Source organism: Cyclopterus lumpus, chromosome 14 (genome assembly GCF_009769545.1).
Source record: "Cyclopterus lumpus isolate fCycLum1 chromosome 14, fCycLum1.pri, whole genome shotgun sequence".
Taxonomy (NCBI): Eukaryota; Metazoa; Chordata; class Actinopteri; order Perciformes; family Cyclopteridae; genus Cyclopterus; species Cyclopterus lumpus.
The window spans coordinates 10,618,203-10,896,097 of NC_046979.1; the positions used below are offsets into that span (position 1 = coordinate 10,618,203).

At 40.1% G+C, this 277,895-nt stretch overlaps 29 protein-coding genes, 1 long non-coding RNA gene, 1 other non-coding gene and 1 pseudogene across 46 annotated transcripts in view; 11 read left to right on the forward strand and 21 right to left on the reverse strand.

Moving 5' to 3' along the window:
• Nucleotides 1–4,122, reverse strand: part of LOC117742524 (complement factor B-like) — a 7,694-nt gene extending 3,572 nt beyond the window's left edge. The window contains exons 1-11 of one of the 2 annotated variants that reach the window (XM_034549974.1): nt 4,099–4,122; nt 3,619–3,689; nt 3,250–3,456; nt 2,986–3,171; nt 2,717–2,893; nt 2,483–2,569; nt 2,194–2,333; nt 845–989; nt 554–682; nt 348–458; nt 100–234 (exon numbers count right to left, since the gene is read on the reverse strand). In XM_034549974.1, the coding sequence (XP_034405865.1) occupies nt 100–234; nt 348–458; nt 554–682; nt 845–989; nt 2,194–2,333; nt 2,483–2,569; nt 2,717–2,893; nt 2,986–3,171; nt 3,250–3,456; nt 3,619–3,676 (1,375 nt within the window). In that variant the 5' untranslated portion in view covers nt 3,677–3,689; nt 4,099–4,122. Of the gene's footprint in view, nt 1–99; nt 235–347; nt 459–553; nt 683–844; nt 990–2,193; nt 2,334–2,482; nt 2,570–2,716; nt 2,894–2,985; nt 3,172–3,249; nt 3,457–3,618; nt 3,690–4,033 lie in introns of both variants that reach the window. The other variant, XM_034549975.1, reaches the window with a different exon arrangement.
• A 1,039-nt stretch (nt 4,123–5,161) lies between these two features.
• chek1 (checkpoint kinase 1) lies at nt 5,162–10,629 on the forward strand. Of its 2 annotated transcripts, XM_034551049.1 has the most exons (14): nt 5,162–5,312; nt 5,551–5,616; nt 6,145–6,259; nt 6,652–6,760; nt 7,277–7,341; nt 7,424–7,493; nt 7,588–7,776; nt 8,206–8,310; nt 8,438–8,521; nt 8,612–8,690; nt 8,776–8,944; nt 9,153–9,284; nt 9,476–9,577; nt 10,218–10,629. In XM_034551049.1, exons 2-14 carry the CDS (start codon nt 5,552–5,554, stop codon nt 10,311–10,313), a joined length of 1,380 nt encoding a protein of 459 aa, XP_034406940.1. In that variant the 5' UTR covers nt 5,162–5,312; nt 5,551; the 3' UTR covers nt 10,314–10,629. The 2 variants fall into 2 exon arrangements, with proteins under 2 accessions (XP_034406940.1, XP_034406942.1); XM_034551051.1 differs by lacking the exon at nt 5,551–5,616 and having other exon boundaries at nt 5,174–5,312.
• Nucleotides 10,630–10,985: 356 nt separating this feature from the next.
• Nucleotides 10,986–18,600, reverse strand: LOC117742826 (V-set and immunoglobulin domain-containing protein 10-like 2). Its single transcript, XM_034550471.1, is given in 11 exon segments — nt 10,986–11,131; nt 12,064–12,164; nt 12,292–12,316; nt 12,404–12,526; nt 13,536–13,739; nt 13,972–14,262; nt 14,865–14,981; nt 15,861–16,139; nt 16,963–17,277; nt 17,375–17,524; nt 18,531–18,600. Coding segments are annotated over 11 exon segments (1,821 nt in total).
• Nucleotides 18,601–22,213: 3,613 nt separating this feature from the next.
• Nucleotides 22,214–35,332, reverse strand: nectin1a (nectin cell adhesion molecule 1a). The gene is made up of 10 exons (XM_034550695.1): nt 35,152–35,332; nt 27,604–27,716; nt 26,657–26,915; nt 26,300–26,417; nt 25,971–26,152; nt 25,326–25,443; nt 24,479–24,630; nt 24,237–24,369; nt 24,080–24,143; nt 22,214–22,788 (listed from the first exon to the last, which is right to left on the reverse strand). Exons 1-10 carry the CDS (start codon nt 35,201–35,203, stop codon nt 22,474–22,476), a joined length of 1,506 nt encoding a protein of 501 aa, XP_034406586.1. The 5' UTR covers nt 35,204–35,332; the 3' UTR covers nt 22,214–22,473.
• A 7,001-nt stretch (nt 35,333–42,333) lies between these two features.
• Nucleotides 42,334–45,729, forward strand: bud13 (BUD13 homolog). The gene is given in 11 exon segments (XM_034551118.1): nt 42,334–42,508; nt 42,667–42,754; nt 43,242–43,326; nt 43,408–43,620; nt 43,872–44,161; nt 44,275–44,361; nt 44,363–44,384; nt 44,546–44,684; nt 44,800–44,978; nt 45,071–45,152; nt 45,369–45,729. Coding segments are annotated over 11 exon segments (1,416 nt in total). The 5' UTR covers nt 42,334–42,371; the 3' UTR covers nt 45,463–45,729.
• Nucleotides 45,730–46,567: 838 nt separating this feature from the next.
• Nucleotides 46,568–48,008, forward strand: snrnp35 (small nuclear ribonucleoprotein 35 (U11/U12)). Its single transcript, XM_034550127.1, has one exon. The coding sequence runs from the start codon at nt 46,731–46,733 to the stop codon at nt 47,412–47,414; it is 684 nt and encodes a 227-aa protein (XP_034406018.1). The 5' UTR covers nt 46,568–46,730; the 3' UTR covers nt 47,415–48,008.
• Nucleotides 48,009–48,463: 455 nt separating this feature from the next.
• On the reverse strand, nt 48,464–50,781 carry si:dkeyp-69c1.9. The gene is made up of 5 exons (XM_034550472.1): nt 50,685–50,781; nt 49,951–50,046; nt 49,005–49,269; nt 48,858–48,919; nt 48,464–48,501 (listed from the first exon to the last, which is right to left on the reverse strand). Exons 1-5 carry the CDS (start codon nt 50,779–50,781, stop codon nt 48,464–48,466), a joined length of 558 nt encoding a protein of 185 aa, XP_034406363.1.
• Nucleotides 50,782–52,241: 1,460 nt separating this feature from the next.
• arhgap42a (Rho GTPase activating protein 42a) lies at nt 52,242–66,635 on the forward strand. 2 transcript variants are annotated; one of them, XM_034550665.1, is made up of 24 exons: nt 52,242–52,788; nt 54,372–54,467; nt 54,553–54,614; nt 57,774–57,845; nt 58,881–58,982; nt 59,077–59,187; nt 59,694–59,798; nt 60,104–60,233; nt 60,354–60,454; nt 60,830–60,939; nt 61,061–61,139; nt 61,248–61,287; nt 61,404–61,466; nt 61,576–61,650; nt 61,782–61,866; nt 61,941–61,999; nt 62,194–62,299; nt 62,851–63,010; nt 63,091–63,241; nt 63,614–64,312; nt 64,395–64,557; nt 64,944–65,015; nt 65,174–65,253; nt 65,993–66,635. In XM_034550665.1, the coding sequence occupies exons 1-24, from the start codon at nt 52,635–52,637 to the stop codon at nt 66,079–66,081; spliced, it is 2,964 nt and encodes a 987-aa protein (XP_034406556.1). In that variant the 5' UTR covers nt 52,242–52,634; the 3' UTR covers nt 66,082–66,635. The 2 variants fall into 2 exon arrangements, with proteins under 2 accessions (XP_034406556.1, XP_034406558.1); XM_034550667.1 differs by lacking the exons at nt 52,242–52,788; nt 54,372–54,467; nt 54,553–54,614; nt 57,774–57,845 and adding an exon at nt 58,438–58,601.
• A 400-nt stretch (nt 66,636–67,035) lies between these two features.
• On the reverse strand, nt 67,036–79,311 carry trpc6a (transient receptor potential cation channel, subfamily C, member 6a). Its single transcript, XM_034550184.1, has 14 exons — nt 79,172–79,311; nt 77,517–77,845; nt 76,618–76,750; nt 75,576–75,876; nt 74,714–74,899; nt 73,468–73,632; nt 73,114–73,357; nt 72,810–73,037; nt 72,051–72,315; nt 68,979–69,174; nt 67,993–68,193; nt 67,722–67,778; nt 67,384–67,459; nt 67,036–67,218 (listed from the first exon to the last, which is right to left on the reverse strand). Exons 1-14 carry the CDS (start codon nt 79,309–79,311, stop codon nt 67,079–67,081), a joined length of 2,661 nt encoding a protein of 886 aa, XP_034406075.1. The 3' UTR covers nt 67,036–67,078.
• Nucleotides 79,312–83,428: 4,117 nt separating this feature from the next.
• On the reverse strand, nt 83,429–87,784 carry angptl5 (angiopoietin-like 5). The gene is made up of 8 exons (XM_034550473.1): nt 87,764–87,784; nt 86,013–86,184; nt 85,803–85,906; nt 85,619–85,712; nt 85,226–85,329; nt 85,029–85,149; nt 83,961–84,146; nt 83,429–83,802 (listed from the first exon to the last, which is right to left on the reverse strand). Exons 1-8 carry the CDS (start codon nt 87,782–87,784, stop codon nt 83,483–83,485), a joined length of 1,122 nt encoding a protein of 373 aa, XP_034406364.1. The 3' UTR covers nt 83,429–83,482.
• A 3,116-nt stretch (nt 87,785–90,900) lies between these two features.
• LOC117743004 (transcriptional coactivator YAP1-like) lies at nt 90,901–99,806 on the forward strand. 4 transcript variants are annotated; one of them, XM_034550718.1, is made up of 9 exons: nt 90,920–91,191; nt 91,493–91,724; nt 93,178–93,377; nt 94,053–94,207; nt 95,610–95,711; nt 95,924–96,024; nt 96,234–96,352; nt 96,655–96,755; nt 97,294–99,806. In XM_034550718.1, the coding sequence occupies exons 2-9, from the start codon at nt 91,521–91,523 to the stop codon at nt 97,473–97,475; spliced, it is 1,164 nt and encodes a 387-aa protein (XP_034406609.1). In that variant the 5' UTR covers nt 90,920–91,191; nt 91,493–91,520; the 3' UTR covers nt 97,476–99,806. The 4 variants fall into 4 exon arrangements, with proteins under 4 accessions (XP_034406612.1, XP_034406609.1, XP_034406611.1 ...); XM_034550719.1 differs by having other exon boundaries at nt 90,927–90,944; XM_034550721.1 differs by lacking the exon at nt 95,610–95,711 and having other exon boundaries at nt 90,901–91,191.
• A 1,721-nt stretch (nt 99,807–101,527) lies between these two features.
• birc2 (baculoviral IAP repeat containing 2) lies at nt 101,528–110,761 on the forward strand. 3 transcript variants are annotated; one of them, XM_034551122.1, is made up of 14 exons: nt 101,528–101,644; nt 102,730–102,808; nt 104,041–105,049; nt 105,181–105,461; nt 105,707–106,009; nt 106,336–106,609; nt 107,096–107,195; nt 107,298–107,376; nt 107,514–107,562; nt 107,706–107,948; nt 108,098–108,196; nt 108,602–108,757; nt 109,433–109,474; nt 109,786–110,761. In XM_034551122.1, exons 3-14 carry the CDS (start codon nt 104,956–104,958, stop codon nt 110,019–110,021), a joined length of 1,956 nt encoding a protein of 651 aa, XP_034407013.1. In that variant the 5' UTR covers nt 101,528–101,644; nt 102,730–102,808; nt 104,041–104,955; the 3' UTR covers nt 110,022–110,761. The 3 variants fall into 3 exon arrangements, with proteins under 3 accessions (XP_034407013.1, XP_034407012.1, XP_034407011.1); XM_034551121.1 differs by having other exon boundaries at nt 109,827–110,761; XM_034551120.1 differs by having other exon boundaries at nt 101,541–101,644; nt 102,727–102,808; nt 109,827–110,761.
• A 2,292-nt stretch (nt 110,762–113,053) lies between these two features.
• Nucleotides 113,054–115,205, reverse strand: rpl23a (ribosomal protein L23a). Its single transcript, XM_034551123.1, has 5 exons — nt 115,135–115,205; nt 114,106–114,286; nt 113,719–113,895; nt 113,364–113,433; nt 113,054–113,122 (listed from the first exon to the last, which is right to left on the reverse strand). Exons 1-5 carry the CDS (start codon nt 115,202–115,204, stop codon nt 113,108–113,110), a joined length of 513 nt encoding a protein of 170 aa, XP_034407014.1. The 5' UTR covers nt 115,205; the 3' UTR covers nt 113,054–113,107.
• On the reverse strand, nt 113,992–114,061 carry LOC117743308. Its single transcript, XR_004611106.1, has one exon. It is a non-coding gene; the product is annotated as a small nucleolar RNA Z17 (small nucleolar RNA).
• Nucleotides 115,206–116,115: 910 nt separating the features above from the next.
• ddx52 (DEAD (Asp-Glu-Ala-Asp) box polypeptide 52) lies at nt 116,116–121,144 on the reverse strand. Of its 2 annotated transcripts, none has more exons than XM_034551034.1 (15): nt 121,008–121,144; nt 120,516–120,750; nt 120,164–120,303; nt 119,863–120,048; nt 119,625–119,768; nt 119,289–119,400; nt 119,119–119,191; nt 118,344–118,547; nt 118,168–118,258; nt 117,912–118,034; nt 117,666–117,816; nt 117,244–117,319; nt 116,817–116,888; nt 116,390–116,686; nt 116,116–116,264 (listed from the first exon to the last, which is right to left on the reverse strand). In XM_034551034.1, exons 1-15 carry the CDS (start codon nt 121,140–121,142, stop codon nt 116,237–116,239), a joined length of 2,067 nt encoding a protein of 688 aa, XP_034406925.1. In that variant the 5' UTR covers nt 121,143–121,144; the 3' UTR covers nt 116,116–116,236. The 2 variants fall into 2 exon arrangements, with proteins under 2 accessions (XP_034406925.1, XP_034406924.1); XM_034551033.1 differs by having other exon boundaries at nt 120,164–120,354.
• A 1,253-nt stretch (nt 121,145–122,397) lies between these two features.
• heatr6 (HEAT repeat containing 6) lies at nt 122,398–130,521 on the reverse strand. Its single transcript, XM_034550810.1, has 20 exons — nt 130,208–130,521; nt 129,815–129,922; nt 129,536–129,676; nt 129,333–129,448; nt 128,713–128,827; nt 128,517–128,615; nt 128,237–128,401; nt 127,892–128,139; nt 127,485–127,659; nt 127,199–127,405; nt 126,822–126,921; nt 126,033–126,427; nt 125,824–125,946; nt 125,543–125,629; nt 125,175–125,309; nt 124,969–125,091; nt 124,745–124,869; nt 124,404–124,500; nt 123,902–124,106; nt 122,398–123,378 (listed from the first exon to the last, which is right to left on the reverse strand). The coding sequence occupies exons 1-20, from the start codon at nt 130,502–130,504 to the stop codon at nt 122,804–122,806; spliced, it is 3,636 nt and encodes a 1,211-aa protein (XP_034406701.1). The 5' UTR covers nt 130,505–130,521; the 3' UTR covers nt 122,398–122,803.
• A 606-nt stretch (nt 130,522–131,127) lies between these two features.
• dynll2b (dynein, light chain, LC8-type 2b) lies at nt 131,128–133,086 on the reverse strand. Its single transcript, XM_034550065.1, has 3 exons — nt 132,885–133,086; nt 132,058–132,202; nt 131,128–131,934 (listed from the first exon to the last, which is right to left on the reverse strand). Exons 2-3 carry the CDS (start codon nt 132,187–132,189, stop codon nt 131,797–131,799), a joined length of 270 nt encoding a protein of 89 aa, XP_034405956.1. The 5' UTR covers nt 132,190–132,202; nt 132,885–133,086; the 3' UTR covers nt 131,128–131,796.
• A 2,133-nt stretch (nt 133,087–135,219) lies between these two features.
• LOC117742867 (serine/arginine-rich splicing factor 1B-like) lies at nt 135,220–139,622 on the reverse strand. Its single transcript, XM_034550517.1, is given in 5 exon segments — nt 135,220–136,800; nt 137,181–137,353; nt 137,445–137,671; nt 139,149–139,201; nt 139,203–139,622. Coding segments are annotated over 5 exon segments (810 nt in total). The 5' UTR covers nt 139,344–139,622; the 3' UTR covers nt 135,220–136,584.
• Nucleotides 139,623–140,096: 474 nt separating this feature from the next.
• pigs (phosphatidylinositol glycan anchor biosynthesis, class S) lies at nt 140,097–144,669 on the reverse strand. Its single transcript, XM_034550515.1, is given in 13 exon segments — nt 140,097–140,701; nt 141,169–141,379; nt 141,459–141,559; nt 141,741–141,886; nt 142,094–142,208; nt 142,297–142,439; nt 142,536–142,776; nt 143,132–143,223; nt 143,331–143,420; nt 143,509–143,620; nt 143,744–143,883; nt 144,577–144,618; nt 144,621–144,669. Coding segments are annotated over 13 exon segments (1,746 nt in total). The 5' UTR covers nt 144,655–144,669; the 3' UTR covers nt 140,097–140,422.
• A 1,208-nt stretch (nt 144,670–145,877) lies between these two features.
• Nucleotides 145,878–156,149, reverse strand: aldocb (aldolase C, fructose-bisphosphate, b). Its single transcript, XM_034550516.1, has 9 exons — nt 156,016–156,149; nt 149,686–149,802; nt 149,280–149,491; nt 148,782–148,836; nt 148,537–148,697; nt 148,298–148,381; nt 148,008–148,182; nt 147,148–147,347; nt 145,878–147,061 (listed from the first exon to the last, which is right to left on the reverse strand). The coding sequence occupies exons 2-9, from the start codon at nt 149,795–149,797 to the stop codon at nt 146,969–146,971; spliced, it is 1,092 nt and encodes a 363-aa protein (XP_034406407.1). The 5' UTR covers nt 149,798–149,802; nt 156,016–156,149; the 3' UTR covers nt 145,878–146,968.
• Nucleotides 156,150–157,156: 1,007 nt separating this feature from the next.
• Nucleotides 157,157–165,433, reverse strand: rskrb (ribosomal protein S6 kinase related b). 4 transcript variants are annotated; one of them, XM_034550877.1, is made up of 13 exons: nt 165,146–165,433; nt 163,560–163,850; nt 163,353–163,436; nt 163,021–163,089; nt 162,289–162,358; nt 161,077–161,184; nt 160,778–160,818; nt 159,845–159,872; nt 159,504–159,593; nt 159,252–159,340; nt 158,953–159,063; nt 158,708–158,821; nt 157,157–158,607 (listed from the first exon to the last, which is right to left on the reverse strand). In XM_034550877.1, the coding sequence occupies exons 1-13, from the start codon at nt 165,173–165,175 to the stop codon at nt 158,371–158,373; spliced, it is 1,362 nt and encodes a 453-aa protein (XP_034406768.1). In that variant the 5' UTR covers nt 165,176–165,433; the 3' UTR covers nt 157,157–158,370. The 4 variants fall into 4 exon arrangements, with proteins under 4 accessions (XP_034406768.1, XP_034406769.1, XP_034406770.1 ...); XM_034550878.1 differs by lacking the exon at nt 165,146–165,433 and adding an exon at nt 164,731–165,105; XM_034550879.1 differs by lacking the exon at nt 162,289–162,358.
• Nucleotides 165,434–165,941: 508 nt separating this feature from the next.
• Nucleotides 165,942–172,621, reverse strand: cct8 (chaperonin containing TCP1, subunit 8 (theta)). 2 transcript variants are annotated; one of them, XM_034550230.1, is made up of 15 exons: nt 172,392–172,621; nt 171,434–171,524; nt 171,244–171,323; nt 170,996–171,145; nt 170,666–170,846; nt 170,070–170,131; nt 169,850–169,987; nt 169,552–169,730; nt 169,292–169,358; nt 169,109–169,196; nt 168,877–168,992; nt 168,566–168,637; nt 168,241–168,405; nt 167,868–167,987; nt 165,942–166,234 (listed from the first exon to the last, which is right to left on the reverse strand). In XM_034550230.1, the coding sequence occupies exons 1-15, from the start codon at nt 172,449–172,451 to the stop codon at nt 166,163–166,165; spliced, it is 1,641 nt and encodes a 546-aa protein (XP_034406121.1). In that variant the 5' UTR covers nt 172,452–172,621; the 3' UTR covers nt 165,942–166,162. The 2 variants fall into 2 exon arrangements, with proteins under 2 accessions (XP_034406121.1, XP_034406120.1); XM_034550229.1 differs by lacking the exon at nt 165,942–166,234 and adding an exon at nt 166,267–167,138 and having other exon boundaries at nt 172,392–172,555.
• Nucleotides 172,622–173,620: 999 nt separating this feature from the next.
• On the reverse strand, nt 173,621–178,061 carry LOC117743202 (protein PIMREG-like). 2 transcript variants are annotated; one of them, XM_034551023.1, is made up of 6 exons: nt 177,924–178,061; nt 176,539–176,862; nt 176,093–176,406; nt 175,903–175,998; nt 175,249–175,287; nt 174,504–174,614 (listed from the first exon to the last, which is right to left on the reverse strand). In XM_034551023.1, exons 2-5 carry the CDS (start codon nt 176,845–176,847, stop codon nt 175,257–175,259), a joined length of 750 nt encoding a protein of 249 aa, XP_034406914.1. In that variant the 5' UTR covers nt 176,848–176,862; nt 177,924–178,061; the 3' UTR covers nt 174,504–174,614; nt 175,249–175,256. The 2 variants fall into 2 exon arrangements, with proteins under 2 accessions (XP_034406913.1, XP_034406914.1); XM_034551022.1 differs by lacking the exon at nt 175,249–175,287 and having other exon boundaries at nt 173,621–174,614.
• A 2,484-nt stretch (nt 178,062–180,545) lies between these two features.
• tmigd1 (transmembrane and immunoglobulin domain containing 1) lies at nt 180,546–182,404 on the reverse strand. The gene is made up of 5 exons (XM_034550474.1): nt 182,341–182,404; nt 181,893–182,183; nt 180,855–181,142; nt 180,655–180,758; nt 180,546–180,557 (listed from the first exon to the last, which is right to left on the reverse strand). The coding sequence occupies exons 1-5, from the start codon at nt 182,402–182,404 to the stop codon at nt 180,546–180,548; spliced, it is 759 nt and encodes a 252-aa protein (XP_034406365.1).
• A 5,451-nt stretch (nt 182,405–187,855) lies between these two features.
• slc47a1 (solute carrier family 47 member 1) lies at nt 187,856–198,317 on the forward strand. The gene is made up of 17 exons (XM_034550475.1): nt 187,856–188,071; nt 189,975–190,076; nt 190,653–190,721; nt 190,842–190,990; nt 191,441–191,483; nt 191,807–191,851; nt 192,677–192,774; nt 193,349–193,446; nt 193,619–193,732; nt 194,338–194,405; nt 195,234–195,342; nt 195,467–195,542; nt 195,630–195,699; nt 195,788–195,920; nt 197,290–197,384; nt 197,725–197,829; nt 197,949–198,317. The coding sequence occupies exons 1-17, from the start codon at nt 187,856–187,858 to the stop codon at nt 198,315–198,317; spliced, it is 1,959 nt and encodes a 652-aa protein (XP_034406366.1).
• A 6,814-nt stretch (nt 198,318–205,131) lies between these two features.
• Nucleotides 205,132–210,613, reverse strand: LOC117742831 (annotated as a pseudogene).
• An 8,870-nt stretch (nt 210,614–219,483) lies between these two features.
• LOC117743062 lies at nt 219,484–230,689 on the forward strand. Its single transcript, XR_004611069.1, has 3 exons — nt 219,484–219,566; nt 226,161–226,298; nt 230,405–230,689. It is a non-coding gene; the product is annotated as an uncharacterized LOC117743062 (long non-coding RNA).
• An 8,090-nt stretch (nt 230,690–238,779) lies between these two features.
• Nucleotides 238,780–244,704, forward strand: si:dkey-175g6.2 (protein Ycf2). Of its 2 annotated transcripts, none has more exons than XM_034550156.1 (2): nt 238,780–239,011; nt 240,979–244,704. In XM_034550156.1, exon 2 carries the CDS (start codon nt 241,008–241,010, stop codon nt 243,030–243,032), a length of 2,025 nt encoding a protein of 674 aa, XP_034406047.1. In that variant the 5' UTR covers nt 238,780–239,011; nt 240,979–241,007; the 3' UTR covers nt 243,033–244,704. The 2 variants fall into 2 exon arrangements, with proteins under 2 accessions (XP_034406047.1, XP_034406046.1); XM_034550155.1 differs by lacking the exon at nt 238,780–239,011 and adding an exon at nt 240,028–240,207.
• Nucleotides 244,705–251,023: 6,319 nt separating this feature from the next.
• LOC117743053 lies at nt 251,024–254,059 on the forward strand. The gene is made up of 5 exons (XM_034550789.1): nt 251,024–251,132; nt 251,308–251,428; nt 251,518–251,680; nt 251,786–251,859; nt 253,597–254,059. The coding sequence occupies exons 1-5, from the start codon at nt 251,092–251,094 to the stop codon at nt 253,891–253,893; spliced, it is 696 nt and encodes a 231-aa protein (XP_034406680.1). The 5' UTR covers nt 251,024–251,091; the 3' UTR covers nt 253,894–254,059.
• A 3,911-nt stretch (nt 254,060–257,970) lies between these two features.
• slc25a1a (solute carrier family 25 member 1a) lies at nt 257,971–263,090 on the forward strand. The gene is made up of 9 exons (XM_034550767.1): nt 257,971–258,374; nt 258,883–258,990; nt 259,177–259,276; nt 259,846–259,984; nt 260,069–260,153; nt 260,236–260,340; nt 260,489–260,604; nt 260,677–260,750; nt 260,834–263,090. The coding sequence occupies exons 1-9, from the start codon at nt 258,125–258,127 to the stop codon at nt 260,946–260,948; spliced, it is 1,092 nt and encodes a 363-aa protein (XP_034406658.1). The 5' UTR covers nt 257,971–258,124; the 3' UTR covers nt 260,949–263,090.
• A 388-nt stretch (nt 263,091–263,478) lies between these two features.
• nle1 (notchless homolog 1 (Drosophila)) lies at nt 263,479–268,957 on the reverse strand. The gene is made up of 13 exons (XM_034550766.1): nt 268,598–268,957; nt 267,978–268,129; nt 267,416–267,636; nt 267,166–267,245; nt 266,983–267,059; nt 266,795–266,892; nt 265,779–265,971; nt 265,512–265,647; nt 265,347–265,393; nt 265,058–265,260; nt 264,773–264,932; nt 264,613–264,683; nt 263,479–264,512 (listed from the first exon to the last, which is right to left on the reverse strand). Exons 2-13 carry the CDS (start codon nt 268,113–268,115, stop codon nt 264,500–264,502), a joined length of 1,437 nt encoding a protein of 478 aa, XP_034406657.1. The 5' UTR covers nt 268,116–268,129; nt 268,598–268,957; the 3' UTR covers nt 263,479–264,499.
• A 1,582-nt stretch (nt 268,958–270,539) lies between these two features.
• inpp5kb (inositol polyphosphate-5-phosphatase Kb) lies at nt 270,540–276,142 on the reverse strand. The gene is made up of 13 exons (XM_034550576.1): nt 275,564–276,142; nt 275,082–275,186; nt 274,814–274,922; nt 274,380–274,496; nt 273,808–273,983; nt 273,592–273,703; nt 273,388–273,497; nt 273,264–273,290; nt 272,235–272,448; nt 271,633–271,770; nt 271,454–271,537; nt 271,256–271,360; nt 270,540–270,905 (listed from the first exon to the last, which is right to left on the reverse strand). The coding sequence occupies exons 1-13, from the start codon at nt 275,782–275,784 to the stop codon at nt 270,840–270,842; spliced, it is 1,584 nt and encodes a 527-aa protein (XP_034406467.1). The 5' UTR covers nt 275,785–276,142; the 3' UTR covers nt 270,540–270,839.
• Between the last annotated feature and the right edge of the window lie 1,753 nt (nt 276,143–277,895).

The window sequence follows — 277,895 nt, forward strand, 5'->3', positions numbered from 1 at the left end:
TTCAGTCTGTGGAGATAGATGCACCTTTAAGTATATACGTATATAGATATATATTTCTCAAATCCACAGCCTCTTACTTCAATTTTAAAAGAACTTTACCAATTATGTCATCAAATGTCTCTTCTAAATGTGTGATGTCCTTCAGTCTGAAGTAATGCGAGCCACCGGTCCCTGCTGTGAGCCGCTGCAGGTCATCATCAAAGATCTCAGCTCCAATGGCAAAAATATAAATGTCTGCAACAGAATGAAATATTGCAGCCAGCTAGGCCTTATTGTAAAACAATAAAATGTTACCGACAATATAGCATATGTGCAGCTGAATGATGAAAATCAAAAATCAAACTCACCCAGATAGTTCTCTCTTGATTGTGTCCCTTGTTGACCAGTGTTGTTCATGTAGACCAAGTTCTTTATTTTTGTCAAAGTAAATTCTGGAGATCCGCCCATATTATAACCACCTGAAATTAAATAAACACGTGTGTTAAAATTATGTACAGCAGATGTATTTGATATATAATCGTCAAATTGGCAGCTTTACTGCTAAAGATATTACCATCTGTAAAAAGGATAAAGACATGTTGATGTTCCTTAAAAACCTTTTCTCCAACTCGTAGCTTTATGATAGACATTCTCTCCAAGAATGTCATAAAGAGGAGGTTCAGATCTGTTCCAGTGTTTTTTTCTTTGAGTCACACGCACACACACACACATACACACACACACACGCACACACACACACACACACACACACACACACACACACACACACACCAACAGTAAAATGTAGGTCAAGCTGTGTATTAAAACAGTATTTTCAACAATATTCTGAATTTATTTCACTTACCGTCCACTTTAAAGTTTTTCAAATCATCTATGATTGCCTTTAGCTCAATTTTTTTATCCAAAAAATCAAGAATGTTGACAATTTCATACACTTCAGCAGAGAAAAAGACTATTTCATAGTTTGGAGACACAGTAAAGGTTGAAATCTGTGGAGAAATAAAGCAAATCAGTTCAACACAAGGTGGATCTTAGTGGATTAGTGGATTTTAGTATTGTGTCACCTAAAAAGAAACACATGCAAACTTGCCAAACTGCTGTGAAATATTTTGTCAATTCACCACCTCCTAATACATCAAACTGCTTATGGTTGTTATTTTGTTGAGTAATTGATACATTTATCAGCAGAAAGACAATCCCGTGGTGGGCATTGAAAGCAAGCCAAGGCACTCCTGCCAAAAAGCATCAGTCAAGATTATGACCGTAATTCATAATGCAATTCACTTCTAATGGGCTGTTGTGCTGGCATCCAAATTGAGTGGGATTATGTGTGTACATGTTGTGTGCAGTGTGCCAAATGTGCTTCTAAAAGTGTGTCAAACAATGTAAAAGGCTTCATATGTTGGCCAAACCAAAATGTGTTACAGTTTATGGCTTTAAATTGTGAAACCTAGTACCAATTAATATATGACAGTAACATACAAAAAGCTATTAAACTGTGAAATAATTCTGTACTCGGTGCATTATAATGAAATGTTATATCATCCTCCTTCTTATCAAAATAATAATTACTATTTCAAAATTAAACTAAAAGTATGTCAATCAAGACAAACAGGGAAAAGTGATGGGCTATTGATTTGATCTGAATGAGCGGCAATTTATTTGGTTCACAGGCAGAAAAATGATTTCAAGATATACTTAAAAGTTCCTCAATATCTTTATTTATATACACACATATATATATATATATATATATATATATATATATATATATATTTCTGACCAATAATTAATACTATGGCTTCCTCTGTCATGCCCAATGCAAACTCTAACATGTCATTGTATTACTTAAAAGATCAAGTGATTGATAAAATGGCTAATTGGCATATTTCTAACATAGTTTAACAGCTCAGCAAATTGATTGCCAGCATCCATCAACAGTCAGTACTTTCACCCCATGTGCATCCTTTAAACTGAGCCCATAATCAGCAATCTTACATCTCCAGTGGCAGCAAGATATTGCTGACTGTTTGCAATTTCAGCATATTGTAAGAGAGGCTGTTCTGTGGTGATTGCCCTATCACTTAAAAAAAACAGTAAAACTGTTTTATGTCAAATGTACTAATGTATCATTTGGAATAAAACTCACTTGTCTCTCATCTTTAATCAAAAGGAATGCTGCATGTTTCTTACCTTTGAAATAAGTTTTGTGATAGCATTTATTGCTTTATCGATGTCTTTCGCTTCGATGCTGTCAGAAATATCCACTGCAATATAGATGTCAAGTGTCCCATTTTTTGAAATCTTGATTGTTCTCCCCTCCTGCGTGTCATCTGAACAATCCACAACAAATACTGTTTTAGTACGATGTATATTAAATGACATATTCATATGTAATTGTTTCTATGTAGAGAAAATTATAATGCAATAGAAGTTAGATAGATATCTACAGAACTCAAGTCTTATGTCATAGAGCACTTACCTGTGGGCTCTAAAGTGGCCAGACTACCTTTGATTGCGCTGCCAAACGCCTGTGAAACCTCCAAAGAAGTGTCATAGGTGTGTCTGTCTGCATGAAGCAAAAGCCATATAAACAGAAATGTGTTATAAACCTCCAATCCCATTCTCGTTCCCATGGTCTAGAAAAACTGTTCATGGTAAAACTTTGATCAAATGACCCAGAATGTGAACAGTTTTGTCAAGGTATCTGTCTTACAGTAGCATGCTGGCTCTTTGCCAGTCCACTGGCCGCTCTCCTGACACACTCTTTCTTTCATCCCGACCAAAATGAGGTTGCTATCGCAGCTGTATTTCACTTTATCGTCAATTCCGAATATGTTCCCGGTTCTTGAGGCGCCAGCTGGGATTCCCGGATCAGCACAATCGGCCCCTGCTGTGGTAACAAAAAAAGGACCAAAGATGAGTCATAAAACGATCACCAGTGAGGATGCATCCCAAACCTGAGAATGGCGGATCAGGACTTACAGTCATGACTACAAATGGGAGTGAAGCCGCTCCATTTCCCATTGGGTAGGCACACACGCATGGATGAGCCTCGCATTGTGTATCCAGAGTAGCACTCATACGTGGTCTCATTGTACACAAAGTACTTCTCCTGAGGGGGGTAGACGTTTCCGTACTCCAGCACAGTGGGGTCAGGGCATTCAACAACTGCAAAACCAAAGGAGTTGAGTCTTCATGTGGAGCAGGCAGTCTGAGGCAAAGAAACATCCGCATCACATCACTCACCCTTGCATCTCTGATGGAGAAAAGTTTTGGGTCTTGGTCTCCAGGAGCCATTAGGCTGGCACAGACGGGTCAGAGAGGGATATGGATAGTAGCCCTCAGGACAATGGTAGATCAACAAGCTGCCTGCCACTAGCTTCTTAGTCAGTGTGTAATTACCTCCTTCAATTTGTATTTTCTCCTCTGTGCAAATACAATCAACTTCCCCTCCTGAAAAATAAAAGAGTGTTTTGAGGCATGGGGTGTACTTACATTAAGATATAATAATACCCTCCATAGCTTTATGGAATACAATAAATACATAAATACATGGCCATTTTCAAGTAAAAATGACATATAAAGTATATATCTTCTGAAGTAAACGTAGCTCACCCATACAGAGGAGACATGAAAGTGCAGTAAGCCAAGTCCAGTGCACTGAAAATTCCATGTTGAACCTCAAACTGGGGAACAATAGTAAAGTGAGAAGATTTGGCAGGACCCGTACATTTATTTCAAAATTGACTGATGTTCAGAAAGAGGGGCTGGTATCACAAAGATCATCCTAGTACTTATTAACTTTATGACAAATAAAAGGAAATCAATAGTATGAGAACCGAAACCATCCACATAACTTCCAGTAAATTTGTAACATTGCATTTGACTTTAGATGCAAACAATGAATTCTCAATCAACTAGACTAATGTAGAAACAACCAAGGGACTTTTATTAATAGCAATAACTGATAATACTTTTTGAATATCAAAATTCATTAAAAAATGTGAGGTTCCTACTCCCAATACTTAACACTTTCTTCTGAAAGCTTCCAAATAAATAAATACAATTTAGTTCATCTTAACGAGTCATTTTTACTTCTCAATTGTGGAAAATCCAGGACTGAAACTGGGCTACTTAAGGTCAGGACCTTAAGTAGCCCAGTTTCAGTGCTGGATTTTCCACAATGTGTACACACACGGTGTCACATGTTGCATAAATAAACAAGAGTTGTGAAAATACAAACATTTGCTTCATCATTTCCCAAAACGTGCGGGCACTGTTAAGAATTGTTATTGACACATTGACTACAATTATTGATTGAATAGTCATAACAGACTGATCTTCCTTAATTTGTTCAGATTTCTTTGCAAGATTTTTGTAAAAGTACTCTGAATTTGTGAAAATAAATATATTTGTGATCTTAAAGATCAACACAGTACACAATGTACAAAGTAATTTATAATTATTTTGGGGTCAGGGGGTTATTTTCGCTTTATGGTCAGACATTGTCAATTAATTAAGAGGCATTCAGATTCAAATACAGGTTGATTTGCTTGTTAAGTTTTGAGTTGTGAAGTCAGCTGTAATTAAATTAATTTTATCTTAATGTAATGAGGAATATTGTATTAAAGGGGAAACATGTTCCACGTTAAACACTCACTGCACTCACTGCTTTCTGTCCGAAGTTCACAGGTTCACCCTTCCAAGGACACAACTCCGTTGACTCTCTACCACCACCGTCTGGACAAACGCCTCACTGGCAAGGCCTCAGTATTTATTCCATCCAATATTTTTGTGGCATCTAATAACATAATCTGTCGGAGTTTTACACTTTTAGGAACTTAGCCTCTTGAAGCAGGGTACCTCAAAATGCTTCTTTTTTTTTTTTAGGATAACACATTATGAGGATTGAGCAGATGGAGGGTTTGGCATTTCATATGTATTAGTATGAATGAGTATTTTATAGATTTTTAATACAAAGTGCACACTTATGAGTAACAATTGTATGATGTAGAAGTTAAACATAAGAAAGACTACTTTTGTATTTGCATGGAAAAGCTGTCCCAATGTTATGCCGTAAAAGCCGATAGTGCAGCAAACGAAGAAGGAGTGGCCGAGTCGCAGAGCGAAGTAAAACACGCGAAGAAGAAAAAGAGGCGGAAGTGACGACGTGGCGGAAGTCATCGCCAGTAAAACAACAACGCGCCAAATTTGTGCTAAATTCTGTTGTTTCAGACGCAAGACACATGAACAAGTTTGTCTGTGCAAATATATTTGGAAAACGCTGCTGCACGAGGATAACTGTGCAGGTAAGAATATATATTTAGCGACGAGTTGACGTCATGTTTCCGGTTAACTTTCTTGTTCTGTTTCGTTCGCATCATGTAAGTTAATGACATTTAACAGTTTGACAGATAACATGGATAAAAGGCATTATCAACCTGATAAATTATAGGTCTAAGTAAATATTACCTGGAATATATATCTGAGTTAGGTATGTGTTTGTTTTTCTATGACATCCTGAAAAAGGACTGTTTCTGTTTTTAGCATGGCTGTGCCTTTTGTGCAAGACTGGGACCTTGTTCAGACGCTGGGAGAAGGAGCCTACGGAGAGTACGAATCCTCTCTTGTCATTACAATTCACACGGCATGAATTACTTTTTCATTTTTAATATCAGTGCGTATCCAGGTGCTTTAACACACCAGAGTTTAATGTCAGCAACGTTCATATGTGGAGCAACGAAAACAATTACAAGAGTATAACACCACATTTCAACAGGACTTTCTTGTAGAGTTTTAATCTTGGGAAACCACAACGCAAGCTTCCATTATGAATACATTAAAAGCAGAATAGAATAAATATGCACATTCAAATGCAAGAGCTCCTCTTCCTCCTGCAAATGTTCTAATAAGTGAAATAAATGTCATGTTTGTCTTTTTTATGCACATTTAAGTCAGAAAACTAGGAACATTATTGCAACACAGTTTTGCTTGTGATCCTGCTTATGTGATGCTCTACATCAAATTTGATTGTAACCTAATGTTTTACTGAAAGAGTATGAGCTGACATCTTAAAAACCCTCACCAGACTTCCCCTCTTTATTGTGCTTATCCATCTGTTTTGTGTAATCATGTTTGCAGAGTGAGGCTGCTGGTGAACAGACAGACTGAGGAGGCTGTAGCAGTGAAGGTGATCGATACATCTCAGGCTAAAGAGTGTGCTGAAAATGTAAAGAAGGAGGTATGCGTCCATAAGGTAGGTCATTCGCCTTTAGTAAAGTTAGTAAGACTAAAGTGTGAAAGGATAAGAGTTATTAATTTGCTTTAACTGACCATTAGAGTAGCTAAAACAGAAGAGAAGACTGATATCTGAGAAAATGGCCTTGTCCATTACATTGAACTACTTGTAAGAATTTAAACTTGAGCTTAATTTGGATCTCAAATGTGACTTTGTTCTAGCTTTTTTAGATTTTACTTGCACAAAACTCTCACAGTGCAATTAATTAAACTGGGTCTTATTGTATGTATTATATATGTATATATTTACATGTTATATGCATATATTGTTCAGCTATAATCTTTTTAACTGTTCATTTTCTTGTGTGTTAGTGTATGTGCATTAAGTGACATTTGCTACTGCTCTGGTAGATGCTCAACCACACCAACATCGTACGTTTTTTTGGCCATCGGAAGGAAGGTACGACGATGTATCTCTTCCTGGAGTACTGCACCGGAGGAGAGCTGTTCGACCGAATCGGTGAGACAGACGACTGCAGGTGGTAAACATAGAGCTGCTTTCTTGGAGGGCATAACCAGTAATGTTTTTTTTTTTTTAACCTTCTGATAGTTCAAATATTCGATTTTAAATTCGCCAATATAGAACTTCATCATTCAATCAACTCTTTAAATGACTGTCATGCCAAGAATCTCAAGGATTGATATCAGACTTTTACATTTACTTTACTGTTTGATTTGCATTTATATTCATCGTAAAAGTATGCCAAAGTTAAAGAAAAGTCTATGCTCACTCAAGGGGACGGAATTTTGATACAGCAACACATTTTGATTTAATCCCAGCCATCAGCTAATTATTCAGCTGATTTGTATTTTTATTCTTATTTTTTGATAAATACAATTTAAAGTACATTGGACAGTTGAGTGGAAGCATATCCTTATATGTGTTGCTTTAAATGAAAATGTATTTACATAGCCCAAATGTAAAAATGACATTATTGGCAGTATTTGGATGGTTGTAACCTATCTTTTATTTTAGAGCCTGATTTGGGGATGGTGGAGAAAGAAGCTCACAGACTTTTCCAGCAGCTAATAGCGGCGGTGGTGAGTGAAACTAATCTGCGTGTTGATGTGAACTTCTGCACCCGTTTCTGCTGTTATTAAATTCTCAGTTGCACCTTTACAGGAATACCTCCACGGTGTTGGAATCACACACAGAGACATAAAGCCAGAGAACATTTTGCTGGATGACAAAGGTGAGGAAATACAATGTGTATTGAGGTGTAGAATTAATAACTTTGTTTTGCATTTGTAATAACCATCATCTGCTGCTGTCTTTTACCTTTTTAGATAACCTCAAGCTGACAGATTTTGGCCTGGCCACCATGTTTCGTTTCAAAGGACGAGAGCGTCTTCTGAGTCGTCTCTGTGGGACTCTTCCATACGTGGCTCCGGAGCTTCTCGGCCAAGCAGAGTACAAAGCTCAGCCTGCAGATATCTGGGCTTGTGGGATTGTCCTCACTGCCATGCTGGCTGGAGGTAAGATCACAAAGTCTGTGTTTACAGGGGGATCCTACCAACTTCTGTGGTCCAGTACAACACAATAGCCTCTCTTTTGTGAAGGTTATAATGTTACATTGATGCTGAGACTTTCTCATGTGTTAATTCAACTAATTTCCAAAGCTGTAGTGTGTGCTTGTGTAGGTTGCATTTTACAGTATGTTACCTACTGTATGTGTGTGTACTTTAGACTGTAACTATGTGAAATGTTGATCAAAGCACATCTCCCTTTTACCTCTTAGGAAAAAATGGGGCTTAAGTTGTAACCCAAAGCTAACTAAGGGACCTCAACATCATACTTTCTGTTAAAACTGTTCTGAGCTCTTTACATATTTGGTAAAAAATGTAACGGATGCTAATTCAACTGTCCTGCAGTAGATCACTGTCTTTGTGTTTCCTCTTTTTCAGAGTTGCCATGGGATCAGCCGACTGAGAGCTGTCAAGAGTATTCAGATTGGCTTCAGAAGAAAACATACCTATCTCCTTGGAAGAAAATACAACCAATGCCTCTTAGTAAGATCCAAATTATACTTAATTAATTCAGTTTAAATACTAAACATTTTTTAAATAGTCTTGGGGTTACAAATCCATTAATATTAATTTAGCTTGATTTTAAGTCACATTTAATTTCTCTCTTCAGGTTTGTTGTCCAAGTTACTGCTGGCCAGTCCAGATGCACGCATCACAATCGCAGACATACAGAAAGATCGCTGGTTTACTCAAGGCAAGTTTAACAATTAACATGATCCAATCAATTTAAGTTTAAATGTAAGTTTAATGTTCACCGGACTGATGTTTGTCTGCATCTCCGCAGGTGTAAAGCAACCGCCTCCGGGCTCCAGAGGAAACAAACTTCTTCGGTCAGACGTGGGACTCGCATCCCGCACCAACAGGTCGGAGCGTTTTGTCTTCCTTATGTCAACTCGTGTGTATTGTTTTTGTGCCTGTAATCTCAAGAACAAGTTCCCCGCTCCGCAGTGATGACAGGATGCAGTTTTCCAGCTCTCAGCCGGATTTTGCAGCAGGTGGCTGGGAAGCCATGCTGATCATCGGCCAAAGCGAGGGCCAAGTCAGCTTCTCTCAGCCAACCAAGCCGGAGCACATGCTGCTGGGTAGTCAGCTACTGGGCACACCGGGAGCCAGTCAGGTAACTTGCATACTCAGTGCTACATAGAATGGTAATTTATTTATGTGATTATATTTCACAAAGTGTGGGAACTTTTAGCAACACAGACTCGGGGTCTGTTTTACAGAAGAGCGGCCACGTTTGTTTTTGTCCACAAATCAAATTGATATTTTATGAAATCCTACTTTAAAATGCTGCATTAATGCTAACTTCTTCCTTTTGTGTGCAGTCGCAGTGGCAGAGATTAGTGCGGAGAATGACTCGTTTCTTCACCACTGTGAATGCTGACGTCTCCTTATCTGCCTTGAAAGACGCATGTGATGGCCTGTCACTCGGCTTCAAACTCACCTGCACCAATCAGGTACAGAGTCGTGCTCAAGTAGACAGGATTGAAAACTTTACAGAAGATGAATGCATGTTTTGATGGGTAGAGAACAGACCACACACACTCACACACACTCTCTCACACACATACACACACGGGCAAGCCCCTTCTAGCTGCAACAGACCATGATGCACGAGAGTCTGATGAGCCTCCCTCTGCCTTTTTAGGTGACGGTGAGCACGCTGGACAAACGCAATAACAAACTCATCTTTAAAGTCCACTTGCTGGAGATGAACCGGAGAGTGCTGCTGGACTTCAGACTGTCTAAGGTGAGTTTTAGCTTTCACTGGTATATGTAGTTGTTCTTACATGAACAATATGATACTATATTTAAGCTGAGACAAAAGTTTGATTCAAACTGAGAATCTAAAGTGTGATATTGAACCACAGAAAAAAAAAAAATTGTTAAAAGTAAAGATGCAGCAAAATCCTTTTTGAGAGAAAGCGACAGGTTTTCTAAGAACAGTGCCGCAATAGACCAGTTTATTGTCTTTAAGTTAATTGCCAGTATATCACAGCTCCCTCATCTGATATGTGTTTATGTAAAATAAAGCTGAATCAAGTGACAAACTAACTATTTTCATAAATGAATCAGTATTAAAAAAAGATAAAAGGCCAATGGACATTATCTTTTTGTCAGCAGAAAGGAAATATACTTTATAAAATGCTTTATTTAGATGTTCCCTTCATTGTGGGTTCATGTAGAGCTGAAGTTTCAGGATGAGTCACCAAAACTGTCCGATCGATGATTCACCTGTTAGTCTGTACGACCTCATGATCACGCCGCTTCGTTCATATGTAAAAGATTTTATATGGAAAACAAAATGTACCAGAACTGAAAGACAGCAATGTACATGTTTCCCCTTTGGGCCAAACCAAGTGAACTAAACTAATCTTAACTGTTTCCAGGGTGACGGTCTGGAGTTCAAGCGTCTCTTTGTGAAAATAAAACAAAGGCTCGGAGATATCATCAGCACTCAGAAGATTTTACCCCCCGTCGTATGAGTAACCTCGACATCGAACTGCACACTGCTTCGGACATCGGGGGGAGAACCCGTAGATATTCAGCTGTTCTACTGATATTTTAAATGTTTCCTGCTGTTCTCTTTGTGTATGTGTGTTTTCTTGCACTTCTATTCTTGTGAGAACTGGTGTTTGATGCCAGGAAGGAGGACATTGTTAACAACTTGGGTTAAATCCTCACCGCCTTAAGGAGTTGGTTGTTTGGTTCATCGGGATAGAAACAAGTGTTTGTGTGTGTGTGTGTGATCTGTTCTGATTGTTTAACATGATACAAATCTTGAATAAATTATTTAAAAAATAACATTGTATGGTAAATGTTTTTTCAATAAATGATACATATAATGAACGCCAACAAAATAAATACAATTTTAAGGTTGGATTTGCAGTGAGCCCAATTTTCATTTTCAGTTTCCTTGTTAAAAACAACACTGTTGCCTGAGCAGTATACATATTTAATGTAGAAATCAATGAATAAAATGTTTTCCTAGTGAAAGCTATATGGGAGGAGAGTGTATAACTTTGAACATTGAAGTTCAGTTGCGATCCAAGTCAGAGGCTACATACTGTAACAAACTGTCTACAAAACTATTAATTCCAGGTTGAATTACAACCAAAGAAGTGTGATATATATATATATATGTGTGTATGATTAGTCTATGGTCCTGTAGCGTTGACTGTGATTGTGACGCTGACGGGCTCATTGTCGTCTCCAGGGGGAGGGGCTTGGCTGGCGGTGTGGGTGGCACTCAGGGGTGAGGTGGTAAGGGGGGATGCTGCCCGGGGTAAAACCAAGGTTGGACCTGCAAAAGAGTAATGTAAAGGTTCAGCATCAGGACTTAAACTTTAAAAAAAGAAATATTAACATTGAATGCCGTCAAAAGTAAAGCTGCTTTCCAAATGGCATACTTTTTCTTTTCGTACTTTCTGCAGCGGCATGCAGTATGCATTCAATTGGGAAATACTACTTTGCCATAACATTGCACCTTGAACTTTGACCCTTTTGCTTATATATATGCTGCCCAGAGGACTTGGGATCAGAATAACCCAAAAGGCATGTTTGCTTTCATACTGCAAAATGCTACCGGACGAAGTAGAACCTCCTGGTATTTCTGGCATACTACATTTGACACATACTGTATGTATTGGGACATACTGAATATTCTTCTGGCATACTAAATAGTATGGTATTATGTGTAATGGAACGCACAGTAAGATCCTATGTGAAAGTACATCCACACAACAGAGGTACAATCCCTCAGGTGCTATTTGTTTTACCTGATTAGACCTCACAAGACTGGGCGTGTTCACACTTTGTTGTCTCTCTCTCAACCTCCCGATGCCCCCAGAACAACTTAGGCTTCTGCCATTCACGCGTGTTTTACCACATACAAAAGTACTCTGCTTTGAATAATAATTTGAGATTGAAATGTTCAATTACTTTGTAAAATGTTGTACATTTATGAAATATGATAACTGTCTCGGGTGCAGAAGGGTGCCTCTTGAGTCCATGTTCAATTGAAAGCAGTACAATAAGTACAAACTAGGCTTTGTAGTCAACATGTCGTGGGCAGGCAGTGTGTTTGTGTATTGAAGAGTAAGTCTTCATGGAGTCAAAAAACATCAAATATTAACTTTTTAGTAAACCTGCAATTTCATTTCTGATGCACTTTAAGTAAACAAAAAAACAACTTTTAATTTGCATGAATATGTGTGTGATGTGGGCTCATCATACCTGGACTGGATGATCCACCGATCTCCTCTATTCCTCCCTCCGACCTGCCTACCACTTCATCCTCTGGAAAGTTGATGTTTTCCCTCGACTGGCTGTGCTGTCTGGACACACCAGGAGAAGAAGAAGAAAAGGTTTTCACGCCATGTCTGTACAAAGAATTGTCTGCCGACAATTTATAATGATAACAAACTGCTGCTATTATATTTATACAGTAAAACAGATACTCACAAACCAAACAGCATGTCATGTAGTCCTGGAAGAAGAAACACAGAACATTAATGCAACATAATGGGACAATAGCTTAATTATTCAAGTCATTAGGACTGTGTACGGGACTCACGAGGTGTGTTGTTGCGGTTGCGTATTATGTACACGAGCAGCAGCGCTGTGAGGAAGGCTGCAATGAGCATCCCGCCTATAGCTGCTCCAATCACAGCCGGGTACACGTTGTAGCGTGGTTCCGCTGCAACACATCACAGTTACACATTGCAAAATAGTGCAGCTCTGAGAAAACACAGACAGTTGTGGCACTTGATAAGTGTCTCGCAGCGTTTTTTCATCATGTTTCAGCTCTCTGTGGTGGTTCTCAACCCATGTCAGCTTAGTTCTTGTGAAATTAACCAAATTCAGTATTGCTTGGAGATGTTATCTTCACTGAAAGTGTTTAGTTGGAAAACAAATTAACTTTTGCAAGAGGAATTAACACAATATTCTTCTTACGAATAAAAAGTTGAATTCATAAAAATGACTGATGACTTTAAAGGTGAGCCTGTTGAACTGAGTGTAGTTGTGGATGATCTGAAGCACTGACAGTACAGGGGTTGAGAACCACTGGACTATCCTCCCCTGGCACCTGACCTACAAGCCTTTCTACACCCTGGCTTGGTTAAAGTAGTAAAATCATGCTATGAATGATACAATTAACATAAAGAAGTTACAAGAAGAAGCACACAGGTCCAGTTAAAGCAAAGGTAAAGAGCAAAGCATGGAAGGAGGTAAACAGGAAGTGTGTGAACGGTGTGAAGCTGTGAGGTGTGTGTAAATGTAGGTGTTGTTGTTTGTGTGTTGAGTTTTTCACCTAAGTGGATACAAAAAAGAAATAAACAAAAATGTTAGACAGCAATCACAACAAGACACCAGCATCACCTGCCATCTTTTTAAAATGTATCATTATTATTTGCTTCTCCTGCCTTTGCCCGTTTTCCAAAATGTTGTATCATTTGTTTGTAAATCACCCCTAACTCAAGCACCTGTCTTTGCTCAGTTTTCTGCCTAAAGTCCCATATCTGATCACACTTTCCTCACTCCATTCACTCACTATACCTGGAGTCTTTGCTGTAGAAGGATGTCCGACGGTGCGGTGGTTGACAGGTGTGATGCGGAACTGGTACGTAACGGTCGGTGTCAGTTTCTCTACTGTGTGACTCCTGACCTCTGGGTCCTGGATAACGTTCGAGTACAGACTGGTGCACCGATCCTCTCCTCCGTGTCCTCCTTTGAATCATTGTTGCTGCCTCTCCTTCCTGGTTGCTCTGACACCCATCTGTGCTGCAAGATGAAAGCGGTCCAACCTCCTCCTTCTTCGTTCTCTACCTGCCACTCCAGCTCCACCTCCATACGTAGTCGGCTGTTGTACATCACGTTGACCAGGGTCGCATTGGGCGGCATGGGGTGCCCTGATAAAGACACAACCAATGAATTAGTCTGTTACGTATAGCCCCTTTACAACAACAACTTGATATTTTCAGAGTTTGGTTTTGTACACAAGGCTTGCTGTTTCCCCCTGGTTACTGTGTTCATGCTCTTCTCGTCTAACTGTCAGCAAGAAAGCAATTACGTTTCCCAAATGTCAAACTAGTCCTTTAAAAGATCTGGCTTTAAGACACAGATGGGAAAACAAAAACGTACTCTTAACCACCAAAGTGACATTGATTTCAGTTCCTCCCACTGCGTTGGAAGTGGAGCACCTGTACTCGCCACTGTCTTGAGTCTCATCCGTGTCTCTCACAGTCAGATTGGCCCATGCAGATGTTTGCAGCAGTGCGTACTTCGAGGTGTCTCGGACGCCCACACCCTGATTATTAAACCAGCTTATTTCACTGACGGGAAGGTAGTTGGCTCTCAGGTTGCAGGTGAGCTTCACATCGCTCCCCTCGTATACAGACACAACTCTGCGCTGCGTTAGCAAAACAGGAGCCTCTACAGGTGACAATGGTATACATGAATTAATTAATCAAATCATATCGGCTATTGTCCTGTAATCTATGTCTGATCATGTGCAACTGACCCAGTGTGAGCCTGCAGGTTTGGTTTGGACCAGAAGTGGATGCTTAGCATGGCAGGTGTAGGGCTTCCCCGTTGCGGGCAGTGCCGTAGCGAAGGATCAGGATGTTGGAGTTTGCTTCCCCGCCTTTGCCCTGGCCAACCCGGGCCCTCTCCACCACACCAAGGATGTTCGGGGCCCCTCCATCCCCAGGAGCAGGACAGCATCAGATACTGTTATTGTTAAGTCACATAGGCAAAACACACCGGCTCTGCAGGGGGAATATCTGGTGAAGGGGAAGAGGGTTTAAGTGAGATGTGGACAATGAGCATAGAAAACTTCCTCTTTTTCCTTCTTTGTCTTACATGTGCGTGTGCTGCACTCTGTTGATTGTTTGAGTGCCAGGTGGGAGGCCCATGCAAGTAAACAAGCTACTGTTGGAAGTCAGGTCTTCAGGTGGCAGCAAGATGGCGGTGTTGGTCAGTGGGATTTGTTTGTGGCCCTGTGTCAGCCTCATACTCGTCCCATTTTGGTCAAGGGTCCAGTCCAGTGGAGGGAGGGGAGGGTAATCCACCAGGCCAGGAGCAGAGCAGTCTCACAGAGGTGTGATTCAGAGCCGGCTCCACAGAACAGGAGGGAGAGCCATCGGGTGGGTCTGCGGGGATAAGATACAGCGTAACGAGGCAGTGATGTGCACAGTGGGATTTACGCAAGGTCATTGGGACCAGAACAAGGGACCATGGGTGAAATGTGAAATAATGCTTTCTGTCTCTCTTGGATGGTGGCGTAGATAAGACACATCAACTGATTATCTAGCAGAAATGCAAAAGAAAACAGGAGAGCAGACATGACAAGCATCGGTCTTCTAGCCAACCAACACTTGCCATGGCTGTGACATCACAAGCGAGGTAACCTGCCAGAGAGTCCCATCAACTTTCCAGACGGCCAGAAACAGGAGAATAGGTCTGCAGCAAACTTCCACTCTCTGCTGTGTGTGTGTGTGTGTGTGTGTGTGTGTGTGTGTGTGTGTGTGCGGCTGTGTGTGTGTGTGCGTGTGTGTGTGTGTGTGTGTGTGTGTGTGTGTGGTAACGAATGTATGTATGCATGTTCATTTGCAAGCTTTGAGGGCTGTTCTGAAGTATAAGTGAATATAAGGAAGTTGAAATGAGAGAGATAATGCAATAAATGGAGTATGGTTGATTAAAACAGAGGGAGCAAAGGTGGTTTCTGCATAACACTAAAAAAAGGAGAGGTTTAGTTAAAAGTGAAATGATCAATTGTGTTTAAGTAGGAGATTTAGGATTAATGAAGATAAAAAGGCAATTCAGACCCTGGATTTGTGTTTTCTTCATCTTGTGCTATAAATGTCAAATCTTAATGATCAATCTCGTCTCTTTTACACTATTATTAACCCATTTGCAGCCACCAAGACAGAATGAACACAGGTTAGGTCTGAGTGGAGAGGTTCACAGAGGAGCAGGAGGACCTATGCAAGGTCCAAGGTCTAAGGTCAGAGGTCAGAAGTCACACTCACAGTAGACAGTCAGACTGATGGTTTTTTTGGAGCGGGTATTCAGATATGTGTTCTGCGCCAAGCAGGCGTATTCGCCAGTGTGCATGCGGAGGATCTTGGTGATTTGTCAACTGCGGCCCGGTGTAGACCTGGGAGTTGTTGTAGAACCAGGACGTACTGAACTGGCCGGGTTGGACTGGGCTTGACACAGTAAAGAAACAGTCTCTCTCTCCAGGGCTGAATATCCCCGCTCTGTTATACTGTATGGAGTCACGTCTATCTGGGGGAGGTCCGGGCCAACTGAGGAGAAAGGACATGAACACATTAAATATATGAAGGACGCAGACATGTGACGTACACGGCTGACAGAAGGACATCCTGCTTCCTTTCTGCAACAATTGAAAGTATTCGCACATCTTCTATACAGTCTGTCACAACTCAGATAGTTCAGAAGGTCAAACTCACAAAATATATATAGATCAAATATAATATTTTCTAGACTAAATGCTGTTTTAAAAGCCTTCACAACACAAATTATAGTTAAAATGTAATAAGGAAACAAGGAGTATAAAATGAAATGTGTTGAATTAGAAGCAATGACATTTAAATATGCTGTGGTCTAAAAATACTAAATTTAGTTAAAGAAAATATCCATGCACTGGTTGCAAAAGTTTTTAGAACAAAATACTGAGTTTATGACCTCCTCCTCAATGGTAGCTATGGCCTTATTTCTGAGCTACAAATCCAGACCACTGGAGTTCAAGTATTAACATAGACAGGTAAACGCAGGTTTAGTAATACAAGCCAAATAAAAAAAAATACGTCTTTCAAATGTCAAGAGAACGAAAATATTGGGTGTTTAAAGCGACAAAAAGCTGACCTATGACTAAAAACATGAAACAGTGTGAGTAATGATTTGTCAACGTTAATCATTCAACGCATGTTTACATGGGTGACATTTTCGGTTGTGTGACACATAGCCTACTGAAGATGCTTGTCCTCACAATTTATTGATTGCTCACGTCAAATGCCAAAGAAAAGAAAGGAAGAGACTTCAAGCATGAAAAGATTGTGACCTTAAACTGTCGTCATGGTTTTTTAAATTCTACCTAAAAATACTCACAGATGGTGTCCAGCCATAGCCGGTTGGAGCTCTCACTGTTGACGGCGTTGCTGGCCACACAGCGGTACCAGCCCGTGTGGTTGCGGTTGATGTTGGTCACGTTGATAATACTGGTGTTGCCTTGTGCGAAGGCTGAAATGTTGCCACTGCGAGTCTCATGCTGCCACACATACTGGATTGGTCCAGTCCCATTGTCCAGATTGCAGCGCATCCACATTGTAGATCCCTCCACTGGAGACACATCACTCATCAGGAGGTAAGGCTTACTGACGGGAACTGCAATTCAAGACAAAGTCACACATGTAGGAATCTTTACTGTCTAAGACACACACCCTTCTAGCTACGCCCCTGCCTGTAAGTGTTTCAGAGAAGTCTTACCTCGGACAGTGAGGTACACGTAGTAGTAGAAGACCTTGGGCTCCTTGTTCTATGTCATAGAAAGCCTGACAGTGAACAGGCCGTGTGCAGCCAGAGGCAGTTTCTCGATGCTCAACAGCTGCTGCACTGTTTGAGATGACTGTGAGCTGTCCGAGCGTCTCGGCCAGCTGCTGGATCCTCTGTCCTTTCCCCAAATTATACACCACACGCCTTTATAGCGTCAGTTCCGGGTTTGGTGAAGCTCCATATGTACATGTCTGTAAGCTGGTGCCGCACTCCAGGATCACCGCTTTACCCACCACCCCCATACACACTGGTGTCCCGGTACACAACCTCCCATTGGGATTGACCTTCTACCTCTGGAAGAGGGAGAGGATACACAGAGAAGCAAACGTGTGTGTGTGCGTGAAGGAACAAGAGATGATGGTGTCGGGTGCCTGCCAGTGTTCAGTTTCAGGATTGTTTACTCTGTAAGTTTCAGACACGCTGTATTAGTTTAATATAATAAGGGATTACAAAACAGATAACCGGATAAAAATAAAATGTATAAACCATCTTTTATCTATTCACTTTATTTTGTACCTCCAAAAGGACTTTCAGTGCAGTGAACGTTGTTCCACACAAAACTCTTCACACGTAGAAAACTAAAAATGTTTGGTTTTATTTACGATTATCTTAGAATTATAGTCTAACTTGTAAATTGACCAAGCTGATGTATCCATAAATATTAGCTAATAGCAGATATATCGGTATCAGTGACAGGAAATTGCAGAACAGAAATGCCATATACATGTTAAATGTCTAAACATTATTGCCACTATATGTTTTATTTCAAAATATTATGAATTTCAACTGTAAATATAATGGTCACAAATCTAAGTGATCCTTATCAAACCATTGATATGTTGTTTATGTTGTATATGCATTTATATTAAATTTGTTGATGTATATATTGTTATAAAATTACAGTGTCAAATATCGATATCAACCTCCAATATCAAGTATGTCGTGCTATACTTCAAATATTAAATTGAACAAAGGAATTTAAACAAAATCTACAGAAAGTCAATAAATGATAAAGAAGCTTTGCCCAGCAGCTCTCTTCATTTGTATCATATTCATCATTTATGTAACGTTAAATGGACAACCAATTTTTACTGCAACTGTATGAATCCAAAGACAATCCTTACCCAGTGTCTTCGAGGTGACCAGGCTGGAGGGTAGAAACAGAAAGGCCAGCCCTAGCAGTCGGGCCACCATGGTATCATGATGATCCTGAGTCCAACAACCTCTTTGCAAAAATTTAACGAGGAAACACAAAGCTTTTCGGATCACAAAAACTGCCTTTTATCAGCTTTCTTCCACTCTCAAATACAGAATATCCTTGGAGAATCCAGTTGCAGGAACTGACTTCATTCGACTGAGAGTAGGAAGGAACGGAGGCTCGCTAAACTGATTTGGGCTCAATTATTCATGTATTCTTCCTTCCTTTCTATCCCTTTATTCTTCTTTCTTTCTCCTGCAGGTTTAGAATAACACTGTGATACTGAGCTCATCTATTATAGACACATGGGTGGACAGGTTAGCTTTCCACACACACTTATGCACACACCTGCACATTAACTAGTACAGGGACACTTCCTCCACAAGTCCTTTCATGTTTAGCTGCACTCAAATTTGTATTTATTCATCATTATTCACCTGTTTAAATTGTGGTGTTGTGTAACAAAAGTGGGAATACTGATGAATGCTTCATGCAGGTATTAACAGTCATGTTTATAGCCGCATTACAGTGAATGCACACAAAACAGGGTTTATATCGTCCAACATTTTCTTTGTTTGTTTCTGTAAGGACATCAAGATAATAAAGGTTACACACACAAAAAAGGAAGAAGATACTTCCTTCTGTCCTGAGTTGTAAAAATGAAAGGCTCCAGATTTTAAGAGGTCACGTGAAAAACAGAGAGCAGAGTAAACGCTACTGATGGGATTAGGATTAAAATAGATTTAGGAATCTGGCATCGCTCAGCGACGGTCTCTTTTTCCTCACAGCGACATACTATGACCACAACCCTCTGCAGACCAACATTTAAAGATGGAACATCACTGTGAACAAGATGCTAGATCTTGCACATATACACAATCATGAACAATTATTCTTATTCTGTGTTTTTTACAGAATCCTAATGAGAGTGGCGTGTTTATAAAAGAGAAAAAAGAGGAGCAGGAACTGTTAAATGGAGCCATGAGTATGTCATGTGAGACGTGTGTCATGAATGAATGAAGGACAGAGATCAATTTTCTTCACTTGGCAGAGACTGAAATGCAGTAAATATATATATCAAGTGAAATGGCCGCAGTTAACAGATATGCACTTATATACTGTTTGGAACTAATGTAAATCGGTTTGGTTTCTTGAACAAAAAAAAGGCTGACTTTGTTTGTGAAAGCGAGACAATAACCAACCAGCTTTCTTGTCCACCATGAGGCGGCCTCATCCCTCTGATAAGGATCCAACACTCCCCAAGGGTTTGAATATGAAGCTCTCTGTGCCATGGAAGGATGATGTTAAAGAAAAAGGGATATGAAAAAAAGTGAAGCTTGGCCATGCTGAGCTGGCAGCTGAAGCTAGAGCTGAACATCAAGGCCGGAAAGTCTGTGAGCGCCCCGCGAGAGCTGGACGCGGTGGATGTGGACTGTTTGCTCGGGGGAGTTGGGGATTCATTGTCAGAGATTTCATCAGCACACAATGGGCAGCCTGGGACTCTAACAGAAACTATAAATGATCCCAGTTTTGTTACACAAAAAAAAAATGCTTTTGGTTGCTTTAAGCTAGTAGGGTGTAACAATGCTAGAGGACAGCTAATTTTATTTTATTTTAGAGCCGCAGTAACTGATTTGTTTGACAACTTGGGGGCAGCGGACAGACGTTATAAACAACACTGATATATTATCTCCTTATAAACTGTACATATGTATGCTAAACCAAGTAGTTACAGAGTAACAATAGCATTTATTTGGAGTCCCGTTTGTTTCCTCCTGATGAAGTTAAAGGTTCTCTTTACAATATTAGCATTATTATCGCAGCAAACAAATATTTGTTAAGATTTAGAGGAGTTGTGTCTATCTGAGCAGAGAAGGGAGTCTGTATATTGCAACTTCAAATATAATATTCATTCTCCTTTGTTTTAGTTTCCACCAACTCCTGAGGGAATTAAATATATGAATCCTAAACTGCTAAATGCTCCACTATGTTAACCAGGTAGTCACTAACTATCTTCTGAGGAGACTGAACCAAACAGTAAATGTATGGGCCTTAAAAGCTAAACAATGCGCTTAAAGACTCTGAAATGCTTCAAAAAGCTGAAGGTAACTGCAGTCAGGTGGTAATGTGATCCATTGTGGATTTCAAAATATTGATTACAGCCTCTTTAAAGTTCTCTGGAGCTCCCACACTGACTTTAACCCTTTGGGAAATAAGATAAGATAAGATAAGATAAGATAATAATATAAATAGTAGCCAAAACATAAAAAATACCTTCTATTATGTGTTTTATCTGTGTAAATTGCATTACTTTAGATCATCTTGAGCAACCAAATGTATATTAAATAGTGAACTGCAACAGTTTCTTACACTTACCCTTATCAGTTTGTTTGCTCATCATATAAGCTGTAACCATTAGAAGTCAATATGATCTATAATGAGAAGTAGGCTAAACAGGATGATCCAGGCTGCATTGCTTCAGGCAGTGATGAAACAATCCATGAAACATCAGTTGAACTGTCTGATGTGACCCAATGAGTAAGTCAGAGCCTAGCAGATTATATTTAATACAATTACATGTTTCTGCTTACTAAAAAATGGTAACGATAATCCTGAATAATTAGTGCCACGTGACTACAGTCATGTTACCGACTCTGTGAGCTCACTGCTAACGTTAGCGTCGTCATTGCAAGCCATGTCACGATGCTAACGTTAGCAGTGAGCTCACAGAGCTAAGCATTATTTAGCAGGTAGGCCTATAATGTTAAACATAAGTGTGTCAGCGTGCTAACATTTGCTAATTGGCAAACAAGATCAATTAAAAAGGTCCATGGCAACCCATCAAACAGGTGAGATATTTCAGTCTGGACCTAAGCGGCCATCCATTGAGCGCTAGCTGCGAGTGTAAAACACACCAGCGTACAAATGCTTCTGATGACTCTAAAAACATTTCTGGGGCAAAAATGTACAGTAGACAGTTTTTAATCATTCCGTGAATATAGAACATAGAGAACATCTTAATGCGGACCCTAAAAAAACAAATACTCTTTTAGAGTAAAAGAAGAGAAGAAGAGTTGTCTTGTTTTGTAGTTTTCAATCACTGTTGATACAAGTTTACTTGATAATTTTTATTTAAATGCTAAAGATTCAAAACTCATCCAACAACCAGTGTCAATGAATACTAAAACCCACAAATACCACAAATAGAAACATCAATTTTCAACAAAATGTCTTTAGTAAAATAAAAATGTTTTTTAGATTTTTCTCCTTACCAGAAAAACATAAACGATACAAAAATACAAGCACAGCAAAAGTATTAACAAGAGGTCAAACCAAAAGGTGAGGACTGCTGTTCCTCAGGAAAAAGGTTGTTCAGTGTATATAATGCAGGATAAAGAGTGTGCACCAGAGAGAAAGTACGAAATTATTATGTTTTTCTTTTCTTACAAAATGATACAATAGAGGATTAACTAAGGGGTCAACCACATCAGACATCAAAAGATAATCCTATCCATTTAGTTTGGAGTATTTTCCACTCAAATGTTATACATCCATGCAATATCATTTTTTCCGATGACAGTCAAATCATATTTAACTTGACCTGCATCTATCCTAAACATCTGAGACATGGTTCACAATGTTCCCTTTTCAACGAATAGATAACACAATAAAAAATGGTGTCATCCAAAGTTCAACAACAAACGCTGAATTGTCCTTTGACCTTCAGAGCCATCCACAATGATGCAGTCAGTATAGACACACCCATACTCCAGGGTTAGCATAATTTTTCCAGCCCCTCTTAGGAAAGAGTTTTTATTTTGTCATTTCATCTGAAATTTGCTTGAGATGTTTGAGTCTGTGTCAAAAGTTCAGACGTACTGCTCTTTGGGAAAAGTGTACGCTGCCACTCCCGGGGGAGGAGAAGACAAACCTGTGACAGAGGGGTATTTAAAGATGGCAGTGGTGTGTGAAGGAGGAGACAAGGTGTGATTTGGCGTGTTGGTACCGCTGCTGCTGGTTGCAGTGGTTGGTTGTGAGGAGTGGTAGGGTTGTTGGGGCAGAAATGAGAGCTGAGGCTTGATGGGAGGGGAGTAGGGATCCGGGTAGTCCTCCTTGTTGCAGGCCAGTCTGTAGCTCACATAGTCTGCTGTGTTTGGAAGCTCTTCATAAAACCGCCCTGAGTGCTGCGGAGAAATGAGAGACGCATATTAAAGATGTATCCAAGTTAGAAACAAACTCTACAACTGGTTGTAACATATATACTGTACATGCATATCACATGTACCTAAATGTACCCTGTGAACAATGTTTTTATGGGTGGGTAAGCCTTTCTCTGTTTAAAGGTCAGCACTGTTCTGATGGTTTGGAACTACAAATCAGATGCATGCAAAGCACTCTTCAAACAAATCCTCTGATCACACAGATAACAAATAAAAAAGAAAGTGATTTTGCGAACCATTTTGCAATTGTAAATACTGTTATGACCGAGCCCTTACATACTTTCATTATTATACATTAAACAACACGTAGTATAGTACAGAGCAATAACTCCCACATAAAGAGCAGTGTAACGATAGCTGGAGCGGGCTGAGTATCTACATGAATCAGGGCTGATCTCCAATAAGAGCGGCATAGAATCTCGCTGCAAATGCGAGGATGAATGCACAAGTTACGTAGTGAAGATTGTTTTTGATTCACTTCTCCCTTGCTCTTCTGTTATGGCAGAACAATTACACGTTTGTGCAGAGTGTTTGATATGACTTCTGCATATTAGATAGATAGATAGATTCAATTAAATAATTAAATAATAAAGAGAGTATATACAGTGTATACAAGTGAGTATAAAGTATATAAAGTAAAAAAATATTAATGAATTAATAAGCATTTTAAACAATTTTTCTTAAAAATATGAATATGTTGGCAGGACACCAGACAGGAGTTGAAATTCAGAACAAGTCGATGTGAAATGATGGTTGAATCGTACTTATCTACTTTAATATTACCAACCATGCTAGAAAAACAACAGTAGCTCTATGGATCTGAAGAGTTTTCTTTTGAGAGTTATTCACAAAGCTGCTAAAACTAACTTTTAGGAAGGAACAAATGGAGGGGTGGGTTAGTCTGGTTGCTATGGATGACATCATGTTTTTGTGAGTGGACTCACTATGTCCACAGTGATTGGTTGACAGGTGACCGATCTAAGTCAGTAAATGTGAAATACAATATTCGTCAATACACAGGACCGCGAGGAACAAACTAAATCCATTTTAGATAAAAACCTTTGTTTTCTGTTTTTTCTAATACAGCATTATGTTTTATTATTATCAGCTAACTGCACTACTGTAAGGCTTAGACCGCCTCAGCCAGCCAGTAATGACATTAATTATGTTCTCTATTATTATACTACATTGCAATTTAGTGTGGGCCTCTTTTCAAAATGTGATAAATGAAGTACAAACACAACCAATAGATTACCTGGATATCATCTGCTGGTCTTTTCCTTATCGGCTGGCACGGCTTTATGGACGGAGAGGCATTTCTGATCAAAGAGAATACAAGTAGACGATGAGGAAGGTAATAGAGGATGCAAAGCCTGTTGGGACAATGGAGATATAACGGACTAGTTACGTACGAGGCGCTGCCTTTTCTACTTCTTATTTTGAGCACCAGGACGGTGACAGTAATGCCCATGAGAACTCCAGCAGCCAGTAATAAGGCAATTACGCTGATGACATCACCAGTTGCGATCTGCGGTAGAGGCTTTTCTACAGAGAAAAAACACGTAGAATTAAAACCAATATATTCCAGGTTTACAGTAGCTTTAGGGCACAGTAAGTGTCAAATCAAATGACCCCAGACTCCAGGTAAACATACCGATAATGCCGATCTCCACAGAGCCCGATCGTGTCCCGATGCTGTTGGTTGCATCACACACATAGGTGCCCTGCATGTCATACGTGACCGGCCCTTTAAGGGTCAGGATGTTGTCGCGGATATCAGCATTGCTTGGTATGGAGCCATTGACCCTGCAGAACATCCAGAAAATAAAACTCAAGTTCAAAATTAAGAAGTTCACAGAAGTTATGAAACATTTGGTCCATGTGAATAATTTTTTTATTATATTTAAACTCTTTGTGGTATGTATCCCTTTTCCCAAAAGATATAATTAACTAAAGAGAACAGACAACAACAAAATGGTCTACAAAATGCAACCTATCCATTTGTTTTTGTTACAGTATGCAGCATACAGTACACAGTATGTACATATATATATTTTGGAAAGAGTGAATAGGCTGTATACTGTAACCTGTCAATGACAGAACAATAAGCCCATTTTATGTGCAGAAAGCCAACCAAGTACAGATGTCGAGGGATTTACTGCAAAAAATCCAATGATAGATACAAAAAAGATATATTCATGATACTACTCTTGGCAGTAAAAGAGATATATCAAATATTAGTGAGAGATTGTCTATACTGTATTTATGTATCTATTTATTTAATTTGATCTGTTTTACATTAGTGTTGTTGTTATTCCTTGTTTTAATGGCTGTACATTGATGTGCGTATGTATATGTGTAGGGATTTGTAAGTTCTGTAAAATGACAATAAACACAGAAAAGAAATAAGAAGGAAAAACTCCAATATAATTAATAAAGAAAAAACTGATTTTTTTATATTTAAGTAAATTTGAGTGAAACACAAACAGAGTTGTACTCACAGTCTCCACTGATACAGAGAGACGGCTGGGTTGGCATCAGCTTGGCAGCTCAGCTGGACATTCTCTCGGTTCAGGTACCAGTTTCCATCAAACCCATCCACCGAAACCTCCGGCTCATCTGGTACCAACAAATACAAATAACAGAAAATGAGCTTGTAGTAGTGTTAATATTTTACCCACAAAGTTATAGGCTTATGAGCCTCATTCACCAACCGTTTTTATGAAAGAATGTCTTCCTAAGATCTACTTATGCAGTTGGAGTGCACAGTTGAGTGCTGACATGTTTGGGCAATATAACTGTTTATTGCATTTCGATAATTTAATGTCAGCTCTTCCTATCATTGAAAAGCATAATTCATCAAGCATAGGATTGTTCAAGGTTGTTCTGGTGTTAACTTCCTTCAGAAGTACCTCCACGTGTGCTCCACCTCCTTTAAGACTTTTGTTTGGGCGTTTCAGTTTCTGTGTGTGCACACAGCCCTGGGGCATTTACTGATTAGTGCAATTCAACTGGCATAGTGTGCTTTCAGTTTACGGGGACAATAGGATTCATCATCATAAGAACACAGGTATAAACAATTCTGCAGTTTGCAAACATCAAATTAAAGAAAAGAAGCCAATTGTTTTGTGTGAAAAAAGACTTACACTGAATGTCGAGGGTGACACTGTCAGTGAAGACCTCGTCGTTGTAGGTGGTGACACAGGTGAGCGTCTCCTTGTGTGTTTCTCTGCTGGGCACTAAAATATATTCACTCTGGACAGTGAACGTCCCGTCTGAGTTCCTGTACTCTCGGGTGGTCACTTCTCCTGGCACCCTCGTCTCCCATCTAGGACACAGAGATACATCGATGTAGGCTGCTTTGGAGAGGGGTTTCAACAACAAGGGTAGCTCATAATGCTGTCAGAAGACTCTTAAAAGGAAGGGTGAATTCAAGAGAGAAAACACTTGTTCTTCCACTAAAGCACACACGCACTTGATGGTACCGGGTGGCTTTCCGTTGGCAGAGATGCAGGTGGCCACCGGGGTTTTTAGATTGGATGAACGAGCCACCAGCGTCGGTGTGGATAGACTAATCTGAGTTGTTGGCCGAACTGAGGGAATGAGAATAAAAAACAAACATTAATCTAGTATTAGAATTGAGATATTTAGACATTTTTGGCGAAAAGAAATAAGAAGAATCTGCCTCCAAGCACCTCTAAAACTCACTAATTAAAACATTATATCTCGTCCGCATAACAACCGTAATGTCACATTTAACATCCTCCATCATTTAGAAGAACAATCCACCTTTATTTTACTTCAGGATCACACCATCACAAATCAATCTTACCGTAGACAGTGAGGTTTACAGTGTTTTCTCGGTTCCCTGCAGGGAACGTGGTGTATTCACAGATGTAGCTGGACTCGTCTGAGAGGCGGAGCAAGGAGAAGGTGATGGTGGTGTCTTCCAGAGTCGGAGTTCGTCGCCTCACTGCTGCATTCTTGAAGGTGACACGGTCCCTGTATGGCGGGGCCACGGACACACCCAGGGAGGGATTGGCGATTGCCACGTTCTGCTTAGTGCCGTTCACCAGCTTCTGCCATGTTACCTTGAATAAGAAGAATGGATGAAATGGAAGAAGTACATAATGAGGGAAGTGTGTCTGATATGAACCACAACATGGCTAATACGCTATAAGTAAAGCAGGCAAGACTGCTGGAATGAACCCTAAAGTTGATTGCAGAATAAAAACGTTCTATCATGTAACGCATCTGATGCTTTTGAATGTGGCCTGTTTTGGGAGACTGGATGTTTTTTCTTTAAGCTTAAAGGCTGTCATGTCCAGGAAACTGTGATGTTAAATTAATCGGTTTCGTGTCTTGTGTCCATTTATTGTGAAAGTCAACTCTCCTCTTGTTTCAGGCAACTTGTTCCTTCCCCTGTGTGTTTCTCCTCTGGTCTGATTGTCTGCCTCGCTCCTGATTGTTTCCACCTGTGCCCTCACCCTGTGTATATATTGTCTGCGTCTCCCAGTTCGTCTTGTCTTTTGTGCCAGAGAACCAGCCATTTTCATGGAATTCATCAGTCACCAGGTCACGATTTTATGTTACTTTGTTCATGTAGATTTTCTGTTTGTTTGTTTCCAGTTAATTAAAACTGAGATTTTTGTTGTTACTTTGCCTTGAGTCGTGGGTTCTAGTCCTTGTTCAGTCATGACAAAGGCAGAACATGTTTATGTGCACTGAAATGGGCTTTACATTATTTAAGTTTAGGGGGTTTAGGGTTTTGCTGAATACCTGAGAGATTTTGACAGGCGGGAGGCTGTTGATGAAGCGACAGCGGAGATCCACCTTTGAGCCAGCATACCCCCACTTCCCATCATCCATTTCAACAGTCTGGCCCTTTATTCCTGAAGGAGAAACACAAGAGGTAAATAAATGCCTTTTAAAAAATGCTTTTGCTTATGCTGGGTATACGCACATCACACACGTTGGCAGCATCAGACATGCATGGTCTAAGCGGTTCGCAGTCAGCACAGCACGTTGAGCTGATAGTGAGCTGAGCTGTCAAAAGTGATAGATTTTAGCAGCATGAGAGGTGAGCTGAGGTCAAAGGTCGTGGATTAGAGTGAGGTATAAATAAGCACGATTTGTTTGGTTACTATTACCACTGACTTACTGATCCCCTTTCACAAATCCACTTCCTTACATGAGTCATTTGTGTTTACTTTTGCTTGTCCGATAAACTGTAAGTAGCATCATGTTTAATCTGATGGCTTCATAAAGAATACATTTACTGTTATTCATGATGAAGAGCAAAGATGGGACATCAGAACAATGGCTGCTCTCATTCTCATACATGCATGGTTTACGCCCGGGCCCCAGAAACCTTTCACCTCACTTTTGTTAAAATTATGAAATCCTTTTACTTTATGGTTAATCCATTTAAAATCCCCTCTTCCTCTTTGCCTGGCTGCAGCCAAATAGTATATTAAGTACTAAAGAGATGGAAATGCATCCAGACATGACAACCACTGCCAATTTAGTTCTCATAGGAAGTGTAACTTTGCCTGAAAGTTCTCTAAGATGTTAATTATTCTCATATGTATTTGAAATGGGTTTTTAAATATAACTTTCATCAAAACGTACTTAAAACCTGGTCAATACAGACTCATAATACCAAGATAAAAGCTTTACAACATTTAGAGGAAGTCCTGCCCCTTTTGATGGACCACCATGGGACCTTATTTCAGAAAAAGTTAATACGGTAATCAACGGCAAGAGATTACTTTTTGTAGAAGTCAAGAAAGTCACATTTTATGTAAAATATTTTTTTCTAAGATTATTAGAAGACATCCAAAACAACGTACTTGCTTCCCTGCTGATAAAGGATTTTTTTTTACTCCCAAGATATATTTTGCATCCACTTTTGATAAAATAATGTCCCTCCAAAGTCGCCATCTCATTAGTCACGCAACAGGAAATGAGAGACAATGGGTGGCAACTATAAGTAATATCTGAGTGACAAAGCAGCAAAATGTTGGCCCCAACAAACAATGACACAATAAATGTCATTATTGAAACATTACTGGGAGTTCAGTCACTTTTAACTGGACTGGAAATGTTACTACATGAACACAAAGCTGAATTACAGTGTGAGTGTAATCCATATACCCAGGGGGGATTTCCATGTTTGAAATATTGTATTTTTAAAGAAGCAGATACAATATGGCACTATGGTTCATCATGTAATCCAATATTTCCATGTTATTAACGGAAAGCTATTGATCGGTCCATCAGTGTTCTCGTCTCTTTCACAAAGGCAATGGATCAAAAACATTCAGGGCTGACAGCATCAAAACTAAAGCTCCTTGCTAACCAGGAAGTAATGCACTAATGCTCTAACCTAAAACTGTCTTTTGGCATCCTAATAATTGTGAGAACTGTGTGGAGTTTTGCAGTGAAATCAAGCAGAAGTGGGGTCAGTGCTCTTTTTCTTCTGACATTTTAAATCTAGAACTCGTGTTTCTCGTAGTTTAGCATAATCTGGACATATTTATCTGTTGATTGCTGTTCTTGTTTTGTTTCCCCTCAGGGTGTTGCAGGAATATTTGAGGAAGACTCAAAGCTACATGCAACATGTCTTTTACTAGCGCAGTATATCATTTTGTGACTGCACATTTAAGAAAATGCCCCAAAACGACAATGTTTACGTTTCAGTGACGGATTTGTTGGCGGCCGGGTTGCATGTGATGTAACCGCCAGGTTTTGAAAAGGAAGAGGAATGTGTGAAATAAAAAAACATAATATCTCTGGTTCTGCTGTATCCGTGTTGCTCCTTTTCTTTTAAACTGTCTATGACAACACCAGCCCTGACAATTTCCCCATCACTATCGTCACTATCCATGAGAACTGTCTGTGCAACCAACAGCCGCTCGACTGACTAAGCTTAATGTGTGTAAATATAAAAAAATGCATAATTGGCCTAGATGTTGTTAATATATGCAGAGTTACTCAAACTCGACTGGTCCCATTTACTCAAAATAATAAATCTGCTGTTAAAAATCTAGGCCGCCCTCTGAATTTTAAGTATCATGGGAATCAATTTCTTCAGTGCAGCTTCTTTTCAGTAAAGCAACATTACAAAGCTTCTCTTCAGCTTAAAGCTTGGGGAAAGACAACCGCCATGCTTTTACCACACCGCAGCTCATAACACCTGATTCACCCACTGGGACGACTCCAACTGGTCCAGTTCTCTGCAGCAAGACTGTTTACAGGAGCAAGACGTATACCACACATGATTATTTCAACAGCCTACCAATTAGTTAGGGTTTCTATTTTAGTGTTAAAATGCAGGTTATTACAATACCAGGGCCCTCGCTACTTACAAACATTCAGAACTGCCATCTTTAAATACATCTTACTACAGTAAAAACGACTTCAAATTAGATTTAACTCATTAAAAGAAGTCTGCAAAAAGGTTGGAGAGAAACAAGTGTCTTTAGATTCTGATCTGTCCACCATGACCTGCTCTTGCAAGGGGTTCTTTGGATCTAATGGCATCATATTCCTGAATGAAAATCCTCAAAACATTAGCCGAATAAGGGTCAACCACAGACTGAGAACAGAAAACCAATAAGCTCTGAAACACAGTGAAGAATCGAAGTCTTTGCAAATTCTCATATCTCTAAACATCGAGCCGTAAATTGACTCATATAATTCAACATCCATAAACTAGGAAAAGGTCAGCAATCGGAAATCAGCCACTTTCTCACAAGACTGTCTTTATAAATTACAATAAGTGAGAAGTGTTTTACTTTGTCTTAAAGTTTAGTTCTGACAAAAGTGAACAGAACTCTATAGATAATACAGTTTATTCTGTGCAGCATGAATGTCACTGTGCACTTTTACAACTGCATTCATAATGCTCTGCTGACACCTGCAACATTGGAAAAAAACAAATGTAGCTGGTTTCAAAAGTTAAACTGAGCTATGAAAGTGATCAAGAAATAAATGTATATTCAACTAATGGAAGGCTTTATGATGCCATTTATTCTAAATGTATTTTTGAGATTTGCGGAGAACTGCCACAGCATGTTAGTGCCATCACCTAAAAGATAAAAACACAAAAACAAAGCCTCAATTAGAAAATGTATTAATTCCCCACTTTAATATATTAGTTTGGACTCGTCTTATGATATAAATCTGTAGTAAAAGCATTTTATATGCAAATTTGAAGAAGCTTAGAAGTACAGACAGACCTCATCATTCATCAAAAATATGACTATCACATGATGCAAACTACAATCTGAACATCTTTTTTTATTTTTATTAATACATTTAATAGTTTTGTATTAGAGCTGGAGTTCACTTTTATAAATCATTGTCGTTGAGAGGGTGGAAGGCCAGCAGTGTGAGTAGATTACAGCATTTGGGATATTAAAGTGCATCGGCATCATACTCTATTTGCTGAGATACATATGGACAGCTCACTATTACAAAAGGTTTTGATTCAGTCGTAAAAAATATAGTTGTGCATGTTTTTAAACCTCCGTGCCTTTTGAGAAAAAAAAATATTTTTTAACATTTTCATTAATATTAATGTCAAGATAATTATTCAAAACATGTTTTTAATTTTTTTACTAAATGCTTCATAGGAGCATATTGTTAACATATGATTCTGACTGCCACAATACTTAAATACTAAATGTGAATCAAGTTAAATTGTATAATTAACTGAGAAGATTTGCTGTGATGTGGATGTGTGAGGCTTAGTTTCATCAGGTTCAGCCTTTTATTAAAAAAAGTAAACTGCAACATTCTCAATTTGCTGATAGGCAATCTTTCAGCAATCTGTCATTACTAAAACTGGAGATTGATGAAATGTATTATGACATCTATTGAAGGTATAGTTTCACATTTTGGTAAAAAGACATATATATGATATATATTTGAAGTTAGCTGAGTTCAGAGAAAGGAATGAGCCTGTCTCTGCATATTAGCGTGAGATTGTCTTGAGATTGGTATGAGAAGGTTTTTGGTGCATTAGTGGTCCATCCTCCAACAAGAGGAAACATAAAAGCATGCTCAGTAAATACGGATGAAACACAAGTCAGTCCTGCTTTATATCAAGGGATAGATTCCTTTCACTTGTCTTAACCGTATACTTAATACACACACACGTTTCCCACTGAGAGTCCCCCCTACTGGGCTCAGTTGCTGAGCTGATTAAGGGGCTTTAGGTGAGAACAGAAAACACACTCAGCGAACCTCTCTGACACGAAGAAGAACTCTTTCATATCTCGTTGGTCCCACATCTCTCCCACCTTCCTCTTTTCCGCTGTGTCCATTGGCATTCTTCTATTGTTCAGACGATGGGAAATGACCTCAGCCCTCATGACAATACACTATAAACAGCAGCACACTGGCAAGAGACGACCATGGGAACGTAGCAAAACAATAGCAATATTGTTTCACACGTGAATGTCAACCATGCAAAAACAGCAAGAGCATCACAACGTGGTGCTGGGCTTTTTGTTCATATCCTGAGTGGATATCCTCCATCTTTCTTCATCATTATCATTATATGACGAGCCATTTATAACCTTTTCTTGTATGTGTGAGAGTTAAAATCAGAGGCAGGTTTTTGCTGTGGGCTTTTTGGTAAATAGTTTACAGATGCACCAATACCAATTTAAGTATGATAATTGTTTTATTGGACCATTATTTAAACAGGAAAGCCTTACTGAGATTAAGAAAATATGTTTGTCAAGAGTGCTGTGGTGACTGATAAAGAGAATTCCAGGAAACTGCAATGTTTCAAGGCTGAACAAACTACATTTAACTTCAGCAATCAGAAGGCCAGCGATACGAAAAAAACTAAACTCATGCCACAGATGAGAAAATGAAAAACCACAGCAACAGAAAGAGGAGAGAACAGATTAACTGTTAAATCTTTAGGATTTCAAATATGTGATTGATCGGGGATTACACACTGTGTTTATGTCTTTGGCGTTGTGACTTGCTACAATGTGGGGAAACTGAAGCGCGGTGAAGACCAACTGACACACGCTCAAAATGCACACAATGCTCAGGCTAAACCGTAACGTTGGAAAACTACGTGCAGCCTGAAAGTGAGCGAGGTTCAGAGGTTTATGATAGGACTGGATACCAGTTCCTGTTATTCGGCTTTTATTCCACAAGCCACATATTTATTGCTCAAAACCATAAGATTGCAGTGAAAAACCAATAACAGAAACAGACTTTTGGATATCCACTTCGATAAATCCTGCGTGCGCCTCTCGATTTTTAAGTTCTTCTCTCATTTTCCACAAAATCGATTATAATCTCTTATTGTTTTTGATTGGGATCTGTCTGCACATGCATGGATACGTGTGCGTGTTTGTGTGGGTGTGTAATCTCTGTGGCACTGCAGGAACGTGGAGTGTGCACTTGGCCGGTGTTCAGCGGGCAGCTCACAGGATTATAATGACTGTTGCTGCTGCATCTGTTTTGGGACATAAGAGGAGAATAAAAACCCAAGACAGAGAAGAAATGGAGAGAAATAAACAAATGTCTGTGGAGGAAGATCAACTGATTAAGAGACAATGAAGTAGGGTGCTTCAAATGGGCTGAATCTGGAAAGGGAGGTGCACAAAGAAGAGGCAAACAAAATGGGAAGAGGACAGAAGGGTGATGTGCTTGTGCTGGATTATTTCTGTGGAGCAGTGTGTGTGTTCCAGCTGCGGACCGTGGATTATACAAAAACTCATGAGGGTGCCTGTCTGTCAGTCTCGGTCAGCCTTTTCTGTGTCTGCAAACTTAAATGTGGAAACATCTCAGTGATTGACTGTGACAGCGCTGCTGAGGCATCCACTGACAGACTCGGAGTGTGCACACCCAGGAGAAGACAGACACACTGCAGCAACAGTCAGCAGGCTGGGACTTGGCACTAGTCATGTTGTTATACCCTTCCTGCTCCCTGTGTCACTCTAATCCACTGCTCTGTCCTTCAACATGACAATCCCACACATGGCATGGCCTCACACTCAGAAATAACACGTATACACACCAGACTATTACTGCTCAACTTTAGCGCAGGGGGGTTTACCACGGACTGAGTGAAAAAAGCAATCACAGCAGATGTCACAGCAGCTAAATACATCCGTATGCTGCCACAATCGCTTTTGTCATTACGTAATATGTATACCATCACCCCCCTTTTATTACACAGCCACAAGTCTGATGCTTGCTGCATGTTTGCCCCGAGCTTAGGGTGATTACACAGCTGCACCTGTTACAATGAGGCAAGAGTTACAGTCATTCAAACACGCACACGCACACACACACATACACACACACAACACTGTAAGATGAGGGGATGCCATCTGCAGGGGCAGCCACATCTTATTGTGAATACACCAGTGCACCTGCTGAATGCGACTTTAGTTTGACAACTGTCTAAGACTCACTGAAAAATGCAAGAGCCTGCTATGACTTCTGCACTGGTTGGAAGTAAAAGCCATATAGTTTTAGAGATTAAGTAATTTGGGTATGAAGACGTTACGAAGTTTGATGCTCCTAAAACTAAAACAGTAGCACTGAATTAAGCAAAAGGGGTTTTAAGACGCTGAACTTAAAAAGAATAAACCTACTATACAGAATATTGAAAATTAACTTAACTTTAAAAATCACTACAAAATCATCAGGCACCTTATATTGGGTTTATTAAGTTGTAGCTAATAGCTTTGGTTATCATTAATACATCATGATTTCATGCTTCACATCAGTTGTAATAATAAGAACTCTTTGGTTATAAGGTTACCAACCCAAAAGTTGTGCCTATAAGAGATCTATTAAACAACAGTGAATGATTTGTTAATAACTAATTAATTCATCAATTACAACGTTTATCAAGAGTGACTAATCAGAAGCCTACAGTTAGCCTACTGTACTTACATTAAAACATATTTAAATCCATACTTATGTATGTAACACGAATATAAAATGGACATAAGACATTATTAACACTCAATTTCCATATAATACAACATAATTTGTCAAAATAAAAGCCTATATCTAACTACAACAATATAACTGCCATGATCATAGTAAAGCAGGTTATAGAAGACTATAAAGCAACCGCCAATTAAAACTACAACAATGACGTGTTTATAACTATTGTGCTATGATTTCTACTATTGATCGACCTCTTCGCTGAGTGTAACGCTGCCTCCTTGTGATTGGTTTACGTTTGATACAGAACAATCAATCATGTCTTTCACCTGGATTCACATGTCACATCACAATTATTTACCAGGTGTTGAGAAAAGCAGAGCAACCTACCTGGAATAACACAAGTGGTTATCAGGAATATCCAAAATCCAGTGCTGTCCATGCCCAGACCACCGTTGCCAGCTTCTCGCTGTGGTTAAATTCCCAGTGTGCACTTGTTTTACGCCTCCTGCCTCCCAGACTGAGCGCGAGGCAGCCGGTTGTGCTTCAGGTCCGCCTGTCCGGGTCCAGTCAGGTCTCCATGTATGCGACGAGCTCCCGCGCCTCTAGTTCACGGACAAATATTGTTCTCAAAGTTAACTCCACACCCAGTGTCACTTTTTCTTTCTCGCACTCTAATGCCGACTTCCCTAATGAAGCAGCAGCCTCTGTCTGGCTGAAGCTCGGCGGGGATAAAGCAGCTTAACGCGTGGGCAGATTATTTCCCAGATAGCCTTCCCCCAGTCCCGACCGACAGCTATCCGTCACCGTGTGAGGGCTGAGCTGAGCAACCCGCCGGCTGTCTAGTGTGCACAGAGGGAAAAGGCGCATTTAGGCTCATTTCAAATGAGCAGACTCAATAGACGCAATTAGGGGCCCGGACAGGGACGGAGATACAGGAATGAGCTCCCAGTGACTGTAGCCCCCCCAACACGGAGCTGTTGAATCCCACCAATGACTCTGAGCTAGAAGATATTATTAAATGGAAGAAAACAAACAATAATTTTAACGATCAAAACTTTCTGATTGTTGCTTTTGATTTTGGTTAATATGTATTTTGTCTCCTTCCCCTTGGGCAGCATCGCATATTCCGTCAGTGGGGAATTTGAAGAAGACATCCACTGTTTGCACTAGTATAACCAGGTGGCCTCATGATTTAGAAATCTACTATGGGATAAGTTAAGTCTGTATTCTACTCAAATGAACTGACATTATCCCCTAACTAAGAAGTCAAAGCTTTAAGTAACATCCGCTTCTATTAAAAAATATGATGCTATTTAGTTTTACAAATGTTATTATATTATATAGGCCTATTTATGTTTATAAAATACTCACAAAGACAAGTGTGAATGGGTCTCCATGCTGATGATTTGCACCCAAAATGTCACGCCGGGGCACTAATGAGAGAACCCAAATGCACGACCCGAGGCAGAGAGTAAAGTTCACAAGGAATCCTTTATTGATAAAGGTAATATTGCAACAGGATAGAGTCTCTGGAGAAGGACCGCCGAAGGTTCTCCCGATGTAACTGGGGAGGGACTGAGGCCGGTCGGCAAGGCTCTGACCCGCTGTGGTGAGAGCAGCTGTCTCACTCAGGGGAGAGTAGAATCGTCAACGTAAACAGTCCAGGGTCATTCACAGGAGGGCAGTCAAACTCGGCAGAGGTACAGGCAGGGATCGGGCTTACTCGGAAACGAAGGGACGTCGGAATCAGAACAGGATATCAGGCAGGAAGAACGCTGGTAAGTTGACTCACAGGTGAAGAAAAACGAACTGGCAACGAGACAAGTGAAGCACAGAGTATATATACACACTGGGAGGGGAGTTAACGAGACACAGGTGAAACACATCAGGGCAGGGAGAGGTAATCACATATGAGGAAGTAAAGACAGCAGACATGACACAGGAGGAAACAATCAGGGACAGGGCAGACAATCACAGGGACAGGAAGTGGAGAGAAACAGAGGACACGAGAGACAAGGACTTCAAAATAAGACAGGAAACACGACACAACACTACAGATCCTGACACAAAAGGCTGTCAAACTTGTCAACACAGCCTCCATCATTTTTGACGAGGAAATAGGCAGAAGGAAAATGCAGAGCTTGCCAAAAACAAATGGAATATAACCCCAATCACAAAGATGCTGATTTGATCAGCAGTAATATCATTCCCCCTAGTACATTTAAGTTAATTTGAGGTGCAATTTTTACTTTTTACAAATAAAAGACATGACAGGTTTGCACATGATTGAGATCACAGGCAACCTCCGCAATTATTACGAATCAGAGGTCCCATAATACTAGTCCTGTGCGAATAGGGCTAAAGAAGACATTTGTAAAGCTCTCCACATCCCAGAGTTTAATGAAATGAGATACACAGTGAAATCTTGTGAAATATGTTTACGGGATCTCAGAATAACACAACATTGTGTAACAGCCCAGACCCAAAGGACAGTATATATCTCTGTATGTATATATATCCATCCATCCATCTTCAATACCGCTTATCCTCATTAGGGTCGCGGGGGCGCTGGAGCCTATCCCAGCTGACATAGGGCGAAGGCAGGGGACACCCTGGACAGGCCGCCAGTCTATCGAGGGCACATGTAGGGACATACAACCATTCACTCTCACATTCACACCTATGGGCAATTTAGAGATCAATTAACCTGCAGCATGTCTTTGGACTGTGGGAGGAAGCCGGAGAGCCCGGAGAGAACCCACGCTGCCACGGGGAGAACATGCAAACTCCACACAGAAGGACCGCTCCGACCGGGAATCGAACCCACGGCCCCTCTTGCTGTGAGGCGACAGTGCTAGCCACTACACCACCGTGCAGCCCCATGTGTGTGTTTATGTATATATATATATATATATATATATATATATATATATATATATATATATATATATATATATATATATATATATATATATATATATATATATATATATATATATATATATATATATATATATATATATATATATATATATATATATATATATATATATATATATATATATATATATATATATATATATATAATATAATATAAAACCTTATTGAACCCACAAACTATATTTTTCTCCATGAGACCTACCTGGCTCTGTAGATAATAAATGGATAGATGGAAAAACCAATAAATACAAATGGTAAAGCTTACACTTGTAGCCTATGGATAAACCAAAAATATGAAATGAGTATACTATAAGAGTTTGACATTCATATGCACTGAAAACTACTAGGAAATGTGATTGCAAAATGCTTAGATCCTATAGCCTGCATGTCCAGGTGGTTATCGGATTTGAAGAGGCAGGCGAGAAATGAAAAAGGAAAATGAGAATTTGCAGAATGCACTGGGGGGAGGAGGGAAGAGTCTGAGGCTTTGTCTGAATGGGCCTGAAGATGAAAAAGATGATATAGAGATGATATAGGACACGTCTGTCTGATAAGCTACAGAGAAATGTGTTCAAGGAGGCATTCATTTCCACACAAACATGTTGTGAATGCAAAATAGTTGCATGTATATGACCATAACTAATATGAAACACGGTTGCTATAGGAAGCCACACAATATTTTTTATATTCATAAGAAACTTGTTTTTCGAGGGATGAATTAACGTTATTAATATTTAATAAAACAAGCCTGCTGTGCTATAACTCCTTATTGTTGTTGTTCTTTAAATTTATCTCAGCCAAAATGAATACTTTTCAAACATTACTAACATAATACTTTCAACAAAAATGGAGTTTACATGTTCTCCCTTTTTGTGTCGGTTTCAGCAGGTCATTCAGGCCACAGACTGATTGTATGAATGTGAGCCTGCAGTATACTCCAGATTAACAAATAACCTGTCCAGATGTTTGCCTTCTGCAGAGAACATTCTGGGGATGGTGCAGTGCTCCGTGACTACGGCTGAACAATTTAGAAAAAATATCTAATTGCTATTATGTTGACAGATTTTACCATTGCAATATGGTTTGTTATTAGAGAGAATGATCATTTAAAAATAATTGTTCACATATCCACTATGATGTATTTTCTTCTGGGATGTCTGTTGCATATGATGTGTAGGTGAGGACAACTCTGCAGCGGGACAATTTAGCCTTTACAAAAATTGTGCCTCCTGCAATATGAACATTGCAGTAGGCCATATTATGGTTTTGACAACATTTTGATTGATTGTGCAGCCTTAATTATAGTGTTGCTAGAATTGTGTTGGTACAATATGATATATGATATGTAATATGAGGATAATTGAGGGATTGAAACATATGTGAAAAATATCCTTACAAAATGATCCACTTTATTCAGACATTTTATTACTTTTTTCCCCCACATATTTTCATCTGTGCTTTTGTAGCATTTAACTCTCACTTTCAAAAAAGTGGACTTTCATTGAATGATTTTGCTCATATTCCTCCGTATACAGCCACCACTGAACTTCTCATGAACTACAACTGGCACCTTGTGATGAATGCTGTCAATCTGCATCCTACTCACTGTGTGAAATTCTTATTATTGGCCTCAGGGGGGAAACACTGAGCCATTTTACCCGAGTCATTTGGTATGACAGAGCTAGAAATTTCTAAGGGGTCAAAAATTCACCCTGTGATGCACGATTATACTGAGCAAACAGGACGTCAATACAATTACATATCTCTTTAAAAAAATAATGTATGGTTAAGGGTTTGTGTAGAGTTGTGTGCTTGCTAAACAGGGTGCCATACAATAACCACTCTAGTCTCAGTGGAAGTCATTTATAATGTATTAGAGTAGCTTTAAAAAGGGGAAATGTGAGGGCATCTACCACATAAGGAGACATAAGGGGAAATCAGGACTGGAGTGGAGCTCCGGAAATGAGACAAAGGTGAGGAGAGGACTAGAGAGGAAAGGGAACAAGGTCAACATGCTGCTGATGAAAATGATGATGCTGACAGAGTTTTGCAGCCCGCCTGCTGCCCTCCGTCAGGCACTGCAGAGGAGCAAGATGAATCAGCGTTCTCTGGTCCACCCTCATCCCTCCCACTCTCTCCCTCCGCCTCTCTGTTTTGCTCCCACTTCGTCTCAGAAGTGTGATGCTCTGCAGTGCTGTACACTGAAGCCACCAGCTGTTTATCCCCCAGTCGGACAAGAGCACGCAGGCCGGAGCTACTACATCATCCAGCCCCGACAGGAGGTAAGACTCCTCACAGATGTTCAGCTGCAGCTCGGGGAATAGATATGAGCACTATAGGGTCATATCAAGGAGACAGGAATATGCTAGAACATTGAGGTACGCATGGCATGATAACAGAAAATACCCACGTGCAGTGACGAGTAAACATTAGTCTATAACTTAACATTCAAAACTCATTATGTAATATTAGACTTTGTATACCGATAAATGCAGAAGTGCGTCAAGGGCATTGAAAAATGTGAGGAATAGTATAAAAAGCAAACAGTAAAACCGGATGATGAAAACAGCTGTGCACTCTTTCACTTTGAATCCTGCCCAGTCATTGGATTGGGCCACAGGTTGCCTCAGATCAAGTTCTGGAGGCAACTAGAGGACATTTAAAGCCATTTATATCAGATCGTCTGAACAGTGTCAGCCCAAAATCAATTTTTGCTGGATCAAAATATTTTGTATTTCTGCATTACCTCAATCAGACTGACCTAATAACCGCCTGGAGAGCTGGTGGATGACTGTATACATTTTGTTTCTTATAAATGCTCTTTTTAATTGTACCTTTCTCTTTTTTTTCAAAGTTGGATGGGTGCTTTTCCATCATGCTCAAGTCTCTGTTTGTGTTTGGAGTGCTGGGAGGTGAGAATTACTTATAATATTTTTTTTCCTCTGGTCTTGAGACTTCCACTTGTGTGAAAAAGGCTTATAATATATTATATCTCTTAACACTCTCATCCCTTCTGTGTTTCCCATATGTGTTTTGCCCCAGTGTTGCTGATGCCAGCCAAGTGCGATCTGATATCTGTGTGTGTTGAAAATGACAATGACCTAAGAGTAGACTGTCTGATCGAGCCCAAGCCCAATAAGATCAACAGCTATGAGTTCTCTTGGTCCTCTGGAACCAAAGAGTTTCTCATAAACACCAATGTGTCCGGTTCATCAGCAGAGGGCAAGTTCAAAGACAAAAGCTACGTGGAGGAGCTGGAGCCTCATGGCTACAGAATGACCCTGAACGGCTTCACAGACAAACTCCCACACAACACCACCTACATGTGCAAAATATCTGGGGTGGGTTCTCAAGTCAATTGGGAGAGAGGTAGGTGGATTATGTGTGTGGATCTGAGGCAGCAAGAATGAGAATAAGTGAGTGGGAGACACGTTGAAAAGAGGATGTTGACAACTGTTTGCTCCCCACTTTTCTTCCTCTGCAGATAAACTTGCCCTGTGTTCAGCTGTATTTCTGAAGAGCTCCTGCTCCTGGATCGTTTGTCTTCTGCTCCTCGTCTATCAAACACACAGCTAAAAAAAGACATGCAATCTTGTGCTGGCTTACCCACATCTAACCACACATCGTTTGACATCAAATATCAATCAGAAACACCCACATTTTCAATAGCTTGCAACTGTGTCTCTCTTTCTTTTGTTTTCCTCCCAAGAGCACTGAAATACATAGCATTCAAATGTGTTCATAACTTTCTTTGACCAGAAAGAATGAAGATGACTCACAATAAATGTTTAGAGAGGTGCTTTTTGCTGCTAAGGCACATACAGCTTTATGTCTATACATACACTGAGTAACTTGTCATGGAAATATTACTTTGTAAGCTGTGGCATTTGTTTTCAATAAAGGGATGCTATTTAAAGTGAAATATTGATTTGTTGGGAATTCAGTGTTCTTAATGGTGGGACATAACTGGGACTAAGATGGAAATATTAAGGCCTGAGAGGGAAGTTAATTGTAGGAATTCCCACTATTGTTATCTGAATCTTTATTCTTCTACTCTTCCTTCCATACCTCTCTCTCTCTACTGACAATTATTTAGAGATTCAAATCTTAAGGTGTTTCTCGTATATAACTATACATCTCTTTATTCTACTAATTATTATTTTGATCACTAACTACTTCTGCATAGTTTCAGTTACAAAAACTGTTCAACTATCATGTATGTGATTCGTTTCTACCTCTTATACTTTATGAAATATTAACAATGATTCTCTATGATTACAGCAGCAGAGGGTAAAGTGCACACAAGAGACAAAGTACTGTAAATTAACAATAAAAAAACTTTAATAAATATACAGTAAATAATCCACAATAACTGTAATAGTATACATACAGACAAAATAATGTGTTACAGTAACTGAAATGAAATATTATATATACAGGCAGAATAACTTATTCATAGAATTGTTTTTTTTCATTCATAATCTCACTTTTCATGACCCTGAAGCTGTCACCACCCAACGCCATATTTATCAAACTATGTTAAAGTCAGGTTAAAGTCATATTATGGGCATTTCATATTATGGGCGTATTATTATTATTATTTCGCAGACATTTGCAATTGGCCTTCTTGACCCTCGGTGCTTACCGTCGTTTCTGACAACATAACGATGGCCGCTTCAACCAGCAGTAAAGGACCAGAACTATCTAAAGCTGAGTACCTAAAACGTTATTTATCCGCTGACGGAGATGGCAAAAAGTCAAAGGCGAAACTTAAAAAGAAACGGCGTAAAATGCCCGAGAAAGGGTGAGTCGACGGGAACGTTTTGATCGAGCTGGTTGTGTGTGTATTGGTTAGCCGTTAAGCTAGCTGAGGTCGGTGCTTTAGCTCCGCGCTGCCTTGTGCTTCTTGTTTTTGAATGAAAAGTGCGTGAACTTAACTCACTTTTACTTCTCTTGTTCAAGACTTATAATAGTAGACGATGACATAGACTGGAGACAGATGGCCATAGAGGAAAATGAGAATGAAGAGGACGAAGAGGAAGCTCCAGTGGTGAGAATTAAAACGTTATCTGACGTTAGCTGGCTAGCCAGTGCCCATGCATTTACATGAAGTAGCTAGTTAGTTAGTTAGTCTTTGTTCCTGTTACACCTTGTGAAATACTCTTATTGTAAAACGTTACATGTGTATTTGTAATCAAAGCAATGTTTTAATGGTTTAAGTAAAGCAAGTTCAATTTAAATATTCCATCTATTTGATAAAAGTCAAGTAACGGTAGCTATATCATGAGATAGGAGTGTGTTTATAAAATGGTGGAAATAATTTCTTCAAATCGCTTGTTATATAAAATTCTGGAAAATCAAGGTATGTCATCAATCACATTGATGCTAAAATCAGACTTGCACATTCATTTGCAACAGTAACTGTAATGCTCCGATACAAGCAGATAACTACCATGCATGGCAACATCTTATCATGGTTTTTAAATACTCAGCAAACCCTCCTGTTAAAATGTCATCACTCGTGTTTGTCTGTTTAGATTGCTGAGGTGATTGACGATCGACCAGACGAAGTGAAGCAACTGGAAGCCTTCAGAACTAGCGATAGATGGAAAGTAATCGGAGGTAATGGCTATTTGTGAATGTAGTAAAGAGATTTTTTTTGTGTCTGAACCAGCTTATTAACTTTGAGTCGGCTCCCAATAGCTGACGAAATTGAAGATCAAGAAGATGTGGAAGGCAGCGACCTTCAAAATCCAGAGCCTGTGGAATCGAGCAGGAGTCGCCATGACTCTCCAGACACATCCCCACCTCGAAGAGGTCGCCATGACTCTCCAGATGCATCCCCCTCTGGGAGAGATCATCATGACTCTCCAGACATGTCGCCTCATAGGCAACGGAAAAGTAAAGAGGAGAACGGTAATAAGAACACAACAGCTAGAGGACCTTCCAACATTGCAACATTACCATATTTGTTTATGGAAATATATTGGAAAGATACATATTAAGTTGTCTAGTTGATCACATTTGATTGATTGATACCTGAATCTTCCTTTTCATTTTGATGAAATTTGACTGTTTTACAAAAGTAATTTTGACTCTTACTTATTCTGTCATCCCCTCACATTCCAACTGTTCCTTCACGAAACAATTCATTATTTCTTCATCAGATTCATCCCCTGCCAGAAGAAAGCCCATTAAAAATCGTTCACCTAATTCTCAACGGTCACCACTGGCAAAGAGGGCTCAGAACAGGCATGATTCAGACCTTGACCAGTCTCCTCCACGGAAAAAGACCCAAAAGGGAGAAGCTTCAGACTCCGACCAATCTCCTCCAAGGAGGCAATCCAAAACAAAACAAGGCTCTGATTCCGACCAGTCGCCACCCAGGAGGCGGCCACGAAATGGAAAGAACTTGGATGAAGATCTGTCACCACCTCGTAGACCTGGCCAGTCACAGGTGAGCAAAGAGAAATTCAAAGCGTGATGTGAAATCTTATTTCCCTGAAATTGCTGTGTTCATGCAATGTCCAATTGACCAGACCCACACTGTTCTTCCTGTTTTCTTCTCAGGGTCCGAGGATGCTTTCTGGTGGGAAGGCAGGTCTGGTTTCTGCAGATGTTTTAAGGAAGGAACAGGAGGAGAACCGTCGCAGAGAGAAAAAAAAACAAGCCATTAGAAGGTTGGCTTTTCTTTTTTCACAGGACTTTCCATCTAATATTCTAGATATGATCCAGGCCTACTGCCAACCTCTCTGGCCATAGTTGTGATTTGTTCTTTTAAGTTGAATGATGCAGTCTTCATTCAGATGACATGTTATACCTATTTTCCTGCTATTGCTAGATGAATCCCGCAATGCCCAGACGGTGTTCCGAGACAAAACTGGTAAAAAGAGAGATTTGGAAACTGAGCGAGAAGAAAAGAAGAGAAAAGATGGTGAAAAAGCAGCAAAGGATGAGAAATATGCCCAGTGGGGTAAAGGGTAAGTGTGCATACAGGGTTCAAACACCAGGGAGTGTGCTTGGGATCACATCAAGATTTGTAATGGTTTGTGTCCTGATTTGTTTCCACGATTTAAAGTCAACGTATGTTTATAGAATGGCACAGGGCCAGATGCATCAGCAGAAACTTGAGGATGCAGTTCATGAAGCCCAGAAGCCTCTGGCACGTCACTGCAATGATGAGGATCTTGACCGCATGTTGAGAGAGCAACAAAGGGAGGGCGATCCAATGGCTGCGATGCTCAGACGGAAAAAGGAACGCAATACGACACAAGGTGATATGTCTTCCTTTTTCCTGAGTTGACTGATGCAAAATGTTTGTTACCACATGTATTATACTGTAAATCATCTTTCATTTGTTTTGCAGACAAACCTCGATATAAAGGCCCTCCACCCCCTCCAAACCGCTTCAATATTCTACCAGGCTATCGCTGGGATGGAGTTGACAGGTACTGTATGAAAATCTGTGAAAGAGGGACTAAACAGTTGTAGTTTATACTATTGTCTTACGACTAATACAGTTGCCTATGTATGTGTACAATAATTATGCGGACAATTTGGCCTCTACATTGAATTGAACATAGTGGGGAGCTTTTATTGGAGATGAAGTTACGGGTGTGATTGCAGAAATAACTATCATTTTGATTTGTGTATGTGTCTCACAGGTCAACTGGTTTTGAAAAGAAACGCTACTCTCGAATGGCAGATAAAAAGGCCGTCCAGGAGGAAGCCTATAAATGGAGCGTGGAGGACATGTAATGGCAATAGGAATGGCTCATCCATAGAATTAGAATATCTAATCAATGCTGGGAAAGCAACTGCAGATTAGACACATCTACTCAACAAAACTGATATTTTGAAATAGACAGAACAATTCTGTTTGATACCGTACAGTGGACTTCAGACTACAACAAAGTGATTAACTATAATTGTACATAGCAGCGAAGTAACATCATCTTGATTATTTTGTAATAACTGAGTCAATGTGTTTCACTGTTTTATTAAATAATGTTTTTGTAAAGAACAGTTCCTGTGTCCCAAATGTTCACATACTGCAATGACATTTTGAAAATATATGAATATAGCTGATATTCAGTCATTTCATATTATTAAGCTGTATTCTATGCAGTACGGAAGTATTTGACCCTGAATACATTAAAACATACTTTTACATAGTGAGGATGGTTTTTTTCAAACTACGTTTTCAATGTCATGTATGAACTTGGTGCATTACTTTTAACCTCACAAAAACTAACCTATGTGTTAGGCCTCTGGTTGTAAATTGCATACCAAAACTAAAAATAGTGGATCTAAGCAACCACAAGCTATTTGAATAATTGTTGTGTTATAATAACAATAATGGTGAGCTTTTGTTCAGATATGTAAATATCAGTCTATATGTTACTGTTTATTATAAAATGAAGTTCGCACAAATGAAAAGGTTTCAGGGTCGTCTGGAAAAAAAGCTTGTTTTAGGAAGAAAAATATTTAGGAATGATGCAGCTGACTGTTTAAATGATTCCTAAATCATAGTACAATATGTGATAAGTCTCTCCAAAGGTTGACTAATAAAGTGTGTGTTTGTGTGCTTTCACAAAGTAGTATAAGTTTGACAGACCAACATATATCATAAATATATGGCACTGAATATTGTGGGACGGTTTAAAATGTATTCACATACTTATCAACATAAATTGTAAATAAATGGGCATCTGACGTTATTTACCCACAATAATAATACATGTGGAAATGTTTCTTGAACCGGCGATTCTCTAACGACTACCCTAATTAAAAGTAACTCCATCCTACTCGAGTAAGCAGGAACCTTTCAAACATGACAGACTCGTTGCACTACGGAATGATTTACCGATGCACACTACAGGGTACTTTATGTGGGGGTAAATTTGAAGGAGTAAACATCCATGGGAGTCTGTATCTGTTGTTATTAACGTAGCGAACTAACCGCCTGGAAACTGCCGCTGAAACTATTGAAGAAGGCGCCCTTCGTGACTTTGTTGGGAAGAACAATGGCGGACTGGAGTCCTATAGCGAAGGTGTACGACCCGCTGAAAGCTGGCAGCATCGATGGCACGGACGTGGAGCCCCACGACCGGGCGGTGTGGAGGGCTATGGGTGCCCGCTATAAACCCAACAAAGGCGTGGTAGGAGACCCACATCTCACCCTGTTTGTGTTTCGACTGAACCCCCTGACAACAGAGGACAAGCTGCACCAAGTGTTCTCCAAGTACGGAGACATCCAGAGGCTCCGGCTGGTCCGGGACATCGTCACGGGCTTCTCCAAAGGATACGCCTTCATTGAGTACAAGGAGGAGCGGTCCGTTGTCCGGGCCCGCCGGGACGCTAACAAGTTGGTGGTCGACCAGCACGAAGTGGTTGTGGACTTTGAACAAGAGAGGGCTCTCAAGGGCTGGGTGCCCCGACGGCTCGGCGGCGGGCAGGGGGGGAAGAAAGAGTCCGGACAACTGCGGTTCGGCGGCAGGGACAGACCGTTCCGTAAACCCATTAACCTCGGGCTGGGTCCGGTGCAGGAACGGGGAGGCGGTGGAGGGAGGGAGTGGGATCGACAAGGGACGAGGGACAGGGAGGACCGAGACCGACACAGAGAGGCCGAGTGGGGCAGCAGAGGGAGGAGAGATGACCGGGACAGAGGCAGAGAGCGGGAGGACCGCAGGCAGCGGGACAGGAGATGACGCCCACGTTCAGGAAGATGGATTAAACTCCAGAGTACTGATCTCACCGGTTCAAGTAACTTTCGATCCACAGATCAGCGTCCTGCCTCATATGGAGTAATTTAGTGCTGTGAAGGACAGTGTGACTGTTTGGCTGGGGGTTTGCACACGAGGTGTGAACTATGGACTATATAAACATTTCAATAACAAATGACTTCCCTGTGATTACATTAGTTCAGAATGACACGTTTCCTGGTTATGCTGGTAGTATTTCTCAGAAATCTGACATAGTGCAGGCTTTTGTAGTGTAGATTGAGCATCAAAATAGTTTCTTCATTTGTATTATAAATATACAAAGTACCTGTAAATGAAATGGAATCTGTTTCACATTTTCTCTCGAGTACGACGATTCAGTTTCTGACACAGTTAATGTGTATTATAGTGTTGCAAAACTAACATTTCCAATGGCGTGTAGTTTAACAACGTAAACTCTGTCGTATATGTTTTTACAAAGGTTTTTTTTCGAGCATCATACTTGGTAAAGAAGCCACGGGTTTGTGAAAAACTGACTTTACACATGAGGAACAATACCAAATAAACCAAAACTGATTTTAACACAATGGTGTCACTTGCCTTGTTCTTAGATCAAAACAACTAACATCTTCCATCGTGGATTGCATGTAAAGGAACCCATTAAATGTAATTTTCTGTGTAATTGGAATGCAAGAAATATAACTTTAACCAATATAAAGGTCTCAATATGATTTTAAAAAGCTAATCAATTTGTTACCATTAAAACATTAAACTTAAATGAGCTATTTCTAGTTTTTAGTAGCCAATGGAGTTGGCTTGTTTTGTTTTTCCAAACATTTTCTAAAGCACACAAGTATCTTTGACTAGTTTTGTTTTTCATCCCTGCTTCTGCCCACTGAAGCGGATCATGTTTTATTTATGAGTCACTGGGTGGATTGTTTTCTCTCAAGCTGACCACAAGTCGGTCTGTGTTCGCATTAGTTCATTAAGTCTTATTCAGTGACTAGACATGTCTACAGTCCAATAGCTCATCAGTCCTACTGCTGGAAGTTCCTCGCCTGAGAGGAAGTTAAACCTGAGAAAAGAGCGTGATGAAAATAACTGAGTCATTCGTAACACCGATGTAACAGAGTAAACCAAAGCAACTGCAGAATCTGATTGCACTTGAGAGCAAATTGAATACAGTATATATTTCCAGACAGACATATAATACTGGATGTAGTTACGCAAAGGAGAACTCAACACCTTTAACTCTCATTTCAATTCCTCTCCAATTATTTCTGAATTAATGAGGTAGATTAAAAGGATGTTTTAGTTTAAAAAAAAAGAAGATAGAACTGTGGAATTGATGCAAAGACACACATTTTACTTTTTACATTTATTTATTCATGTTTGATTGTCCGGATGAGGCCGCCCTCAGCCGTGCAGCACAACTGGGATTCATGATGGGCCAACCAGGGAAATTCTCTCTTTGCACTGTGCTAAAGTCGATCCTGTGAACCAAAACACACAGACGCTGATGAGCTGCTCTCCACATTCAGCTGTACTAGACTGTGATAGTGACTAAATCGCTCTAACCTGAAGGCAGGGTTGATGCCGATGTTGTCTGGCTGCGGGAGGGCAGGTGTCCGCCTCCTGCGGCAGGAGGATGGAGGAGGAAAATCTTTCTGATACTGAGACTGCATCTCTGCCGTATCTTGTTCTTTTGTCTGATCATTGTTGCCTTCTTGTTCGTCCTCCCCTGGTTCACAGTCCTTGCTGCCGTTTCCTCTTCCTGTTTGCCTTGAGGATGTGGGATGAGACTGACGGAATTCCTGCTGTGTGTTCGGGTTGAAATGGTCTCCTGAAGGGTAATCATAATGTTGGTGAGGGTTTAGTTTCACAAACTGTAATGAAATATCCCATGAAACAGTTAATTTTTCTGTCTATAGAGATAACATCTGAAAGAAAATACAGAAAATATTTACCCTCTTTCCTAGGACGAGGATAACTAACTAATTACAAATTCAGGCAAACCGTTTTTACTATATATGGCATCTGCTTTCCTATTTATGTTCATTTAATTTCAATAAATGCGTTTTTTTCGTAATACCATTCTAATTATGACCCTATCCTCTCACTTCTCAATAGCTATTTTATACTTACACTTACTTTTTTCTTACTTCTGCATATACAATACTATATAATGAAGCATTTTTACATAAAGTCTTTTATAGATGTCTTTGTAGGTATAACTATTATTAGTATTTCATTATGATGACGAATGGCTGACTCCAACTTTAAATAAAGAACTCCTAAACTCACTTTCTAATCTCTGCTCTCACAAACACACACAGCGAAAACCTTTTCCAAAACACACACACACACAAACACACATACATATATCCACTAAACCCACTCACTGCCTGGCATGGCTATTTTCAGCACCGGAACACATTATGTCCACACATAAACAAGTCACTCAAGGCTTATCTTAAAACAGATACAATGAGTTTACTCTCTAGGTTGAGATAAGACAGCAGACCTTTGCCTCTGTCTTGTTGTGAGACTTGTTTAAAGCAGAAAGCTTCTCGTGACGTGGTCTCCATCTTAGCGGGAGTGTCCGGGTAGAGGAGAAATCCTGGAGTCAGAATATACCAGAGAGGGTAAAAAGTGTGCTTTACAAGTGCAATATTATAGGACATAATCAGGCACTTTGAGTAGTTACATTTACATTTGTGTTCAGATTCCTCTCAAGTCCAGTTAACACATCGCAGCTGGATTTAGGTCAGGTATTTGTATTTAAATGTTTGAGCTGGAAAACCCCCAAGCCGATAGGCTATCCTCTTAAATATGGTAATGTATATTAGGCCCATTTAATTTGAAAATGCTCATTATAATTATAATCTGTAAAAATAACTGTAATGACAATGTTGCTCAATTATTCCCACTGAACTGATATATATGATAAGAATACATTGTTTTCAGAAAATTTCCCTGAGATTGATACAAAACCACATAAATAGTTATATAGTTTGATGTTTATAGTATAGGAACCTACATATCTATCATATTTAGTCAAAACATTTTACTGTTCTAGTTGTCTGTTTCTTGCCATTGAGGCAATCAGTTTTAAAATCCAATTAGTACACATTTATTCTGTCTTGAACCACACTATGTCAACAAAATCACATGAAAACACAATACTTTTGGTCCATTAAGTTGTCAATGAGTCATCTCAGAACACAAATCTGATGCTGAGGACCAGTAAACCTTTACCTGCCACTGTCGGCGGCTCCCCCCTGTAGGGTCGACTACGCAGAAAGAACTCATGTTGGCGACGGGGGTTTTGTAGGTTGTCATTTTTGATAAACATTTTGTCTGTTGCCTCCTGGCTGTGCTGTTGTCACCACCAGCTGCTCTGAATGTGTTGTGGTCTACAACAAATGCTGTAAAAATAACCACAGGTTTGGTGCATTCAGTTTTGGAATGTGCTGTAATAGAAAGTAGGATCAATCTTTGTTAGCCTGGAAAATATAACATTTTGAATGTATTTCAAATAACATTATAACACCTTAAAACAGCTCTCAAGAGAGTTAGTGACGATGTTGCTTACCTTGTACAAGCTGTGGTACAATTCTGCAGTGTCTCCCTATAGACTGTCTACATTTCTCTGTACTGTGTGTAAGGCTATACAAAGAGATACTTAAAGCTTGTTTGCTGCAGTAGTCATGGTGTTAAATTCTTCTCCAATGAGTGACAGATACAGTAGTTACCAACTGAGACAATAAAGCAGCTGGGCCACTAACACAGAGCTGAAACATGGTCCGGTATGAAAGGTTTTGAAGCAGGGTTAACTGGACAACAAAACCAGCAAGCTAGAGGTACTGAGCTGAGCCTTTTCTAAAATGTCATGTCGATGATGATTCAAGTAAGATGTACAATAGTGAATATAATGATATTAAATACATTTACAGTTGTGTATAGTAACTCAACACCACGCTGTCAAAAAAAACAAAAACATGTTGTCTATTCATTGGTTGCCCTGGAGCATTTGGCCACCACTCAGCAATGCTCTGTGCCTCCCAGTGTTCAGCTGGCATGAATCCCACATATATTTCTTTCACAGACGAGGGCCTGTTTTAGCCTGTAACTTTTCAGTAGGGAACTTTGTACTTGCACATAAATATATATTATATATACCTTGAAATATATATATTATATATATTTCAAGGTATTCTGTGGCCAGAATGTTCCTGCAAACCTGCAAGACAGTTTCATTCATAATATAGTCTATAGACTGCTAGTTTATGTTTGTTGTGGACTGAAGGAGTTTTTAAAATACCTTATACGCAACATCTCAAATGAGATACAAGATAAGATTCACATCTTATCTTTTAATAAAACAAATCTCATTCACATGCAAAAGACTCTGCACAAGGTTGAAAAAAAAACAACAATAGATACCAATTTTACAAACACTTAAAAAACAATCTACACTTGCATTTGATAGTTATTTGTTTTATTTGTCTAGATTTTTATGACATTTACTAATATCACTTTCGGGAATCATCCTAATATAATATCTTAATAGGATCCTTAATATATAATACTTACATCTTTATAATTCGTATCCTGGATAGTCTATTATTATAGAAGAATATCATTATTGTAGAATATATATTATTATTATTAGTAGTAGTAGTAGTAGTAGTGGTGGTGGTGGTAGTGTTGTTGTATACAGATGCAGTCGAGATTATGTTAAATTATACATAATATTATCATTATGAGGATTTTTACAAACTTTGCACTCAGCACGCGCCACCAGGAGTCTCCCGTTCCCATAGTAACAAGCCTTCAGTAGAGCTAGCGGCTCAGCTATAGTACGCCAGCAGTGTCCTCTGTGGCCTCTTTTCATCGACTTGTGCTGCTTTCTGTAGGAAGGAAAGGCCACGAAGACGTCAACGCGCAGTTATATTGGAACGTGTGGCTTTTAAAAACGTGGGAGAAGCCTCGCAGATGCCCGTCGTAAAGCCGAGAGACGTTTAGGGTCCGGAAGTTTTGAGGGAGAAAAGGAGGAAAGGCATGAAAAAGAAGAGAGCTGGAAGAAACTCCTGGCCATTTTTCTCCGAGCCCATTGAAACACCGGGTTCTCTGGTGAATCTTACCGACGGTACGGTTAACGAGTCAACTTAAGTTAACTTAAGTGATCGACTAATTCATTTGTCGATGGGTCTGCCGACGCTGGAGTTCAGCGACTCCTTCCTGGACAGCCCGGAGTTCAGAGACCGACTGCAGTGCCATGAGATCGAACTGGAGCGCACCAACAGGTTTATCAAAGACCTCATCAAAGATGGGAACATGCTCGTGTCTGCCCTGAGAAGTAAGTGCACGATGGTCGATGTCTTGTTTTCGGGGTGAGAGTGCGCGTTTAGTACTCGACCAGTCGCACGTCCTGCTGCCCGACAGGGCAACCCGAGGCCAACTTTAGCAGCGCAACGCTACCACATTGGCTTGTGTTTGGGTGGTTTGTAGTTACGGTGTTATGTCTGGGCTATTGTGTCGATACCCTCCTGCAAGAATAGCTGTTTTACTTATTGTGCCATGACAGGTCAGACTTTATGTGTTCTAGTCTGGGTTTATATGCTATTTTGCAACATGGTGGTACCGTAGTTTTATCCATAGAGATGAGTAAAATGAACAGTGATTGTTTCTTTTTGCTTGAGCGTCATCATAGCTATAAATGCATATGTCTTCTGCCACTTTAGTTGGTGGATCATAAAAAGTACAAAAGGACATATTTATAATGTTTCTTTTTTTGTCAATACAGAGATATTTCATTCACTGTTGTGATTTTTTTTTAATGTAGGCTAAGTCAGTTTTACAAGGAGGTGTCTGCGCTGTCGCATAGCTAATGGTGAGAACAATTTGATTACTAAGAGGGCAAAGCAGACATCTGCAGGTTTAGGTCTCAGCTTGACATCCTCCGATTCATTTTGTTGTCTGATTCATAGTTTGGTTTTCAAGCCAAGTGTTAACTGCCATGATAAGGTCCATAAAGAGTTTGCTGTTACCTGATCTTGAGTCTCTGTCTTGACAATGTCGCTCAAAATGTAGCTTAAGACTTTTATTAGTTTGTTTAGTACCTTTTTATGACACAACAAACCAACATTTGGTTGACAGGAAATCTATTATAGAATACAGACTTGTATTTATGCTGAAAGTTGTCTAACTGTTGCACAATTTGTCACATTCATATACCACCAGCTAATGAAGACTTACAAAACTCAGGCTCCTCCCATTTGTTGTTAGTTTCTTTTGATCACCTCCAGTTTAAGCTCAAACACATTGACGCTTTGTAGCTGCCTGCGGTTTATTTGGCTCACCTGCTGTTTGAGATCATTGGTGTGAACACTGCTGCTGCCTGCCAGACTCACACGCACCATGCTGGGTGTGCTTGACGGTTCTGTGACCACCTTGGGTTGAAACAACCTGATCGCTGCATTGCTATAAACTGCTAGTAAAATACATTTGAATGAGTTTGCTATCTGCAGTGGTATGATAAAAATAGTGCCTTACGTTGGCTGGTATGTTCTGGATGTGTGAGTGAGAGAATGCAGCCTTGTGGTGCCAAGTATTTGTGCACGTCAGAGAATAAAAGGTTTTAATAAACTTGATTATTATAGTGTGGTTTGGACACATAAACAGAGTTTGTTGCAGGGTGAAGCCATTTGTTTACAAACAAACGTTGACACCCCATGTCTTGGCAGTGGATGATATGCAAGGGTCCTGTAAGAATCTACATTAATAGTTTACCACAGGTGGGAATAAGTGATGCGGGATGGTGTGGGACCAATACTGGCAGTATGCAAACTCATGCCAAGAGCATTCTTGTAATAGTGAAAATTATTAGATATGGCAATAATACAATTGTACCTGTTTTAAATGACTGTCTGTTTTTTGCAGGTCTTTCTCTTGCTGTTCAACGGTTCTCTCAGTCTCTGCAGGAGTTTCAGTTTGAATGTATTGGAGATGCGGAGACTGATGATGAAATCAGTATAGGTAAGATTATTTAGAAAACAAGAGGTAGGGGTTGCAAAATAAATCAAATATGATCCATAATTAAGGTGTACAATTTATTTTGCAGCTCAGTCCTTAAAGGAGTTCTCTCAGCTCTTGAGCACCATGGAAGAGGAGAGAAAACGACTGGTAAGGAGATTTGTGTGTGTGTATTAGTGAAAGAGAGTGAATGAAGGTTTATGTTGGACATTCTTTCAACAATTAGTAAAGTAAGGAATGTTTGAAAATTGAGGACATTCTGTTGCCCATGTGACCTTGGAAAGAGGCCATTTTAAAAGAAGGGAAAGTGGTATACAGTAAATAGGTCAACTAAGTCTGGGTTCCATTGTACTTCATACAATGTAAAGCTTTGTTCTTATTCATTAATGAGACTTAGAAGTGTAACCTTTTTTTCTGTAGAAATACTTTTTCTTTGTCTTTGTACGCCATCATTCTCTACATAATTGACATCAATCAAATGGTTGTGATTCATATATATTTGTTAAGGAATAAAAACAACAGACCTCTAAAGGGCTTTAGAAATAAATTATACAGAAAAGTTTCTCCTCTCTTAAGGCCTTTTGCTTCTTGCTTGCATCTTGTGCAGCTTCTTGGGGTCTGAAACGTAAAGCCAATGTGGAAGTGCCTTAAACTTGCATTCTTTCTAATGGCCAGCACAGGGCAATTCTTCTCGTTGTAAAAAACGTATGAGAAAATGACCCTACTTCTCACGTGATTTATTATGAGTTTATGACTACAATCACACTTCTTCAATACAGCATGATGTTCATTTAGTTAATTGTTGTCCCATTTAGAGTAAAATAGACAAAAAAGCAGGGTATGCTTTAGGGCGGGGCTACCTTGTGATTTACTTATTGTCTCACAACTTTAACCTTTTCAAAGTGGGTTTTCTGTCCATGAAAGTAATTGTAACCATTTTGGTTGCCTTATTCAGCATTAGGTTGTACTTAGCATCAAGGTGAAATCCAGTTATTATATACAGTCTATGTCTGAATGACAGTGCTGATCTAAATACAACATAAGACCAATAGCCCCTTCTAAATCAAATTGTTATCACCAAAGTCGTCCAAATAGTTTCCCGGATTTCAGTTTGAAAGTTACAGTCTTTGTTAGGCATCTTCACTTGGTGCTTCACGCTGACTTCCTCAAGCCTCTTGTCTAAATCTGGTTTTCACACAAGTCTGAGTGACACATTTGTTGTGGACTTTGTGCCAGCGGCAGTGTGTGTTCCGTGGCGATAAAAAAAAAAACATCTTTGACTTACAACTTCAACCAGAGGACTTTGTGTGCGAATGATTGTAGTCTGGCACACCTCCCTGCATGTGCAATGCATGTGCATGGTATGTTACCTTATACATAGCCTTCTGTCTGTGTGTGTGGCTTTGTGGCTGTGTGCACGGTCTGGTTACAGAAGAACCATGTGGAACCTATTCTGCCAATTCCCCTGTGAGACTGTTAGCAGAGGCCTGACTGCCTGGGAAAGTCCATAAAAGGGTCCTGTGTGTGCGTGTATTTATGTGTTTGTCTTCTCTCTTTTTTTCTTTCTCTGTGTGAGTGTGTGTGCCATTTAATTGTATGCTGCAGATAGGTCTGAAACTCTACTAATACCATCATTATTGAGGAAAAGGGCAATTCCAACCAATGGGTTCCTCTGAAATACCTACCTGTTCCACCTGAAAGGACTATTATTAATTTTGTTGTAGTCTCCCTGTGTTCAGTTTCATCCTACGTATTGTAATGTGGTGAAAAAGGAGACCATACAAAGAAAGGAGACCTTTCTTCTTCGGGTTTTGGCGTGGTACTAAACTGAAGTAAAGTGAAAGTATATGATGCAGTGCTGGGAAGCTATTTAGAGTCTACTGCTTAAATCCACCAGACAGAACAAAGCAAGACGTGACTGACTTTAGACCCATGACTAAAGAGGTCTGAGACTTTGTACAAACCCCAGAGCTCTGATAACAGCTCTGGAGCCTTCCTTACTGCTTGGCTCATGTCTCAACATCAACTACAAGTTTCTCATACATACTATACGGGCCGCTGCAAAAATAGTAGGTTTCTGGTGAAATTTGAATGTGTCATCAGGTGGTACATACATTTGTGATTGCCAGATAATGTGTTGTAATAGCTTGAATGATCCCCTGGCTTTTCATCTAACATCATCGTCTTGCCTTTAGGTTTATGAGTAAATATTTCCTGAACTAATCTTCATCAGCCTCAACTATAATTTGTTTCTCGTGCTAATTGGCAAATGTTAGCACGCTAACATGTTAAACTAATTGTTTTCTGCGAATTTCCGTGTTCTTTTTCATTATAATCTCTTTATTACTTGATGCTTTGGCAATGTTGTCCTTGTTACATTCATGCCAATAAAGCATATTGAATTTGAACATTTGAATCTGGTAAACATTATACCTTATTATTGCGACACCGTGGATAAATGCAACCAAAGCATTGCTTTTCGTGACTTGGACGTTAACCTTGAGCAAAGTCCATCAAATGCTGAATGATCATGCTCATAATGTTGGATAAGCCGCTCATAACTCTGTCATAAACTGATTGTAACTGAGTTTTGTGCAGAATGTTGCTATGATATTATTGGTATGTGCACACAGTAGGTAAATAAACCATGTGCGATACATCAATTGAGAGAAAAATAAATCCTGAGTGGCTGTTTTCAGTTTGAACTCTTTTCCCTCGCTCAAATATTTACATACAACATATTTGTAAAGTGTGTGATACATTGAAAGAGCAGTATGAGACATTCAGAGCAATTAATAGAGCATCAAAAAACTATTTTCTACGTAAATATATAGTGGAGTCCTGTCTACCTGAGCAGAGAATGAGGCAGCTCTCTGTGTGTGTTGTTATCCGAGCTTCTCATTGCTTTGTTGACGTAGTCGGGCCGGCTGCCAGTGGTTTCAGTGCATGTTCATACACGCATGTGTGCCCCACTGACAAGCTCGCTGCTGCGCTCTGCACTGCTCTCATACGGCGTATGAGAGCAATCTTGTATTATGCATCTTTAACATCATATTAATGTCTTGATTTGAAATATTTCTTAGTCCACTAAATGCAGCACAGCTAGACTCTTAAATTGTTGGGCTGAATTTGACCTTTCTTTTTGATCAACATCTCCTCTCAAATGAAGCAGTAATGTCAAGGCATTTGTCTCTTTAGCACAAAATTGTCCCAAAAGTGACACTGAAGTTATCACTGTTTTTGCTGGTCTTTATTAGAATTCACTGTTATGACACACTGAATTGACTGTTTTGTGTTTTCCTCACTCAGATCCAGAATGCCGATGACGTGTTGATCTCACCGCTCGAGAGATTTCGTAAGGAGCAGATTGGAGCTGTTAAGGTACTTCTGCTGTTGTTGGAATCGAATGCTAAAAAAACTGATTCGATTATTAACACAAAGTAACCAAACCAGTTAACTTTTGCTTTTACTCACAGGTGATATTCAAAACCCCACAGTATCTGCTAAGGTTTTAAAAAGGCCAATATGTGAGGCTAAGTTCATTAAGCAGACTGGTGTCCGTTATCTAACACTGAAGGTGATGATCAGACAGATCATCCTGCTCTGGTCTGGTCCCAGTCAGTGGTCAGAGAATCCCATTTGTTCGGACAAACGCTGGAGCACAGTCGGTCAAGTGTCAGTAACAAGGTCATGGGAATGGACACTGGGGGGGAAGACAGGGAGCGCATCAGAGACAGAGCGATAGTTGAACTCAGTGAAACAGTATAAACACAAAGTGAGTCTGGTATCTGGTTTCAGCAGCTGTCTCAAGTCTTAGAATTCAGTTTTTCAATTGTTTTTTTCTTTGCTCTCTCTCAGATAAAAAAAAAGATAGCAGTGGCATGCAGTAGATGGGGTTTAAAAAAAAAAACGGTCACCCCACTGACTAACACTGAAAGTGAAAACTTGTCGGTGTTGATCGAAGCGAATCTGCAGCCTGTAAAATGTAGCAGGAGTGTGTGAGCAGCACAACCTCAAACTGATGTCGTTGAGCCAGAAAGAGTGGTCGGACATGTGGAGTTTGGAGCTGCAGCTGTTTTTGAAAATAGATATGGTCCGAAATATTTTGGCAGTGTCTCTTCATTGGGATTAATAATGGTAGCAGCCTTACTCTGGCCTCACTGTTTTTGGTATTTTGAGCCACACTAGAGTAATGTCGCTTTGACGGTCAGTGGGTCAGACAATGACTGTGATCCAAACTGAAATATCTTGACAACAAATGGTACAGACATTAATTCATGAATTAATTCATGAATTATAGCCCTTCTCGTGATTGAGACGTAAAGGATTGGGGAAAGTGACATATAATAAATCAATTAAACTCTGTATTGCTTTTATTTATTGCTAATGTCCTCTCTACATCCATGTCTTCTTTAGGAGGGAAAGAAGCAGTTTGACAAGGAGACCGAAAGGTACTACTCTGTTCTCGAGAAACACCTCAGCTTGTCCTCCAAAAAGAAGGAATCACAGCTGCACGAGGTAAATCGTTAGACTTCTAAAAACGTACAGTTATTCCAACATGTGCTCGGTAACAAGAAGTACTATATCAGTGTTGTTTTTGTTTTTGTTGCAGGCTGATTCACAAATGAGTAAGGACAGGCAGGTTTTTTATGATGCATCGCTGCAGTATGTCTTCAAGATCCAAGAAGTGCAGGAGAGAAAGAAGTTTGAATTTGTGGAGCCGGTGAGATCACTTACATACATTATGATCATGCTTATATGCAACTTTAGAACAAATTAACCGTGTTGCTGGGCCTTCACAGCTCCGCCCAGTGGAGGGTAAACACGATGCACAATGTTTCATCACAGGAAAATATGACTGATTAGTCTATGTAAACAAAGAGGTCAATATGATGTCATAATTGCACCCAAAAAAGCCAGTATCAGTAATAGTGAGTATGCATGGAGACATGATTATGGAAACACAGCTAAGCCAGGTTCTGAAAAACACACATTAACACATTTTAATGATAAATATCAGTAAAGCCCACTTCCTGTTGCTGTAGAAGCACTTCCTGCATGGAGATCTCTTCTGCCTGACAGAGAGGGAAACTCTTTGTTGAGTAGTTTTGTTCTCCGATAGCAATCTCCATTGATTGAGCCAATGACAGACACTCATACTTTTGTAATCCCCTCCAAGCCCCCACCCAGCTAACAGTTTTCCTGCGGATGTCTCCCTCTGATCTTCAGTTACTAGCCTTCCTGCAGGGTTTGTTTACGTTCTACCATGAGGGTTACGAGCTGGCTAGTGAGTTTGAACCCTACAAGCAGCAGCTTCAGTTCAACCTGCAGAATGTAAGTGTTTATGTTTACTGCAAACCTGTCAACCAAGCCTGGACCTAATATCACTTTGTTTGTTTGGGTCTGAGCTGCCATTTAGAGAGAGATGTGAACGTTTTGGATGCATCGGGTATTACCTCTCCCAAAGTGGAAACCTTACACCCCTTGTACTCCTTGCATGTTGAAACTACTTAAACTGATCAGAAGCTTGTTAGGCAGTCATGAATCCATTATGTTCATACTCTTTTAAAGATGTTATGTTTCATATAAATATGTACGCAAACCATCTTTTAATGCAGTTTGTAATGTATGTTGATAAGGCTCGCAAAAACTTTGAAAGTACGCGTGCCGAGGTTGAGAGGCTGATGAAAAGAATCCGGTCTGCAGAAGAAGACTTCAAAGCTCCCAGTTGCTTTACCATGGAGGGATATCTGTACATACAGGAGAAACGTGAGCGACAGAAAAATCACATTTTCTTATTCTCTCTCTCTCACTTATGCTGTGATTAAAGACATTAGTCTGTTAAACACATACAATTGCACCTGTGTTGATGTGTGTTGTGTATTTTAGGTCCATTGGGCAGTGTGTGGACCAGATACTACTGTACTTATGAAAAAAGCTCCAAGGTGTTCACCATGAGCAACACAGAGGCCAGACCAGCCAGCAGACAGGTGAGCTGGTCGCACAGATGAATAACCACACGCTCTTAGCAGTTCAATGCTGTTCTCAAGTACTTGAATGCACCAGCAAGAAAGCTTTTAAAACTCTTTGCAGTATTGTGTTAAGTAGCTATTTATGCAATTTTGACAAAAACAAATAGACTTGGATTACTAACCTCAAGCAAGTGGCAGGTATTTGTATTTTTTAATATGTTTTGACGCAAACTGAAAAGTAGAAATTATACAATATGAAAAAACACAAAATTGGTCCTCCCAGTAGTGAGCAACATTGTTTCGATGCTACAATATCAAAAGTGCACACTTTGTGTGAGTCCTTACAAGACCACGCTTGAATTGCATGTTGCAAACCCATCTCTCTGTTCACAGAACGGCCTGGTGAATGGTACACCTGAGATGTTCAAGCTGCGCTCTTGTGTCAGAAGGAAGACAGAATCAATTGACAAACGCTTCTGCTTTGACATCGAGGTGGTTGAGAGGTGAGAGGGTACAAATAACGCAGAGACTGTGTGTGGCCATAACGACTGTCTGTGTGATAAATACATTGAGATATGGCTGCTGTTGAATTGTGAGCAGATAAAATGATCTCTTTCTCTGCAGACATGGGGTCATCACCCTGCAAGCACTCTGTGAGGCAAACAGGCGGCTGTGGATGGAGGCAATGGATGGAAAGGAACCTGTATGAATAACTTCACCCTTAAATATTTATACAAATTATACAGTACCAATAACATTTCAATTGTCACACTGTCATACTAAGACATACATTTGTTCTGCCTTTGTTCAGATTTACACTCTGCCATCTTTACTCAGTAAAAAGGAGGAGAGTAAGTATCCCAATTTATGCTGTTCTTGATTAAATTCAAAAGATTAAATGTATTAGCATCTATTAGTATGTCTTGCAATGTATCAGATATTAAGATACAAAAGTTTTTTTTTACAGCATTTCTCAACAAGGCAGGCTTCAACTTTGTTAAGAAGTGTATTGAACTGGTTGAAACCAGAGGTATTCCTTCTTGAAATCTTTCTATGAGAAAAATAATTGAATATTTATTTTTCGCATTGTTGATTAATCAAGTTTGGTAAAAACATATTTGTGTGTTATATGTGTGTAGGCATTACCACCCTGGGACTGTACAGGATTGGAGGAGTTAACTCCAAAGTGCAGCGGTTGATGACGAGTGTGTTTGGTAAGAAACACCCTGCTTTCCACTGCACAATGTTATTTACCTGTCTGGGAGGGATTTATTCAAGCAGAACAATTAGCTTGTGTAATAAACATCCACTGCTACAGATAAATAATGTATTATCTAATTTCTAGCATCCACAGCTCCCACTGACATGCAGTTGGATGCAGATGCCTGGGACAACAAGACCATCACCAGCGGTCTAAAGAATTATTTCAGGTAACACACAGTACAACGTTTTTGAATAACACTTCCCATGAATTATGGATTCATGATTTCTTATGTGTGTACAGGTGTCTGGCAGAACCAGTACTGACCTACAGACTGCATAAAGAATTCATTAAGGCCGCAAGTAAGAGCCCTTACTGCCTCTTTTACAACACAAAGTACACAGAGTGTGGCTGCCGAAATCTGTTGTTATTTACAGAGTGTTTGTACTGAATTCACTCCCTCATACGCTGTATATCATGTAAACAGAAGCACATTATGTCACCTTCTCACCTCTAAATCATATCACTCCCTCTGTGCTATTTCCTTAAAACACAGAGTATGACAACCAGAAGTATCGAGTGAGAGCGATTCATGCTCTTGTACACAAACTACCAGAAAAAAACCGAGCTATGTTGGACATCCTAACCAACCACCTTCTCATGTATGTAACACTCTTTTATTGTCCAAGGCCTTGGAATGGGGGGGGGGGGGGGGGGGGGGCTTTTTGCAGTGATATCTTCATATTTCTAAAATTCTGTCAAACAATTAGACAAGCCATCATTGTCACTCATCATAGACTTCTGGCGATTGATTTGTCTGAAAGTATTGTAACATATAAAACAAAATGCATGAAATAATTTCGAACAAGATAAAGTATTCAAAACTGCAAATCTGTGAATATCTTTATGGATTGCAGTTAAAATTAATATTTTTAAGAAATGTTTATTTGCTTTAGCTGCTTCGAGTCGAGGCACAGTTCTCAAACAAGAATATCACAAATAACTAATAAAGAGGTATGCTGATAGCTAAGCTAGCGGGAATAAATGTACTGAAAGTTGGGTTGCAATTGATTTTTGATTTATTTTGCCCATTCAAATTTCTCTTTGTTTTTCACGGTTTATTATTTAAACTCCTTTTCTCCTATTTCTTTGCGATATGATATGTGATAAATATACATACTCTTCACCTGTATCTGTGTGTGTATGTGCGCAGGGTGTCCTCTCACAGTGACCAGAACCTGATGACTGTGTCCAACCTGGGGATGATCTTTGGCCCCACATTGATGAGGTCGCAGGAGGAGACGGTGGCCGCCATGATGAACATCAAGTTTCAAAATATTGTGGTGGAGATTATCATTGAAAACCACCACAAGGTACGCTCACAAATACACACATATGCAGACACACAAACACACACATACACACACCTAACAGAAATGTGTGTTCCTGTCAGATATTTGGTGAGGCCCCAGACCTGTCGGTGCCGTTACCTCAGCCTCCATCCTCTAGGTCGACTCCTCGGAGGAACAAGGCCATCTGTCTGTCGTCTGGAAAGAGGAAGGCCCGTCTCTACCCTCCGGCTCTCTGCCTGGCAGACAACGACAGTGAGTCTCTCTGCAGCTGACAGCTCCTTTATCCTGTCACTCATGACAGTTACTCCACAGCATTTATTTGACAGTTACAAATACAACCCACTTTTATTATTGTTAGATAATCAGGCTTTTTGAATTGTGACCCTAGGAAGCCTATACGTTGGTCGTAGTTCCACCATAGAGTTTCATTTAGACAATTGTTACATTACAATTGCCTATTAGTTTGAGTAGAAGAATTCAGTTAATCATCTCACGACCCCTCAGATTGAACAGCTTGACTGTAACATATACACAAATCAGTTAATGGGCTCATAAAACAGCAGCAGGACTAATCATTGTCATTCAGTCTCTTATTATGTGACATGTTTCCATTTATTCCTCCAGGTGACACCTTCAGTAGCAGCCCCAGCACGACTCCGATGGGCAGCCAAGAGTCTCTGTCATCACACTCCTCTGAAAAGAACGGATTGTCTCAGACCTCTCCTCCGTCCTCTCCTGCTGCCGAACCCGACCTGCCGTCCACAGCACCGGTGTCTCCTCATGCGGCTTCCTCCTGCTCGCCGTCCCACAACTCCTCAAACGGGAAGGATGAGAAACACCCGACAGACAACACAGCCTCCCCTCACCTTACGCCTTCCTCGTCCTGGACTTCCTCCCAACCCACTCCGGCCCAGGAGACTTCCTCCGTGTCCTCTTTACTTTCCACAGAGAGGAGTCTGTCTGTCAAAGGAAACTCAACTGCCTCCTTGTCGTCTGTAAAAGAATCAAGATGTCCTTCCGTAGCCTCCTTGTCCACTATCTCCATCCAGCACTCTTCAGTGGAGCGCGCTTCCTCTCTCAAGGAGGGTCGACCTCTTCAGAGAGCGTCGTCTGTCTCCTCTCTGAAGAGCTCTCATTCAGTCGATCAAAGAAATGCATCCAGCGCCTCCTCTACTGTCACGGAAACCAAAGTGGCTACCTCTCCTTCTCGGCCGCACAGAAAAACTTACATGACTGCCTCCTCCTCCTCTTCCTCCTCCTCTTCATTATTCCCCTACCAGCTTTCCACATCTTCCTCTCTGACCTCCCTGCACATTTCTGAGGGTGCGTACGTCTCTGTGGAATCAAGTGTGTCTGTCACTTCCCTGTTCATGTTCGGTTCTAATTTCTTGTGTCTCCGTCGCAGATTACAAAAGCTGTCACGGATCGGTACGCAGTCTCATGTCTCTGGACCCACAAGATGCATTGCACAAACGTAAACCTTCACACATCCGCTGTGGCTCTGATCTGACGACGAAACACTCTGCAGCCGCTACATCCAGCAACGGTTACCAGAGACCTGGATCAGTGTGAGTGTCTGTAAAATACATCTTTATATCTCAGACATTAAGGTCCTCTGGTCATACAGCACAGCCTTTGATCTGTGCTCTCAGAGAAGGAAAGGACATGTAGATCTCATTAGACAGTTTATCCCAGGAGAAAACAACTATTTCAACAAAGAGTGATACTGTAAGGAAAGGTCACATTTAAAACTTTTAAAAGTCAAAACATTTTACAAAAAAAGTTAAATTGACATTAAAATGTAAACACAGATCAGTCATTGTTGTGAATCATGCTGTTTTTGGCTTAACTTCAAAGGGATACATTTTTTCTACGACTGTCAACTGTGATTTGTGATTTTTGAAATGGTCCTGGGAATTGTATGCAGAGCTGATTTTGTGTTTGTGTGTTCCAGATTATCAGTCCGACTACCGCAGCGTGAGAGTTCAGTATTCTCCTCAGCATTAGACGTATGTTATCCAGGAAGGTATGTTGGTTTTGACCTTGTTTGAGGATCAACCCTTTTCTTGTCTTGAAGCTATCACCTGTCAGTAGTAAGTTATTGAAGTCCGCACAAGCCAAGTAAAATATATTAATACAAATATATTCTCCTTAACTCACTTCCTAAATCTCTCTTTCTCCTAGGGATGCAAAAGCTCTTTACTCCTGTGAGGCAGAGCACAGCCATGAGCTCAGTTTTCCACAGGGGGCGCTGTTCTCAAATGGTAGGAATAAAACTCACATGTTTCATTTCCTGAGAAAACTTTGGCCTCATTTACACCTGGACATGTGATCTGAAGCTGGATTAGTAATTTGTATAGTGACATTGGATAGTGGGTCACGGATAATTTTAATTACTTGGGTCTAAATGGGGTGCCAGGTGTTCAAAAACAAATTTAGATTTACCCTTAAATGTAACCTGAAGATCAATCTCCATGTAACGCTGATTTATTCCTTTCGAGTAACCTCTTGTAATCACTGCTGTTTCTTAACTGTCAGTGTGTCTCTCAAAATATTAATCAAGTTAGATAGAACCTTTTCACCCACTTCATAATAATGATTTGTCCTGTAATTCATTATAAAATTACATTTGTGATTGGAAACTTCATGATCTGGATTATAATTTGATATAAAGGTTTGTGGAATTGAAAAATGCTTAGGGTTTTATATTTATGATTCAGCAGTGAGACAGTAGCAGTTTACAGTTAATGTGGGTTGTTCATGCAGGGAGTGTACCGATCATAGTACTACAGAACCTAGTACTATAGGTCCTAGTACTACAGATCATAGTACATCTGTGCTATCCAAACACAATCAGCAGGAAACACAGTTAACTCAAGTCTGACATGTGCTTAGAAGTTGTGTGTGGGTTTAGATTATAGGTATTAGTGTGAGATATTATATAAGATGTGAAATTGGTTGATTCATATATGAAGGTCTTTGTTTTGTTGTTTGTGTCTGCAGTGTACCCGTCTGTGGAACCAGGTTGGTTTCAGGCGACGTACAACGGAAGAACAGGCCTCATACCTGAAAACTACATCACGTACAAGTGACAGACCTGATGATGTCATCACCACTGCCCTGAATAACACAAAGATCTAACCTTTGACTTTAGGGATCTACAGTGCATCCAGCAAAACTCTGTGCTGCTAGTCAGAGATATAATATATGCATCATGTAACTGTGACTGTTATCACTGAACTACTGGGGCTAGATATGAATGATGCCTATACTGTATGTATATCTGACTACTATGTGAACCATTTTAGGGTTTTTTTAACCAGTTTATAATACAGTAGATGGTGATATCTTGTTGTCTGACTTTTCCTTCATTTATACACTTAATTAACGTTATTATCTCCTCTTTTATGTTTGTGTTCAATGCTTTACATACATGAAATGTGTCTGTAAGGTACACAGAGACAGTATTTTTCCTATCAATCCTGATAATGCATGTGTCATGTATCGTATTAATGTTATAGGCTCTTCAAACCTGTGTGCCTTAAACAGTATGAAATGATGGTCTAAGACTGAATCCTGCCTTAACACCTTGCCTGTACTGTCTGTCCGTTGTTATGCTTTCTAAATAAAAGACAAATGCTTTACTTAAAAATATGTAGTTGTAGATTCAGTTTATGATTATTATATGGATATCATATAGTTGGCCACAGTTTCCTTCGAGATATCCTAGTTATACCAAATGCCACTGTGCAAAATAAATGTATTTATATCACGGAAAGCTCTGTATGTTAGTTTTGACAAAGTAAATGGTACAAATGATATGTATTCATATCCCTCAATGTTTTGTATCTGAATGTTATATGTCCAAATTATAATAATGGACAGTATTTGGCCAGTGAGGGAGGACCCACAATCTTCTCTGTACTTTGCATGCATTATAAACATATAAACACAGTTATGCAATTCAGAAAATACATTTTAATCTTATGTCATATACTGTACATTCTTGTTTTATGTTATTAATGTGTTGTCACCATCGCTCTGTATCTACATTCGATGATGGAGAGAAGGCCCTTAACACTCTTTGTTTCATGGCAGTGCTGCTGAAGGTGTACTGATCTCTCCCAGCCTCCTCAGCAGCCCGTCCAGTGTCTCCGTGTTCTGGGATTTCTCCTCCAGCAGCTCGTATCGCAGACTTGAGATGTCCTGCTTGATCTCTTTTAGTTCACCTGAAGAAAAACACACACAAAGGCATTAAGGAAATGTTTCATTTAAAAATGGAAAATATAAAGTTCTGAGAAAGAAACTACTGTAAATGTGACAAGAATAGCTTTATTTTCTAAATGGATACAATTGAAACAAGTTCAGTTTCCTCATCATTGTGTTGACTTTACCTTCTGTGATCTCGTCACTCTCTTTGTCTGCTTGAGATTTGATGATGTAACGCTTTATCAGACGCTTCATGATCTTCTGCAACCAGAGATGGAATTCTCAATTCATTCTTGCAGAAAATAACTTTCATTGCTGTATTAACATGAAAAATAGTCAAATGTTGTAAATGTAACAGTGTAGTTTACTGCTGGGTAGTGTCGCACTGCATCACATTTTATAAGCTTTTCATTCATTTTGTTGTACAATCCAATTCTGCACAGTAGAAATTACTCACATACACATCGAGTAAAAAATAAGTTTTTTTTGTCTGACATTTTGGGAAATACACAGAGGTACATACCTGATATCTGGATGAGCTGGGAGAAGCACCAAAACCAGAATTTTTGCCGACCCCGAGCTGGAAGATTAAGCCAAAATGAACTTCACTGAACAAAATTGTGACACTGCTCATGTTAAACTATGTGGTGCAGCAGTAAGACCACTGGGAGGTGCTCAGGCTCTGCATTCAATGCTCCAATAAGAATCATGGTTTTAGGATTACTACTGTACAAGCTGAGAAAGGATAAATGTTGTGTATGTATATTATATAATGCACATGCCTTGTGGGGTACCTGGTTGAGCTGTGTCTCAGTTTTCTCCTCACTGTGTCCTGCCACGTACCGCAGGAGCAGGGTCTTGATGGCCGTCGTCATTCCCAGCATAGATTTTGGACTGGGGACCAGGTTAAAGGGCACAGGGAGCGTCCTCCCCTCCTCAAAGTAGGAGAACCAGAGTTTGGCTCGAGCAAACTTCCACTCCACATCAGCATCGTCCTAAAGAAACAAAAGATAGAAAAAGGTAAACAAACTGGTTGGAAAGAGAAACACCCACCATCAGCACCACAGATACCTGATCCTGGAAGGAATAGTTTGACGTTTTAAGAAATATGCATTCTTGCCGAGGGTTTGATGAGAAGATTCATAACACTCTGTGAGTTTGTGCAGTGAACATAAAGCTACAGCCAGCAGGAGATTCATTTAGCACAACAATTGGAAACATGGGAAAAAGCAGTCCAGAAGTCACTGCTTCAGGCTACAGTCAGGCTAGCTGTTTCCCCCCATTTACAGTCTTTGTGCTAAGCTAAGATAATCAGCTGCTAGCTGTCGCTTAATATTTAGAGTACAGACGAGTGGTATCAATCTTTTTATTATGTAATTCACAGCAAGAAAGGGGATAATTGAAAAGTAAAAGAAAGTGAAAAGTATTTCCCGAAATGTCCAACTATTTCCTCACGAACACCAACAAAAAAAAAGCACTATTGAATTCAATTAAAATGTAAAGTTGGATAAAAAAGGTTTTCACATAGAATTAAAAAAGTTTTACGGTAGATTTTGTCCATAACATAGGGACTATTTTGACAATGCAATTCATACTTAGAGACATTCCTAAATATATCTTTATCTACTGAACAAATCTAAACCTGGTGGTTTACGTTAATTTTACTCCAGTTCTAAATTACATAATTCCTCTCCTGACAAAAACTGAAAAATCTCAGACCACTGTCCACATTTGTGTCTTGCATCTGAAGCACATGATGATTAATACTTTGATGACGAACCTCAATCTCCTGAAAAGAACTGTTAATCATGGCGATGAGCATGTTGAGCAGCACTATCACCATGGTGACGTTGTAAACCCCATACAGCACGTAGCCAATGTTCTCGATGAATTTGTGTCCATTATTGATCACGACAGACTTGACCTCAGACAGTCCAAATATGGCCCAGAACAACGTCTTGAAGCTCTCCTCCAGGCTTGATGCACACACAGAGAAGGAAATGGAGGGGGTGAGAGAAAAGTTATTTTTGGTTTCAAAGAGACCATTAATCACCAGGACGGAGATGTTAAAGATGCTCTGTGAGAAAAAGTCAAGGTTTCAAGTAATTTTCCTTCTGCATGGAAAATACTTAATTGCATAAGATAGGCAATCCATCATAATATATTTATGGCAAGATGTGATCACCTACAATGGGCCCCAAATTAAATCTGAGGGGTCACAATCTGATTTTTATTTATTTTTATTTATTAGCCTTTATTTAACCAGGTCGGTCCCGTTGAGATACAATGACCTCTTTTTCAAGGGAAGCCTGGCCAAGACAGCAGCATAGAAAAATTGCAAAGGTCACAAGACACAACAGAAATCACATAACACAGATAAAATACATTAAAAAAGATAAGGCAACAGGACTAAAGCTCCGGATTCACACCAAAACAAGAACAAATGCGGTATGAAGCCGCTCCAATTTCTCTCACACAAGTCTTTAAAGTTTCAAGGTTGATGAGCTCCTTTAACTTTAGAGTTTTTTGCAGTGCATTCCAAGCAGCAGGTGCAGCAAACTTAAAACAGTGCTTACCAAATTCAGAGTGAACTTTGGGCATAATTAATAAATAAAGCTCATTGGAACGTAAGCAATAATTGCTCTGGGATTTAAAGATGTAGTTACATAAGTAGTGGGGGAGCAGACCCAAGATAGCTTTATAAATAAAAATATGCCAATGTATAAGGCGGCGTGCTGCCAGAGATGGCCACTCAACTCGAGCATATAAGATGCAGCGGTGAGTGGGGGCTTTACAACCAGTGACAAACCTTAAGGCACCATGATACACAGTGTCTAGAGAACGCAGACAGTTTGCTGGGGCATTCATATATAAGAGATCACTGTAATAAAATACAGGGAGGAAAGTGGTAGCAATCAACTTTTTTCTGGTAAAAAAATAAAAACAAGATTTGTGACGGAAAAAGAATCCCAGTTTCACTCATAATTTTTTTACCAGATTTTCTACATGTGGTTTGAAAGAAAGTCGATCATCAATTAAAATGCAGAGATACTTGTAACAGTTCACAAGTTCAATTTCATACCCTTGCAATGACAAAATGCTGGGTGGAGACACAGGCACTTTCCTGCCATTGGAAAATATCAACAGTTTGGTTTTGGCGGCATTCAAGACATATTTTCCACAAGGTTAAAAGCCATTTGTAAGTTGCCAAGGGCCTGGAAAAGAGTGGTGCCACAACAGTATATAACTGTGTCATCAGCATAAAAATGAAATTTGGCATTTGGGACGTTACTGCCCAATATATTTACATAAATAATAAACAGAATCAGCCCCAAAACTGAGCCCTGTGGCACACCAGTAGAGACATTTAGCAGTGTGGATGAGCTGCCTTCAAAACAAACACATTATGTTTTCTATTAGACAGATAATTATTAAACCAGCCAACAGCCTGCTCAGATAAACCTATATCAAGCAGGCGTTGCTTCAGAATGGAATGATCCACTGTGTCAAAGGCCTTAGAAAGGTCAACAAAGAGAGCTGTGCACACTTTCTTTTGATCCAGCCAGTCTATTATATCATTTGTGAGTTTGAGAGAGGCTGTAGTTGTGCTGTGTTGTTTCCTAAAGCCGGATTGATATGGGGAGAGAATGTTGTAAGTATGAAGAAAATCTTTCAACTGATCGTTTACTAGACCTTCAAGGACCTTTGACAGGATGGACAACTTGGAGATGGGTCGATAATTATTCAAGCAAGTAGGGTCCCCCCCTTTCAGAAGGGGAAGGACGTAAGCAACTTTCCAAATTTCAGGAATACAATTCATGGTGATAGTGAGATTAAAAAGATATTGGAGTGGTTTGGCAATAAAATCGGCTGCTAACTTTAAGAAATATGGTTCCAAGTGATCTGGGCCTGCAGATTTACTAATATCAAGAGAGCAAAGAGCTCTACGGACCTCTTCCACTGAAAACAACCTAAAAACAAAGGAAGGTTGACCAGCAGAGATATGGCCTAGAGACATGTTTCCAACATCTGGGGCAGAAGACGCAATATTAAGGGCAGGCATAGCAATCGTGGAAGAAGACCGAGAAAATAAGGAACCAGAGGCAGAAAAATGAACATTAAAACAATCAAGTATGCTAGCCCTGTCAGTTACAGTTTTAGCATCATTAACAATACAGGGTGGGAGTTCACTATGATTATCAGTGGCTGAGATAGATTTGATCACTTTCCAACATTTTTTAGGGTTGTTTAAGTTTTTCGTTTTTGCAGAGAGATAAAAGCTGGACTTTGCTTTTTTAATAAGAAAGGTAAAACGATTTCTGAGTTACCTAAATATAAGTTTATCTGCCTCAGACTGTGTCTTTCTGGCCTTAGCCCAGGCAAGATTTCTATTATGCATTATGATGAAAGGGATAAGAAAGCCAAACATCTGACATCTCTATTTTATTTTATTATTTCTGACTTTCCTGTAATTTGCTTTTATTTGCTTTTATTACAGGATATATTTCCAACTTCTACCAGACTCTAAAACTCTTTTAAATAAAATAATCTGAGAGAAAAAAAACACATTTGTGTTGCTCTGCTGACAGCTTGTGTTCACACTAAGGCCATAACTTGTGAGAAGGAGCCTCACATAGATATTTTATAGGGCGAAGAGACATGTTGGAAATCACTATTTTCAGTGATTTTATATAAAGATGCTCTATTATCCACGATGATTTGAATACTGAATAGCAATTTATTTTAATGAAATTGATAACTAGAATGTGAATTATACTTTTAATCCATACAAAAAAAAAAGACAAAGAAATGTTCTCTAAAAAGCATGTGGGAACAAATGCAGGTATCTCACGTTGTGAAGGCATCATTCTGCTTCGCCCCCAGGTAATAGGAGTACAGGTTGAACATGCCGATCATGAATGCCAGAAAGACCAAGAGGAAGATGACCATGAACTTGAAGATGTCCTTGACAGTCCTCCCGAGAGAGATCTGCAGTGGACCGAAGCTCTCGTTGGCTGGTAGGATGTAAGCGATCCGAGAGAAGCTCAGCACCACCGCTACCGCGTACAGGCCCTCCGATACCAGCTGGGGGTCTGAAGGCAACCAGTAGAGCCTTGCTGCAGACAGATAACGTTTGAATCAGTCACTCAAAAGGCAAGTTTATTCAAATTGTTCCATTAGGACGCCATTCGCCATTTCATAGAGATCGTATGTTAAAAAGCCTCTGAACTTATTCTAATTATGGGAATAGAATAATCATTTTGGGGAGGACTTTTCTGTAATCTCTGCTCTTCCTGAGAAACATTGAATAGTTTTACCTCTTCTGGCATCCAACTATTATCAAATATAAGTGTGTAATCTGTAACTGAGTATACTTTTTTTGTATTTTAAAGGATCACGAAACAGAAATGCTGTGAACAGCTGAACTAAGCAACTGGTACTCAGATTTGTAGTCCAAAGCCAACAGACGGTGATCTCCGCTACAGCGGCCCATATGCTCCTGTATGTACCGGCTCATACTAACTCACTGCAACTGTTTATACACAAAGTAAATTATGCTATTTAAAGTGTGGTGGTCTGTCAGTGTGTGCATGTGTGTGAGCAGGCTCACCCAGTGTAAAGTAGTGTATCTCAGGGGGCAGTGTGACATTGATCAGTGTCGTGTAGTGTGTGTATACATAGGTCTGGGCTAAGTCAGCGTGTCTCAGGGTGGTGAAGCGACAACTGAAGGAGGCGAGGAAGATCGCCAGCATCCCAAAGTCCAGGAAGTTCCATGGTTCGACGAGGTACTCCCCCGGCCCTTGACTCCAGATCTCCTTCACCTCAGCCCAGATCATACCTGCAGCGACACAAGTCACATGACTGGATGTACAGGAGGTCAAGACTTTCCTCCATCATGATCGTCTCTTGCTTACCCACGACCCAAGAAATTATGAGAATCTCCATCCATGTGAAGGGTGTCGTGGTCATGCGGAAGAGCAGCAGCGGGTCAGAGTGCAGTTTAAGTCTTCCTGGGTGATGATGGTGGGTCATGTTTGGCAACAGGGTGGTGCCTCCGAAACGGTCAGCGGCATTCAGGATCAGAAGACCCAGAAAAATTGTGAAGGACGACGCATGGGCAACAAACTTCATGAAGGGGCTTCGCATCACTTTCCCCACCTGAGCGAGAGAGATGAAACGCGAAGAGGATGAGAGAAAACTGTCTGCAAGGAATTAATATTGAGGAAGATATGTGAATGACATCATTCTTTCGCATGAATGTTTCATACTCTGCTGCATGGAGCGATCCAGTAAGCCACAGCCAGTCCGGGCAGTCCGATAGCCACGGCCAGCACCACCAGCAGTTTGATAGCGGTGGTCTGTTGTCTCAGGCCGGGCAGATTCTCATACCAGATACTCAGCAGCTGCTGCTGGCAGTTAGGATGTGCCACAAACTGAAGGGCAAAGACATCATAGAGTATACAGGACATAAAGGGTTTCAAAACAAAATGCTTGCTTCACAGTGTGAACGTGAATTTTAGCTTGTGTTTAATTATTTTAAATATATACCATCCAGAGCCCAGGGCAAAACCCAAACATATTCAATTTGCAATGTTATAAAACAGAGAAAAGCATCGAATCATCATATTTGAGAGCTGGAACCAGAGCATGTTTGACATTTTTCCGCAATAAATTCCTTAAATTGGCCAAAATAGCTGAAGACTGATAGCTGAAGACTTTATTGTTTTAGTACAACAAACTGGCCTCTGATAAAAAGTATAAGGAAAGAAAGACAGATGAGTTCAGCCCATCTTTTTTTTTATAAACTACAATAAGAATCTCAGGTCAGCGTGTTTTTTATTTTATTTGTGAGAAGAGGCAGAGGAGTTTGAGCCTTCTGGGTAGGGTAAACAGATGGAGCTCCTTTTGATTATAGTACCGCCACCAATGTGTATATTGAGGACAACAACATTTGAACAGCAAACTAAACCAACAGCATTTTTTTCTGTTCTCACGAATACATCCAGTTTAGTTTTTTTCTGCTCTGAATTGGTTATGATAACATTTACATTTTTTGTGGGATTATTTGGTTGCATTAAGGAAGACTGTCTTGAATTTGGACACATCTTCTGGACAATTAAGTGGACAATTCTCCAGTAAAGTTTCTTGTGCTCTTATTTGGGGCGGACTTGTTTTCTTATTAAACAGTGTTGAAGCTGCAATTAAGTTTCTTCTTCGTGATTTATTTTGGTGAGGTCATGAGAGATTTAAAAGCATCCCACATTTCTTTGAGTTCCTCCCTTAACCAGGTCTATGTGCCACAGTAGCTGTTGAACTTTACTTGTAACTTGGCTTAAATTGAAGCTGATGTTTTACTTTCATAGCTTGTCTTCTGGAATTGAATTTTTAATATCCGAGTGAAATCATTGCTTTTTAAAAGCAAATAATAAATGGAAATAAATCCTAAAACATGATGATTAATATTTCTTAAATGACCAAATTTCTTTGTCATTGCCTGTTTATGGGCATACTAACCTTTTTGAGTTCGTATTTGATGGCTAATTTGAGCCGTGTGAGGGAGGGGCGACCTGGTAGATCATAGCTTTCTTCAGAGTCAGTTTCTCCGCTAAGTATGGCCTCCACCTCCTCCGTGCTACGACACAGATCCAGAAGGCCCACCACATAGTCCTTACACTGGCTCGACAGGCAGCAATAGTCGTTCTACGAACACAATGAGGGGAAATGTGCATCGGCGAAACAGATTGCAGGAGATATGTTCTGATGCTGAGGTCACTGGTGTAGTCCAGCTCACCTGACAGCAGTAAAACCACGGTTTTACGGGAAAATGTGCTTTTAGACATTAAAGGAAATATGGTCATCATTTTAAGTTAGAGGTAGGCTGTTAAGGATAACTATACGCCATTTTTACAATTAAATTGACAGTGATATTTCACTGACAAAGGTTCTGGAAAGTTTGGCAGACCTCACAACCTATTAGTTATCATAGTGGGACATAAAACTGCTTTATGATTCATTTGTGTGAGCTGTGCATTTAGATTGCAACATTTATGTATTGTATTTATGTACTACTGTAAAGCCAGTAATAGTTATAGTTGTGACATGTGTGTGTTAGACCAACAATGTCTACAATGCAGTGACTACAAGATCTAGACCCCGTCTGTTTCTGCTTCCTCTTTTAAGGCTCATAAAATGTTCTTGTGTTTACTGGCAGCTTTTACTGCTAGCTGGTTGGAGGCAACATGGCAAATATAGTTGTTGTGTACTTGATGATAAGCTGGTCTTTAGGGCATGGGTACAGTAGCACAAACAGGATGTGCACCGGTATTACAGAGTCTGGTGGTGATTCTTTCTGTTGGATCTTTCATAACATTTGTACCTTAAATTCTTTCTCAATATTAGCCAGCATGGCCAGTTCGTTGCTGAGCTCCAGGGCTGCCAGCACTGGGTCCTCATTGGACAGGCAGAGGTAAGCAGGACTGGCAAGTCCTTTGTAGGCATTGATCCTGGATCGCGAGTGGCTGAAGGAATCAAACTGTTGCTGGTAGTTACAGGAGTCGCAGTCACAGAAGTAATCATGAGGATGGTCGATGCGAGCCCCTTTACTCAGCAGGGTGTGAACTATCTCGTACTCTTGGCAGTGCGCTGCAAGGATCACTGGAGTAACGTCATGAGAGAACCTGTGGGGATGCACATACACACAACAACATAAAGACCAATACGTTTACATAGACCATGTTGCATCAGCTAATTACCACCGGCTGTTTCATGCTTCACCACCCAATCATATTCATACAGGCGTACCCTTATGACAAAGTTGTTTGCAACCACGGTTCCTCTTCAACCTTCTCCTTCTCCTGACTTTAATAGGATAGAATATTCATGTATGTGTTCGACATTTTGGGAAATACCATAGGCTGTATGTGAAGTGGACATAGTGAACGTGGCGTCACATGTTGGATTGTTGACTAAAGTTTTGAAACCTTGAGTTCAGCATTTTTGCCTTCGCCATCTTGGTTTTTCGAATCAGAAATCTCTCATGAGAGAGTGGAGCTAAGTACAATAAGAAATGTTTAGCACTTTCATGAACTGGAGTTAGCCACCTCGGAAAAAACACGGAATTGCTTTCTTGTCAAGGGAAAATATCTCTGTCCTGTGCGGTAAATATGAAGCTACCACCAGCAGCTAGCTAACTTAGGCCTAATCTTATACAGGATATCTTGTTAGTTTAATTTGTAAGTGTAAAAAACAATAATTCACTGTTTTACGACTCTGTTGCATTCATGCAGGAAGCACAAAACAGCATTCGGGAGGTTCCACATGTCACGGCATGGAGGTGTTTATTGGACCAGTTACACTGCTGCACTGCTGTGGGAGGGCACAAGCTTTTTAGTGATGCTCCGGCCTTCTAACTGCCTTACCTCGTCCCGTCCTCATCGTAAGCGTAGAAGTCATCCAACATGTCTGCTTGAGCGGGGCTCCCTGTCAGACGATGGGCATCTCTAAACGCCGGGTGACACAGCAGGGCCTCTGTGATACGAACATAGCCTTTACCTACGACACACACACACACACACACACACACACACACGCAAAGCATGTGTGTGTGTGTGATGTCATGTTAATTTGTGTGCTTTTTCAACTTCTGTGTTTTTACAACTGGTAGCAAATCTGACTGATTTTATCAGTAGATTTTGTGCATGTATGGGTTGTATAGCTAACCTATATGCTTCCTGGTCAAATGGTTATTTAAATTTGATTGTGAACAAAATACAACCGAAGACTTTCTTCTGAGAAAGAAAGGTGAGCATAGCTGTTTACTCATGTGATATAAGTTTTGCTTTGCTGGTCTGGAAGCTGATTTTTATTTGTATTCAGTGTTATACAAATGGCGACATATTAAAAGTATGGAGAGGGTTTCCTTGGATCATACATTTTTTTTTATTCTTAAGTCCGTTTGACTGTCTTGTAATAGGCTAACAGGGGTGGTGGTTGTATTTGATAGTTTAGCCTAATTATCATGTTGGCTATTTAATTTGCGAATAAAGTCCATTTTGTTCACTGTGTCACAGTACACTCCATTTGATTTAGAGCTCCCATTATGAGGCTTTTCACTTTCATTGGACTGGTATATGGGTTGATTTGTTATCTGTAGGCATTATGGTTGATTATTTGGTGGAGACAATGTCACAGTAGGTTTCACCTGCTCAGCCATCTTTAAAAGCGTTGACCCCTGGGGAACACTACAGTATCAGCTTCCTGCCACATGTGATTAAAACTGTTCCAATATGTTGGGCTTTTTTACACAAATGTATCTTACTGATGGCTAGCAGGAGGGCGTCACCAACTCTGGCCAAATCTGTCCTCCCTAGCAGCAGCTCCGTCACCTCCAGATGTTCGTTGGCAACAGCCAGCTGCAGTGCATTCTGGCCCATGTAGTCCACAGCGTTGACGTTCAAGTTGGGCACTTGGAGAAGCATGCGGCGCACTTCTGGTATGTTGCCGTATTCAGCTGCCTCCAGGAAACGCTGCTCAACCTCTGACGGGCTGATTGAGGGAGCAGAGAACATGTAGGCTGGACCACGAAGAGCCTGGCGTCGTTTAATAACACTGATAGGAACCATGAGCTGTCTCTCAGAGCTGCTTTGGCTGCCAGAGAGTCAGGGGACAGAAACACACTATATATTGTCCACATGATAACTTATATACACACATGAAACCTTTTGGAAACAAAACATTAGTTACTTGTTCCCAATTTCACATTCTGCAGCTAAAATGTTAGCTTTTTAGTTGCTTAATATGTGGGTAAGAGGATTTAATCATTAATTATACTTATGTGTTGGTAATACCAGAACAAATACAAAATTTAACTTTTCTTCAAAGCATCCCATATGATTTGCTGCAAGCTTTTATTTGGTATATTTAATATCTGAAAAAAAAACTTCTGAACTTAAACGTGAAATGTTGAATACTAAATTCTGACAGAGAGTGTTTTACTACAATGAATATCAATTACTTTGCATATTTATCATATACTAGTATTATATTCTAATTTACACGTTTGAAATATTACTCTATAAAAACTGCAATCTTAAACTTCCCTATAATGTTTGGATAAGATTTAATCAATAATACTAATAGCAAGAGTGTGCAGGCCAATGTTGAAATAGAAATGGAATGCTTTTAACCCATAGTTCACCATAGTACTACAAAAACAAGCTGGAGACCAAATCACGTCCTCATGGACCATTTGTTGATTGAAGGAAGATATAATCTCTTTTTTTTTCCCCCAGGTGACTCTAACGTTGGAAAGTAAACTAAAGTAATGCAGAATAGCCTATAATTCAAATAACATGTTTTTCATGTTATTATCTGATACATTTAAATATAACTTTTCAGAGATTAAACTGAGAAAGCTGCTGTCTCATACAATGCATGAATTATGCAGTAAATAATAATCCTTGAAAAATGTGAGGGACTATTAAAGGACAATCTGTAACATCACAAACAACAACTTGTTTTAATAGTCCTGGACCATGAAAAAAGGTCTCAAAATGACTGTATGCTTTCATTATCAAATTAAGTAAGTATTGACCAGGTCATTATAGATTTAACTGATTAATTGAAGCTTTTATCTTATTGCCTTATGTTATGCTTTATCAGTAGAACAACAGCCTTTATTATTCTTAATTTTCTCTGCCATCCATTTATTATGTGAAACATAACAATAGTACCTCTTATGATTGTACAACATATCCTACATGTTATCAATGTGAATTTCAGTAATTAATGGACATGCCTATAACTTGCATGATAATCAAACATGCTGGATTAAAACGAATGCTGTAAAAATACAAAATGTTATAGATCTCCTATTATTTCAACAAAAGCTGCAGCTGAAGGTGGACACACACACACACACACACACACTACATGCACATCTGGATGAGTAGGGTATGTAAATGAAAGACTCACCCGAGGCATCGTCCAGAGCAACAGTTTTCTTCTCCCAAATCATCGCACACCAGCAGGTTATCGCGACTCCGAGCCCTGGGGCTGTCGGTGTAACCCGCAGGCCGGCTGTTGTGATGGAGAGCTGACGGTCTGTGGTTCATCCCGGAGGCGGTCAGCAAAAGAGGGTCCTGGTTCATATGAAGGAGTAATCAAGTGTCTGTGGCATGACTCTCTCTCCCTCTCTCTGTCGCCCCCCCCCCCCCCTCTGTCTCTGTGTCCTTGAGAAAGAATGTATCCTTCTGGGTCTCACTATACTTTTATTTACACGACTCGTTGAACTATACAGATGTGAAGGGCAGCTCAGTGTTATGAAATAAAGTAGAGGTTACTGTTGATATATGGCTATATTTGTCTTAACTGTTCGAGCTGAATCTTCCTCCCGATTTTCTCCGACATGACTCCCTTCATTCGTTTTGAGGATACAGGCTAATTTGCAAAGATTAGGTAGATAAACAGAATACAGAATATCCTCAAAATATTGTACTTTTCCCACAGTTTTAATGCACACGCTGTAAAATGCTATTTCAAACCGCAGTGTTTAGAGTACATGTTGAGTTTTATCTGTGTGCGTGTGTGTGTGCGTGCGTGTGTGTTTGTGTGTGTGTGTGTGTGTGTGTGTGTGTGTGTGTGTGTGTGTGTGTGTGTGTGTGTGTGTGCATGCGTGCAGGAGTAACTGATGGCTGATGAACAGCAGATGAGATTCCTCTGGGTTTAAATTCCCAGTAGATTATGCTTCCTGTGTGCTCCCACTCTCCAATGATCTCTGTCCAGTGTGGGAAAACGACTTACCATCCTACACACACACACACGTACACATACATATACAGTATATATGTGTGTGTATAAAGTCTGTGATTGAAGCATGCATACAAGTATTTTATCACCAGCAGGTCAAAGATGATTCACAGCACCCAGTGTTGTTGTTACACACACACACACACACACACGCACGCATGCACGCACGCACGCACACACGCACACACACACACACACACACAGTTGTATTTATTGTTTCTGATGGTACAATGTGTTCTTCTTTGTCTGTCTGTTTTTTGAAGCTGAATTTCACATAAAACACCCATTACATTACAGCAACACGTCGACATGCAAACATCTGATAAAGCAGAGTCTCTGATGTACGATTGTAGCAGTGAAAGTTGCCTTTTAAGGCCCTGATTGCTGAAGATTAGTCACTTTGGACATTACATGACGTAACAGCGTCACATTTCACGGGGAGGATGGCAGGATGAAAAGCGGTAAACTTTGACAAATGTCACCAGCGCAAATGTTTGTTAAGATGTCCTCCTCAGAACAGAACAGACCCTAAATGTAAACACTGTCAACTCAAAAATACACACTCTTATTTGGGGGAAATGAGTGGCCAAGCACATGGATAGTTATTTTCTGTGTATGGGTTTTGATACCATTGATTCTGTTGATAACATTTTTGGAGCTCTGGCTCCTTGTGTGGTCTAGTGTGTGTATTACTAGGGTCAATGAACCAATACACACACACATACACACACGCACACACACAAACACACACACACACACACTAATATGTGTGTGCTACTGTGCATAAATAAGGAGATTGGAAAATGTTGGTGCCAAAAACTGTGGCAGTAATGGGACACTCTACATGTACTGTGCACTTTCCTAATGTCTGCAACTCTGCATTTGCTCAAAGAATAACCCACATCGCAGAGCATTGTGACGTTAAAACAGTTATGACGGTGTCACAGCAATAATTTTAACGGTCATATAGCAAAAGCACAGGTATTAATAACTTTAACAATGATTTAACTCTATTAAAGTGTCCCAATTGGCCATGGCAGTGTGACAGTAAACCAGCATGCACAATATCAGGACCCTGAAACTGACAGCATTATTGCAGTAATAAAAAAGAAAAGTAAACATAACATGGAAGAAATTAGCATGATGACATTTTCCATTTTAGTTAGTCTTATTATGACATGATAGTGAACAACAGTAATACAAATGTCACCATACTAATTTCTTCCATGTGTGTATATGTATATATATATATATATATATATATATATATATATATATATACATATATATATATATATATATATATATATATATATAAATACATATTCTCCAGAGTGAATTGACAGAGATTAAAGCATCTGTACTTAACACAGGAGAAAAACACACTGACTAAAGCTTAAGATCTTAATAAGAAAAGTAGAGTGAAAGAGACAAAACAAGCAAATCCATCTCATCTGAAGTTGTATGAAGAGAGACAGGTACGCAGGTTAAATGCACCTTACTGAAGCAGCAGCAGTACATTTGCACAATTTAAACAGATGATTGAAACGTGGTTATATCAGCTAAAGCATGTATTCCTATATACTTGTTTAACACAAGAACAGTTACAGAGAGCATCACACGTGAAATGTGACAAAAGAAAATAAATAATGATTGTCGTAGTGATGTTTTACATCAGGATTATGTACTGAGCATATTATACAGCTAATACTAAAATTCTGAATGCAGGACATTAACATTGTTGTACTTTCACCTTGATGTAAGACATTTTTCTGCCGGCACTGCTTATAAATTATTGTTTCTCTACTAGAATACAATTTCAAGAACCATGGACAAATAAACAGAGAACATGGAAGAGATTGCCAACATCCTCATCTAAGAGGTCGTTGAACATGCTGCTGCGAATCTCGGCAAGCTGATGATGTCAATCAGTCGCTGGGAATGTACCACATTTAAGCATGACAAATCCTCAATGACGAATCCTCAACTAGTTGTCCCCCCAACAGAAGTTGCTGCAACACCTGAAACAGATTTTTCGCTCTGCGGAAAGTCATAGGAACAATCTAGAGGACGAAGAGGTCACTGACCCTGCACCCCCTCCAACCATATCTAAGGAAAGCATACTTCATGGAGGTCCATCCCGGACTCGGACACCTCTGATTGCACCTGATACAGACAATATCAAAGAAAAGATTCAAAAAGCATGCCAAAGCTGTCTGTATCTACAGATTCTGGAGAAAGAGGCAAACTATTTTGGAGACAGGGACGAAGTCTTAAACAGTGCGGCCAGATTAACTTGATATCATGTCAGAGGAGAGCGAAAGACTGCCTTCCTTTTCTTCCTCTTCCTCCAGCACCGCAGCAGAGAGTTCACAAATTCCGGCAGGGATTAAAGTTGCTGCAGAAAAAATAACACACACATCTTTGTGTATATGTAAGTATCAAATAACACACCATGTTGAGAGCGATCCACAACACCTCCTACTGGAGTGGATCGGTGGTTCAGGAGTTCACCTGCTGCTGCCAGTCACATTTTAACTTCACAGTACAGATTTACTCAGCTTGATAGTTGCTGCATTCATAGTTGCTGCTTTTAATGCTTCCCTCTATAATTTGTAAAACAAGAATAAGGTGTGTGCCTACACTTCAGGAGTTCTTTCATCATTATCTTGCATTATTCCTTTCGAAGATTGTCCAAGGCAGAAATCAGCACAGGCTCCACCACCTGTTGTAATCCGATCCCAGTATCACAATATATTGCCAGAGCATATTTAGTGTAATTGTTTCTAGGAATATAAACTGTGTATATTCACCAGCTGCTCCTAAAACTTTCCGCTGGGGTTTCTCCTGCTTTGACACAATCGTTGGAGCTCGACAGAGAACTTTGGATCAGGTCTTTTTAAGCTTTAACTAATGGTTTGATTAAGGGTTAGTACATTACTTGAGTAATACATATATGTATGTGTACAGATTGTAAAGCTCTCTGAGGCAAATTTTTAATTTGTGATTTTGGGCTATACTAAATAAATTGAATTGAATTGAATTGATGACCTGCTACTCATAAAGCAACTTGGCAACCCACAAATTGCTTTTATTAATACCTGATCAATAAAGCATTAGTTAATTATTCATCAACAATTAATAAAGCCATTAGTTTACAAACATTTTAAAACATTTAAAGGGTGCCTTAAAAGAACATTGTATTTATTTTTGTTGTTTTACTTTTCTTCCTCTGATAGACTATATTGTTTTATGTTTGTTGTTGTTATATATGCAATATTATATCAGGCATATTTGTCCTCAAGAGTCGAAGCAAAATTTCAAATGTCCAAGCAGGTGATTTGTTACAATGAGGGGAAACAATGAAAACAAGATATCCTTTCATCCGGTTTTATTAGAACTTCAGGTTCTACAACGATGCAGTGCAACTTTTACAATATGTGCTTTCTTCCTCTCTCCCTCTGCTTCTCCTCTCTGTCAGTTATTGGTTGCAATCCTCCTAATCTTCATCGTGACGGATTTGATGGTGTGTGGGACTCCGTTCTGTCTCCAGGTGTCCCACAAAATGCGCATCCTCTGCCCCTGGTTTTGCTCTGCATCTTCGGGGGAGCCGTTGAGGTTTGCCAGGCCGCACTGGTTGAACCACCATCCTGTCTGGTTGTGCTGGCCGCTGCAGCTCTCCACTGTGCGGTCGTCGATGGAGCAGGAAGGATTACAGCCGTCATTGTCCACGTCCGAGGCGCTGAAGGGAGCCGTGTCCTGGTTCTGATCCTGGTCGTAGCCGCGGAATGCATCACCTGAACACACACAGCCATGCACACAGGTATGCAGACGTGCACATGTTGATTGTGAACATATATAAGGGCATTTATCATCAGTGTGAGTTTGCATTGTGTCGGGGGGAAAAGCACAACATTTGTCGATTACTTTTACGTCTGGAATAATTAAGTCGTACCTGCGCTGCCTGCATATCTGCCCAGGTGTATACTGAAGAACAGTGTTTCATTGTTCAGGTCGAAATCATCATATGCTGCATAAGAGATGACATCATCATGGGACACCAGAGCGACGTGAAGTTGGAACCGAGTATCTTTCTGGTTTACGATATGAAATACCTTCTTCAGACCCAACCAGTGTTCTCCTGTACACACACACACACACACAAACAAACAAACACGCACACACACGTGCACACGCACACACGCACACACACACACACGCATACAAAAAAGAGATTGTGCCGTTACTAATATCATTGTCAAGTGCGCAATTAATCTCCAACATGTGTAAGTGAGACAGCATAAAATGCATCTTAAAATGCATCCTAAAGATTTAAAGAAGATTCTAAAAGATTCAACAATATCAACAAGTTGTTTTTTTACACTGCATCTTATGTTTCATATGTTGTAGCACTGAACAAACATTTACCATTATATAAGAAATTAAGAGACTGCCATTATAACACTTTCTTAAGATTTGGATTTAACATCCAGCAAATTCATGAAAAGTAAAACAGTTTACACACACTAAATAAGAATAATGAAATAACGGATCAATGCACCATGCTAATGGAAATGTTAACATAACAGCTTACAGTTTGGGGAAGGCTCTGTCTTGTTTCAACATGACAATGCTCCTGTGCACATAACCAGGTCCATAAAGATGGTTTTCCTAGTTTGGAGTGGATATTGAAAGGCCTACACAAAGGCAAAGACCTCACTAAGGCTTGTGTGGCTGAAAGACAAGAGCCAAAATATTGTTGAAAGTCTTCTCAGAGGAACACTATTCAACCATCACAATTGGATGTAATACTTTAGGTCATGTGACGTATGTATTAATGTTCATCTTACAAACTCACAGTGTCTAGGTCTGCATGTTAACTGATGTTCTTGAGCAGTGGGCCGCCACACCTTGCAGACATTAGCTGGTGTTCTTACTGTAACACCTCAACGTCCTCATGTTGATTTTAAAGCTATTTACAGGAAACAGGCTTCTGTCAGTGTCTAAAGTAATTTCACACAACCTGCAAGGTTTCCAAAGCCATCGACATAATCAGCCCAGGCTCGTTTGAAGTCAGTTAATCCATCAGTCCTCCGTTGCATCACCGTCCATCCGCCTCCCATGTAGTCCATCTCACAGAAAACCTGCAGCACAGGTTGTGTTGTTTTGACTGACGATTAAGTGACAGACTGAATGACTGAAGTATTGGTGTACATCTACCTCGAAAGAAGAGTCCGTATTCTCTGGGTGGACGATGTAAATACCACTGGGGATCTTGGGGACGACCGACAAAAGATTGTCCTTGATGTCGGTGCAGTCTCGTCCTAATCAAAGCAAACACACTCTTTTATTATCAGGAAGAAAATTAACATTCACAAGAGGATGCATTCATAAAGAAGAATGTATTTGCATCATACATTTGACATTATTTTTTGTGAAAGACATATAGTTATCAATTTATTGGTTTTAGATATACTGAAATAGTAAATGCTAGTTCATGGTGAAGAAAGCTCCTCCAGAGTCACTCCTCCTGACTATATATATATATATATATATATATATAATTTGTATGAATGCATGTTGTGTCATCACCAGTGTTTGTATGTGAGTTACCATGGGATTGCACAGGTTTGATGGAGTAGAGCTCAGCGTTGCTTCTCTGCACCTCAGAGCTGAGCGTCTGCACTTTGGTCATCAGCTCTGTGACCTGGAAATGTGACACTGGTGTTCATTCAGCCAACCAATCACACACTTACAAACCCTGTTACTAGGAGAGAAAAAGAAGACTTTACTTTACCTGACTGCTGAGGATGTCCAGGGCTCTCTCCTGCTCCTCCATCACATCCCGGATCAGCTTCCGGGTGCTGCGTCCAAACGCTAACAGAGACTGCTGTAACTGGCCTACACACACACACACCCACACACACACACACACGTTCTAAACAACAGATGATTATGGAAGATGTAACAATATAACCAGGAAAGAGATTTATTTAAATGTTTTTACCACATATTGAATGTTTCTCATCTCGTAGCAGCTTGACAGTGATGTCACATGGGATGGAGCATGTATCCTGACTTTTGACGCCTCCGGGATGTTTCTGGCCTTTGACCGAAGCATCAGAGAGGTCCTCGTTGACTATTTCTGATTGGCTGAAAAAACTGCTCTGTCCTGTGTCCTGGCAGTCAAGAGAGAACTACAGTGAGGGTTTAATCCACAGGTGAGAGTCTGCAATTATACATTGCGTGCTGTACTTGATAGAGCAGAACACAATGTGCTGACCAGCTTCTGTATCTAACCTCTCTGCCACGGTGGACACATGAACATATTAACTCATCTGGGGATCAACCACGTTGGTTGGCTACAAAAACACACAGCCACACACAACTGCAATATCCTGTTTTTAAATCCTGCAAAAAAAAACAGTGGCAGAAAATAAGAAAGCACATTTATTCTTTAATCTCGATCTTGTCAAGTTATTTTAGTCTGGGAATAAGTCCTCAGAGTTTCATATTAATATACAAATTGAATAATAATAATACCTGGCAGCTTTAATATATTTCAATGCTATAACTTGGTTTGCTTTATTTATTTACACACACACATTAACTTCACCATAACCTTAACAACTACCAGCCTAAAACCAACTTTACTCCGACCTTAACTTAGACGTATCCTAAAATCAAGTATTCACCCTAAAATATAATGATTTACATAATGGGGAAGTACAATTTGTCCAGAAAAGGAAGGCGAGTCCCTACAATGTGATCGTGTAAATTAATTTACAGTCCAAAAAGACAGAAAAACACAAACATTATATTATATTAATGATGATGTTAATGTTAAAAACAAAGAAAAGAAAAGAAAGATTCCCCATACATGATCCATCCATGATGCCTAACTCTAAAGCCTTGGATCTCCTTGATTGCGTCAGCGTTTCTTGAAGCAATTTATACTCATCTGCAAAGAAATGCTTTAATACAATCATTATTGGCACAGGTTTGAATTTGACCAAATCCAACAAGTGTCCCTATTGCTGCATGTCCCCTCTCTCTTCCCCGTTCCTGTCTATATCTGACACAGGAAATAAAGCACAAAAGAAATATAATTTAAACAATAATACAATAATCCCTGACACATTGACATGCATATCATACATACAGTGGAGGAAAGCAGATGAGGCAGAAGCAGTAGAATGACAGTTGTCATCCACATCATGTTGTCTGACTGGAATTATTTCCTGAATATCACCAGCAGTCGCTCCTTCATTGATGCTTTATTCGGCTCTTTTCCCTCACATGTCCAGCCTTGCTGCCGATTGTAGTCCGTCCTTCCTCTCAGTTGTCAAACTTCTCCCTGCTTCCTCTCTTGACTGCCTCACTTTCTCCACCTCCACCAGTCACTCCCACTTTGTTTTGTAAATTCTCATGACAACATCCCCTGTAAGACCTGGTCAGATTTATAAAAGGGCTGGTGCTAAAAGTCTGGATATGTTTCTGACAAGTAGGCTAGCTGAATGTGCTGATTCTGGATTTGTGGTAAGGAGCGATTGCCTTCCCCCTCTGTGCGTATATTTCCCATTTATTTTACAGGTTATATCCTGCCGCCAGCATTAGAAACAGATGTGGGGAACGGGAAATGAGCAGCTTGTTTTAATGTAGGAACACTTTCTCTCTGCTTGTGTCTTAGTGTGGGAGCTGAAGGTAGGATGTAGGGAAGGCATGATGGGGTGTCTCTGCCTCTCGTGCTCATGTTACCTCCCTCTTGTCTTTCTCCATGACCATTGACTCATCCAAAAACAGCCACCCAGAGGGGCAGACCAATTATTTCTTAAATGGGCAGTTAAGCAGTGAGGAAGAGAGCAACAGCACATTCCTGTCAAGGTCCAGCTGGAGTCGGCCGGCCTGTCGAGTTCCTGGAAAACTTTGCTGTGAGAGTTAAAGAAAAGCTTTGCTGCTGTTCTGAACCTGAGTGAGTTTACAGCCATGGTCAGTGAGAGGAATGTGAAAAGCCTGGTGCCCTGGCCCCGGGGCCCCCACATCTGTCCTATGTTACATGCTCTTGTAAAGCGGTCTACGCATGTGAATGACACATTATATCTTCCAGGCGAGATAATGAGAACATTCAAACAAGAGTGGTGTCTCTTTACCATAAAGCCTCGCCTACGGTCCTTGTAAAGGTATCATACATTAAAAAAAAACATTCGATGGTTGAAAGCAATGACATACTTGATGTACTTATTCATTTTCTTGTTCACTTTCTTTTCTGTATGTTGAATATAAAGCTAATGCTGAGAGACGTTAATTTAGCTTGGCATAAAGCCCAGAAGCAGGGGAAACTGCTGCTGGCTTCATATTTAGCAAACCGATATGAGAGTGTACAATGAAAGCATATATTTATGTTTACATGGAAAGAGCCCATCTCTGTCTGAAACTAAATCACTAATCAACACATTAAATCTGCTTTGTTCAGGCACTAACTCCCTCAGAAGTTGGACACCAGACGCCGGTATTTGGATATGAAAAAGTTGGGTTTTATTGACCACAAAAATGGAAAAAAGCAAAGCAACCGTAGCTGAATTTGGCCCTAATAGAGTTAAATGAAACTGAACTCTGCAGCACAGTAACTCAAAAGAAGAAATCATTATATCAGTACAAGTTACAAAACAGAATTTAAGTGTTAACAGCAGTACATTTAATAATTGCTAATAAACCAAGATACCAAATCAAACTGTGTTGGTGGTTTGAATATGGGAAAGTTGCCTGTAACTGAACATAAACCAAAAATAATAAAAAGTGGAGGTGAGTGGAATATTACATCACCAAATGTCTGAGGGTGTGGATGTGGGTGTGGCCATCACAGCATGGATCAACATATTAATTGGTGAGTTTTAGAGGTGGGAAGAGCCTTTCTAGCTGTTTCCAAGTAGGTTTTTCCATTATAATAAGTTAAGATAATCGTCTGATGCTTCAGCTGCGTGCTTTACACAGGCTGTCAGTCTTGTTGAAGCAAATTAGTGTATTTCCAGAGATAGCAAATTATCTCTTTAATAATAAAAAATATACCAACAGCAGTCGCCTAAATATATCATTGGTGAATTAGTTTTTCTTCCAAACGCATTTCAGTTTGTCCTCTCTTAAACAAAAGTTAATTTAATGATAATTAGCTTCACTCAGTGTTTTGTTTTCGTTTTTATATTCTTCTCGCCAACACATTCCAGAGTCCCAAGCTCCTAAATAAATACTTGAATATGAAATTATTTGTTTGTGAAATTAAACCAGTTGTCTTTTCTAACTGTTTTGATGGGAATGAGCAGAGGCACGTGATAAGTCACCGTGTGTGTGTCACTGGTGTGGTCGGGCCCTCTGAAAGGGCACTGATAAAGAAATCCGGCAGAGGTAATAATCACAAAACACATTTACATCACAAAAAGTTAATCATTTTGAAAGTTATGAAAAACAAAATAAGCTTCATATGTGTTCAAATATAGGACAGTGCCATCTGCTGCGCTTTGGTTTGTACTACATGACAATTGTGAATATGTTTATCTTTTTTCCTGTGGGGCCTCTGAATTCTTCACACACAGAAACTACTGATAATTTTAGAACAAATTGTAGTAGTGCATATTGTCTTATCAATGATAACTGAACACCATGTATAAAAAAAGCATGTCTTACTGTGTCAACAACAATTCTTTATTGAATCAACACAATATTGAGAGGAACACAGAATGAACTTCAAATAGAAGTATTGTTGCAAATGACTCAGGTGAGCAACATGTTGGCATCAAAACCCCAGAGAGGCATGCACATCATGACAGTTATGACAGTTGATTTACAAATATTGAACCAAAATACTAATCTAATCTAAATCCAAATAAATTAAAGATATACAAGTATAACATCTTCTAATTCCTTAACATTCAGTTGTATCCTTATATTTCCCCTCAAGCAGCTTGTTAAAATTATTTTATTCCACTCTGTTTGACATCATATCTTCTTAGATTAGATTTAATGTGCACACAGTAAGAACAATGAAATGCTGTTTAGCACCAAACCAGATGCAAACATTAGCCCATATAAAGATATACAGTAAGAAGATTAGCAAATGTAAAGAATGACACATTACTGTGAGAAGAGATGTCACTGTGATCCGTACAAAAACAAAACAATATACAAAGTGAGAAGTGAGAATAAACATTGTGTGTGAAAAATATCCTTCCATGAGTTTTATTACCAATTGTAAAACGTCCCACTCCATCTATATCAACTCTGTTGGCTTCTGATGACTCAATAACTTAATGAGTTATTGGATGCATTGTGAATAATAACACCATTCCATGCAGACATTTTTTCTTGAATTCAATCTGTTGGCCAGCTGAGCTGCGGCTCGCTGTGCGCGTGTCTTCCACTAGAGGGCAGGGCACTGTGGCTGCGGGACTGCATTCACAAACAGGCTCTGGCTGAGTTGGCCTCATCAGGGGCGGATGTTTTCTCAGTGCAACTTCCCAATCTCCCCCCCCCCCAAAAAAAGCCAGACCAGAAAATACCCCACGCCTCATTTCTCCTCTCAGTGTATCATCTTCGGGTTTCTCTTGCCACCTCTGTCTCCACTTGGCTCTCTGCCTCTTTCCTTCAGCAGGAGAAATCCGCACTAACTGGAAACTGTAGGGGGGTTAAAGCAAAGGCTATCAGTTGACTCTACTGTCACGGATTTTCGTGCATTTTCAGGTCTGAAAGTGACATGTTTGATACAATTGGAGCTGTAAATAAAACAATAATAAACTTGTGTTCAAAGCCGTGTTGTTGTTGTTTAAGTCTGCTCAGAGTGAAATACTTCCCCTGCAACTACTGCGGCAGCTTTAAACCCCGCAACCCCGCCCCTCAGCACTATCACATGAATCTGGACTCAACAGTGGATGTGAGAAAAAGTTTGGAGGTCTCGCTGGAATCACTTTTCTCCCACTAGTTTCACATTTGTTCACGTTTTTTTTTCCCACTCGAGAAGACTTTTAGGTTAACGTTTGCATCGGAAATCGGTGTCCGACTGAGTATTTTCCCGGCTGTGATTTCTCCAGTTTATTTTCCCTGTAGGAATACGGAGAGAGAGAGGGAGAGAGAGAGGGAGGGAGGGAGAGAGAGAGAGAGAGAGAGAGAGAGGGGGGAAACGGTCTGGCTGCTTGAAGGTATGTGGGAGGCATGTAACGTGTTGTACGCTGTTGAGATTGATTTTTGTCAGCGATCACTGCTTTAACTTGCGCTCTTTCGACTTCTTTACCCGACGATTGAGCTTCGTTTCACAGCTGATTAACTTCCGAGATGTAACAGTTTGAAACAGACAAGGACACACACGTTCAAATGGGGTGGGGGGTGGGGGGTGTTAAAGTGTAAACAAATCCGATCATATCTGCAGCACTCAGCCGCTTCTAGTATTAACGAGTCTGACGTTTATTTTCTGTTTGTTTGTGTGTTGTAACTTTTCGACAGATTTGTTTCGACACCAAACTTTGGCGACATGGACGCGCACCGCGGCGCGCCTCCGGTCGGGCAGCAGATCGTGCACGTCCGCGGGGACTCGCAGACGGAGCTGGAGGCCCTCTTCAGCGCCGTGATGAACCCCAGCAAGTCGGCCAGACAGCCGTCCTCTCTGCCCATGAGGATGAGGAAACTGCCGGACTCCTTCTTCAGGCAGCCGGATTCTCGAGGCCACTCCAGACAAGTATTACAAACTGCACCATGCTGGTTTACTGAGCAACACTCATGTGTCCAGACCACAAACGACGTCAACTATGGAGAAAGTAGCCCTGCAATGCACACTGAGTGACCAGAGCAACAGTAATCCTCTGCAATGCCAACACACGGTCTGCAGTGAGTGATGGCGTTGCATACAAAAAAAATAAATATAGGAAAAGCTGTTTCTTATTCCTAGTTGGTTTACCTTCTGTATCTTCATACCGGAGAGGGACAATATATCAATAACACTCCAGAAATTGATAACTTAATTAATCCAGATCATTTTTATATGTCCGCTTAGATTGGTTTGAAAATTACAATAATTGTCATTATTGCTTCATCTACAGATTATTTTCCTAATTGTTAGATTTTTTTTGTTTATGAATTAGTGGAAAAAATACTGCTCAGTACAAGTTCCCACAGCCCACGGTGAGGTCTGCTTTTAGTCGACCAACACTCCAAAAAAAACCTAATATATTTAATTTACTATCATGTAAACAAACAGCATCATATCCACACATGTGAGAAGCTGCAACCAGCACATTTATGCTATTAAAACAAATGATTGAAAAACAATTCAACACTAATTGAGTGAGGGTTTATTTTCGTCACCTGTTACTCTATTCTGATTCAGTTTTTACCTGATTTGGGCATATTTTTTTGTACTTTTAAGACTTTCATCCTTGCCACAGAAAACTCTTCTGTTGTTTTATTGACGGATGCACTAATAGTTGAAGCAGCAAACTATAGAATATGCCCGATATTGCCTCAAATACTCAATATAATATGATAAAATTAGCACTTAGCTGGCTATATTTGAAGGTGTTTCTGAGTTTTTCCCAAGAAACCCATTCATCATCATTATGAATTGGAATATAAATGATCCCACTAGATTTGTTCAAGCGACATTGAGTGAAGATCCTCGTATTTTTCATGGCTATTCCCAAGCAGGTCACATGTTGGCCCGATCCTCTCGACTAGAAAGCTGTAACAGAGTTTTACCTGCACTCCCAACTGTCCGTTACCAACAAAGATGCCTTTCCGACCATATATTTCACGTTGAATGGGTTATAAATTGTTTATGTTTCATTACCAACAAACACCTCTTGACTCTTTCGCTTTTGATTTGTAGGTGTGACTCTAACATCGATATTTTATTAACCATATTATCACTAAAAAATCTGAACTATTGACTGATCTGTTCACTAGATTTCAGAGAACTTCCTAAAGAATATATATATATATATATATATATATATATATATATATATATATATATATATATATATTCTAAAGTAAAGGAGCCAATTTCACAGTTCTTCCTCTCAGCGTTTGTTTTTGCAGCTTGGCTCCAAACCTTTTCTTCTTGGTGGTTTATTTTTCTGATTGCTGTTGGTGTCTCGTTGTGGGAGTTGTTAATCCTGATTGTTTCTCGTCAGGCCAGTTCGGATGGAGGTGTGTGTGGCTCCCTCACTCCTCATCACGTCCGCGCCCATTCCTCCCCTGCCTCCCTTCCAGTCAACTCACTCTCCACTCAAGCAGCTGATGTAGCGGCAGCACCAATCATACCTGATGACGTGCCACTCCCCCACGGTTGGGAAATGGCCAAAACACCTACTGGCCAACGATACTTCCTCAAGTAAGGCCGAACCTCTGTTTATCTTTGCGTTCGATCTGTCGCACTGCAGGTTACCCGAAAGGTTTCTATTCAGAATGACCCAAAGAGTCAGCTCCACCTTGTTCTCACATCTACATTTCTATATCTGCTCTCAACCTGTTTGGCTGCAACTAATGATCATTCTTAGTTCAATTTAATAATCAATTCAACTGTCAAACGCTGTACATCTTCACATTTGAGAAGCTGAGAGAAGCAAATCTCTATTTTTGCTAATAATAATTGAAATTATAATATTATTAAAATTATCAAAACGTTATCTCGATCATCAAACTGATTTAATCAACCAATCACTACTTTTGTTAAATCCATTTAAAATGCTTCTTTAGATTGTTACAGAAACTATCCTTCTTGAATATTTTGCTTGAGAAATTATATAATTCAAAGTAAAGGTAAATTTCAGCAGTGCAGGACTCAAACTAATCCGTTGCATGCAAACAGAAAATGTGCCAACTAGTTTTGCAACCTGTGTGGTTTCAGTCAGTTTTATTCATGAGAGCACATGGCCCGACAGCTCACACACCTGTCAAAGGCTACTGGTAGTACAGGTAAAGCAGGTCCCATGTTAAAACGTGCCTCGCAGTTCGTATCCATCAGGTTACAGATGCAGATATGTTGAGACTTGTTGTGTGTTTGCAGTCACCTGGATAAGACGACTACTTGGCACGACCCTCGACTTTCACAGCTTCAGTCAGCTGCAGCTCAGCATCCCATCTCTGGCACTCCGGTCCACGCCCACTCCCTCAGCAACCCAGCACCCACCACGCAACCACAGAACATCAACCCAGAGACAGGTATCACTCAGCTCCCCTCTCCTCACCACCCAGTTCCTTTTAAAAGCACAGACACACTTTTCATAGTTGAACTCCATCAACAGTCTTTGCTGGGTGAGATCTCTTCGGGATTTCGTTTTTGGTCTCTATGTCTATGGCTCTGGTGACTTTGGTGGGAATTATCAAATTATTATTTTGTAGATTAAAGCCTAAAAGACCCAGATGATTGAAACTGCTATAAAACAAGAGATGTGACTCTACTTATACAGGTTTTTATTATCTAGATGCAAGTCTCATAGCTTATTGGACTGTCATCTTTTCATAAATTCTACTTGTGTAACATTTTTAAAGAGCCGGTTTACCCAAATAACAAAAGATAAATTCCTATTTATTTTATTTTTGCGTTTATAAAACAGAAACAATAGACAGCTGAAAAGAAGACAGACATGATACAATCACATAGTCAGCATCTTTAATGATGTTTCATTGTCTTAAGGTGCCAACATGGACATTGAAACAGGTTTTGTTCCTCTAATGAACCCTCCTATTCATACTTGATTACTAATGCACTTCCAATATAACTGATGAGTGATGTATTCCACAGACATATTTCTGTGCAAAAATGTATTCAAAACCTTATCTGAAGCTAAGATGAGGCTAGATCTTCAGATATCTTTTAATGTCAGTTGTTTGTTACCGTCCCACCCTTGCAGCTTAACAGGGAAACACTGTCTAGGAGAAACAAAGAGGAAACTTTTGAATACAGGTTCGCACAGGATTGTGTTTTTTGTCATTTACACAGGAGCCATGTCAGCAAGAGAATTTAACAGCATGAACAGGAAGCAAAAACTATTACAATGTTCACATGGGTACCTCATTATCATTTTAAGACTGATTATAAACCTATCCTTTAAACCCCTGGGCCGCCGAAGCGTCTCTGTTTTCCACCACAGCACGTCATAAATAAATCAATGTCAAAATATCAATGAAAGCAAGTTTTAATTTTTTTTAAAACTATGTCCCGGTCACGCTAGATAATCCCACTGTGAACAGTTTTCATTTGAACTACTTTCTAATGAAGAAATAATCCCAATGCAAACCTTCCATAATGTGTGTAATTAAAGAAAAAATAATCAGTGGATTATCCAGAATAATGGGAATAGTCGTTCTGCAAAAAGATGTTGCTGTTGAATATTTTTATTGTAATTTGACTAAATGGAGCTTTTAAGAGGAAAATATTTGTTTCCACACTGTCGCTATTTACCCTCTAACCCTCACTTCTATTTATAAACCCTCTATAAACTAAAAGCTATGCAGACATTGAAGGACATGGGCCAGATTTGTACTTTTCTACTCTCAACACTCTCAACATGCTCTCCATCCACCATTTGCCTTCTCACTGTGTACTTTCACTGCTGTTCAGGTCCAGTGCCTGAAGGCTGGGAGAAGGCTGTGACTGCGGATGGAGAGGTGTTCTACATCGATCACATAAATAAGACCACCGCGTGGGTCGACCCGCGTCTAGGTAGCAAACTATCAAATTTGTGTCTCCTGACTAGACAATTCTAGTTTGTCAATGAGAAGCATTTTGTTCCAATATCCACCATCACAAGTTGCTGTTTGGCAACAAACATAAGAAAGATCGCAACGTTTTGACATGCTCTCCTCATATTTGTCATTGCTGAAATGTTTACTTAATTGTCAAAATGTTCTTTTCCTGTTAATTTTATGTTCCAGCCCAGAAGATGAACACGGGCATCCTTGGCTTGGCACTACAGCAAAGGCAGGAAAAGGAAAGGCTCAGATGCAAACAAGGCCTCCCTCCACAAATCACACAGGTCAGAGGTTAAATAAAACTACTTGGATGTACCGTCAAAAGAAATTAATTTCATTTTAAATCACTCAACACAAGCTGCAAGCTTCATTTACAATATTTCTAGTCTATCTAGCCTAATCTATTCTGGCCTTTAGGCTTAGATTGAACAGTTTTTAAACTATTGTTTCATGTCAAAGGAGCTGGAGTCTGAGTCTGGTGTCTTTCTTGTAGGAGGCAGGAGGAAGGAACCAGATGCCTGGTGGGATGGACCATGACAGGAACGCACAGACGCTCGTCCCTTCTCTGGATGTCAGGATCAGAGCCTCCAACCACGAACCCACACTCAATGGGTGAGTTCATGTTTAATAGTACGTATATCTACTGTAGATCTCTTTTAATGTAGTATTCATTTCCACAGTGCTGTAGTCATTAAGAGACCACATCCTTTGCTTAAAGTAAAAGCAGTAACTAGTGTAGAAATGCCATTGAAAATCTACTTTTCCCGAGTAAATTAATCTAAAGAATGGCCACTTCCAGAATGATCTTTTGATCTCGCTGCAAGCCGTTTTTACGTGTTTCGATGACTCATTTTGTTTTTTTAACAGATGACAATCTGATATAAAGGAATGTTTATGTGTGTGTTCTTGTGCAGAGCTCACTCTCGCAACGAGAGCACTGACAGCGGTCTGAGTGTCAGCAGCTTACCCCGCTCATCGGACCACATGTTGAGCTCTGTGGATCACATGGACACTGGTAACACACACACACTCACACGTGCACACCAGTTTATTTTGGGATCAGAGAGTAAATGTGTCACATATTTAGCCAGTGTTAATGTCATGATTTTGGCTTATTTAGCTGCTATACTTATACATTATGTATCTTAGAACTAAGATATATAATTAGCTATGGCAGTAACCTTTCTAAAGAGTGTAATTTGAGATAATTTATTTTTGAATCAACAAAAATAGCTTACCCAAGTAAGTCAGTGGTAATGCGAAGGGGAAAAAATAGCTGTGTGAACAGTTTTGCTGATTACATCTACAAATATACACATAAGGAACACAGAAAAAAGGCCTTGACTGACTGCTACTTTGAATTGCAACCTTTTTTTGTCTATTAAACAGAAACAAAGATGGAAAACATGAATCGTGCATTTTATTTGTGTAGATACACACTTCCTGTGCGAAAAAAAAAGAATACACACACGGGTACATGTGCAGCTGGAATAACGAAAATGCTCGCAGCTCAATGTTGATCAACACAGTTCTTCTTCTCTGACTTCTTCCAGGTGACTCCGGCGAGACGTCCTCGATGACCGTACAGGAGTCGATGTCTGTGCTCCCGATGTCTGAGGGGGAGGAGCTAATGCCTTGCATCCCCGAGGGTCTCAGTTCAGACCTTCTGATGGACATGGAGACCGTTCTCTCCGGGTCACACATGGACAGAGACAGCCTGCTCACCTGGCTATAGACACACCCAGCCACAGCCCCAAATACGGGTTGACATCAAATTTTCATGACATGACTGAGAATTCTGGAGAATCATTGGCTTCAATAGTGGTACAGAACAACGTTACTGAGAGAATAATATGCTACTGCTGAATGATGGATCCCTAACACTACTCGCACCCTGAGGAATGAAAAAACCTGACCCTCGCAGAAGGTGGTAAGCTGCTGGCGTTCTCCTCTTTTTGTGCTCAGTTTTACAAAGCTGCATGACAGAGCATCCGTATTTTCACAACACTCCTTTCTATCCCGACTTGGGTAATGGTGTTTGCCGCAAACTTTAAAACACACAGTGTCAGGTCAATGAAGTCTGGATGTAGCAGTTAAGGAAATGTAAAAAGAAAAAGAGACATGTTCAAATAACATAGAAGTCGTTTAAAATATATCATACCCACATTGGCCTCTGTTACCTCATATAGCTTGTGGCATAAAAGAGCAACATCTAGTGCTACTACCTCCTAAGTAGCCTGTAATTTGTGATTTTAATGCTTGTTAAAACATAACGTCTTAAGAAGCGTCATGACTAAGAGCAAATCATGAATTATAGAAATTATCTGGATTAACGCTACATTGGTTGCATACAACCAAAAATCTCTGCTCAAAATATTCAAAGCTAACATTACCAGAGCTGCATACCACTGCCACCCAGACACATCAGGGGTAGAGGATGCACCCTTGTGGAGAGCCAGTAGATTAAGAACACTCTAAAGAGTTGTCAGTTGAAATGCTCAGAAGCCAAAAACAGTATTAAAGCCCTCATCAGAGTCTGTGTGGAATATCTTTGAAGTTTTTTGTACTTAAGTTAAGGAGGTTAAGCTTTATCTTTGGTCACTTTTAGCCTTCTTGCCTAACAAATGATAGCCTGTCAAAACCCTTAAGTTTCAGAAAAATACCTTTTGGGTACTAAAACTGAAATAAAATGTGTATTTATGGACCTCTTTTTAGAGAAAGGAATATAAAGAAGATGTCTACAGTGAATGAACACATTTTCAGTCTGATGCAATCCAACACAATACAGGGTTTTCCCAGGAAGACTAATCACGACACATCCGGTCTTCTGATTTATTTAGTTAATGGACAACTATAGCCCCACTTTTTCCATTGAGTTATATTGAATGTGTTAATTATATTACATTAGCCCAACTCCATGCTAATACCCTGCAACAGCCTTGCTATAAAATGGCTTTTTTGAAGTTACTAATACCCAGGTTTTGTTAATACTGTCTTAGTTGTTTTTTTAGTTTTATTGGATTGCATTTTATTAAGTGTTAGTCATTTTTTCCCCTCCAGCTTTGAATATAAGCTTCACAAAGGTAGTATTTATTGGAGATTTGTTTTATTGAATTGCATGATATTGTACAGTTGTGATATTATTATGTTCGCCCCTTTTAAGAAATGATGCCACAGAGTTGCCATCCTTTCTCTCTTCTTGGTGTGCAGCAGAGATTTTAGCTTGACTTCTAAACTGGCCCTGGACCTTAAATGAAAAGTATTCAATTTATCCATTTTCTCCACTTTTCCCACTATTGGCTGAATACATTCCTAATAATTTCCTTTTCATCAAATCTTAAACATGTATTTATTCAGTGGCATCATAGATTTGTTATTCCCACAGAAACACATTCTCCTCACATAGCTCCTTAACTATAAATCTTACCATATATATTTCCGAAATCAATTAGCAGGCTCTTGAAACTTATGTAAGTTCTATATCTGTCACTGTCTTTTTTTACATACGTTGCATCTATGATCACAGTATCACCATCTCTTTCTTAAAAAACACAATTTATCATCACCCTGAGTTGAGAGAGAAATATAAATATAGTACTGCATTACCCTATTCAGAATATTTTACAGCAAATACAATATTTAATTTTCACCCATTAGCAGGCTCTTGAAACTTACGGTTAAATGGAATATCAGAAAAACACAGTAGACTCAAAACCCTTCATCTCTTCATAATTATGTTTAACCCTAACTTAAAGGTCATCTGGTACTGAATTTCACAACAGAAGAAAGTTTCAAGAACCTGTAAAGAGATGTTCTCTATTATATGTACACAATTAGATGCCTGGAACAATAGAAGAAACGCATTCAAGTTTCTAAAGCAGATCAACATAGTTTACTCAATACAGTGATGTGCAGGATTTGTTGTAATGCACAAAAACATGCAAAATCCATGTTAGAATACTTTTTACATAATCCTGTCAGGGCCATGAAGATATTATTTTATTGTCTGTGTGTGCATGTTTTCCACTCTTAAAGAGCTGTTTTGTAAGTGAGAACGGGGAAAATACTGTGCTTTTTAAAAATGGATTTCATTGGGAGAGTCATATGATGAGTGGAGGACCTTTCCATGCCACTTTACAAAAGCAACCTACTAATTGTGGATGCTGTGTTCTTGGTATATTTTGTTCCAACTGCAAGTGCTATCTGGTGCTGTATTACAGTCATCAATAAGGGGAGCTCTTTAATTCTCCTTTTGTTAGTTACACTATATAATAAGTATATAATCTGTTTTTGTCTGCTGGGTTGTTTCTGTGTTCATATTCTATCTGAATTTGAAGCTGTTAATTATTGGTGAGAGCCTTTCTTCAAACCAGCTTCCTTTTTATGTATACAGTATTTAGAGGTAAAGACTTTCTTCACAACGCCCCAAATAACGTGCCAATCCACCTGATCTTTTCTAAATTAAAGTGCCATGGGCCGGGAGCAACTTACTGTTCATACATGTAATGCAACACACTACCTAGCCTTTTATTTATCTTAGCATGCATGACACTTGCTATGTATGTTACATTATAATTATGTTTATTACCCTATTTACAGAGAGTTTGGAGGCAATCAGACTTCTTTTTTTTACATTGGTATGCATGTGCTTTATATATTTCTTCTTACTCTCACTGTAATCATTTTAAAGGAGTTTTTGTTTAATAAAAATGTTAAATACACGTGGCAAATGGTAGTTTCTAGCGTGTATTGTCTGCTGTGTGGTAATGAAACTACACCTTGATGACTACACAATTTGTTATTTTAGCTTAATTTATGTCAGTTGGGTATGGGATAAAAGGGCAAATTAGTGTTGTATTATTTAAACACTAACCTCCTATTAGGCTTCTGCTCGAAAATTACATACCCAAACTAAAGAGGGTGTATCTAAAAGGTCTATTTGAATAACCTTTTTTTATAATAACAATAATAATTGTGAGTGTTTGTTCAGATATATAACTATCAGTCTATATGTTACTGGTTATTATTAAATGAAGTGACACATTTAAAAGTTTCAGATTTGTCTGGGAGGAAAAAAAACTTTTAGGAAGAAAGATATTTAGGAATGATGCAGCTGACTGTTTAAACCTTTTCTAAATCATAGTACAATAAGTGATAAGTCTTTTTGCAAAGGTTGACTGTAATAAAGTGAAGCAGAAAATAAATGATTTAGTAAAGAAAATTCAGGCGAGATCTGTCATTTTCTCTTCCTTTCCTTCACTAATCTTTTCTTTATTATTCAAGTTGGTTTTAGAGCATGTACAAGTGGATGATATATTATTAAATCCCTGATTCTTCTGTAAAAAATAGTATTAATTATTTATATATATATATACCAATACTAGAAAGGTATTATAATATTCTGTCCATTTAAATAGTACTTGTGTGTGTGTATATATATATATATATATACAATTATTTTTTAATCAACATAATCATAATCATCACACAATCAAGATTCCTGACATACATTTTTGATTATACATTTCAAAGCTAGTAGATTGGTCCCTGCTCTTGAACATGTTGAGGCTGTACGGATGTACAAGAGAAGTTGATCTAAACTGAAACTCATAATTTCTTAAAACTCAAGCCCAAAAGCTGAATCTTCACCCTAGATGGGACACAGGGAGGACACTTTTGAAGAGATTACAGGTTGTAGGTAGACAATTCCTACAACCCATTTCTGAAAGTAGATCTTGTGGTATGCAAATGTCAATAAAATGCACTGAGACATGGTTGACACTATAAGGGGAGTGGTTATGAGAGGAAGTTTGGGGAACTACCACTGACGATATCACATAACCTCTGAAGCAACGCCTTTACGTGACTCATTGCTGTCTGACTTGTTTTCAACGCGGCTTTTATGTAAGTATCCAGTATATTCCTTGTACCATTATTTTTAGCTTTACAATTCTTAGTTAACCTAAGTGAAAGACTGAATTGTATTGTTCTTTCTGTAGTTAAGACAATATAATGTGTATGAATATTATCAGTGTTGGCTTTGTGTGTATCATATCCAAATATTTTATATATATATATTTTGTATACATGTGTCCTCCAGTACATAGTATAAAACATGTATAGTGGTGGAAAGTATCTAAGCATATTTATTCAAGTACTGTACTTTTTAGCTTTACTTTATACTTCTACTCTACTACATGTCTGAGAGAAATATTGTAATTTTGACTCAACTACAATTATCCGACAGTTGGAGATAAAGAGTTTACAAACAAAACATGAATATCAGTTTATAAATGATGATACTGTGGTGTCGACTAAAACAGCCAACAGTATTTAAAATGGTTTATGTGCTCCACCTCCACCAGATGTAACATTGCAATGCTCCTATTAGAAATCTGTAATATTTCAGAAATATAGTAATATAACTCTCTGAAAGGGATCATTTGGCCAAACAAGTACTTTTACTTTATTACTTTTAGTACATTTTGCTGTTGATACTTTTGTAATTTTACCAAAGTGAAATCTTGACTGTTTGCAATATTGAACACAATGAAAAAGGGAATAACATTGATTTGATGATCACATTAGATAAATGTTTATGTATAATTACATTACACAGTCGTTGCTCAATAAATCCACACTACTTACGAAATTGATGGGTTGGGCAGGTCTAAAATAAGGTGGGTTCTGAGCAATTCGGACAAAATGAACAGTTTCAATGCTTGTCTCTGCTTTCTTTAGTATGGTTTCTTTTTTATTCATTCATAAAATAGCTTCCTTAGTGTTTGGATTATGTTGTACTATAATTATTACTGGCACCTCTCATGCTGTTTCTGATTTATGTATGTTATGTAATCCATCTGAACATAAGAACTATTTGTGTTTTACAACATGGCACGCAGCAAGAATCCGGTCGGCCTCTGAGAATGAGAATTAACGAAAACGTATTATTTCTGTTCTATTTTCGTTTACCCGTTAACCGGAAGTAGAAAGGGGCGGTGGCGTGACGTCTTACTCGAGCAGCTCCCTCGAGACTGGGACTTTCCGGACCGACTGAAGAGCGAAAGAGTGAGTATGACAGACGATGGAAAGTACTTGTTACTGAGCGGGCTCGTGTTATATATCTTGTGTTGGTGTCACTCACACCGAGCCGCTGCACAGATTAATGAGTAATGAGCTAAAGTTCAACGGTCATTGCGTTAGCAAACGCTAGCTTTAGCAAGCTAATGTCCGTTGTTGTTATCAATCTGCCTTCTGTTGGCCATTGAATGTCATTTGGCAACTGATAGCTAGCTAATTGTATGCTTTGAAACAATGCTTTACTGAGGAAACTATTGTTTGTGTTAATCAATCCAATTGTATGTTAAATATTCAGCAGCATATTTAAGTTTATGTTAGCTAATAAAAGGCATCGAACCACAACATAACCGGTGTTACGGTTTAACAAGCGACCGACGCATTCGGCTAAAAGGGTCGCTTGTTAAACCGTAACATCGGAGCTAAACCAGGAAGTGTTTGGTGAATAATAACCAGAGCTAAACCAGGAAGTGTCTGGTGAATAATAACTAGAGCTAAACCAGGAAGTGTCTGGTGAATAACCTAACGTCACCTAGTTTGTTAAAACCTAACATACCCTGCTGGAGGAGGGGACAGAAACGATAAATTATAATACATATTATTTCCGAAATTAACGTTAAGTTAGCTGAATAATCGATTGGTTTATCGGGATGAAATTGACAATAATGGAATAACGTAACTCAAGTTACTGAGCTAGTAGAGATAGTTGTCGGCTATTGTTAATTTGATGACTCATCCGTGACTCTGAAGCTTTAAAAAGTCTGATTATGTCATTGGGGTCATTTCGATTTAGTCTTTGAGACTTCACAACAGGAGGTCTGCATTAAAAAAAAGTTGGCATGAAGTTTGAAATGAGTAGCCATTTACCCAACACAGGGAAGCAATCTAAAATATATTTTGGTTTGCATTAGCGGAAAGAATATACAGTATATAATTTATTATTATTACTAATATCATATTTTTTGAACAGTTGCTCGGATAAAACAATCTTGTTACCGTAGGCTCTGGGAAATTGTGCTACACTTTTTTTTAACTTTTCTGATATTTTTCAGAGTAAATTAATAACTGACAATCATTAAAATAATTGCCAGATTTATTGATTAAGTAATTGATGATGACCTACTCGCTTGGATTGTAACACTGCTAATTGTAAAGAGGAACCTCGTTGTGTCTAAGATTCAATTCAACATTTTTTTGTCTTTGTGTTTTCTTTATTTCTACAGGTCCTGGTACTATTAAACTAAAGAGGAACATCCATTATCCTTGCCAAAGATTACATTTTTCTTATTGTTTTTTTTGTATTCCATTATGGCTGCTTAGACACCTACAAAGGGGATGTCTGAGATGGGGGGAGGGGTTTGAGAACACATATCCCTTGGTCTGTGTGTGTGTGTGTGTGTGTTTGTGTGTGTGTGTGTGTGTGCGTGCGCTTGTGTGCTTGATTTATTTACTTTATATAATGTTTGTACACATAATCACCAACCACAAGTTTAGGTTTGAATGGTTACATAATATATTCAATCTTTCTGATCTAAATAAAGTGTGTACTGATCCTGGGTGACATGATCACAGTGTAATATTCTGATAATTGATTTGAGGATGCATTTTAATTTCGTGTTTTAAAATAGTCCATCCTTTTTTACTGCACAGCATGTGTTTTGTTGGACTTGCATCCACTGGGACTGTAACTGAATAAATATTGAAGTTTCAGCAGTTAAATGCTCAGAGGTAGTACTCTCTCCTAGGTACAGGTCAAATGGATCCAGGTGTAAAGTATAGCCTCAGGCTATATGTAGGGAATGGGATGTTTAACGACAAATATATCCATGGGTATGTCATGCAGTGTGTATCCAATACTCATTTAGTACACGCGTGTGTGGTTGCTGGATGGGTAGTTTTGTTTCTTCTACAGGAAGTGTTGCACTAAGTCAAACTTTACTTTTGGTTTTTACTATCTCGGTTCTGTATTTTGAGTTCAGCACCTTCTCTTACTCTTCCCCCTGGTCTGTTTAACTATTTTCTGTTGCAGTATGAGTGAGTGTGTTGGTGTGAGAAAGTGTGACCTAGGGTTTTCTCAAACCCCTCTCCCTTTTGAAGGACATCTCTTTTGCCCTTATATTTCTTAAACAAAAAAAAAAATGGAAACTCTTGTTCAACTGAAAAACAACCCGTTTTTGATGGGTTTGTGTCGCAACGGGCCTCCCCCTGACCTGCAATATGATAACTCCTCAGGTACTAGTTTCTTTTATTCTTTCCCTTTACCATATTATATATATTTTTATTCAAGAAAGATACTTTTGGTATTCAACCTTCTGGGATGTGCTTAAGGAAATGTGTCAACATGATGTGTTTTTCATCCCCAGAGCTATTCCGCATTTCAACCTTTGCTCGATTCCCTGCTTCGGGAGTCACAGAGCGTAGTCTGGCAAGGGCAGGTTGGTTCTACACCGGCGTGGGCGACCGGGTGCAGTGTTTCAGGTGTAACGTGACGGCAGAGGGCTGGCAGGCCGGAGACTGTCCAACAGAGAAACACAAGCAACTCTGCTCTTCCTGCTCCTTCATCCAGAGCCTCCCGTCTACAGCCAATCTGCTCTCCTCCTCTCACTCTGCCTTCTCCCCACTCCGCATTGCCCCAGCCATACCAGTAAGATCTCTGGAAATTTCTTAAAATAAGAGATATGCTTTATAGAAGAAAGGTGGCCCTATGTTTTGGAATAGTTTTGTTTTTGAGGAATCTGTTTTTGAAATATCAGAGCAATGAGTATACGCCATATACTGATATCATTTTTTTTTACTACAGTAGTTGCCGTTCCCAGTAGTATTAAGCTATGTGAGTAAAATCGTAATGGCAGGCCGGAAATCGTAATTTCTTGTATCTTTTTCTTCAAGCTTTCTGGTCCAGGCCCAGCAGCTCCTAACCCAACAGCAAGCCAAGGTGAAGAGCCAGTTGGGTACCTAAACATGGGCTTCTCTGCTCCACAACCCTCGAGCCCACTCAGCTCTCGTGGTGTAGAGGACATGTCCCACCAGAGACCAACGTGCCACAACCCCAGCATGCGCAGAGAGCAGGACCGCCTCGACACTTTCCACCCCTGGACGCTCTCCATCATAACTCCAGCTGAGCTCGCCAAGGCAGGCTTCTACTACCTGGGCCAGGGTGACCGAGTGGCCTGCTTCAGCTGTGGTGGACAGGTATGTATGTATGATCACAGGAGCATGAACCCAGCTGCTCTGTGGAAGTAAATGGCTTATTATTTTATTATATCTCTGGGCTGTAACTTGGGTTGCACTCTTACCTGATGCTTTGTTCAGAGGAATTGAATTATCTTCCTTTCAATCTTTACATTTGATTGTTTTTGTAGTCCTGCTCATGTATGTTGTGTTACTTAAACCATTACTTTTTGTGTTAGAATTTCTTATTTAGACTCTTCCTCAAGCATCTTGTTAACAGGTCTTGATAGGAATACACAAATAGGGTGGTTTATTAAAAATGTTGACAAGTTTTTGTCTGTTTGCAGTTGAGTAACTGGGAGCCAGGTGACAAAGCCGTGTCTGAGCACCAGAGGCATTATCCAAACTGCCGATTTGTGCGCGGGGAAAGAGCTGACAACGTGTCGCTGTCCGGAGCTGCGGCTGGAGGAGTTACTTCTCAATTGTCTTCAGGAACCCTCAGCAATGTGTCTAACCCTGCCATGCAGCAGAGTGACGAGAGGCTGCTCACTTTTGTCAACTGGCCTTCTCGTATCCCTGTCAGGCCTGACCAGCTGGCTAAAGCTGGCTTCTACTATGTCGGTACGGACCATATCAAAGAGACAAGCTTATCATGGTTTCTCCTTATCAGACCGTCACCTGATGAGGAGAAACATGGCGCAGCTAGGAGGGTGAATATTGGACTTAGGTGGACAAAACTCTAAATGAGAGCTACAGTTTTATTTTTTGCCAAAATACAAGCTAATATGACAAAAATTATCGTAAAAAAAAAGGTTTGAATGAAATCCTTTCTTTCCCCTTCCTAGATTGGGGGTGTCCACTGCAGACAGATATTTATCAGAATCAGTATTTGTTAGTTTTTTTCCCTTGAATTGGAAAGTCCCGAATGAAATAATTTTACGTACAACTTGTTATAAACCTGTTACTAAATATAGGACTCCCAAAAGAGGAAATAAAAGATGATAGGTTTCAAACAGTCATCTTCATAAGATTAACAACGTTTTACTCATTCAAAGAATCCCCCTAAAATCCATGAGTCAAACTGAAAGCCCTTTGTTTGCCCTCAAGGCCGTAACGATGATGTCAAGTGTTTCTGCTGCGATGGAGGCCTACGATGCTGGGAGTCGGGAGATGATCCATGGGTGGAACATGCTAAATGGTTCCCTCGGTAAATACTGCTGTTTAATCTTTTTGAGCAATTTATACTGTCGTAAAATACAAATATTCTGATTGTTTTACATGTTTTGTATGCAATTCTGGTTAATTGCAGGTGTGAATATTTGCTCCAGGAGAAGGGACAAGAGTTTGTTCACCAGATTCAGGCTCGCTTCCCTCGGCTGTTTGAGCAGGTCAGTAGAGAGCAACAGCATCATCATCATCATAATAATAATAATAATCTGTTATTGGTTCATGCATTAGCAAGGGACAACTCATTTTAAAAAAAAGAAGAAAATAATGCTTATTTTTCTGTTTTCTCCCTAAAAAGCTTTTAACAAATGGAGACAGCAGCTCCAGAGAGTTTGTGGATCCACCTGGTGAGTTTGAAACAATGTAGAATCAAGAGACATTAAAATGGGTCTCTAGACTCCGTACAGTCAGACATTTTTCCTGATGGGGTGAAATGTTGGGAAGTCATATCGGGCAGCCTGACGTGTTTACACCCTCCTCCTCGTCTTAGTGGTTCACCTCGGTCCAGGAGAGGAGCGATCCGAGGACGCTGTCATGATGAACACCCCTGTGATTAAGTCTGCTTTAGAGATGGGCTTTGAGCGTAGTCTTGTCAAGCAAACAGTCCAAAGCAAGATCCTGACCAGTGGAGAGAACTACAGAACAGTCCAGGAACTGGTTTTAGACCTGCTGAGTGCCGAGGACCAGAAAAGGGAGGAGGAGCGAGAAATGCTGGCAGAGGCGATGGCATCAGGTACAACTGACGGTGAAAATATGGGTGTCTCTGCAATGTATTGTCCATGAAAATGAACAACCATGAATTCCAGTGTTAGTTGTGCCATCAGTTGCTCTCAGGCCAGTGAACTTTTGAATGAATTACTTAGTTTACTCCGTTTGTTTCAGATGGTTTCACCTTTGTGAAGAGACACCAGGCAGCGTTGATCCAGCGTCTGAAGAGTGTGGAGCCAGTGCTGGAGCATTTAAGAGAGCAAAATGTTTTATGTGAGTTTCTCTCTTCCTGTATTTTAATATGATATATTTAAATACCGCCCTATGTCAGCTGGGATAGGCTCCAGCGCCCCCGCGACCCTAATGAGGATAAGCGGTATTGAAAATGGATGGATGGATGGATGGATGGATATTTAAATACGTGTTACCACATCTTTTAAATGTTTTGTAACTCCACTAGTAGAAAGGACAGTTAATTAGTTCGTTTTTTCCACAGCAATGCGATTTCATTATTTCTGATCATAAGTGTAGAAATAAAGTGAATAAACTACAATAATCATGACTGACAAGCAGTTATTGTGCAAAACCCTATTGTTTATAGAATAATTGCATTATTCAGCTGTAGCATCTAGAGGTGAGAAACGTCTCCATTGTGAGTAACTTCCTGTTAACCTGCAGCCATCGAGGAGTACAGCGGTCTGAAGGCCCAGACGTCGGCCCAGCAGCAAACCGCCAGGCTCATAGAGCTCGTTCTCACCAAGGGAAACGCGGCAGCCGAGGTCTTTCGCAACTGGATCCAGAAAAACGACGTCCACCTGCTCAGAGATCTCATGGGTACGTCTTTCCCACCACACCTTTTATGTTTGTACTCGTCACAGAAAGAACATGCAGTGTGTTCTCAACCTGAGTACACTGAAGTAAAAAACATTAGATATAGTTGGCCACTAACAAGTTGAGCTTAGGCTCTGTGTAACTATCAGCACTTAAAATAATAATAGGAGAAAATTATGAACTGATGAGTTTGGGACAGACATGGATGTAAACTGCAACTTTACCGGATGGCGGATTCATACTATCACAAAGTGTAAATCCATCAATCTGGTGCACTTTGAGAGCAAAATGAAGGCTTGATTTATGAACAACTCTTGTAACTGATGTGCTGTAGTGGAATGTAACTAATTAAATGTAGCTACTCTAGTAATGTTTAGTTTATTGTACTTTACTCTAGTATTTCCATTTTCTGTAACTTTATACTTCAAGTCCACTACATCTCAGATGGAAATATTGTACTTATTTTGTGGGGGTTTTGTAACTTTGAATGGTCGTGACGCGGCAAAAAGGTCACAATCACAAAGCATCATAAATGAGACTGAGTCATGTTTTCAATACGCTTTGGGGTGTCGCACAGAGACCAAACCGACTTTGGGTAGTCTGGCTCATGAATGGGAAACGTTGATTGTGCATGAATCAAAGCTTGAGCTAACGACGTGTTGTCTTTCTCATTTTCAGCCCAATCAAACGAGGCTGCATCACCAAGCCAAGATCTTTCAGGTATTAAGATACACCTGGGCATCAGGCAGAACTTACAATCTTGCCAATTTAGTGTGTTTTGCTTAATTGTTTGAACTGGGAAGCATTTTGTAACTTCTATTTTAGTCACTGATTTGACCCCATGAGGCAAAATGCCTAAAATGTTACATCAAATGTGTAATGCAGTTTTTTTCTGTGTGAACTGCAGGTAAAGCCAATAATACTGTGTGAAGCCATTTTTACTTTTAATATAGAGATTGACAGTGATATAATCTGTTTTGATTGCTGTGGGTCACTTGACGACATCTAAAGAATGACAAACCGTAAACAAGACCTGTTGGATTTTAAGGACAAATCAATCTCTTTCTTGCAGACCCTCCCCATGGAGGAGCAGCTGCGGCGCCTGCAGGAGGAGCGTACCTGCAAGGTGTGCATGGATAAAGAAGTCAACATTGTCTTCATCCCATGTGGACATCTGGTGGTGTGCAAAGAGTGCGCGCCGTCACTGAGAAAGTGCCCAATCTGCAGAGGCCTGGTTAAAGGCACGGTTCGAACCTTCCTCTCGTAACCAGGATCCTGCAGGCTGCATTCCCTCAGTCTCACAACCTTGTGATTGAATTTAAGCAATAAAATAGAGGTTTATATACAGCTGAGACAACATAGTCGTGTCATAAAAATTACATCATTTACATTATGAGGTCTGCTATTCTATTATACCCATTGCTGTTGGTGGTAGTAGTAGTCTTATTTCTGTTATCACTGGTACTATTACTTTTATTAGTTCTCTTTCTGTTTCTTCATCTCTTTCTTGGGGATATTCATAATGAACCATTCAACCCTTAAACGACAATGATCATTTTGACCAATCAATGCTATCAGTTAAACTATTATCCCATTTTGTATTAAAAGCTGAGCAAAACTCAAAGGAGGCGTGTCACTTAAAGGAGAATAGCTGGTTCACCCTAAAGGTCACCATCCTTAAATACGACCTTGGCCTTTGTCTTCCCTCTTTTTTGTGGCTAACTCCCTTCACATCCATCTCTCTCACTTTCATCCCAACCGGGCGAGAAAGAGACATAACTTCTGTTCTGGATTAACGCTCTATAAATAAATATAATTGTATTATTTTAGATGTAAGAATGCAGTTGATTGGAATAATCTGTACAAGTCTCTCAGTTTATGACCATTAATTCATCCTTATTATATAAAGTGTTATTATTACAACTGGGTAATGTTTTAAAAAACTATTATACTGTTAATGGATATTTTTCATGTTTTCAGTAAATATCACAATATGGAAACATCTTATCAATGTTTAATGATCTGTTTTTTGTTATTCATTATATAAAACACATACATTATACTTATTTTCTCAACACATGTAACAAAAACGTCAGTTATTTCTTCTTTTTAACCCTCCTGTTACCTTCAAATGTACTAACATCTTTTACCCGTGGGTTCAATTTGACCCCAGCAATTTAAACCTCCAGAAAATGATTAGAATTGGGGCCACATTGTATTTCTAGGAATTCTTCTTCTTTTTTCTCTCTAAAGAAATGTGTTCCAGATGTATTCATCATACCCCAAACCTTGTTTATTTTGACATGCATATCAAGACTTGCGAAATTTTTTATATTTTTGAGGTAGAAACCCCACCCTTTTTGCTACCTATAACTGACTTGAAATTTGGCACACATGTCTGCTTTGGTCTGCTCTACAAAAAACTAAATCATGGCCATAAAATGCGTCTAATTAGATTTTCCGCCATTTTGAATTTGGTAAAAAACACGTTTTGCCAGCCACTCCTAGACGCTGGGTCCGATTCTTACCAAACCTTCTGTTTATTGGTTCAATGTCATCAAAGTTATCAAAAGCTATTGTGATGGACCAATGAACTTCTAAGGGGTGTGGCTTAATATGTCAAGATGCCTTACTTCCAAATCACTTGGCCTATCCTCACCAAATGTGTAGCATATGTTCATATCGAATTCTTAACATACCCTAATTGTTTTCACAATATTTAAACATTAGGGGATGATGCAGTCAATCGCTCTTCCTAGAGATTAAACCTTATTAATTTCAGGTACTTTATGTTTGTTTGTTGACTACCTAAGAAGCCCTTCAATATAAACACCCCCACGACTCCCTTCTACATCCAGAATACCTGTTTGTGACTACAGCGAAATATGGAGATCGTCATAAAATCTCACTGATTTACCTAAATTTGGAAACAAATATATTTTGGGTGTTTTAATGCCTCTTATCTATAACATTTGGAATGAAAAACAATTTATGTTATCAAGAATACTAACATCTATTATGTTTGGGGTCAATTTGACTGCAGGAAAAACCAACACAATTTCATGAATGATGAAGGATTTAATAGGTAATTATTGTTTAATTGCTGAACCCACTTGTCCCATACATCCCATAATGCTGTGAGTTTGTCACGCTCTCATCAGCCCGGCCTTATTTCTCTGTCATCAAAGTGTGAAAACATGGAATGTGTTTAGAGACATATTGGCTGGAAATATTGCCCTTCCCGTGTCAGCAGCCCAAAGGCGTGCTGTTGCCTTTTGACTTGTACACTCCGGCCAAAACGAGCAACCCAAAGTAGGCTTGCAAGTGGGTCACATCCAAGTCTTTCCAACTGTCCCCATAAATGCACGTCTCCTCTAAATGTGTCATCTAAAGTATAAGATTGATGGTGTCATGAAGAGCTCAAATGCTGATTGTATGTCTTGGACATGGCTGACATCGTCTCTGGTGGCCTGGAACCATTTTTATGCCATTAGCAGCACTAAGTCTACCCTGTTCAAATGTATTATGGACCATAATACATTTCCATTTTTGGAAGGTAGTGTGTTTGCTGGTGGCTGAGAGACAACAGGAGGGTCTTCTCATCAGAGGATACCTCATAATCAGGGACCTCCTCAAAATCATCCAAGAAATAATTTAGAAGGCTGCTGTGGAAACTTTAATGTTTGCTCCACCCCCATTTTGTGTGAACTATCAATATCTTCACAGGAACCATATATTCCCTTCCCCATGCCGTGTGAACTATCAGTGAATCTCGCACTACTACAACTATGGTTATGTTGCAGTGTGTAAAATGTTGATATTTCTTATGTTTTATACAACTAAAACAGCCTGGGGTCAAATTGACCCCAAAGAACACCGATGTGTACTGGACATTGAAAACATGTTAATTTTACCCAGTTGTCCCCATTCAATTAGGAAATATTAAGCAAAAACATTGTATAGGGGTCAAATTGACCCCAAAGGAGGGTTAAGGACACAAGATTGTTGTGACCTGAGGTGTCGATTCATGTTCTGTAATGCAGTTATCAATAAGGTACGGAGGAAATCGAACAATATTCCCTGCCTGGTAGAATCAGGATTATCTAAACAATTTGATGAACTTTACCAATTTATATAATTATAAGGCATAATCTCATTTTCTGTATGAAAATCACTCAACGATCAAATTAAAGTGGCTTGTGAATTACTGTATTGCATTGCTTTATTACGTTTTCAATTAGTAAGTTAACATGTGCATGTCCATTTATCGAAGACAACACAAAAACACACAACACTGAATCAATTGTAGTTTATACAAATATTTATTCTTGCACAAGTCTCGTCAGCCAAAGTTTAGATGATGCCAATCTGTGGAGAAAAGTGTACATGAATTACTCTTAGGTTAATCAACAGAGTGAATACATCCGTATCTGCAGTCTCTGGCATCAGTGGTTCCTTTGAATGCATCATTGACATTCAGACGTAAAAATATTAGCATCACTTGCACAGAATTCTCAATGGCAGAAAGCACATAAAACCATTAATTGACTAACTTGCTTTTCGAACTCAGAACACCCCTTTTTACCCTGTTGAATTGTTATGGACTCACCTTGTTTGCAACATCCAACGCATCGTAATCTGGTGCGAGACGAACGTACGCCTTCTTCTCACCATCAGGCCTTTATGAAAGGAAAGTGGAAGTTAATATTTACATGCGGCAACAAGACTTATGTTGTTCACATTTTAAACAAATTCTGATCTTAAATTATATTTAAAACATCACATATCTGGAGGTATATCAATTCCTGTCATTAGGAAAACACAATACCCTGTACAGTGAGCCAATGTACCACCGATTATTAACAGAATATTAAATAGCAGTGCAAAATAATTAATGGGGGCACATAATGTGTACACTCGATCATGAAACTGGCCTTCAGGTCAGTCTGGGTAAAGATTTCTACCTGATGAGTGTGTTGACTTTGGCGACGTCGATGTCGTACAGCTTCTTGACCGCGTGTTTAATCTGGTGTTTGTTTGCCTTGACATCCACAATGAATACAAGTGTGTTGTTGTCCTCAATCTTCTTCATAGCGGACTCTGTTGTCAACGGGAACTTAATGATGGCATAATGATCCAACCTGTAGTGAAAAAAACATATGCATTAGGCCAATAAGCCCCAAAGCATTACACCTTTTGGTCCTTACATAACATGACTATTGTAAAAGTCTTTGTTCGGTGCATCAGTTGTTTATAAAGCTGGAATCATATTATTCATACTTTGATCGCATTACCATCATGTGCACCAGGTTCCCTGCATTTTTCAGCAGCATGCAGTAACTGTAACTCACTTGTTCCTGCGAGGAGCACTCTTGCGGGGATACTTGGGCTGTCTGCGCAGACGAAGGGTTTTAGGGCGACGGAAGGTGGGAGAAGTCCTGATTTTCTTCTTCCTCTGGCTGTGTACGCCCTTGAGCACAGCTTTCTTGGCCTTCAGAGCCTTTGACTTGGCCTCAGTCTTGGCAGGGACAGCTTAAATAGAGCAATACAATTGATTAGACTTTGGTCAGCCGTTGGTGCTTCGCCAGGCTTTAAATTGATAACCACTTTAGGGAGGTGTATTATTGTATGAAGCTACAGATGACATCCATTTCAATTTGCAATGTTGTACTTGACTCCTTCGATTAAACTTAGAGCAGAGTAAAGTTTCCTACTCCCGTTAAGGGTAAAGCTGCATTCACGAGACATAACATTAGTCTGTATGAAGCTAGATGAAAAAATGGATGAATAGTGTAATCTAATCAATTAAGCTGATTTAACAGGACAAATCAACCAATATATTACAGTTTACACTGACACATGTTACAGAACCTTTATAATCAAACACTAACGAAATGGCCAACGTTAGAGACAGTCTCTTGCTTATATTTCAACCGCAACTTAAAACTACCAACGTTAACAATCACGTGTTGCTTAAGTTTATAACGCCGATGAGGCGCAGCAAATGCTAACGTCACAAAACTATCTAAGACCCAAACGTATTCGATGATAACTCCGGCTACTACTAAGATATGTTATATATAAATAGATAGCCGTGCACGTAACACAGAAGCAAGAAATCAGGACAGAGAATCGGCTGTAAATAAACAGCGTTTGTGAGCGCAGTCAAAGCTAACATTAGCTTAGCATCACGTTCTAGGATACACGCCGGGGAGACCGCCTGTGTTATCTGCCTATTTAGACCGTTGCGAGCAATATCTCGGGATTATATACAACACCGTATATACAGCCTTGCGTTTAGGGGACATCTAACGTGTCTTAGATTCGATATTAGTGTGAATTGTACCGATAATTCATTGAAAATCATAAGATTGACAAACCTTCCTTCTTCACCTTCGGTGCCATGTTGAGAAAGGAAGGCTGAACAGGGTTTCTCGCAGTATAATGCATGGGCGAGATCTCGCATCAGATGTATCGCGATAGTTAAGAAAACTGAACTGAATCCTTCCAGCCCCTAACTGCAGATGGGGCTATATCAGAGTCTATCGGGAAGTATTCAAGATATATTAACTGTCTATATATCAATCACATCTGAAGTTATAATTTTAGTTTTTGGTGGTGGCAACAAGATGAAAAATATATTTTCTTTGAACAAACAGTTTTTAGAATTTATTTGGGGGGGTTCAATTGCTTTGAACAGTTATTCCAAGAGCTATTTGAATACAACAGCAGATTTGGTTATATTCAATTAAGAAGGCTTTGTTAGACTATATTTGTTATTTGTTAGATATGGCACTGTAGCACATATGCACACAGAGTATTGTTCTGGGTGTCAAGAACCTTCAAGAACGTTAAACAGGATTATATGGCCATAATGAATAGCATGGTGTTTGTTTTTACCTGACTAAGAGTGAACCATCAAGAACTTTAGACAGGATTATATGGCCATAAGGAATAGCATTAAATGTAAGATACCATTTTGAAATAAGAAAAAAACAAAACTATTGTGCCTATATCATTACAGGCATTTTCTTATTCCATGACCGATTTACTATGTGTATGAAAAAATACTTTCATATCCTTTCAATACAGCGAATATTAGGCCATTCTAATCAGGTCGGGTGGGGTGCGGATGGTCAAAGTATGTAATTTGACCCCCCCTCCCATCCATCCATCTCTCTAACAACTGCCTTTGATTGCAGCTTGATCTATATCTTGTTCAGTGTTCACGAGTCTAGCTTGTTAGTTACATGTAATTAGTCATCACTTATTAACGTCTTAATATCTATTGAAGAATGCTTGTTACAATCTGTAGTCTGTCACACGTTGCAGGTGAGCCAATAAAACGTAATGAAACAAAGCATATATAAAATGTTTATTTTATAATCTGATAAAACAAAGCACAAATGTGAAAATTAGCTGTAAATCAAAAAATCCTCGTCCTTCTTTGTATCAGTCTTGTGCCACTCTTCTCTGGTCCTCTTATGGCTTATTTTTCTTCCCCTTTCTCCTGGTAGACAAAGTTGAAAATAAACCATGTCATGTCAGTAAAGCACAATGTCAGATAAAAAGTTAGCTGTTGCGGTATAAATCCGATCTAGTTAGACAATGAAAACATGCACACACACACAATACCTTTTTAACTTGGCTCCAGAGGAATTTGATGTTGTCTTCTTGTGCTTTTCACTTCCCCCTTCCTTCTGTGTTTTATTTCTTCTCTTCTGCTCCTGTCCTTTTGTCTTCTTTTCTCCTTTCTGCTGCAGCACTGCTGTTTGAGATTGCCTTTTCTCTTTCTGCTCTCCACCCGCTGCCTGCTTCTCTCCCTTTGGTCCTGTATTTGGTGCTTTGCCTTTTTTCTTCATTAAGATGCGAGGAGTCGTGCAAATGGTGCTTCTTGTGGGGGGTTTATTCTCAAGCCGCCGCTTCACTTTACTAAACACAGACAAATACAGAGGGAACAGACCATATTAACGAATCTAATCAATTTACCAAGAAATAAATGAAAATGTCTTTAAATGTATAGGTTATTGTGGAACTTCAGTATCGTCATCCATCTCATTACCTGTGTATTTTCTTGAAGCCAATCATGTAGTCGGGTACAGGACAGCCAGCTTGTTTTATGACATTCGCGATGCTGTTAGAAAGAGATGCAAAGAGAAATATATTGAGAAATGTGTAAATTGCAAAACACTTTACAGTTGGGAGCTTGCAATATTTAATATATTTCTTTGCATGCTGTTTATGTTCTGCACATGTGCCCCACTGGGGTTGGACTTGCACACTGTTCTGCATCTTGCTTCAGCTACTTGGCAAACATTGTGAGGAAGCTAGCACCGCCAACCAATAGTTACCACCAAACTCGATAACCTGTCTGCCTCACCTGAAGTATTTTGTGTTATGACCATATTCTGACTTTGATATGAACTGATTTTATAATCAATCATACAAAAACAAGCTGTATGTGTTTAAAGTTTGATATTTGTGTGTACCTGCGCAGCAGTGGCTTGTCATTTTCTGTGAAGAAGGTGATGGCCTTCCCCTGATGTCCAGCTCTACCAGTCCGACCTGAGGAGCAGCAAATTGAGACAACACAGGATTAGAGCTGCAACTAACGTTTTACGCATATTATTATTTGATCATTTAGCTTGTAAAATGTCAAACATGATATATAACACAAGTTGCCAGACTGAGCCAAACTGTCAAAAAGGTATTCAATTCACAATTATATAAAATTAACCAAACAAGCAAAGCTGTGATCAGCAAACATTTCTTCTTTTTACACAAATAATTACTTATCGTTATCAAGGTAATCACCGATTTATTTATTTGTCCACTAACTAATCAGTTAAAAGGTTCAGCCCAATATAGGTTGATTTTATTGTGCAATTATGGATTATACATAAACGCTAACCAATTCGGTGGATGTACTCCACAGAGCTGGTGGGGAAGTCGTAGTTCAGCACGAGATTGACTCCTTTGAAGTCCATTCCTCTGGCGAGCAGAGCCGTGCAGATCAACACCCAGATTTTACCAGCCCTGAAACTGTTCACTACGTTGTCTCTCTGAAACACAGAAGCAACCGAGAAGGGTAAATACAGTTGCATTTCAGTGACACAGGGAGGACCCATAATACAGCATTGTAAGCATCTGTGCGTACCTGCTGCTGTGTTCGGTCTGCGTGGATCACCTCTACATTGATGCCTTCGTACACCAACTCATGGAAAAGCTCCCGTGCGCGGTCTATAGACTGCACAAACACCAGCATGGGAGGCAGGAAACCCTGAAAATAGCAAAGAAGACAGTCTCAGTTTGTATAGAAATAGAGCTTAAAAGCTAAACTTACTTTAACAACCTTTATTTTTATTTTTTTATTTTTTATAAGCTTGAAAAGTAACCGTCCGGAGTGTTCTTACCGTTTTGATGATGTCCCTCATGGCCACCAGTTTGCCGTTCTCCGTCCCAACAAACAGCAGCTTCTGTTCCACCGAATCAACTGCCGTATTTCTGAGAAGATAAAGTCAATTGTATTACGTGAGAAAGAGATTGTATAAATCCATCAAATAAAGGAGTTCTATGTGTAGATCATCACCTGTGTCCAATGTTGACAGACACCAGGTTGTCGAGGTTTAGGCGGCACCACTGCTCCACATCTGGCGTGCAGGTGGCGCTGAAGAAAGCCCTGCGCACCTTTGATCCAGAACAGGCCAGAAAAACTGCGGCGAGCTGCTCCCTGAAGCCGGTCTTACCGCCCTCAAACAGCTTATCGGACTCATCGACAACAAGCCACTCCACACTGATCAACAACAGAAGAACACAATCAATCTCCCATTTCCTCCCTCCCAAGATTTGTTTGTGTGGCATGTTTAAATGACATTATTTGACAGTATATAGTGGAGACAGAGACAAGATGACAGAGAGACAAACGTCCCCTGCTTGAATGGGTCCTTAACAAAATGAGGGATAGTTAACCACAATGTATACATACAGAAGATTAGAGCTGGATTTCAGTTGCAGATATTCATTCATTGCCAACAGTGTTGATGTTTTTACACTCTTCTCCATCACTGAGGATGATTGGATATATAAAAAGGTATATACTCTTGTCTTTTAAGCGACATTTTATTCAACTTGGGCATGCGCACGTGGGAAACTATAAACATTCCACTGATCGACAGGTGACAGCATTGCTGTATATCTGTGAGAAGACAGCAAGCTGGTAAACATGGATGTAAACAATTTATAATTGAGTTCACTTTATAAATGTTTTTAATAGGAAGCTAATGCATTTTGATGGTTTACAAGAAACATTCACGGGCACCTTAGAGAAAGAAAACAATTGCAGAGAGCAGACAATTCACTGTTACCTGCTGAAGTCGAGAGCTGGAGGATCCTGCTTGAGAAGGAAGACCAGTCTGTTTGGAGTACTTACGAGTATATCTGCACAAAAATGTAAGGGGTAAAATAGTGAAGGAAAAGGAAATTAATTTCATTTTCAGATTTGAATTCTGCTGTGAAAATATTTTCCCTTTCTTACCGTATTTCTTGTTGGATTGTGGTCCATACTTTTTGGCTGCCAGAGAGGCCTTTTCTATGATGTGAACTCTAAATCCTACTCCTTCTGACAGGCGCAGCAGCTCTCTGTAGGTCTAAACACAATACAACAAAGCAGACTGAAAATGCATGCAAATGTTTGTGATCATTGAACAAAAAAAATTAGGTGAACTCCCAGTGTATTCAATCAAAATTAAAACCTGGTAGCTAGTTTCTTCACATCTCCGTCCTTGATATTGAAAAACATGCTGTTTATCATGAATTTAAAAACTGGACAGGACAGCTTGATAATGGAAATTAAAATAAAGAGTTGCTGTACCTGGTTGGCCAGCTCTCTGGTCGGGGAGATGACCACCGCTCTGAAGCCAAGGTTGGCCGGCTGCTGCAGTTGGGCGAGCAGCGGGAGACAGAAAGCCAAAGTCTTTCCAGATCCTGTGGGAGCGCAAGCCAGGAGCTCCCGACCCTGACCGAGAAACCAGGCACACACGCAAATCCTCACATAACAACCACTTGTATGTTACTTAGCAACCACTGAATGTGTGCGTGTCTGTACTCACATGCATCATGAGCGGTATCGCCTGCATCTGTACTGGCGTGGGGGAGGTCAGCCCTGCGTCTTTGAGATTTTGGAGGACACGTGGGCTGAGTCGATACTCGGACTGGAGGTCCTCAAACGTGCTCACAGGATCAGGTACGTCGCAGCCGTGCACGTTTATACGGTGTTGAGAGCGAATGCGATTGACCTAAAATCACAATATATAAAAAAGGACAAGACACAGGATAGAAGGATGTAAATATGATTCTACATTCGTCAGAATCACATAAAATCTCTTTATTCTTTTCTCGTGCTTTGAGTACCTTTTCCTGATGAAGATGCTTCATCCTTTTCAGCGAGGATTTCTCCTTCCCATCGCTCGGCAGGTTTTGGATCTTTCTATCTAATGAGGAGGTCCAGGTGATGCCGCTTCCCTCCATGTCTTTTAGTGGTCCGCCAGCAGCTTCAGTCAGGCAGAAGACAGCAAACAGCAGTGAGTCTCTGACTTGGACAGCTACATCAAGTTTGTTTTAATACACATACCACTGCCCACAATGGATTAATACAACAGAGATGTTACAGCGAGTTGCCAATAACTAAATTGTCATGCGACACAAAAGTCAAAATTTATTTTAAAAAATAACAGGAATGTCATGAAAAGGCCACATCCTTTACCTTCCACCTGGTCACTTTTCATCCTTTTCTTTTCTGTGCTCCAGTCTTTCTCTTCATCCCTTTGCTTCCTTTTGCCTTCTGCACCAGAAACTTCATTTTCCTCCTCATTATCATCACCACCACCATCATCGAGTTCTACAGGACTGCTCTGGGATCTACTGGTTACTCCCGTGCCAAAGTAATCGATCGCAGAAAAAGCATTTGAGGACGCTTCCCCGACGTGAGATCTGGCGACCTGTAAAATAAAACAAGTATAATCACTATCAATGTATAATACACTTGTGTGAGATATTGTCACACTAATCATCTAATTAAATGTCGTATGTAAACAGACATCTTCTGAAAAATATAAAAAGAACATCCGAAAAACGAGCGGTGTAGCACCCTTGATCGCTATCGGGGCCAGCGAAAATGCATTAAAACCGTGGCACGTGTCATTATCGGTCGCTATTTTTTATCCGGCATATCATTAGCTACACGTGCTCAGTTTACCTTAAACCGAGCCGCGTCTTGACCAAACCTCTTCAGGTCAAATTTAGCTCCAGCTCCGAGTTTCCGAAACAACTCGAAGGCGTCCATTACTGCAGCAGCGTGTTCTGTCCGCGTCCAGGCATCACTAGTCAACATCCGGATCATCCACCAGCACCTCTCCCCCTCCGCTCTGAACACGAGCGCCCCCTGCTGGCTGCGTTTAACACCCGTGAAACATGTCATACCGGTAATGTAGTCTACATTACCGGTATGACATGCAGTTTTCCATAACTAGAAGATGGAATAAACAAAAAACTGCGTAGACTCTAAATCTGGCCTCAAAGTAATCTGGCCGCCCTGGAGGTTTCTAATTTGCATTAAAAAATATATAATTGCATTGAATTCAGTCTATTTAGCTGCACATAAAATTGGTATCTAAATATATATATATAACTGATCAACTGAGCAACCGGATATTGGTTTAGAAAAGCGTAAGGATCTGTATTTTTTATCTTAGATTTGGCTCCTTTTTCAGCTATCAGTTACTAGAGTAGCATGCCACGAAGGACCAGTATAGATTTATTGCCTTACAGCAAAAAGAAAGTGGGTTTGTAATATTTGTTTCACATAAAATGCAGGTTTTCCATAGATGTGACCCATGCCTAATAAAACACTGTTTCAGTCATTATACATCACACAGATCCAGACCACCAGCCAAATGAGTTGTGTAAATGCAACTGAAAATATGAATTATTGTAATATATTATTATAGATGACATCTTAACATTTGTGTGAATATCACCCGTCACCTTTATGAGATTTGCACATATTTTTACTCGCTGGTGGCTGTAGTGTTTTTATCTTGTTACTAACACAACAAAAGTTTGCATCAAAATCAGAAATAAAATAATGCTCACAAACCATGGTACGAGTTTAAATATAATTATATTGTGTATATAACCTAGCTGTGTGGCTTCACCTAAACTATCAACAATTTAACCTTCTGAAAGTAGCCATTTCGCTGTCGTATATTTCCAGCAAAGTAACCATGACTCATTCATAGGAGACCTCAGATAAGATAATTGTATCTTTCATTGTGAATTTTGTTCTAGTGAGAGAAATTGGAAGCTTTTCAGGTTGGATAGTCATCTGTATTGGTACAAGTTCTTACTTTCACTGCACTGAAGTCCGGTCTGTCACCATTGCTGTGTTCACATAGATAATGTAGTGTACATTTGTATGACTACTCATTAAATCAGGATTTTTTTGCCCAATGTTATTAGAATCAATATCACGGTATTGAGGATCTTTCATATAAAAATATACTTCAATATGGCAGGTGTATGAAAGTGACAAAACAATCAAATTGATGCAATGTTGTGCATTCAAATCAGACAAAACTCTACTCCCATGAAAACAATGAATATTCTTAAATTTACTTGGACAACAAACCTCTGTTATACAATTACATATGTTCATCAGAATGTGATTCCACTGAAATTCAATAAACAGTCAGTAAGCATTAATACCAAGATGTATATTTCTCTATTAATATATTCTCATATCATTTTAACTACATATCTTTGTATATTAGATGGTAATCCATAATTGAGTGCAATACGAAAAATAAAAGAATATCTAAAAAAGGAACAGCAAACTTAAAAATATCTTGAAAATCTCATTATGCCAAAGCTGTAAATAATCTTTGCCTTCAGTCACCAGTTAGTGTGCAATTGATGTTTCTCCTCTGATTGTCCAACCAGAGATCAGTCTTTGTGGTTTCTGAAACCCGGCGCTGTAGCTGGAAATGAGACTTTTTACGGCTCTTTGCAGGTCTGTAGCAAATCCTCCAGGAAATTAACCACCATCTCTTTACTTCTCTCCTCCTCTTCCCGTCCCTCCTCTTCAGCCTCTAACTCCTTCAGTTTAATCAGGGTCTGCTGCAGACCTCTTATTCTCTGTTGAGGGGTAACACTGTCCCCCCCTGCCTCCTTCTCTTCCTCTGCCCCCTCTCCTCCTCTCTCCTCCGCTCTGAGATATTTGATCAAATGCTCTTTGATGTTCCTCCCCTCCTCCCCGGCCAGCGACGCCTCGAGGGAGGGCATGTCCTGTGACTGGCTGACACTGAGCAGGTGTAGGAGAGCGTGTGAGAGCGTGTGCCGCAGACTGTCACTGTAGCGGTACTCAAAGAAGTCGTTGGTGTCTTCACTGTTCTCAAGCGCTTTCGCAAGGGAACGCCACACACAGCTGAACCGCTTCGAGTCCCCGTAGCAGCCGCGGTTGGCAGGAATTGCCAGGGCAGCAGCAGACTTGATCCGCACTTTGAAGTTCTTACAGGAACTAACAACATGGCAGAGGGAGGAGAACGCGTCACCAGACCACGGGGCGGAGTCTATGAGGAAGAAAGAATCAGAAATTATTTTGTATCCATGACATGCGAGTATCATTTAAACAAAATCTTTGGGTACTTTTTTTACCTTTACAAAATCATCACGCGCTCTTGCTAAGCAACTAGTGGAGATTCAAGGTGTGTCAGGACACTGCAGCCGTTTATCTGCATTGCACTTTTTTTGTATATGTACTGCTTTCTTTGCACTGCTCTGGTCAGATGCTAACCAACTCTGTGCAATGACAATAAAGTTGAATCTGAATCAGATCTTTGTTTGTGTTTTTAATTTTAAACACTTGTCGTCGTCCCCCACCCCCGTTTCCAGTCGTTATGCTAAGCTAAGCTATCCAACTTCTTGCTGTAGCTTCATATTCAACAAAAAGACACAAGCAATATATTTATCTTCTTGTCCAGCTTTTGGCAAGCAAACCTATAAGATGGTTCACTAGTCCTTTAAATCCTGGTTGGAAGCATGGTCACAGAGGTGGTGAAGGCCCTGGGAACAATCAAATGAAGAAGCACTTACCGAGCGGCAGGGCTGGGTTTCTGAAGGCATTTCCCAAAGCGTAGCAGGCATTCCATCTGACCTTCATGGTGGCCTCTGATTGGACAGTTTTAACCAGAGCAAGGACTGCATCCTCCAGCGGGCGTTGGAACGCAGACCGGGTCAGTTGACTCTGACGCAGGAAATGAAGCAGATTTCCAAGTGCTCGTACTGCGTTTGACTTTACCTGGGGCGATTATGGGAGAAAGCCAATAACATTTTTTTTTTTTAAAACCTAGAAAATTATGTCTTCATATATATAAAAATAGTCATAATAATAAAGTTGGCATTCATTTACATGATTATGTTAACTGCACATTATCAGACATTCAGTTGTTTCCTATTTTGACTGAACAGCATTCTTTGTGTTCCAAACACATTTTTTAATTAAAACTATTTTCATAGCAGAACAAAATGTGGCAAGACATAACAAATTAGAGCGTCTGTGCCTTTCTCCTTTGTGTTAAAGAGAGAGAGCGCTCACCCGGTCTTTGTCGGCTGATGCTCGGGTAGCTGCCTGCAACATCTTGAGAAGCAGCATGTCTGATAACTCTTCTTGGAAATCCACACCTACACTCTCCCTAATAAGCAGATAGGAGATAAACAGATCACAAATAATACAACATATATACATTGAATACTATAATGTATTTTATTGGTTTTATCCAAATCAGTTCGCAACAATGTTTTTTCTTATTCTCAAAACCTCTTTGTTAATAACAAGTATGGATTGCGAAATACACAATCCATACTTTTCTTTAAATTTCTTATGTCAGAAAGTAGGAATCAGGGTTTTCCAAAGCATTTGTGTGCATGTTTTCTTACATATTAACAATAAGTGCGTCTGTGAGGTTGCCTAGGGACCAGGCAGCCTTGGCACGGACGTTTGGAGATCGATCATCAAGGGCAGCAAGGATAGTGTTTGCTGTATCCGCCACAAACATCACATCCTGAAAAGAGAAATCCCAACCGGTTTAACAGATCCTTGAGGGTCAGAAACATGTTTCATGGTGCTCAGTGTGGCCATCGTTGCTGGTCAATGTCCGTACCTCTCTCAGACAGGGGAACAGTATGTAGACTCCCAAAGCCCTGACGGCTGCGGTCTTCACCAGATAGTTCTCACTGTAGGTCAGCCCCAGTAGCACAGTGATGCACATCATCTGGGTCTTGTCCTTAAAAACAACATCAAACATCACACCTACGGATCCACGAAGCTCAGTATTAGCTGTATAGAAACAATCAAAGAAGAACTCACTGGCAGCTGTGCAAAGGCCTGCGGCAGAATGGAGGAGAGCGTGTCGCAGGCGCTCGTCTGCAGCGTGGGATGTTGTTCGCTCTGCAGCGCTGCGTTCAACGGACCACTCAAAACGTCCGACCAAAACAACACCACCTATATCATGCACAGTTATTGGACGTTAAACGTTTTTTAAATCACAGAGTTGCAATAGTCGTATTAACCAACAATTTGGGGGATTTAGTAAAACAGGACATCAAATATACATTCCTTCTTGGAGTTAATGTTTTTCAGAAATCAAATAATGATAACAAACAGCAATAGGAAATGAGGAACAATCTTTCCACACAGGTGCACCCTCAAACAAGTATTAGGCAGTTTGTACTTACTTGGCTCATGGGGACCCTCAAGCTCTCAGGCACGTTGTTCTCTGCTCTGTACTGATGGATTATTACGGTCCCCAACTCCTCTAGCAACTATATAAAAGACAGATATCAGTCTACAGATCTCTCTGTCACAATTTGTCATTTCATATACATTGTCAAAAGCCATGTATACATCTGTATAGCTAAGTCTTGAAGAGAGGTGCAGATAAGAGAAAAAGAGACACACACACATACAAATGTGGAAGTCATTTACAGATGGAGTGAGAGAAACTAGGGTGTGTTACCTTTGCTCCATGCAGTTGTATGGAGGGTTCTGTCTCCCCAAGGCAGCGAGCGCTTACTTGCCCAATCTCACAGAGGCATGCTTGTGCTAGAGAGAAGTAGCCACGCACCAGGTAGGACATGACCTGAAACACACAGGACACACTCATTAAAAAAACACCCTGTGTTTGGGGCTGTGTTTTGTCCCTCTCTGTCTCCTATTGTCTCTTACCTGTAGAGCTTCTAGTCGCACAGGGGAAGGCTCTAAAGCAGCACCTCCCTCTGTACCCGCTCCCTCGCTGTCTGATTGGTCCTCTCTAGGCTGAGTCACCAGCGCCACGCACAGCTGCAGCAGCCACGGTGGGGCGCTGTCCACCTCCTCCGGTGTGCGAAGAACGTGAGGGGAGTGCGTCTGTGAGCTACGCTGGGAGGGTTTGACTGGTGTGGGGGGAGTAGACTCTCCGTCTCTTTGTCTCCAGCTGAGAACAGAGTCCTGTGGCGTGAATGAGCCAGTGCTGCTGTTGTTGCCCTCTGGCTGTCGTAGAAGGAGCTGGATCTCAGGGAGAGGAGCCTGAGTTGTCACCAGAGCCCCATAAAGTGTCAGGACCGACACACGAACATTTACATCTAAAGACAGAAAGTTATATTAAAAGAATCCTGTGTTACAAACCGGGCATGTTATGCTCATCTTGAGGTTCAGATTTGTGTTTTGGGTGCATGTTCATATGCTTTAATGTGAAAAAAAACCTCTGAAACTGAGAAATGGTTGATATATTGTATAGTTGTGACGTCACAGCCGTACGGAAATCCCAATGGCTCATTTAAAGTCATAGTTTTTCTGAATGTGGACTGTGAATAAGTTTCCGTGGATTGAGCATTTTGATACTTTCACAGTATTAATATTGCACATTGAGCTGCTTTAAAATTAAAAAAATGTCAAAGACATGAAAATACAAAATGTCCCCATATGGGACCTTTAAATCTTTGTGCAGTTATCTGAATGCACTGATGAAATACAGACCTCTGTGGCGCACATAGGGACGCATCTGCTTCCAGAGCGGGCTGAGCAGACCAGGTCTGAGACGGTGGTAGGGAGCATTCGCCACCAGGTGGGCCAGACACTAAAAGACAGGAACGGGGGAGATAGATATTTTGGTCCAATCCCAGTGGTTCCAGATATCTCAACTACATGTGTGCAGGTTGTCAACATATGTTCCCAGGTTAATGTGACTTTGACACAAGCAGTACATTAATGCTCAACATGTTAACCTAGGTCAGAACGGCAGTAACTTGTCGATGCCCAGGTCTTGAGGGCGTGTTTGGATGCCAACACTGTACAATAAAGCTTGAACTTTTACACTTCACATAACAAGAGGACAGTTGTGCATGTTATCGTACCTTTATGACCTGTGTGAGCGTCTGATGGGAGGTCTCGGCCAGTAGAGCCAGAGTGAGAGCGCGGTGCAGTTCTCTGATGGCATTAGCCAGCAAGAAGGAGAAAGGGGTGTAAGATTTACGAGGGGAGGCCGTATCTTCAGCCACAGCCAGAAACTGACGGGAGCCATCCAGCATAGCCGACAACACCTGAAGTGCACACGCACGCACCTGGTGGGAGAGGACCAAGACGGATGCTACAGTCACACATGTCGAGGAGAACTGTAACCTGTATGAGGGTGAGTTATACCTTTGGCGAGGGGTCCTTTAGTATAATTGTGATGAGTGTGAGAGGCGGCGGCCCCCCAATAGGAGAGTCAGGGATGAAGGAGGACCAGTACCCATACAGAGTCCTCTTCTCTAAACCTTTCACCACCGCTAGCAGACAGTGCAGAGCTCCCTGACGTATACGAGCGTTGTAAAGCCTGAGGAGAGAAAAACTGCAGTATGATTTCTCACTTTCTTTATGCAGTATCGAGAGGAAAGAAAAGTTTACATATCAATCCATTTATAACCCTTTTAAAAAGCATACAACTAATTTGGTTTCTCAAGAATAACTTGCGAGTGCTTTTTCAAAACATCTTAGGCGTGTAGCAATGCGTGCTAAGAAAAGAGATAGGGGTGACATGGATGGACATGTGCAGCGTTTTTCTTTACCGTAATTTGCTCTGTGCACTGCCTTCTGGGTCGGAAAACTCTGAGTCAGAACTGACTCTTTTCCAGGAAGGGTAGAGAGACGGGCCAGATGGTTTAGACAAGGACTCTCCCTCACCTCTGCCTCCCTCTCTTCCCCCTCCTTTCTGAAGTGAAGGCACTGTCTTACAGTTAACTTCCTCTTCATCATCCGCTCTGCTTTCCTCAGAGCTCATCTTCTTCTCTTTCCCTCTGGATTTCCTCTTTTTATTCTGAGAAGAGACATTTAAAACATTTCTATCAAAAATCACTAATTTTTAAGAGACCCTTATTAGAATGTATACCTAAATAAATGAAGGCTTGCCTTACCCCTGAGGTTTTGCCTGACACAGCGGCATCTTTTGGTGGTTCTGAGGATTGTGGTGTTTCGGCGGGTTTTGCGGCAGGGAGACCCTCATACTGAGGAAGAGGTGCTGGATAAAGAACAGTTGGCCACTCGACATTCACACCTGGAGTTCCCTGGAACATGAGCCTCTGCAAAAACATGTACAAGTCTCCAATAATTATTCAATACAAACTCTTATATAGTGTTTGAACAGGAAAAAAGGACAGGAAATGATAAGGCGATAGAAGAACCTGCAATATTCACCTTAAGTGCGGCCAGTGCAGACCCAAGCTCCTCTCCAACAAATTTCCACTTTCCACCTGAGAGACAACATTGAAGTCCCTTCAGTGCTGCCTGGATCACCTGCACCAAGGACATAAGGACAAGCATGGGTCAACTATGAATAAATGTGCCCCCCCCCCGTTCATTGAAATGTTCATAACTAACAAATAATCCATACCATACAATAGAAGAGCTCATCAGTGTCGGGAGGTTTGGGTGAGTGCAGTGTTTTCAGGAAGACTCGAAAAGATACACTTCTGTATTGATCATCCAAAGGTGCCTGACCAGGGATCCTGGAGAGAAACAATCCAGCCCACCACAGAAACAAGTACAGCCACGAATTTAAACCTGCAATAACTTAGGTGCAGCGGAAACAAGTTGTGCTCTACCTACATTACCGTCCAATATACACTCTCTTTTAGCGCCGTCTTTGATATTTAACAACTCCTCGTACAGTAACTATATCTGGCTCTTTAGCTGCCAAACGCTCCGCTATGTTCATCAATTAGTTTTAAACTGTGTGTGAATGGTTTGTTGCTAAGCAGATCGCATACAATGTTTTTTGTGTGTGCTGAAAACAGCTGCCTGCTGTATCCAAACTACATTATGAGAGAGTGAACCAAAACAGCATAGTTACATTCGATACATTGTTAAAGCAAAAATATTGATTATAGTCCCAAGAAGAGTGAGCATTTAGCGAGAAAAAAACAATAAACAATAAATAGTCTCTACAAACTGGGCGCAAGTACTCACAGACTAAAACGCATTGGCTAAACATATAAGCATGCAAAGGCCTACCTGAGACAGATGTTGGCCATACAGGTGAGAGCAACACGGCGTAACTCCACATTAGGCTGCGATGGAGAACTATACTGCAGGAGGACTCCATCTTCACCCAGCAGCTCACGGAGGTGCTATGAATGAGGACAATTTTAAAGGAACTATTCAGCAGTTATCATACACTACAATACACTATCCACAAAATGCGTACAATTTCCTACCTGGTGGCACTGAGGTCCATTCCCGTACACTATAGTGGAAAGTGCCAGGAGGACATCTGAATGTGTCCACGTACTGCACACTTTCAGTGCACTGGTGGTATAGGTCAATAATACATCCAGTGTCCGCTCGTCCATTATTACCTTTAGGAACAGCAAGAAGAGAAAGCAAGGGAAAAAGTACAACACATTCATGTCGATTACATACTTGGTCAGTACATGAATATACAGTATGTGCACAGTACTGTTACAGTACTACTATTACTAAATGTTAGTTATTACCTTTAGCTGATTGAGTAGATGATGTACAAGCTGGCACAGTTTGATGACTAAATGCTCTTGACTCAGTGGCACAAGACAGCTGACATGTTTCAGCAGACTGCACATGTCCTGAAATGGGAGGAAAGAGGCTCAGCACAAACAAAGACTCCTGGACATCCCATCGTTTTATTTGATTAAGGAGAAGAAACATTATAACACAATATTTAGGAATTGTAAAGTGTGTTGTGAAATGACTGCTAGGGTGCTGAATGCGTTGCTTATGATGTGGGAATGGTGACCACCTGGATTTGTATCAACCTGGTTTAATTAGCTTTCATTAATTTGGCGTTTCCAGTGAAACAAGTCATGTTGAATACAAACGGGCGTGAGTTAACAGTTAGCTTAACCAGTTACCTCTGGTCGGATGCTGATATTGGGTTCCAGGGTTTTGCTGTAGTTTTCGGACAGAAGCTGGTCCAACAACAAGTTGAGCTGCTCTCTCAGCTGGCTCGAGTCTGCTCGCAGGGCTCGGAGCTTCGCGGCGCAGCGAGAAAACTGTTTGTCGACGTCCGACGACGAGCCGAGCCGCCAACTGTCTGCCACGAGCGGAGTGAACGGGGCGGCCTCCGCGGACAGAGGCACCGGGGGAAAAACAGGAGCATCACTCCGGCTCATGGAGCTCGGAGCAAACGAGCCGGTGTGTGCAGCCATCGTTTTTGATCACGGAAGTGGTTCACTTGTTTGGTGGTTCTTGCTTCTCGTTTTAAGCCCGACATCGAAATGTCGGGCTCAGTGCTGCCCCCAGAGTGTAAAACAGGAACATCGTCTCCTTTAGAAACCGATGACATAAAAGTCATACCGCTATTTTAAAATACACCAAAGAAAAAGCCCCGCAGTCAATACATACTTAAATTAAATGAATCAATACAATAGCCTCATTTACCTATGTAACATTAGAATCTTAATATATATGTTGTGTTTTTGTACCGTTTAACAACACATGGGAATGGGTCCACGCTGTATAGCTCTATATCTATAAAGAATAAAATTATAGTTTAATGTGTTTGTTGCATTTGAATGTTGCAGCTGATCAAGGTAACTCCTTTGTGTTCAGTTAGGTAGTTTAACCTTCAACAGTACATCGGTTCTTGGAATCAGATAGGTGACTTGGATGTCAAAATGCTGTAGTGGAGAGTACAATACTTAAATCTAAATTAAGTAGAGTATATCAGAATGTAGCCTCAAAGAACTAAGTGTGTATCAAGGGTCACGATAATGTGATCAGAACTTTAGATAATAGTACATGCAAGTGAAGCAAATTCAAGGCACACGTACACATTTTGAACCAATTTACTGCGTCAGTCGTTTTGTGCTCAACATGTTGAAAATTGTACAATACCAAACTGCACACTAAATTACATTCCAGAGATATACAGCACTAACATTGTAAAGATTCACAATTGAAGTGGAAACAGGAATGTTAAAGCATGTAGAACACCGTAATTCTCTTGGCATGTAGTTCTCTTTTAATTGTAAGCAACAGTCTTGAAATTTATATTCAATCTCAGTCAACACTGAAAATTAAAAATCATTTCAACAAAAACTTTCTGTTACTTGTTTTAATTCCATGAAAAATAAGTTATTATACAACATATCCATATGAAAAAATGTACAAGGTCCGTGCATCAATGCACAGCAAAAATAATATACGGAAATCATTAGTCACAAGTCTGGCAGATGCAAAAACACTGATTGAGTGCTGGAATGGAGAGTAGTTATAAATTGACATGTTCTATGATCAGCACATCACCAGTCCAGGCATGACTAAAGCGCAATCCACCGATGGTGCTAGTGTTGAAGGTGGCACACAATAACAAACTGAAGCAAACAGGAAACCATGAGGTAGGCATTTCTGCAGAAAGGTGGTAGCAAATGAACAGAGTGGCACAGAAGTAGTATTAAGGGCTGAATTAAAAGTAGTTTTCGGGGGGCATGTTTGGATTTCAGCCCGACTTGAACAGTAGAATGGCCACTTGGCCCAGGTAGAAGTAGATGAAATGCTTCGTCTCATGCGTCACGTAGCTGCCAAAGTTCCTCCCAACAATGCAATGCCATGTGGGGTTGTACTTCTTGTCAAACTCCTTCGGGGGAGACAATAATAATAATAATAATAATAATAATCATATCATTAGGTAAAAGGCCACTTACAACAGGCTTCACACGTTACATCTTTGAACTACTCATTTAATATTAATCTAATGTACCTTTTTGACATAGGCAGCGATATCCTTTTCAATGTTGTACTTTTCCATAGCCTGCATGGCACAGTCCACGGCATCCTGCTGCATTTCATCAGACATGTCTGCATTCTTTATCACTGCCTTCTTCTCAGTCATTTTGGCGGTTTGACTGCAAGGAAAAAAACAATCAAGTGACATTTTCCACATAGTTCTTACTAGTTCCAGTGCATACAGTGTTTCTTGTCATTGCAATTCCAGTCACTATAGCTGTATTTAGGCATCTACATATTAGGATTTCATGATTTATAATTCAGACTTAGATGAGAACCCATCTTGCCAATCCAATTAATTGGATATGAGGCCTTGTAAAGCAGGATCATCAAGTCATCTGGATAACTGAGGTACAAACCTTGATCCATCACTTGTACACTACAATGGCATTGTTCTAGATAGATAGATATACTGAGTTTGAGAAACACACAATGGGTCCATTTTGCACTTATTAGAGTAAGCAATAAAAGGTTGCTGACAATATATAGCCTACATATCTACAACTGCACTGTACAGCAGTACAACTTTGATTTACTGCTGCTTGTAAAGTAACATAACTATTCATGCACATATTCAGCCACAATTTACTTGAACTCAATTTGTAAGGTTGACAAACATCCATATAAAAAAAGTGGAGGGCGCATTCATACAGCTTTTCAGGAAAAACACAAGAGGCTCAGGCAAGATTAGCATGCCAGCCAAGGAAGCATCAGTCTTCACTTTCCCCTGCCAACAATACACAGGTTGTATTATAAACAAGCGAGGTGATGCTCGCTTTCACAGTCGCATTTAACACTTACCGTCTCTCAGCGAAGTTAAATTGTCAAGAGTTGTACGTTACGGGCAGCTGCACAGTTTTCCGTTCATTTATCCAAAGAAAGCGTGCGTCTTTTACTCCGCCCTCCACATCACATCCGATCTCTGATTGGCTGGAGGGAGGCCTCCACCCTGATGACAGCGTTTTTTACTTGCGGACACTGCCGGCATCTTATTTCCACCCAGAATGCACTGCTTTCAACCTCATCCACTCCCTCCCTCCTTACAGTCGATGGCTGCGGACGAAAAGTCCAAACAAATTACCTCCTAACGACTAATCCTAAGGATTTTTCCTTGACCTCGATGTAAAACGTCACGGGGTCAAGGAAAGATGTGAAGGAGAATTCGCGAGGAGTTAGGAAAAGACAACTGTGGTGCCTAGAGAATCGACTACGCTTTAACTAACCTACGTAAATACGATGCGACGGTGGACGTCACTGACGTAGGTCTGTAATGGCTAAACTACAACGAAGGACTACAAAAATAAACATGACCCCATAGATCTATAGTTCCGATGCATGCAGAATAAATAAACTGGTTCACTCGTGGTGTGTGAAGGATATACACCGGAGGTCCTTCCTTCCTGCTGCTGTCACACTTAACAATCAACACTGCTTCAGTGGAAATTAAACAATTCACTCGTGCAATAGCAATGACACTGTTCAATGTCAATATTTCCTTTGTGCAATAATAATGTATCTTATTTTTTATTTGTTACATGTTTGTAAATAAATGTATATCAAATTAAACGAAAGGGTTATCGCTGTCTATTTAACATCATTAACATGAATCCTATTAGTTTATGACTGTATGACAATAATGGTTGAACCTGTGCAAAATAGGCTTATCGTTTGTTCTCGTGAACGGCCAAATGGTGCGTCACGTTAAATATGGCCGCAGCAAGGATTGTGGGGCGGGATTATCTTCTTTTCTGCAAAGGAAGGCCTAGTGTGTCCTATGCTAAGGGAGATAATAAAGAAAGCTTGGAAGCACCTCTCCTTAGCATTTAGAGAATACGAACCGGGCTTAGATACTTCAGGGTAATTTCGCTCAGCTAGGAACCTTCCTAAGAAAGACGAAACGTGCTTTTCGACCGCAGCAATGCTTCCTTCAGAGTAAGTGGTTGATCCAGGTGATTAGGTTGAACGAAGGTATCTGGTAAACTTGGAGAGCTTTAGTTCAGATGAATGTGCGTCCTTTAGATCCCATATAGTTGTAAATACACTGAAAACACATTACAATATATATATATATATATATATATATATATATATATATATATATATATATATATATATATATATATCACACTGGGATGGTGCCTCTCATGTATTAACAATACATTTGATTTATAAACAGTCCCCCCGCCCCATAATTAAAAATAGTTTGTTCTTTAAAATATCTGGAGGGGATCTTTAGGCATCAAGGCTTTAAGTTTACAATTAGAATGAAAGTAAAGAGAATTAGCAGTTTCCACCTTAATATTAACAATATTTTATATTTGGGATTTCCCTCTGCTGTAATGCCTACATGCTCACCAAACAGACTTAGCTGTCCTGTGAGTATTTTTCAATAATTTTTGGTGACAAATAGAAACCATGCCACTGCAAAAGTGGATTTATCTTTTGTGTTAGTGTCCATTCATATACAAATGCACACAACTATTTAAAAAGGGGATATGTAGTCACCTATATAACCACACAATTTCACATATAAGTCTGAAGCTGTTAGCACTTTCTTTCATTTTGTGTTCTTTACTTTGTTTAACTATTCTATTAGAAGGACAGAACAGAAAAAAAACACAATGGCCCAATGTGAAAGTTTAAGTTAAGCTTTTATTGAATATTGTCAGTTATCTCTCCTTCCATCACTATTAATGATATTCATCTTTTATTGTGCTTAGATCATGGATGTACCTCTCAGCCCCTCTCCTAGTTTTGAGCATACCATTTGTTTAAAGTTTAATCTTAAAAAAAAAAAATCAATCACTCATCTGTGAGGTCTTACAGAAAAACATTCATTTTCTTTTGTCCGATAGCCAATTTGTGGTTTCCTCTGCAGGTAAAATGCTCCCATGCTTCAATTTGATCTCACAGCATACTACTTTTCAGAGGCAAATATTGTACTTTAAAAAAAAAAAAAAACATTAACTAGCACTGGTAGAAATATTATATAACACTGAAAACATAATTAGAAATCAAGTCGTCCAAAAATAATTGGCATCACACACAGGCTGTGTTGAAATACAAATGCATGAGTATTTAAGTGCCCTACCGTTGTGGTATTTGACAAAGTGGGAAGGAAACACAAACACTTAACCTATGTTATTGAAATTTTTATTAAAAGAGAATAAAGCTTTAGGATACTGGAGATTATACTTAAGAAAATCAATCAAATCATCCTTTGCAGCAAAAGACTGACCTAAGAAAAAGATACAAACCACATTAAGGTCACATTCCCTTGTCGCGTCCTAGTCCTCCCTCTTCCCTCCCTACTCCGCTGTTAATGGTCACTCACTATTTACCACTCTCCTTAAGCGTGTGGATCCATCCTGCACCTCCCAGCCCTCCTCTTGGGTTTGAGCTGAGCTCTTCTTTTGTTATAATTTTGAAAAACAAAAATCCGAAAATAACCGCTCGTCACAGTGCCATCAGTAATTGTGTCTTTGAGGTCCCACACAAAATGGAGAAAAAAAAGAGAAGTAATTTGGATTATTTGAAAGCCAATTCAGTTTGAATATTTCCCTATTTCCGGTTTGATGGGGTTATGTGGACAGGGCCAGGGGTCAGGATCATCTCCCGGTAAAATGCTCCCATGCTCCTGATCCATGTATCCATCCTGATGCCTAATCCTAATCCTGCTCTGATCCTGATCCGGCTCCGGAATGGGGGGACAATGAGCCCAGTCCAAACCTTCAGAATACCAGCAGAACCAAAGAGAAGGAGGCAAGTTAGAATCACACCTTCAGAAAATACCAAAATAAAATGTCAATAAATGCATCTACGAGGGAGTTTACTTCATGAAAAACAGGGAACACCCTATATAATCATTCCCAAAACAACTAATATTTACTTTGGAGACTAAAAGACGAAGAAGAGCAAAAAAAACACAAGTTTTGAGTCTCCAAATACAAAGTGGTATACAGAACTTGTTACAACTGAAAACATTAAACAGCAGCACTCTATTGTCAAGTGCATGTTAAAAAAACCAAACAGCCGTATAATGCAGATTTCACAGTTGACAAGGCACAGCCATCATACCATTGGTGCCATATTTGACTCCTCCTCCTGTTTATCTTAATATGAACTGTTTCCTCTGTTCCAATCCTATCCTGTTCCTCTGAACTCTACAGAGAGACACACAAGAGGGTCAAAAGGACAGTAGTATATGCTTTAAAGAAGTTAAATCTTCAAAACAAAGCGTACAAAGACAAGCAGAAGAAAAGTATAGGTAGGGTGACAGATCAGAAAACTGATGGTGAGAAAGGGAAAGGAAGAATGAGTCCGTGGACAAAAAATATCTAAATAAGAAAACTGCAACAAAAAGTGGGGGAAACAGGGATACACAAGAAGACAGTGTAAACAGGTATCATGAGATGATCCGTGATGACTATACAGGATTTGTTGAGTGATGTGAAGATTTCCTCTGGCTCTGAGTCACACCATTGCTTTAGCTATGGTGGCTCTAGGTGCGGGAGCGGGAGCGACGGGGAGAGTAACGTGGAGACCCTCTGCTGCGACGTGACCCACACTTGATTTGGCTTTGGCTTTGGCTCGGACTTGGGCTTCGGCTACGACTACGGCTCCTGCTCCTGCTACGGCTCCTGCTACGAGAGCGAGAGCGACCATAGCTCGGGCTGCGAGGACCGTCCACCTTCACATGAATGTAGGCAGTCTCTCCCTAAACACACACACACACACACACACACACCTAAGCATCAATTATCATGTGTACGTTTCTATACCCAAATTGGACCTCTGTGGCCCACCAGTGGGGTACTTCCAAATGGATGAAATATTTAAGAACATTGGGGGAAATTTACAGAGCCCTTAATGCTCAAGAATCCACATAAATAACAAAACAGTAATTCAAAAAAACACGTGCCCCCTTTTTTTGATACAAAGCAACATTGAATAACCATTTAAACATAACACTGGCATTTACTTACTGCCCAGTCATTTCCTCCTGCTTTCTTCATTTGAGAACACTTTTGAATTCCAAAACGTAGTCCAACAGCCATTCCTTATTAAGTTAGCTTGCGGCTGCAACCCCATACGTACCTCATGAGACCGAAACTTGGTGTTATCCAATTGACGGACAGCGTAGGACATGTCTTCTTTGCGTACAAACTCAACTACCCCGGTGCCATCACGGTACACATCAGCATAACATACATCACCTGCCTCGCGCATGTGATCCTTCAGGTCCTGCCAGCTTCCACTGGATGGAAGACCTGACAGGAAAAGGTGGTGTGAGACTCATACATTCATCTATACACTTAAAGAGAAAGGTACAACCGGCATGAGGGACAACACATTGCCTACCTGACACAAGAACCCTGTACTCTGAGCGTCGAGAGGGAGGGCCATGCCTTCCCCTCTGTGGTCCCATCGGTCCACCACCACCGCCGCCGCCGCCGCCGCCGCCACCTCCTCCCCCGCCGCCGCCACCGCCTCCTCCTCCTCCCCGTCCACTTCTAGGAAACTCGACACGCAAGCGGTAGCCATCGTAGTCATAACCATCACGCCCGTAGACGGCATCCTCAGAATCCCTATGAAAGCAGACAGTTAAAACTCACCAAACTTCAAATCAGCTAAATTAACACAGAGTATTACTAGTTAAGGACTAGTGAGTATTCCCTGACAAAGGAAATATGGGGTGGTGAAACAAGGTTGTTGAGCTTTTAAAATAAGAAAAACATGAAACTTGACTATTTAACTAGAATCATTGTAGTCTTCCTTATCTAGGTCTATCTGTACATAAAAACGGGAGCCATTTAATGCAGAAGAGAATTTGATATGCTCAGTATGTCCAAAGGCAAATACTCTTTATTGAAAGGTGTTTCATTTGTGCAAATGTTGAGCCTTTTAAAATTTGTTCACAGTCCTGCAGTGGATTACCTCCTTCCTTTTCTTTGCATCAACGCAAATCCATTACTGGCCTTCTTAATCTAAAGACATGTGCTTTGAAAAACGAATCCGATCTTGGTCGAACTAAGAAATGTTGTTTTGTAGTTCTGTAGTTTTGTAGTTCCTTTAATAGTTTTTGTGTGAGGAAAGATCTTTTAGTCATCCATCATTTAGTCTTTGGTTCAGGATCAAGAAATGTACAGCATTAATGTTAGAGATAAATTGTAATTAATATCAAATAAACAGTCAATTATTGTCTCAATCAATTGATTGAATTACAAATGATAGTCATTTAGTCTAAAAAACATCAGATAATAGTGAAAAGCCCCTCAGAGTTCCCTAGAGCTCCTGGTATTTTAATATCATTATGTGACTCGTTTTGTCCGACCACAAAGGCATTCAATTTACAACAATGGCAAACAAGGAAAGGCAGCCATTTTCACGTTTGAAAAGCTGGAGGGAGAATGTTGAAATAATGAATTGAATAATAAATAATGTTTCTGTCGATGAACTAAACAATTAGCCATTGCAGCCAGTGGTCGTTGATGCGGCGGCTATCCTACTCGATGTGCAAGTTATCGAGAAGGAACTGGGTATACTCTAAAAACAGCCAGAAAAAGTGGGTATAGCTCCACTACACCACTGGTTGCAGATTTAAATGCCAAAATTACACCTTCGGTTTTACGAACAAACTTGGTGGGGCAGGTTGGAGATAATTTAGAAAAAGCGTCTGGTAAGAGTTTTGGTGCAACCAATCCATCGTGCACTTGTATGCAAATACAATTTTTATGTTAAACGCCACGCGTTAGCTACAACAAATGCAGTAAATTAGATTTGACTAAATATCAAAAAAGCTTTCTGTATAATGAGTCAATAACGCCACATAATACTCCCTCCAAAATGACCACGCAAATTATTCAATAACGTTACCACTTGGCAACGATTTTAACAAATGTAACATTTGTGAAGGTGTGATTGTTTGCAGGGTAAACCTAATAAACCGGCAACTGGGACTACGGGCCTATCGGCAAGTGTTTCCTCGAGACATCCTTTGAAACACGTGCAGCCTAGCAGCCTAGCTGCACCGCCGTCGCGACGTGGCGGGAGAATGCGGCTCACCTCGGGTCCTCGAACTGCACGAAGGCGAACGGTGGTCCTCCTCTTCGGTTTTTTCAGATCAATATCGCGAATGGCTCCATATTTGTAGAACAAATCTTCGACGTCCTTTGAGCGGATGTCGGGGGGAAGATTCCCCACGTATATACGACAGTCGTTACTGCCCGCCGGTCCTCGGACTACACCTCCGCCAGACATATTAGCACAAAACTAGCTAACAATAACAGCTAGCTAAGGAAGTTAGCAGGCTGGCTGAGCGGATCTTCTCCGGTCGAGCAGACGTTAAGATGGCGCCTAGATGGATCACTGGATATAATATGTAGTCGGCGAAATTAATTGATAACTATGCAGCTAACGGTGCAGATGCAATCCTTCGGGGTGGATGCCGCAATAATCAAATTAACACGAGCTAAAACTTGCGAGCCGGGAACTAGCCTTTCTCCAACAAAGCGCTCTTCTTCTGTGGTGTGACGGTCACAACCACCTTTAAATCTGCGCACAGCGCCACCTGTGGCACTATGGTGGAAGTGTCCCTCGGCCGTTAGGCTTAATACAAAAAGCTCTATCCTTTGAAACAAAAGTTGATACAAAATATTGTCTTTTCTGAAGCTTCCGGTTAAAACGAAAATATCTTAATCAACGGGACTGGACACATTTAATCTGCTCATGAAAACCATGTAATATGATCAAAAACAGCTACTAAATGGCCAACAGTCAGTTATTTAGTTTGTGGGGCAAAACAAGAAACACTGAATTACAAACAACTCAGTTGATGAAGACAAAGAGATGCAACTGAACCCTCTACAAAAAGAACTAGCAAGTGGACCCTGTGTTAATGTTACATTTTAATAGATGACATCACTGTAAATTGCTTTAGCAATGCCTGCCAAATCTAAAGATATACCATGTGGTATTCTTATTTTCTTGCTAACCAGACAGAAAAAAAAAGAGTTAGAACTTAAGTTTTTATTTGTCAATAACTTAGAATAGAAAGTGGAATTCAAATATAAAACGTGTGCACATTTACAACAGCTTTCCAGTATACAGTGTCACACAGCCTTGGCAGCCATTCATTAATATATTTTAGTAAACATAATTCCTCACGTAAAACAATTAAAATCATACATGACGGTTTTGTACTTTACACACCCCAATGCTGCAAATTAGTCTTTTTTCATGCATACCTTTGCACCTAAATATCAAGGCCACTGACCAAACAGTTCATAACGTGTGTTTTGTTCAGACCACCTGTTCATCATGTCTTCCCTTCATGCATCTCAGTCCTTTTTGGCTTGCTTCTCTCTGCGTTTCTGGCGAGCGTCAGACACTATTTTAAGCAGTGACAGAAGAATAGGCACGCACATTGGCAGAAAGAGTGGTATGTAGATGGCAAACTTCTGGTCATCAGGGAAGTAGAGGAGATGGAGGAGGGAAGGGTCAAAGAATGCCCTTTCTGATGCCAGGATAGCCTCTTTACTGTACTGCAGAGCAAAGCGGAGGTTCCCGGTCTCCAACTCAGCCACAGCCAGCTGAAGAGACGTGACAGCACTAGACACCTGAGGAACAGCAGCAACAATCACAGGTTGGATACAACTAATGCAAAATATATGAAACAGATTACTACAATAGGCAACTTCTTTTAGTCTAAATACCAAATTAAGCCCTGTAATTTGTTCATTCATTTGTTCAGCCAGACATTGTATTTGTATGAACAGCTTTTATGTTGAGGGGTAATAACTTTTTGTTGTGTTTTTTTCCTCATTAAATAGTAGCGTTTGTCAAATCCGTAAACCTCCTAAGCTCTGACTGGACAATAGTTACTCTAACTTGAGAGGGAGGGCAATCGATGAGCACAACACCAAACCTGTTTTAATCACTCAACAAATCAAGATGTGGATGGCGTTTCATTACTGATGAGATGCCCCAGAATAAGGCCAAATGGGATATGTACACCTACACATATTTGCTCACAAAAAGGCAACTTATAAACACTTACTGATTAATGCAAGCGTGTGCATCTTACCTGTTCAGCAATGTTGTCATTGATAACAATGTTGCCTATTTGTTCCAACAGCTGTGCCAGTGATGTGATGGTTGTGGTTGCTGTTGCAACATTTTCCACACTCCGACTCCACATGAGACGGTCCAGCTCCCAATCAGCTAGCCCGTTACTGCCGCATGGTGCCACCAGGAAGCCAGAGGGAGCAGTAGAAGACTGGACACCCAGCAACAGTCTGACAGGACATTGTAGAGGAAAGTTACCTTGTCTTTACATGAAAAGCAACACCAGTCCTATTGTAGGTGTCCACTTACCGAAGCTGTGCAAGAAAGACTCCCATGACTTTGGCCATGTTGATGTTGACATCAACAGGGAATACAGCCTCTGGTCCATAGAAACCATTCACGTTATAGACCTATAAAAACATGAATAAGACATTATTTGGTTGTTTAGTACCCAAAACAGCAAATGAAAAGTGGGAAATCACTACATAGCGAACAAATTATTAGTAATATATTATATATTCACTTAAAATAAGCCATAACCAGTCATAGTAGACCATTGATTCCCCCAGTGATGCCGTAAGATTATTTTACCATAATTCCACCCCAACGTGGAGAGTGAAACGCATTAGAGGGCACTTCCTGTTTCTTGCGGTCGTGAATGTAAAGGGGTGAATGGTGAGCATCCGGGACGTAGAGAAGAAAATTCAACACCGGGTTGGAAGATGCAGCGTTTGAGCCTTAAAATCAAATGCAAAAAGACAATTACACACACACACATATATATATATATATATATATATATATATATATATATATATATATATATATATATATATATATATATATATATATATATATATATATATATATATATACACATACATATACATCAGAACAAACTCCACCACATTTGAAACACATTCAGTGTGTGTGTTTTCTTTTACCCAGTCTAGCCTCCACAGGGTTGATCACATGTGCAAGGCTGTCAGAGTGGAGTGTGTAGGCACTGAGGCTGCTGTCAAAGCGCGGGTTGACACCGAGCATGGCATAGTATAAGGTCTGCAAGTAGAATGTGTTTAACATACAATGGCTGAGCATCCTGTAATTTGTAATTGTGCACATTGACACATTTCCAAACACACATTACCTGAGAGTCAATGCTAAAGTTGGCCACAGACGCCAGTTTTGTAAGCAAAGGTTGGATGTAGGTCTGCACAGCACCCTCTATGTCCCAGTGTAGCCGGTGTGACTTTGGGTCAGGGTTCAGCAGACTGAATGTTATCTCATAACCTGAAGAGTGGGCAAGAATAAACATAGTTAAAGTATACTGACTAGAACATAAACAAAATGTGTCCCCTCTATGCCTGTGTTGAAACAATAACCCACCTGGGCTGGACTTAAAGGTTCTCATACTGTCAGCGATGCTCTCTTTGTTGCCAGGGCTGAGACGGACTCTGTCGCTGAGGGCTGCACTGATGTCGGTGTGGCTAAAAGACATCACCTGCAACACCTGCTTGATCCGAGGCTCCAGATGAGCCAGTAATTGATCTAGTGTCTTGCCCACTCTCATCTGGGCACCGATACGCAGCAGGGCTGTTCGACGCTGTCCGACATACACGTCCATATCCTAAAAGGCATGAAGGTACAGATCGGTATATTATCTACTACTTATCCAGAGTCTCATAACGGACTCCTACTTCTGTTTAAAAGCTGTGCAGATAGTACTGTATTTAGACAGTTAGAAGTTAGTCTCTAAGATGTAATGACAGGATATATTGGATAGATTATAGAGAAAAGGCTACTAAATTCCACAGAGATACATGAGCTCAGAAAAGATCATCATGAAATAAAACTACACACAGACTTTCATTAGCTCTTTTAACATGTGAACAAATACAAACTAATGAAATACAGAATATGAAAGGACCAACCGTAGCCAAACAATACTGTTTAGAAGAACATTTTAAATACATAGTTTTCACCTCAGGCAGCAGTGAAGATGACTCTGGGATCACATACACAACCAAAGAGCCACACGGACTCTCACTGAGTGTGTGCAGAGATAGATCTGCCTCTATAAAAGAAGAACAAGAGAGAAGGAGAGAAATGAATGACCTGTGAACTCACACAGAGTTAACAAAAGAGCTGAAAGCTCGATTTGACAGGCAGACAACATCTCACCTGCAGCAGTGGGCTGGTTCAGGGCATCCTCCTCCATGATTGTAGCTGTGCGGTACTTTGTCTCATACCTGTACCTCAAAGCTGTGTCCTCTGGAAAATACACATTTGAGGCATATATTACCTTGCAGTCTTCGTATTTTTGTAACCACAAGACAAACTGCATTAATAAATAAATCACCATCTACGGTGTGTTCCTCATCCTGTATCTGTGTCAGTGGGACCTTCTTCTGCTGTTCTGGTGTCACCGTTCCACGTGCAAACACAACCTCCACCTCAGCACTCAACTGTAGCTACAGAAATATATAAACAAAGAGGAGCATTTTTTTTCTTCTTCAAAAAAGGTACACATATATTACACATGGAGGATGAAATAGGTAGCAATGTGTAATGAAAAGCAGAAAGCATGAACAAACCTGCAGATTAGACAACTCATTTATCTGACTGACAGGCAACCAGGCGCGGTACGTTTCAGTTGTTCGCCACCACAGAGGGACTCCCACGATGATGACCACTGCTGCTATGGACAGAGCAGCCAGCTGGCCTCGTCTGCGCTCTGAGAGACAGACAGAGACCGCAAGACAGGCAGATGAGCCTCAAGGCATCACTGGACATACAGGCGTGTTTGTCAACTGTCAGAGAGTTTGTCATAGTAGAACCACTGTGACGAAATTAGCAAATCAATGCATAGGACTGTTTTATGCCAATACGGTTTTTTAAAATGTATTTATATTATGATATCTCAAAGTACATATACTTTGGATTGCAGGGTTGGCCACTGATTTAACAATATGTCTACATATGTAATTATTCCATAAATGACTGACTTACATAGAGATTGAAGACCTACTAAAGACTTTCTTCAAGTATTAAGACGAAAAGATGTAGTTATACGTTAAATGGCTGGATGACCTGTTTTGGTTTTAGCACTAGAAAAATACAACATTGAGAATTCATAACCTACAATGGTGTTGTTGATTGGGAAATAAAACATAAATTAGGAATATTAGACATAACGTGCCAACACATAGTAATAGCTTAGGGAGGGCATCATTGCTGCAACAACGGCGAGCTACATGTTAACTAGCTTCAGAGGGTCTGCACGTGGAGAAAGCAGCCTCGTGCTTGAGTCACTTAGACTGTTGCACGTGTGAAAATCGCTCTGACAAACTGCTGTAAACTGGTTTAAATGCTGCCTTTGTGAAGGAAGGAAATAACGAAAACATCATTCAGTTATGAAGCTACTCACCCACTTCCGTGGTAGCCATTTCTGTCGCTGAACTGAATGGGTGCGTTTGTTATATGGATGCATCCAGTCAAACGTCATGTGACCGAATATAAGAACTGAGCGGGCGGTTCGTGTGGTACCTTTCGTACCTTCTTATATACGGTGTGGTATAACAGCATTGAGTCGTGATCCAGATACATGGCCTTCTTATAAACAGTCCAGGACATAGCCACAATTTAATTTCATTTATTAATATTGTAATAAACAACATCTTTGTTTGTCCCACACAAAGAGAAGGCGAAAGGGCAGTAAGTAACCGTCAGCCCACCCGGTGGACATTTTAAACGCACAAACACAATGTGAAACATTGGTAACCAGCGCCCCATGTGGTTTTGTCCATGAATACAAATCTGACCAGAAAAAAAGAAACTTTATGTCACTTCACTTACTTATTTATTGTCAAGTCTACATACATTTTGAGGCTTACTAATGATGATGATGATGACGATGTTATACTTGTCTGCATTTTATTGAGCAATATCTTCATTATCCCGTCCGAAACATTTGTTTCACTAAGCATTTTCTATTCAGAAAGGTTGTGTGAAAAGCAAGGCTGCACTTTTTCAGAGTGCACTGATGGATAGCAAGTGCACATTCACACCTGGAAGCTACAACCAAAGCTGTTCTGATGACAATTTTGAGTCAAGGGCATTGCAGGCACTGATGACAATTCTTCACTTTGCCCATTGATCTCAGGATTGTTCTGCTGACTTTCTGGTATAACCTTTAAGCCACAAATGGAAGATTTAGCTGTCTTGAGTTCAGGATTACGTCTTTCTTGAAGAGTTGAGGAGATTAGCTTTTTGTTTTCTTGAGCTCATGAAAAGTTGACTTTCTAGAGAAGCGTGTTTTGCACAGGGCAGCTAGGCTACACACATATTATGTTCATATAGAATATGATGTATTCCTTTTGATTAAACTACACATACGTGTATAAAGTAGTTGAAATTAGCACAACCATAAACTTCTACAGCAGTAACATGCACCATACAATAATGTACCAGGAAAACATCAACAATAGTAAAAGCAAGTTATTGCTTTTACTTATGTAATCTTATTACTTCTCCCACCACTGTGATTACCTAACTGGAGGTAAATAGGCTGGATGAACATGACATAAACACCATATAATGTAATACAAGAAGGCTATTGCATCACTGTTGTGACAAGTGTCAAGCATACAGAATACAATTGCATCCAAAGATAACATTGTGGGATAAACATCATAAAAAGTCAATAATGTAACACAAAGACATTTTGGCTAGTTTTTTTTAGTTCTCAAGTTTATTTTTCTCCACTATTTGACACACAAAGTGATTGAAGAACAATATTAACATCACACACATCACAGTATTCCAGCACAGCAGTGACTGATTTCCCCCGCTGCTAACCCCACGAATTGGTCCACATTATGTCAATAGAAACCATCTCATCTCCCGTCGGGGCGGGCTGGAGGGAATCAGGGCGGAGGGGGGGATACACCCAAGCATCACATAATATTGACACCTTCACACAACTGAGAACATCATTACTTTATGTAATTTAGAGGTAATGTTATACTGAGAATAGACACACAAGATGTTTTCAGATTAGTGGTGATTAGAGGCGTGTGAACAGAAAGATTAGATTAAGATGAATCCTGGTGAGGGTCTGCAGACCGCTGCTGGAGCTACGGCTTTCTGAAAGTACAACCAACTCCGCAACTTTGGACAGTCGCTCAAAAGATCAACAACTCCCTCTGAATGGTCAATGTCTTCACACTGTTTGCCTTGTTCTCTTGTCCCTTAATTGTTATGCCGATGCCACTAATAATCAGTTGGTCCCACTGGATGTTAGTAGAGCGCTTTAAGGACGAGCCAATACTGTGTTTTTACAGAAGCGAAACACCGACACACACACACCTCCCTGCTTGGGAGTGGTTCAAGATTCATCATGTGGGGGAGAAAGCAAGACAGGAGCAGTTAAGAGTTAAGAGGCATGAATTGAATCCTGATTATCGTGCTCTACTGTTCAAATTTCACAGCCTATGACTTCCTATCTCTGACATGACATGAAATAGTTTTCCACATCAGTCATAAATTGTCTCAAAGTAGTTTTGTTTGGTTATAAATATATATATATATATATATATATATATATATATATATATATATATATATATAAAGCCTGTTCCCTTTAGTATGGTAGTTCTACATTATGTTTTTTAATACACTTCTAATTATGTAATTTGTATTAACTCTGACAACTCTAAAGTACAGTAGACAGCGCAGACCTGTGACTGATGGAGGAGTGAGGGGGAATAGCAGAGCAGATATAACACTATAACTAGACCACAGTTGAATGTGGCAGATGTTTAATAGGTGTGATTTGCCACGTAGAGGGATTGTCCCGCGGCGGTACCACTTCCAGAAGACTCATACTTGCCGAGCGCAGCCAGACTGTTTGCCTGAAGAAGAGACGAAAAAGGTCTATTAACATCATTCCACAAAGGAAGTTTCAGTAACATTCTTACGGTTCACAGTTTTGCCCGACCTCTGCACGTTTGATGAACTCCTCGGTGGCGGCCTTCTCGTTGCTCAGCTCTCCTCTCCATGCGTTCAGGGCGGAGGCCTGCAGGGCGCGGCCGTAGGAGAAGGTCAGGGCCCAGGGCTTGGCGAGTGGACAGTTGTTAATGGCGTTAAGGTTCACGCTGGCCTCTTCTTCAGACTGGCCACCTGACAAGAATGTCACTCCTGAGAAAAAACAAGCAAATACAGACATTTGGATTTCGCACAACATTGAAGCCTTTAGACTCTGTAAATGTAAATGATCTGGCCTTCCAAATATCGGAGGGTGGGACAAATTATGAATCTTATCAATGCATTATCTTGCAACAAATGATGTGGTAATGCTTTCTTTTATGGGTCCGTAAATCCCACATAATGCTCTAATAATTTCTTATGTAATTTTCCAGAAAATACTGTATTGTAATTTGGCACTAATTATATATAAAATGGAGGCAGCATTCGACTGGTGTGCATCCAATTAATTAATTCCAATTATATGCTAAGCTAACATACCCTATAGTCATAGCCCAGCAGGTCAGTTCTACATGCAAGCAGACAATCAAATTAATACAGAACAATTCCCAGCAATAAATTAATAATAAATAAATATTTACTTTAATTAAAACTGCTTTTGAACGCAGCTAACTAAACACAAAGTATAATAGGATTATAATAGAAATAGTCTCAGAAATGTATCTCTATTTCACTTAAAATCTATCAAATCACAGAATAATTTCTAGGAAAATATATCTGAAAATAATCTAAGACATACATGATCACATCACTTACACACCGTACAGATCCCACCCCACTAACTTTTGTTTTTTATATCTATCCTTCTCTGACCTGTGACAGCGGGAGGCACGGTGCGGCGCAGGGCGGTGACGGTAGCCATGGCGATTTCCTCTCCACTGTACTTGGTGGGGCAGGAGTGTCCAGCTGTGACCATGTTGGGTTTCAGCAGAGTCCCTTCTAGGTACACATGGTGGTCTGACAGAGCCTTGTACACTGCAGCTAGGACCTAGCAGCAGGAGAGAGACACGGGTATGTTGGATAGAAACTTTACAGAACGTTTACACTGGTTTGTGTCACACACACACACACACACACACACGTATCGTCTTCAGTATATTCACCTTCTCACTGACATACTGGCAACGCTTCAGGTCGTGGTCTCCATCAGGAAGGATCTCAGGCTCCACAATAGGAACAATACCATTCTAGGAGACATTATAAAGTGTATGTTCAAAGAAAACTCTCATATTATATAAAGATCAAATCTAAGATTGTGTTACAGTGTTCAGTAGTGTCCTCAAGTCCCCACATTTAATCCCAAATGAATACAAAAAAAACCCCTCAGTAATCTCACACCAACCTGCTGGCAGATGCTGGCATATCGTGCCAGAACATTAGCGTTCTCTAAGATGGCCAGCTCAGAAGGCGTGGTGTCGCTGATCTTTAGCACGGAGCGCCACTTGGCAAAGTCTGCACCGTCCTTCTTGTACTGCGCACAGCGCTCAGACAGCCCGTCCAAACCTGCCCTCCAACACATACACAGAACCATACATCAGAAACACAGCAGGCCTTTTGTAAACTTTGTTTGTTATTTATGTCACGTACCCTGAGTGGTGGTCTCTCCATTTGTTCCAGCGAGGGGAACAACACCTTTGTCCACCTGTTCAGAGGGAAGCAGACAGTTGGAAATAATATTGTGCATGTGATATTGTATGAATTTTTAAATCCCCAAGTGACTTTCCTGACCGTAGACCCTGAACGCTCTTTCACCCAGTTGGTCCTCGCAGTCTGATCCGCGAGTGTGTTTGTGTGTGTCTAAACAGGCTGACGAGGAGTCTGTGTTTTCTGTTTTCATATACACATTGGAGTCTTTCTAGTTTTACCAGCCATACAAACAATGATATTTCTGACTGCTAAACTGAAATACTGGCTGTAGTATAAAAATCAGCACCGTGGCTGTGGGAAAGCAATTAGCCAACAAATAAGGCTGAGCTTCCAAGACTCAAGTTATTCTGTTTTAGGAGAAATGAAACCCGCTATTTCCCAATTTAAGGGGTCTAACTATGACTCAAATTATCGACCGCAACATCGAGTATTGGATACCTTGATGCCAACAACCATGTCCCGATCCCGGATGAGCTGGGAAAAGTTAGTGCCATCGTCTGTGTTCTGGTAGAGGGTTTCATGGAAGAAGATGACGCCTCCGATACAGTTGTCGATGCGCTGGTCGGCTGTGAAGAGCAGCTGGCGGTAGCGACGCCTGTTCTCCTCTGTGTTCTCCACCCCGATGGGGTTCAAACGCTTCCCCATGCTGCCTGTAAGCAACACACGCACACACATGGGCATTCAGCCATCATTAAAATTAAAATGGACTTGAGCAGTAGAAGATCTGGACGGGTGATTTTTGTGACACTTGTATCTATCTACACATTCTATTGTTTCTCCTGCATGACGAACTTCACAAGAAAGACCTGAGTGATGTTGTTATTTTGCAACCACACACACGTACCGGTGGATTCATCAGCTGCCAGGATGCCTTTTCCTGGAGCGACTATCCTCTCTGCGATGTCCTGCAGCTCCTTCTTCTGCTCAGGAGTCAGTGCGGGATATTGGTGAGTCATGGTGGCTGAAACAGAGAGAGAAGCCATGAAGGGGTCACATTCTTTCACGATGTTTTGACCAGGAAGCCTGCCCAGCGCGGGCCTCATGTTTTTGTCCCTCTATTGTCTACCTCGGTGCACATGCTATCTCGCTGCAGCACTAAGCTCTTCTCGATAAGGGCATGCGGATGGGTGAAAGGGACAAAACTACGAGATATATAGAGGCAGACACAGTCACCACATTTAAGAGTAGACTAAAGACTTTCCACTTATAGTTAGGGCTGAATCAGGTCCAGCTATAGGCTGCTGCTGATAGGAACTCAGTGTATCTTAAAACGGCCCATCTCCTTTTCGCTCTCTCCTTATGGATGAATTTACATCTCTCCATTTACATTTAAGTTAGCTGACACGTTTATCCAAAGCAACTTACAACCATGTTACATTCATACACCGTAGAACAGCTACAGGAAGCAATTCAGGGTTAAGTGTCTTGCTCAAGGACACATCGACTAGGGTGGGGATTGAACCGCCAATCCCCTGATTGAAGGACGGACCAGCTAACCATAGTCGCCCCTAACTCTATTACCTGGCTGTGTCTGAAGCTGGTTCTGGGTCCTGCCATGGCCCTGCTGATGCCCCCTCCCCTTTTCTCTACCTCTTTCTGCTTCATGGATTGTGGAGATCTGGATCGTGGTCCATGCCTACTACTAATTAATCATACATTTCTGTCATATTAATTAAATGTGTTGTAACTCTGTAGCGCTGTTCATTCTGTGCACATGACATGTATTGCTTCTGTCCATCCGGGGAGAGGGATTGTCCTCTGTTGCTCTCCTGAAGGTTTCTTCCCTTTTTTCCCTGTGAAAGGGTTTTTTCTATTTTTTGGGGGGAGTTTTTCCTGATCCGATGTGAGGTCCTGAATTGAAATATATATGAATAGAAATAAACTGAGATTCATACCATCTGGGATTCAATGTGACAAAGAATTCTCTATGATATGTTGTCTGGCCATATTGGTAGCAGCAGCACTATCACAGTTTGCTAACATGCACACAAGCACTTCAAACCAGATTAATTTGTTCCCAATTCCCATCTGCACTCGGTCGTAAATAAGCAGTTACATAACTTCCTCTCCCCCTCCCCCTCCTCACTCCATTGGAAGCACAGAAGACAGAGAGGGAGTGATTATGCAACAGGGCTCCTATATATTCTGCTGACAGTCCTCATTGAAGCTGCAGAACTGTATGCTGCACGGCTCATTTCTCTCTCCTCAGCAACACTGTTTCCCCCTAATGTCGTTTTATCTTTCTTTGTGCATTGCACGTATACCTGCCTTTTAGGCCTTTGCTTTGATTAATGCTGGCCTTTAATCTAGTTTCATGCTGTGCTCACAGAGGCAGGCTACTGGACACATGCAAGATGAGCGTGCGTGCAGTTCGTAAATTCCCATTTTCCCACATTACTGAAATGCATTACTCCCACTAACGCAGGCTCTACCAGGGAACATGTTGTGACTTCTTTCTAGTCAACTGCACCAGTTGCCAAGGAACTCCCAGCAAACAATGTAACTGGTTATAGCTTTGTTCAACATTTCAAGTACTCCGGTTTGTGGCGTAATATTGGATCAGCTATAGATTTATCTGTTTCATGGGTGGGAGCTACTACCTCAGTGACTAATATCATTTTAGGATCAATTGTATTTTATCACAGCAGAGAGAAAAATCACTGGATTTTACAATATGAAGCAAATCAATTGTATCTTCTAACTACGAGGAGAGTTAAGTGTAGCTCAACAATAAACTGACCACTGGATGTCAAAGTGAGGCTGGTTGGTCTTCGTAAGACACTGTCTGACATTGCCTATCTCCTCTGTGTTAATCCTCAGCTTAAAGCGGTGAGATAACAACCTTTAGAGCGCACACACACACACACACACACACACACACACACACACACACACACACACACACACACACACACACACACACACACACACACACACACACACACACACACACACACACACACACACACACACACACACACACACACACACACACACACACACACACACACACACACACACACACACACACACACACACACACACACACACACACACACACACACACACACACACACACACACACACACACACACACACACACACACACACACACACACACACACAGGACTCTTCAAGAAAACAGCGTGCAGCAACACAACTGTCAGGCACGGCTCACAGCTAATAGTCAAATTCTACATGCAAATGAATTAGAGGCCAGGCCTGTAGGGGACAATACGTCCCCTCAGTGGAAAAGTTAAATTGGGAGTATAAAGTGCATGTAGACCTCTCCAGTGAATAAGAAAGGCTATTTACACTTGATAAAGGCCAACCCAAAGGCAAGGTCATAAAGTGTGGGACTTCAGTGTGTTTGTCTATGTACATCCCTGCTCCACTGCCAGCCAGGCAAAAGTCATGCTCAGCAAATACCTGCTATCTTTTGTGAAGCACCTGCGTGCTTCAACAATACATTTTCAATGACTTTAGGTCAAGTGTGGTTGGTTTCTGCAGAGGAAACATTGCAAAATAATTTCCGAGGCAACGTGAAATCTACATGTTATGCAATGCTCAGTCGCACACAAAGGAAAGTTACCAAATCCGCTTTCAAACTAAAGCGTCCTCTCGTAATATGGAGCTGAAAGCTGAAAGACAAATATATTTAAAAGACACATCTTTTATATTGCCGGAAGGCATGAAAAGAGGACCTTGAAGGACACTGCCCTGCTGTGTGCGTGTGACCTACCTCTGATATATGATCAGCCTGGAACATGTTTGGTGGCAATATACTGGCTAACACACACACTGTTAACAATATTTACAGTATACACTGTGTATAGTTTGACAATGCACGTTTCTACTTCTGAACACATTCCGTCATTTGGTGGGCAAATCAATGTTGTTGTGGCAGCTATTATGAATTAAAATAGCTATTACAGCTATTTAAAACATCCACTGTTAATATAAGATTTTGTTGACAGTCTCAGTTCTCAGAGAACAACAGTTTATATCTTGACAACAACACAAAGCTCCAGTTCGAGCCTCAGGCTGTGGGCCCTCGCATGAAGATTGAGAGTTTGTATTCCTTTAATGAAACTGGTAAGCTTTGTTGAAGAAGCCATTGATTGAATGGTTTATTTAAGTATCCTGCCCAACACCTAATTTCCTCAGGTGGTCTACAAAGAGAGGTGTCATTGCTTCATTGACTTAATAGAAACAAACTGGATTGAGACCTTTTGAATCTTGAAGCTATCCTTCATCACATTTAGCCACTCTCAGCTGGTGACAGCTTTGAGAAGCCTTGTGGGAATGTTGCACAGGGGAACTCTCAGGTCAACGTGTGGTCACAGTTAGTGTTCCGCCATTTTGTTAACAAAATGGCGGAATACTAACTGTAAAGATATATTGATTTATTGCCAACATCTATTGGCGTATTCACCGCTGGATGGGTGACCGTGATGCATTTAGTGTTTTCTAGTGGCGCAGCTGCCACTCCCCTAAAACGCCTCCTACGTCACATTAAATTATTACATGACACATAATATTACGTTCAGCAGTACTGTGACACCTCACAGCAACTGCCACATATTCAATAAGTGAGGCAAAGGTTTAAACTTTAATGTAATAACTGCTTTGATAACAAGATGAAATGCTTCTGCTAATCAATTTCCTGGGTGTGGAGTAACGTATTATTATATACTTTTACAAATATTCATACAAGTAAATATATAATATATTGATTAAATATGTGTCATCTATTATTGATTAAGCCTCTGCTGTAGCTAGTACATCCTGGAAATCAATAGGATATATAATACAAGTTTCAAAACGTTCCAAATTCATTTCTGATGACGTGTTAATCTCTTTTAAGATAAGCGAAGAAATGAAATATTTCCACTTGCTCAAGGGCACTTCAGCGGCGCAAACACTGAGACGCTTGTTTGAAGAATCATCTCACTCATCAGCAAAAAATATCCCTCTGACATGATTTGAAGTAGCACCCGTCACGCTGCCACTGGTGACGAGGTTTATCTTCCAGACAGTAGGGGGTTTCCTTCTGATGAAGGACGTCACAGTTTGACAACTTTAGCTTCTTTTTTTTAATGCAGTCTTAATAGGATGACGTTTGAGAAAAGGGGAGACAGCTAAGATTAATATTGAGCTGTCTTTAGTGTCTCTCCATTGTGTCCCTCTGTGTGTTTCATTCCAGCCTGTTGCACCTTGGTCACCAACACCATTTCTGCACTGCGCCATCAAGATGCAACAGCCAACTCCCCTCTGTGGCGTCATGCAGAACCACTCTAGACTGCTAACATGCACACTAACATGTCAGCAATCTTACTGCAGAACAGACTATAGATTACAGGGGAAATCACATTTACACCAATCAGATTCAACACTGTGACGCCATTATATATTTTAAGGGGAACCCATTTTCAACTGAGCCATCACATACCTGGTTCTTCTATCTACTTTATTAAGCGTTCACCCTAAAAAAAGAACAGGATGGTTACATCACTCTACAACAGTCCATCAATCCTTCTTTATAAAACTGATGCTGCCCAGTTACCAAGCCAGGATGCAGTTAGAGACCACACATAAGTAAACAACAAACTCATTCCAGAATCTACATCTATAGCAATCATGCCGCAACAGGTGTTTTTTTAAGCATTGCTGCAAGCATGAAACTGCAATAGATGTTAAGCTTGCCTACTACATTTTCCTAGTATTTGGCTGTAGGCACGGACGGGCACACATCAATGTTATAATTATAAGTATGTGCAGGGGACATGGCGGTATGAATGGAAAATAGAACATATTGCTTGTTGCCTCTTCTGTATTATTATTATCACCATCTTGAGGTTTACCCACCTTAGTTCGTTCTCTACATTGCAAGCTGCATGAGTTTTTAGGACGTGAAATGGATCCTACCGGGCAGCTCTAGTTAAAATTTAAAAAGCCTGCTTGGAGGGCTGCATTTTGTTACCAGAAGGGTGCTGGCCTTTGCAATGATGCACGCTCCTGTGTTTGGGCTGTTTCTATCCTCAGGCCTTGATCCAGCAGAGCTAGCAGCAGCACTGTTTCCCATGCAGCTCAACAACCTGAGCTAGACGTCAAGGCTGCATGCATTGTTCAGAGAGAGGTTGACACTGGTGACAGATGCCCCCTAAACACTGGTAAAATGAATTACTTTTAAAATCTTCAGTTTGCATGGCAAATTATTAAGAACATAATACACAATTATTCAAAGAATTCTGTATATGTAAACTAAATATAATCATTACATTATATTATATGTTATCTATGTTCTTATGTTGTGCTTATGAGATTTACAGATCTAAATTAATGTATGAACCTTCATTTAATTTTTCTAAGCAACTATAGTTTTTACAGATTTAATGTATGACCCTTTTGACCAAAAATGTCATTATAATTTAACATGTTTCTTCGCCTTCTTTGATTGTAAACTGAATATCTTTATATTTGTATGGCCATTTTACAAGAAAAAAAATCAAAAGATGAGCAACAGTCCAAAACCCAAATATATATACAGTTTATCATACAATACTAAGAAACACAGCACATATTCACGTTTGTGTGAACAATGAAGATGAACTGAATAGAAATATAGATGTGCGAGTGTTATTAATATAAGATGAAGTCTGGTTGTGCCAAAGCATCGACGTGTGAAGCCAGAAACTCCTCCCCCTCACGAAGGTCTACGTGCTCAGGGACAGATACACATTCACAGGCACCTACACCGCTGCCATCAGGATTAATAACCACTATGCACACTAAATAAGCACATGCAATAACAGGGAGTGGTTATTTAAACAGAGGGCAGACGCAACAGTGCTTTTCTGCCCAATCTCATCTTTGAAGGTCATCGTTTTGTGCGCTTCCTGTTGCGTATTTCACTCTGCCGTCGAGATATGCAACTTTAAATAAAACTACCTCTAAGAGTGGAGGATGACATTGCTTACAGTCGAATATAAGAGGAGGTCTGATCCACAGGTGACGATACTGACGGTGGCAATAAATTCATGGCTGACTAGAAGACTAGAAGATAAAGTCAGCTTTACGTTGCAACGTTAGAGCAGCATCACATCCCAATCGTCATTATAATCGATATATGTATCAATAACACACGAAGGGTGTATGTGAGTTTGATGCTTACCTGCTGCTGGTTTCTGGGCGAAGAGATAGAAGGTGAGCTGGGTGCTGAGGATGCGGAGCGGTCTCCTGTTTCACTGCTGCAGCGCAACGTGACCCTTTAGAAAGCCTCGAGTCGGGGGCGGAGCTGTCATCGCCGCGTCACGTGATGGCCCGATGGCTAACGCGCATGCGCCGGTAGCATCACACCCCAAGGAGGTAGCATGATTCTGCATCTTTGAAGAAAACAGGAAGAAATGTGAAACATTTTTAATCTACAGCTTTTTTCTTAGTTTGAAGATAAATTAAACAAAAGCGTATTGATGATCCTACAGTGCCAGTCCTCAAATTAAACAGAATAAAGACTATAGATATCCAACCAACAGGTTTGACCTTTTTATGAATGACATCCCAATCCAGAGAATCCAAAAAACAAACCCAGATATTTATATATGATTATATTGGCAAAAGGACAAGCTACAAGCCACTTAGTGTACTTCTAATTCTCTAACCTAAAGATATGTTTGTTGAAATAATCAGATTAGTTATTTTTGTATAACTCCTGGTCAAAATGTTTAATTAACTGTTGCTGGTGAGGAATTGAGTTCAGTAGTTTGCGGACAACATATTCCTACTTTTTGATGATAATAATGGCTGCAAGTTTAAAAGCTTTTCCCAAATTCTCACTTCTGAAAATACCACCCAACTATTGACCATGGAAAAAAAAGACTATTACAGAATGACAAAAGTAAAATATAGTGCAGTTTAATGTTAAAGCTGGTCAAGGTAGAATTGACAGTATAATAATGATTTTATATGATTTTACGTACTGTTGGATAGTTTATTGTGCTGCATAAAAAGGCCTCATATTTGATATGCTGATTCCAAAGTATGAATCTGTAACCATTAACTAAAGCTTTAAATAAATGTGGGGAAGTAAAAAGTAAAAAGTAGTATCTTCTGAAATATAGTGAAGTTGAAGTATACATTATAAATGACTAAAGTACAGCACACTTCAGTATATGTCCACTGCAGGATACTGTACACAATGTCTTTTCTAAACCAAACATACAGGCATGCACTATTTCTGCAGAAACAATGTGGTGTAATTCAAAGCAAAAGGGAAACAATGACTCTCACACGGACAAAACATCCAAACCATCAGGTCGCTGTTTAGTAAGAGTTTAATATTCCATCTGTGCTACATGGTAATTACAAAAATACAATGTACCGTAACATATAACATCAAATAGCATCCATAAAATTTATAAATAGGATTTTTTATAAATAAGCATTTTTGGTGACAGTAAAAAGCTTGCTCAGGATCATACATGTGAGGCATTCTGGGTACACATCAGGGCATACTTTATAAAATTATAATATAATGTGATAATTGGGTAAGTGCATGAAGGTGTGATTACTGGCTGGTCACGACAGCCTTACACAATAGAAAAAGTCCTGTTTCTAACTAAATGTTACCTAGAGGTAAACAATACTGTTGTTCGTTCAACCCTTCCAGTCTCAGCTCATCTCTGTACAGCCGGGTGCCATCTTGGAGTCAAAATCAAGGCTCATCTGGGAGAACTGGCGGGTGCTGCCCTGAGTCGCAGGTTATAAATGATTCAAACTAAAGCAGACGTTGAAGGCGTTCACATCTTTATCTGACGTTGTGATGCTGGCATGACTTTAGATCGTACAGGAGAGATGATCCTGCTGCTAGAGAATTTAGGCAGTAAAGGTCAAGTTAGAGAGAGGTTAAAGGTACAGAATAGTTTTTTTAGCAAAGGTCACAACAATATCACTTAGAAGATGAGGCAAGGAGTTTCTTTCATCCACTTCTGCCAAAAGTTTTATCATCATGCAACAATAAAATAAAAGCAGATGTTCAGAAATACACTCATTTCGCTGAGGATTTTTGAATGGATTTCTACTTCACCACATAAAACCTGAAGTAAAAGAAAAAATGTCTGTGCATTGTCTTCAACCAGCATGACTTTTCCATGTGAGCAATGTATTAACAGGGCAGCCATGACCAGTCATTTGAAACTGAAAGTAGGTGGACAACTATAGTGCAATCTTTCTTGCCCAACTGTTGAACAAATCCAGTAGGCTTGAAAGGGTGCTCATTGGAGAAAGGCAAACAAGTACAAAAATTGAAAAAAAAATTGCGTTCAGCAGTCACAAGAAACATAAAATGTCCATTCTAAACTATAGGACAAATTAAATAATAATAAGCTATTTTGGCTTTTCCTAAAAAAGACATTTTACAAAGTGCCCCACACCTGTGTGTTAGGGTGAATAAGTGAATAAGAATAAGAAATACATACATAGGCCATTACTTTTAATGTGTTGAAAACCATACCGTTAACTGTAAAGTCCATCACACAAACACTTCTCTACGTAGGTCTTTTTCTTGAGCAGGTTTCAGTGGGAGTGCGGGGCCGGGCAATGGTGCAGCTGTGTGGGTTTGTGCGTCGGCATCCAGCTGTGTGTCCGGTGTGGACGGAGGGCTGAGGAACGAGTCGTAGTCAAAACCTTTGAGAGGCTGCAGAGACAAAGTGAGGCCTCGACGAGCTTTGGCAGCTCGGTCTGGTCTCTCTCTCAGCTCCAGAATCACCTGAACAGTGACAAAAAAAACAACGTTGCTTCTCCTAAATTCACAATTTGACTGATGTTTGAACAACCAAACTGGCTACATTCAGACATTCATCTGTTACCTCCACAGGCTGGCGCTGCAGTAGGGCGAGGTCAAAAGTTGTTCCATGGAAGAACGTTTGGCGTTTGAAACGTTCGAGGGTCCTCAGGCGGCGGGTCGGAGTTTTGCACAAAAGCTGGTCAGAGAAACGTAGGTCATGATATGATTTCCAACTAGCCAAACGTAAATACTGGTGCATGTAATCAAATAGTCAGAAGTGCAGATTTGAATGTTTTGACGCTATATGATGACACTTTGTTTAATTACCTCCGTTATTAACAAGGCCAGTGGGGAGCTGAGGTTGAGGGGCATTTCATAGGGAAAACACCTCACTTTCCTCAGCATACTGCAGTGGTCTGGCTCTGGAGGCATGGGGAACTAAGGAGTGGTTGAGATATATTAAGAGAAATAACTCAAATTACCTCTTGAAAAAAGCATCTAATATATTCTACACAACCTTCTTTTACAGCAAAAAACAATCTCAGCTACGTCACTGAATGAAGGATTGAAAGTAATATCTGCTCATCATGCAGGACATGCCGAGCCTACCGGCAACAAGATCTCACCTTCCCAGTAACCAATGAAAAAAGCAGGATACCCAGCGACCACCAATCAGCTGCATGGTTGTAGGGTCCGCCACTGAGCACCTCTGGAGCTGCAAAGCAGACAGAGCACGCTCACAGCACTGCATGTACTATATTTGTGTACATTAATATATTAATTTCACAGTATAACATTTAAAATAATGCACAAAACTGTTAATATGTCCTCAGCATCTGCAGATCGCTGCTCTGCAGATGTGATGGAATATTTCTCACCCATATACTGGATGGTTCCACAAATGGTAAACGCTCTTCCTCCTCTCTCCAGTCGACGGGACAAACCAAAGTCAGCTAAGCGGAGGTGTCCTGGAACATACCAATTACTCCACATCATTATGCACACGTGACATGATATTCTTCTTACTGATGCAGTTACAACTGGTATGAAATATATAAATAGGAAATGTAATTGGGGGCAAAGGCTTTGCTCACTCAGTGCTAACAGCTGCACTGTTTGCAATTAATGTGCATTGAGTGACAGATGTGCAGTCAGAACGTTCTCTGGAAGGTTTGACTACCCACCAGAGCGATGCTGCTCTCTACTGGGTTGTACTCACCATTGTCTGTAAGCAGGATATTCTCCATCTACAAAAACAGTGCCAAAAAGACTAAATTAGACACTCATTCATATTAACAAATGTACCCAATTTACAATGATAAGAAAAATATTCTCGTAGCAGATTTTACTGAGCATTAGATTTATTTTTCTCATTATTAAGTTGATAATTAATTCTTATTTTATGCACAAGGTTGGGCATTTTAATCATGCAGAAAATGTTTTTAAAACAATTGCAAATAGCTACAGGAAAAACACATAATATATTGTATTTTAACTAAATTGATACATTTTAATATAATCCTACTTCAGAAAATATAAATGTACGAAAGGAACATTTTATATCCAATAGGTTAAACAGCATCAATGGACAGACTAGCAAACAGAAATGTGTTGACAGATTTGGAACCAAACTTCTGTTCATTAATAGATCTACTCTGAAGTATTACGCATTCAGTCTGTAAAGTGTATTACTGGGAACTAGACAATTTATTTTTTGAGAGCAGAAATAGATTTTTTTCAAACAATGAGGATGCACAAGGACTGCCGAGTTGGCTGTTTACATAATGAAACATGTAAGTAGCGCCATTACTCAGAGAAAGCCTGGGAGACAAAGAAAAACAAAACTTGATCAGGATAAACTTTCTCCTGTTACCTGATATATATAGACTTATGGAGATGTGTATTCATACTGTTAGGATTGATGTTTTGCCTCCATGTTAATGGTTGATGTCTTGTCAGAGGTGTCTTGAATTCTCATGTTGGATGGCCAAATGTTTGACACAACATAAATAAAAACTATGTTGTACTTAGTAACTAAAGGCAGATACTATCCAAACTCTTTGTTAGTAAGAAATACATTTTATAGACCATTAATCAGCATAAATTGTCTGTCAAGTTGGTCCAAAACTTGTGAATTAGCTCCTTCTCATACCTTCACATCTCTGTGAATGATCCCAAAGTCATGCAGAAAACCTGCAAAAAAACAGCAAAGAAGAACAAAAATATAAAAACACAACTAAAATGTTTCAAATCCTACTGACATATCTAAAACCCATGGCACTGCTTTGTTTCTATGGGAGATCCTTCGAGAGCTCCTCTAATTTTAATGAGTCCTCTTTTTATAATTACTTAGAATTAAATACTGCTAGCTCGGGAAACCTTCCTGATCTAATTAGGATATTTGAGGGTAAAAGAGAGGTGGTTAATGTGTATGTATTGTAGTATACTCACCAAGCGCACATCCCAACTCTGCTGCAAACACTCGCACTGTGTCCTCTGGGAACTGACCAATCATCTGCCAGTAGGTGTACAGGTCTCCTGTGCTGCAGTAGTCACACACTGTGGTCGGAGAGACAGCATTAAAACATGTTTCTGTCATGAAATGTGGTGTGTGAAGATCAGCGGGAAGTGGAACACACACTCGTGAAAGAATTTAGGAAAGAGGAGAATAATCTGGAAGTGAGGACAGTAAAACCATATTTCTCTACAGACCAAACAATGGTGATTTACAGTAGTCTGTTTGTAGTCAGTCTGCCAAGTACACTAGGCTTAGAAAAAAAGGCAAAAAGGTAGGTTAGGGTAAAAAAGTGCAAAGGAGTGTGTGCGTGTGTGTGTGTGTTGATTAATGGATTATCCCTTTCTAATTGTAATACATTTAAATTAATACTTTAAATTTGGCAGCGTGGGTTCTCTCCGGGCTCTCCGGCTTCCTCCCACAGTCCAAAGACATGCTGCAGGTTAATTGATCTCTAAATTGCCCATAGGTGTGAATGTGAGAGTGAATGGTTGTATGTCCCTACATGTGCCCTCGATGGACTGGCGGCCTGTCCAGGGTGTCCCCTGCCTTCGCCCTATGTCAGCTGGGATAGGCTCCAGCGCCCCCGCGACCCTAATGAGGATAAGCGGTATTGAAAATGGATGGATGGATGGATGGACTTTAAATTTGCTTCAAATATGCCCCACATTTATGTGCATGGCTTAATGATTCAGTGATGATTCACTGTTTAAGCAAGCCGGGGTGTCCTCTCTTTTGATTGTGACTCGTGTTCTTTCTGAGCTGCAGCAGCGTTCAACATCTGTTCCTCGGGCTAACTTTGCTCTCTTTTCACAGGAGGTGGGGTAGCAGACAAACTGGGTCACACTTTCTGAGTCAGTGGCTGATTTGGAAAAAAAGGGTAAATGCTCTGGAGGAGAGGAAATGGGGACCGAGCAGATATAGGCAGTGGTAGATTAGGGGAGTATAGGGGTAAAATAACAAGAATAAAAATACTTTTGGGGAATCTCTTTTTCTTTTTTCTTTTGGTCATCTTGTTCTTGGAGTCGGGTTGGGGGTTGTGAAGAGGTTCTGGACAAGACTAACAGTGTTGAGGTGAAAAAAGGTGAGGGGGGTTTTTGGGTAGTGGATCTGGGTTGGATCGGGTCACTAGTCTCTGGCTGACTCACTAATGTAGAGATGGCGCTGAGTCTGCCAGCAGTCCTGGAGGTCATGGACAAATGGGTGGCGAACCTGACGCTGCGGGCAAAAGTCCAAGATCAACCTGAAAAATCTCAATTCTGGCCACCGATCAAAGAGAGCTCTATACTTCTATTCTCACCGGGTCTGACCAGTTTTCTGAGGTTTTACTTAACTTATGATGTCCTTGGTGAAATTCAAAGACTCAAAAATGACATGTTTGGAATTAGAAATGAAACTGGTTAAAATGAGACATCACAGATGCATCATTTTCGATAGCAAAAAAGTGTATCACCTCCTCAGACCAATTATAATGTGTTCAGGTGAAGACTGAATACATTCACAGCATATGCTTGATTATTGGATATGTATAATAACATTCTGTATGAAATATTGTATGTTCTTTTTCACAAATTCTATACATTTAACATTTGAGTTAGATCTTAATTCTGCAAACGGTTAAAGACTGATTGCAAAAATAAGGATAACCTTCATGTAATCCTCTCCGGATACAGGAAGGTCTTGATTTATATCCATTTACACGGCCCCCTCTGATAGGTTGAGTATAAATGTAACTGTTTATCCTTTTGACAGCTTAGAGAGCCCAATTTAGTTTTCATTCAGGATACAAGACTATTTCCAAAACAAATGCAGAGATTAATGTCTGAAAAATTTCAAGATGCTAGTTTTTCTAAAATCCACAAATTGTTCCCAAAACCCACCTGGACAATAACTTCTTCTTTTGACTGCTCCAACACCCCGAGTCGTAGAATCTCTGATTTCGGTATAACCTGTTGGACGTCAAACATTCTGAGATGAAATAAGTCTACACAACACAGGACTCCAAGGATTTTGACATGCACAAAAATATAAATTTCATTATTACAGTTTACTGTGACAATTGCAGCGATTTGTATATTAAAAGCATTGATGGCTACAGTTAAAATGACATGTCCTGACTTGACAATAATTTGGCAAAAATTGGCTGCTCATTTGTGGCTTTGATCAATCAAATAAATGCATTTAAAATGTGAGATTCAAGCAGAAGACTCACTTTGACAGCATAAGTTTTCTGCTTGGTCGTGTCCTTCACTTTCAGAATGGGTCCAAACGAACCTTTGGCGATGTAACTCAACACCTGGTGGAGTGAAACACAGTGACAGAGGCAGAAAGAGAGACACCAACACAAAGACAGAGAGCCATTATCCAATCAGATTAAGCCTTACACATTATTTGCGTCTATGTTGGAATTGAGGTCTACCTGAAAGTGTTCGTGCCCAGGCATAGTTTTGTGGGGGAATTCGGGCAGGAACATGGTAATGAACCCCGGCAGGCTCCACTCCCCTCTCAGCTTGCCTGGGCCGACTCCTGCCAGCCTCAGCACGTGCTCTGGGATGTCGGGTGCTTTGCTGTGGAGCATTCGATGCTGGCCTAGACGCAGGGCAGGTGGAGCCAGGCGACATAGGCCTGCTGGGATAGACAGACCCATGCTAGAGAGGAAGCCACGCCACCCAGCTGAGAAGTCCTCATCTTCCCGCCCTTCATTGGACCTCTGTAAGGAGACAACGGAAGAAGAATGCACAGAAGAGCATTATGGTGCAGATTGGGAGATGATGCTGCTGGTGCAACACAACATTATGTCTGTGAATATGCTTTCTGTGAATTTTCTACCAAGATCTTAAGGGCCTCGCTAGCATTTCTGCATGTTTTAGCCAACATTCGCGGGACTATTCACTTGTGCAATCGACACTTATGCAGGTGTGAACAGCTAAAAGCCACTTTCTTATTTTACTTGAGCTTTTCACAACTCATGATCCAACAGTGCTGGTTTAAGCTGTGCAGGACAAAAGGCAGGCCTTTTAACAATATATTTATATTCACTGTTTAACCAGGGAAAGTAAGCATTGCTTTATATACACACACTGGGGAGCTGCTCAGTGCAAACACATATCTTCTGCTGTTGGAATACAGTATGTCTCCAACTCTGTAGCTATTGGACATATGTCATCTGAATGACATATCAGTCACGGATTTCCTTTGCTTCTCAGAAATGCCAGTCTCTGAATATAGAGAGGAAAGTGAGATGGGGGATTTTAATCTCTACCTCCAACCAAAGAGTGTTGATTACATTTGCAAAAGTATCATTTTATTTCACTCTGTGTCCTTGTGCTACAACGATGGAGCTGCAGTGGCCAACAGTTAGTTCCACTTAACCGTCCCAGTTTACATTTAAGATTTACCAAGAGAGAGAAAATAAAGCTTGTTATACATCCAATCTGCAGTCACCCGGTCACACACAACCTTCTTCTCTCCCCCCAGGCTGCACAACATATCTGATGCTCTGTGGTGCAGGATGTGTGTAATCAACCATGCAGGATGTTATTTTCAGAGCCAAATGAAATGGCACATCTATAGTCACTTAGCAGAATTACCTGCAATCAATGTGACATCGGCTTGACGTCGGACCAGAGGCAGAGCAACGGTAGGGTTTAATTTGGACATTGTTATAAGGCGTTCAATTACAAATTGATTTCAGAACGCCATTACCGGAAGCGTGACGATGCCTTCTTCAAAGTAAAAGCGTAAAGATTAAAAAAGGTACTTATGAAGAGAACATAAACGATTTTCTCGGCCAACACCAAGCACTATAAACGACACATGTATTAACTACGCAATTTAAATATAATTTATTTCATATATTGCTAAAAAAAACAAACGATTAAACACAGCCATCCAGGATTGGCACCGTCGTTGCTACCCCAGGAACCAAATAATCGCCATGGAAACAGGCAACCTCCCCTCCTTCGTGCGTCACACCTTCGCAACCAGGAATTTGACTCAACTCACCTTCCTGTTTTTACTCCCGTCGGCCCCCATCAGTGGGACGGGCCAGCAGCACCGTCAGCCCCGTGCGGCGTCTGCTCCTCATCCAGGCACCTCACATTGAACTACGCGCCTTACCAGCAACCTGTCAACAGTTTTGTGTACAACACACAGACTAATTTAGATGTCAGAGGACGCTGACTGGTGCGCTCTCGCAACAATCTGCAGTTGAGCAGGCTATCCGGTGCAGAAATGTGAAAGATATGGCGACATAAAAACAAGTTAATCCCGTGTATGTGAAACGTAAGCACAAATCCGCCCACATCTTCGCCGTCCAATGAGACTGCAACCAGGTGTCCAGCCCCCCCTGCTGCTCAGTGTAACCAGAGCCGCAGACTTCCATTATACGTATAAATTAGTTACCATTATCATGGCAAAGCTCAAAGCACGATTTTTGTTTTTATTTGCAAGAAACATAAATAAATAAATGCATGCATGCGCCAATAAAACTATGAATGCATTCTGTAGTGCAAGATGTTTAATCCACCGCTACATTCAATTCTTCAGAACACTTGTTCTAAAAATAAACCTGTGCATGCATATTCTTGCTGTCTCAACACGATGTTAAGAGAAAATCCACGGGGCAACATTAAGGTAAATTCATGCATGTTTGTAGCTGAAGCAGTGGTGCAAGGGAAGATGATGTTACAGGATGGAGTCAAGTGAGGTTGGAAATGTACACAACTGGGCCACAATCCTCTCGATTGAGTGACTCAAAGCAGATAGACTTAATGAAGTAAAAACCAAATCCAAACAAAGACATGACATGACAGCCCAAGTGCCTTTTATTTGGGACAAAGAACAAATAAAGCAAACAGTGCCATCAACATTTGACTTTCACATTTCTTAATTAATGTGTGGCCATTTCTACAAAATAAACCAAACTGTTGAGCTTTAAATAAAACAAGTAGAAAAGGTTTTGTCAATCCATGTGGGAGCGTTCAGGGTGAAAGGAGCAGCAGCAGCTGGAAGGCATCAGCTTCAGTCATCCTCATCAAAGTCCTTCTTGCCCTGGGGAGGTTTGGGTCCCCCTGCTGGTTTAGCCATGATGATCTGCAGGGAGAAAAGACAGCGGTCAGTGGGTCCTTTCTGTCTGGAAACCAAGAGCACGGAAGTCCACGCAGCAGGCTGTAGACTGACAGGCAGGTTAAACTTGTACAGATTAATTAACTGAAGCAGACCTGTTGGATGGTAGTGGAGGGGAAAAAAAAGAATTTGTAGAATGTTTTGCTTAAAGTCATGTTCATATTATGACGTTGGGCAATATTATCCAAGTCAAAAGGGCTGATTTAAATCCCTACAGATACCAAAGTGGGCCATCTATGATGATGATGAAGTATTCATAAACACATATGGGCATACATATGCTGTAAGAGAAAATGTGCTGCAATAGAAAAATGCAATCGATGCTTTAAAGACTTTTAAAAAATAAATATATGTACCAAGAAAAAGATCAAGACTTTCTGATAAAGTAGAATGGCTTCACAGTGAATGGAGGAAAATGGCCCTCCAGAAAACAAAGCCACGTATTTACATGTTCCCTTTATATCAAATTGTATTACATGCAACATTGAAAAATTCTGCACTTGCTGGAGGACGTCCACTGCAATAAATAGAGTTCATGCGTCATGCCATCAAACCATACTTTATCCATTTTGTGCATGTTTATACAAGTGATTTAGTTCGCTGTCAGTGACACACTTGGTATTATTGAAAAACACCCGAGAAGCATCTGTTAGTAGTGTCAGGCAATAGAACTCCAGTGTCCCGTGAGCACATCTGTGTGAGTAAAAAACACACACGCGCATTCCAGGACCTACTGACGGAGGAGGGAGTGTGTGCGCGCCCTCTAATGATGAGTTTCAAAATTATCAGGCGCATCCTCCCAATCGTCCTTGTCCCAGTGGCCTCTCTGCTTAGGAGCCTTGGGTCCCCCTGCAGCTTTAGCCATGATGATCTGCATCGCACATGTATACACACACACCAACATCAACTACCTGGGGACTATTGATTCACAAAGGCCATCTCAATAACACTTGACCTGCCAAATTTAAGATCATCATTTGGGTTTTTATCAAATTGTAAAACACGTCAAAATTAAAACTGAATAGAAACAATGTTTGTAACAAGCCATCTGCTTTATGTGCATCTAAACCTGGTGAGGAAAAAGTTAAAAGCCAAGTCTTTCATTAAAATACGCATACATATTCCATCCGGCTGATGCGTTTGTCGTTATAATCAACGTGGGGGCTGTAGTTTTTCAAATTAATACCACATACACAGCCATAATATAATGCTCAATTATACAAATACCGTAGATATGTATTACGGTACATCTGATTTTAAAAAGCACCATTAACATTTGTTTGTGGCATGTTTCCTAAAAGAAACTGCAGTATTATTATTTAGCCTTTTTGAAAAATTAATTGAAATAAATTTGTGACTGTCTTTTAAGACTTAGGTCTTCATTAGGAATGAACAGGCTTTGGGATTAGTTCCACAGACGGGGTATCGAAGTCGGAAAATGTTGACTGCCTTGTGGTTCTTTTGGTCTTTTAATATAATTTGTTGTCAGTAAGAATTAAGAAACAATGGTGCCATTGTCCTTAAAAACATGAGATGTGCATGATTTGGAAGTTGCTTTTAATCATCTGTGTTGCGAGTATTGATGAGTTTTTCTACACACCTGGTCAACTCTCAATACTGTGATGGCAGCGTTGGTAGCCATTTTGATGCCCCAGTATTTGACAAGGTAAGGCTCCAGAATGCCACCTTCAAGCATGTCCTTCAAAGCGGGGCCGTCTCCCTAAAAACACCACATCAACAATATCAGTGATCAGAACCTAACACATAACATCTAGTTCAATATATACAAACATAAATGTCTCTGCATACAGGAAAACAGAAGTTGTATGAACTTTTGTGATGTGCTTGAGCTATGGTAGCCACAAGCTAAATGTGCATAATTATGAAATATAACCGGCCACATCGTTGAATGTTTAATCACCTAACAGACCTCACTATGATTAAAATGCATCTTCTCGCATCTTCATACACACCTCGATGTCAAAGCCTATGTTTTTGTTTCCCTCGTGATGCGCAGAGTACATCTTGGAGATGAGCTCGCTCCCCTTCACACCAGAGTTCTCAGCCAGCGCTCGTGGTATAGCCTCGAAGGCTTCAGCGAACTTCTTAATGGCATATTGTTCGAGACCCGGGCAGGACTACAGTGGGGGTGGGGGGAGACAGAGAGAGAGAAAAAAAAGGTATTGTTTCTGCAATTCATAAGCCTGTGATGCAGTGAAGACAAAAGGGGCAAAACCCAGAGGAAAGGCATTTGTCTGAACCTGGTGCACTTCTGTTTATGCACTCAAATCGGCATACCTCTCCATATAGGGTGATCTGTTTGGCCAGTTCAATCTCAGTGGCTCCTGCTCCAGGTACCAGTCGCTTGTCCTAGAGACAGGGAAGAACACAAACTGTAGCTGTTGTGCAGACCAACCAGTAAATTAAAGACATTGAAGGGTTCAGCTGAAACACTAAAAAGGCATAATAATAAATATTCACGTTAACTGTTGAGATTGGTTGAGACTTATAAATAATGATAAAACAATTTATGTGTTGAAATGCCAATGTAAACAACTTCAAATAATTGACAGATCTCTTTACAAAAACCCTACAGTGATTTCACTTACCCTGACCAGAACCTTGAAGGTGTTGACTCCATCGTCTACAGCCCTCTCAATGTCGTCCATCAGGTTGTCAGTGGAGCCTCTGATCAGCACCGTTGAGATGATACCGTCTTCCTTCTCTGTTTTTAACAAATCAAGACCAAACAATATATTGAACCCAAGAGTCAAATGAAGCAAATAACAGGTGTAAAATTAAATTTTTTAAATGTTAGGCTGGAGCAAAAGAATGACTTACCGTGTTTAAAGATCACCACCTGAGTGTCCCCCACCTCTGCGATGCACACATTGTCACAGTGACCCATCTCCTCTGGAGTTGGGGCCGTCTAAGAAAACAGAAAAAAAGCATTATTATATATGATACAAAGTTGCATTTTTATTGTGGCTGATATACCCGATCTGAAGAAAATATGACACTCACCATCCTGGGCAGTGCGATAGCTCCCAGAGTCTTGCATAACCTCCTGAGGTCCCACTTGGAGTTAAGCCTGATGGGGGAAGGAGGCGGATTTAGGACATTATGATAAAAAGTATACTACTACAAAAATCATGCAATAAATCTACACAGGCATCTCTCGGCTGGGCATTTATTTTGAGGACATTTTCATGATAACTTTAATAGGAAAAAAACGTTGGTAGGTCTCCACTCATTTGAATTATCAGAGGTCATGTGGGTCTTACCTGACCACCATTAGCTTGTACTTGTTGGCGTAGTGCAGCGCCATGTCAGCCACTTTCCCCCCAGTTACCACCACGTTGGCACCAGAATCCTTGATGGCCTTCACCTGAGCCTCCATCATATCCTCCTCTCCCTTACTGAATTCCACAAGCTCCTTTGCATTTTTTATCAGCACTGTGCCCTAGGAGAAAAATAAGATTGTTCGCACCAAAAGCCAGAAGAAAAGGCTTTTTTCACAGCAGACATTTTGACTTAGTAAGAAAAGTACACATGTTACTTCAAACTTTAAGCATTCATTACCTTTGTCTCTGTCACCATGCAGTCAAAGGGGCAGGAGAAGACGGCGATCTTGGCATCTTTTACTGATGTGACGTCTCCCTCGGCTTCTTTCTTAAAAACCATGCCATGTAGCATGGAGGACGCCGTCACTCCACAACCCTGAAAACGCCAGACATTAACTTGGATGCAAACAACGCATACAAACACGGACAGAATATATTCAATGGATAATGCTGCTTACCAAAATCTTGCATACTCTGACGTTATCAACATTGAAATTTCCGGACTCTGGGAAGATGGACACTGTAGAATAAACCAGTAAAGAAGTTAGAGAAATACTAAATAAATATTACCATCAAGTTAATTAATCTTTAATAGCGAACAGTTAGTCTTTAGGTTGGGCGTTGGCAACCTTTTGGATATGATCTGCAATTTCAAAAAGTGTTCAGTGTGCCATATCATCACAACTTGAATTATGACACAATTTAAATCTACAACGGATCTGTAATTATATTCCACCCCAAAAAAGATATTTCTGCAATAAAAACAACATTTTCATTATACACAAAAGGCCTGCCATCGTGTTGAAACATTCCTATCTGAGGCAGCAAGTACTAGTCAGAGTTTAAGTAAGGCAGGTGTTTGTGGAAGGAGAGAGAAAAAAAAACTATTATGTTATCAAACTACCATAAAGAACAAGCAAGTGGCTGTGAAATAGGTAAATTGGCCTGCGGTTGAGAGCACTTTAACTATTGCACATGTATTGAAAGTGTGCTGTTGGTTACGGTACCACCTATGTTTGCCTTCTAGTTTAGGTAGTCTGGATTGCCAACTCACCACAGGCCTGTGCGATGAGGTTGGCGAGGAAGTCTTCGTTGCCGTACTGTTTACTCATGACGGCTGTACGAATGAGAGTGGTCACCTCTTTAACATCATGTAGGTTCTCGGCTGAGGAACATACGCAGTCCGACAGGATCTCCAGAGTCTTTTTACACGCGTTCTCGTAGCCTTCAATCACCTGAACCAAAGACAAAAGAGGATATTGAGCAAATGCAGAAATGAATTTCTTCGGAATGCAACAATTTATGTTTTGCAGACTACTGTATGAATATCTGTCACAAGACCCAGTCGCTATATTGACAAAATTCAGTGACTACATTTGTTCACCTCTGACACCGACAGTCCCATTCGAAGAAGCTCTTCAGCCAACTCCAGCAGAGCTCCAGCAAACACCAGGACAAAGTTTGTACCATCTCCAACCTCCTGCTCTTGCATGTGGGATGCCATTACAATCATTTTGGCGGCAGGATGCTGCACCTGTAAAACAAATGACAGTCATGGAAACAGTTCAATTCCCTCATTTATAAACCAATCCCATATGCAGTATGTAACACAATAATGTGTAGTTTCCTCACCTCAAGCTCTCTGAGAATCGTTGCGGCGTCATTGGTGACAAAGAGCTTCTCCAAGTGGTTGATGACCATTTTGTTCATACCTGAAAGGCAACACGGTCATAGTTTGACATCACTGATTGTTGTCTTACCAATTTACATTGTATTACGTAAAGACAAAAAATGTATCTTACTAATAGAGGAGAGAACTTACCATTTGGCCCATAGGCGGTGCGTGTGGTCTGAGAAAGCTCCTTACAGGCTTTGATGTTGCGATAAACGGCCTCTTCAAGCCCTGAATAGTGCTGTACCAGAGAAACACACAGTAAGTAAACTGCTGTGACTTTTATAGAGAATTGAATCTCATCTCTTTACTGAAGAAATGATTATCCATATTGGATACCCTGGACCACCCTGCATCACTTACTGCAGGGACAGCAGAGCACTTTTTCCAGACTGATCCAGCTCTGCTGCCACAAGGACAGATACTGCTATAAATAAATCACTCAACTATGAACACCTTTACACTGTTTGGCTACATCTGTGCACTATTGTTTTGTTAGTTAATTTAATATTCTTTTTTTGTATACATTGTGCATTTGTATATTTAATATTGCTTTAATTTTATGTATAAATACTGCTATAGCGACCAAATGCCCCCTTGCGGGATTAATAAAGATACTATCTAGTTTATCTCAGTGTTCATGTCAAACAAATGGTTTCTGGCCTTCTAAATAATAAGTAATTGAAAAGAAGATTTTAATGAATATATCAGCATTATCCAGGGGGCATAAGCAAATTAGACTAAAATCATCAGTCGATGCCAGATGAGCTCAAGCTAAATCCACAACAGGAAGCATCTTTGAGCAGCCAGACTCAGTAACTACCAAAGCCTCAGCTCTGACAGTTAGTTCAACGCTAACTGGGTGCGCTGTCGGTTATTATCACTGCAGCTAACCGTACAACACTGCAGACACATGTGGCATGTTTTAATGCTAGAGAGAGAAAAGTGAAGCGACGCAGGCGTTTGTTCATCCGAGCGGCCTGGCTTTCTTCTAGAAGTTTCCCACATGACTGCGTGCAAACTCGGGGGCTAAAGCTAGCTAGCATGCTAGGTAACAACCAAACCCTCCACGCCACCGAACTACTCCAACAAACCGATTTGACCTCACCTTGGCGCCATCCTTCAACATTTGGGCAAAGCCCGGCGCTTTGGGAACGTGAAGAGCCATTTTTGGATGTATAGCAGCCCCGGTGTCTTGGAGAAGGTAGCCGCGGCGTGGGTTCAGCGCGGGGTACAAAGCCGGAGAGACAGGGGAGGAGCGATTTCAGCGAGGCGTGGGATTAAAGACGGGAAACAACAAGCGACAAACTGAGCGATTCTCGTTTCACATGCTATCACTACGACACACCACTAGGGGACAGTGTTGTCTGTATGGTTCATCATCATTTATGTACTTTTAGAACTAAAACTAACATGTAATAATAAAACAAAGTATTATTAATAATAATAATAATAATGATACTTGTGATGGTTTGACAACATTGTTCATCAAACTTTCATGCCAATGAAGCCACATTGAATTGAATAAATTCAAGATATAGCCAAAAAAAAACCTTTAATACGAAGCTATTTCCTACACTGTTGGGTGGTTAAGGTTAAATCTAAAACAATGCATCATGTTTTATGAACTGTTCATAAGGTTTCTTTTAAAGAGTGGTATAGTGGAGTAAAAAGCATAGGACAAATTCAAATAATGTTAAAGTAGGATAATTGTTAAACAGTGCTTTGTAAACTATACTTAATTATACAATATAATATAAAGCATTATAAGTATTTAAAATGTATTAGCTTACATTACATATGAATAGTTGTTGCTCAGTAATAAATGATGTTGAGGCAAGATATCTTGCAAATGTATGCACTGAAATTCAAACATTATGTGAAACAGTAATTCAATCTTACAATAACAAGAAAAAGCAAAGCGATTCAATAATGCCACCATCACGTAATTTCATCAAAGTCATCTGTCATGCTGCAATGACCTTAAGAGTTCCTTAGTGTAAAAGATCTTCATCTAATTTACATTGGACCACTGAATGTGATGTGCAGAGGATCGAGTTCTAGCAGTAAAAAAAGTGCTGTAAAATAAGAAACTAAAATCAGAGCATCGCAGTTGCATGTCTAACCTATACAATCTAATCAGGTTATCCTTTAGTCCAAGTGGACATCTGTGCCAGATTTTAAGAAATTTCTTTCAGGTGTTCCTGAGCTATTGTGTCCATGAGAATGGACCGGACTCACTACATGGGTTCGTATGGACAAACACCCCAAAAAACATAATGGATGCGACCAGAGCTGTTGCAGGCATGGAGGTATATAAAAGACAAAACTTTGGGGTTGTTGAAACTTACAGGTTTTATTGTGACCCCAACATCTCCCTTTATCTGGTTACTACAGAAAAGTGGTACCAATACATCGAAATGGCCGTGAGGGGAATAGTGTTTTGCTTCATTCAAGGCTGTTTGTTTGAAAGTCACAACACTAATAGCCTGCTGGATATGGCTTTATAACATCAGGTAACGAGTCATTACATTATCAAATGATTTATGTATAAAGTATTAATGCATGAATCATCCACGGGCAGTTAAGTGTCAACCCCTGCCTCAGGGAAAAATGAGTAAAAGGAACATTTCACTCAAATACTACCACGGCCATTATATATAAAAAGTTTACATTTTGGCATAATCAAATGACATTAAAAAAAAGGACTAACAAATGTTAGTAACATTATTGCATACATATATAAGTACAGGAAAATACATTTCACATTGGTCAGTAAATTGAGCGTTGGCTCTGAAAAACAATGTTCTTTTTTCTTATAAAGTTAATTATAAAAACTGGAAAAAAGGTGAGAATACAAAACTATAATATTAGTATCTGGAAAATGTAACTTAGACATTTGGTTGTAGCAGCTAAGAGAAGTACATATACAATACACAAATCGCTTTGGTAGCTACAATGAGGATATTTGACCCACAGCCAGCTAACCTGAGACATGCAATTACACACAACATGGATACAAAAGAAAAGAAAGACAAGTTGCCATGTAACAGTCTCTCAGTATCATACTGACAATACTACAAGTAAAATGTAACTGATACCTCAATAAAGATAAATGTGAAACATGGCTACAAAAAGGTCCTGTGTTTTACATCCAGACATGCATGTAGTTCAGTTGGGTTTGTGAATGGTGTTCACAGCCGTGTGGGCCCAACCTCCCAGTGTGTTTGAGAGGTTCGTGGCTCGCCGTGTGAGGTTTGAGCGACTGAGTTTACCGCTAGGGTCCAACTTTCTCATCACTGCTCCTCCAGAACGGTCCATTGTACTGGTTCTGCAAAGAGAGAGAGATAATTACTGCAGCAGAAGTGTTATTAAAGTGTTAAAAGGCCTTGCTCATCAATTTACTGCGCTCCTCAATAAATGTATCCTAAATAAAATAGTTATAAAAGTTTTTGTTGTTACTATTAATGTTAAAACGGACTTTGAGCTGCATTTTGTTTATGACAAGGGGACAATATTATAACCAAAATGAAAGCAATTGTTGACCTATCAGGGTACAATGTTTCTCAATATTAAAATCGAGTAACAAGATACTAAAGACTTTTATAGCAGCGCTTTGGTAGTATCATTTTGGTTTATATTTATGACCTTGAATTCAGATTATTACTTGCAGATACCCTGGTAAGTACGAGAAAGCATGATGTCATCTGATAAGAAGTCAATAAAGCAACGGGCAGTAAAGGAGTAAGGAAGTGTGATAGACAAGAGCATCCTTTTCTTGGACAATGTCAGTTAATCATGAGTCACAAAAGAGGTGATTTTCATTGCAACAGGCTAGAGACTTTCACAATTCCATACATATAGCAGCACATGCCTTTCATTTCACAAAATTAATCACACTCAGAGCATATATTTCCACAACTCAGCTGGTTTTAGAAGCATAATGTTTAGATATTTGGATTTACCTTCTTCCCTACTCCACAATTAGGGAATAGTTGAACTGCCTGTTGTAGAAGGAAAACAAACTTGAGGAAAGCTGTTGGCTACATGTAAAGCAAACTGATAGACAATGGTGCCTCCTTGTTCTCTTTGGATTGGTCAAGACCCCGATTCAGCATTTTGAACGGCAACAAAGGAAGTGATGTAAATCTGTACTGCAAGCACATTTCTGTTATTTTCTCTGGCTCCAGTTCCCACACCCTCTCCCCCTGCTGTCGCCCCCTTACTCGCCCCCTTATCCGAATACCAGAAACACAGTTGCAGTTTCAAATCCAGCCTGGAAGAATGTGTCGGGGGAGGGGAAGGAGATCAGTGCGGGGATTCTTTGGGTGGGAGGGTGATCATGCGTCTCTGGTCTCCTTTATGCAGAATATGTATGCAGAACAGAAAATAGATGGATGGCTTCCTCAAACACACACTCTCTCTCATTCACCTAAAACACTAACACACATTCATTCACACGCACAGAAATGCCGTTATTCATAATTACTCGCGAGGTAAAAAACACTCAAAATGCAAACATCACTAATGACTAACAGTAAAATGAAAGAACAGCGATATTAAGACTCACCACACGCTCATTGGTCAATAGTGAAATACTCAAAATAAGGATGCTTTACCCGTTGTCTCTGCCAATTATGTTGTCAAAGGCCTTGGACAGATGTTTGAGCCTCCTGATTCCACTGGACACCGACTCCAAATCGCTGTCAAACCTTCTGTTACAGAAGAAAAACAAACAGGCATCACATAAACGAGAGTAGCAGATCAAATCTAAAAAACCACGGTCTGAACGAATGTCAGAAGACTTACTTCCTCTGGTTCTGTGTGTTGGGAGAGGCAAAGGGACTTTGTAATGCAGCCATGCGGACCAGCTGCCTCCTGCCCCCTCCCTTTTTCACCCCTCGTACACCAGACTCAGGAGTCTGGAGCCTTCTTCCTCTGGAGCCAGGGGTACGTCGAGGCGTCGTAGCTGATCTGGGGGTGCGTCTGGGTGTTGCAGTTTGGCCAGCTGTGCGTCTTGGGGTGCGAGAAGTTGATGCAGCAGGTTCTTCCCCATCACATGCCTGACCTGGGGTCGCTACCAAACACTCCTCACGTGAAAACTCTCTTGTCCTCTGCAGCCTCTGATTAAGGGAGAAAAGGACACCGGATGATGAGGAGGGAGACATGAGTACACAATTTGCTTGATTAGCATACATGTATGTCATAAACTGAATTAACAAATGATGTATGGAGGTTTCTGACTGAGAACCTACCTGATATACTTCAGTAACGGAGTTCCGAGCACTGCGTGTAAGTTTGCGGACTGTGTTGGGCTTTGGCGGCTCTTTCTGGGTTTCCATAGTTTGATTTTCTGGGAGGGAGTTGGTTTGGACAGAACGTAGTGGGAGTCGCTTGCGCAAAGTCATCCGCAGAGAGTTAAGTGAAGTAGAAGAGCGAAGCTTGCGGAAACGGTCGGGGGCTTCTGGGGAGCTCTCTGCATTGTCAGACTCATCCAGGACCGTATGCGCCCGCCACAATCCTACTACGGCTTTACCTACTCCATCCATCACTGAAGATGCCATATCGACTGAGCTTACCTGCAAGAGGGGAGCGAAGATTAAAGACAACAACAAACATTATGTTACTGCAGATTGATTAGCATTCTGCAACATCTTTTGTGACGACCCTCTCTGCCACTGGCTTGTGTCCCTGCAGGTGGGCGTGGCCAAGGCTCATCAGAAGAGTGGGAACACTTGAGCTAATCAGCAGCACTGGCAACACCTGGGCCTTGTGTGCAGGTGCTGCACTTAAAAGGCCCGCTGGTCTCAGGAGCTCGCTCTCCCTCGCTGTCTTGAGACCCTGACTGGCTGTCTATAGGAGAGTATGATTTGAACACACACGCGCACGCACACACCTGACTGCACATTGAATGAATGCCTTTAGGAACATTCATTAGTTCTGAAAACATCACACTAATTTTATTAATGAATAGATTAGCTGAGGATGACAATAATTGTGAGTTGCAGCCATCAATATAAAGACCACAACTACAATAGAGGACGTAATTCAAATAAAGGGCCAATTCAAATTAATTGATGAAAAACACATTAGGCATTATAGAAGTGAATTAAAAAGTAACGTTTAACTCTTCACAATTTTAAAATAAAAATATCTGAGTGAGTGGTGTAAGAAAGTATTGCACAATTATTTGTTTATGTGAGAATGCGTGCTGAATGTTGATGAAGGACCGGAAGTGACCCGTAACAACCCGCAGTTAACCGTGTTAGTGAAAGCTTCGTGGCTATTGTTTAATACGGATTTTGTAGCTTTGCAGACTGCCCTGTTTTATTTTCCAGCGCCAACGATACACGTTCTTCCTAAACACAGCCGGAGGAGCAAGTAACAGCGAACCAAGACTTCCTCGTCAAATCTTCGGGAAGGAGAATTAAGTTACAAAATGCAAACTCTTAACTAGTTAACGACTTCAAGAGATTATCATTCACAAACAACAAGAGCGGGGCTGTGATCGCAAACGCACCGTTAGCTTATCGGAAGTAAAAGCGTTGTCTGACGCTATTATATCAGTTGAGTTTAACTAATGTTAAATAATGTAGGTTAAATACCAACGAGCTAACCGTCCACCTTTCCGCTGGCTTACCTCAAAGTACTAGTTGTGAGAATCGTCTGCTTTCAGCTGCTGCGGCTGTTTCTTTCTTCCACTGTTTGAATTTGGCGGTGGACCTCAGACCGCACGCCAACACGCATCTCCACGCCCTTCACGCAAAGCCCACAGTATGACGTAACACGTTATACGGGCGGGGGGGTTACGTCTCGGCGTGTGGGCTGGTTATCATAGTCTATGGTTATTATCAGATACGGCTAATTTTCATCTGCTGTCCCTGGCCAGATTTTTTAAAGGTAGCCTGAAATGACAAAATGCCCAATAACATAATGCAACTAAGATTCATCGATAGACAGTGACGTATGGACAACAACTATTCACATATAAGCAAAAGAAAAGTGTACCTACAATATGAGCACATATAACACTGAGACACATAACATACATCAACACTAACAAGACAAATGCACATATACAATATTTTAATGTTTTGTACATGTTTTGTGTGATGGCAGAGCATTCCACAAATTAGCTGAATTCACAGAAAATTATGATTTGCTAAAAGAGCTTGACCTATCTGAGATGACACAATCACCTCTTGAAGCAGATCTAGAGTGTGTCTGCCACTTTGAGTGCGTTTAATTAAATCACTCAGCGGACAAACGCATCTGAAAGCCATTAAGACTATGATGCTCATCTACAATGTTTTTACCTGTTTTAGTTTACATTTCTACAGCATACATTTCTGTAATAAAAACATAATCCCCACAGAGTGTCATCACTATAATATCACCATCACCATGTCACAACATTTCTGAAATATCTCTCCAATTTTTAGTTTGGCCTACAGTTCTTTCAGATACAATCTCATGTAATCTGTAATCTAATCCAATACAACAATCCAGCAATAAAGCTGATCTTTGTGAAGTTGATAATATTCAGTTTTGTTACCAAAACATAACAAGTGGTCAATTTAGCACGTTTTTAGGCCAGTTGGTGTTGTTGTTGGAGGCTTTTCCATTATTGTATGTTGAAAATAGTTTCTAATATTTTGTCCATCTTGTTTACATCCATGAGGAAGACATCTTCCTGACCATGTTACTATTTAATTGTTTCTTAATTTACACATTCACACAAACATGTCTTAATCAGGGATAGGACGGGTTTAAAGTGAAGAGACCAGCAGGCGTTGCTACAGACCGGCAAGAAAAGCTTCCAAGCACCAGTGCTTAGACGTCTTTGTCCACCGATTTTGTTTTAGTCAGCAGCCATTTAATAAAGGCATCATCAAGCCTGTGCGCCATTGTAAAATATGTATATACGGCAAAAAATTAGCAAACAAAACCAAAGCTTTGTGCAACATAAACAATATCATTTGTGCATGTGATTAGTACACAAGAACTCTGAGAATTTCCTAGAAGCGATCAATTAGACCTTACAGTATTAATAATTACTGATCTTCGGACACAGCTAACTGTATAACCTGAAACAGGAAACAACCACATAAGTAACTTAACTATTCAAAGCTACAAGCACAACCAGGCAGCTTCTTTCCCAAGGAACACCTTCAGTTAAGCTTGTGTTCATAATGTTTTTTTGATAACACACACAAGTGCAATCTTGTCTAACGGGTTACGATCCATGTTCTGTATTGCACCGTTTTATGTGAACTTGTTAAGTGTTTTTTTTATTGGTCAAACACAACAATGTAGACCTTGACCCTCATGGTAGTCCTGTCCTTTTGTCTCACGAAGAGTAAATGTATAACATGATTTTAACAAGCCTTGATTGCATTGTTGAGTCAGAAGTTAAAGTTCAGTGCAAATGTGGAATCTAGAGAACAAGGTGGCGAGGAAACAAAAGCACTTTTATTGCAAAGATATTAACAAGAAACAGGCAGAAGTGCATCACACTATGAAAAGTGACACGTTTAAGGATGCTCTCAAGGTCATATTGAAAACTTCACAGATCGCCCTGCAGTAATCTAAAGATCATACAATTGATAGCATGCTACATTATGGAAGATTTTCAATGAGATGTTTGGAAAAATACTTTTTTAAATAAGAATATTTAAATAAGAAGACTCGTCTGTACGGTAAACATCTACTGCCAGCAGCCGGTGAGCTCAGCTTAGCACAAAAACAAATAGTTGATATAACTACCTGGCTTTGTCCAAAGACAAGATCCACATACCTGCATCTCTAAAGCTTACTATTTAACTTTAAGTTCAATCTTGGTAGTAAAACCCTGAATTTGTTTTTTCACCAGAATAGTTTCCCTTTGAGTGAAGTCTTCGTGTTAACATGCTGGCTGTCCCGTAGCTTCATATTTAACAGACAAATACCGTAAAGGAGTGCAATTGTGCTTCAGATGCTCAGCATGCAAGCAAATAAGTCAAAGAATTCTCAAAATGACAAAATATTCCTTTCAAAAAATGTTAAATATGACAAAATTGGTTTGTGGGTAATCATGGTCTCCTGCATGCAAAAGTGAAGTAGAGAAGAATAGTGCCAACTGTTCCAATGAAAGCAGTCAACGCTAGTTCCAAAAGGTACTCAAAAGTTTCCAGATGCCGCCATACGCTAAGTTGCATTGTTGACATCATCATCATCGTCGTTGTTTATATCAAGCTTACTGGTAATGACAGCTGGGCACAACCTACTTGCAGCACTGTCAAAAGAGAAATAAAGCATTAGGAGGTTCACTTTGTAGCGAGTCAGGGTCAGTTGTGTGCTCTATAGTGCAGTGTGTGTGTTTGGTGTGTTACCTTTGTAATTCTGTTCCACCGTGAGACAACAGCAAGAAGCGAAGTAAGGCACACCACCACTACCCCTGCTACCATGGGCATCAGTGGGAACTTAAATGTCGTTTCTACAGATGAAGAGGAGGACGATGATCAACCCACTTTTGTCACCACTCACTGATTCATTATTTTATGTGCTGATTACACTGATCGCATGAACTGACCTGTTACTGTGACACTGAATTGCTTGCTGTGTTCACCATAGATTAGAGATGTTGCTGTGCACTGATATGTGCCTTCATGCAAACTTTTCTCCACACTGTTGACAGTGAGCTTGCTTGTAAAGCCGTCATTGGTCAATGAGAAGCCACCTGCTAATAGATCCACTACGCTTCCATTTAGTTTCCAAGACACAGATGAGACCGGAGGATTGGCCAAGATATCGCACCGCAGGACGAGCTCTGCCTCTTCTTCTACTGCAACTTCCTCTGACCCAGAGAGCTGTGGGTGATCTGAAAAGCAATGCCACCTCATGTTAATCTTGTAGTTAGTTTTAGCAATGCTAACAGCATGCTTCGAAGGATGGCAATGTCAGTCTGTTGGTGGGCCACTATGTTGGTCCAGACAGAAACGTCTCAACAACTAGTCTATTATTATTTTTGTGTGCAGACATCAATGGGGCCCAGAAGAAGTATTCTAAAAAAGGTCTTGTCTAAACTGAGATATAGGACACGGTAAACATTATATAATTTAAACATCAGCATGTTAGCACTGATAACAAAGCACCTATAAGTTCACACAGCCATACCGGAGGCCCCTTAAGGCTGTACTTAGGCTGTGCTAAGAACAGCATGCTAAAATGCTCACGTGACAATGCTCACATGCTGATCTTCAGTAACACGTTCACCATCTTAGTCAAGCATGTTAGCATGTGTGCTAGAACAAAAGAGCTGAGGCAGATGGAAATGTTTGCAGCGATTTAGTCATAAACCAAAAATTGGACAGAGTGAAATCTTTACAGGATGGTGACATTAGAGGAAAAGACAGGGGATCGCCAGAATCAGTGGGATTCATCCTCTGGAGACCCTAAATATATGTACAAAGTTTCACGGTGGTCCAATTAAAAGTTATACTTAAGTGTGGACCAAAGTGGTGGACCGACATTGCCATCCATAGTGTGGCTGAAAATAACCTAAAAGCTTAATGTGAGTTATTAGTTGCTATAATGAACATAAATCCAACATTTCTATGAAGGTACTCACATGTGACATTTAGGGTGACCGAGGCCGTAACTGTGGCATTTTTGCTCAGGTGGCAGCTGAAAGTGACCCCATTGTCGTCATAGATGACGGGTGTAACACACACGCTGCTGCGACCCTTCTTGTTTCCTTCTGTCAGACTGACGACAGCGCCATTCCTCAGCCAGACCAACTCTTCATCAACCAGAGTGTCGTGGCCGCCGTCATGCTGACAAACCAGAGACACAGACTTCTCCAGCTCTGTCTCTATAACACCCTCATTGTTGACTCCTGGGACAGACTGGATCTTGACACCTTAGGGAATGAAAGGGGGGAGAAAGTCTAATGGATGGCTGAGTGAAGCAGTGAAAGCTTAGATTGCACAAAAGTGGAGAGGAAAAAAAATCTTTTACTGGAATAATTTAACTGAAAGAGGCAAGTCGGTTCACTTTTTTAAACCAGACGGGCTTACCGAATGTTTGGGTTGCACAGAACAGGAGCAAATGGAAAAGAAGTGGTCTGAACATCAACTTCATTTTACTCTTTCTTGGATAAACCTGAAAGAGAGAAAAACATCATTGGAAAGAGCATTCCTACAGAGTTTATTTAAATTCTAATTGAATCTTGATTCATCCACATTTCAGCACTTGCAACAGAAAAGCATATAGATGTGTAGCAGTTAGAGACTCTAAACGTTGTCAACATTAATTCAATCTATATCAAGTTTTTCTATAACTCTGTGCTTTATTTCTCTATGCCTTCTGTTTTTTTATCAAGAACTATGAGTCGTTGTTGAAAGGTGCTTCACAAATCAGCTTGCCTTGCCTGATATTCTCAGTTGATTTTCTCCACCTCGTTAGGCTTCCAATATCTGTGACACAAACAGCACTTAACATATTAATCATTTGTTTTTAGTAAAAAATACCAATTTACTTCCTCTCTTTCAGTCGATCTCAGTTTCTTTGCAGGCCATACCTATTAGGCTAAAACAATCAAATCTTGGAACAAGCTGAGAATACTTGATCAAATAATTTACATTTTGAGTTTCACGATGATAATGGATTGTCAGGAAAAGGCTGTTTGCAAGACTTTGTTTTAAAACATTAAAAAACTGCCATCTCCTATATTCTTCTCATAGAGCTGATATCATTTGTGGTTTAAAATATTACATCCAAGCGAGATCTTTATGAGATCTTTTAGCATTATAGAACATTTTCAAGAAAAGAAACCAACTTGTTATATTCTCTTGAGTGTTTGGTTATGATTCTGAGAACTAAATGAAGAAACATCTTCTTTTTAGATCTGCTGTAAAATCATCCCATTGGATGAGATTGTTATATAAATGCAGTACATTTTTCAAAAAAAGGACAGTTTATTATTTTAAGTTAACTTTACAGTTGGCTTAAAAACAAATAATAAGAATTAACATTACTTCCAGAAACACAGTACCAATGCTTTGCCTTTATACCTGTGCAATAAACAATACTTGTGAAATAAACTAAATACAATTTAGCTAATATTCATAATAGGTTGCACATAAAAGAAGCACTTACCCAACAATGATAATGTCTTCTTATTTCTTGTCTTTACGATGTTCCCTGTGTGTGACATGAGAATGTGAAGGACTGCTCAAATCTTAAGTGGCTCTTATACAATACACATGCTCAAGAGGACACTTTTATAACTTCCTTCACTTTTCTGTATGACTTTCTCATCATTCTTCTTTCCTGTTCCTGCAAAAACCCTTTCAATCCACCCACCCCTGATTTTGTACGTTTTTATTGTTTCCATACTTATAATGTGCAAACACAAGGACACTGTTTATTGGCTGTAGTCATTACAATGGCACTAAAACTTCTAGGGTGTGGATCTCAGGATGAAATGACGCATTTTACAGGCTCTTTTCATATTTGCTTTTAGAAGTTAAAGGCTTTAAAGCCCTTAAGACATTGATAATGCTATGTTCTAATTTATTTGGCAATTGTAGACCTGTACATTTGTTGATGGAACATTTGAAATAAAAATCTCCAGCATACAAAAGCTTTAACATTTGTCCGTTTGAACAGCATAAAATATGTCCGTCTCTCCTCTGATCCTCTGATTCAAGTTACCAGTGGTAGTAACTAAAACCTTTAGCAAGAACAGTACTTATCAAATCAAAATAAATCCATTTTATGCTGCTTTGTATTTTTTTCGGTATAACCTGTAGTTTGTTTACATATAAGTCATTTACAAAAACATGCATCTATTGCTGAATGAAGAAACACAATGGTGATTAAGCCAAAGGCCCACTGATGGAAGCTCTTAGATTTGCAGTATTAAACTTACTGAGGGTTTGTAGCAACATAAACGCAAAATCAAGTCAAGATTGTAACTTTAAGTAACTACAGAACTATCAAAAGTGATATGGTTTGAACTATTCATTTTAGATTAGAGACATAAATACTTTTACTATGAATATATTCCATTTTAAAGACAAATCGTCATCGGTATGAAGGAAATAAAGGAATAATCCAAATGGATCTGAATGAAGTCAACAACCTTTTAAGTTTTCAAAATGGTGCAATAATTCCACTTATTTAATGCAGATATGGGACATATTACTTGCGTAACATGTATCATCGTTATGCAGATATTTCCCATCAATAGTGCATCATAAATGGTTTAGATGCTATATACAAGTGGGAGTATGGATTGGAAGTTTGTCATTAGAAATTGCTTCATGGTAAAATGGAAGCTACATACATAGCTTACAAACAACATATTACATATTTAATACATACATACATTTTTTTGGTCTCTGCATTTTAACCCCTCCCTAGTAGTTAAGGAGCAGTGGGCTGCAGTGAAGCGCCCGGGGAGCAACCAGGACGACCACTCTCCCCATGAGCAACAGCCACCCATATATATATATATATACTGTATATAAAGTACCAAATGTAAAATTACTAATTTTGTCAAATGGCTCTTATTAGAGTATTAAATTATTCCGTGGTTGTTTTTTTATCACTAAAAAATCCATGTAAGAGCATTTAATGGCGATAAGTATAGTAATGAATGATAGACCAATCAGATACATATTGTATTGTTTTCTGATGAAAAAAGTAACTAGCAACTATAAGTCTCAAATAAATGTAGTAGAGTAAAGAGTACAATATTTTCACCTGACATGTAATGCAGCTGAAATATAAAGTACCATATAATGGAAATACACAAATAAAGTAACAATTGTGCATTCCACCACTGCCAAACGCACATTAAGTAGTTAGAAATAATTAAGTAAAAATAAACAATAAAATGCTGCTTTCAAGTTGCAATAGCATTAGTAATACATATTAATACAATATACCACTGTCAGTGGTCATTATTCTGCATAATCAGTACTTTTCATTCTGATACTTCAAGTGCATTCTGCTGACTATAGAAACATACTTCATTAAATATTTTAAGGAGTGTAAAGGATCTGAGTTCAAAGAGAGTGAATATTGGACTTACATTTGCTAGGTGGACACAAACATGACTCCAAATGAATGATAATATCAACAAGTTAGTCCATATACTAAGTGATGACATGTCAAGGTGTTGCTGGTTTTCCCCAAGTGGTCGATGCGTTTGTCATCCAGCAACCACCACAGTGTGTGACCTTTCACCTTTGTGTAGAGCATGCATGTGCAAAAGGGCTGGCGTTGCTCATAGAGCAACAGCGTCACCATCTTCAGTAAGTTGAAGACTGTCTTAGTTGTTAAGTTACAACATTAATGAGTAATACAACAGGCCCATACTTTTGTAGAACAGTGCTCAAAGTGGTCTAAAGGGAGTATTTTTTGGTTTATGTATGACCTGTGAACAAATGGTGCTTTATGAAATAAACTCAATGTGTTGCAGGTTTTAATGGCATGGGACATTTTTATGTTATAATTATGATGTCATAGCAAATGTATTTTGTCAATTATATATATATATATATTATTTTACAAAACAGTTTAAAAATTGTCTTTATTTTCATAAACCTTTTTTAGGTAGCTTTAGTTAACCAAACTAGATTTCTCCAGAAGATAGATTTGTTGTCGTTAAAGTTCTTCCTGTGTGAAGTAATCGGTAGCTTGCAAAGCTATATGCTTTCAAAGTAGCTTTCCCAACAGTAAGCAGTAGCTTATCTTTGTTGTGTTTTCAGGCCATATGACCTGGAAGTGTCCCCATATTTACTAAGGTCAGGTGAGTTCTAGATGTTGTGAACAGCCCTCCCTCTCTTACCCACTAGAGAGAGGCATTGACCAGCTGGAAAGGTTTCTTCAGCTGCAAGTATAGACCTACAAAACCTAAGTTGTACAACTTAAAAAAAATAATAACATGTCGTGTCCAAATGTTCTACCTTACTGCTTCTTCACACAAAACCCTAAAAAAAACCTCAATGCTTTTTTTCAACCACTTTGCAACTCTACACACACAAAATGACATAATATTTCAAATTTGCCAGCAGGGACATGATTGGCTGATGAAGATCGTGGCAAAATTTGGTTGGAAGAGTGAACTCCCATAATGAGCTGATTACGAAGAAGAACTCTGAATGAATAGCATGAAGATCTTTCTTTATCATTATGGATGATATTACTTTTATATATTATGCAGTTCCCTTTGTCTGGTCTCAACCACAAGCACACACTTTAGGCTTCTTAAAGTGGTAAACCTGAATGTGCTAAACCCTTTTTTCAGTCTGACAGATTCTACTTACTCTCAAAAAAAGAAAAATAATCGAAATCTCGATTGTGTTTTTGATTGAGCATGCCATCCTCAAACTTCCAACTTCTCTCTCTGCCCATGTATTTACATTTGACAGAGGGAATTGTACATTATAAGCAGGATGTTTTATAAGCAGCACATGATATTCAGTCAAGCTTCTTTAGATAACCCTTATCTGTACGTCCAGATCAAAGATCAAAGCAACATACGTGATTAGGGGGAAGAATGTGCTCCTTGTGAAGTTACAACATTGACTTCCTCGCAACCTATTACACATGCAGGGATCTCTTGTTGTCTTACCACACACACACACACACACACACACACACACACACACACACACACACTCTCTCACACACACACACACACACACACACATTTTCAGCTGTAAATTGTAAGCCAGTAGCTGTGACTTGGAACTCTATTGGCCATGCGTTTTTTACAAATGATGCATATCAATTGTGCACCTCCCAAGACTCTTTTCTGCGCAGCCAAAGATAAATATCAGTGATTTAATTTCTACTGTTGCTAAGTTACAGTCATTCATTAACATATACGTTGAAGGTACCTGCAGATGAATACATATTTTAAATAGCAGAGCTCTGTCATTGTAAAATTGCTGAGAGCAGGTTTCTTTACACGTGTGAGTGTGTTCGTGTATGTGACAAGTACACGAGGAGGCCAACCCCAGGGGTAAAGTCAGTGGTCAAAGTACAGAGGCAGATAAGATCAGCCGTTAATGTGCAAACACACACAAATGAACAGCATGGCTGCCCTGTAATTAATGATTCAATGCTTGCAGAGTTAATGCCATGAGAGCTCTCTGTTTGGCGTGCAAACAAGCATTCTTCATCAGATTACTACTGAGCCCTGTAAGACCACACACACACACACACACACACACACACATACAGACAGACAGACAGACAGACAGACAGACAGACAGACACACACACTAAAACATAATAAATAGGTTCACAATGTACATGTTACTTACTGTAAACGACTGACACACTGCATTCCCTCCCTTCCTAAGTCTGTCACTTACTTCATTCTCTCACCTCCCTTCACCCCCAAACCCATTATATAATCAATAACTTAAAAAAACTGCATGTGTTGTAGGCTTATATCTAAACCCAGATAGACCTACTGCCGCCCTTCTCGCTCTCTCTTTCCCCACTCCCTCTCTCTCTCCCTCCTATGTCCCACAGCTTTTCTCCCTTATCTTCTTCTTGTTCTGTGTTTGAATGGAGAAGCTCGGTTTCCCGGACCCAGCACACCCATCGCCGGGTGCAGGGCTCACTGATGGGGTTTCTGTTGCCAAGACAGCAAGGGCTGAGGGAGACGACGCGGCGGTGGCAGCCGTTAGCTCCAAACTTTTTCGGTGTGCGTGTGTGAGACGTTGGATACCACTGGCCTACAGAGAGGAACTCTACCACGTCTTACGGCTCACAGGTCCACTGGTGAGTAGGGGAAAGTTGAAGTGTTGTTGTGGGGGTGAGGGGGGGAGGAGGGGTTCTCAACGAATTGTAACTGAGGGCCTATTTCTACTCCTACTTCTAACCTGACGGAAAAACTTGGATGTAGCTAAATATGTGTTATGCCTCTGTCAGCTGTAATTACCAAAATGTATATTTTGCTCACCCTTACTCATGAATGCCTGTAGAAGAATAGCTAAATAGAAATAGCCATGTATCTCTTTGATGGTCTCATTTATCAATGTAGTTGATCTATTTGGTTTATATTAGTTTATTAACTGGATCCCCATAGCTGATGCCTTAGCGGCCGCTAATCTTCCTGGAGTCCACAGAAAAGACAAAACATAATACAGACAAGACATAATACATACAAAACATGATGTAAAATAAACAGTTAAAACAGCACAGTTAGAAATAGTTAAGATACAGTCAGATGCGAAGCATGGTCAGAGACTAGGATGTATGTTATCAGAACCGACCATATACTTTTAGCATCCTTAACTTCTTGAAAATGCGTTGGAATGTGCAAAAGCTGAAATCTGAGAGCTTGAAGCTGAAATATTTGAAAAATGGCTTAAAATACAGAAAAGAAAAAGTACCTGCTGAACGATTTCAAAACTCAGATAACCGTTGCTCCTATTGCTTTGATATCAGCCATTGAGAGGAAGGATGACTTGATGAACAGATAATGTGAGTATTGGGTCTGTAAGAAATGTGGCTTTTATGGCAATATAGAAATCAGGTACGATTGTCTGAGATCTTTTTGGAGTCACAGTTGACATTTCCTCTGGTGTCTGATTAAATACTAGATTTCTGAAAAACTCAAGAAGGCTATAGTGAAGCACTGGAGTGCCAATCTGGAACCCCTGTGTTGTAGTTTATTTATGTCTTTCTTTGCTGCTGCTGACAATACGACTGGAGAGTATTGCAGATGACAAATAATAGAGGATGTTAAATAAGTGAAGCACTTTCTAGCCATTGCTATGCCCCTTCCCCATTTTAGTCACAGGGCCGTCAATGTACTCATACCACTGTTCATCCAACACTACACCCAGTAATTTGATCTCCTTGACCTGTTCAATTGCCATACCAGACATTGGCAGATGAAGCTTTGGGTCACTAATAAGCATATTCCTAGAGCCAAACACAATACTTTTAGTTTTGTAAATGTTCAGGGCTAATCTGTTCACTTTCATCCAATTAGATACTCTCTCCAGATCCTGATTCAGGTAGCTACTAGTCCATCTTTGTTTGAAGCAGTGCTATACCGAGTCAAGTCATCTGCATTACCATGTTGGCATTCTAAATTTATGATCATTTGTGAAAATAAAGAAGAGTAAGGGGCCTAACTAACTTCCTGGAACGCCACAGCTAATGTATCTGCGATCTCTCAGAAAGATAACTGACCATCCAGAAGAGTGCTGTATTGCTAAATCCAATCAATGTTATGTCTTGACATGGTAAATTCTAAAAAGAAAGTAATGTTTTTTTTAAATTACGTTTTTTTAGATATAGAATTAACAGCTTTGCATATATTCTCTTAGTTACCATATTTATAAAGTGCGCCGACTGTTATACATTTAGTTGCTATATTCAGTGTGTGAAGTTACTATTAAATGGGCACTGTTACACATTACAGTCTAACAAGCAATCAATTACCAGTCCTGAAATATATTTACAATACGCAATTGAAATTACATGGTGCCTATTGTATCTGGGTGTGAACCTGTCTCAGCTTTTTGATTTCAAAACGCTGCTTTCTAACATCAAAATTCTTAGCTGAGTCGCATAAGCTTTTTGAACCCAGCTAATAGCAATTGATTTATTCTGTTACACCTGATCAATGATGGTGTGTTGGGAAATCTATTTTGTTTGATTGTTTCTACAGCTGCTGTCTCGGATTCTGCACTTCCTCCAGCTATTTGTTATCAGCATATTCTGTGGTCACATTGGCAATGCGGAACTGGCTGGATACGCTCTCGCCTCAGTGGTACTATTTTTACTCCTATTATTTGTATTACTTACTGTACTAATTCAACTGTTTATCCTAGTGAGAGTATTTTTTCTAATTACATTATATTATTTTCCATGTGTGATGCTAATTTTGTGTACCTTTAAACACCAATACTGCCAAAGAAACTGTGATATTATATTCCAAAAAGACCAATACATTTACATGCGACCCATCATGTCTCATGGGGAACCCAGACAGAAGGAACTGCTAAGATGACAACCAGAACAATAATGTTACATTATCTCCCCAGTTTCAAACTACATATTGATAGGTGCGTAAAGTAGTACAAATATTGGTACTTTGCAAACAACCCCAAAAACCGTAAGTTGAAATAAAAGCAGTCTTCAAAATAAATACTAAGTAAGAGTAAGAGTATAAAAATCTTTACTGAAAAAAGTATTATATATTAGCTGCTTGCGCTACAGAGCGCTGCGGGGATGACATATTTTTGTTTCCGTTGAGTCAGCGAGCAGCAATGACAGGAAAACAGGTAATAAAAGGCAATTATTCTAATATCACCGCTTTTCTATTTTTTACCTTTTCACCTCTCAGATGATTAACATGACCACACTTGCAACAGGCTATGGCCTCGCTCTGGCCTGTGACACACTCATTTCTCAGGTGAGCAAACTACATCAACAATGTCATAATTTGTATTGCGTGCTATCAACAGAAGTTTTTTTAAATTTTGAACCTGTGTAATCCGATTCAGTTCTCTTTTCTCTCATTTGTGTTTTGCAGACATTTGGCAGTAAGAACATGAAACGTGTGGGAGTAATCCTCCAAAGGAGTTCATTGATCCTGCTGATTTTTTGTCTGCCCTGTTGGGGTCTTCTCATCAACACTCAAACCTTGCTGCTCATCTTGCACCAAGAGTATGAGGTGGCGAGGTAAATTCACAGTTTATGAAACTGATTGTTATGAATAACTTATATATCAGTGTGTTCTGCATTGTGATGCTCGGTTGATGACAGACTGGAGAAAAAAAAGAAAGCCCCATATCTTTAGTGCCATGATTGTTCTTATCGTAGTGTATTATTCCAGGTTAGTGTGTGGAAGTATTTTATGAGAGTATGCTCAAGTTCATCTTCATGTAGATATTTGTTCATTTGTGAATTTGCAGCTTTAGCACCTGGATATGTTATTCCACCTATATGTAGTTAGATTTCTGTCTTTTTATTTATTTAAGAACTAAAGCAACAAAGCAGGTCTTTAATGGGAACTTAATGTTATACTACATTTATACATTTGCAAAAAAAGAGGGGCATGTCTGAGCCCAACAGTGAATTATTGTGTTTGCTCTATACTAAATTATTGTTGCTCTTTTGCCTCCCTTTCAGAATTGCCCAGCTCTACGCAAATGCATTTATTCCAGCTGTTCCAGTGAGTGCATTGAACTGAAGCAGTGTGGACTAAAATAATTACTGCCTAATTCAATACATGTAAACATGTTTTTGCAATATTTTGCAGGTATCAGAACATAAGGACATGCTATATGCTCCGTATAAAATTTAAAAAAGAAGATTAGAAAGACAGTAATATTCAACAATTTCCATCAGATTATCTGAACGCATGTTAATTTATATGTTACAAAGACAGCAATATTAACAGTTAAAAGCAGCAAATAAATGAGTGTTTGTGAATCCTGGTTGGTATCTGAGAGGTCTGTCCGTTTTATTGTTTCCTTTCTTTGTTACCCGCTACAGGCCATATTCCTGCACCAGCTGCAAGTTGCCTACTTGCAAAACCAAGTAAGTTCATACTATATATTGTTGCACTGAATTTCAATGGGTGCCCTGCCTCAAAAAATGGACTGCAATGTTTTGTTTCTCCAAAACAAATTTAGAAAAAGGTTGCACTCTAGTGGTTAAAAAGAGAGAGAGAATCACTTCATGTCCAGACTTTGATTAATTGTGTTTACACAGACACAAACTGTGTCAGTAGTTTTGGAAGTTTATTATCAAGACATGAGGTGTATCTTTTGCTTTTCTTTCGCCATGTGAACAGATGTACTGGCCTATCTTTGCAGACATACACGGTTATCAGATATTGCATCTTTATGACCTTGATGATAAGATGACTTTTCCTCTATTGCCAACATGAGGTTGACATTTGCGTTTTTGTGTGAAATGTCTTAACAACTGTTAAATTGCATTGCTGTTAAATTTGGTTTAGACATTCATGTCTCCCTCATGATAAATTGGTGATCCAGTGATGGGAAGTTTTCCTCTGGCGCCACAATCAAGTCAATTTGAATTTGTCATTACTTTGGTTTATGGTAATGAAAATCTATTGACATTCACATCAACCTCAGCTGTACTTTGTGCTTAGTGGTTCTATTTAACAAATGTTAGCATGCATACACTCTACATGAAAATGGTGAGTATTGTGAACATTATCATTGCAAAACATACGTATTGTCACTGTGACCGTGTTAGCATATTGACGTTAGCATTTAGCTAAAAGCACTGCTCTTGATACTAGACTGCTGTCTTCATCCTGTATTTGTTGTTTGAATAGTAGGTGTACAACTGGGACAGTTGATTGTTGATTGCATGTCTTAATTTGTCTGCCAGGGGATCATTCTGCCTCAGCTGTACACTGCAGCAGTTGCAAACATTTTTAATTTGGGGGCCAACTACGTTTTAATTTACAGCCTCGAGTTGGGAGTCATGTAAGTGTGTCACTTTTTTTTAAACTTGTGTTGCTAGATATGGTGTCATATGACCTGACCAATTAAATATAGTTATGCCTCTAGACCATTTAAAGCAGAGAAACTCTTTCTTTCACCTGAACACTGTTGTAGCTGAAGCATAGAAGAGTACAGGAGGTCAGAGAGCTCATTATGCATTTTAATCTATTTAAGAATTATTAGTTTTTTGTTAGAACAGAGCCAGCAGAACACTGATGTTTATTATTGTTGTCAATTATTTAGTAAGGGAGGCAGTGAAGGGTAAGAAGAGAGATCTCTGACAGGAGTTGATCCTGGTCCAGCTGGACAAACATTTAATTCAACAGGCAGTCCACTTAACAGGTCCTTGTGGTCAGGTCCATCCCTCTCTCCAAATTATCAAGGCTTATTCTGAGAAGTGTGCTCGATCCACTGTCTTGTTGCAGACCTCCTCTGACCCCTCAGTGTGCAGTCCTTTCTTGTTTTTGCCTAGAGAGAGAGAGAAGGATGGAGTCACAGTAAAGTAGACACTTTCAATATGAAATGATTTTCTATAATGTGTGTTTGCTGTTTGCAGTGGATCAGCAATAGCTAACAGCCTCTCTCAGATCACTATCTGCCTGCTGCTGTTTGGCTACATCAGATGGAAGAAGCTTCATCTGCAGACATGGGGAGGTAAGTTACACACACATGTTAATATATGGCCAAATCAGCATTTCTATTACACATCTAGGTGAAAAGGCAAATGACGCATGTAAGCAGTTGTGTTTTTAAATCTGTCTTCAGAAATCTGTCACCATCTACAGGCTTTATTGAGTATAATCCGTCTGTGTTGAACTTTCTGCAGGCTGGTCCACTGACTGTCTGCAGGAGTGGGGCTCCTATATGAAGCTGGCTATTCCCAGTACATTCATGGTCTGCTTTGAATGGTGGATCTGGGAGATTGGAGGTCTCCTTGCTGGTCAGTGTGGCTTTTGTTTTCAAATGTATTTAAAGCCCTTTTGAGGGGAGCCAACAAAGTTTAAGTAAGGCCAAACTAGGCCAGCATGTGTTTGACTTTTTTTTTCTACAAACAAATACTTAAACCATTCAAATAATTGTAAAGAGCTAGCATTTGTTAGGTATTGCCCAGTCAAAGGACACATTATTGCCACAACAGCAAATGGTATTGAATTGATTTACTGTAAACTGGGAAAAGAGGTAAATACACAATTGTCCAATTTTGAATAAACAAACTTTTAAAACAAGGTTTTAAGGCATATATATTGTTTTATTTGTAGCTTAAAGCTTTAAGGATATAACACAGAGCCTTCCACACCCACAGTAACAACCTCACCATACATTTACTTTATTTGGTCAAATAAAATGTGGGTGTTGGACATGTACACCTTTCTACAAGCAGTAAGAGAATAACCATATGTGTGACATAAAACAATATTTTCTCTTTCTCATACCTTAGTCAGATTTATAAACCGGCAGCCAGCCGTGTGCAGTTTACTGAGTGTTTTTTGGTCAAACATGTTTCTCGTCTTTGCAAATGTCTGAATTTGACCTTTATCATATTAGGTATACTGGGAGAGGTGGATCTGGCTGCCCAGCATGTGATGGTGGAAATAACATCCATTACATTTATGGTACGCATAATCCAATCTGTTCACTCGAATAATTCAGCATGTTGAGGAATGCTCTTATTTACTTTATATGAGAAGGTTGATACTATACTCTCAATATCTGGAGGTCAAGTGAGGATCTAGAATTTAGATCAAGGAGAAGATTAGTTTAGCATAGCATTAAGACCAAATGTGGGGAAAAACAGCTAGCCTGGCTCTGTCCAATGTTCAGGACTACAAAAATTAAAATATGCAGTTTATGTGTTGGTACAGTGACTTTTCTTTTTACTCCAGTATCTATTGCCAGAGACATTCTGCAAAAAAGTGTTGTGTGGATAGATATCATTTTAGCGTGAAACTAACCTCAAATCACAAATTAATGTTTTTACATTTCTGCTAATGTAAAATTGAACCGGTGGTTATCTCATTGTCTTGGGGGTTCCGAGAACCATTCATTTTGATTATTTTTGGGAGGTCTTTTAAATCATAAGAAAAGTATTTGTCACTAAAATAGATTTAGCCAGTATTCATTATTCAAACTGTAATACTAATAATATGAATAGTAAGTGCGAGAAATGATTTTTCACCGTAAATGATAGCCAGATATCGAGGGAGTTTGCACACTGAAGATAACTAAATAGTGAGGTTTACATTTGAACTTTGGACAGATGCATGGCTTACTGTTTTCCCCTGCTTCCAGTCTTAATGCTAAGCTAAGCTATCCACCTCCTGAATCCCGTGCGGTATTTCACACACAGTTGATATTGATATTTTCATCAAACTATAAAAAAGAAAGAGAATACGTATATTCCCCAAAGCTGTGTAACTCATTGTAAGACGGAGTCCTTGCAGTTCCCTCTAGGTGTCCATGCAGCTGCCTGTGTGCGTGTTGGGAATGCTCTGGGGGCCGGGAACATGACCTTGGCCATAGTCACCTGCAAAGTGGTGCTGGTTCTGTCAGGTATGACAACATATATACTCCAGGCAACTTTAATTTCAAATGTGTTTGATATTTTGTGAATCTGAAGAATCGCAGAACATACTTCTTGTCACATATCATCTTTTGTGTACTGCCTTCACTATAGGGGTGATCGCTGTGTTCCAGGGTATTGTCATCGCTGGCTGTAAGTCCGTTGTTGGCTACATATTCACATCTGATGAGTGAGTTTTAGACCAACACACCTTCATTCCTGCATCCCGTAATGGCAACTCTGTTTAATGTGGATGTTCTTCTTCTACTGTCTGCAGAAACATTGTGGAGATTGTCTCAGATAACCTCACAGTCTACACATTTCTACAATTCTTTGATGCTATTCTGGTATGTTCTTTTTTTGTTTTGCATTGAGCTTGTGTTGAAGAGTATACACCCTCTTAATCAATTGTTTCTATCTGTGTGTGTTTTTCAGTGCGTCAGCACAGGGATCCTTATTGGAGCTGGGATGCAGAAAATTGCTGCCTTGGCCAACCTGGTGTGTTACTACTGCATCGGTCTGCCAGTGGGAACAGCTCTTATGTTTGCTGCCAAGCTCAGATTATTAGGTAATGTTCACATCCTATTCTATTGCTGCATGTTTCTGCAAACAAGGTATGAATTTGATCTTATACTATCCTTTTTTGGCTCCAGTTGAACTCTAGATGGACAGTTTAAACAAAATTCAGAAGATTGATGCAGTAGAACCACAAATGTTTATATTCTTATTCCTTGTCAAAAATACTGGCGTCTACATTTCCCATAATGCAACTTGACCAACTAGTTAAACATTTAGGCCGTGGCCATCTTGTTTTTTATGTACAACCGAATGCTGACTAATACATTTATATATATATATATGTTATATATATAGAATAAATATATTTTCTACTCTAAATGGGACCACATTTTTCTAAATTAACATCATTCTGTATTTAAGAAGACTTGAAACAAGTTCTTGAGACATCTTTCTTACAGACTTCTAAACAATCTGACTTCTTGTTGCAACCAGAGGAGTCTCCCCCCTGGCTATTAGAAAGAATCCAAGTTTAAGGCACTTCCATATTGGCCATATTCACTTTTCAGACAAAAATTTTCAGCAAAATAAGTGGCATTTAAATTGAGTTGTTAAAAGAGTGAACTTGATTATATGAACTTAATATCTACTTAATACAAAATATATAAATATATAGCCTACAGTAAAGTTGATGTAACCTGGCTGGTATCCCAAACAACACTGCAATTTAGGTTACTTGAACTGGATGGTAGGAACCTTACCGTGTGCACAGAGAGACCACACACTATTTTATTTATATATATATTTAATAACATTACTATTTTTCAGAAATTCAGCAGTTGTCTATGATCAGGGAGATGTATGATAAACTGAGGCTTCGACTTGAATCATAAATATTGATTGTATTGATGCAACCTTATTGTGTAGCTCAAAATACATTTGACCCCGACTCTTTAAGGGTAGATTTAATTAATTCAGTTTATACCACAGTAACTCAGAGTGTAATAAGGATGTGAGGGTGGCTCTGATTCAATATGCAATATGATTGCCGTGAATAATGCCTCAAGCAACTCTTCTGCTCTTTTTAGTCACACACAGCCTTGTGTGGTCTTTAGTGAAATGTCTCAACAACTATCGAATAAATGGATTGCCGTGAAATTTGGTACAAACACTCATGTCCATTTCAGGATGAAATGTAATAACTTTGGTGTTCCCTTGACTTTTCATCTAGCACCAACATCAGGTCAACATTTTAATTTCTCCAATAGCAGCTAGAGTAGCTGTATCTTAGTCTTTTTGTCATAAATATTAGGAATATAATCAGTTTTTCTTGATAAACAATTTTCTTATGAGTATATATGAAGTGAATACACTGTAGATATTTCTTCAATGCATGTTTATTTGTGTCTGCTTCTGGTTAGGTTTTTGGCTCGGCATCTTGACGTGTGTTTTCTGTGAGGCAGGTTTCTTCCTCTTTATAATCTTCAAACTCAACTGGAAGAAAGTCACACACAAGGTAGGATGCGCTGATCTTTCCTAAAACCATGCGTGCTAATTAATCCGTGCCAAGAATTTGGATTGGCAAATAAGATTTATGGCAGCATTTAAAATCGTTGTTTTGTTTCAGTTTTCTTTTTTATTGATTTACTTTTGCATAGCTTTGCAAGTTATCTCTCAACTCAACATGGACAAACATACATGTTAGTGCTGAACATTGCATACAACATGCCACAAATCAATGCATTTGAATAGAATTAAGTTTTAAAATGTGTGGGTGATGGAATTCTCATCCAGGTTTTTTTCTGTCTGAATAAAAAAAAAAGATGTCTCTCATGTACCCCACTTTGTGTTTTCAGGCTCAACTGCGAGCTGGAAAGAAAGTGGTGGTGATACCAAAGCGGCCTGGTAGTACAGTGCTTAGTGAGACGATGGTGCCTGACATCTCAGACTTCCCCGATACAGTAAGTGCATAATAAATAGTAAATGGTGTGTAGGTAAATATGGGTTTCTCCCTTGTCTGTGTTTATCATACTTGAGCTGGACACATATTGATTAACAGCAGCATCTTTGCACCCTGAAGGCCCAGTTGGATGGTGAAGAAGCTCTCAAAATGGAGGGCTACAGTCCAGTCAACAGCCAGGACCAGGAGCTGAAAGTGGGTCACGAGGCTGAGGCCAACAACACAAATACAGCTGAGGGGGATGCCGAAAGGACCAAAAAGACTTCAAACACCAAAACTCCAGCGCTTCTTTCTGTCACTGAGCTGATCTTGCGCCGGGGACTTGTCTTCTTGGTTTCAGTTCTCATTTTAGTCATAGGTGTCGCTTTTCACATTGCTTTCCCTGTACAGGAGCCCTCCACTCAGAGCAGGGCCAACTTGACCCAGAACTGGACTAATGACCCTACTCCTACACCACTGGCTCCACAGGACCTGACCCTAAAGCTCTGAGCTATCTTTGACCTCTGAATGTAGACATCTAGCAGCTGGACACATTTCTCACACACTGACAATGTAGATCTCCTGGTGAGAAAAGTGTTGAATGTATAGTCTACTTGAAGACCTGGGTTGTTATTACATAAAACTACAGCCCGACATGGGATACTGGAAAAATATGTCTCAGTGCTGCACTGTTGCTCTGTTGAGCTAATCCACAAAAAGCTGAGCAATATCAAATGAGACTCAGACTGGCAGGATGTTACAATGATCAAGATTCAACCTGCTCAGCCTGTGATGCTAAACTTGGACTACAATACACACAATAAATCCCTCACTAAAAGCCAACCAGGACATCAACAAACAGATGTTCGTCCACAGACAGCTTTTGATTTTTTCACTTTTTCTTATCTCGATTAACATTTTGGCAGTGACATTATCTCTCTTACTGACCTATAATCATTTTCTTGTGTTTTAACTGTAAGCCCTGGTATTCCCCCGGACAGGGGTGATTGATGAATGATGATAATGAATATTAAGCTTGTTATTTTTTACTGTAGATCGATGGCCAAAATAATGTATGGCCATATGATAGTACCCTAATCTATAAAACTGTCTTAAAGTATCAGCAACTAACCAAACCAAATATAATATTTCCCCAAGAAATGTATCAAAGTCTGAACTGCAGACTGCAGACTGAACTCTTCTTCTTAAGTTCAGTTGATGGGAAGAAATACAAACAATGTTGCCAATTTAAATGTCATCATATTCCTCTAACCGGTTAACCTTTAACCTTATCACTCTCAAAAAAACAAAACATAGCCAAAATTAAGCAGGAATAGTTATAGTTATTTCTGGTCTGATTTGAAAGGTAATCGATTGTATACAAAACATTTCAATCACCATACCAGCGTAAATAAAGATGCAATTAAGGAAAACTTTCTGTTATCCTCACTTAGAACATAATCTGGATTTCTGCAATATCAACATAGCTTTATGGATACAACTGATTGGCTTTTTCTACTCTTTTGATACAACTAAAACTGTACATTTGATGAAAAGACATTATAATACACCATTTGTGATACAATTTAAAAATACATACTCAGACAGTCTCAGTGTTTTGGCCATGATTACTGTTTATATGTTGCATTTTTACCAGGAGTTTGACTGCAAAACACTATGTATTTCCATATAACTATGATACAAATTATATAAATCCACCAAAACTATTCAAATATGAATAAACCCAATGATCGACGAACACACATAAATGGATAATGCAAAGGCCCGACCTTTCATTACATTCCTCTTAAGCTTATGAATCAGAACAATATGAAACCTTTTGGTGTCTGTCGACATCTGGTGGCCGCCAACACAGTATTAAGGGCCTCGGGTCGGCTGAAAGTGAAAGTACAGTTGAGCCAAAATGGCACCTGGCTTCTGGCCGATCCGTGTGACTTTCTGGTGGATTATGTAAACATGTAAATTACTCAAATCTGACATTTTGGGGCAAAATAACATATTCCTTGGTGAAGTATTTTGATAAGAAGAAGTATGTCTGTGTTATGGTAAAATGTGAATACGTTTTACAGCAGCCGCTCTGTTTCGATGTAAAGATCTTTTGAATACAACTTGCTCGTTAATTGTACAACCGTTATGTTAAATACCTAATTGGTGATACGCTGACGACTCCACGTTTTCAAAACAGTATGACATACATGTCTAACATATAGGTCATATTCCAGCTCGGTTTTTGTGACGCCACAGGGGTAATTGTAGAGGTCACTGACATTTACAGATATCAGTAATGTGACAGACAGTCCGTGACTGTTTTCGGCTGAGGCCTCGGTGTGTCGGCTGGTGGCAACTCAGCTGGATATCACTGGCAACGATACCAAAGGGGGGAGGTCCAATCCCTGCGACCCACAAAGACCCGATTCCATCTCGCTGTTATCGTCTTCCGCCCTACAGGTGTTTCCAGATCCGCGTGCCATTAGTGAGGGTCAGCACTGGCCAGTTACATGTTTGCATGTATTTGGTGGAGAAACCTTTGAAGGTATATTTGTTTCTTTATTTCATTATTTGAGAGCACATTTCTTGTTTGTAAGTAAACATTTATAAACTGAGAATAAATTATTTGTTAGTTTTGCTTATGAAACTAGAATTTTTGGCTGCAAATCAAAAACCTTGGTGGTTTCGACAAATACCAAATACTCAGAGTTTTGAGTTTATTGAGCCATATGGATGCGGTCGTTAACCAAATGTGTCCATGGTTGCTGTTGAAAACAATAACAGAACATATCTGACCTCATAGCAGTCAATCCATTTAAAAATACATCCTCATCTGTGTTTATTATCTTCTCCGCCAAACATTTATGTAAGTTACCATAGACACGTTCAGCTGAAAAGTCATCAGTTAAGCTGAAAGCCATCAGTTAACTTTTTCTGTTGTAATATTGTTGTAATTCTGTAACACTTGAGTCCACTGTTGGCAATCGAACATGCAACAACCAGACATTTTGATAATGTTACCGTTTTAATGTAATGTTTAAAGCTAACTATCTCATCTGAATGGTAGTGGCAACACGCTACTTCCTTTGCAAACATGCGCACGCACATTTTCGATGGCATTGGCTGTAAAATATATTTATAAGTGTGAGTTGTGTGATCCTATGTGAAGTGCCACGGTGAAAGGACTATTGAGGCATTTTGTTTAAATTAGGAGCCCACAGAGTTCATAATAGTTATATATATTTATTTTAAATTTGTGAAAGAAGGTTTTACTATTGCTGCTTAAGTTCATGTGGGAACTCAAAAAACTCAGGTACGGTCAGAATAAGAATCAGAATCAGAATCTTTTATTGCCAAGTATGTTTTCACATACAAGGAATTTGTCGTGGCGGGTGATGCAACATTGGACCATAACCTTAAACAATCAACAGCAATCAATAGGTATTACTGCAATAACTGATGCATGATAAAAAAAACAATGCTGCTGTTGTTTATGGACATACACAGACTCTTCAATATGGCACTTGATATTGAATGTCAACATCACTGCCAGACCTCAATAACATCATACTCTGGACTGATTGCTCACTGGGCTGAACATTGATTTTGAGGCAAACACTGAGTTATGTCACATAACATATACAATCTATACAAAGAGTTGTCATGTGTTTTAGTGCATATTTGCAAAAGAGTTGCCACCAAAGATTACGACCCCAACAAAGGTAATAAAAAGACATATGATGGATTCAGGTATCACTAAAGTATTGTGCCATATCATTCTCATATCATCAACTGAACTTCCAGGTACATTACTATGCTGCATGTGCTGCCTACAACAAATAAGTTTATATGATATTTCTTAAGCCATTGTCACAAGTTATTGTCGAACGATACTGAAAGCAAATCTTTACACAGTCTCTTGTTAATGATTCCCCAGCGTGTCACTGATTGCAGTCTCTGGAGGTGAGCGGGCCGAGATTACATTCTCTGTGAGGAGCCTGTGACAATGTCTGCACTGATGAGCAAGACAGACGCTCAGGCGTAACCATGTATGAATCAAGTCTGATTTACATGTTGAATAATGATAAAGTTTCAAACATCAATCTGGTGCTGATGTCAGTCTGGAGAGTGCAGACCAGAGAGGAGACTTTTATGGATACCTCTAAGGTGGAAGCAGCCAAAAACAATATATTCCTTCTGACTGAGGCCTTAATACAAATACATCTGGAATAAATAATTATTCGTTCAGCTCCATACTTCTGTAAAATAAGAATATGTGAATTTACTCTTAAAGTATTGACCAAATATGCATGTAAATGGAGGCTACATTAATTACAATGTGATGGAGATTACAGTGTCACTGACAAAAAGTCGAAGAGGAGAAGCATCATACTGTCCTTTTACTTAATTTGCTGTTGTCCATTTTCTACTGCGAACCAACTCTAACAATGTGGTCTCATATCAAGCAGTCTTGCACAGTATTCTAACTTTAGGAAATACGCTTGTTTGTTTTCTGGCATAGAGTTAGATGAGAAGATCAATTTCACTCTTAAGTCTGTGTAGTAAATACGAGGCTAGAGCCAGCAAGTGATTGCTCTACTTGTACGGATTAATCAAGTCAGTGAGCTTTAGAGGTGCTGGCAGGTGAATCTCATTCCTTTTGAACAGAGCAAGGCTCCCTATTTCTCCTTGTTTCCAGCCTTTGTGCTAAGCTAACTGGTTGTGGCTGCAGCCTTATAATTCACAGATACGAGTGGTATCAATCTTCTCATATAACTCGAATAAGCCTATTTCAATCAGGAGTGATGAGCAAATAAAGATCATTGTTTATTATCACAGATGATGTGCGATGATAAAGTCCTGACAGGAAGTCTTTGACACTTAGCCTCTCCGGGGAGATTTGTAATCGAGGGGCGTCTTGCCCTGAGCAGCAGCAACATAAATCCTCCCGTGGAGTCCAGACACTGGCGGTGGCTGATGATTCAGTTGAGAGTGGAAGCTGAGGAGGATGATGAAGCTGTGAAAACTGGGCGGTGATGGGGAGGTGCAGGGGCGTGGTTAGCAGCAGCATGAGCACGCTGAAGGCGGAGAGAGAATCTTATTTGAAAAGTAGACAGCAGAAACCATGTAGGTGTGTCGCTGTGCTTTTGAATGGATGTGACCAGCTGATGAAAAACAACAGATTTAACGATTGACATCTCCCAAACAATAACAGCAAGGACAATATGTGTGAGAGGAGCAAATGTATATAAGAAATGAGCTACAGGCATAAACATGCAAACACATAGTCTAATTCCTGAGTGAACAAATACCAGAGTTTGATTTCCCAAACTGAAGAGCCAATGCTTGGAACAGTATCTCAGAAAATCACATGTGCTTAACAGTTTGCTCATTATTCCTGAGCTGGTTATAGCTGTGAAGTCTGAGCTGGCTAGTTAACTGCTCCTGGTGGTTGCTTTTTCTCATATTGACATGTCTTCATCCAGCCAGCACGTTGGAGTGTGAGCGTACAAACCTTTCATTATCATCAAATTTGGCAACACAGATCAAAGGAAAGAAAAAATATACCCAAGAAAAAGAGCAGATTTTCTGTCTTTGATGATGAAAGCGCACATCCACGGATGCGCTGTAGCCTAAATATAGCATTTAAATCATGCTCTTTCTAATTGTGGCATCCATTCAGACTATATATTTCATAATGAGAACATATATTTCATCAGAGTTCTGATTGGAAACTGTCTTACGCAGCATGTTTCTGTATAAAGGAGACAACCCTACACAGTATTGTTTTCTATTCAGCCTTTCATTGGCTGCTCATTGAAGTCGTACTTTCCTAAATATGTCAATGTTAAGAACTATAAACTATAAATAATAAACTATAACTATAAATCCTCACACACTGACAATTTAGATCTCCTGGTGAGAAAAGTGTTGAATGTATAGTCTACTTGAAGACCTGGGTTGTTATTACATAAAACTACAGCCCGACATGGGATACTGGAAAAATATGTCTCAGTGCTGCACTGTTGCTCTGTTGAGCTAATCCACAAAAAGCTGAGCAATATCAAATGAGACTCTGACTGGCAGGATGTTACAATGATCAAGATTCAACCTGCTCAGCCTGTGATGCTAAACTTGGACTACAATACACACAATAAATCCCTCACTAAAAGCCAACCAGGACATCAACAAACAGATGTTCGTCCACAGACAGCTTTTGATTTTTTCACTTTTTCTTATCTCGATTAACATTTTGGCAGTGACATTATCTCTCTTACTGACCTATAATCATTTTCTTGTGTTTTAACTGTAAGCCCTGGTATTCCCCCGCACAGGGGTGATTGATGAATGATGATAATGAATATTAAGCTTGTTATTTTTTACTGTAGATCGATGGCCAAAATAATGTATGGCCATATGATAGTACCCTAATCTATAAAACTGTCTTAAAGTAGCAGCAACTAACCAAACCAAATATAATATTTCCCCAAGAAATGTATCAAAGTCTGAACTGCAGACTGCAGACGGTGGCTGATGATTCAGTTGAGAGTGGAAGCTGAGGAGGATGATGAAGCTGTGAAAACTGGGTGGTGATGGGGAGGTGCAGGGGCGTGGTTAGCAGCAGCATGAGCACGCTGAAGGCATATATATATATAATATATAATAATTCCACTTATTCAATGCAGTTACTTGCATAACATGTATCATCGTTATCCAGATATTTCCCATCAATAGTGCATCATAAATGGTTTAGATGCTATATACAAGTGGGAGTATGGATTGGAGTGGTGGCTGTATGAGATTGCAGGGTTCCTGTCAGGCATTATCAGCAAGGTTGAGCTGGGAGCTCAGTCTAAACTTTATGAACTGGCTACTACCGCTTACATGGCAATTGCTGCTTTTGTCTTGGTAGGTTTTGGATACCAATTAATGGTTACCATTAATATAAATAGTTTGTGTGGATACCTGAATGGTATCCACACAAATTAGAAATTGTGTTAGAAATTGAATTAGAAATTGTTTCGTATGGTAAAATGGAAGCTACATATATAGCTTACAAACAACATATTACATATTTAAATACATACATAAATACATGGCATTTTAACCCATCCCTAGTAGTTAAGGAGCAGTGGGCTGCAGCGCCCGAGGAGCAACTAGGACGACCACTCTCACAATGAGCTACAGCCGCCCATATATATATATATATATATATATATATATATATATATATATATATATATATATATATATATGTGTGTGTGTGTGATGACCCCATCCTTCCACTAGGGGCCTGGGTCCTGTTTGCTTTGCTTCAAGCTTCCTTCACTGAACTCAAAGAAGTAGATAGATTGGTCTTTTCGTGGGCCTTTAAATCGCCAGAGTCCAGGGCTGTGAGGGGTTCAACACATGATTAATGTTTGCAAAATGTTCATATGTAGCTCGAGGTAAAATAACTAGTAACTTGTGTTAACCTTTGTTTTCCAGAACATCTTGTTTTCCTCTGTTTTGTGGACTGTGCTCTAATAAGCGCCTATCACAAAAAACAGGCTAAAATATTAGTATTGAACATGGTTTGCATCTACAATAGCAATGGCACTGTATTAAGTGAATTTGTTTCTTCCTCTGACTTACCTCTTCAGTGTTTTTTATCCAGTTCAATTTGCACAGGAAAATTAAAGTGTATTAGTTTGAGTGGAAATATGATACTGTCACTTATTGTATAAATATTGCAAATATTGAACATATGATGCCCATTTTGACCAGGAGCATCAAAGACACACCAATGGGGAACCCAATAAAATAGTAACCTACCAAGTTGCACACAGCACCAATCAATTGCTTCCTTGCCCCTCTGACAATACCTCCGGTCACATTGAAATCTCAATTCTGTGCCAACAAGTCAGGTTTATTTTGCTCGGCAAAGAGATAAAGTGACTTGTGTGGCAAAGGCTCTCACTGCAAAGGCCTCAGCCACATGGATGAAACCGTAAATCTTCATGATATCCACCACCCTCTGAATAATGTCTCTAAAAGCAAAATGCAGATACGGATATGAAAGTTTTATAAATAACGACAGGTGAGGAAGTTGATTGAAATATTCTTTTGCTTAGCTCAAATAACTAAGTCATTCATATCTCAGGTAGTGACAGTGCAAAGTCCAAGCTTACTTTGCTGTCGAGGGTCAGTGTTTTCTGAAGTTACTACATTACTGAACTTTGAAATTAATAGAGCTCTCTGTCTGAGGTTCTGCCTGTACGTGATTTTTTCTAATAAAAAACACAAACACAATCTATACTTACTTCTCTGTAGTAAAAATGTAACCAACCACATCCTTAGACACACTAAGACACGCTCCGATGAAACACAACACAATAACTGGATACGACAACAAGTCATTAGACAAGGGTTGGAAATAGATAAAAGCCTAATAGGGATTACAATGTATTCTAAATGAACAAAAAACCTTTTATTGGCTAATTAATTTAAATGGACAAACATGGGAAATTACTTTGATTTGTTTGATTCATACATGCACAGATGACGACGACCTTGCCAGAAAGCTTGGCTTGCTCTGTGCAGCCACGGAGAAACCCAGTGGAAACTGTGGTGGACAGGATACATGGAAAATGGAAACATTTCATAGCCAAATGTGAACACACTGATTTTAGGGTATCGACCTGTAGATCAATACCATTCAAGTATCCACACAAACTTACATTAGCATACATTATTTTCTATTAATGGTAACCATTAATTGGTATCCAAAACCTACCAAGACAAAAGCAGCAATTACCATGTAAGCGGTAGTAGCCAGTTCATAAAGTTTAGACTGAGCTCCCAGCTCAACCTTGCTGATAATGCCTGACAGGAACCCTGCAATCTCATACAGCCACCACTCCAAAACATCAGCATGCTGGGGATGGCCAGGTGGAGGAAAGGACCCCATTCCTGTAGGCAGTCTCTTGACCAGCCTAGGAGATGATAGGAGGTGCGATGCATTCAATGAAATGTATTAATACCCAAAAGACAAGTTATATTGCCATTTCACCGAGGAACTGTGAGACATTGTCATGTCTACTATTTGGACAGCAGGCTCCATTGTCATCAACTGGCATGACATGTCTTTTTTTTTCTTCTTCCCCTAAACTACGGTCCACAGAAATGCGTTTGCAATGTTTTGGTCGTGGCCACTTATGAAGGAAAAATATCTCTGTTGTACAACATACAACGATTACCAGGGAAGTAAAATAATCTCTGTATAGGAAACCGGGCAAAGCCCAGATAACACTGATAATAATTAAATGTATATGAATGTTTGATGCGATCACACTACACGTCCATTGCTTGTACATTTGCAATGAAACAGAATGTAAACAAAGTAAGTCTAAAAGCAATACAACAAAAACTGCTCTCTATAGCTAACCTCTGTTATCATAAGCAATGATATACTAATAATAATCATTATGCAGGCTTTAAAACTTCATTCTGACTCTATAGATTATTATCGGCCTTAATGTGACGTAAAATACATTTATCAGCAATAGTCAAGGCCTGCATTTATTTATTTTTCTCTAGTTCCAAGCATGGTCTTACAAAGTTATAATATATGACATGTCTATTTAAGTACACATGAGACGTTGATGAAACCCGGTAGATAAGATTTGGGGGCTCTGATGGTTCAGATTGTTTAATGCAGTTGTGAACCAGCAGCAGCTGGTTGCATGCTCAAGGACCTTTTGGCTGCAGTGATTCATACTTATTCAAAACACCTTTCATTACCTGCTTTACTGCTGTTGACTGCCTGCTGATTGCTAACTCACCACTCTTAACCGTTCCCCGGCTGTTCGGGGGCTGTGGGGATAACACAGCTGAGTGCATCTCTGACCCCCCCATCTGGCACTCTTCGCCCACAGTTTGCAATGTGTTTGGCTAATTCATTCATTCCAATTAATTGTAAAGCCAACGTATATGCTAGAGTCTTTTTGTAAGTGCACACTAGGTCAACACAGGCGGCAACCTCAAGTTCTGAAAAGTGAAGCCACCACAGTTGAGTGCCTTAAACTAGCATTCTCTCGAATAGCCATCAGGGGGCGGCTGATTGCAAAAGGAAGTCCAATTGTATGAGTGCTGCAGGGATGAGGTGTTCTTTGTAAGCCAACCAAGGAAGTTAGCATCACACTGGTTCCTCTGCAAAAAACTGACGTGATTTTTCCATTTGATTTTGGATCACTGAAGAAAATAAACTCTGTGGCAAACACAAATTTATGATATTTACAATAAAATAGATGGACAAGCATGGCATGCTTTAGGATTGATTGATCGTTACCGCAGCGTTGTCCGGCCTGAGAGTTGTCCATGTTTGCGTCCTAAGATTATAAACCTTTCATAGTGTGTTTTCACTTCATGATCATTTATTGAAATTGAAATTGAACATGAAATCTTAAGAAAGTAACACATTAAAAGCTATCCTTACAGTAGTTCACTGAACTTATCGTCCCAAGTAGCTTTGTGCAGTCCCCTAAAGCAGATGTACTGTGAGATGGCATTTGCAGCTGTAGATCCCCTTTAGTGGAGTCAAGACAACAACAAAAAGGTAGAAAAACAAAGTATTTAGTCATTTCCAGTACAGAAGTCCTCAAATAAAGCCTCCACTTGACTACTGACCATGCTTTATTCTTACTCTGACTGATCCTCAGATTGGTTTAAATTATGAAAGAGTATTACTCAGTTATGGCGTACACTAGTGTGAGTGTGGTAGATGTACTCATGTAACCCCCAGATCCAGAAGGTTGAGGAAGATGTAGTTGATTATTACATTTAAAACGTTCCCTGTGGCTCCAGATATCACCTGGGGCCACATGATGCCCTGTGAGACACAGCAAGCTGTTGAAAAAAGCTTGGCTTCTCAACACATCAGCGCACACGCTGTTTGTTTCAGTCTCACAGTACACATTCTTTCCAACACACAAAATGATCTCATTACAGACCAACTCTAATTCATTATTTAGATTCACACCAGTGGTCTTGCAGTCAATAAACAAACCTGATTCTGAAGATATCTGCTCCCTGCAACTGGTACATGAAGGCAGCCTGCAGAATCCAACAGGAGGCGATGAATGTTAATGATTAGATCAATAATAAGACAAAACAACTATTCAATAAAGCATGTATGGATGGAGATGCAAAGCCGGCATACATATTTTCACATACAGCTGATACGCTTTCCGTTACCACTCCCATAAGTCTGCAAGCAGGTGGTCAGAAAAACAGGAAACTAAAATAACACTTACTCATGTGCAAGAAGAAAGGGCAATTTTAATTTGGAAGAGCACACTGTGAACACAGCAGTAACAGGTCATGACTGACCTGGTTGTATAAATAAGATCAGATGAATACCTGAGATATGAGAGTATTTATCACATGTTGATGCCAAACCAGTGCCAATGGAAATACCTGTGACATGTATTACCTGTAATCAAATAAGATGATATAAGAAAATAGTCCAATCGCCAACGCCACCGCCGCCAGCTCTGTTTTTCCCAGGTGACCGCAGAACACCATGCTGACGAAGCCCATCAGGAAGCTCATCATCTGTGAAATGAACTGAAAAACAAAATCATGCTCCCACATTTTCATAACTATAAAAACATAAATGAACTTCACCAAACATGAATGAATTAAACTCCACATGCGGCACACACAGTTGCTGATGGAGTTATTATTCTTTGAGAAAAAAAACATGTCTCAGAAAAGCCTTGAGGTAAGAGAAAGTTCTCTGGCAGCTGACATGGTTTGGTTTTGCCGCAGCTCTTTTTTTGTATTTGTAAGCGTCTTTACTTGCTCTCCTTTCTTCTTTAGAAAATAGTTTTAGTGATTGCTGGTGTAGGTTTTTGACATCCTTTAGCATCAAAAGGATTGCTCAAAATGAAACTAAATGTCCTCATCTATCAAGTTTTGTGCAATGAGCGGTGAAAAGTGGATAGATGCTGAACTATTTCTTCTCACAAAGTGAGACACTAACTTATTTCCATGGTATTTTGACTATTAAGCATGCATAAAGTCTATATACTGTATATATATATATATATATATATATATATGTATACACATGAGACCTTTAAAAAACAGTTATTTTGACCATGTCGCTTATGTAAGTGCTAATTGAGAATGACCAACATATCACACTATATTTGTCTACTACTTGAGCTAGGGACACCTCTTAGGGGTTTATTTAGGTCAGTGAAAATGATGTAATCTGTTTTAGTTCAAATGCTGCCACACTTTTATCACTATGACAATTATTTTGTGTTAATTACTTTTATAAGTAGATGGCAATTTGGAAAGAATTACTGGTACACCACAACCCTCACATTAAAAGTAAAGCTATTTAAGTTTAAAAAAAAAATCAAAACCAAAACCATCTCAGACATATTCACATTTATCCTGGTAATAAGTGTCCTCCACACTAGTCTAAATATTGCTAGTCTAAGCCTCAACAACATATATGTTCATGTGTTTATGCATACGTATTACCTTTAGTTTTAAACATATTTAGTCTGGTGGAGTATAATTAAACTCTCCTTGCATCTAGACACAATCTTACCACGGGTCCCGCTTGTTTAAAAAACTAAACTGTTTCATTCTTGTAGTCCACGGGTACCCAGAGCATAATGCTCTTCATGCAGGATCCGCAGTGTGACTCAACACTGAGCAGCAGCAGCAGAAGGCGATTCGTCTGTTGTGGACTGTCCATTTACTCCTCTACATGCGCCTTTTAAAGCTAAATCTACCATACTGAAATGAGATTTGGCAGAAAACAGAACTCAATCCCAAACTGAATAAACGTACAGTGCAATTCTTCGCCTCAGAAACAGACAAGAAGGCGGAGAGTAATCAATAACCAATTACCTGGGTAATAAACAATAACCAAGGCAATATCCGCTCACCTTTATCTTTGTCTGTGAGAAATACAAAGTACTAGGGCATTGCTACAAGTCACATCACCAACAAGTCGTGCACTTGCCAAAATGAATTGGTTGTTTTTCTCTCTGTGGTGCGTCACAGATTTTCACATTTTCACCAAAGTTCAAAAGTAATGAAAGGTTTGTATGAATATGCATGTCTATAATTAAACATACTGTATGAGTAATACAGCTTTCACCCTGTTTAACTCTGAGCATTGAGGGGAGGTGGAAGTTATGTCGCCGACAATTTTACTGAAGAATATAGCAGGAAAAGTGAAAGATGAACTAAAAAGCACAGCTAACTGTAATGAGGGGTTGAAATGCTACTTTCACTGGTATAGAGGCTGTGGTATAGAGTCGGGTGATAATTATCTCTGGGTTTATCATTCGTGACAACTCTTAGTCATCTGACACCTTGTTAATATAAAACATATTGATTAGAGCAGCTTTTAAGGGTCTGTAATGATATTTCCCATCAACATTGTATCAATTAACAATGTAAAAACAATGCAACAAATGAATGGGATTGCTCGTGGTGATGAACCTACATAGAACAAACACCACCTGCTCAGCACCAAACAGCAGACAGGCGAGTTAGCTGGTGAACACTGAGGAGCATTCAGCGGTTCAAAATAAAATAAAGATATTTCTAGTTTTAGACAAACCCAAAGTGTGAATATTTGCCAGGTGGTCAAAAACATGACCACACATGAATGATATAATCGCTCCATAACTACGGGGTACGTAAATAATCAAATAATAATCAAATAATCCCAACATTTGAGTTCCCTGTACCTTTAATATGTGAAGATCATGATGAGCACCATACACAAATGGTCTTCCATAGGTGTTTGCCACAATTATTTAATCACATATTCAACCGCATGTAATTGGAAACAATATGGTAATGCAATCATGCAAACCTACCTTAAACTTAATAGCTTTGATTTTCTTTTTAAATTCATTATGAATTTTTGCATTTCACTTATTGCATTATAGGGTCAACATCAATGTGTATATTCCTGATTTTTAGATTTGATCTAAATGACCACTAAAATCCGAAGGCGATATTTGGATTTCCCATCATCAGTACGAACTGCAGATTGTCTGCTAGAAAAACTATTTTGTTGTTGGCTGTCTAACCATTTCATGACTGCAGAGCTACAGAGAGAACTGACGTTGTGTTGCTAACTCACAGTATTTTCCCCTCACCGAGGTAAATCACTGAGTCTGTCGTTGTAAAACAGCACACAAGCTTGTATCCTGTAGCCTCATCGTGTCATATTCTTCCTCCCATAGTAACACCTCTCAGTGAGGTGTTCCTCTCGCTGGTTGTGGCTATGAGAACCTCCCATTGGGTGGTGCTGTTTTGCTCTTGTTGAAATGTAAATGCTCAAAATGTCTGGCATATGAGGCTGCTTTACTGAACTTTGAATGCATCTGTGATAATTTAATCAAATAATATAAACATGTGTTTCTCTTTCCGGTGATTCAAGTCATTAAACACAGTCAAGCAACCCTGCGACATCCTGTCGAACATCCTGTCGAACACACTCATATTTGCAGTTTCAACTGTTTTCTTCGCCTTGGGGGCCAAAGAGAGAAGAGAGGAGCAGAAAAGAGAAAGGGAAATTAGCGGAGGAGCCAACAGGAGAGGAAGGGGGTGCCACCTAGTGTAGGCTCTCATTCATTTTCCTGGTTCAGTGATGCTGCAAGGCCCAACGGGTCCACCCACCCACCAAATTGTATTCCTCCGGCTCCCCCATCCCAACTACACGCACAGAATCACACACACACACACACACACACACACACACACACACACACACACACACACACACACACACACACACACACACACACACACACACACATACACACACACGCGTAAATATGTTCCACCAACCAACGGGGCCGGCGTCCGCTGTGACGTCACACTGCAGTTCTTCTCGGGCTCCACTGGATGACAGTGGCAAGTCACCACGTGCACATGATGAGCCGTCATTCTTAATGGCGACCGGTCAGAGTGTGTGTACGTGAGTGTATGTGTTTGGGTTTGTGCATTTGGGTGGGGTTCGTGCCTGATGGGTAGTGATGGGGTATTGAAGAGGTGGAGAGGGCTTATTGGAGGGGGTAGGGAGCTTGATGGAGGTGTAGGATGCGGGGGTGGGCAGTAAAATCGCAAATGAGAGGAAATTGTTTTGAGTCACAGCAGATTTGGTGGAGTGAGATAAGGGTTGATGACGGTGGTGGTGGTGTGATTAGGATTAGTGTGTGTGTGTGTGTGTGTGTGTTGGGGGGGTTGGATAGAGTAGAAGGTGGTGGTGGGGGCACGGGAGAAGGTTTTGGGAGGGGTGAGACTATTTGCACGCACAGTGTCATTGTGTGTGTGTTGGAGTGTGCATTTATCTGTGTGTGCAGGTTGTGCATTTTTTTCTTGACTATGAGAGAGGGGAATTGAGGGAAAGATGAGGAGATGGGTGGTTTAGATAATGGCGGCCAGAGAGAGCGTGCGAGGGCAGAGCGTGTCACGCAGAAAGATTGAGTGCGATGAAATAAGAAAGAGCGCATGAGACAAAAGAAGTCAACATTTGATAGAGATGCAAAAAAAAATGGGAGACAGTGCAGAGGGTACAGAGGAAGGGGGGAGGGGGGTGGGGGGTATGCAGACTGTGGATGAGAGGATGGATGAGGGGAGGGACGCCAGAGTGATTTTCGATGTGTTCTCTTCCCTCCTTTGTTGGTAACGTTGTGGGTAGCTTTGGTGGCTGGAGCTTTAGGGGTTTTTGGAGAGAACAATGACGCAGAGGGACTCGTCTGCTCCAGCTGATAATGATGATGCCTAAAAACGATAACAATAATAAGTAGCTTCTAGTGGAACCCTAAAACTGCTGGCACATGACGCGTACGTCACACATTATCTCACATGACACACTGCACTGGACACACAGACATGTCTATCTCACATTGGCAGTGTGTGTGAGGGTAGTCAGAGAGAGAGAGAGAGAGAGACACAAAGAGGCACAGAGGTGGAAATAAAGAGAAAAGGGGGAGCGTGGAGGAAAACAGATTATGCTTGGAGTCTGTCACCTGCACACACTTGACGTTAGCATACGGGACAAACGTAGGAGATGTGTGCTGAAAGACAAAAACAAAATGAACGCATTTATAGCTGCCCCTATTGTATGTGGGCAATCTTGTGTAATTTGGCTTTTATCAGTACAGACAGGAAAAAAACAAAATCAAAGGCAGCCACTCAGAGAAAGCTGAACCCTACTGAGCCGCATTATTTAGAAATGGAGGAAAACCTGAATGAGATGGTGGGAAGTGGGAAGTGTGGGTGGGGGGGTTGTTGACATATTCTTGACCACATTTTCAGTTTAAATCTACATGTGTCAAGCACCTCATTTGAATTTCAGACTTTGTCCAAAGGGACAAATAATTGGAGCGTAAAAATGGCAATATAGATGAGAAGTAATTCAGCCATGACTAAAGCAGAGGAGAATTTGCTGTCTGCTCTTTTGATGATGTATGAGCTTTTTTATTTATTTGGTGAGTCATATAGAAATTACTTGAAATAGTAGCAGCGATGCTGCACTCACATTATGTACGAGGGGCTATAAATAAGCCTTGATGCTTTGACAATTTTAACTTTTGTGAGTAAGGCTGACAAGAATCAGCCGAGAGGAGGTATTCTTCTTCAAAAACAAATTACAATCGTAGCATGTAACTGTTGAGTCTCTCAGGTAATTAGGTTACATTAAGCCTTAATGAATTCCTTGTGTGACCTGCTAAAACAGGCATCATGGGACCATGTTATAATCCCACTGTTGATTTAAACAGCCCTGTCCTAATGCAATGGACAAGCCTTCTCAAATGCCACCAACCCAGATTTGTCTTCCATGACTCATCCGGTCTCTAAAACAATGCGGCACCGTGCTGCTCGGTCCCTCATGACACACTGTCCTTTCCATAGCACCTTTGAGGAAGCTGCGGGTTTGTCCACAGGGGTAAACACAAACAGACAGCACCGAAGGGTGTCTCGGGAGCCGCTCACACGGACATGAGCAGAAAAAAACTCTGTAAAAGATCAGAAGTTTTCAGGTTTTCATCTTGTGTGACTCACTCTAAAGCCTCCCATTAAGCTCACAGGGGTGATTATGTATGACTTTGTGTTTTTGCGGGGTTGGTATTATAAATGACAAACAAATGATTGGAAGGGATTCTGTGCTTTGTTGAATCATTGACTGAAGGGACTCATTGAACATGGCAGCTGGTCGACCTTGGATAGGAGGCAACCCGTTCCTCTCACTTTCAGTTTCCCCCCAGGGAACTTTTTCTTTTATTTCTACTCTCGTCAGAGGAAATGAAGCGGTAGATGTTCTGATCTGACTTGAGAGTCGCAGGAGAGTGGCACCTGGCCTTACCTAGCTGAAACATACCAGCAGCCTGTGACGCTTTGAAGGTCTCTAAGCTCCTTAAATTGATCCTTACACACTTGGACAAGTGGCTTTGCAGTATCTGGTTTGGGAAATAGATTATAAACTAATTAAAGCCAGGTCTTAACTACACAATAGTCTCAGTCAAGTGGCCTCATCACAACATGTGCACTGCCTTTTAGCTTGAAATCTGGACTGTTAACATGTACACTTAAAACTTACATGTGCTTCATCACCAACAAAGGGTTGTGTGCGTGTGTGTGTGTGTGAGAGGGAGATTATCTATTACTGAAGTAAAGATATGAATGATTTTAGCTGCAAATGTACAACACATAAGTAAAGGTTCCCTCCAATCAAAGTATAATATTTTACACTTTGAATGTAATGTACAGCCAAAAGTCAGCGCTTTCAGCTTGCTGACCTTTATGATTCATACACTGACACACTGTCAAAGTAAGTACATTTTGATCGTTTCAGCTGCTGCAATTCAGAGGTTACTCTGAACCACATAGAACTAAGCGTGAGGCAAACAACAGACACACCATGAATAAAAACAAAAGAACTGGAAACTGACTACATGACTTTGGGAAAGTGGCATTTCGGCCACGAGAGATTAACATATTAGACAACAAGAGGGCAACACAGTTGGCGGAATATTTTTTGGTGCAAACCAGAGGATACGTTCCAAGACCACGTTTCTGAAGCAAAAATACGTTTCATAACTACTTTTTATATCAGCTTTGTATCATGCTTCCACTAAAGCACAATATCATGTGGTTAACATTGTAAAAACAATGTGTTAGGTTTAGGCAACAAAACGACTTGGTTGAGATGAGAAAAAATAGTTTGTGTTCAAATAATCCTGTAAAGTTATGTAACAAGCATAACAATGTTACGTAAAAAGCACAAGTCAGTGTTTATTTTTGGCTTTCATACACACTGTGTCCACACAGTGGACTTCGAGAGGTAAGTCCTGTGATTGTTTGACCCCTTGACCAGAAATTTTAAATCTCTGCAATGAGCAAAGATGTCATCATAACTAAAACAATCTGATGTTTTAAGAAACCACAGAATAATTAAACCTCCTTTTATTCCAATGTAACGTCTCCTTTAGACACTACCGTTTTGGTTTTGGACTAAATGGGTGAGAGAGTGATGTATCTTTTCAGCAATTGCAAAATGGCACTCGTTTGTGGATGTTTGTTCATGCGTTTCACATTCTGTTTAAACAGACTTTGCCCAAATATGTGGTCAGACTCTACAGTTAAAGGTCAAAACCGCATAGTAAAAAAAAAGCTTGTGACCAGGTCATACATTGACAACTAAGATGCCCGGAACAAAACAGTTTTCACTCGCCTCTCTTTGCTTTCTCAATCGTATAGTTTCCAACTCAATGATAGCGAAATATGAATAATCAATATGTCTTTCATTTACAGTTGTTGCCATGGCAACACAGCGAAAAAGCTAATCGCTACTGTGTGGTCTTTCACATCTGAATGTTTCACGTCGCCTGAAAGTTGCATAAACCACTTGACTAAAAATGTTCCCAAAATGAAATGCTCTAAAAGATGCACGTGCCCATAAATAACAGAGCGCCTCAGAATAATCTGCACAGGCGTACAGCGGCAAAGGTACTCACGCAGGAGAGACTGAAGGCACAAGAGCGAGAACACACCAGTGAGGAGATGGCCGAGTGAGCAGCTCACACTCAACACAGAGATTTTAGCTTTATTTATATATTTTTATACTGTTGTTAGGGAACCTAAAGCAGCACAACCAGCTACTACTAATACAAATGGACTGAATTAATCTCATTCTTGTTCAGGGAGAAGAAAGTGGATGGAGGAAATTGAGGAGGGGAGAGAGGTGGTGGCGGGGGGCTGTATGTTGGTGATGAGGCTTGAAAAGAGATAAAGCTGGCTGGGGGTGGGAGGGATGGAGGAGGACTGGAGAGGGTGAGTTAAACGCAGAAAGAATAAGAATGAATGATCACAAGATCTGCTCCTTTTTAGTTTCCAATCTTTTTATCTTCAAGAAGGAAAATTAAACCTAATGTTTGTCTCTGAATGACCGACGCGGCCACCAGGAACACTTTGCTGCAGCCATCAATAGTCAGATGTTTCACTTTCAAAAAGCAACATGATGTTATTCCACCCAGCGATAGGCTGACCATTTGAAAATTGGCTGATGTTTCTGTTGAGAAGTCATACGGTTTCCTGTCAGGCTGCAGTATAAATGCTTTGTTTGTGTTTTACAGTAACCTTGCGCTATCTGACAGCCAATGAATAATGAGTCAGTTCAACATACAGCTTTGCTAGAAAGTCTGTTGCGACTGAAAAAAAAGAAATGCCAGAGGCTGAAGCAGATATTTGTGATTAAGAAATCAACAGATTCAATAATGAATTCCTTAAGAAACAATCAAATTAAAGCAAAAAGGTTGTTTTTCTTCCTTTTTGGGTTTCTCTAAACATATCGCGTGTCATTGGTTTTTACAAAACTAAACCTTGCTAAAAAAAATACTTTGTGTTGACAAAAACATGCAATATCATTTATATTAGATTAGCTTATTTTTGCATTGTGCGAAAAGAGTGTGCATAGTGCGAAAGAGTGTGAATAACACTCAATCTTTTTTGGCAAAGAGTTGGTGCTTGATACAATCTAATATAACCCTCACTTAGGTTATCCTGAGATATTTGGATGAGGGGCTTTTGTTCAAATTGTATTACGCTGCAACAATCGGCAACTATTTTCATCATAAAGAATTCCAAATATTTGATGGTTCCAGGTTTTCTTGGTCTTAGATTATAATAAGGTTTTTGAAAAAACAAAAACAAAACAAGAAATGTGATAACGTCACACTTTTACAGCCAATGCAAGTGATTAATCGAAAAAATAATAATAATCATTAGTTGCAGCCTTAAATTAGGCCCCTCACAATAATGACTATATCGATTTATCATACAATATATGGACATTACCTCAACCATTTTCGCTGATGTCAATATTGCCTGTTATATGCGTGTTTGTTGACATAAAAATGAATAAACAGCAGGGTTTCTCTACCATTGTAAGACGTGTGTTATGGTTGTGTGGTTTTATTTTATTAATGTTTTATTTATTTGTCCATATTATCATTATATCAGTGGCAATAAATGGTCTTAAAATGACAATAATATCATTTCTCACAATTATTTCTGGGGAAATATATCCAACTAATTGTTGTTATCATTACAGGCCTAGTCCCAGTAGTTTTATTGTATTACTTGTAATTCTAGTATATATCTGGTGGGTCTGTATAATGTTGAATGACTTCGTCACGTGGATCACAGCACATTTGACGCAGTCTTTTCAAGCCCGACCGAGCAGAAGGGAAATATGTACACAGGATAGAGATGGTTGATTTAATCCACAGATTTTATTTCAACTAATTACAATAACAGCAACATCATGCATGTCAGTAAACCATCGAAAGACCAAATATGTCTTTCATTAACATTTTGTTCGACAGTTTATGTTAATCATTAGGTTGATATCTCAAATGGTTTCCAAACAGGAAGGTTTTGAAAGGTCGAACAATTTTGCAGTTTCGTTTTGATTTTTAAAGTCCATCACTTATTACTTTCACTCCTGCATTCAGCACAAGATTGTGTTTCAGATTAGATGATGCGACGCATTCAGAAAATGCAGTTTGTGAGACAATATGGCATTGTGACTACACAGCTGTGGGCTGTGATTGCAAAGCCTGTCTCTCTCGAGTTTGTGCGTATGTGTGTGTGTGTTGCCTACAGGTGACTCATCGCACTGCAGATGACCACAATGCTTTTCTGCTGCTTGAGCGTTCATGGCTCTCTTTCTACCGTCCCCCTCCCATGATTCTCATTTTTCTCACTCCTTTTCTTTGCATCACTTTTATTCACACCCTCTTGCTATCATTTTCCATCAGTGCTTTCTTTAGGCATTACAAACCCGTATCCCCAGATTACATAATACCCTACCTCGTTCCATTCTGCACGGACGCCACGGAAATTACATGCAGCAAATAAAAAGACATGGAAAAACAGCACATTTACATTTGGAGGCACATTTCATTCATAGCTCTGTTCTGTTTGCGACATTGTACCTGAGAAGGTTGGCCACCAGCAGCAGACCGGTCATCCAGCCTAGGTATAATGAGCCATAATGTCACGTTACGATCTGATTGGCACGTCAGAGAGAGGGGTGGGAGGAGGGGCTGGTGACAGAGCGACAAAGAAAAAGAGAGGGGGAGAGAGAATGGGGGAAATAATGATGATGACGGTGAGGGGCCATGAGCCGAAACAAAGGCAGAATGACAAAAAAAGAAGGTGAGGATCAATTTGTGCCTGCCACCCCATTTTCTGCCTCCCCTCCCCCCTTACTTCTCTCTCCCCCTTCCCTCCGTCCAACTCACATCAATCATACATCCTTTTACCCCATCCCTCTCTCCTTCTCAATTAGCCTCTCCTCCATTTCTTGTCCTCTGCTTTCCTGTCACCTGCATCCAGTGCCACTGATTTTGAATGTTAAAACAGCTTTTCAAATGTGAGCAGGTGCTGTTTAAATATTTGACAAATCTGAATGTTTACTGAGATGAGCCTTCATTTTGATGGTAAAAAAAAGAAAGCAAACACTTGCACAAACTAACATGTAAGTTAGCTTCGCTAAATTTGATCGGAAGCTGGTTCTTTCATTCAATTGGCTTATATGTGGAAAGACTGCACACAATGTAGTTGCTTTGTGGTATTTTGTTTGTTTTCTAGGATAATGCTTTGACATAAAATACAGTATATTGAATGGTTATTCACATATCAAGTTATACATTTCAATATCCACATACAATATGTTTAAAAAAGCTTTATGCTTGAAATATATTGACTGAAAAAAATGTCTCAAGTGCACATTTAACAGGCTTATCTTTTAACACACAACTATTAACTTCCCTTTTTTGTATTAACTGCTTGAAATCCATCATAATCAGAACTTGCTTGATTGTAGATTAACCTAATCTTGGACATGCACATTCAGGCAGACACACACACACACACACACACACACACACACACACACACACACACGCACACACATTTGCATTGTAATTACCCCTGAGCCCCTCTCCAGGTCCCTGTGGGGCCTCATGCTGAAGATGGTCTCAGAAGAGTCCCAGTTGTCCCATTGAGGAGATCATTAGCCTGGTTAGAGTAATCCACAACAACCCGCGTGTGTGTTTGTGCACACACCTACGTGTGTGTGTGGGTGTGGGTGTCACTTGGGTGCTCATGCGTTAAGCAGCTGTTAAATGGACTCCAGGGCCTTTAGTGTCCGTGGACATTAGCTTTATTGGTGTGATCTGAAAAGTTATTTAGTGACAGCTGGGATTTCCCTCCCCAGGGACTGAGCCCCTGACGACTCATGATAGCAGGCATGAATGAAAGGGGAAATAGGCGTTAAATTGAAAGAGCTGGAAAACTGCTGGAAAAAGCACCCCTGAATTGATTAAAAAAAATAAACAGAAGAAACATTAAACAAACAATTAACGTTATACATTTATTTATTTATCTACAAAATTATGAATTAAGTCTTGTTTTATTAACTTTTATTAAAAAAGATTCCTTTATTTTGAAGGTTAATGGAATTACAAAATGGTAAATAAATACTTTTAACATCTTATTTGAGGAACAAACAACGTTAAGCATTTGACAGCAGACATTAACAAAACAAGGCTTTGCTTCATGCTCTGTCTGAGAATCTGCGTGTTCAAGTGTGTAAATGTATATTTTGTAATAATTTTAAAAAACCAAAAGCTGTGATCTTCATCGGTTTCTGTTTGTCAGGATCATTTCTGCAGACGTCACAGGCAGTGTGGCTACGTTTTGTGTGTTACAGGGTTTAGATGATCTGTATGAAGGGTTATAGAGCAGCTGCTTCGCCTGTCTTGGCTTCAGACTGCAAACATCTGCATGCAGTGTGCTTCTAGACTCTTTAAACCAACGTGACCCCGGGCCGGCGGCCCCTCTCTCATGCTTTATCTCTTTCTGATTCTCCTTTCTCTGCCCTCTGCCATTTTCCTCCCAACACTGTTGTTTGGAAAAAATTATACTCCCTTTGCAAAAGAGTGAAGGGACGGGGCACATTGAGGGGGAGAGGGAGAGAGGGCAACTGATTGCTCCTATTGTTTAAGAGTGAGCCTTGCAGCCTCTTATGGGGGGGGGGGGGTAATTGGCACACTGGAGGGGTGGGGTGGGGGGGGTGGGGGGGGGGGTGGGGGGGGTAATGTGTTTTGACGGGAAAGGGAAGTTAAAGAAAGAGAAATTAAACGAAAGGTGGTGTAAGGGCTTGTTCAAATTGAATGTTAATGAGTGAGATATTCTGACATCAAATAAATTAAAAACGGCTATGCATTCACATTAAGTGTTTCATTTGATGTACACAGTCTGTTCTTGAATGTTTTGCATTTTGGATCTCTTTTATTTTTAGGGGATTTTTATGTTCAAAGGCAAAGAAGCCATTGCAATTTAATCTCCCTGTAGTTATAGGATAACATGTAACAACAATCTTGAGTCGACTCCCTATCATTACACACAAAGTACTACAGGTAAATAAAAGCCTGCATTGATATTTAAACAAAACAAAAACAATCTTTGTATTCATGCATACCGGGATATTTGTTGTGGAGCTTGTGAAAAAATTGTATTTTAATACTTTAAAACTTTGCTTTAGAATACAAACAGAACATTATATAAGAAAGCTGTAAAGCTAATAAGTGATGGTTTTTACATTTAGCTCAGGATTGTGAGCAATGTCTATACATTTTCCTCACAGGAAGTGTATGATGCCAAAAATATACCCAGCCAACACTGTATAATACAGCCGTCACACTCTCTTTTGTGCCTGTTTTGGAGCAGGCTCTGTCGCTATTTCCTGCTATTTATGATGTTCTTACTCTAATTTCTATCTGCATGTGTCTCGGGAAAGTGCAGGTGTTAAAAGTGCTTTTTAAATGAACTCGACTCAACTGAAGGAGAAGTAATTTCTAAAGCAGCGGTGAAGCTGCAAGTTGAATGTAAAGGATATGATTTCATGAAGATAATTTTGGAACAATTTTCACAGTTTAATCACTCAGATGCGGTGCATTTGAATCACAAGCCGTGCATGTCTTATTTAGAACCATACAACCATAGATAATCCAAAAAATACTGTAACGGTAATTCTAAAACCTGCTCTTACAAGGATGACCTTTAACCAGCAGGATGACGAGAACATCACGCAGTGCAAACTGAATGGTAGAAACTATGAAGCGTGCAGTATTATCTGAGAGTTTGCTTTACTGCGTCATCAAAGCGAGTCCTGCACGTCCCTCTGAATGTCTGTGTGTCTATTTCATATTCCAGTCACAAGCCGTGTGGTGCAACTGCTCAAAGGGTACGATTTGGTATTTGGGAATTATTTTGGGGGGGTTGATAAGTTTTGTGCCTCAAGGTCTGTCTGGGATGGGATGACTGCACGCAGAGAGAGTGCATGCTCGTGACCACAATCCTTTTTAGCTTGATACCCGTGATGAAAGAAAAAGAGAATATAGAAAAAAGAATAATTTACATTCAGTTTGCAAGTGTGCTTAAGACGCTGCGATCATTTTCGAGTGCTCCCAACATGCGCCTACGTCCGTGCTTGTCTACATACTTGTGTGCGTGTGTCACCAATTAGTGTACTTGTAAGACTATTATTTGTGATATTATTTTGTGCGAGTGTGTGTGTAGGTGTGTGTGTGTGTACAGTGTGTCTAAATTGGAAGGCTGTAATTAAATGCGTAGACCTCTCCACTATCTCCTCCTCCAGCCAGCGCCAGTGACGCACAACCGCAGCACAGCCATGAGTCATCAGGCCCCCAGGATCACCACCCCTCCTTCTATCTCTCTATCCCTGCCTCCATCCACCTCTACACAGCTCTCTATAACCCTCTCTGCCTCTCACTACACATTCCGATGTCCCACTCTTTCTAAATTACCCAGCATCACGCGCACAACGCATTCTGACGCTTTTCCCCCTATACACTCCTTGAGGTTCATGCTCAATTTCCACCTCAATCCGAGACGCTCTCGTTTATCTCTCCACATCTGGCCATCTACATCCTCGCCACCTTTCCTCTTCACTTGATCTGTCTTTACCCTTTTTTATCTCCCCCTGTTAACCTCTCCACTCCCACCCGTGAACCGGTGGGTTATTGAGTTTGCCACAGTTGCAGGCAGACGTGGAGAACACGAGGCGGAATCACGAGGAGAAAGCGAAAGAGGGAGTTATGGGGAGACATACGAGGCAGGTTGAAATTGTGAGTGGGAACGCTGGGAGATGTCGGCGAGTGAAAGAGCAGCAGTGACAGCGCGTGCAGTGAGAGGAGTAGACAAGGCTGCAAACAAGTGAGAGGAAGCAAGAGCGAGAGAGAGAGAGCATGATTTGAGGCATTTGCCACCTGGCGTCCTGAATCATTATCTGACTCAAGCTAATCTCTTATCTTCTCAGCCAAACACACAAGCGCGCGCGCACGCACACACACACACGCGCACGCACACACACACACACACACACACACGCACACACACACACACACACACGCGCACGCACACACACACACACACACACACACACACACACACACACGCACGCACACACACACACACACACACACACACACACACACACACACACACACACACACACACACACACACACACACACACACACACACACACCTAACAATTTTATTTAATACCAGCACCAGGGGAATCAAAGCAACATTTCTGAGTGTCAGACCGGGAAAGAGAAGGAATCAGGGTGCACACCGGAGAGCAAGGATGAGAAAACACTCGAAAGAATGCAGAGAACTCTCTCACGATGTGGAAAGAGCAAAAAAGGGGATGTTTCACTTCCATCTCTCAGAGTGTTTATGATATGAGTAGGAAGGGAGAGGATATTAAATGTATGACTCATAAATGTGTGTGTGCCTCTGTGCCCCACCAACGCCCTGCAGAGAGGGTTGCATTTACTGCTGCAGGAGGGATAAAAAAAAGAGGCAATTTCGTGCTTTACTTGGTGTGGTTATCCAATTAGTTACACAAAACATGTGGCTAAGCGGATGTATGCCAATACGCTTCTGTTCCTGATAGATGTTTTATCCCCGGGACAGCCTTCCCAAATATATAGCACAGCTGTCTGATGAAATATTACATTTTTAGTGCAATACTTTTTGTATCGGCATTGGTTGTTTCAGTTTGACGGGGGATCATGCACTATTATCCTCTGAGCTGACAGTGATAATTCAAGGTATTCTGCTCACAGAGGCCCTAAGCTGTGTGTTCATTTACAAAGCCACGCGGCTCGATTGTGCGAGGGTTTCCCAAGGTGTAAGTATTATTTATTATCTTGTTCTAACATGTGCACATTAATCTATGTGTACATCCTGGACATTCCTGATAAAGCCCCAGTTCTTTTCAACATATGAATGAACCCCAACATTACACTTGGACATATCTGTAAACGATATAATACAAAACCCTGTCTGCTCTTATACAGAATAATGTATACATGTTATAGCAATGGAGGGTGCCACTTCTTTACTCTGCAAGTTGAAACTTTTCCATGTGCATTCAAACTTTGTGAAACACAACAGGGACACCGGTTGCATACATATGCAGGAAACACAACACAACTCTTACTTGAGCACTGATCATTTCAAATCCGAGAATTGCAGTGGGCGAATGACTCAATGTTATGGCACTAGATACTACTCCACTAGAGTGTCCCTCATTTATTTCAAACATCTGAAATATGTATGACTCGAAATTTGGACCTTGTCTAAAGCAGACTTTGAAGAATGCAGGTTTTTAATAGCCCACGAAAAAAAACACCAACAAATATTATGTCTAGCAAACACTGTCAGTTGGTGATAATATCTGGGTATGGGATTTTAAGCATTGCCTCTAGCCTTCATAGACTAATTTATGAATATATCTCTCTGCCTAAGCTTCCATGAGTAACTACAGAAAATGATATACTTCGAATGTGTGTGAAAAAAAAACCTGTTCATATTTGCAAATAGTCATGAAACATTGAAATGTCTCATGACAAGATTTAAATTTCACAATAATACGATTATCTGAAAAAATGTAGGCCTTCATTCCTTCTGTTAAGTACTCATCTTGTTCTGAGGCTTTGTTCAGGATCTCGGTGGATCTGAGTCATTACACTTTTAATCTCTCACTCTTAGAAAAACAGTCTATATTTGAAATGTGCTCAGTCTCCAGCTTTAAATGTTAGATAAACTGGTGTGAAACTAAACAAAGAACTTAAGAACTTTTTCCTTTCAACTCCAGAATACAGTCATATAGCACTTTGCTGTATGCGTTGGGTTACGTGGACCCAACTGACCCAACAGCGTTTTATAACAGCCTGTAATTTGTGCCTTGTGGATCTAGAGCGAGCCTATGTGACTTAGGATATTGTACAATACAATATATATATATATATTGTACAATATTGTAACCCCAGTTATATAAGCACATGAAACCCTGTGGCTGGTGTGATGCCTTCTTTACTGCGGGTCCGAACATATCCAGATAGGCACATTGGATAGGCACATCGGGCAAAGGCGTGCTTGTGATTCGAGACCAGTAGAGGGTCCCAGCTGTGCTTGCAGAACTAGGTTTACAATAAGGTTCTTACTGTCCATGTGATCTCCATGCTGGGATTAATGAAGCAAATTCCTCAAACGTCTTCAAATCTGACCAGTTCAGATTCCCATTGATGAAAATGTTGCCTGTTTAACCTGGTCAGAGTATACCTGCTCTTCACTGTTTGTGTGTGTGTGTGTGTGTGTGTGTGTGTGTGTGTGTGTGTGCGTGTGTTTTCCCTACCTCTTTTCATCACAGATCATGGAAGCTGGGCCGTGATTTATGCCCTTTGGTGTCCTTGACTCTTCCGGCCTCCTCGCCTCTGGTGGTTGCAGCTGTTCATGGTGACTGCTGATGTTCCTTGCACTCCTCTGTTGACCTTCATGACAACATAAAGTAAGTTATTATTGTTTGCTGTGTCAGATCCATATGTAAATCGCACCAACATTCTAATTGTTTTATTCTATGTACATTGTTGTACTATTTGACTATTTATATTTCAAATCTGTTTGCCTTTCAAATCGAGTGAACATTTCAACCAAAGTTACAGAAGTTGTCAAAAGAAAATGTGTATGTGTTTCCATCCACTACCATTATGTGAATGTTAGAAGTTGGCACTGCATTAAGAAGAAGAAGCAACAAGATGATGTGATTAAAACGGCACCAGTCAAACATCGAACGGTGGAAAACAATGTGGGAAATGGCATTTATGTTTGATAAATGTATGTGAGGTACATGCTTCATGTATGTACACATTAGGTTGGAACTATTCCATAGCGAGGAGCTGCTATGTGCAAGAAGTGGACTGTTCATGATTAATCAATTAATAAATCAGTTTGTGTGACAATGGACCAAACTTGGCAGGCTGGTCGACAGTTTCCTAAAACATTCAATGAGCCTCATTCATGTATATACTATTTTTAATCTATTCTTCTTTCATATCTAAAAACTGCTTAAGAGAATGGCAAAATACTGTACAGATTTATAAAATGTGCCAAGATCACAGGTGGGCCTATTCAAAGAAGATATTTTGACATGTCACAATAAAAAACAAAGGTGTAAATTATCTCACGAATGATATTTGAATTCCATTTAGCTATTACGCATGCTGGCACACTGTCACGGTTTACGAAGCCATTGTTAATATTATTAGTAACACCTGTGCTGTTCCTGCTATGACAAGTCAAAATGCCTGTTGTACAAACGGCCAATAGATGTATTTCCACATGAAAATCTTTGTAAACCAGGATTTTTCTTGTTGTACTTATTTGCATTAACAGCTGGTTAGTGTGGTTTTTACTGATTATAGGGTTTTGTTTGTATTCACTATACTAGCTTCTTTCAACTGTAGTGGAGCGTCCTAGTTTGATGTGCTGGACTACCAAAGGGTCCATCAGCATGTGAGTTGGGATGAGGACGGGTTGTGTGGGACAAACAACCTATCAACCAACCAATGCTAATCAAGGGTATAGTGTGTATGATTTGGTAGCATCTATAGCCTTGAGGTGGCGGATCTCAACCAACTGCAAAAACTATGATGGCCTACACAAAATTACAGAAACTTGAAAATGGCCCTCTCGAGTGTCAGGGTTTGGTTCGGTCCATTCTGGGCTACTGTCGAAATATGGTGGCCTGCTGTGTGTGTAGATTAAAATGGCTCATTCCACGATAACGAAGATTTCGTTCATGTGAGACATATTCAATAATAATATAATTTTCACACTTAATAAGGCAGTATAAATACCACGGAAGATGTTGACACATGTACTGTTTGATGTTTTCAAAAATACCCCTAGAGAGCTCCTTCTGCTTGTTCGTTTTCTTCCACAAAACAAGAGCAAACAGAAACTTGCTCCTTTGAGTTTTATCCATATAACAGAAAAAAAAGAGACCCCTACTACTTCTGATTGGCAGCTGCACGTCATACACTACATTTTCAATAACTGAGTAATTCTGGGTTTGTCTTCAGCATGCAGCCTGAACTGAGAGCAATTGGATTCATCCCCATAGTGTCTGTGAATAGCTCATCTTTGACATGTAGAGCAACGGACAATGAAGCTAATAGGGAGGTTCAGCGCGTGGCTGTTTGCTTTACGAGAGATCATTACAAAGTTACCACCTCTTGGTACTTGCTGACTGGAGCACTGATTAAATATTTTGTTATTGCAAAACTGCAGGTGTTGCAAGATGGAAAAGGTTGTACGAGAGGTTTAAAATGATCATATATTGAGAAAAATTTGAGTCATAACCACAAGAACAAATCAAAAACATTTTAAGACTACCTTTTGACATGCCTTCTACCATCGAGCACGACTGGCTAGAAAAGTCACGTGAAAAGAGATGCATAAACACAGATATACATTTAAATGAGAATGCAGACTACTATTTGTAAGTGTCAAAACATGGTTACTCTTCATGGCACGTTTTGGCATCGTTGATCAGACTTCATACAGACAGTAAAACAAATACAAATATAATAATTATCTTATGTGGCAACGGTGCTGAACTGTCTAAAGTGACTTTATGAATGATTTGCAAGATTTTTGATCGTGCAATCTTGCGGGCGTAAATGGATGCACAAGCCGCTATCCATACTTTTACAGATTTCTTACTGGATGTGTACAGATACATAGAGTTAAAAACTATAAACAATATGCCAAAATAAGTATATAATGTAGAGTAGAATAATAGACTACAAAACAGCGTCTTTCATTTTAATACTACAAACCCACTAAACTATAGACTTTGTAAATGCAAAAACAAAACTGAAAAGCGATAAAAGCAGGCCAGCACCTGGCAGATAATAAATAAGCTAACATAACGTTAGCTCACAATATAAATATCGCAGACGTTGGATGTTGCTGTTATATAATTTACATTTCATTTAGCCTTTTTAATGAACTTGTAATCTTTTGTTTTAGTTTAAGTGCTACTAATGTGAAGGAAGGTACATAAATACAGTTTACTATTACCATCACCAAGGAGGAAGAGGTTGTTTTTTGGTTTGTTAGTTTGTCAGCAGGAAAAACTACTGGCAGCGCTCTTTGTTGGAATTGCATCGATGAATAGTGAGAATAACTTCAGTGAATCAAAAGACATGGTCATCGGACCCACAATTATGGGTTGAAACTGCATGTGGACAATAAACATTTCTGAATCAAGGGTAACACTTAATTGTGCGCCTCCATAAACTCCCAAATAGTTACAACTCAAAAAACAGCGCCAACGAATGCAGGCGATCAGCTCGAACTTATATAAAATACGTCATACAATCCACAATATAATGCATTTTTGCTGCAGCAGAATGCAAGATTTGTTCTCGCTCCCTCATGGACACACGTGATTAATCGCATAATTACAGGAAAAATAAGAGCACTTAATAGATGAGTGTACCAAAACACGACCGGACAGCTATTTCATAGTTTGCACAGAATAATATGATACAGACCTTTTAATGTCTTTCTGAACTTCCCTGGCTTTTCCATCAAACACCATCGTGAGGTCAACATTTTAATAGTAACTATAAATATAACTTTGGTTCTCTTTACATCAAGCGTTACAGTCTCACAGTGTGGCTCTGGACTCTTCACAGATCCATCAGTTTAATAATGAAATGGTTCTGTCCATCAGGGTCAATGGAAAACAAATCTAAAGTGTACTAGTTTATCGACACAACATCTGTCCAGATCAGGACGGGGACAAGATAAAATGTTTCAATTACAATACTATCTGATTCCCTCTCTGTATGAACCGAACACATAATACATCACTGAGGGGTTTTAGTGCGAGTTTGTTACCAAGACAGCTGACCAAAGGCCTTTTCACATCAAGTCACAAACTAATTCATGGTCCGAGACACCCATCAACCAGCATGCTTTTTACTTTTAAGAAAGAATATGTAGCAGAAGTTCAACTTCTGATTAATGATACTGCATACTTATGATCTATATCATGTATACTATCTCCTGTGCTTTGTGATTGTGGCCAGGAATTCCACACTCGCCTTGTATTTCATTTCTTTTTTCTCTGCTGTCTGCCCAATTTTGGTATTATGTAACTCTATTAGACAAAAAACAAAGGTTGGGAAATGTATGTGAACACAATGCATTTTGGAACAATGGTTTTGTCCCTTATTACAACAATAGAGCCTTCCTATTATGCTAGCCTTTGGCTGGTGCTCGTTTTTTATAGTAACAAGTGATGAGGCTCTTTGGTTTATTTATAACTGATGGAGATTCCCAAGTTGTTTGTTTTGAATAAGACACAGTGGCTTCAATTAAAAGTTAATTACCAATTGTGAATGAACAGTGTGAGAAAATACTGCTGGAGCTAACGGCTCTTGGATGTTAGATAACATTGCTTGTATATTTATATATAATAAATCTACACCTATTTATGTATATTAAATTATATAAAGCCTCTCATACATTTTGCTCAGGCTGTCTTCCTTTTCTTGTTTGCGTTTTGTCTTTTGTCAATGCTGTCTCTTGTTCTTTCTTCAGCAGACACACAGAGATAAGCAAGCTCATGGCTGGAAATAGAACATATAGAGGAGAGCTACAGAAACAAGGAGAAATGGACAATTATAAAGAATGCATACAGCATAATAGAGGAGGTGATGAGTTGAAATGATCGGAGACAAGAGACATGTTTATGACATTCCGTTACATATAGAAAACACTGCTTTGTTTCTGGGAGATCAATGTCTGGATTAGCAGAAGTGACAGATATGAAATAGAAATGGGAAATTTCATTGTATGCTGCTATCTGGGAAATGGATTTTGTGAATACTGAGCTGGCTGGATATAAGCTTTTATTCAGTCTTTTACTGCCTGAATCCTTTTACACTTAAAACTCAGGTTGTAGCCTGGCTACACTGAGGACTTTTTCTTTCTCTGTGTAAAAAAGACATTATAAGCTCTACAGATTATGTAAACTATAGAACATTAAACATCCACAAACTTCTTGCGCATTCATTCACCCCAATGGCCCTTATTCATGAGCATTTCAGTATGCTTGTCCTAATCCTCTGTTCTTTTTTTCTGTGAGATTTGCACATACAGATTGAATGCCACCTGTTCGTAATTAAATGTTTACATATTTACTGTTTATACATACTGTTTATATATATTTATACATAACCACTGTATATATACTGCTTTCTTTGCACTGCTCTGGTCAGATGCTAACCAACATGTTGTTGTCTCAGTACCTGTACTCTGTGCAATGACAATACATTTTAATCTGAATCTTAAGTGCATTTGTATGATTTCATTATTATAACTACAGACATTTTTTTGTTTTACTGTGCACTTTTGTAATCCTATGTATTCAAATCATGCAATTATTTGTATTATTAATGTACAATTTAGAATGAGTTGCTAACTTCATATCTCTGCCTAAAACAATTACAGCTTATCATTTGATGGATTGTTTTTCAAATGGTTCCATGATGGAAAGTCTTGTTTAAGGTCTTTGCCCAACACAATGAAGCTTGATATCTAAATTATAAATCTTGAGCCAAAATGAATCAGGGACAGTAATGATTAACAAGTGAGGGACTGATTACATTCCTGCCTCATCGTAACCCTGCATTAATTGTGATCATTTCCCTCACCCTGACACCTCAAGTGAGCTTGTCCTGTTTTACTGCAATACCATTAAATGGAAAACAAAATTGTATTAACTGGACTCCATCTTCCTGTCTGATATCAAAATGTAGGCAGTTTGATTTGTAAACCGGCCTTCTGGTATCCTTTTCAACAGCAAACCTGTTTCTGTGGATTTAAAATCACATTGAATGAAACATCAATAAATCTGCACAGGATATCTGTCAAGAGACACATCTGGTGGATGGATACTCAATCGCAGAGAAGGCGTTCCACATTACAGTTACAGACTCTGTAGCTGTGGTAAATCTGTTCAAACTGTTTCAATTATAGGCCTGTACATGAATTAATGGCTAGTAAATGAATAAGTAAAAAATGTCTCCAGTAAAGCACAACATATGGCAAGACCCTATATGGGCAAAAACATTGTTTCTTCACACACTGGTACATTTTTAGAGTTTGGGATACTTTGCTTTCTTAACATGGTTTCTTTCTGATTGCAATAGATAATAATGAATTGGCATATTTAAAACTCATAAAACAAAATATTATTGTATTATTGTTAATAATCAACAGGGGAAGTTTAATGATAATATATGTTAGTTCTTTTTTTCCCCATACTCATCTGTAATGTTATTAGACATCTTTAAAGAATAATCTGATAATAATCTGAGCCAGAAATCGCCCCTTCAGTAGCACTTACATACATCACACATTACAGTTATATTCTATACTCTGAAGGTTTTTACTGATGGGTTGGTTTATATATGATTCATAGCCTGATTCATACATGATTTCATCCCTAAAAATATGGCGAAAACAGAACATCTAGTGACAGACATTTCTGCTTCATGGAGTTAATTGAGATATATTAATATTTTATTTTTACCCTACACACCTGTATTATCTCCCCTGAAATAAATTATCCATAATTAAATGATTGAAACTACATAATCCTCCTATAGCTTACTATCTATAAATCTCAAAGCAGTTTGTTGGTCTATTGCACACACATAAACGCACACACACACGCAAACACACACGCACACGCACACACACACACGCACACACACACACACACACACACACACACACACACACACACACGCACACGCACACGCACACACACACACACACACACACACACACACACACACACACACACACACACACACGCACACACACACACATACACAAACACTGAGCTGTGCTACTCTAGTCTTCCTTTGGAGGATCAGAGGTTTTGTCGCTGTAGGTGTCAGCGATGAGTCACACCGGCAAATTACCATGTTTCAAACAGCTTTCAAATTACTTCCCTTCCAGTCGGGTGGTGCGCTGATAACCGATAACAGTTCTCATTTCAACAAGGAGTTTTGGAGGACTCATCTTTCCCTCTGTTCGTCTGCCTCAGGGTATAGCTATGTGTAGCCTATGCCTGTTTTCATTAGGTCTACAGTGCGGTGCATGATCCGAGGAGGCCTTCAACACACACACAGACAAACGTAAGAGTTGATAGAAGGTTTATCAAATGCTGGCCAGCAAGTTCACAAGTTCATAAACAACACAAATGTTTTCTCTCTCTCTATATTTCTTTATTACTAGAGCTGCTGACACCAAAGCAATCCATGAACCCTCTTCTAGAATCAACTGGGAAAACACTTTAGGAGAAGCCTATTAAATATTTGCTCATATAAAGGCTCATTTAAGTTGACAAATGATTTTTGAAGATATGTAGGGCATCCCAATAACCTACCCATTTCTGCTACAGTAACATCACAGAAGCAGGTGAAGAAAACATAATTTCTTTAAATACTGTTAGGAAAAAAGACCACTGCATATTCTGCTATACAGTCCAAAATAAAAGCTGCTTTATCAACCAAAGTAAGTGTTTTTTTTTCCTGAGTTATTGAACATGGTACACATCACATCAATTTGGGTTTGCATGGCTTTTGAAATTTGGCTCATGTTGAATTAAAGGTCTGCAAAAGCATGTTCCCTGCCATCTTCAGTCCGTGACTTTGCCATCTGTGCTCTCAGGTGCAGTGATTGCAAATGATGTGGATGCAAGCTATTACTCCAATAAGGTCTAGGTTCTACTGTAGTACATTAAAGGGCTGGCTGCAGGCTAAGTGTCTTGTCTTGAGGCCTTGAATGTGAACTATTACCTCTGACACCATGTGTATGTGAGTGTTTTTGTCAGGGTTGGGTTCAATTCACTTTCAATAGTGTGTTTGCTGATGCATGTGCCAGATGTCTACAGGGGAGAAGGGGAAGAGATTGATGGTGAGCGCTGATGTCGCACGTTCTGATATGAGTCGCCTCATCAACCTCAAATTCAATGCCTGCGTCTGGCCTCTAACACCATCCGTCACTGACGCCACCAGTTTCTCAAAGGTTACAATGCGCATTTTATAGCTAATATTCAAGGGGGTAAATCATTTCTGGGTTGCAGACAATGAATTAGTAGGCCAACAATCCCCACAAAGCACACAGATTCACACAGAATCCACTTCCCGAGGGCTCCGCTGACTCCAACCATAACTCTCCTCACAGGCCTAATTTATGCGTTAGGCGTTTGGTATTCAGCAGCTGTTTCCAGCTTATTCTCTCACATCATCTATATTGGCTCATAGTTTCAAATATTACTTCTAACACCATATTCATCAAGGTGGGGGTGTTAACTCATTACTATGAGAGGATGGTGTTCATTCACAGCGCTGTACAATGTGAACAGAAAGACATTATTCTTTGCAGCGCTTGAAGAGATTTATGGGAGCTGAGAGGATGGAGGCAGCACAAAAATTTAAAACATTTGGTCTATGTCGCTTTTGAGACTTTTTCTTTCCTGTAAGCCACATATATATTTAAGTTGTATCAATTTATTACATTTTTAGTTCTATTTTTATACCAAAGGATAACTTCTATGTGGACTTCTGTATATATCCTGTATTTTTCAAACTGTATTTTTCCCAGCATACATTAGCACACATTAATACTTTAGAAGCAGCACTCTACCAATAAACCAAACATGTTGATGTTCCTTCTTTTCAAAGATTAAGAGGGAAACGAGTAATAATGCATAGTCGAGACACCGAAACATTGTTGGCTCATTGTGGTTATTATGGTTCACATCACATATTCAGTTTTCCCCTTTTAATATGTGTATATATTTGGAACTCCACATTGATTTATTACCATATTAAAAACAAGCAATTCAGTATTAATGTTATTAGTGGGAAAACATCTGCATTTTGTCAATGGCGAACATCATTATACAAATTAAGCCGACTGTCATCGTGTTCTGCAATATCACTTTCCAGATGTAAACACAGCTGCTTAACTTTTAAAAAAACACAATAACCGAGCAGCAAACAAGTCTCACCGAGTAGAACAGATGTTGTGTACAACCATGTTCCTCCTTCTGACACCAGCAAACACCCACGTGTGATTGACATCTGGTGTTAAAAATGACCTTTTTCTACAGACCTGGGCCAACAATGGACAACTTTAACCTCTCGCATATGTACCTGAACATATAAAAGGATAAAAGACAATCCTTAAAATGTTATGATAAACATATTCAGTTATCAATCTGACTTACATTTTTACACCATACAACTCTGACACAAACACACAACACACATATCAGAGAATGTTTTGTAATGAATGTAGCTTGCAATAAAATTCTAACTTTTGAATTGCACGTCTGTAAAAAACTAAACCTAATGAAACTGTAAATTATAGTGTGGGCGCTAGGGTCCTGCACACATCATCAATTCCCAGCTATGCATTGTGTTGTAGGAACCTTACGGTGCAATTACTTGTCCTTCCCTCCCCTGCCAAAGTGGCGTGGGCAGAAAAGCTTCTGTTAATCATGAGCTCTATTTTATCACTTCCAGGTAGAGACCCTTTGCTGTGCGAGGGAGCCGCATTAGGACACTCGCCGAAAGATCCCAAACCTGCATTACCATAATTATAGCTAAAATGTCAGCAAAAAACTGGGTATTCATAATTCCCCATCTCTCCCTGTTTTAAAAATGTTGATTTTCAGCTCCACTTGACGACCCTGCAGCCCAATACCAACTGTGAAAAAGTGAGAGTTCGTTCACTGGAACAAAAGCCTGTCCATATGTAGTCATCGCCTCTCGTGTGGGCAGTTTGTACGGAGAACCATCAGTGACAGCAAGCCCCAACCACCTCCTATGGTTCATGTGTCTATAATGTACATTACAGTAAGAGAGTGTGTTTGCCTCTGTGCATGTGTGTGTGTGTGTGTGTGTGTGTGTGTGTGTGTGTGTGTGTGTGAGAGAGAGAAAGAGAGACAGAGTGCATAATAGAGGGAGAAATGGAACTATTACTGTGAGCTGTGCGTGTGTTCTCCAGTATGTGTATTCCATTAAATGCAAGCACGGTGTACCAGTGTTAATCTATGTGAGTGGCCAAGCAGGCGGCAGAGAGTGAGTCAGTGCGGGGGTGCAGACCTGGAGTGAGGGTAAGGGGCCAACTAATACTGAGTGGCAGTTGATAATGCCACACCGTTATATCAGCATCTGCCCTCCGGCTCCATGCTTACCTCTCCGAGCCTGCTGCTGCTGCTGCTGCCATCAAGCATTTCAGAAGAGACACACACATGCACGCACAATGACATGACTGCCTTGCAAACACTCCACATTCTGCAGCAAACAGTTCCTTGCACAAAATCTAATCAAACAGAGGTTATGTGGTGCCTCGAGCCATCGTAACAAATTACAACTTCATCTAATGTGTGCATATCTCGCCTGCCAACACAAAACAAATATTTGCGCAGAAACAAAGCACCATTTTATTTCCCAGGTAGAGAGTTAGCATGCAACACAGGACTGTGTAATTGCTGCAGCGTCACTATAAGCTTTTTGTATGTATCTTTTTGATAAGCTTAAAACCCTTTAAAATTAGACATCAAAGAGGATATTTCTGTTCATCTGCACCTTATATTTATCTGATCAGATAAGAAGTATCAGGAATCTAACATTCACATCAGTAGAGCGTGACATTTTGAATCAGGCCACACTATAATGAATGAATAAAGTCGGCCTCATGTGACGTCTGCGGCTAATATCCAATTAACCTTAGAACAACGCTGATAATATGGAATCCCTGTCTGTGGTTAACTGAAAGTACAGTGCCAGTATTAACACAGCACACACAGAAAAAAACAAACATCCATGACGTGCGCACACACATACACACACACACACATGCACACACACACACACCCACACACACACACACACACACACACACACACCTGGAAATGAAAGCCGTGATGCAGTGAGAAACAAACCCGTATGAGGACTGACAGCAGAATATAGAGGCACACACGGCCAGGGCGGAGACTTGGCACTGATAAATAAAGTGTATGGAAATGAGCTTGGATTTAACATTGTGGATGAACTTGTTTCTAGATTATCCAGCACATGAATTCCAGTGATGTCAACAAGAAAGCTGCATATCAGACATACTGTAGCTGCACTTATTTGCCCTTGAACCATAATGTACAAAATGCTCCATTACAGCAGACCCTGGGAATTACTGGTTGACAGTGGAAGTGGTTTTTATTTTATAATAAATAGAGCAGAAATAAAGTTGGAAAAAGAAGAGAGGTGTTTTCACATGAGTGGGTCATATAACCGAAGCATCCCTCCACAACCCAAAGTTGTTTACTCCGGGTAGCCTTTGATTCTTATCCTGTTTCAGGCAGGACTAGTGAGGTTTAAAGCCTTTGGGCAGACTTAATTCCGCACTGCAAAGCTGCTGAATTTTTCTCCTCGCCTTGGTATTGATAACGATCAGAATTAGAGTCAGATAGCATACAAGTAATTATTAAGAAAAGCTGTTCATATACATGCATTGATTGCTGGAAACACTTTATGATAAGGCTATAAATACGGTTCTTAAGTATAGCGCAACTAATGCATGAGTCATAATGATTAAATTAATCATAAATGAATGCAGGATGCATCAGGAATTCCAGTTGGTCAATTTTGAACAATTATCGAGTCACTATGAGATCACATGATTACAGCATGCTTAATTTATCATCAATCAATATATCTGAAATCACACTTCATTTATCACCAAATTAGGTGACAGTACCAATTCTCATATCAATAGGAAGCTGTTTAATCAAACTGGTACCTGAATGTAAACTTTTACACATTTCTACAATGTAAACAGTTGCTTTCAATACAAACTAAAAAATAAAATCTTATGTGCCATGTGATGTAGATGATTGCATCTGACTACCATAAAACAAAAACGTTTAAGAGAATAGGTTCTCCTGCTTTTAGAGTGGCAGATCTAAATGCATGGGTCTGAAATGTCCTTCTCTCTCTACATAACTGGATTCAAACTCATTTGGGGGAGTATAAATGCACGTAACTATATCACATAAAATCAAAGGGAGTTTATTTCTGAATGGCGAGCAACAATAATTCATGTTATGTCCAATATTCATTCATGCCTTAAATCACCGCATTATTGTAAAGGGTTACCGATTAGGACACAAATGGTTACTCACTTGTGTCTCTGTGGTGTGAAAAAGAATGGCGATATGTTTAGAGCACAATGTGCTGCAGACAGATGGAGAGCAGCCAGAAATCATGTGAGACAGCGGGTGGAACATTGTGCAATCCCTGGAAATTGAGCAGAAATTGAGAAGCAAAGCACTGCTCCCCGTGGCCCGTAAGCCATGTAGCCACAGAGGATCAGGGCCACCTCAGACAAAAGCCTAACAACGAGGCTGCAAGAAAAATCATCCCCTGGAGTGCACACCACTTTTATGTCTGCAGCCGCAGATACAAGTCATTGATTCTGTAGAGCACGTCACTAAATGACCCTAATTGATAGCTTGTGAATGAGGTCACATTTTTATTTTTTTTCACCCCCTGCTCCTGAATCCATGACAAACCGGTGCAGAGGAAGGAAGGAACAAGGGAGGAAGAAGCAACACAACCTTTAACATGCAAGAAAGAAAATGGCTGCGCACCAGCTCTATCTCTACAATTTTCTCTTTTCATTGAGGAAAAGTACTATTTCATTCATGCCATTTCCGTTCATTCATCAGCTGGGGCCAGCCTAGACTCACAGTGCCATCTCCACACCAACATCCTTATCAATGGACGTGACGTCAGGACTGCCTGCAGCTGGGGGGGCGGGAGGGAGGGTTGGGGTGGGGGTGGGTCACGTGGTTCAATGAGGGGTATATACAATAAAGTTGCGCTGACAGTGGGGCTGAAAACATTCACCCAATTGTACATTAGCACCAGGGCTGCTGCCATACAAACTCACCGCACAACTAAATAAAGGTCCGCTAGTTTGTTTTTTCCTTGATGTTGGCCACAAGCTGAAGAGAGAGGGGGCAAACTGAAATTCTATCAGGTGATCTACTTGAAATAATCTTGGCTTTAACCGCGTTGTGAGTTTCACCACTTTCCCACCCCCCCCCCAGTGGGACTCCAGGTAAGTGGAACGAAATCTCATTTTGTCATTTACAAGCAGGAATTGTCAAAACGTGTTTTACTGCTATTTATCTAATAGTTAAAAAAAAATAAGAAGAGAGAGGCGTGTTGTAGGCTTGAAGTGTGTGGAAGAAATCTCAACCTAATCAGAAGAAGTCATCTGTTAGCCACAACTGGGCAACTGTTGTCTAATTGAAAAGTAGATATGTGCTGCGACTGTTTATGTATGATCTTTTGTTTTGAAGTAAAACTGAATATAATTAGCAACTATTAAGAAATAATTTCACAATTATAATTTTTTTATAATTTTTTTTGTTGAAACTTTAATAATCATTACTAAATTGAGAAATGACCACACTTTATTTACAAACCAAGTATTTAACATGCATGTATTAATATGTATAATAATAATGCATAGTTGTAACAGCAAAAAAAACCATAGAATATGCAATTTCGTTTGGGGGGAAAATTAAAGAGTTAATGCGTGTAGAATTATGTCTAAGAAATATGTCTGCGTGCAGCTGCTGCTCAAGAGACCACGTAAAAAACAGTCAATTTTATTCAAAGGTGAATATAACAAAAAAGTGCAATTTTTAGTGGTTTAAAGCCACAATAAATCTTCTGTTTTAAAATTATAATTAAACAAGAGTATACATCACGCTCAAAGGCCAGCTACCTTATTAGGTGGATTTTTTTTTTTTTTAGGTTTCCAGCCTGCTGATCCAGTTTATAAAATCGGAAATTGTTTAAAAAACAATTGTGCTGCACGCTGTGCTGCCCAAATGTGTGCTTGTCTGCATTCCAGCACTGCCACTGAATAGAAACATGCCCACACCACACAAGGACAACGCCGCGTTACTTACTGATTGCTTCCCCGGTTCCTTGTGCAACAAAAAAAGCTGCATCCTCTCAAATTGACCATCCAGCTCATTTACAATTTGGATGGACCGCTCAGGGACCGTAGGGTTAAATAACTCAACCGCAGCCGCCAGCTTTACGCATGACTTCCCCGTGCGTGCAGTCTTTGTACCGGTGTCCTGGTCACATCGCGTTGAGGCACGGAATACCAAAATCACAGCCAATACAGAGACAGAGCTCAGATCAATGTGTTTGTTCTGCATATTTCTTATCAAATAGAGGTGTTGCGCTTAAAATGGCAAGTACGTGCGTTCTGGTTGGATTGGATTGGAGAAAGAGGTGAGAGATTTATTTTTTTATGCAAGAAATTCAGATTGTAAATTCGATTCGTGCATTTCTTTACTCTTATAATAGTTTACACGGTTAAATCTAACAGGATACTACAAATACGAGAGCATGCATCAATTTATCCGCGCGGTGGAGAGATAATGGGTTTTAACGCCACGACTACAGGCATAAAAATGGCTCATGGGTAGGTTCGAAGCGCAATTTCTATATGCAAATGATTACCTTCCACTTGAAATGCATGGGCAATTAGATATCGAAATATGGTCAGATTAGACTCTCATCTCTGTGTTTTCCAGATATACATTTACATGGTAAAAACAGAACATAAAAGAAATATTATAAACTAGGTTTCGATTTTTCATTATGAACATCCAGAATAAAAAAAACAAAAGAGAGAGAGAAGGAAGCAACTTTCTTTGTTGGATTTGGCTTGTCTCATCACTGCTGCTTTGTTCTCCTATACATTTGTTTATTTAAAAACTGCTCACAGTGGTAATGCATTCAAATGGTAATCTATATGTTGGCTGTGTATAGTCTTTAAATCATCTATACTCATCTACTGTACATGTTATACTCTTCATAAAACAGTTGTATATTATTTAAATGATCTATTTTGCCTATATTGCCATTTGAAATTCCATGTAATAGTGAATTCAAAGATATAAACTACAACAATTGTCAATAATTTCTTGTGTCTTGTCCTTCTCCCTCTGCCTCCTCCTTCTTCTTCTTCTTCTTCTTCTTCTTCTTCTTCTTCTTCAGGTGCTTAACCTCCCTCCTGCCAGTTCTGCATGGTCATGACCTGTCATCACGCCACTTCCACAGCCCACCTCATCCTATTGGTCCTGCTCATTGTCACTCAACATCTGGCTGGTACTGCCCCTGCGTGGGGTGAGGGAGGGGTGGAGGGGCGCACCCGGACAGACCGTAGAGAGGACAACCTCGCCCCCTTTCTCTTGCCCCCACCCCAGAGCCTCTCCAGCCCTGACAACGGTTTGCTAGACCAGGGCCAGGGCCCAGGTCAAGACAACCAATCAGATAAAGTGATGGACCCTGCGCAGGTGCTCGCTGTGCTTTTGGAGGCCCTGGACCACCCAGGGGAGAGTGCAATCCAGACGAGCAGAGACAGAGTCTGGGAAGACGATGAGAGTCAGAAACTGCCCTCCATTGAAGGCGTGGTGGGTGGTGAGATAAGAAGAACAGGGGAGACAGAGGGAGAGTGGGGGGTGGAGGAGGAAGAGGAGGAGGGGCGAGGGGCTGATAAGGTTATTGAACAGCTAATTGTAGGCCATTTGACAGCTGCTCAGGGTGATGACTTAAAGGAAAGGGATGAGGAAGATAAAAACACAAGGTCGGAGGAGAATCAAGGGTGGTCTGTGGAGGATGTGGGAGCTAATAGTGTAAACGAGAAAGAAGGAAAAGAGGAAGATGAGGGGCAGGAGGAGGGAAATAATTTAGAAAGTTTGTTAAAGAAGGCCAGGCCAAGTTCTGCCTTACAGGGTGATGATCCATCTTTACAACGCAAAATAAGAGGCTACTTCCAAAACATTGACTTGGGTCTCCAAGATAATGAGATCCTGCCTCCTCTGAAGGGCTACAAAGCATACAACACTCAGCTCGCACGAGCCGGAAAGAAGCTGCACTGGGAGGAGAACCAGGACCGCAACCGACCCGTCAATGGGGGCAACTTCATGGATGACTTTGATGATGAAGGAGAGGAGCTGGAGGAGGAGGTTGAAGAAGAAGAGGAGAGCCTCTCCCACATGGAAGAGGAAGCAAGAGCGCGCGCAGAGAAACAGGAGGTTCTTCGGCAGCAGGAGGAGGCGGAGCGAGCCAGAGAGGAGGAGCAAAGGCTGGCAGACATTGCCTCCGACATGCTGCTGCAGTACATGGGGAGGAAGCAGCAGTCCTACATGAAGCCCCGGCAGAAAAGCAGCATGGGGCCCGCCAGCAACACTGCTGAGGACAAGCGCTCCGAGGAGGTCATCCCCGACGAAGATGACGTGGACCAGCAAATGATCGATAGGCTGATTGAGATCAGCAGCAAGCTCCACCTGCCTGCTGATGATGTCATTGAGATTATTAGTGACGTGGAGGAGAAGAAGAAGAAAAGGAAAGAGCTGCAACAGTTGCCAATCAACAGCAACCCTGTAGCCCCGCGCTTCAGGCCTCTGGTACCTCCTCCTCTGGCTGCTCCGCCTATCTACCACTACACCGCCTCAAAAAACCCAAAGAAAGCCCCTTATAGATACAACAAGTCCAACAAGAAATGGCACAAGGACAACGTCATGTCATATAAGCAGGACTATTGGTATAAGCCCCAGAAGCAGCTTGACTACTGGTATAAACCCCAGAAACAGTTTTTAGCCTTCCCCTCCTATCCATACTACCAGAAGCCATATCGAGCATACTACCCTGTTTATTTCCCATATCCCAAACCACAATATTATGGCAAGCCCTCCCCCTCCAGAGACCAGCCGTTCGGCCCCCAGGAACTTGACCTCCAGCCCCCAAGGCGCAGGCACAGGGCTGGGGGTAAGAATCGCGGACAGGGCTGGAGGCAGCAGCCAGTGCCGCGCCTTCCTCCCACCCCTTATATCTCTAACTATATCCTGCCTCACCCACGGACCTACCAACCCCTACCTCCGCCCAAACCAATAACCACACCCAGGAGAGGAAGGCGACCCCCGTACTACTATCAACAAGTCACACCGAGAGACGACTACGAGGAAGATGGGCTGGTGCCTCAGTTGGACAGTGAGGAGGAACTGGAAAACTTTATTGAGAGGATCTACATGAAACGCAGAATGTATTGAGAGACTTTTTGGACATTCGTCAGATCAGATGGACTGACAAGAGGTGGGATAGATATACAGTAGCTGGAGAAAAGCTAAATGAGAGGGCGGGAAAAAGATTCGGGGGAGATATGTGTTTTGAGCCTGATGGAAATTGAAGGGTCCTGAAGTAAAATGTTCGAGTTATGTTGTTTTAATCACTGTATTTCTTTGCTGATTTTCTCGGTCAGGGAGAGGATGAAGCAGTCCCAGTTTAATCTCCCTGTAACCATGTTTAGCCTCTTGCTCAGTTTACATTTTGAAACAGAACATACCATGGTGTATGTCTGCCTCCATTCAGGTCAATTTCTGAAGCTCTTGCATTGTTCAGAGATTTCTAGAGGACACACACACACACACACACACTCACACACACACACACACGCACACACACACACACACACACACACACACACACACACACACACACACACACACACATTTTTGACACATTCATAAGGAGTTGTGCCCATTTTAAGAGAACCATGTTTACAACATCACTTTGTATCTTGTATCATCACTATGTCATATTTCAAAACTAGAGTAGTTTAATGACTTCTTAGCTACACACATATAACAAAAGAACACGGCTTTGTCAAATGCTCAATGACAATATATTGTTGTTGTATTTGATGTGTGTAGTTGACCCTATTATTCCCAATTGGATCTACTTTAAACAGCTGCAATTTGCAAAGGTGTCAAACACACGCATTTCAATCAAGATTCAGATTTTTGCCTTACAAGCAGCATGGTTCTATAAGGGAAATATCTGAGATCGAGACAAAACCCCATGAAATGCGGTCGATTCTGCATAATATTATCATCACAACCGGTAGAAACCCTCTGGACTCCAAAAGCACAAACTTAAAAACACTAAACACTTCCAACCTGGTGGTCAAAGGGTTTTCAATCATTTTTGGGATCTATAAATTTATAGCACACCCACCATATTTATGGCAGATCCACCATAATCACCGTCACCGTCCCCATAAAGTACTTCTCGACCTTGTAGGAGTCCTTTTTATCTTCTTCATCTTTTCTCATTGTTCATCTCCATTCACATCCTCACTCACCTATTTTCTTTATTTTTTCACACGTTGTTCTTTTGCCATTTGTCTTGCATTATCCATCATCTCTGTTTTTCTTTTCTTTACAAAAAAAGAAGAAAAAGAATACTTGAAATCTTTATTCTGCAGCTTTTTTAAACAGATTACCACCAAGAGGCTACAAACATTTTGTTCATTTTCAGAAGAAATTCATTGAAAAGTTTCAGGCCGGGGGAGTCAGGGATTGTGCTTAAAACCGTTAAATGCACGTCTTTCTACTTGCATCTTAAAAAATGAAAAAAAAAAAGAACAAAAAAAGAGAAAAAATAAAACAGTAAAGGGAAATCCAGATGGTTGTTTTCTCTGAATAAACTGTGAACATAAAAAAAGAAATCTCAAAAAGAAGGAGGGCCACTGTGTCCACAGTGAAGCCATCTGTCTTGTAAAAGGAGAGTGTTGTTGTTGATGTCACCTTTAGCATTGTAAGATGAACAGTGTGAAATAAATATGCCCGTGCAATGTGTAAATAACAGCATGATGATTAATAGTTTTGCTATATGATAAAAAATAAAAGCAATTATTTTATTAAAGTTCAGTTTTTTAATGGCTTTTTGACGAGTGCTATGTTGTACTTGTATAGCAGCACATATAAGAAGAACACTTGATACTTCAGTAATAAAAGAGGAACACAATCACTTAAAGCTTCGCGACAGAGCGACTCATATAAGTTGCATTAATATAGAGGCACATTAAGAAAAACTATAGAGGGAGTTTATTCCAAGACAGTCAAAAATGAACATGAGAAAAACAGCAACAATGGAAAAGAAAAGGGAGAGGAATAAACGAAGAATGGAAAAATGTAGAAGGAGGGAGGGAAATGGTAACTGCAGTGATTGATGAGTCACATGATTGGTGGATGAGTCATCCATCTTTACACTTTACTGCGCAGGACCATGCACACACACAAACACACACACACACACACTCTCTCTCTCTCTCTCTCTCTTTGAGCTGTATGGTAATTTAGTCGCCGGAATTTAAGATAAAGATTGAATTGGCTTTCAACCAGCCAATCAGCCAGTGGAAAGGTGTTTGATAGATAGTTTATCTTTTATTTTGTACCATATCTTGTTTCCACAACTCCTCTTCACTCTCACTTCACACAGGCAATATGCCCTTCTGCTATAATTCCTTAAAGTGCTTCTGGCTGCAGCATGTTTGGCATCAAAACAAACTTGACATATGCAGTCAGTGTACACACACTGAGAGTGATTAGCAGGCTGTCAATATGGTCATTGCATGTCATCTTGCAAGCTTGCTCACCAGTTGATTGCAACGCTACCTTTCATGGCTGCATCTTGGCTTGTTGATTGATTCTTGGACACAATGTTATGAATGCAGATTCATAATTACAGCTCGTACCTTCTGTAAATATGCTATCTAGATATTTACTGACTGATTGTCAGAATTAAATTAAGTTTATTTGTTGTGGCCATAGTGATTTGGTTGGGCTCTAAAAACAGCAATGCCAGCCTCATCAACAGAAACATGGGAGCCGCTGGCAGCTACGTAAGTGGCACTGTCTGTATCATTAAATATGTTCGGCAATGTAACATATGCTGCTGTATTGGTGGTATGGAAATGCAAAGGATTAGCTTGACATTGTGGCAATTTGCAGAGTTGGAGAATATCAACACCACTCATGTCTGTAGCTATAGTTTCAGCAGAAAATTACAGCACTAATGTGTGTCCAGGCCTGCTGTTTTGTCTTCCTATCATGCAAAACTACTGTTGGTGAAGTCAAATAGCTTCAGGCATCCAGCAAAAGTCACAATGAGAAAAAACACTAACGACGTGAGGCACTTTTCAGCTCTGAGTACATTTACTTCAACTCTGTGTCACTCTCATTGAAAAGAATTACTAAAAAAGCAACCACGGACCCAATATAATCTCTGATTTTGTCTCCACCAACTTCCGTGGGAAATATCTGACTCTAAGGCTGTTAAATGCTGCACTAAGTTCACCGACTAGTTGCTAAGAGAAAACACTGCCTGCTGTGTCCAAAAACAGGTGAAGCTGAACCGAAACAGGTATGTGCTATAAAGCTCTGCACACAACATCCAAACACTGACGACTTTTGATGGCTAAATTGCACTAAATACTGCTGCCATCAGAAACATCACAACATACATCGCTTTTATTCACATGCTGAGGTACCAACATCAGCTATCGTCTTTAAGTCGTAATTCTACGGATCTAACAACATAGAGAGGAAACATCTGCATTTTCTGACTCTACAGACACCTCCGCCCTCGAAGCTCCCTCAAACAACAAGATCCTATAGCGTGGTTCCAGGTCTTTAGTTGGTCCAGAGGACTTCACTAGGTCTCTACGAACTGCTGTAGGTAGTTACATTGCATCAGTGGTTTAGAAAAACTGTAATAAAGTGAGTTCATTAGAATCAAATCAGCTCAGCTCACCAATACATCGATCACAATCCAATTACACCCGAGATGACAACTCCACTACTTCAGTATCCACATTTTTTGTTTTAATGAGTAATTCTATTAATTCTTAGTAATGCTTTTTTTTAACGTACCTATATTTTCATCACTATTTCATGTCACATTCACTGATGCAGACAGGTCACCTGTCAACCAGTCACTGTGGACATCAGTAGTGACTGCATTGATTCAGAAGCACAATGTCTTCCATAGGAACAGGGGTCAACCCCACCCCATCTCTGCTGTCCCAGATTACTTCTGTCATCTAGCAACCAGACATCAATGAGAGTCTTTGGGAATGAGCAGTCCTGACTGAGTAAGATACTTTTGAGTCACTATACGATAACAGAAGATAACAGAGTAAAAATGAGCTCTTTTTCCTTTGAGCATTTCTAAACACAGTCTAAAGAATTGTCAAATTAAACACTACACTTTGCCGTAAAGCTGTTCTTTAAGGCTAGTTGTCAGATATGTAAATAACATTAACTGATAAAGACTGATAATCTTCTCGATGAGTGTCTCAATATTGAAAAGGTTGATGATTTAATGATGTTGATGTGCTATATGTTGGACTTCAAATGACTGGCACACCCAGTCACGGTTGGAAGGTAATAATAAAGAAAACAGGAACTGGACCCAAATGTTGTTTTAATGATGTAAGAAACATTTTACACAGTTCAAATGAAACAGGTCCGGCAGGTATGCAACAGGAAAATCCAACGACCTGAAACAAGGAAAAAACAGGAACACAACTCAACAACTGGGAAAACTTCCACACTAGGAACACTTAACGAAACCAAACACTTGGAAAAAGGCAGCAACACTAGACACGGATATACTAAGACAAACTGGTAAAAAAAAAAAAAAAGGTAACAGAGCTGGTGTAATTAGTGAATGACTGATTAGGGAAGTTAGAATAGATGAGCAAGAGGTGAGCCGACTGCAGGGTCGGGACAATCAAAACTGGCAGGAAAACACACACAAGGCAAAGGGGGCGTGATCTGAAACAAGAGGAGAGGTGAGTAACAAAATAAAACAGGAAAAATTAAATATGAATAATATGAATTTATGAAACAAAGAAACAAAGAAAAACAACCTAGGGAGCAGGGAGAATATAACACAACCATTAGCTAGCATTACATTAACGGCAGATAAATGATACACAACCACCTGTATGAAGTCTGTTTGATGCATTATATGATGTCTGAGTGAATTCAGTTATAAAGCCTCTATGAAGATTTGACTGAGAAGATCCGCTCTGATAATACATGTGGGACCCTCAGAGGATGTTCACACACTGTTGCTTATCAAAAGTCTTCTGTCACACCTTTCTGCCAAGCTGTATTCAAATAGAGCATTGTTGAGATGATGCTATTTACATTCGCACATTCATATTTCTGAGACGTACAACACAATTGACATTTTTTTGAATTCCAGCACAATGGGATAATTGTGTGTCAACCTTTAGATCATAGTACGTCCTTATAGCAATCATTTATAGTTGCCTGGTGGGTGCGCTATAATTAAAATTGAATTAGAATTTTTCAAAAGCCTCCAACTCTCACAGGCACACGATTTGGTATACATCCAGCTCCTGGCACAAAAGAGTCTGACAGCAAAGCAATTCATCAGTAATGGCCCCAAGAAGCCCATGCATTTACAGATGCAGAACCAAAAGAAAGAAATGTCTGCCATTAGTAGTGTGAATATTAAATTAATACAGCTATAAGACCTTCAAAATCTGATTAAATAATGATGATGAATTTCTAAAGCAGTGAGACGTTGACTCAACCTTTAACTCTAAATGCCAGTGTGATATTAGCTAATCAAAATTTGCTATGCATTTAAAGTATAGTTACACTAGTTTACACAGTTATACAGAACGTTTACACACTGAAAGTAGGACATAGCTTAAAACTCCCTCCTTCATCTTTCCTCATTCTCTCTGCACATGTTATCGACTCTATTGAGTTGTGTGGCATATTTAAGCTATTTGGGCTATTTGGCCATCTCAACAGAGAGATTTTGAGATGATTCAGTTGAAACTGAAATTAAATTAAAACTAACTCTGTACATGCCATCATACCTTTCTTGGTTGGTTTTAACGTCACTGTTCCTCTTTTTTTCCCATCAATATGCCTGCATTTGCCATTATGTTGATGTGATTTGACTTGATTGTGCAACGTTTTGGACTGAAGCACCTGTTTGAGCCCTGTTGTCTCACCTCACTGATTTCCAGCCTTCCTTTGTAACTGAGAAATGCTGCTAATTGTTATCTAACTTGGAACTTTACCCAGCTCTGTGCGATTGTTTTTAAGACCATCAAGGCATGCCAAGAAGCCGTTAATTTAGTCCAATTTGATTATTTCGCTCTAAATTCAGGTTAATTCCCAGTTTACAGTTTGATTTAATTTCTTATTGTGTACTGTACAATACTGAGAATAAAGAGAAATATATTTTTCTTGATGTGTAGGTCAGTTTTGCAGGATCTGAGAATTTGAAAGTCAATACTTTCAACATGACATTTGAAAGTATCCACCAAACATTTTGAAATGAATCTCTGGGCCAAAAGGTTTAGTTCTGTTAAGTCGCACAAAATGAATTGAAATGCCATAAAACAAGAAACACCTCAGATAATGTCACACATGTAATGCTTTGCGTGCCTATTGTACTGAGTGGTTGCACATGTACGTTGCTGAAACATGAATATATTATTATAAAATGTCTTATGTGATATGAAAGCTGATCAGACAGTTAAGAACGTTCCCATTCAATGTTGCTCCTAAACCTCAAACTGTTTTTAAAATGAAATCTGAATCTTGTCACTGCGTCACTCTCCTCTCCATGTTTCCTAAATTAGTTGTTGTTCATTGTTAAACTACCATTGTTGGACATAATCTTTGCCACATAATATGCTCCATCAACCACGCTTTCACCAGCCATTAGGACAACAGAGGCAGAGCTGCAAAAAGGCCTCTCCCCTGAATACGCATCCTTTGTTTATGATCTCTGCAACCCTTGTCTTTTTGCTTTCTCCTTTCATCTCGTCTTCCCCATCCTTTATGTCGCTCTCTACCCTCATTCCCATCATCTCCCTTTTTTCTTCAATTATCCATGCCCCCCACTCCTCCTTAATGCTCCCTAACACCCAATCATCCTCTCTTTTTCTTCTGTATCCTTTCTCAATTTCTTGTTCTGTATGCAAGCCCCAAGGGAGAGAAATGGGTGAAAAGCACTCTCTCTGCACCACTGTCACAAAGGACTGGTGAGTCATCGCCACTTATGTTCCTGTCTCCCTCCTCCCACAAAAAAAACAGACATACAGGAAAAACACTCAAATTACTCCTTACCTGCCGTGCATTTACAGGAAGACATGACACACACACACACACACACACACACACACACACACAGACACAGACACAGACAAACACACACACACACACACACACACACACACACACACACACACACACACACACACACACACACACACAGACACAGACACAGACAAACACACACACACACACACACACACACACACACACACACACACACACACACATTCCACAGCTCTTTAAAGCGACCCTGAAATTAAAAACCAAGTCACATAATTTTGTTGATAATTGTGGTTGAAAATGGCATTCATTCATGTGTGCTGCCTATCATATCTTACAGGATTATGTGGAGTTTGTATAGTGGTAACTCATGTCAATGGAGAGTGAAGTAAAGAGCTGTTCATGCAAGAGACACTCCTGGACTATAGGGGAGACAAAAATGAAATAACTGGTGGACAAAATGAGGGAAAGATGGAAAGAAAGACATTCTCTGGGGTATTGTTGTGGTTTTTGGTCTCCTTTGTCCACCTGTGGTTTATGAGCCACAAAGCAAAGGCTCTTCCTCCATCTGCTGGACGTATGTGTCATTTACAATTCGGTCATGTTGCTACTATGTGCATAAGATGGCAGTCCTGGATGAACACAATGTAGCCTACAACTGTGGAAATTTGGGAGATTTAGCTTAAGGAATGACATAAACAAATCAATTATTAAAACAGTTTGGTTGACTAAACAATATAGCCTAATTGTTTCAGCTGTGAAACATTTAATGATTATAATATATACAACAAACAAAGAGAATGCATGGAAAGACAAAGAGCAGATGTTAATTTATTAACTTTCTAGCTGTTGAATTTGTATTTAGTGTTGGTCTTAACAGGCTTGTTTATGTCAAAACAGACTCCACTGCAGAAATATCCGGGTCCTCAGAGGGTCACTCTTGACAGAAACCTGCTTGTGAGCTATTCAGACACATCAAATATTGAAAGCCTGGAGTTTCCGTTTCACACACAGACAAGGAGGGGAGACGGCAGAGGCAGACAGACAGGAGGACAAACAGATGCAGAGGAAGAGCGAAAGAAAAGTGAAAGACTGGTGGGGTTAAAAGGAAATAACACATCAGGCACCCTGGGAGGGAGACACATGAGCAGGGATGGAGGGAGAGAGGGAGGAACAGGGAGAGAGTACTCAGAGGTAAGAGAAGGAGAGTGTGAATGTTTAGGCCTAATCAGGTGCTTGTCTTGAGTGTAACAGTAGAAGCTGCACCAGTGTAATCGGCTGCAGATTGATTGGCTGATAACCTTTTGGTCAGGCGGTTAGGAAGACACGTTTTTTTTTAAAATTCTGCTGCTTCTCTCTCAAACCTCAGTGGGATGACTTCTTCCCAGGCTTGCATACTGACTCAGAGCTGCGTTGAGGAAAGTGACGAGCACCAAAACCTCCAGGAACCAGAGGACAACCAGGCCGAGATTGGAGCCTGTTATGGAGAGGTAGGGCCAAGTCGGGTCAGATTTAACAGGAACTCAAAGAAAATATAAATAAAAGATTTGTATCCATATGGTTGGTGTGATTGATGAAGGTTTGGGAGGATCTATGTATCATTGATGCAGAGACCTTACCACAGGAGACACGGATAGCCACAAGCACACAGGATGTTGCTGACTACCTCCCATTGTGCCCCATGCCAACAGAGGTAGAGTGGACCCCCCCTTCAGTGTCATCTCATCCCTCCAACACACAAAGTAAGTCTCACACAGACAACTGATATATTGTGTCTGTAACTAGCTCATGTGTGGTTATTAAAAAGAAAACAGTGGTGTCATACTTTTGTCTTTGTGTTCTCACAGATCCCCCGTCTGAACCCTGCTGGTATTGCCTGAGGTCTCTTGACTCAGAGTATCGTCCTGAATCTCCTGAACAGGTTTCAACATTTCTGACTACACACATTATTTCATATTATATTCGTCGTTCTCCTCGCTGCAGTGCTGTCCAGATACATTGAGGAGTGGAAAGGCTGTTTCTTCGAATAGCTGTGTAATTTACTTCATTTCACTAACACAAGCAGTAACAACTATGTGCAAAATAACATTTTCACACAAGAAGTGCAACCATTTTAAGGATATGAAAGCAACTAGAGGGGTGTACTCAGTAGAGTGCCAATCTCCACCAGCTGTGTCTGCAACAATCCCTGCTGTATTGTGTGGTTAAATGAATGCAACCAAAAACTGTCTAACCCCAATGGTGTGCAAGGCACGGTAAAACACACTTTATTCACACGCAAGAACAAGTGGCTATGTATGCAGGCAATTGGCTCAAAGTGATCATACAAGACATGTCATACAATCTTATCAAAAAACTAATTAAACTGTCTGTCTGCTTGGCAGCGAAAAGTGAGCAAACTCACAACCGGTGTTGTACACAACCAATGGGCAAAACAAAGTGTCGTGAAAAAACATTTAATTCAAAGTTAAAAAAACAATCAGCGACGCATGCAAGCAATCAGCTCGAAGTCACCATATACAGTATAGTATAGTCCAAATGTGTGTACTGATTTTCTTCCGTGAGCCAAACACACCATCCAAAACAGTAAAAGTGAACCGCAGAGCAGCAGCTGGGAGATGAGTGTACTGGTAGTTCTGTTGGCTACACTGCAAACTGTTATCCACCCACTGTGGGCACAGAGTAGCACATGGGGGGTCGGAGATGCAGCTGTGTTATTACTAGTGGACCCTTAAGAGTAGTGAGTGAGGAGTCAGTAGACAGTCAATAGCAGTATAAAACAAGCAATATAAGGTGATTTGAGAAAGTACGAGTCACCGCAAACATGACAGGTCCTTGAGCATGCAGCCATAGCCACTCAAAAAGCAGTTTGCTGCAGCAGAATGAGAAATTAGCTGTGTAAGACAGAGGTGCACACTCATGCACTCACAGCCTGACAGATCGCATGATTCTCTTGGCAAAGATAATAAAGTGGCCTGATCTTACAAGGAAGCTATACCTTCTTTAAGGAAATACATGTTTCTTTTTTCAGTGCCCTGTAGAGATCAGAGGAAATATTGTTTGTGTGGTAACAAAACTAAAACATCCATTTATATTTATTCACAAGGATAAAAGAAATATGATTACCACTATAGTTTAGTACATACTATTGTAAGTGTATATGGATTTAATTATTAATAACTTAGACATGCTATACTATATGTGGCTGAACTGTTATGCATAAGTACATGCATGTATCCATCAATGTTTTTTTTTTTTTTACATTAGTAGGATACATGACGTTATTGCTTGCAATAATAAAGTCCAACTATTCATTCAGCTGTTTGATCATTTAAAGAATTCAATAACTCCAAAGAAGGGAACTTTTTAAATTATGAAGTAGAGTCATGATTAAAATTAATGATGACGTGGAGTAACACTTTCTGAAGTTGGTCCATTGAGACTGAGTCATAGTAATGAATCTCTGTGGGTTGGTAGAACTGCCTAATATATCCAATGTATTTTCCTCATGCTGTTAGGAGTATGAATCCCAGTAAAATCAGCATTGCTCATTCATGCCATGTCTGTGGAGCAGCCTCATTGCTGTTTAAGACTCAAATTCACATCTTAAAACTGAGCTGACAAATATGTGTGGAATCCTGTTTATGCTGTGTTGCAGGAAGACTCGAGTCCTTTGTCACCGACGCCCTCTAGTGGCCAGAAAGTAAGCTACCAGACAGACCCTCGACCTCACTTTGGCGTAGCTTGGTCCTCCCACTCCACATGTCACCCCCTGTGGGGAAGTGAGGGGCCCTGCTGGGGGCAAAGGAATCAGGACATGCCTGATCAGACACACACCTGCCCTCACTGTCATCTGGGGCTGCCCCCTGACACACTACGTTGGCATGAGGTTGGCACAGAAACTTGTAAACACACAAAGGCATTAATGGAGACACACAAGCTCAGTTTCCACTAAACATACCACAGCTTATGTCACCCTACAGAGAGCCTCTGACTGTTTTCTTTCTCTCTGCGCAGGCAAAGTGTCTACTGTTTGAAGGGGTGAGGAACCCAAAGACATAAATGGAGTCAACATCAAAAATGTTGTTACTTTAAAAATGATACTGTCTACTATTAATGACCTCAGAAGATACTTCTCACCTACAAGTTATGTACAATAGTCATTTCTGCTCTTAAACAACTCTGTTTAGACCTAAGTTTATCTTATTTCATTTCGAGTTCATGTTTAATTTCTGTGATATTTTCAATGATATGTTATTAAAAATAAAGGCATGTTAACAAATGTTAAATTAAATACTCTTTCTATTGCAAGTGAAGGATGGCCTATCTTTGGACAGATACTTACCATATAGTTATCAATGATTCCACACATATCTTCTAAGACTTACAACTAAGCATGTAAATCATTATGTCCTCCAAGTTGTAATATCTACTAATAGCTGAATCCAGAGTTATTTTTCTCAGCATAATGACGGTGCATCCCGTATATATATATATATATATATATATATATATATATATATATATATATATATATATATATATATATATATATATGCAAACATTTTACTGGCATCCTTTACAGCCATGGTCAGTCCACAATGGCGGAAGCGTAGCTCCATGGTAGCTCTGCTGCTGTGCACTGATATTGCAATGTTACGACCAATTAGCTTTCACTTCTTATTAAAGTTCTTTTGTACCAGAAAAAAAGAAAGTCAACAAACATCTCCTGTTTGGACTTGAAGACATTGTTTTCTGGTGATGTGCAAATCCATCGCAACTCCAAAGAGCCCCGCATCCTGCGCTACCAGCTAGGCCTCACCAACCTCAGCCTTAGTTAAATGATCTTTCTGTCAGATGAGCTGCCTACGTCACTCCATCACAGACAGGCAAGGATGGAGAAATGTCCACCCCTTTAAAACATTTTCACTGCACTATACGTTGAATGAGCCCCATGAACAGGTAAGCAATAAATAAATAGATTAACATTACTTGCTGAATTGTCAAGTTGGATACAGCAGCCATTGGTCCCCAATGACAACAGCTTAACTACTTAGTTGGCACTGAAGGCTGTGATTGAAAAAACATAGATGACACAAGTGAAATGTTCCTCTTAGTGTAGGTGCTGTGCGATTAGTATTTAAGTCCTATAGGTGTGAGCACATGCTGAAACAGCAGAAAGTGAATAAATAAATAAAATACCATTGGTGAAAATGAAACCCCCTCAGGTTTCCTTTGTTGATTTCTGTGTCTGCTTCATCTTCTCCGTCAAGGTGGTTTGTGGTGACTCATGGGCAACTTTGGCATCGAGCTGCCCCAGCCTGAAATTCCAGCTTACATTGTACAATATCATCAACACTGACCGGCTAGCAAGGAAGCTGCAGCCTGAGATCCCCCTGACAGAATACACCATGACAGCTTTCTACTCCCCCAATGAAATCTCTAGTGCTAAGCCTCGTCTCATGCCGCCTCAGTCTGCCGGTCAGGGTGCTGAGCAGGCAGCAGTACAGGGTGCAATGTCTAAAGAGATGCTGTCCAATTGAAAGTTCAACCAGAAATACATGATGTGATGTATATCAGTTCAGTCCATTTTAGTGGGATTTGCTGACTTTTGAAAATGAAAAGTAAATCAATATATATATATATATATATATATATATATCAATATCTCTCTCTCTCTCTCTCTCTCTCTCTCTCTCTCTCTCTCTCTATATATATATATATATATATATATATATATATATATATATATATATATACAGGGCTGATACGGGAAATTTGAAACAGATGTGCAGGGAATGTCAGGTGACTGAGACTGGTGGAAAAGTCTCTGGGCATCTGGTGGACAGGTAGAGAAAGGCAATGAAGGGGTTTGGACAAGTGTGACCTAAATGTGTTGTAGGTAACTAGGTAAGCTTTATCTTGTCTGTCTGTTGTTTGAATACGCACAACTTTCAAACGTATGTATTTCAAGCGGAGGTGCCTTTCGTGCTTACACCACCAGTCTGGACGACATTATGGAACAAAATAAACTTGAGGTCTAGGAAACAAAACTGCCGAGTTAGGTTTGGGCCAAACGTCATGATTGGGCTTAAAATAAGTACGTAAACTTAGGTTTAGAAATGTCACTAACCCCTCTCCTCACAACAACACTGGTGTCTGGTTAATAGTCCTATGTTGTGTGACCCATCCATTTCCTCACCTGGCCGGCCTAACTATTTGTTACTAAGTTACTAAGTTCAATTTGTGTGAATGTACACAGTACTATTTATATTATATTATTTATTTTGTGACTATTGATCATAAACTTTATTTAAATACACAGAATTGTAGAATTGTAATCTATAGATTTGTGACTGACACAAAGGAGCTTAATCAACAAGATCAGAAAGACCAGCTGGAGGAAATATCATCTTCCTACCTACATTTCCCATCTGAATTCAATATTTTCGCTATAGTCTTTCCCTTTGTATGATCAAACATGCACAAAAGTCAGGAGACAAGTAGTCACCAAGAAAATAAAATGAAGGTAGCATGGAATGTATCTGTTTTTCAAATAAATTGACAAAATGTGGACTCTTTACACTGACTGGCTCTCTCTCTGTCTGTATATTTTTCTCAGAGGGTTGGGGGTTGTGGATGGAAACCCTGACCTAGTTTCTCTGTAAAGGGTGATAGGGGGAGACAGGGTGTCTGTGTGTGTGCGTGTGTTTGTGTGTTTGTGTGTGTGTGTGTGTGTGTGTGTGTGTGTGTGTGTGTGTGTGTGTGTGTGTGTGTGTGGTGGCGGCATGGCGAGAACACTATTTCAGGGAACAAGGATTAAGAGGCAGCAGCAATATACCAAACTCTTGATTGCGTGGGACACAATACAATACTATTGTATGGTTTTAATCTCATTCATTGGATTCTTCCAATTATAATTACTACAATATGTTATGCTTCTTAGAGTATAATTAATAATCTAAATCTCTTTCATGATACCTGTGTGTAAAAATGTTGATTCACCCTTTATAGATTTAGATAAACTTGTATTGCACAGTACACATCATAAAAGTATCTAATGAGACACAATGTTATTTAATAATTTAAAGTTCAACTTCAGCCCCAGGTCGAACCATCCTCTGCATATGAACAAAAGAAGAAGAAAAGGGGGTAGGAGGGAGAGATCCGAGCACATTGTTTTCGTTAGATAAGCACATGTTTCACCAGATCTTTTAATTGTGATTGTTCTGCAAGCGGTTATGGAAAAAGTCAAACCGATAAACGCTGTGGGTAACTGAGGAGGGAGGTTTGATCAGAGGACGTTAACATTTATTTGATTCATTTCAATTTTTTGTATATTTTTGTATTTCTGTGTATAATGAAATATATCCCATATTACTACCTAACCCCTCACTCATCAGTTCTCCGGATCACACATAAGATGGGCACACACACACACACACACACACACACACACACACACACACACACACACACACACACACACACACACACACACACACACACACACACACACACACACACACACGCACACACACATACACACGCACACACATCCATCGATGCATATTGTTCTGGACCTCTGTATAATATATTGGGTCGTTCATGTACTTTTTTGTACTCACTTGTCTACACAATAAAAAAGAAAAGAAATAGCATTCTTCTATTTCTTGACGTAGATTAGTCCTGGCTGATTAAAAATAGTAGATAGTGTTTTGAGCCATTTTCAACCATGAAATGAAAATGTAAGTTTGGTAAGAAATGCCAATATTAACATTGTGTGTCGTCTTTATACAATTTAGTTTCCAGCCTAAAATTACGTTTAAATGGGCAGTTACTCTTAAAAATTAAAATTACTATAAAAAATAATATAATACTGGTGGATGGGTGTTTACTGTTGTGTTTTATCATATTATTTGACGGCGAGGGTCAGACTAGAAAATTAGCCTGGGCAGGTCAGTAAAACAGCATCCTCCATGTTATTGGTCGCCAAAAGCCACCCACAGTCACGTGACTGAGTAATGACATTAGGCAGCATGGCGAGCCAATGGCCTGCCCCATCACCTGATGTCTATTTGAATATTGATGCTCCTCCACCTTCCCGTGTTGTTATTGTCTGATATTGTCCAAGCCAGACCGTCGCTCCAGTGGGGGATTTCTATAACCAACCCGAGACGACCGACATGTCCCCGTTGCTGAAGCCGTTCTCGGTGCACGAAGGGCCGTGCGGGAGCTGCGGCGTCAGGAGAGGACGCCTGCGCTCAGCTCTCCATCAGCAGCCTCCATCGCAGCGTCTGTCCGCCGCCTCTGCGGCCGCGACGGGGCTGGGCTGTCTGCCGGCCCACCAGCAGTCTCACGCGGCGAGGAGACACCTCGCGGCCGCTGCAGTCGGTGGGAGGAAAATCACGCATCCCGGAAAGGCCATCCTTGCAGGTTGATTTCGCAGATCAAATATTTGTTCAGCCCCCCCCCCCTCATATTCGACTATTGCTTTCTGCACAGCCTAATCTCAATCTGTCTGTCGCCCATAAAAGCTTTCCTTTCAGAACTGGGTCAAAAGCCAGCAGTGATGCAGTTGCATGATGTAGTTGTATTTAACTCACAATTAAGTCTTTTGCATTGATCTAAATTCTAAAAGCGTCTATAAATATGCTTACAAGGTGTATGCTGTGTGTTGAATAGAAGCAGATACACATTCAGCAGCCCTCAGCTATTATTTCCAACTCAGTGCAGGCACTGCTGTGTAATTACACGACATTAGCATTTTATGCAAACACTAAGTCAGGAATGATATAGCATCAGCACCACTCTGCCATTAAGCCATCTCATTATTTGTTTTAAACTGATACAAACGCTTGTGAGGTCGGCGACATTCAAGAACAATTCTGCCCAGTGAGTCAACAAATCCTCACAGCAGTGTTTGTCTCCTTTTCTCACTCAGGTGGGATTGCAGGAGGCATAGAAATCTGTATCACCTTCCCCACCGAGTATGTCAAGACCCAGCTGCAGCTCGATGGGAGAGCCAACCCCCCGAGATACAGAGGAATCGGTAGGCCACTGGGACACGTATGACTGCTGACTTCATGTGTATGTGTGTGTGCACACGCTTATCTTCTGCTGGATTACTCACTCATGGATGCTCTGTGTGTGTGTGTGTGTGTGTGTGTGTGTGTGTGTGTGTGTGTGTGTGTGTGTGTGTGTGTGTGTGTGCGTGTGTGTGTGCGTGTGTGTGCAGGTGACTGTGTGAAGTTGACTGTGCAAGATCACGGACTGAGAGGGTTGTATCGAGGTCTCAGCTCCTTGCTCTATGGATCGATACCCAAGTCTGCAGTGAGGTGAAGTTGCACAGATGATATATATAGATTTTATGTTTTAAAAAATGCACTTCTTTGCAAAATAAACCAAATGGTGCTGTAAATGCTTGTGCGCATCCTTTTGGTTCATGGCATCACAGATTTGCAGGGTTGAACACTTGACATTACTTTTAACAGTTGACGGATGTCAAAGCGGTGACGCAGCATTTGTCGCTTCTTAAATCATTTTTTTCGGGCCGCAACTAATGATTATTTTCATTATTGATTAATCTGCTCATAATTTTCTGAAATGATCTCAAATTGTCTAATTGCCATCACAATTTCCAAGAGCTCAGAGTGATCTCATCAAATGTCTTGTTTTGACCAACCAACTGTGCAAAACAGGAGCCATCAATTGTTTGTTATTTGTGCTTCAAAAATGTGATCAACGAACCAATTAATCAAATATATCACTGCTTCGCACAAATGTACTGGAGTGGTTTACTGATACTACCCTTGAGTTAGTTGTTTGGACGCATCACACAAATGTTCCTCTCGGTCTATGTGGTCCCTTGTTGTTCTTGAATGTATCACCTTCCCACCTTTCACAGGTTCGGCACGTTTGAGATGCTCAGCAACCCGATGCGAGACGCCACAGGCCGGCTGGACAACACACGCAGCCTCGTGTGTGGTTTAGGAGCAGGTATAGCGGAGGCCATCGTGGTCGTCTGCCCCATGGAGACGCTTAAGGTTGGTGGAGCTGGATGCCGTCACACATTTGTTTGACATGGATTTGAATAAACATTGAACCCCCCCCCCCTCCCCGTCCTGCAGGTGAAGATGATCCATGACCAGTGTTCCCTCAGACCTCGATACAGAGGCTTCTTTCACGGAGTCAGTGAGATTATCAGAGAACAGGGTAAGAGAGCGGGGGGGGTAAGGACTGTAACCAGTATACATATGAGTGGTTTGTGCTCCATAAAGAAACACAATCTGTTTAGGTGTGAGAGGGACGTACCAAGGTCTGACAGCGACCGTGCTCAAACAAGGAACCAATCAGGCGATCCGATTCTACGTGATGAACGCGCTGCGCAATTGGTATAAAGGTGAGAAAGCCAACTGTCAGCAAAGCTCAATCTGATTACCCTGTTTATGACCACACATTGTCATTTTTTCTGTCCAATGGAATGATGCATTCTCTTCCTATTTTCTTCTATTCTCCATGAATCTAACTTTTGTATTTGGCCTCTTCAGGCGATGACCCCAGACGAGACATGCACCCGGTTGTCACAGCGACGTTTGGAGCCACGGCGGGAGCTGCCAGTGTTTTTGGAAATACACCCCTGGATGTGGTGAAGACCAGGATGCAGGTAGGGAACACACACCCTGTGGTTTTTTTTAATTTTATTAGTGCCATTTCTAACTCGCTCTGTGTTCTGCAGGGTTTGGAGGCCCACCGCTACAAAAACACAGTGGATTGTGCCTTTCAGATCTTGAAGCATGAAGGGCCACAGGCGTGAGTAGCCGTTGTCCCTGGAGGCACGCGGTGTGACAGTTATCACTACTGTTGAGAAACCGTCTCACCTCTCTCGTCCCCAGGTTCTACAAAGGAACAGTTCCCAGGCTGGGCCGCGTGTGCTTGGACGTGGCCATCGTCTTCGTCATCTATGAGGAGGTCGTCAAACTACTCAACAACGTGTGGAAGACCCAGTAGAGCGGCCGGACGGCGGCGGAGGTCCAGAGGGAAGCGCAGACCAGTGCCTCATGCTTACGCACAAGTGAACTCCTCTAGTATAGTTCTTACTCACTCTCTGCAACGCCCTGAGTAGATGACCCTTCATCACGAAAAAGAGAGCAGCTGCTTGCCCTTTTGCATTTCTCTGCTCTCTTCCGGGGTCAGACTCAGAAATCAAGAGAGAACCTTGTTTTTTGAAGAGCAGGTTACGGCAAAGACAAATGAAGTACTGAAACGATCAAACGCGTAGATAGTTTCTTTTAGTCTTATTACCAGAAACATCAGTGTATGTAGAGAAGAAACACACAGATTATTAATCAAAGGTTGACATTAGAGGATGACTTTACAAGGGTAAAAAGAGATATTAATGGATGTCTAATGTTTTAGCTTTCTATGACTGTTATGGTAGATAGTAGAGTGAACACTTTGTACTGAAACCATAAACGTGTCTTTTGATTCACTGAGTACTTACAATACTGGACTCTAGAGCTGCCCCCTTCTCCCCCCTTATTGATTAGTGGATTTAATTGACTTATTTGTAAAACTGAGAGCCTCCACAAAGAATGCAAAAGCACTTCTGCTAATCTTGTGTTTAACCGAGATGTGCTCACTTTGGGGAAATACGTATTTCAAAAATGATGAATTGACGAAATAAATCTCAGTCCACGAGGGCCAAAACAACCAGTTTGTCTACTAATCGACTAAGAGGGGGCCACCCTACTGGGCACAGATGTCTGTGCAGGACTTCGACACATCGCTGTGTGGTAACTGCTTCCCCGACTGCTTGTGGAGGCGTCACACTGAAACATGTCTTGGTGATGAACTTTAGATACTGTTCATTGTGCATTTCATGGCTCGCCACAGACACCTGCTGTGTACGGCTGCATGGATCGTTATGTGACATCTGTTAGCGTTGCACGCCGACTTGTCGAGGTGACACAAACTGATCCTGGAGTCAGAACCTCTCTCTTGTTTCAGTGTTTTAACCTGATTCAAGCACACGTTGTGAGAAACAAATCCATATGTGGCACAATCTTCACATGCAGTCTTACTGGGAGGAGATGAGTCAATGATGGAAGTTAATGAGCTCATGGTTGCATTTCTAACATAAGTAGGTGGCTGAGTTCTCTAGTTGAATGTGGAAGCTTTGTTTGGGAATATTTGGCTTTTATTCAGACCCTCAGTCAGGTTGCTGTTTCCAAGCAGGAGCTGGTGTGCATCCGGAAATATAACCCTGAATTCACTTGTTACTCAAGATGACAACACGTCTGCCTCTGTAAGCCATGACTTCAGGGCACTTTTCTTGTGCTTATTGATTCACTCAACCAAAAGACTGTCCTCACGTCAGATATGTCACTTTAACATATTTTGTTTACCTCAAGCTAACCTGCTTCACAAGCCTTTTGTGCTCTAACTGATAAAATAGTTCATTTGCCCTCTTTGAATGCACTCATTCTGGTCTTGGTGTTTACATTTGTTGAACGACAACAAAGGGACCGGAGATGTCAGAGGCTCGATGACATAAGTGACTCGTACTGAACCACGGTTTGGTTTTGATACACAAGCCTTTTACTTATCTTTGCCAAACTACTTGCTTAGAATCTCTGATGTAATATCCCTGGTAGGAGCAAATGTTTATTACATTAAAAACCAAGGGCAACAGAATATTGTTCATTCGCTAAAGTACATTTTTTATTGTGTAGAATCTTTGTTTCTGCCTTGCTGCTTTTCACAAACAGGCCAAAAGTGTGTGGACGTCATTGTACAGCATATCAGATTTGATCGTTCACGTTTCAGAAGATGCCGTTGTGCAGAGAAGGATTTGTGTGAAATAACCTGGTCTGACATCAGAAAATAAAACGTGTTAAAAACATAAACTTTGATTTACAAGATCAGATGTTGTGTAAACCTCTAAAAATAAAAAATAAAGATTTAGAAGTAACATGATTCACTGGTGCCCTCGATGGACTGGCGGCCTGTCCAGGGTGTCCCCTGCCTTCGCCCCATGTCAGCTGGGATAGGCTCCAGCGCCCCCGCGACCCTAATGAGGATAAGCGGTATTGAAAATGGATGGATGGATGGATGATTCACTGGTTTCAATAAATTGATTGATAAACCCAATTTGTGTGACTCGTATGTGACTGCATATGAATAAAGACACTGTAATGTCGAGACTATAGTAAATATAGAGCAAACTGCTTCACGATACAGGGCTACTTTTATGTCTGTTTTTTATTGTAATGCATCACTGAAGTGGCACCTGGACTGGGGGAAAATAGTTTGATCTCCTTCACACTGACTGAAGTTACATTTCCGTAAATGTAGGCTCCACCAAATGTGCAGTAAGATAAAAGAACCGTCAGTAGACAGTTTAGTGGCCGGAGAAATCTAAAATGTATGACTTACGATACCTTTATGTATCTGTACTGTATGTAAATAGAGATGAAGCCTTTACTGTGGACAATGGAAATAAAGTAATAGTTCAATGTTGTGACAAAATACAAAAAGCTGACCAACATCAAGTCTTGTTTATTTTCTTATGAGTTTTGATTTTATAAATAGAAATGTGTTATGAAATGGACTAAATACAATACAGCCACACTATATGGCTAACATAAACAATGTTTTCACTTGTTGGTTTCCCCGACCACCTCAAGCATTTACAAACTCTTAATTTAAAGCAGCTTCTTCCGACAGCGGGGGCCTGTAAGGTCAAGCAGGTCATGTAAGATTATATAAAAACGATTTCCCTGTTTTTTGTATGTTAATATTTATTTGTATCAATGAATAAATGAATGAAAATGTCCTTGTTCTTTCCTCGGTGGGATGGAGGACCAGGAAGTTCAGAACTGGTGACACTTGGCTTCACCGCAGCAGGCTGAGGCTTTGCTGACCGGGACAGGAGATTAAAAGCTGAAGGTGCAGGGCGAGTGTGGTCGGCATTAAAATCAGAGGAAGGTATTAAACGCTCCCACCTTTTGCCGCACTGGTCCACCTGTCCCCTGCAGTATATAGTTCATCTAGTAAGTTTACGTCTTTTACTAATCTCTCAATGTATGCATTATATTCTGTGTTCAGAAATAAATGTGTTGTCTGTAGTTTCTGCATGTGGACGTGGCACTATGACAAGGCTTTACATTTTAAGATCTTTACATGTCAGGGCCCCTGATATGCACAAAACAATATGTACATGAATGGAAACCCTTTCAATGTGAGATGCTAACACTGACATACATTTTTACAATGTAGCTCAATGGATGGAAGTTCTGATGATTACGAACTCTCCTGTTTTAAACTCCCATTCCGCTAAACACCTTGAAAGTGTTATTAATATTCCCACATGCGTTTCAAACCTGGGGAAGGGGTTTTGCATCATGACTCAGTTAGAGCTCCTTGACACAATGACAGTGTAATAAAGCCAAATGGGGGATTAGGTACAGCCAAGCCGCCTTTGCTCCAGCTGTCAAGCTTCTTGATCGTAGAAGATGTGAAATCATCTGCCAAAGTTGGGAAAGGGAACGGAGGTGTGGCTATCTTCTCCATCTGGAATTATAACACAAGGCCAAAGGTTTACGTGTGAGGAAACATTGGTATTTACCAAAATGACCAAAAGACAAAGATGGTTTCTCAGAATCTCACTCACATTCTGAGACATTTGTCTTTCCCACCACTGGCCACTCTTTGTCCATCAGGACTCCAGTCCACTGCATAAACCTACACACCCAAGAAACAAGGCAATTAGACAAAAAAATAGAATTGCAATAATACAAAACTATCAGGGAGTAGCACCTCCCCTCCCTCACCTCATCAGCGTGGCCGGGCAGGTCCATGTTCAGCTTCCCTGTCTTGATGTCCCAAACTTTAAGTGTGCTGTCGCTGCTGCCACTGACCAGCAGCCTGCTGTCTGACGACCACGCCACTTGATACACAGATGCCACGTGGCCCCGCAGGGAAGTTAGGTACCTTTGGGAAAGTGGACAAGCAGGCAGATACATAAATACTCTGACACACACACACACACACACAGCACCATCACCTGGACAACAGCAGTATTACACAAATTCATTCAGGATAAGAGATTTTCTTACTTCCCAGTGCGTCCGTCCCAGATTTTAATGGACTTGTCGAATGAGGCAGAGGCGAGGAGCCTGGTGTCTGGGGAGAAGAGCACTTGGTTGACCAGAGCGCTGTGTCCAGTCATCCTGGCCAGAGGCTTCTTGTCTTCGGCAGGGTTCCACATGAACAAGGTGAAATCATCGGACCCGGACACCAAGCGCTCTGGAGCTGAACCCTGCAGCACGACAACAAGAGTCAGGGTACTGACACAAGAGACACACAGACTTGAACACATCAGCACAGACGATAGTCAGTACTTACCCTAACTTTATTATATCTCTGCAAAGCTTTGTCCTTCAGCTCTTCCACTGGGGGAAAGAAAATGCTTGTTACATGAAAACATCCAAGTTAGAAAGCCTCTCCTTTGAAGATCATCAAATTATGAAACTAGCCCCATTTTCTCAAAGAAAGTTACATGATGCTTACATGATCCAGTGAGGTCCTGGGGGTTGATAGTGGCGGTTGCAGGTTCAAACGCTCCAGTGCGCAGGACATAGTCTGTGCTGAGAGCCAAGGTGTTCACCCAATGGGCATGACCCTGCAGAGTCCTGCACTGGACACCCTATACCCACAAACAGAAGTAAACACACATTAAGTCTGGCTTGGATACATGGTTGTCTCCTCCATCACAATCAAATAATTTCGTCTGTGGCAATCAACAATTAAAGAAGTGTCTCACACACACACACTTACATCTTTGGCTCTCCAGACTTTCACCATTCTGTCCTGGGAGGAAGTGTAAAGAAGTCCATCTCCTCCCCACTTCACACAGGTGACTGACTGAGTGTGTCCAGTCAGGATCTTCTCACAGCGTCCCAGCACTGTGTCCCAGACTCGTATTGAGCCGTCCTTAGAGCTGCTGGCTAAGTACCGACACTCTGGGTTACTGAAGGGAAAGGAAGAGGAAGAGCAGAGAAGCAGTAAATCAGGACAAAATGCTTAACAATCAAACAAATAAATAATTTAAACAAATAATAATAATAATATATATATATATATAGCTCTACGGTATAAAAATTATCTCCTATTGCACTTGCTTTTGTTACTCAATGTATTCTCTCATTGACCATTTCTTTCATGGATTTTTGGTCAGAAAAAATAAAACGTGTTCCTGTTCCTTTCCACATTCTAAGACAAATCAGCATCCACTACAGCATTTGCGATTACAAATGTGGACATTTTTACAATTTGAACAATGTTAAACCACAATTATTTTATTAGCATACAAAAAAATAAAACTTACCAGCGCAGGTTCTTTTGTTACTTCATTTTTTGGTTTTATCCATAATCCTAGATTAAAGATAATCTAATACAGTATGTGCTTCAACCATTAAGTCCAGTCGGCTACCGGCCCATATTAGATAATTTTTTAGTGAAAGATTATGTTCCAAGAGTGGATTTGAATTTTTCTGGAACCAAGCTAACAATGTTTTAGTGTTTTGGGAGTGTAGTACTACAGCATTTTTAACTTTTTACAGAAGGAAAAGTACAGTTGTACATTATTATATGAATGATGGTTGTAATCCATTGAGCTGCTTTGATTTCACCTTCCCTCTATTGTGCATGCTGGCTCACTGTCACTCTCACTTGACTAGGACTTAGCCATTGTTAAGATATAGACCCTAAATCTTAAAGCAGCTAGATTCAGCTGTAAAATGGGCAACAATCTACAGAACCAATTCAGAGAAAGTGATGAATTGAGTGCTCACAGGTGGAGGGGTTCCCAGCTGAGCCAAGTGATCCACTTGGTGTGTCCGGTCAAAGTCTTCCCCATCTGTGTACCTGTCACTGGATCCCACAGACAGATCTAAAGAAACAGTGGCACAAAAAATAAATACAGTGTACAGGAGATACAGTATGCTTTTATATTTAAGATGCACGTGTCTTGGAAGCTCACCTGACTGTTCTTGCACCCTGAAGCCAGCTTCTTTCCATCGGGTGACCAGGCGATGCTCAGTACCCAATGTGTGTGTCCTTCAATAAAGCAGATTACAGTTTAATTGTGTCTATAATCATGAATCAATCATTAATATCTAAAAGCATAGCAGTTCACGCTGCCTTTTAGACGATATTTTGATACCTCTGGCAGTGTGGTGAGGTGTCTCAGTAGTCAAGTCCCAAAAACGTACTGTGGTATCGCCTGAACCACTTGCCAGATATCTGAAACAAAAGGGGACAATTGAATTAGCAGCATGTCTAAATATTCCCTGTGGTGTGTTCAGAACATAATCTATAATTTTATCCCCTTTAATTTTTGTTATATCACCAGGGCACAGGAAAAATAAGAGTAGCAAGAAGCATGACAAACAGGCAGCTGTTAAGTTACTTACTTGCCGGTGGGGCTGAAAGCAGTTGAGATGACAGCTTCTGTGTGTCCCTGTAGTGTGCTGGTACAGCGGGCCACCGCTCTAACCCTGAACACAGCCTGAGGCTGGTAAACCACCGGCACAACTTGCTCTGTCTCGACCCCAAGAGCCTGCACACACAATCCCAGACTGGACACCACCTCAGCCTCTCCACGCACAAAAAATGCCAGTGGCACTGGCTCATCCTACAGTGAATAAGAGCAAAAAAACAAGTTTCAGCTTTAATATGCATCTTTAATAATTGACTTGTCTAAAAGAGGTCAAAACAGAATACTGTTACTTAAATATAGGATTTAGTGAGAAATTATGTGTTCAAGACTACAGCAAGCGATATAGTCATTGTAGCATAAACACAGTAATACCTTTTTCCACTTTTAGAATGATACACGTTACACTCTGATATGCTGAGACTCATTTTAAGTAAATATTGAAGATGCCTAGCTTAAACCCCTTACTAATGAAATGCCTTCATGTGCAAATATGTACAGCGCAAGTTAAATGTTACATCTATTTTATGAAGGATTACCTTTTGTAGCAGTGCATTGCAGACGAGCTGTAGTTTGTCTGGGGTGATGTCTAAAGGCACGTCGAAAGGTGAGCCCAGGACCTCCCCTTCTTCATCCTGAAACTGGATTAACAGCCGCTCCACGTCCTCGCTCTTCATCCTCAGATTTGGATCTAAAAACCATTAAATTCCCTTTTCATATTAGGTATAGGTCACATATGTTATAGCTGTTACTTATTGAAGTACATGGAGTTGTCAAATCTCAATTGTCTCATGAAGACACCTTTATAGCCTGCTAGAAAACGTAAACTAACGTTAGCTGACGGAATATACATTAGCTACGTTAACTCATTAACGTTACTGTAGAACACAGGTCACATAGCAACACAATGTATAGGCATGTTTACCATTGTTATTACAAAGTTTTAGAGTAAATCTTACCACCTGAACTTAACTATTAGCTAGCTAGTCAACCAGTAACCCCAAAGCTAACCCCGCTAGCCTGCTGTTAGCTAACATTTTGGACACATCGTTCCTTTTAGCAGCATTCGCTGAGCAGTAAGATAACCGCCATTTGTTAACACAACTGTGTCTAGTTGTGTATGGCATCGAAAGTGCACATACATGTGCTAAAATCGTACCTTTAGCGAGATAGCGACGTGTTCAAACTCCCCACGTGTAGATCAGCGAAGAGCCTATATGGGAGAGATACTCCAAGAAGACGCCGGAGTTTTCATGTCACTAAGCGGACTCGCGCAATGGTTCATGGGAAGAGAGTGATGAAGGGAAGCGCCGTTGTTGTTGGTCTATGGCCGAACTACTGAGCTCATTTCCACTTTTTTATATTTCTGTAAGTTATGTGCTCGATATCAACTTTCAGGTACATCAAGAGAAACCTCAAAAAGTTAGTGTTTAATTCTAATTCTAACAGTGACATGAAAACTCCGTCTTCTTGTAGTATCTTCCCCGTAAAGGCTCTTCGCTGATATACACGTGGGGAGTTTGAACATGTCCCTATCTCCCTAATGGTGCGTTCACACCAAACGCGTTGCGAATATTCGCAGCGCGTTTGGTGTGAACGCACCATAAAGGTACGAAGAAAAGTGTGGGACAATACTCCTTGCGTTCGCAGGACTTCCTGATGCTCACTGTCCCAAAAACCAGAACAGAAAAGGGGGAAAAAGTTCTGCACCCTCATCATGGAATATGTTGCAGAATGAGTTAAGACTCAAAGATCTGATATCGCTTACTGGTTTTAAATATAAAATGAAAAAAATTGAGGCAGGTTCCAAAAATGTCAATGTTTCTTAAATTAACTCTGTTATGTCAATATTTCTTAACTTTTAGTTTCTTTTAACTTGTCTTGTTGTCGTGTTTTTTTGTTTGTAACTATCTGTTTCTTATGCTGCTGCCTGTCTTGGCCAGGTCACCCTCGAAAAAGAGATTTGTAATCTCAATGGGACTCACCTGGTTAAATAAAGGTTTAAAAAAAAAAAAAGGTACAATTTTGGCTCAGTATGTGCACATTTGATGCCATACACAACTAGACACCGTTGTGTTAACAACATTAATATTTATAGAATACTAATGACAATGATAAAAATAATGATAGTAATAATGAATATTTCATAATAATTATTAAAATACCCAGATGACACGTATCTATATACTTTTTGATACAATCTACCTCTACATTGAGTATATCTATATTCAAGCACCCCAAATAATAGTTTGATTGATTGTAAGAAATGTCATAGAATACTATCATTAACAATGGATTTACAATCCCAAATTAATTCCTTCATATGCCGATGAACTCTCAGCTGTCTTTTTTGGGGGGGCGGGGGTTAATGCATCTAAAGTAAAACTGAAGTCACTGATGAACTTGAAAAGCTTTTTTACCCGGCACTTCTCCAACTAATTTATATATGCCATTACCACAATACATTTGGACTCTTTGTTATTCTTTGACACAACAATCATCATATTTCCATTGCGATATAGCAAAAGGCTTCCTGTATTGCACTAATTTCAGAAACTAGAGTTAAGAGGTTTAGAGCAAGATAGATAAATAATTTATTCAACATATAATGTAATGATTCTGTTCACTGCATATGAGTTTGACATAATACACTTTAAACATAAATTATAATTGTTATAATGTGGTATATGACTCAAAACAGCTCAGTGTCAACATCCACATCTAGTATTAAATGTTCTTCATGCGTCTAATATATTTTATATATCTTCCTCCCATCTGTATCATTTCACCCAAAGACACTGTAGTTCAATAAGCAAGAATAAAAAAAAAACTCAATACCAGATGCATCCTTCTGCATTAAAGTAACAGCCAGCATCAACATATAATTTTCTATACAGTTTGCTATGATTGGCAGATCTTTCTTACAAACTTATTGTACAACCCTCTGCACTGACACTAACATATACCAACTCAAAACATAAAAGTGGACTTTGAAATATAATTTGACCACAGACTTTATTGACCTGCAGTGTGTAATCCACTACAATTACAAACAAAACTTTACATGTTCCTTTATGTTTTGCTCTAACAGGCAGAAAAAGGCCTGTGGATAAGCTGGACGGCTACTCGTTACAGCAATGAATCTTATTTGTGGAGAAAGTGCTCCAGCAAGAGTGAATCTGACTTAAAGTGAACTCCTTCAAGGCAAAGTTGGAAACAACAAAATGAAGTTTCTAGTCCATGTGACAGCACAGTGTGGAGGCCATTATTTACTGACTTAATCAGCGTATCCAGTAGATGATTTAGTTGATCTTGGGGCATTTAAAAGGAACACAATACATTCTGTGTACATTTAATGGGGAGAGGAATATGATTTGGCAACTGTGGTAAATTTCTTCTTATTAGTTGAGTCCATTGATGTTTTCAGGAACGAGACCTTCCATGACGGCACGCTTTGACTCCAGGATCTGCAAGATCGAAAAACAAAGAAGAGATCTTTAAACGAAACAGCCTAGCACTCCAGAAAATATACACTCGATGACACACAATGAGGTACATCTGTACAATCCATCCGCTTATATATTCACATGCATGAAAGTGTTTGCATAAAAATGTAATTATTTTATTTTTTTAAACAATGACTCACATAAACTGTGCTTGGCTCCCGTTTACACATTTTTGCATCTCATATTTCAGTGTTAGTCAAGTGGTTTTTCTTTTCTGGCAGTACAACAGTGGTTGTTTAAATGACACACTCCTCTCCTTAGTAAACAACATGAATAAAGTATGATGTATTAGTAAACAGTGGTACACTCACCTGGAAGTTAACACTGAGGCCGATGATGCTTTGCATGTTCGTACTGTAATAACCCAAAACATAAAGTCCACCCAGCAGAGGGATCTCATCCTTGTCAACAGATAGCTGGAACCAAAACATACACATTCATATAAATGAAGTAAACATTCTTATATTATTTGTCCAAACATTTTTTCAAATGTCCCACTTGCACTTTACCTGAATTACTTCATTGGTCTCTGGCAACTCTTCCTCTCGAACCCAAACAAAGGTTTCATAATCGAAGGCACTTTTGAATCCCACCTGCGGGAGAATAACCCCAAGAGTTCAAATCGGTGTTGTATTATATTGTTTGTTTGTTTGTTTGTTTGTTTACCCCTCTCCGTCGGTCCCAGTACCTTGTACAGACCGATCCAATCCCACGTGGAGGACATGAAGTCCTCCGGGATGGTGTAGTTAAGAAGTGCATCCTGGTCGGCGCTCCATGCACCCAGCGGAGACACGTGCACCAGTGGTGTGTCAAAGCACTTCCTCACCTGGCGGAAAGAGAGGAGCTTTAATAATGCAGAGAGTTGTGGTTGAATCAGAAGGAAAGAAGTAGACTTATACATTATGCACTGGTTACACCTTTTTGCAATTGCCAAGACACAAAACGGGTACTTGTTGCACAAATATTGAAACCACACACACTTTTTGCAAATAGATGCACACAGTTATCTATGTTAGACGCATCAGTCAGAAACTAAGCTTGTGCGTGTTGTTGGCTAAACACTGCCATTGAAATACCACACTTAATTACCAATCACCTGCACCCAGAATGCACCTATGAAAACACCTGCAAGGTCACTTAGAAATCAGAGCTTGACTGTTATTGCCCTTTTTAAAAGTGTTTGCTTTTGCAAAAGATATTTTCTATTTGTGTGTAGAGTACCCACAAAGAGGGCCCTAGTTTCCGAAATTGTGTTTGAGTCCTCGCATGCTACAGTGAGCCTGCTCTCACCTCCAGACTGAAGGCTGCAATGACAGGCTTGTGGTCACTGACTCCATAGCTCATGTCACTGGTGTACTTGTCCTGACTGACCAGGAGTGGATACTCATCGAGAACATCATCAGTAGAAGTCAACGCCTTCTCATCATCATCCTCTAATGGCAGGGTTTTGGGTTTGATGCGCCAGAGGATCCGATCCGTCCAGGCCGGTTTCCTCTTCTTGCCACTGAGCAAAGCAAAGTTCCTCATGCTCACTGAATATGTCACGTTTCCAACAATTCTTAGTCTTAAGCAAAAATATTAGAGACACACACACATGCAGTGCAGGGCTATACCTATGTGTACCTATGCTGTGGAGAAATATTGGTTGCAAGGGGACATGGTATTACAGCTTGTGTATCACTATAAAAACAACACATGCATTATGCAGGAAAAAGCAACGGGATGCTGGGTGAAGGGGGAAGTTGTCAGGGATAATGAATTTACAGACCATGTCTGAAATTCAGAAAGGTTATATTCACTAAACCCCATTTGTGTCTTCTCATTTATACCAGTGTCTCCTGTTATTTTGAGATTATATTAGACCTTCAAGGTGCCTATATCCTATAGGTTGGGGCCCGCTCGTACAGCCCTACATGGTATATCTATGGAGACACCCACCTTGGCGGGTCTAGCTGCCAGGCCCCCAACCACACAGAGAGCAGCCCCCAGGTGAGGGAGGTGAGGAGGAAGAAGAGGGTGGTGCTGCAGTGATGCAGGGGCCTGGGTCTGTACATGGTTAGGGGCAGCAACACAGTGCTCTTTCTGAGAGAGACACATACACAGGGCTGGTGTCAGGGATGGATATGAGTCACAGAAAGAGCTGCTCCCAATATCACCTGTACATCAGGGTTTACTGCCCTGGCTGCTTTGGGTTCCTTCGTAGTGTGTCTCAGGGGTTACGTTTAGAGACACATTTAACTGTCAGGGAAAATATAGAAGGGGCTGTGGCTATAAAGGGAATGTGGGGCATGCAACACAAAAACAGAGAGTGCTTCTTACGTAAAACCCAACCATGTCTTCGGAGTGCTGTGCAGAATTTAACCCGGAAACAGGAGAACAGATGAAGTTTGAGAAATGTTTTGAGTATTTGTGTGTTTTTGTTTTTGTTTGCGGCACACGTTACCTGGTATCATAGGTTTCAGAGTTACGGTCAAACTTGTAGGTGGGTTTAAAGTTTAAAGCCCCTTCGTCAAATTCCTGCAGGAAAGCTTCCTTCTTCTTCATCATGGTGAGCTGCAGAAACATGAAGTAAATTAGTGAGTGTGTGATATTGTGTGTGTGTGTGTGTGTGTGTGTGTGTGTGCGTGTGCTTATTTCGGCACATCACCTGGTCTTTGTTCCACAGCAAATTAAGGCGCCCACCGTTGATGGATGACCGGAGGAAGTGCAGGCCGTGGTCTGCAATACGAAAGTTCAGGTCGCCAAACCAGAACACCACCCTGAGTGAGAGGGATGGAGCTTCTTTTTACCTGTTACACGACAAGTATTTCAGAGTGTGTGATTGTCGTGTTTGTGTGCCTTGTGTTTGTGTGCATGCACTGACTTGTGGTCCCGGATGTGTGGGGTGTCAGAGATGTCGAAGTCTTGTGTCTCCAGGATGTACTCAATCTCATCAACACGCTGCAGAGCATAGTTCACGTGAGCTGCTAGGTGGCAGTTAAGAAAGCACACCATGTGGCCGTAGAAAGAAAAACGGACGGTCACTCCTCCTTTATTACCCTGCCACAGATAGTCAGAGAGGGACGGTTATTTGATTTCCAAAGTCCAAACTGCACTTTTATTTTGATTTTGTTGGAATAATGATGCAGTAAAATATGGATACATTTTATTGCAATATTGACAAAAAAGTCAAATATACTCGAGTTTCAGCCAGATTATATTTTTCCAATATGTCTTGAACGTGTTTGCCCCACCGCACCAGTTCTACGGTTCTTTGTTCGTGATTTCATTCAGTCAAAGCTGTTGCACATCCCACTAAACAAACACAATAGGCCTTACATAATGTATTTACACTCTGCAGTGTCTCATGCCGATGGGATTCCTGTGTGCAGAGTTTTTAACAGTGTTGCTGTTTATACGGTCCAGGGATAGCCAGCTTCCATTGTGATAACCTACCCAGTAACCAAAGAAGCCAGTGCGGGTGTAGGTGGTCTGGATGTTTCTGATGAAGGGGAGATGACATTGTTTGGAAAAAAACAGCAGCAGCAGACCCTGCATTCTCATTGATGTGACCTAGACAGAGAGGGAGATACATTTCATTAATCCTTTTATATTTAGTTTGTTAACTTTCTTTTGTATTTATTATCTCCCCTATAAAATGATTTTTTTACTCGTAATATTATGAGGAACACTATTTTGCATTAGAGATAAAATCAGAGAGTATTTGAGGATTTTTTTAGCATCATAGCCCCACGGTTATATATGTTTTCTGAGACAAACCGTAGTCTTCAAAACACTATTTTTCACACAAGCTTAATGGATCTAAATGTGTAACTTCTGCTTGTATCAGTCAACACCTTTTCCCTTTTTCTCCCTCTGTCCTCTCTCACCTTGACGAAGCCTCTGGGTCCCAACGTGTCCATGAAGACGTGGCTCCAGGTGTCCTCCACTAACAGGTCAGAGATGAACTTCACAGGGCTGGCATTCACCTCCTGCAGGCTGACCCACACCAACACCAACCAATGAAAACATACAAAAACACTCACGTTTGTGATATTTTCCTTCTTTTCTTGACGAAGCAATTATGAGACACTTTTATCCTTCAGTCCAATTCCTGGCAAAGTTTTTAATTCCAGTTGCCGTATTGTTATTTCTCACCCAATTACATAGAGGTCTGCGGGGGGCTGGACATCCAGCTGCAGCAAAGAGGTGACGTCTTCAGGGGGCTCCGCTGTGGCCACGTTCCAGGTCACTATGAGCAGCCTGTCAGTGTTTGATTATGAGAAGATTTGACCAAAGTGGTTGAAAAAGAGAAAATACTGACAAATCAGTTGCATTCCTACATTTAACTTGTTGTAAGTCTCAGAGTTATTGTCTTCAGCTATTGGTGGTATGCAAATGTAATACTACAAATGATAAACCTGGAAAACAAATCATTTAAATCCTAGCCAATAAGTTCTAGTTTATTTTTTACTTCTAATTTCAACAACATATAATACAATATGCAGTTAGTTTGAGTCCTCGGACATTCGTAAATAGTAAAGTAAAAATACAGAAGAATACAAACTACATATCTACTTTTTTCAACATCCACATTTTATTTAATCTTATAATAGGAGTTTGCATGTGTGCATGTCAACCTGAATGCATCTGTGGGAATGAAGCGCCCGCAGAGCTGAAATGCTTCGTCCAGAGTGCGGGACACTTCTTCACTGGCTTCGTCGTCAGAGCTCATGTCCTCTATGCAGGTCAGCAGCTGAGTCAAGCGCTGGCGGAGGAGCTCCTTGGACCTCGAGCCCTGAGACACTGAACTGCTCATGCTGTCAGAGCGCATCCGTGGACTGTCTATAAAGGGGTCCATCTGTATATCCTGGTGTTCGCTTTGTTACCTGTTTGTCCTTAAGGTCAGGAGGGTTTTATATATACGATGTCTAAAATATAAAATAAAGGTGCTGTCCTTTCAGGGCAAACAAGCCAAATCCAGTGGAAGAAATTCCCCTGGCTTGATTCCTCCTCAGACTTCTTTGGTTGGTTTGGTTGCAGCCATTAAAGCGGTCCACTCTGCTCAGGCAACTGGAAGTAACATTAACTGATTCCTAGTTGGTCAAATCTCTCTTCAGGCAGCTTCTGATCTACGTCCTCCTTACTGGCCCATATTAAAAAGCTTGAATTTACAGGGTGAAACCTGTCTGTCGCGGTGCCGTCCTCTCTGTGGCAGAGTCCCGTGTGCTCATGCAGCAATCGGAGCAATCACTGACAAAGCAGTGGGGTCGACTCAGGAATGTGGGCAAGAGCGAGTCAGATTTGGACGATAATCGCAGGCAGGAGACGGCTATGTGAACATGTGTGTGTGTGTGTGTGTGTGTGTTTGTCTGTGAGCGTCACAGTAGAAGTGTAAAAGAGAAGGACTGGAGGCTGATCCTCCATTATGTTGCAAGACTTGAGTGACCCTTTAGGTCCCTAAGAGGTTTATTAACAGCACTCTCTCTGTCAGCTGAGGACACTGAACAATGCATGTAACCCCACAATTACAGTCAGGCATTAGTGAGGGGACAACAGCACACAATAGCATTAGCTTCTTTTGGCCTTAATCCAGTCCCTCCTCATGTAGGTGAAAGGTTATCTTTGAAACCCAGAGAGAAGTGGGGGGTTAAATTCAGTTTTGTAAACTCTGACATGAATGTTTTTTTTTCTGAGGAACAAAAGCTTAAATCATTCTCATCAACAGGTGTTACAGCACAGTTAATAGTGGACACATTGCATAGTAGGTCCATGCACGCAATTTATGAAGCTAACTGCAAAGTTTAGTTCAAGAATAAAGTAGTCAGTATTGGGAAATAGGTCTCTCTATGAAGTAATACTAGGATTAGGAATAGGAGGATAACGTGTTAAAGTTTCACACACTGGCTTCAATAATTTACAGATTCCAAACTAAATACGTTACATTACAACAATGTTGCTTCAATGTTGACAAAGCATTGAAGCGGCATTATCAAATATTGTCCTCAGCATTGGTTACCGTAATAATTACAGAAAACAGTCTTTCCTTGTTGGATCGACTCTGAAACTATGAAGAGAATAATATAGTTTCCGTGATAATTTATTTAAAAAATGTGGTGATAATCTAAAATTAAATTCGAGATAGGTATGGTGTCGTTCTTACAGGAGTAACGTATTCCAAAAGCAATGGAAATTAATTATATTGCCCTATTTTAGGATGACAGAATTTAATCAAGATTTGGAGTCTGTATCTAACTGACAAACACCTTTAGAGTATATGAGTAAATAATGACTATATAATCTATAACTACTGTTATGAAATCATTTCTGGTTGAGTCACTGTTCGCAGTGTTCAAATAATAAATCATGGAATTAACTAAACAACAGCTTTAAAGTTTGGAGAGCTGTGGGGGACAATTGGAAAGAAACAACCAGACGAGATTTCCACTTATAAAATAATAAATGCTAATCCTGGGTGTACCAGTTCTCCCTGCCACTTCATGTAACAGTGTCACATGCAGAGACTTAAGGCACATTCTTTAGCAAGCAGAAGTGTTAAGGGTTCACCGGTCCAGTGAGAAATGAGGAATTGAAGGCTATTTAAGTTTTATCACAAAGCTCTCCAAAGACTCAGAGCCTGCAGCCACAAAGATACTTAGGGAGGTTAGGGAGGTTAGGCAATTCAGATACCGTACAGGTGGGTTAGACCCTCTTTCTGGACTCTCTGGGTCTCTAACCATTTTTACTTGAAGTCTGTGCTTCACCTACGATGACTTTCATCACCATCTTCTCTCTCTGGTTCCGTCCTACTCTTTACGGCTGCAAGACCATTAAAACATATTGAAGAGGATTTGGTGTATTTGGGATTCTGATCTTACCTGCACTTGTCTCTCCCAACACTTTGGCATATTCCAGTGCTCATTGTCTCCCCTGTAGGAACACACAAACTCATGTATGTCTAACAAAGAGGAA

What these genes read in the sequence shown, in the direction of transcription:
- chek1 (XM_034551049.1), top strand. Translation starts at nt 5,552, where the DNA reads ATGGCTGTGCCTTTTGTGCAAGACTGGGACCTTGTTCAGACGCTGGGA. An exon ending in CTCGCATCCCGCACCAACAG is followed by an intron (nt 8,691 to 8,775) that starts GTCGGAGCGTTT and finishes CCCGCTCCGCAG; the next exon opens with TGATGACAGGATGCAGTTTT. An exon ending in GCACACCGGGAGCCAGTCAG is followed by an intron (nt 8,945 to 9,152) that starts GTAACTTGCATA and finishes TTTTGTGTGCAG; the next exon opens with TCGCAGTGGCAGAGATTAGT.
- nectin1a (XM_034550695.1), bottom strand. Translation starts at nt 35,203, where the DNA reads ATGGACAGCACTGGATTTTGGATATTCCTGATAACCACTTGTGTTATT. An exon ending in AAGCCACCCGGTACCATCAA is followed by an intron (nt 26,153 to 26,299) that starts GTGCGTGTGTGC and finishes TCTGTGTCCTAG; the next exon opens with ATGGGAGACGAGGGTGCCAG. An exon ending in TGTCACCCTCGACATTCAGT is followed by an intron (nt 25,444 to 25,970) that starts GTAAGTCTTTTT and finishes TGTTGGTACCAG; the next exon opens with ATGAGCCGGAGGTTTCGGTG.
- snrnp35 (XM_034550127.1), top strand. Translation starts at nt 46,731, where the DNA reads ATGGCGGACTGGAGTCCTATAGCGAAGGTGTACGACCCGCTGAAAGCT.
- si:dkeyp-69c1.9 (XM_034550472.1), bottom strand. Translation starts at nt 50,781, where the DNA reads ATGTTTATCAAAAATGACAACCTACAAAACCCCCGTCGCCAACATGAG. An exon ending in GGAGCCGCCGACAGTGGCAG is followed by an intron (nt 50,047 to 50,684) that starts GTAAAGGTTTAC and finishes TTCTGACTCCAG; the next exon opens with GATTTCTCCTCTACCCGGAC. An exon ending in GCCCATCATGAATCCCAGTT is followed by an intron (nt 48,502 to 48,857) that starts GTGCTGCACGGC and finishes CTCTTTTCTCAG; the next exon opens with GTTTAACTTCCTCTCAGGCG.
- arhgap42a (XM_034550665.1), top strand. Translation starts at nt 52,635, where the DNA reads ATGGGTCTGCCGACGCTGGAGTTCAGCGACTCCTTCCTGGACAGCCCG. An exon ending in GCTCGTGTCTGCCCTGAGAA is followed by an intron (nt 52,789 to 54,371) that starts GTAAGTGCACGA and finishes TGTTTTTTGCAG; the next exon opens with GTCTTTCTCTTGCTGTTCAA. An exon ending in CTGCCTGGCAGACAACGACA is followed by an intron (nt 63,242 to 63,613) that starts GTGAGTCTCTCT and finishes TTATTCCTCCAG; the next exon opens with GTGACACCTTCAGTAGCAGC.
- trpc6a (XM_034550184.1), bottom strand. Translation starts at nt 79,311, where the DNA reads ATGAACCACAGACCGTCAGCTCTCCATCACAACAGCCGGCCTGCGGGT. An exon ending in CGCCCTCCTGCTAGCCATCA is followed by an intron (nt 76,751 to 77,516) that starts GTAAGATACATT and finishes TGTGTGTCGTAG; the next exon opens with GTAAAGGCTATGTTCGTATC. An exon ending in CATAATTTCTTGGGTCGTGG is followed by an intron (nt 73,038 to 73,113) that starts GTAAGCAAGAGA and finishes GTGTCGCTGCAG; the next exon opens with GTATGATCTGGGCTGAGGTG.
- angptl5 (XM_034550473.1), bottom strand. Translation starts at nt 87,784, where the DNA reads ATGGAGAAAGACAAGAGGGAG. An exon ending in TGGACATCCTCAGCAGTCAG is followed by an intron (nt 85,713 to 85,802) that starts GTAAAGTAAAGT and finishes TCACATTTCCAG; the next exon opens with GTCACAGAGCTGATGACCAA. An exon ending in ATACGGACTCTTCTTTCGAG is followed by an intron (nt 85,150 to 85,225) that starts GTAGATGTACAC and finishes CCTGTGCTGCAG; the next exon opens with GTTTTCTGTGAGATGGACTA.
- LOC117743004 (XM_034550718.1), top strand. Translation starts at nt 91,521, where the DNA reads ATGGACGCGCACCGCGGCGCGCCTCCGGTCGGGCAGCAGATCGTGCAC. An exon ending in GGCCAACGATACTTCCTCAA is followed by an intron (nt 93,378 to 94,052) that starts GTAAGGCCGAAC and finishes GTGTGTTTGCAG; the next exon opens with TCACCTGGATAAGACGACTA. An exon ending in TCCCTCCACAAATCACACAG is followed by an intron (nt 96,025 to 96,233) that starts GTCAGAGGTTAA and finishes TCTTTCTTGTAG; the next exon opens with GAGGCAGGAGGAAGGAACCA.
- birc2 (XM_034551122.1), top strand. Translation starts at nt 104,956, where the DNA reads ATGGAAACTCTTGTTCAACTGAAAAACAACCCGTTTTTGATGGGTTTG. An exon ending in GCAATATGATAACTCCTCAG is followed by an intron (nt 105,050 to 105,180) that starts GTACTAGTTTCT and finishes TTTCATCCCCAG; the next exon opens with AGCTATTCCGCATTTCAACC. An exon ending in AAGAGAGCAAAATGTTTTAT is followed by an intron (nt 108,197 to 108,601) that starts GTGAGTTTCTCT and finishes GTTAACCTGCAG; the next exon opens with CCATCGAGGAGTACAGCGGT.
- rpl23a (XM_034551123.1), bottom strand. Translation starts at nt 115,204, where the DNA reads ATGCATTATACTGCGAGAAACCCTGTTCAGCCTTCCTTTCTCAACATG. An exon ending in AGTGCTCCTCGCAGGAACAA is followed by an intron (nt 113,896 to 114,105) that starts GTGAGTTACAGT and finishes TTTTCACTACAG; the next exon opens with GTTGGATCATTATGCCATCA. An exon ending in AAAGTCAACACACTCATCAG is followed by an intron (nt 113,434 to 113,718) that starts GTAGAAATCTTT and finishes CCTTTCATAAAG; the next exon opens with GCCTGATGGTGAGAAGAAGG.
- ddx52 (XM_034551033.1), bottom strand. Translation starts at nt 121,142, where the DNA reads ATGTTGACTAGTGATGCCTGGACGCGGACAGAACACGCTGCTGCAGTA. An exon ending in CCAGAGAGCTGGCCAACCAG is followed by an intron (nt 119,401 to 119,624) that starts GTACAGCAACTC and finishes TATTGTGTTTAG; the next exon opens with ACCTACAGAGAGCTGCTGCG. An exon ending in GGAGTACATCCACCGAATTG is followed by an intron (nt 117,320 to 117,665) that starts GTTAGCGTTTAT and finishes GCTGCTCCTCAG; the next exon opens with GTCGGACTGGTAGAGCTGGA.
- heatr6 (XM_034550810.1), bottom strand. Translation starts at nt 130,504, where the DNA reads ATGGCTGCACACACCGGCTCGTTTGCTCCGAGCTCCATGAGCCGGAGT. An exon ending in ATCTACTCAATCAGCTAAAG is followed by an intron (nt 129,677 to 129,814) that starts GTAATAACTAAC and finishes CTGTTCCTAAAG; the next exon opens with GTAATAATGGACGAGCGGAC. An exon ending in TGCGACTAGAAGCTCTACAG is followed by an intron (nt 125,947 to 126,032) that starts GTAAGAGACAAT and finishes TGTGTGTTTCAG; the next exon opens with GTCATGTCCTACCTGGTGCG.
- dynll2b (XM_034550065.1), bottom strand. Translation starts at nt 132,189, where the DNA reads ATGACTGAGAAGAAGGCAGTGATAAAGAATGCAGACATGTCTGATGAA. An exon ending in TCGCTGCCTATGTCAAAAAG is followed by an intron (nt 131,935 to 132,057) that starts GTACATTAGATT and finishes TCTCCCCCGAAG; the next exon opens with GAGTTTGACAAGAAGTACAA.
- aldocb (XM_034550516.1), bottom strand. Translation starts at nt 149,797, where the DNA reads ATGACTCACCAATATCCCGCACTGACTCCTGAGCAGAAGAAGGAGCTG. An exon ending in TGGAGAGACCACCACTCAGG is followed by an intron (nt 148,698 to 148,781) that starts GTACGTGACATA and finishes GTTGGAGGGCAG; the next exon opens with GTTTGGACGGGCTGTCTGAG. An exon ending in AGTTCATCAAACGTGCAGAG is followed by an intron (nt 147,062 to 147,147) that starts GTCGGGCAAAAC and finishes TCTCTTCTTCAG; the next exon opens with GCAAACAGTCTGGCTGCGCT.
- rskrb (XM_034550877.1), bottom strand. Translation starts at nt 165,175, where the DNA reads ATGGGGGCCGACGGGAGTAAAAACAGGAAG. An exon ending in TGGCCTTGTTAATAACGGAG is followed by an intron (nt 158,822 to 158,952) that starts GTAATTAAACAA and finishes TTCTCTGACCAG; the next exon opens with CTTTTGTGCAAAACTCCGAC. An exon ending in TGCAGCGCCAGCCTGTGGAG is followed by an intron (nt 158,608 to 158,707) that starts GTAACAGATGAA and finishes GTCACTGTTCAG; the next exon opens with GTGATTCTGGAGCTGAGAGA.
- cct8 (XM_034550229.1), bottom strand. Translation starts at nt 172,451, where the DNA reads ATGGCTCTTCACGTTCCCAAAGCGCCGGGCTTTGCCCAAATGTTGAAG. An exon ending in GGTGGTGATCTTTAAACACG is followed by an intron (nt 168,993 to 169,108) that starts GTAAGTCATTCT and finishes TGTTAAAAACAG; the next exon opens with AGAAGGAAGACGGTATCATC. An exon ending in AGATCACCCTATATGGAGAG is followed by an intron (nt 168,406 to 168,565) that starts GTATGCCGATTT and finishes CCCCCACTGTAG; the next exon opens with TCCTGCCCGGGTCTCGAACA.
- LOC117743202 (XM_034551022.1), bottom strand. Translation starts at nt 176,847, where the DNA reads ATGGCATCTTCAGTGATGGATGGAGTAGGTAAAGCCGTAGTAGGATTG. An exon ending in AACACACAGAACCAGAGGAA is followed by an intron (nt 175,999 to 176,092) that starts GTAAGTCTTCTG and finishes CTTCTGTAACAG; the next exon opens with AAGGTTTGACAGCGATTTGG. An exon ending in ATAATTGGCAGAGACAACGG is followed by an intron (nt 174,615 to 175,902) that starts GTAAAGCATCCT and finishes CTCTCTTTGCAG; the next exon opens with AACCAGTACAATGGACCGTT.
- tmigd1 (XM_034550474.1), bottom strand. Translation starts at nt 182,404, where the DNA reads ATGAAGTTGATGTTCAGACCACTTCTTTTCCATTTGCTCCTGTTCTGT. An exon ending in CTGTGCAACCCAAACATTCG is followed by an intron (nt 182,184 to 182,340) that starts GTAAGCCCGTCT and finishes TCATTCCCTAAG; the next exon opens with GTGTCAAGATCCAGTCTGTC. An exon ending in GGTCACCCTAAATGTCACAT is followed by an intron (nt 181,143 to 181,892) that starts GTGAGTACCTTC and finishes ATTGCTTTTCAG; the next exon opens with ATCACCCACAGCTCTCTGGG.
- slc47a1 (XM_034550475.1), top strand. Translation starts at nt 187,856, where the DNA reads ATGGAGAAGCTCGGTTTCCCGGACCCAGCACACCCATCGCCGGGTGCA. An exon ending in AGCCTCGAGTTGGGAGTCAT is followed by an intron (nt 192,775 to 193,348) that starts GTAAGTGTGTCA and finishes TGCTGTTTGCAG; the next exon opens with TGGATCAGCAATAGCTAACA. An exon ending in GATTGGAGGTCTCCTTGCTG is followed by an intron (nt 193,733 to 194,337) that starts GTCAGTGTGGCT and finishes TTATCATATTAG; the next exon opens with GTATACTGGGAGAGGTGGAT.
- si:dkey-175g6.2 (XM_034550156.1), top strand. Translation starts at nt 241,008, where the DNA reads ATGGTCATGACCTGTCATCACGCCACTTCCACAGCCCACCTCATCCTA.
- LOC117743053 (XM_034550789.1), top strand. Translation starts at nt 251,092, where the DNA reads ATGGAGGGAGAGAGGGAGGAACAGGGAGAGAGTACTCAGAG. An exon ending in CAGGGAGAGAGTACTCAGAG is followed by an intron (nt 251,133 to 251,307) that starts GTAAGAGAAGGA and finishes CTCAAACCTCAG; the next exon opens with TGGGATGACTTCTTCCCAGG. An exon ending in TTGGAGCCTGTTATGGAGAG is followed by an intron (nt 251,429 to 251,517) that starts GTAGGGCCAAGT and finishes TGATTGATGAAG; the next exon opens with GTTTGGGAGGATCTATGTAT.
- slc25a1a (XM_034550767.1), top strand. Translation starts at nt 258,125, where the DNA reads ATGTCCCCGTTGCTGAAGCCGTTCTCGGTGCACGAAGGGCCGTGCGGG. An exon ending in ATACCCAAGTCTGCAGTGAG is followed by an intron (nt 259,277 to 259,845) that starts GTGAAGTTGCAC and finishes CACCTTTCACAG; the next exon opens with GTTCGGCACGTTTGAGATGC. An exon ending in GCTGCGCAATTGGTATAAAG is followed by an intron (nt 260,341 to 260,488) that starts GTGAGAAAGCCA and finishes TGGCCTCTTCAG; the next exon opens with GCGATGACCCCAGACGAGAC.
- nle1 (XM_034550766.1), bottom strand. Translation starts at nt 268,115, where the DNA reads ATGAAGAGCGAGGACGTGGAGCGGCTGTTAATCCAGTTTCAGGATGAA. An exon ending in GCAATGCACTGCTACAAAAG is followed by an intron (nt 267,637 to 267,977) that starts GTAATCCTTCAT and finishes TATTCACTGTAG; the next exon opens with GATGAGCCAGTGCCACTGGC. An exon ending in GCTTTCAGCCCCACCGGCAA is followed by an intron (nt 267,246 to 267,415) that starts GTAAGTAACTTA and finishes CTTTTGTTTCAG; the next exon opens with ATATCTGGCAAGTGGTTCAG.
- inpp5kb (XM_034550576.1), bottom strand. Translation starts at nt 275,784, where the DNA reads ATGGACCCCTTTATAGACAGTCCACGGATGCGCTCTGACAGCATGAGC. An exon ending in CTGGCTTCTTTGGTTACTGG is followed by an intron (nt 273,984 to 274,379) that starts GTAGGTTATCAC and finishes TATCTGTGGCAG; the next exon opens with GGTAATAAAGGAGGAGTGAC. An exon ending in AGACCAATGAAGTAATTCAG is followed by an intron (nt 271,361 to 271,453) that starts GTAAAGTGCAAG and finishes TTTTGGTTCCAG; the next exon opens with CTATCTGTTGACAAGGATGA.